We start from the raw sequence: 251338 nt of genomic DNA, 5'->3' as shown, positions 1-251338 counted from the left end.
CAATATACATCACAGACACAGTACCTGGATTTACCTGCCTCATGGAGAAATGCCGAATAGATGTCGGTGAAACCGATAAAGAAAAGATTAGCGCTTTAATTGTCAATCCTCCTCACAGCAACTAGGAAACTAATTGGTAGAAATGTCCAGGATGATACTTTTCTATTCTAGCCTCTTAAATAGGAATGAAAATCTGTACAGATGTCTAAAGAATTACAGAGGAAAAGGCCAGAACAAAGGAAAAATCATAAATCCTCAACACTGAAGATGAGTGGCTGTAAAACAAAATTTCATGTATTTCATAAATTCACTAATATTACTCAAAGTCAGACTTTTGCCTTATTTGCCTTTCAGTGTATTCTCTCTCTCTCTTCTGCTACTTTGATTTTTTTAACTTTCCAACAAAATATTTTATAGGTACTAAAAATATACTATATGCCTGTGTTTGTATAAAGAGGTAAAGTAGCTATGCCTTTGAACTGAATTATTTTTCTTCCCAAGGTCCCTATAACACCTTCTTCCTCTTTTTTTTTTTTTTTTCCCTTTTCTTTTCAGGGCCATACCTGTGCATATGGACGTTCCTGGGCTATGGGTCTGCAGCTGCCAGCCTACACCATAGCCACAGCAACGTGGGACCTGCACCGAAATTTGCAGTAACTCCAGATCCTTAACCCACTGAGTGAGGCCAGGGATCAAACCCGCACCATGTAGGGTTCTTAACCCATGGAGCCAAAACGGGGAATTCCCCACGTTTTTCTACTTTACCTAACTTTACCTTCTCCCAAGAAACTATCTGTTTTCTTTTCTTTCACATTTTTTTTTTTACCTCTGTGGATTACTGCTTCCCAACTTCATTTTATGTTGCCTTATCTTTCCTTCCAATATCAAGAGATTTGTCATCTATTCACTAGTTAATCCTTTCACCTGGGCTCCAAATAACCAGATAACCCACGTCTTCTTTTTAAAAAGTGAATAAAATGGTTATTACCTGGCAATTCCATTCCTAGGGTACCCAACAGAAATAAAAACATAAGTCCACACAAACTAGCACAAGAATGATTGTAACAGCCTTATTCCTATTAGCCCCAAACTAGAAATAGCCCAAATGTCCTTCAATACACGAATGAATAAACAAAATGTGGTGGATTCATATAATGGAATATCATTCATCACTAACAATGATTCAAGTATTGGGAGTTCTCTGATGGCCTAACAGGTTGAGACTCCTGCATTCTCACCACTGTGGCTCTGGCTGCTGCTGTGCGGAGCAGGTTTGATCCCGGGCCCAGGAATTCCCATATACTGCCTGTGTGGCAAAAAAGAGAGAGAGAACGTGAAATAAACGTTGCAACTCTCATCAAAATAATAAATAAATAAATAAAATATTTGAGGTAGGAGGAGATGGGCCCCTCAGCTGAACACAGATGGGAATTACTAGGTGGAGGAAATTGGGCCTTGTTTCTCTTTGACACTTCAAGGAGAAAGTTAATGGCAGGAGCTGAGCTCTGCTGGGGTAAAAGATGACATCAATCACTCCTGGGATCAAGGAGACATCCCTAATTACACATAGGCATCAAGACTCCTAGGGGTCAAAAACGGAGGGGGTACCAGGCCCGAATAAGTTGATACCTTCTCACAACCCTTTGTCCTGAAATTCGTCTTAGCCAAAAGATGTGCATGCATACAGGGAGGGCCTTGGGTCTGGTCAGGTGTGAGAAATAAAAGAAGATAATTGGCCAAAGGAAAACAAAGACCCAGAACTATCCTGTTTAAGTGATTTAAATCACCTCTCAGGTATAGGGGGACTCTTAGGAGTGTATCACTGCTTTGCTTCTGACTTAAATTACTTCTCTGTTTGATCTCTCACATGATGTACTGTGTTTCTAAAAATAAACTTTGTACCTGTTTTTACAGTGTTTGCCTCCTTGAAACAGTCCTGCTTTCAATGTGGGCAAATCAGGGAAATTCTGATTTTAGCTTCTAGCTGGTCTAGCAGATAGGATTCCTGGTCCTCATTCAGGCTGCCCAGGTTTAATTCCAGAGCAGAGAATTAAGATCTCGATCCAGGAGTTCCTGTTGTGTCTAAGCAGTAACGAGCTCGACCAGTATCCATGAGGACACAGGTTCGATCCCTAGCCTCACTCAGTGGGTTAAAAATCCAGTGTTGGAGTTCCCGTCGTGGCGCAGTGGTTAACGAATCCGACTAGGAACCATGAGGTTGCGGGTTCGGTCCCTGCCCTTGCTCAGTGGGTTAAGGGTCCGGCGTTGCTGTGAGCTGTGGTGTAGGTTGCAGACACGGCTCAGATCCCGTGTTGCTGTGGCTCTGGCGTAGGCCAGTGGCTACAGCTCCGATTCGACCCCTAACCTGGGAACCTCCATATGCCGCAGGAGCGGCCCAAGAAATAGCAAAAAGACAAAAAAAAAAAAAAAAAAAAAAAAAAATCCAGTGTTGCCAAGAGCTGTGGTGTAGGTCACAGACGCAACTCAGATCCCACATTGTTGTGGCTGTGGTGTAGGGCAGCAGCTATAGCTTCAACTGGACTCCTAGCCTGTGAAATTCCATATGCCCTGGGTGTGGCCCTAAAAAGCCAAAAAAAAAAAAAAAGGATTTCATTTCAAGCCATCACTCACTGCTGTCTCTCCAAGATCGTATTGGTGCATGCTTTAACATGAATGAACCTCAAATATATTATGCTAAGTAAAAGAAGCCAGAACCCAAAGGTCATAAATTGCCTGATCCCACATATATGATACGTCCAAAGAAGGCAAATCTACAGAGACAGAAAGCAGATTAGTAGTTGCCAGGCACTGGGGTTGGGAAGGGGGAGTGACTGCAAAGGGGCAAGAGGAAGCTTTTTGTGGTGACAGATTGTGGTGATGGTTATATAACTGTAAATTTACTAAAAATCTTGAATTGTACACTTAAAACAGGTAAACTTTATGGTATAGACACCTCAGTAAAGCTGCTAAAAATTGTGTTATACTGTAAACATACAAAAGAATAATGTAGCATACAGATTAAGTCACACATAATAACAAAAATATTGCACTCATCAGCACCTAATTTAAGAAATGGAACCCTGGGAGTTCCCTGGTGGCCTAGCAAGTTAAGGAGCTGGTGTTGTCACTGCTGCATTGCTGTGGTTCTATTTAATCCCCCTGGCCCTGGAACATCTTCATAGTGCAGGCATGGCAAACAAACAAACAAACAGAACCTTTCTTATGCTGATGAAGGTCTCAGTCTGCTCCTCCTTTTAACCCTCCCTTTCCTCTTTAGACAGCTATTACGCTAAACTGTGTATTTGTCATTCATTTCTTTCCTTTAGAATACACGAAATAGATGGATCCCTAACAATAAATTGTTTATTTTTGGTTGTTTTTGAACATTATAAAAATGGTATTGGGAGTTCCCTTCAAGGTGCAGTGGAAATGAATCCGACTAGAATACATGAGGATGCAGGTTTGATCCCTGGCCTCCCTCAGTGGGTCAGGGACCCGGCTTCGCTGTGAGCTGTGGTGTAGGTTGCAGATGCAGCTTGGATCCCACAGTTGCTGTGGCTGTGGTGTAGGCCAGCAGCTGTAGCTCCAATTTGACTCCTAGCCTGGGAACCTCCATATGCTGTGGGTATGGCCCTAAAAAGCAAAAACAAATAAACAAATAAAATGGTATCAAACTCTCTGTATCTTTTTGCAAGTAGCTTTTATGATGATACCACAATATATTTATCCATTTTCTTTAACCTGGGTCATGTGGAAGTTTCCCAGCCAGAGACTGAACTCATGCCACAGCGGTGACTTGAGCTGCTGCGGCGGCAATACTGGATCCTTAACCCACTGAGCCACAAGAGAACTCCATTTATCCATTTTCTATTCAGTGAACATTTGCTTCCACTTCTTTGCTATAATCACCAGTGCTGCTATGAACATTTGATAATTTCTTTTAGTGCACATGTAAGAGTTTCCTTAAGGCAGTGCCTTTCAGACTGTAATGAGCATTCATTATCAACTGAAAATGTTATAAAGTACATATCCCAAAACAACAGATCTGGGCAGGGCCTCATTCTGCATTTTTAACAAGCTCTATGGGTGATACAGATACTACTGATTAGCCAACTACACTTTGATGGGTAAGGTAAGAATGCATACCTAAAATAGAATTGTTGAGAGATGGGTCATATTTATCTTATAACTTTACCAGAGGGAGTTCCCATGTGGTGCAGCGGAAACAAATCCGACTAGGAACCATGAGGTTGCAGGTTTGATCCCCAGCCCTGCTCAGTAGGTTAAGGATCTGGCGTTACTGTCAGCTGTGGTGTAGTTGCAGACTCGGCGTGGATCCTGAGTTGCTGTGGCTGTGGTGTAGGCCAGTGGCTGCAGCTCCAATTCGACCCCTAGCCTGGAAACCTCCATATGCCACAGGTGCGGCCCTAAAAAACAAACAAATAAAAAACCAAAAAAAATACCCAACACTTTACCAGAGATAGGAATTCCTGTCATAGCTCAGAGGTAACGAACCCAACTAGTATCCATGAGGATGGCAGCTTCAATCCCTGGCCTCAATCAGTGGGTTAAGGATCCAGCGTTGCAGTGAGCTATGGTGTATATCACAGGCGAGGCTCACATCCAGCACTGCTGTGGCTGTGGCTTAGGCCAGCAGCTACAGCTCCGATTCGACCCCTGGGAACTTCCATATGCCATATAAACAAACGAAAAACCCAAAACTTTACCAAAGATAATGCTAGACCGATTTCCAACATGATTGTACAAAATACACAGCAGCTGTTAAGGTAACACACATTATTTCTCATTTAATATTCACAATTAAGAGTTAATTTCCCCCCAACTTAGTGGTTATAAAATGGTATTACGACCTTACTTTGAATTTCTCTGATTTTTTAAAAATAGTTCTATTTTTTAAAATTTTATGGCCACATCTGCAGCATATGCAAGTTTCTGGGCCAGGGACTGAATTTCAGCTGCAGCTGAGGCAACTCTGGATCCTTAACTCACTGCACCCCACCCGAGGATTGAACTCATAAGTCTGCAGTGACCTGAGCCGCTGCATTCAGATTCGTAGCACAATGCACCATAGTAGGAACTCCTGAATTTCCCTGATTATTAATGATGTCAAACACATTTTCATATGTTTATTAATCATTCTTGAAATGCTTGCGCATGCTTTTAGCCTATCTTATGCCTATTGTGTATGTATCTTTTCCCTGTTGACTTGTGTAGGAGTTCTTTACATATTTTGAATTCTTTTATTTTTTTTATCTTTTTAGGACCGCATCCTCAGCATATGAGAGATCCCAGGTTAGGGGTTGGATCCGAGCTACAGGTGCCGGCCTACACTACAGCTGCATCTTCGAATTATACCACAGTTCACAGCAATGCTGGATCCTTAACCCACTAAACAAGGCCAGCGATCAAACCCGCTTCCTTATGGATACTAGTCAGGTTCATTACTGCTGAGCCATGACGGACACTCCTTTTTTTTTTTTTCTTTTCTAACATTTGTCTTTTTTAATTAAAAAAATTGAAATATCATTCACACACCATAAAATTCACCTGTTTAAAGTGTAAATTCAGTGATGTTTAGTATATTCACAAAGTTGTACAACCATTACCTCTAATTCCAGAACATTTTCATCACTCCCCAAAAGAAACCCCATGCCCATTAGCAATCACTTCTCATTCTGGAACTCCATCCCACCACTAAGCCCCTGATAATTACTAATCTACTTTCTGCCTGTATAAATTTGCCTATTCTGGACATTTCATATAAATGGTGTCAAACAATATGTGGCTTTTATAACTAGCTAATGTTCTCAAGGTTCATCTATTTTACATGTGTGTCAGGTATTTTATTTAGGGCTACAGGTGCGGCATATGGAATTTCCCAGGCTAGAGGTCGAATTGAAGCTGTAGCTGCCAGCTAAGCCACAGCCACAGCAGCGCCGGATCCGAGCTCCCTCTGTGACTTAACACCACAGCTAACTGAAATGCCAGATCCTTAAACCACTGAGTGAGGCCAGGGATCAAACCCACATCCTGTAGATACCAGTCGGACTCATCACCACTGAGCCGCAATGGGAACTCCCTACCTAATTCTTTTTTCGTTATTCTTGCTCTTTGTTCTTTCATATAATTTTTTTTTCCTTTTTTGGGCCACATTTGCAGCAAATGGAAGTTTCCAGGCAATGGGTCTAATCAGAGCTGCAGCCACCAGCCTACATCACAGCCACAGCAACACAGGCTCTGAGCTGCATCAGTGACCTACACCCCAGCTTGGGGCTGCTGGATTCTTACCCCATGGGGCAAGGCCAGTGATTGAATCCAGACCCTCATGGATACCAGTCCAGTTTTTAAACCACATAGCCACAACAGGAACTCCTTCATATAAATTTTAGGATTGGCTTATCAGGCTCCCTAAAAAAGTCCTGGTGAATATTTGATTGGAATTTTATTGAAACTATATTTTCAATAATATATCTAAAGATTTGCAGGGGTTCTATGTAGGTAATCATATCGCTTGTGAATAATGATGGAGCTGTTTTTGTCCATGCAATCTTATGTCTTTTTTTTTTTTGTCTTTTGTCCTTTTTAGGGCTGCATCCGAGGCATATGGAGGTTCCCAGGCTAGGGGTCTAATCAGAGCTGTGGCTGCCAACCTAAGCCAGAGTCACAGCAACACCAGATCCGAGCTGCGTTCTGTGACTTATATCACAGCTCATGGCAACGCTGGATCCTTAACCCACTGAGTGAGGCTGAAACCTCATGGTTCCTAGTTGGATTCATTTCTGCTGCGCCACAACGGAAATTCCCAATCTCATGTCTTTCATCTCTTTCTTGCAGAATCTGGCTAGACTAGACTACTATTATGTAATGAAAAGAAGCCATAATCAAGGGCATTCTTGTTTTGATTTTAAAAAGTATCTTATGTTTTACTATTATTTACTGTCAGTAACAATAAAATCTGTTGTAGGGTCTTCCAGACGTCCTTAATCAGGTTAATGGAGTTTACATTTATTCCCAGTTTTTTTTTTCAAGTTTTATTTTATGGTCACACCCGAGGCCTATGGAAGTTCCTGGGCCAGGGATTGAATGGGAGCCGCACCTGCAGCAATGCTGGATCCTTTAACCCATCATGCCCCCAATCAAATCCGCACCTCCACAGTCACTTGAGCTGTTGCAGTTGGGTTCTTAACACATTGAGCCATATCAGGAAATCCTATTCCTAGTTTTGTTTGATATTTTTTTCATCATAGTAGATCTTGATTTTTTTCAAATGCTTTTTCTTCATCTATTAATGTGTTCTTAGGTTTTCGATACGTCATTCTAAAATTTTTTAAAAAATTTTTTTCTAGTATTAAAATGATATCCACAATGTATAATCTTTTATACACTTTGTTGGATTTGTTAATATTTTGATTGATCCTGGAGCATCTAAATTTATAAAGTTGGTCTATAATATTTACTTTCCATGTCATCTTTGTCTGGTTTTGATATAAGAGATTGGGTTAAGCACATGTGTTCCTAGAGCTTCCTCTGCTACAAAAGTTGTAGAACACTGGGATTGAGTCAATGGTGTTCACATCAGACCAAGTAGGTTCAGGTCCCAGTCTTCTAGTTAACAACTGTGTGGCCTTAGAGCAAGTTAAGATATGCAGCTGTAAATCAGAGTACTTGAGCAGGTTCTGAATGTAGCACGCAGCAGCTAAGCGCTCAATAAGTGTTGGCTGTTATTGCTATCTATGATTTATAATATCCTAATCGCTGCCCCCTTTACCTAATATGTACAGTACATCGTCAAGAAGAATGACGCCGTAAAAATAGTTTTTCCTACTTACTTCCAATAACTTCGGGCCAGCAACTACCTTACTCTTCTTTGATTATCTACAGGCTTGCATATTATTTGGTAATTAATGCAGGGACTGAGCCACAGGCAGAATCAAGAAGCTGGCTGTTGTTCCTGCCCTGGTCTGAGGTGAATCATGTTAGTTACTACAGCGGTGAAAGCCCAGAGTCCCAACCATGAGACCACCAGGGAAGTTCCGATGGGGACCTTTCTTACATCTTCAGCTCTAAGAATCTCCAGTTCTGGGTACCACAGGGTCCTGGAGAAAACCGAGGTAAACACAGATGTACAAGCCGGCGAGACAACTGGAGGATCCAACTAGAGGTGAAACAGGCTTTCTGTAATCTGTGGGGTTTGCGGCGCTTAGGGTACAAATCTTCCGGGGACTCATTTCTTACCTCGTCCCGGAGCTCCCCGGTGGCAGCCAGCGTTCCTCGGGGAAAGCTTCTAATTCGCGGGAATAGTCTGGGCGCCGCCCCTTTAAGCGCTGCGCCCCGCCGCGCGCACGCGCACGCGCAGTCTGCGGGCTGCCGGCTTCTCGGTGCGGTTCGCCTTCCCTGATCCGGGCGTTCCGGCAGCCGGCCAGTCTTCTCTCTTTCGGCGGCGTCCCGCGGCCTCGAGTCAAGACTGAGATTCCGGAGCTGCGGGGCCGGAGCCTGCTTCTCCCCTTCCTCCGGCTCGGGCCGAGGCTGCGTCGCAGTGGGCCAGGCCCCAGGGCGACTCCCATGGCGGGGCCGCGGGTGGAGGTGGACGGCGGCATCATGGAAGGGGTGAGTGCGGGGGCCGGAGGCCTGGCCGGTGGCGGCTGCCCCCGAGCTGCCCCTGGTCCCGTGTGATGTTCTCTCTCTTCTCTCCGCACCAGGGCGGGCAGATCCTGAGGGTGTCGACGGCCTTGAGCTGCCTGCTGGGCCTCCCCTTGCGGGTGCAGAAGATTCGAGCCGGCCGCAGCACGCCCGGCCTGAGGTAATTGGGAAGCCGGGTCGCGGGACTGGAGGATGAGGGCGGGCGCCGGGCTGGGGACTGAGGGGCTGGGGGGACAAGTCGTGGGGCTGGAGGGGTGAGGGGCTGGCAACGGGCTGGGCACTGAGGGAGAGAAGGATACTAGCGGTGGGACTGGACGGTGGGGGCGGGCGCCCACCTGTGGTTTGGGGGTGGGGTGGGGATGGGGAGCGCGCGGTGGGGCTGGGCATCCGGAGCCCGGCGGGGATGCCGGGAGATCCCGGTCCCAGGGTTGAGGACGCAGCGACCCGGGGAAGAGCGCTCCGGCCGTGCCCGGGGGTTATCTGTAGCTGGGCTTGTATGCTCTTGAAAGCCTCAAGGGGCAAGTTCACAAAATAAGCCCGTGTTTTCTCTATTGGGCCAGAGTTGTCTCTTTATCTTTTAAAACATTTCCCCATCTCCTCGGTCGTGCGTAGCAACCGGGAGACCTCGTAGCAGCGGGCAGGGTAAATCAGCGCAGAGCAGCCTCAAGGTCTAGACAGAGAAAACCTCACTTTTTAACCATTGTATTTTCTGCTATCGCACATTTTATTCTCAGAAGAGCAGGAAAGAACCCTGAGATGTGTCATTCCAGTTTTATTCAGACCTCTAGGAAGCTGTGGATGCCACCAGGATTATCCGTTGTGGCGAGGGAATATTTACGTTGACATTGACCTTGTTTCTTCTGTCTGGGGAGCTAGGCATGCCACTAGTTTAAGTGTCAGGTATAAGCGCCTGTTAGAAGAGGACCCAGGGTGATGCCAGACCAATTCTTTGTATTTTGTATATGTTTTGTTCTCATGGATTAAGTGTCTCTTAGTCTTTTATCCACTCTTCACTTTGAAATTATTAAAGGGCAGTTACTGATGTGTGTGAACATGAATTCCCTTTGTCACAGCAGTAGTTTTCAGCTATCCATTTCACTAATAGGTAAATTAATTCATTGAGGCTGTGTTAAGTACTTTATTAGTTTGCTGGGCTGACATAACAAAATCCCACAGACTAGGTGGCCTAACAACAGAAATTTGCTTTTTCTCCCAGTTCTGTAGGCTGGAAGTCCAAGATTAGGGTGCTGGTCAGGTTGGTTTCCTCTGAGGACTATAAGGGGAGATTCTATTTCAGGCCTCTCTCCTTGGCCTGGAGATGACTGACCTTTTGCTGCCTCTTTCCATGGTCAGCCCCCTGTGCATGTGCACCCTGGTTTCTCTCTGTTCTAATCTCTTTTTGCAAGGGCACAGGTGAGAATGGGTTAGGGCTCTCGCTAACTGCCCTTTTTAACTTGATCACCTCTTTAAAGGTCTTGTTTGCAAATATAGTTACTTCTGAGGTATTGGGGGTTAGGGCTTCAACACATGAATCTTGGGGAAACAAAATTCAGTCCATAACAGGTACCACCGATTATTCATTGAAGTGCAGATGAGACTGGTGGCACTTCAGTAGTTTTATTAGTTTTCCTCTTTTGCACACTTCTAATTTGCAGCAATATTTTTTTATTAGAGTATAGTTGATTTACAACATTGTGTCAATTTCTGCTGTACAGCATAGTGACACAGTTGTGTGTGTGTATTTTTTTCCTCCTATTATCTTCCATCATGTTCTACCCCAAGAGACTGCACATAGTTCCCTGTGCTGTACAGTAGGACCCCATTGCTTATGCATTCTAAATGTACTAGTTTGCACCTATTAACCCGGAACTCCCAATCCATCCCACTCCACCCCCCCTTCTCTTTGGCAACCACAGGTCTCTTCTTTACATCTGTGAGTCTATTTCTCTTTTGTAGATAGGTTCATTTGTGCCGTGTTTTAGATTCCATATATAAGTGATATCATATGCATTTTTCTTTCTCTTTCTGACTTCACTTAGAATGTAGTGCATCCATGTTACTGCAAATGGCCTTATTTTGTCTTTTTTATGGCTAAGTAGTATTCCATTGGTAATTTGCAATGATATTATCAGCATGTGTTTATAGCTAAAATAATTATTCTGAAGGGAACCCCTAAAAATGATGCCTACTCACAGGTAGTTTAAGTACATAAAAAGTAGAAAGGAAGCTCTGACCCTAAAGACATAGCGTTTGCTCTGGTTAGACCTTGCTGTTTTCTTGCCATTGCAGTTTTATAAATGTGTCATAAAATGTAGGGATATAGGCAGTCTGAATGCACACGTTTTGATGCAGTATTATGACCTGAAGGCCTCAGCATTTATCTGGACTGGAAATGGTTCGAGATTTGTGTGATGGGCAACTAGAGGGGGCAGAAATCGGCTCAACAGAAATAATGTTTACACCAGAGAAGATCAAAGGCGGAACCCACACCGCAGATACCAAGACAGCAGGGTATGTGTCACTTACATTCCATTTAAATATGGGCTTTGAATGCAGATACAGGTGCTGCCACTTACTTACTTAACCTCTTTGAATCTTTAGTTTACTCATTTTTAAAATAGATAGGGAGTTCCCCTTGTGGCACAGAGGAAACGAACAGATCCAGCCCTAAAAAGACCCCCCCCAAATCGGTTTCATTTTATAAAATGCTATGTATTCTGTAATTGTTTCTGGTGATTTCTCACATTTTTTGACTGTGAGACCAAGCAGAGGTGAATTATGGCAAAGATTACTTCTTTGAGTTTTTTGTTTGTTTGTTTTTTGCTAAAATTAGGGCCGCACCCAAGGCATATGGAGGTTCCAGGCTAGGGGTTGAATTGGAGCTACAGCTGCCGGTCTAGGCCACAGCAACAATGTAGGATCAGACTGTGTCTGCAACTACACCACAGCTCATGGCAACGCCATATCCTTAACGTACATCGAGGCCAGGGATCGAACTGGCAACCTCATGGTTCCTAGTCAGATTCATTTCTGCTGTGCCCCAACAGGAACTCCTTTTTTTTTTTTTTTTTTTTTTTTGCTTGATTACTTCCGTAAGTTTTTTCCATGTAAAATATTCAGCTATCAGTCTCTGTGAGTATTCTGCTATCATAAATTCCATGATGGTAGGAAGTATATCTTTTTTGTTTGTTTGTTTGTTTTTGTTTCTTGGGCCATACCACAGCATATAGAAGTTTCCAGGCTAGGGGTCGAATCGAAGCTGTAGCTGCCAGCCTATACCACAGCCATAGCAACTCAGGATCTGAGCCATATCTGTGACCTACACTACAGCTCATGGCAACGCTGGATCCTTAACCCACTGAGCGAGGCCAGGGATCGAACCTGTGTCCTCGTGGAAACTAGTTGGGTTTGTTTCTGCTGAGGCACAATGGGAACTCCATGATGCTTTGTTTTTTACCCCACCCCCTGTTGTAATGTAAAGAAATCACACAGCTAATGCATTTGGTATTGGATTCAAACCCATATATGTTTATCATTTAAGGTCTGTGAAGTATTGTCTTTAAGATTCATGATGTTACTCAGTCACTGAGGCGTTTAACTTTAAACTTGAAAGCATGTGCCTGTCTTCTCAGTTTCCTGTGCTTTAGCTAATTGTGATGTGTAGTACTGTCTCATTCTTGAGGCTTTAAAAAGAAAGTGCAGCTAAGCCTATTCTGCCTTCTCCTTAGGAGTGTGTGCCTCTTGATGCAGGTGTCAATGCCCTGTGTTCTTTTTGCTGCTTCTCCATCAGAACTTCGTTTGAAAGGTGGAACTAATGCTGAAATGGCACCACAGATTGACTACACGGCCATGGTAAGGACTTTTATTGCTGCTGACAAACTAAAATGATCTCATACATTCTTCTGGATCTCCATTCTCTATTTAAAAATATCCTCGGTGTTTTGTATACATACCTGTTTATTTCTTCATGGTATCAGGTTCTATTGCGGGTAAGGAGTTATGTTTACTTTAGATCGTGTGTTGTATCTTAGAACAGTGCTCATAGTGAATTTTTTTTTTTTTTTAACCTTTTTAGGGTCGAACCTGCGGCATATGGAGGTTCCCAGATTAGGGGTTGTATTAGAGCTGTAGCTGCTGGCCTTTGCCAGAGCCACAGCAGTGTCAGCTCCAAGCCACGTCTGCCACCTACACCACAGCTCACAGCAATGCCAAATTCTTAACCCACTGAGCAAGGCCAGAGATTGAACCCACATCCTCATGGATCCTAGTTGGGTTCGTTAATTGTTGAGCCACAAAGGAACTCCCTTTGTCTTCAGGGATGCTAGTCAGACTCATTTCCGCTGAGCAAAGGCAGGAACTCCCATAGTGAATTCTTTAAGAACCTTAAGTGTAATTACTATATACATTATATTGCTTATTAGGTATGTTATTTTATAAATACAGGGATTATGATTTGGAGGAAAAAAACTCAAAAGAAGAGTTAAAATACTGGAGTTCTTGTTGTGGCTCAGTGGTTAGTGAGTTGGAACTCCTGAGTCTGATTTTTTTTCACTTATAATACATTTGAGATTCACCCATATTGCTTTTATCAGCAGTAAAAGCTAAGGGGTGATCTCTTATATGGGCGTACCAGTTTGTTTAGCCATTCATCAGTGTTAGAAGTAAAGTCACTGTAAATACATACAGGCTTTTTGTGTGAGTGTAAGTTTTCATTTCTCTTGGGTAAGTACCTAGAGAGAGGTTGCTCAGTTGTAGTAGTAAGTTTATGTCTGACTGTATGAGAAACTGCCAAGTTACTTTGGCTTCCAAAGTGGCTGCATTGTAGGAGAGTTTCATCTCTTTTTCATCCTCCCCAGCACTTGATACTCTCAGATTTCAGTTAAAAAATTTTTTTTGCCGTTTTAATAGATGGTACAGTCTTTTAAAATTCAATTTGATGGGATATATAATGAAAGTTAATCTCTCTTCTACCTAGTAATTCACTCTAGGAAATGACCCTAATTAAATGTTACGAAGTACAGCAAAGATAATGTTAAAGTTGTTGCAGCAGAGCATTATATACTGTAATTATTGTTATATGATATATAGTTCTATAATAATGAAAACTTGGAGAATGGTTATATAAATTTTGCTAGCGTGCCATGTAGTCATTTTTTAGGAGGAATTTTATGCTGGGAAAATGCTTTTGTTTATTATGTTAAATGGGAAAAAAAGGATAAACCAATGTATATACAGTGAGGTTTCAACTGTATAAAAAATGGAGAAGGCAGGATGGAATGCTCTTCAGTTTTTTGCCCCTCGTTTCTTTCTTTTTTTGTCTTTTTGTCTTTTTGCCATTTCTTGGGTCCATCCCGCGGCATATGGTGGTTCCCAGGCTAGGGATCTAATCGGAGCTGTAGCCAGAGCCACAGCAACGCAAGATCCTAGCCATGTCTGCTACCTACACCACAGCTCACGGCAACGCCAGATCGTTAACCCACTGAGCAGGCAGGGATCGAACCCGCAACCTCATGGTTCCTAGTTGGATTCGTTAACCACTGCGCCACAACGGGAACTCCCTGTGCCCCCTCCTTTCTTAGAGTGCTTTATATTGAGAGTTGTTGGGAAATACTGGACTTGAGTATATAACCACTGGGATCAGGTATCCTGGGTTCTGATTTTTTTTTTTTTTCATTAGACTTGCACAGTCCTGGTTAATTAAATGTTAAACTAAATCTTAAACGTTAAATTTTAGCTACATATTAGTTATTTTATTTGAAAAATAGAGGTAGCTAACACTTTTTATTTTTTCAGACTTTTACAAGAACATTTTTATAAAGCAAAAAATGAACAGAAAATAACCTATCTTCAGCTTGAGAAAAATGGAACAATTGTACAGATTCAAATTATTTTTGAAGATTGGATGATAGCACTAATTCTTTAATTTCTCATGATCACCTGAATACTTCCTACTAGGTAGAAATGAAGAAATGAGTCCTTTACCCCAGAAGCTATGTTAACCTCAGCTGATGTTAGAATTGTATCTTTTTTTTTTTTTCTTTTTTTTTTTTTTTTTTTGTCTTTTTGCCTTTTCTAGGGGTGCATCCGCAGCATATGGAGGTTCCCAGGCTAGGGGTCTAATTGGAGCTGTAGCTGCCGGCCTACGCCACAGCCACAGCAACTCGGGATCCGAGCCATGTCTGTGACCTACACCGCAATTTCACGGCAACACCAGATCCTTAACCCACCGAGCCAGGCCAGGGATCGAACCCGAAACCTCATGTTCTTAGTCGGATTCATTAACCACTGAGCCACTACGGGAACTCCAGAATTGTATCTTTTCACTGTCCGTTGTCTTTCAGATATATGATCTTCTAGATTGGTTAAATATTGAAGAGCTGACCATTAAAACAGTCTCAAACCTACATTCTTCTCCATCTGCTCTCTTTATCCCACCTCAGTTTATGATCTTTATTTTGTTACCTAGCAACTTGGTATCAATATGTATTTCATAGTTTACAATGAGTTCTGTTTTGAACTACCATTTTTATTTTTCAAATAGTGTATTCAGGGATTGTTTGTCCATTTCCACTTTGCGCAGAAAACAAAACCATATCCATGACGTTCATTCAGTGCAGTGGCCCATCAAAATGGATCTCACTGGATGGTCATAATAATAATCCCAGCGCATCTGTCTTTGTAGCACTTCTTAGATCACTGGTTCCAAAGTGTCCCTGGGTCAGTAGCGTCAGCATCGCTTGAAAACTTGGCTAACACATTTTTATGTCACTCTTTATCTGTGTGTAGTTCCTCATTACTGTCTCGGTGCAGAGCAATTTTCTTTATTAAATATTTATTGAATCAGTGAGTATTGGTGGTAAAGTAACAGTTAATTGATTTTTTTCAGGTTTTCAAGCCAATTGTTGAAAAATTTGGTTTCACATTTAACTGTGACATTAAAATGAGGTAAGTTACCTTAAGTCTAAACCCTTTGACCCATTGCTTGTGCTACTAATAGTGGAAAAGTTAGATCCTAGAGAAACTATCATTCTGGATTGCACTTAATACATTACATTTCTTCTAGGAAATAATAGTACTTTGTGGCTTAAAAACAGTAAGCTGCAGGGGCACGGGGTCTTGAAAGCAGCTACGTATGGTGTTTGCCTGTTTCTTAGGAGAAATATTTTCAAGGGAGTTACCATTTGGAGGCACCTCCATATCTGGAGTAATCCATGCTTGGCCAGATCAAATGCTCACTGTGTGCAGACCACTGGACTGGGCACTGCAGGATCATGAAGGGGTTTCTCCTCCGTGGTGCAACCAGAGTTATTTTCCTAAGAGACACATTGGGCATTCAGGTTATTTCTCTATAAGGCTTTACTTTTGCCACATAGTAACAAGGTCAGGTTTCTTGGTGTGACATTTAAGAGCCTTACAGTCTTCCTCCAATTTACCTTTCTAGCTTTACTCTCCTTCCCCTCCTCTGAGTACCAAATGTTCTAACTGGTTAACATGATTGCTGCCATTCCTTACACATACTTTGGGCCTTCAAACTTTTATATCTTTATTCAGGTTTTTCTTTCCCTGCTCTCCTAAAGTTTGGAAATCCTCCATTTTTTGAAAATGAAACTTGTAATTTCTTGTGTGAATTGTCAGTTGTGCCTCAGTTGGAATTTGTACTTGCACATCTATCATAGTCCTCCTTACAGCCTGCTTTGTGTTCTGGTAGGTTACACGTGGAGCCCCATCCTGCCAGAAGGGGAGCTCCTCATGGATAGGAGCATTCTTACTTTCGCTTGTGTGTTCTTAGCATCGTCTGTAGAGTAAATGACACTAGATATTTGAGATAAAATTTTAGTGCTTCAGCTAAGTATTCATTATGTATTTATTGAGCGCGCACTTCGTGCCAGACATTGTTTTAGATGCTAGAATATAGCAGAAATAAAATAGATGAAGATCCTGTCATTTAAGTAGCTTATATTCTAAAACAGCACTGTTGAAGAGACGTTTTTGCACTGAGGGAAATGTTTCCTATCTGTCCAGTGTGTTAGTCAGTTGCTACATAAGACTAATGACTATTGGAAATGTAGCGGGTGCAACGGGAGGGCTGAGTTTTAAATATTTTTATTTAATTTTTTAATTTTAATTTTTTTTTTTTTTTTTTTTGTCTTTTAGGGCTGCACTGGTGGCATATGGAGGTTCCCAGGCTAGGGATCTAGACAGAACGGTAGCCGCCAGCTTATGCCAGAGCCATAGCAACATGGGATCTGAGCTGCGCCTTCGACCTGCACCACAGCCCACAGCAACTCCAGATCCTTAACCCCCTGAGCGGGGCCAGGGATCGAAACCATGTCTTTATGGATGCTAGTCAGGTTCATTAACTACTGAGCCACAGCAGGAACTCCTTAAATATTTTAAAATTTAAATAGTCACATGTAGCTTAAGTCTACCATATTGGATGGTACAGATCTAAAACATAATTTGGAAATTTCAAACATGAATTATATTTTTGCATATCAATCCATGTTATTTTATTGTAAATATCGAACTTTATTTTTGTCATGCAGTCAATTTATGTACTTAATTATACTTTCATAGGGGCTACTACCCAAAAGGGGGTGGTGAAGTGATTGTCCGAATGTCGCCAGTTAAACAGTTGAACCCAATAAATTTAACTGACCGTGGCTCTGTGACTAAGATATATGGAAGAGCTTTTGTTGCTGGTGTTTTGCCATTTAAAGTAAGTTATCTAGATGTTCTTAAATGTGTGAGTGTGTCTTGATAGTTTCACATCGTCTAAGTTTTTTTTTTTCTTTTTTCTTGTCTGTGCTTCGGCATATGGCGTTCCTGGCCCAGGGATCAGATCTAAGCTGCAGTTTTGACCTCTGCTACAGGTGTGGCAGTGCTGGATCCACTAATGTGCTGTGCTGACAGGGGATGGAACCTGTGTCCTGGCGCTCTAGAGATACCACTGATCCCATTGTGCCACAGTGGGAACTCTATCATCTAAATGTTGAAATTATTAAAGGCACTTTTTTTTTTTTTTTTTTGTCTTTTGTCCTTTTAGGGCCACACCTGCGGCGTATGGAGGTTCCCAGGTGAGAGGGCTAATCAGAGCTGTTGCTTCCAGCCTCCGCCAGAGCCACAGCAATGCCAGATACAAGCCACATCTGTGACCTACACCACCATAGCTCACGGCATCGCCAGATCCCTAACCCACTGATCGAGGACAGGGATCGAACCTGCAACCTCGTGTTTCCTAGTCGGATTCGTTTCTGCTGTACCATGACGGGAACTCCGATGGCACTTAATGTTTTAATAAATCTTTTCATTAAAATTTTTGTTAAGATTCTCTGCTCTCTACTCTTGAAAATTGAGTTTTTATATCATGCATGTAAAATTTATTAATTATTTGTCTTTGAAGGCTTGAAAGCAATTGTCAAGATCATCATTAATTTACTTTATTCTGTGTTTCTGTTTTGCCAAAATAGGTAGCAAAAGATATGGCGGCGGCAGCTGTAAGATGCATCAGAAAGGAGATTAGGGATCTGTATGTTAACATCCAGCCTGTTCAGGAACCTAAAGACCAAGCTTTTGGCAATGGAAGTGGAATAATGTGAGACAATACACTTTTTCCTAGACATTGGTTGGGAGTCCTGAAATAATTATCCCTTTTTAATTAATTAAAGATTTGTGTCTTTTTAAATTTGTAGTTTTAAGAAGACATTTTTAAGGGCATTTCTACCTAAAACAACAGTGTGATGAATTGTGATGACTATTTTGAATTTTTTCCTGAGGATGGTTTACATTTTATGACATTATAAGACCTTTGGGGAGTTCCTGTTGTGGCTCAGCAGGTTAAGTCAACATTGCCTCTGTGAGGGATATGGGTTCCATCCCTGGCCTCGCTCAGTGGGTTAAGGATCTGGCGTTGCAGCAGGCTGTGGCGTAGCTTGCAGGTGCAGCTCAGATCCAGTGTTGCTGTGGCTGTGGCATAGGCCTGCTGCTGTAGCTGTGATTGTCCCTGGCCCAGGAACTTCATTATGCTGAAGGTGCAGCCGTTTGAAAAAAAAAAAAAAAAAAAAAAAAAAAAAAAGCTTTTTATTTATATAGTGATGTAAATGTTTAAGCTAATCAGAAGCTAACCTTTGAAGATGATCCTAAGAGAGATATTTTTGGTTACTTTTCTGTATCTCAAATGTGAAATCACTTTACAAGTAAATATTAGATATGGCAAATATATATTTATTTTTGTCTACTCTTGAGGCATGTGAAAGTTCCTGGGCAAGGTATTGAACCCATGCCACAGCAATGACAATGCTGGATCCTTAACCTCTAGGCTTCTAGAGAAGTCTGCAAAGATCTGTTGTTGGAAAGAAATATAGCTAGTATGGTAATAACCCAATTAGGAGTTACTGATTTAAGTGTTGTAAAAATGCTTTAATTAATGTTTTTGAAGAATAAAATTATCTTTTGTGGTTCGTTAAGTTTTATTTTTTGTTTGTTTTTGTTTTTGCTTTTTAGGGCCACTCCCACAGCATATGGAAGTTCCCTGGCCAGGGGTCTAATTGGAGTTATGGCTGTCAGCCACAGCCTCAGCATTGCCAGATCCTTAACCCACTGATTGAGGCCATGGATCGAATCCGAATCCTCATGGATACCAGTCGGGCTTGTTATAGCTGAAGCACAATGGGAACGTCGGGATAGTTGAATTTTAAACTCTCAGAGTTCCTGTTGTGGCTCAGCAGTTTAAGAACCTGACTAGTATCCATGAAGATGTGGGTTTGATCCCTGGCCTCACTCAGTGGGTTAAGGATTTGGTGTTGTTGCAAGCTGCAGCATAGGTTGCAGATTTGGCTTGCATTCTGCATTTCGGTGCCTGTGGTGTAGGATGGTGGCTGCAGCTCCAGTTCAAATCCTAGCCTGGGAACTTCCATATGCCGTGGGTGTGGCCCTTGGAATTTTTTTTTTTTTTTTTGTCTTTTGTCTTTTTAGGGCTGTACCCGCAGCATATGAAGTTTCAGGCTAGGGGTCTAATCACAGCTACAGCTGCCAGCCTATGCCACAGCCATAGCAACGCCAGATCCGAGCCGTGTCTGCAACCCATACCACAGCTCATGGCAACACCAGATCCTTAACCCACTCAGCAAGGCCAGGGATTGAACCTGCAACCTCATGGCTCCTAGTCGGATTTGTTTCTGCTGCTCCATGATGGAAACTCCCGGAATTTTTTTTTAAACTCTGTTTTTCAGAGTTCCTATTAAAGGGTTTAAAGCAAATGCATTTTCTACATAGGATACTGTCTAAAAACTCTAAGACAAAATCTCTGTCGAAAGACCTTTTCGTTTAAGATTTTCTTAAAATATAGTGCAGTATGCCTGTGAAATGGTACCACTTTAGTGCTGATGATGCGACTTCCGGGAGGACCATTTCTTACCTGCAGGTGGTTTAGAATTTAGTGTGACTTCTTGTCAGGAGCGCTGAAGGGTAGTAATACCCAGATGAAGTTGGAGAATGCCAATCATGAAGAATTTCACTTTTGCAGTATACTAACCAGATCTAATTCTGCATATTTAACAGTTACTCTTCTGTGTTGTGTTTGCTTGTACTTTTAGAATATTTATAGCCTAGGTAGTAATACTTTTTTTTTTTTTTTCCTATATAGCATTATTGCTGAGACATCCACTGGCTGTTTGTTTGCTGGATCATCACTTGGTAAACGAGGTATAGATAAATGGAGTCCCCTGTTCCCAATACTAGTGTAAAATTCTTTAGTTATCTCTCACAATTAGAATGTTATAGAATGATGGACGAGTTTAAAAGGATATTGTTAACTGATTCTATTTTTTTTCTGCAGCATATGGAAATTTCCGGGCTAACTAGTTCTCATGGATACTAGTTGGGTCCGTTACTGCTGACCCACAATGGGAACTCCTTGAGGATTAGCATCTTTTAAAGATGCTACAAAGTAGGAATACAGCAATCAACTACCACACATACAACTAAGAAATTCAACTAGAATTTGCCTCAAAGGCAAAATAACTTTAAATATTAACAGATGCGTACATGTATCTCTTCCCCTTTGTCAGGTACTACAAAAATTTGTGTTTTGCTGGTATGGGGTGGACCATGAGTTCAGTTTGCTTGTATTATCATTGGGTACTAAAATGTGTCAGGTACTGTATACAAAGAATTCACAAGAGGAGTTCCCGTCATGGCTCAGTGGTTAACAAATCCGACTAGGAACCATGAAGTTGCGGGTTCGATCCCTGGCCTTGCTGAGTGGGTTAAGGATCTGGCGTTGCCGCAAGATGTGGTGTAGCTTGCAGACACGGCTCGGATCCCCCATTGCTGTGGCTCTGGCATAGGCCGCAGCTACAACTCCGATTAGACCCCTAGCCTGGGAACCTCCGTATGCCGAGGGTGTGGCCCTAGAAAAGGCAAAAAGACAAAAAGACAAAGAATTCACAAGAGAAAGCCCCCACTTCTGCCTCCTGGCTTGTTCTGCCAGAGGAGACAGACCAGCACTCTGAATATGGTGTCCCCAGGGCACCATGGGGACACAGGAGAAGAACAGCTAATTCTTTGGGGGCCGACCAACCTCAGATCTGTCTTGTGCCATTCGGTGATCTTCCAGTGAGTTCTGTAGAAGTTAGCCAGATGGAAAAGGGAAAAATGAGCGCTAAGGAGGAAGGACAAAAGAAAATGCTGACATAAAAGTGAAAGTTTCTGTGTTTGGGCCACTACAACCACGTGTGATGAGTATAGGATCTGGGTTGGAGGTGGAGAGAATGAGGTTAGAGAGGTCATCTTGTTTTGAAAAGCTTTATACGCCGTATAAAGGAGTTTGGGTTTCACCCTGAAAACGTAGATTTTAAGGAGGGATGTAATAGCAGATCTTGGGAAGGTAGCTCTAATGGCTCTGTAGAGGATCACAGGAAGACCGTAGTGGGGGAGGAAGACGCGTCAGTTCAGGTCAGAAATGGGGAGGGTCTGCACCAAGGAGTAAGGGGTGCAGTGACTGAGGCTAGAGAGGTGAGAGCTGAGTAAAGACATTTAGGAAGGTGAATTTGGTGATCAGTTGGATATGGGAGGTGAAGGAGGTAATGTGAAGAATGACCTTCTGGATTTCTACCTTGGGTAATTGGAAACATTTACAACTTGGGAATGTAGGAGGTAGAGTTGGTTTGCACGGTAGGTGATAGTTTTAGATATGTTGCGTTGACATTGGAAAGGGACAAAACTGGAATTAACTTTACTGCCAGCCCTGAAAAACTTTCTTTACTAATAATCCATCTACATTTTTTCACTTTGTCATTCTGATGAGATGGTTTTTACTTTGACGTTGTCTTTGGATATCACTCGTGTAGAGTACACAGTACTTATTTTTAGACTCATGGTAGTAGAAGGGAATAAAGGATAGAGCAACACATTTGCTCTCATTGCCTGACTCCTTCTGGGCCCATCCTTGTTTCCCGTGGGGCACTTAAGTCAAATGAAATATCATTAGCAAATGCAAAGGCACCTTGGGGTCTTCTCTCTTAGTCTAGGTAGGTTATCTATGTATTAAGGATCTCAGAGAATGTCATGGCTCCCATTATGCAGATTCCCTTTCATTTCCCTTTTTTTTTTTCTTTTTTCTTTTTTCTGCTTTTTAGGGCTGCACCCGCAGCATATGGAGGTTCCCAGGCTAAGGGTCAAATCTGAGCTACAGCTGCCGGCCTATACCACAGCCACGGCAACACAGGATCCAAGCCTCGTCTGTGACCTACACCACAGCTCACGGCAGTTCCTTAACCTGCTGAATGAGGCCAGGGATGGAACCTGCGTCCTCATGGATGCTAGTCAGAGTTGTTAACCACTGAGCCATGATGGGAACTCCTGTTTCTGATTGTGTGTGTGTGTGTGTGTGTGTGTGTGTGTCTGTGTCTCTGTGTCTCTGTCTCTTTAGGGCCGCACCCTCAGCACATGGAAATTCCCAGGTTAAGAGTTGAAATGATTGTGTGTGTGTGTGTGTGTGTGTGTGTGTGTGTGTGTGTCTGTCTCTTTAGGGCCGCACCCTCAGCACATGGAAATTCCCAGGTTAAGAGTTGAAATGGAGCCGTAGCTGCCAGCCTACACCACAACCACAGCAATGCCAGATCCGAGCCACGTCTGCAACCTACACCGCAGCTCACAGCAGTGCTGAATCCTTAAACCCACTGAGTGAGTCCAGGGATCGAACCCATGTCTTCATGGATACTAGTGGGATTCCTTACTGCTGAGCCATGACAGGAACTCCCATTTCTGATTTACATAGAAAATTGGAGTTCCCATTGTGGCTCAGTTGGTTAACAAGTCGACATAGTATCTGTGAGGATGTAGGTTCAATCCCCGACCTTGCTCTGGGTTAAGGATCTGTCTTTTCTACAAGCTGTGGTGTAGGTCACAGATGCAGCTCATTCTTGTGGCTATGGCATAGGCTGCGAACTGCAGGTCCAGTTTGAATTTCCATATGTTGCAGGTGCAGCCGAAAAAAAAAATTAAATAGAGTAAAGGAGTTCCCATCATGGCTCAGTGGAAATGAATCTGACTAGCATCCGTGAGGATGCAGGTTTGACCCCTGGCCTTGCTCAGTAGATTAAGGATACAGTGTTGCTATGAGCTGTGGTGTAGGTAGCAGACATAGTTCGGATCTGGTGTTGTGGTGGCTGTGGTGTAGGCTAGCGGCTACAGCTCCTATTTGACCCCTAGCCTGGGAACCTCCATGTGCTGCAGGTGCAGTGCTAAAAAGACCAAAAAAAAAAAAAGAGGAAGAAAATTCCTAGAGTTAAGCATTATTATCAGAGGCAACATTGATTGTCCATACCACCATATGTAACTAGTCATGTTTTTGTCATTGTCTCAGTTTATAAAACTATTCTAATCTCACTTTCCCTATTTATTGAGTGAGAGAATTAGCATGAAGAATCTGTTAAATCCTTTCAGCTATAACATTTTTTTGTCTTTTTGCCTTTTCTTGGGCCGCTTCCACGGCATATGGAGGTTCCCAGGCGAGGGGTCGAATTGGAGCTGTAGCCACCGGCCTACGCCAGAGCCACAGCAACGCGGGATCTGAGCCGAGTCTGCAACCTACACCACAGCTCATGGCAACGCCGGATCATTAACCCACTGAGCAAGGGCAGGGACTGAACCCAAAACCTAGTCGGACTCGTTAACCACTGCGCCACGATGGGAACTCCTCTTTGCTCTTTTTACCAAGGTGAGGTATTGTCTGAGAGAATGTTGCAGTTTCAGATGGAGGCAGTGTTTTATAACAGGGCACTGAACTGAGAGAGAAAAGACCTACTTTTTGGTCCTGTGTCTGCCATTATCTTACACAGTGACTCTGGGCTTTCCTTAATCTGAAAAATGAGATTAGACCATTTATCTGTGTATGAGTATCTTCCACCTGTATATGATGGCAGTATGGACAGAATGTGTTTTGTCTCTATGTTGTTGAGTATACATTCTTTGATTACTCTTGGCTTTCAGTTGTGTCCTTTACTGTGGGGCAGATAGATCTGCTAGAATGCATTATGCCTCTGATTTATCAATCCTATTTCCTGTATATGAGAATTGCCTAGTGTATAGTAAACACTTTCCTTCCCTCCTTCAGTTTATGTGGTAATTCATGGCATTTCTCTGATGCCATAATCACTCCTTTGGCTTTTCTCTGTTCAGTGTGATAACTGTGTTACAGTTTTGTCTTTTTTAATAAGCTAGAAGATACCGCAAATCGTAGAATATTCATTTTTGTTTGCCATGAACCTCAAAACTGAGACCATTTTAGAGGTTTAAGAATACCAGAAGATTGGAGTTCTCTTGTGGTGCAGTGGGTGAAGGATCTGGCGTTGTCACTGCAGTGACTTGGGTTGCTGCTGAAGTGAGGGTTTGATTCTGGCCTGTGAACTTCTAATGTGCTGCAGGTGTGGCCAAAAAAAAAAAAAAAAAAAAAAATCAGGAGGTTATTTGGCAGTTTAAAAAGCATTAAGTTTTCAGGAGAAATTAGGATTTTTGTCCTTTTATTTTGAACGTAATACTAATGAAAATTTTCATTTATTTCACTTTATTCACTTGCCACAGACTGCTGGTAATGACGTAGATCCATTCATACCATTGTTCACTCTGAGGTGCTGGGTAGGAAGGAATGTAAATGGCCCTGAGAAATAGGCCCCTCTGCGGAGAAACCTTAGTATGTCTGCTACTCTTTAATATTACAAAGCCAGGAATTCCTTCCTTCTCCTTTGCATTCCCCATGCAAATGTTAGCCATTTTTCAAGGACTCTCTTAAGTCCTTCATACTCCATGAAACCTTCTCAGGGAGTTCCCTTGTGGCTCAGTGGGTTGGGAACCTGACTGGTATCACATGAGGATGTGGGTTTGATCCCTGGCCTCGCTCTGTGCATTAAGGGTCCAGAGTTGCCACAAGCTGCAGTGTAGGTCAAGGATGCGGCTCAGATCTGATATTGCTCTGGCTGTGGTGTGGGCCAGCAGCTACGGCTCCAGTTCAGCCTCTAGCCTGGGAAGTTCCATGTGCCTTGGGTGTGGCCCTAAAAAGATGAGAAAGAAAAGAAAAACGTTCTCAAATTATTCTAAATCTATAATCTTTTCCTTTTCTAAACTCTCATTGGATATATAGTTTAGACCATAGAGCTTAGCACTTAACTTGTTCTCTAGTTCTCAAATACATGAATGTTTTTTAATGTTTCCTCAGCAAAGGAACCAGTTTCTATCACTTAGTGTGGTACACACATAGTGGCTACTCAGTATTAACTATTTTTATTAGTAGCTTATTATGAACTAGTCTTGGTAATAGAAGCTTTATAAATAGCTCTAATTTTAACAGCTCTGTAACTTTGGTATTATCATTTCCATTTCCCCTAGAAGGAGAAAGAGAAGAGGCAAGGTAGCTTACCTAGGAAATCAAGATTTATACATGTCCCAAACCATTTTATTCAGTCATAGAAATACTTAACTGATTGATGTTGTGAAGATAGTAAATTTATTATGTTTTATAACTTACATAAGGGAAAAATGGTTAAAATTTGAAAATTCCACTTTTCTGGGAAATTTTATTAAGGCATATACATAATCAAATGAATTTCCAAGTATAAAATAAAGTAAAAATTAACCACATTCTCATTTTTACCCTTTATTTACTTACTGTTTTTGGTCTTGGCGTGCAGCAGCCTGTTGTAGGGTCTCAGTTCCCAGAGCAGGGATTGAATCTGGGCTATAGTGGTGAAACCACCAAGTCCTAACCAGTAGACCACCAGGGAACTCCACATTCTCCTTTTTAAGAAGACATTTGCAGAGGAGTTCCTGCTGTGATGCAGTGGGATTGGCAGTGTCTCTGGAGTGCTGGGGCCCATGTTCAAGCCCCGGCCTGACAATAGGTTAGTCCTAACTGTAACTTGGATCCGATCCCTGGCCTGGGAGCTCCTTAGGCTGCAGGGAGGCCAAAAAAGAGGGGGTGGGGAGGTTTGAAGGCTGGATGGCAGGAAATTAAAAAAAGCAATCATTTGACATTCCATTACTTTCGATGGACTTATACTCAGAGTTGTACCAAATATTTGGGGTATGTATGGAGAAGCAGCAAGTAGAACATGGGGATAATGTTAATGTTCTGACTTGTCTTCAAAATAAAGTAATAAGTGTTCAAATCGTTTTTGGGTTTTCTGTGTGTATGTGTGTTTGTTTGTTTGTTTGTCTTTTTAGAGCCGCACCTGCGGCATGTGGAGGTTCCCAGGCTAGGGGTGGAATCAGGGCTAAGCTGCTGGCCTACACCACAGCCATAGCAATGCCAGATCCAAGCCGCATCTGTGATCTACACCACAGCTTACGGCAACTCCAGATCCTTAACCCAGTGAGTGAGGCCAGGGATCAAGCCTTTGTCCTCATGGATACTAGTCAGATTCGTTTCCACTTCGCCATGGTGGGAACTCCTCAGATCTTGAAAGAATAAAACTTTATATTTGATCTGAGAATTTTTATCTGCTCTTCCTTAGGTGAAAATGAATTCTCTGACTTAAAAAACAATCCTTTTATTATAGTGGAATTGCCTACAGACTAACTGTAACATACATGGATTTGCAAATTTAAAATTTTGAAATCAAGGCATAGTGTTATAGGGTCATAACTTAGTTTAAATTGGTTTTACAATTTGTACGTTTGTTTGTTTGTTTGTTTGTTTTGTTTTCCTTCTTTTTAGGGCTGCACCAGCGGCTTATGGAGCTTTCCAGGCTAGGGTCAAATCAGAGCCGTAGCTGCTAGTCTGTGCCACAGCCACAGCAACACAGGATCCGAGCCATGTCTGCAACCTGCACCACAGCTCACGGCAATGCTGGATCCTTAACCCACTGAGCAAGGCCGGGGATCAAACCTGTGTCCTCATGGATACTAGTCAGATTCATTTCTGCTGAGCCACGAGGGGAACACCCTATAATTTGTACTTCTTAAACAGGGCCAAGAAGCCTGTTTTTTCTTCCATTGGTGCATTTAATAAAGTATTTGCACATGCTAAGTTCTCAAAAGGTTAAATATACATAAAGATCTTATCCTAAAAATTGGATTAGGTGAATTCAGAGGCCTAAAAGATGTTACCAGTGCTGACTTTTTTGCCTATTAGTAATTACTTTGTGTTTTCTTTTACATGTGCTTGTTGTAGGTGTTAATGCAGACAAGGTTGGAATTGAAGCTGCTGAAGTGCTATTAGCAAATCTTAGACATGGTGGTGCTGTGGATGAGTATCTGCAAGACCAGGTAATGACACTTTTAGGATAAAAACCATCAAGCCTATTAGATTCATGTATTTGACATTTGGATTGAATATAAATTTTAGTCATTGACTTTCAGACACTGATTGGTATGTCCTAGTTTGGTCTGTTTTTTAAATATTATTCTGTAATTTATATAATTGAATATTATTCTGGAATTTATAAAACTGAACTCAGTTTTCAGTTCTCATCTTGCTGGACCTGTCTACAGCATTTGGCACAATTACAAATGGGCCAATCAAAAAAAAAAAAAGAAGAAGAAAGGAGTTCCCATCGTGGCGCGGTGGTTAACGAATCCGACTAGGAACCATGAGGTTTCGGGTTTGGTCCCTGCCCTTGCTCAGTGGGTTGATGATCCGGCGTTGCCATGAGCTGTGGTGTAGGTTGCAGACGCAGCTCGGATCCTGTGTTGCTGTGGCTCTGGTGTAGGCCAGTGGCTACAGCTCCAGTTGGACCCCTAGCCTGGGAACCTCCATATGCCGTGGGAGCGGCCCTTTCTTAGAAAAGGCAAAAAGACAAAAAAAAACAAAAAAAAAACCAAACAAAAAAATGTGCCAATCACAATTACAAAACTCTCGCTCTCTTTTTTTGCAGAAGTTCCAGGCCTGGGCTTGAATCTGTGCCTTGGCAGTGACAATGCTGGCTCCTTAACCTACTGAGCCACCAAGGAACTTCTTTTTCTTTTCTTTCTTTCTTTTTTTCTTTTTTTGGCTGTGTTTGTAGAGGCTTGGTGTGGGATCTCTGTTCCCAGGCCAGGGACTAAATCTAGGCCGCAGTGGTGAAAGCACCACGTCCTAACTGCTAGACTCGTAGGGAACTCTTCCTTTCTTCTTGAAATACTTTCTCCACTTGATTTCTGAAATACTGTTTTCTTTTGGAGTTTCGCTGGTGGCACAGTGGGTAAAGGATCCAGCCTTGTCACTGCAGCAGCCCAGGTTGCTGCTGTGGGACAGGTTCAGTCCCTGGCTCCAGAACTTCTACTTGTTGTGGGTGCAGCCTAAAAAATAAAAAAAAAAATTTTTTTTAATATTATTTTTCGTTCCAGATGGCTATGCTTTTAATTACTTAATGAATTTTATTACCTTTGTAGGTGTACAACAATCATCACAACCAAATTGTACAGCTTTTCAATGGCTATACTTTTTTTAGGGCCTCACTCTTGGCATACGGAAGTTCCCAGGCTAGGGGTCGAAACGTAGTTACAGATGTCCACCTGTACCGTAGCCACAGCAGAGTCAGATCAGAGCCACGTCTGCGATCTACACCATAGCTCATGGCAACACTGGATCCCCGACCCACTGAGGAAGGCCAGGGACAGAACTCACATCTTCATAGATACTAGTCGGGTTTATTAACTGCTGAGCCCATGACGGGAACTCCCTGCCTATACATTCTTGTCTCAGCTAGTTTGTTCTTGTTATTTGCAACTTCTAAATTTTAGAGAGCCCTTGAGTTTAGCCCTTATTTTCTTTATCTATACTCAGTCCCTCAGTTATTTCCTCCAGTCTCACAGCCATCTGTATCCTGACAGCTCCTAAATTTATATCACTAGCCCAGATCTTTCTCCTTGACTCCACGTATCCCTTATACCTCTCAACATCTCCACTTGGATATATCATACGCTTCTCAAACTTAACATGTTTACTCACATTGAGAAATGCTACTGAGGAGTTCCCATTATGGCACAGAGGAAACAAATCTGACTAGGATCCATGAGGATGTGGGTTAGATCCTGGCCTCACTCAGTGGGTTGGGGATCCAGCGTCACCATGAGCTGTGGTGCAGGTCGCTGTCTCGGCTCGGATCCCACATTGCTGTGGTTATGGTATAGTCTGGCAGCTGCAGCACTAAGAAGACCCCTAGCCTAAAAAGCTAGGCTGGGTGCGGCCCTAAAAAGAAAAAAAAATGTTAGTGAATATTTTTAAAAACAGTCTTTTTGTGGTCTCTTGATAGATTTTCTTTTCTACCATACCTTTTTCTCCTTAATCTCAAATCAGATGTCTCTGTTTAGAAATTATTGGTCAGGATTTACTTTTTTTGGTCTTTTGTCCTTTTTTAGGGCCGTACCCATGCCATATGGAGGTTCCCAGCCTAGGGGTTGAATCAGAGCTGTAGCTGCTGGCCTATGCCAGAGCCACAGCAACACCAGATCCGAGCCCCATCTGTGACCTACACCACAGCTCACGGCATTGCCGGATCCTTAACCCACTGAGCGAGGCCAGGGATCAAACCCGCAACCTCATGGTTCCTAGTCGGGTTTGTTAACCACTGAGCCACGACAGGAACTCCCTGTTTTATATTCTCAAATATTAACTTAAAAATCTGTTTTGAGATCTGCTACTTATTAGCATTTTTGTTCTCTACCACAGACTTTTGGTAACACAGATTTTCTATTATCTTAGGACTTCTGGAAACCTAAAGAAATAGAAATTCTTTTTTACGTATGATTTGTAGTAATATTTTCTTTTGGAAAGAAGTAGAATTTTGACCCTAAATATTAGTATGTGAAAGGTTGAGTTTTTTTGTTCTTTTTTCAATAGCTGATCATTTTCATGGCATTAGCCAGTGGAATTTCCAGAATAAAAACAGGACCAGTTACACTCCATACCCAAACGGCTATACATTTTGCTGAACAACTGGCAAAGGTGAGTATTCCATTAGTAAGAGTAATTGGTTTTTTTTTGCGGGGGGGGCGCCCAAGGCATATGGAAGTTCCCAGGCTAGGGGTTGAATTGGACTACAGCTGCTGGCCTTTGCCACAGCCACAGCAACGTCAGATCTGAGCCGTGTCTGCGACCCACACCACAGCTCTTGGCAACGCTGGATCCCTAACCCACTGAGCAGGGGCAGGGATCAAACCCAAAATCTCATGGTTACTAGTCGGGTTCGTTAACCACTGAGCCACGATGGGAACTCCAAGAGTAATTGATTTTTATTTTGGTAAATTTGGAGTCAAATTTTAACATGCAGAAAACTTAATAATCATAATTGCTTAGTAGTCATAATTTCTATCACTCAGTGACTACTTCCTGTGTGGCAGACACTGAGCTCACTCAGCAGTGAAGCTGAATTATCTTACTCTACATAACTGTTTTAGGTGGATATTTATTATTACTCTCTTTTTACAAGGACTAGGCTTCTGGAACAAAAACAAAAAAAAAAAAAATTTTTTTTTTTTTTGGCTGCACCCACAACATTCCTGGTCCAGGGATTGAACCTGTGCTCCAGCTGTAACCAGAACCACAGCAGTGACAGTGCTGGATCCTTAACCCATTGAACCACCAGGAAACTCTCTGGAACAAAATATTTTACATCTAGGGTATTGAATTTCTTATGAGTCATTTGATCTTTGTATCTCTAGCTTCTTCAATAAAATGAGTTTGGTATTAACTGCTTGCCTATTTAAGCTGGAATTACGGGCTTTTCCCGTTATCCTGCTTCATGTTACTTATACACTAAATGCTTTTCTGGTTTCAGGCTAAATTTACTGTGAAGAAATCAGAAGATGAAGAAGATGCCTCCAAAGACACTTACATTATTGAGTGCCAAGGAATTGGGATGACAAATCCAAATCTATAGGGTATTTGCCTTTTAAATGATACCTCAAAGATGTATTGTACTAATCATTTCATAAATACCACAGAGTAGTGAATAAGAAGTAACTTATTAAAGGATCTGGTTTAAATTTGGAGCTGAAGTACAGAATGTTCTAGATTTGCTGAGCATGCTTTATGAACAAATCTCACTTTGACTATCTCCTCAGATATGGACAATGAAATTTAAGAGTTGGCGAATATGTATGATAGCTGATTATAGTATTAAAGTATTAACATATTCTTTTCATCTGAAGTGTGTTTTCTTTTTGGTTTATAAAGTCAAGGATGTAGATTTGATCTGTAATTTGTGTAAAATTCTAATTACTTTACTGGAACCTCATGTAAACTATAATGAGACAACTTTTATACATGCCCTTGCTGTGTCAGCAATAACATTTAGTAAGCATTATGCTGTTCTAATTATATTTATCGTCTTTCTAGCGGGCACTTGATAATTCTTGATTTTGAATCTCTTGAGTATGTTGTGAAAGCTAAACAATGAGAATTGCAATATTTCAACACTAATAGATTTGGCCAAATCAGCCCCAGGTATGTTTTCGTTTGGCTTATAGTATTAAAAAAATAATTGAGTGCCTTTAGAACAGAATATGCCTTTCCTTACTCTATGTTATTTATTTATTTATTTTTGTCTTTTTGCCATTTCTTGGGCCGCTCCCGCGGCATATGGAGGTTCCCAGGCTAGGGGTCTAATCGGAGCTGTAGCTGCCAGCCTACGCCAGAGCCACAGTAATGCAAGATCCGAGCCCATCTGCGACCTACACCACAGCTCACGGCAATGCGGCATCGTTAACCCACTGAGCAAGGGCAGGGACCAAACCCGCAACCTCATGGTTCCTAGTCGGATTCCTTAACCACTGCTCCACGACGGGAACTCCACTCTGTGTTATTTTATACCTAGGCTGTTCCACATTTAGATTACTTTCTGGTGCCTATAGGCAGTTGAGGTTATGACTCAAACGGATTAGATGTATGAGCTAAATATGCTGTATTGTAATATAGTGAGAACGTAGTCATGTCTTATATTTGTTCAGTAGTGATTAAAACATAATTCAAGATAGAGATCCAGAGGATGGTACTATATGACAGTCAGAAAGTGCACAGCTAGTCTGAATAAGACAGTATAATGAAAAAAATTAATCTGTATACATAACCCACATAATCTTAATTCTTATCAGTGGTTTCTGTGGCCTTGGATAATTAAGTTCAGTTTAATTTAAAGATGATAGTTTTGCTTGCTGTTGGTATTTTCAAGAAGTACATTTTTATAAGTTCATTTCTATAACAAGACATGAAGTATTTTTCTTTTTCATTTTTTTTAATTGCTTTTCAGGGCTGCACCCACGGCATGTGGAGGTTCCCAGGCTAGGGGTCTAATCGGAGCTGTAGCCGTTGGCCTATGCCACAACCACAGCAACGCAGGATCCGAGCCGCATCTGCCACCTACACCACAGTTCATGGCAACATCAGATCCTTAACCCGTTGAACAAGGCCAGGGATGGAACCCGCATGCATCCTCATGGATACTAGTCAGGTTCATCAATTACTGAGCCATGACGGGAACTCCATTTTTTTTTTTTTTTTGTCTTTTTGCCTTTTCTAGGGCTGCTTCCCGCGGCATATGGAGGTTCCCAGGCTAGGGGTCTAATCGGAGCTGTAGCCGCCGGCCTATGCCACAACCACAGCAACGCAGGATCTGAGCCACGTCTGCAAGCTACACCACAGCTCACGGCAACGCTGGATCCTTAACCCACTGAGCAAGGCCAGGGATCAAACCCTCAACCTCATGGTTCCTAGTCGGATTCGTTAACCACTGAGCCACTACGGGAACCCCCATGTTTTTCTATTTTAGAGTAAAACTACACTTTAGTATAGTTGTTGGAAGTGTTGTGATAAATTTAGGGGGGCTTAAGATTAATGATTGTACTTGCTACTTCTGATGAGGTATGCAGCAGTAATGAAAAGATAAGTTGGGGGAGTTCCCTTCGTGACTCAGCAGTAAGGAACCCGACTAGTATCCATGAGGACATGGGTTGGATCCCTGGCCTCAAGGATCTGGCATTGCTGTGAGCTGTGATGTAGGCCAGCAGCTGTAGCTCCAATTCGACCCCTAGCCTAGGAACTTCCATGTGCCTCAGGTGTGACCCCTAAAAAAGACCAAAAAAAAAAGGTAGGTTGGAATACAGAAATTGGGAATTTTGCAGCAAGAGATTTTAAGGTCAACAGTGTACATGATGAGTTTATGATTAATGCTGGTTCAAGTGTGTCACTATTGTTGAGTCTCAGCTTGCAGAAAATAAAAGTAGGACTACTACAAAGAAATATTTAAGTCCGATAAGATACTTACTTTTCCCAAGATTTTATCTCAATCTGTACTTCTTTATCTGAAATCATATTTCAGTATGCTTCTTTCTTCATTTTTAATGACCACCTAATACAAGTAAGTCTATCTGTTGGACCCTGTATATATAATGGTCTTTAAAAATATTCTTTTATCTAGAGGCTTTTAAACAGGAATATTCATTCCACTTGAGTTTTACAAAACCTACCCATGAATTTCAAGTTTGCAGATGTCAATAGTTTTTAGAAAATTTGTTTCCAAATTTCTCTACTTAAATATATACTTCTTTCTAAAATAGAGTTGCCTGTGGTCGGGGTAGGACTTTGGGGTTTCTCCTTTTTATCTTCTGTTTCACAGTCTCCAATTTTCCTCTTTATAAAAGATGCTTATTTTTTACCCATCCTAATTTTCCTATAGTATATCCCGCAGAGTATAAGAAAATCTTAAAGACACCAAATAAAGGGACAATTTGAAATAATTAGTCTCTGAAAAGCCTATTCAAATTAAAAGATAAACCTCCATCTTATTTTATATATTTGCATAATTTAAAATAGGGAGATGAAAACTTCAGTGTTTATTTTCCACAGATCAACATAACATCTTTAAACTTATTTTTCTGATTATTGGAGGAGAAACATTTTCAGTAGCTTTGCCAAAAGGCTACTAGAAAATTTAAATACATTTTTTTTTAAACTTTGGGAGATTGCTGCTTAATTAGAATTATGAATTCTCTGCTTTCTGTTCATCCCTATATATGGAGTGTGTTGTAGCTTCTATAATCTAACCTAATATTCTATAAATAAAACACAGTTGTTGATTTATATTACGCCCCATACTTGATAACCTTTTTGTTATTGATTTCCACTGAGCTCTTTCTCATCCTGGTAATTAACAACATTTGTCTATAGAAACATCTAATTTTTTAAAGTATCAATGTCATTAAGAGATAAATTTCCATAAATTTTACTTTTTTTTCTTCTTTTTAGGGCTGCGCTCATGACATATGGAAGTTCCCAGGCTAGGGATCTACTCGGAGCTACAGCTGCTGGCCTTTGCCACAGCCACAGCAACTCGGGATCCGAGCTGATTCTTCACCCTATACCACAGCTCATGGCAACGCCAGGTCCTTAATGCACCGAGCAAGGCCAGGGATCAAACGCACTCCCTCAGGTTTGTTTCTCCTGAGCCACAATGGGAACTCCTAAAACATTGCAAATTAAAATTCATTTTTACTGTAGAGGAATATGATAATGTGAACTTTTGAGAATAAGAATACAAAATTGTGAGAGAAGTGGAATGTATTTTTTAAATGAAGATGGTGGATATTAAACAGGTATGGTTTTTAGAATCTATTGGACAAATTTGAGAGTGATAGAAAAGTTGTTTTTTATTTATTTTTTTGTCTTTTTGTCTTTTTTTAGGGCTGCACTTATGGCATATGGAGGTTCCCAGGCTAGGGGTCAAATCAGAGCTATAGCCTCTGGTCTATGCCACAGCCACAGCAACACCAGATCTGAGCCACGTCTGTGAACTACACCACAGCTCACGGCACCACCGGATCCTTAACCCACTGAACGAGGTCAGGGATCGAAACCTCATGGTTCCTAGTCGGATTCGTTTCCACTGCACCACGACGGGAACTCCTAAAAGTTTTATTTTAAAATGATAATATTTATGACATTGGGTTAGATCCTTTGCTAGAACTCTTAAAACTTAGAATGAAAAATTTTGAAACCCAGGGAGTTCCCGTCGTGGTGCAGGAAACCCCATGAGGATGTGGGTTTGATCCCTGGCGTCACTCAGTGGATCAGGGATCCAGCATTGCCTTGAGTTGTGGTGTAGGTCACAGATGTGGCTTGGATCCCGCATTGTTACTATGGCTGTGGTGTAGGCTGGAAGCTGCAGCTCTGATTCGAGCCCTAGTGTGGGAACTTGCATATGTCTCGGATACAGCCCTAAAAAGCAAAAGAAAAAAAATTTGAATCCCAGATCTGCTTAAACAGTTTTTTTAATGTGTCTGTGAGGATTTTTCCGGAAGAAATCAGCATTTGAATTGGTGAACTGAGTAAAGCACATCACCAAATGTGTGTGCACTTCATAGACTCCTTTGAGGGCCGGAATAGAACAAAAAGGTCGAGGAAGGTGGAATTTGTCCTATGCCTGATTGCTGGAGCCGGGACATCAATTTTTCCCTGTCCTTTGTGCTCCTGATTCTTAGGCCTTCAGACTCAGACTGGACTCTACAGCATTGGCTCTCAGGCCTTTGAACAACATTTCAGGCTTTCCTGGGTCCCCAGTTTGCAAATGTGGGACTTCTCAGCCAGCCTCCATGATCACTTGAGCCAATACTTTGTAAGTCTCTCTCTGTATGTGTGTATCGTCTTTCTATGTATCTTTATCCAGTTGGTTCTGTTTCTAAAATGCAAGTGGTTTTATCAGAACCTACAGCTTTAAAGGAAGCACTCTCTGGGACTGATTGGTCATATCTCAAGAAGGAGTGCTTTTGAGCTGGTGATTAGAAATCAGGAGTGTTATAGTTGCTACTCAGACTCTTATAGAGGGGATGCAACCTGACAGGTGATTGGATGGTTCAAGTGGCATGGCCCTGCAGGTGAGGGGCCCAGTGGAAATAATATTCCAGTTGCCAAGGGGCATAGAAGGGTATGAGGCAGAGCCAGCTGAAAAAAGCTGGGAACCATAGCTAGTGGACCAATCCTGATAGGAGTCTTTTTTCCTTCCTCTGTCCAAGCTCCACTTTAGGCTTCTGTCCTGCAGAATCTAACCAGGGGCCAGTTGGCAAGGGAGTTGGAAATTACAGTTTATGCACCGAAACAACATGAGCAGAGTTTTGTTTTTAGTTTTTGTCTTTTTTAGGGCCACACCCTCTGGCATATAGGCGTTTCCAGGCTCAAGGTCTAGTCAGAGCTGTAGCAGCTGGCCTACAAACATAGCTACAGCAACACCAGTTCTGAGCTGCATTTGTGACCTACCCCACAGCTCATGGCAATGGCTGATCCCTGACCTACTGATCAAGGCCAGGGATCGAACCCGAGTCCTCATGAATGCTAGTTGGATTTGTTACCCCTGAGCCACAATGGAAATTCCTGAACAGAGTTTTGAAAGGTGTACTTGGAGCTGAGAGACAGTAAATAGCTAGCAGAATATGTATTTTTTGGTCAGTTAGCATCCTTTTACATGTTTCATCACAATAGTAACACCTTTTGCTTTTGTTTAACAAGATGCAACTATCTTTTTACAAACGAAAGAATTTCCATCCTCTTCCTCAAGAGAGGCCTACAGTCCCAACAGTCACCATAGCTGAGTCTGAGAGATGTTATTTTCTGTTTTACTCATTTCTAACTAAATAAATATTCTGTAACATACAGACCAAATTGTAAAGTTAATTATTAATAACAGTTCTTACAGAAAATAGAGGGATAATGACAGGAAAGGAAAAATAAGTAAATATATATCAATGTGTACACATAATGAGGAAGCATGAAAATTTGCATAACTACTGCTGTCATGTGTACTTGTAAATTCCTTTTTCCTTTACCTTCAGCTGGCATCACAGCCAGTCAGGTTTTTTTCTGGTGGAGGTAATCCAAACCTTTACTCCCAAGGGCTCTAAATCTTAGTGGTCTGAGGGTTTTTTTTTGTTTTGTTTTGTTTTGTTTTTAAACGTGGACAAATAAAACAATGCTTTATTTCTAATATCTTTTAAAAAGTATTCTAACAATATTTCAGGAGGTAAACCCACTTATATTTTTCTATTATTGTATCAATTTAAAGCATTGGAAAATCCCTGAATCTCCTAGGACTGTTCTTAGTGGTCTGTCTTTAATGTGTGGCTATAGCTTTGCCTTAGCTAGTACTGCCAGATCTGGGAGTACTCAGAGACTGCCTGGGGCTCCAGACATAATCCTCCCTGCCTCCAGTGTTACAGCAGCCACTCAGTTTACCCTTAGTAATTGGGAGCAATTGCCCCAGGGAAAACAATGATCCTTTCTTTGTTATTTCAGTAGCAGGAGAAGCTCAGTCTAGCTGGTGGAAGTCTCATCTTCCAGTTCATTGGAGCTGTGGTCATGATCTCTGGTGGGAGCATTCGGCCCTTGGTATTAAAACCTCTAAACCAACAGCAATCAAACTTGCAAGGATGGAAAACAAAAATTTGAGGGATTGTAATGAGCTATTATGGTGGAAGAACCTCTCCCACTTCTACCCCTTGATCCATGTATTCTGGCTGTGGAAGAAATGAGTTCCCTACTTTAGTTTCTGATCCTGAGAAGAGCACACATCCTACAGAATGGTGCCCTAGCCATTCAGGTGTTCAATGTGTTGTATCCTGACAGCTGTGTTGACTGTTTTATCAGCTCTGCTACTTTAGGAGGGATATCAAAAGTATTTGATGTTGATTGAAAAAAAACAAGAACAAAAAAACCCTAATAGTTAAGAATTATGTTTTGGCGTTCTCTTGTGGTGCAGCAGGTTAAGGATCTGGCATTGTCACTGTAGCAGCTTAGGTCATTGCTGTGTCAGGGTTTTGACCCCTATCTGAGGAACTTCTACATGCTGTGGGCATGTCCCCTCCCCCCAAAAATTGTTTTATTTGGTGGCTTTCTAAGGACTTCAAGCCCAGGAGGCAGGAATCTCCGATTGCTCTGAAGGACTGCTCCAAGGAGGCAGGCGGGGAACCAGGATATATAGGAGTTTTTGCAACAAAGACCAGGTAGTTGGAACTTCAAAAGATTACTGTTAATTAAAGAAAACCGGGTATCTCAAGGAAATTAGTGCTGTTCTGTGTTACGGAAGATGCAGGGATCTGGGCTCACGGAAATCATTCCTTTGATCTGCACCTCAGCTACCTGGGGCCAGCCTCCTGATAGCAGGCATCTCATTTCTATCCTGAGTTCCCTCAGGGCTCACTGTGGGGTGGCTGTAATGTGATGGCCTGGTGGCTGCAATGTCCTTTGTTTACTGATATGGCAGGCAATATTTTTCATTCAAGTAACAAGACCTGTAAACTCCGTGGGCATAAGCTCACTGGCACCTTTTTTTAGCTGAGAAATGAATTCTTTGGTCAGAACCAGTATTGTGTAGAACAAACGTAAGTCCGCAGATAGTCTTTTTATTTATCTGTTGTTGCATAACAGGTTGCTTCACAACCTAGCAGCTTAAAACAACAAACATTTCACAGTTTCTGTTGGTCAAGAATACAGGACCAGCTTAGCTGGGTGGTGCTGGCTCATGGCATCTCTTGAAGTTGCAGTGGAGTCCCACTGGGTGGAGCTACAGTCATCTCTAGCCTTGAATGGGCTTGAAGAATCCACTTCCTACCTCACTCATAGTTGTTGGCAGGCTGTATTCAGTTCCTTCCAGGCTGATAAACTCGCCCTTTTGTAGGGCTTCTCACAGCAAGGCAGCTAAGAGAGAGAGCCCAAAGTGGAAACCAGTCTTTATAACTTAATCGCAAGTGATATTCCATTATTTCTGCCTTATTCTGTTAACTAGGAGGAAGCACTAGTCCAGTTCATACCCAAGGGGGTGAGATGACTCAAGGCTTGAGCAGCAGGAGTGGGGATCATTGGGAACCATTTTAGAGGCTGGCTACAACAGAAGCACAGACCTAGTGGATTTTGGAATAGGTAGCTCTTCTTTTCAGAAACAGCTCTTGGTTTGCTCCTGGATCCTGATAGAGACAAACTTTGATCTGGGACATCTAGAGACCAGATGACTTGAGTATCCCCTGATGAACTGGATGTTTTCTCATCCACCAAGATATTAGATCGGTTGAAGGTATCAGCAATCCAACATGAGGTGGAAATGATGTGAGTAAGATTAAGTGGAAGCAACTCCTGAAGTCATAAGTATCTGACTGAGGAAGAAAAAGCCACGGCCTAGTTCGTCGATGGTTTTCCCAGTGTGTTGGCACCGCCTGGAAGATGGCTGCAGCATTACAGCCATGCCCAGGGATGGGCCTGTGAGGTGGTTGTGATGAAAAATCCTCTCAGTGAGTAGAACCTTGAGCATTTTGTCCACTCTGTCTGGATTGAGAGATGGTCAGAGTGCAAATTTGCTGATTCATAGGCAGTGACTGGCAGTTTGTCTGAAAGTTGGGGACTTGAAAGAAAAACAGTTTGGGGAGTTCCTTTTGTGGCTTAGTTCAGTTTCCTGACTAAGGAAGAATTACTTGGAATTATGAGGACACGGGTTTAATCCCTGGCCTCAATCAGTGGGTTAAGGATCCAGCGTTGCTGTGAGCTTTGGTATAGGTCGCAGGCGAGGCTCAGATCTCATGGCTCTGGCTGTGGCATAGGCCGGCAGCTGCAGCTCTGATTCAACCCCTAGCCTGGAAACCTCCATATGCCACAGGTGCGGCCCTAAAAAGCAAAGGAAAAAAAAAAGAAGAAAGAAAGAAAAGTAAAGAAAAAGAAAAGCAGTTTTGTCAGATTGGTGACAGAAGATGGGGAAGAGGTATGTGGGTGAAACTTGCAGAATGAACATAGAGTTTGAAAAAAATGTACATCTCACAACACCGCAGAAGGCATCCATGTAGAGGATACTTGCAGTAAACAAGTGGACAGAAGTAAACTGCTCTGTGGTTTGCCAGTCAGCCTCCTCTGCAGTTACCTTCATGCTTGCTCAGCGGCCACAGTGGTGGGAGTGAGGGGGCCTGTGCAGGCCCAGCAGCACGGCCCTCCCTCTCCCAGGCTGATCTGGGTGTTCTTACTGCTGAGCGCCTGGCCTGCCCACAGCAGAGACTGGCGCTGGCCCCTCTACATAGCACTTTTCCCTCAACAAGACGGGAAGAATACCTCATGGCAGGTTGGTCACCATGGAGGAGGCAGCAGGTGTCCTCCCTGGAAAGAACCTGAGGGTATAGATTTGCCTTCCCTGAGTACAGTGCTTCTGTCAGTGTGACTGCTTGTACTAACGCAGGTTTGACCCAATGTTACTTCTAAGGCACGTATTTCTAAGTCATCCTTATGTTAGGCAAAGGCAGCTTTCTTGGGAAAAAATGTAGGAAGGTATATATCAAAATGTTAAAAGTAGCTGTCTAATGGGAATTGCTATTTCTTTCCATTTTCCTCTATTTTCCACATTATCATGTATCTGGAATACATTAAATCATGAAGGTAATTGAACATAGTTTTTAAACTACACTCCTAAAAAAGTTCAGTTTCCTGACTAAGGAAGAATTACTTGGCTACTCTATTTTAATCATAATTTCAGTTCTGTTATTTTCAGGCAAAGACTGTTGCAATCTCAATGACATTTCTGTGTAATCTCAGTGGTTCTCAAACTTCAGTGTTTATAAGCCTCCGGAGGCTTATAAAGATGAAAACTCCCAGTCCACCGCTCCTACCTGGAAATATTAATTCTGAGTGGGACACAGGAATCTGTATATTTTCAAAAGGAGCCCACGTGGGTGACCCCTGTTGAGATGGAACTACTCCTGGAGGCTCCAGGGCTGGGGAAAAGCTAGAAAGAATTCAGTTAAGACTCTGGGGGAAAAACAAGTGCAAGTTGTTATTTTGTTTACAGTAGTATCAGATTCCAGAAACCCAAGTAGAAGGACAACCCAGAATCCTTTTTGCCCTTGCTTAGCACTGATTCAGAATGTGGCGCGTCACTGCACTCACATTACCCATCTAGGTATGCAGAACAGTCTCTGTCTGCAAGACAAAGGCTACACCACATAATGGGTGCTGGTATCAGATTGCTCTTTTAGAACCCTATCACAGCTGCCTCCGAAGCCAGAGGAGACATCCGTTTGAATACTAACTTCATCATTTATTAGTTGTTGACTTTAGGTGAATTAACTAAGCCCTGGGAGCCTTGAATTTTTCATGGGAAAAGTATTCTTAAGCTTTTACAGAGTGTGACTTCTGTTGAAATACTTAATCATTGTAGAGCTCAGTTTGTTTATAAAATAAAGAGGACTGGAATCTGATATTCTTTCCAGCTCTAAAATTCTTTGTATGTTTTATTAGGATCCTATTTTTATTATAAACTAAGTGAAAACATTCAGATACTTGTACAAAACATAAAAAAAAAATCACAATATTGAGATAAACATCATTAAAATAATTCTGCTTCCTGGGGCAGAACATTTTTTAGTCATCAGTATATTCCTAAGTAGAATAATGATAGATAAAGCAGTCATTACTTCAGGTGAAATGAGACTGCATGGTGAAGCCTCAGGGTCTCCTGAATTACAGGCTATCTTTGTACCTGCCCCATAAGTGCTGTCTTATCAGACAAATACTGCGAATGTCCTCATGGCCTTTTTGTCATAAAAGGGTCCGGTGATGAGAACCTGTAGGTTTGTCACACTGCCTCTGATGTTACCAGCTCCATGGTGGGGTGTATGAGAGTGGATGACGTTAAATTCCCAAGGAGCCTTTGAGCTAAATGAGTCACTCCTGATGTGACTCATTTCCCTCCTCTCTGCACCAGAGAACACAAAGGGGAAAGAAAGATTTTCCTACCAAAGGCCAGGAGTCCAGAATCCTGCCTTTCCCCGCTTTCTCTCACTTTCCTGGCACCCCCCCTTTACTCCAGCGTGCACTGTCTAGGTTTATGTGGACAAATGACCTCTGTTGCACAGTGGGGATTCTGAGGCATAAACACTTTTGGTTTTTTTTGGAATGTACGATTTATTGAGCATGTAGTATGTGCAACCCCTTACCGCAGTTGAATTATTCATAAACTCTTTGACTTAAAGGGACAATGTTCTCATTTTATCTTTACCATCAGACTAGGTAATGGATAATTGATTTTTAATTTTTTTTTCTTTTTCGCTGCACATGTGGCATGTAGATATTCCTGAGCCAAGGATTGAACCTATGCCATAGCAGTGTCTGACCCAAGAAGCTGCAGTGACGCCAGCCCCTTAACCCATTGTGCCGCAAGGGAACTCCCAAACTCCCTTGAGATTTTTTTTCTCAAGTGCACTTCATATCATTCTGTTGGTTTACATAGTTATTAAATCTCCTAGGTATGCACACTTGCCAAGCCGACCTGCAGGTTTAAAGTACTGAACAGATATTCTTCCTGGCATTGCACCTAGCTCTTAGGTCTCCGTAAGGACCTCACCCTTGGGAGTATCGTTACTCTGGTGGCCTTTCCCCCCTTCCGTACTCTGGCTCTTTCTGTTCCCCGAAGGACTTTCCCTCACCCTGACATCACTGAATCAAGGAGAAATGGAGTCGGTAGGTATACCAGGTTCAGGGAAGCCAGTGAAAAGGCCAGGAATAAAGCACAAGAGCAATCAGGAGGGCCGCTCAAGTCATCCAGTAGCAAAAAGTTCGTGAGAGTCAGGGGTCATAGAGAAGTGATAGGTCAAACCAGGAGAGCACTCCGGAAACCCAAAGCAGATGCAGAGCCCCACAGACAAGCCCTCGAAACTAAGCCGAAGTCTGTGTAGAAAGGAAGCACCTTGTAGTGTTCTCCTTTTGCTGTCTTGCAGGATTCCTGTTGTGTGAGGCACTCCGGCGACTTACTTTCGCAGACAAGCTGGTCCTGTGCAGGGTTGAAAAACTCACCTTCCCTCCTCAGAAAGAACTCGATTCCATCCTGTGTGTGATTTAGATCTATGCCCCGGCTTTTGATAAAAGCTGCCCTGATTTTTCTTCTTTAATTTGGCTTGCTTATAGCTTTTCTTTTCCTGCTCTAAATGAGGGTGCTTTTCTGTCACTCTTATATTATTCATAAAGATCCTAGATAATCTATTTTCTCCTTGCCTCATTTCTTTTTCTATCAAATAGTGATATTCTTTGGATTCTTCCTTTGCAGTTTCTCTTCTTATTTACCTCCTTTGTAGGTGACCAGCTGTCACACTTTTCTACTCTGTGTGTGTGTTTTATTCTCTTAGAATTTCCACCTTTCTCTTGCAGGTGTCTCTTAGCTCATCTCAGCTGAAGTCACTGTTTTTTTCTCATTAACAGTCGTCTTTAAAATGATTATCTCTTAGGAATTCTCTTGGCTCAAATACATCTTTAGCATTTTCATTGTAGCTGCCAACTTGATAAAAGTTTCATTGTCGGAGTTCCCGTCGTGGCTCAGTGGTTAACGAATCCAACTAGGAACCATGAAGTTGTGGGTTTAATACCTGGCCTTGCTCAGTGGGTTAAGGATCCGGTGTTGCTGTGAGCTGTGGTGTAGATTGCAGACGCGGCTTGGATCCTGTGTTGCTGTGGCTCTGGTGTAGGCCGGTGGTTACAGCTCCAATTGGACCCCTAGCCTGGGAGCCTCCATATGCCGCCGGAGCGGCCCAAGAAACAGCAAAAAGACAAAAAAAAAAAAAAAGTTTCATTGTCTCGCATTGAAACAGTGTATATCAAATGGATGTTTTATACAAGAATTTATTTTTTTTCAATTAAATGATTACTTAATATATTAATCATATTCATATTATAAAATATAAGCATATTCAGGATCATCTGGGTACCCACTCTGTGGCTAAATACTGCTTCAAAATTTCAGTATTCACAGTTCCACATATAATTGCACAGGCACCAAAAGGAACAGGGGTAGACTTAACATATAAGTGAAACATCTGAACAAAGTAGAGGCTGAATGATGTCATGGTGTATTGAACAGATGAATATTTTTCAGTGATTGAAATACAGAGAGCTCAGAACACTGTAAATCAGCTATAATAAATTTTTTTTTTTTTTTGTCTTTTTGCCATTTCTAGGGCCGCTCCCACAGCATATGGAGGTTCCCAGGCTAGGGGTTGAATCGGAGCTGCAGCCACCAGCCTGTGCCAGAGCCACAGCAACACGGGATCTGTGCCATGACTGCAGCCTACACCACAGCTCACGGCAATGCCGGATCGTTAACCCACTGAGCAAGGGCAGGGACCGAACCTGCAACTGCATGGTTCTTAGTCGGATTTGTTAACCACTGCACCACGACGGGAACTCCATAAATTTTTTTTTAAAGTACAGAGAACTGATGGGAAAAGCGAGTCACCACAGCCAAAGTAAAGCCAACATATATTTGAACAATTAATGTTATGCCTTGCTTAAACCAAATCGCATCATAAACTAATGTTATTAATTTGAATGACTGCTATTAATTCTCTCTTGGATTTGATTGTAATTAATTTATAACATTTTAAAACTTTTTAATTGTATAAGAGTTATATGTAAGAGTTCCTGTTGTGGTTCAGCAGGTTATGTACCTGCCTAGTATCCATGAGGATGCGGATTTGATGAGCTGATGCGTAGGTTGCAGACACGGCTCCAGTCTGGCATGGCCTTGGCTGTGGCGTAGGCCAGCAGCTACAGCTCCAGTTGGACCCTAGACTGGGACCTTCCATATTCTGCAGGTGTAGCAGTTAGAAAGGTTATATGTATAAGGGGTTTACAACTTTTCAATGTTAATTTACCTAACATTATAATAAAAATAATTTATTAGGCTTCTGCTTCCAGCCAAGATGGAAGAAATTTACCCTTCTGCCTGAAACAGTTTAAAAAGTCAACCAAATATATGGAACAGTAATTTGCAAGTATTAAATGCCAGGCAATGAAGGACAGCATTCTTTGAGAGATGGAAGAAAACTGTGAGCTCTGTGATTGCCCCAGCTGACTGCCAAGAGAGTTTTTAAGCCATGGCACAGGGAGGGAAACCTCAAGTAGAGCCTGGTGAACTCTCTAGGTTAAGGATATTGACTGAGAGCTTGAGGTGGCCTGGATGGCGCGAGTTTGCCGGACAAAGTATGAGGAGAGGGAGTGAGCATCACAGAGAAGTCCAGAGCCTGGCAAGAGGGTTCCCCTCAAATATTCACCAAAGTATTGAAGAGTGCATGCATGTGAGGAAACTACCTGAGGCTGAAAGGAATCACCCAAGAACATTCAAGGGAATCGCATTTGGTGTACACAAAGGACTAGGAAAAGTACTTGTCCACTGCCCCCCTCCAACCCCACCCCCCTCTCCTGCCTGCCTTCACCAAATTAGAAAACAGCCTGATTGATGATTCATTGTATACAGCACTCAAGACGGCTCAGAAATGAGGACTTATTAGCCCTAGAATAAATGCCGATTTGGGCCCACCTAGAAATCTTGAAAGAGTTCTAAAAGGGCCAGACTGTCTCCTACTAACTTAACTGTGGCCCGGAACCAATCTCAAGGCTATTTATAAGAAAACAAAAATATCTGGCACCTAGCAAGGGAAAAAACAATGGCATCCAATAAAAAATTACCGGGCTGGGAGTTTCTGTGGTGGCTCAACAGTTAATGAACCGGCCTAGCATCCATGAGGATACGGGTTTGATCCCTGGCTTCGCTCAGTGGGTTAAGGATCCAGTGCTGTGGGCTATGATGTGGCTTGGATCTGTATTGCTGTGGCGTAGGCTGGCACTGTAGCTCAAATTCGACCTCTAGCCTGGGAACCTTCATATGCCGTGGGTGTGGGCCTTACAAAAAAAAAAAAAAAAAAAAAAATTGCCAGCCTGCAGAAAAGTCTGAACCATAATTATAAGAAAAATGAATCAATAGAAACTCATCCATGGAGTTCTTGCTGTGGCACAGTGGGCTAAATATCCAGCATTGTCTCTCTGGCATCATGGGTTCAGTGCCTGGCCTGGGCAGTAGGTTAAAGATCCAGCATTGCCACAGCTGTGGCGTAGGTCGCAACTGACCTATTGATTTAATCCGACTGTGGGTGAGGCCAGAAAGAGAAAAAGAAATTCATCCAGAACTGACAAAGATGTAAACATACATGACAACATTAAAACAATGATGCTTGGAGTTTCCGTTGTGGCTCAGTGGTTAACGAATCTGACTAGGAACCATGAGGTTGCAGGTTCGATCCCTAGCCTCGATCAGTGGGTTAAGGACCCGGCGTTGCAGTGAGCTGTGGTGTAGGTCGAAGACACAGCTTAGATCCTGAGTGGCTGTGGCATAGGCTGGTGGCTGCAGCTCTGATTGGACTCCTAGCCTGGGAACCTACATATGCCACAGATGTGGCCTAGAAAAAGATACTTGATGTGAAAAATTCATTGATGGAAGTTTTTTTTCTTCTTTTTATGGCTGCACCCTGCAGCATGTGGAAGTTCCCAGGCTTGGGGTAGAATTGGAGCTGCAGCCTATGCCACAGCCACGGCAACACTGGATCTGAGCCACATCTGCAATTTACGTCTCAGTTTGAGGCAACGCCAGATTGTTAATCCGCTGAGTGAGGCCAGGGATTGAACCCGAATCCTCACTGACACTATGCTGGGGTCTTAAGCTGCTGAGGCACAACGGGAACTCCACTGATAGAGATAGATTAGATATTGCAGAAGAGTAGATTAGTAAACCTGTAGACATAGCAGTAGAAGCAGTCCAAAAGGAAACACAGAGAAGTGAATTTTAAAAGATGAACAGAATATCAGCAAGCTGTGAGACAACTTCAGGCAGCTTAAAACAGATGCAATTAGAGTCCACAGAGGAGTGGGGATAGAAGAGTATGTAAGAAGTGATGCAAAATTTCTCCACAGTTGAAAAATACAAGCTCGAAGTTCTAAGAAACTCAACAAACTCCAAGTGCAAGAAGCATAAAGAAAAAACTACACCAAGGTCCTATGTAATTAAATTGTTCCAAACTGATGACAAAAAGAAAATCTTAGAAGTAACCAGAAAAAGACACATTCCTATAAGGACAAAGATAAAGATGATTGCAGATTTCTCTCAGAATCAATGCAAGCAAGGTGACTGTGAAGCAATATCTTTAAGGTGCTAAAGGGAAAAAATTGTAAGTAAAAATATCTTTAAAAAAAAAAAGGCACAAAAAAACCAATCAATCAATGGAAAAATGGGCAAAAGACCTGAATAGACATTTCTCCAAAGAAGATATACAGATGGCCAACAAACACATGAAAAAATGCTCAACATCGCTGATTATAAGAGAAATGCAAATCAAAACTACCATGAGATACCACCTCACACCAGTCAGAATGGCCATCATTAATAAATCCACAAATAACAAGTGCTGGAGGGGCTGTGGAGAAAAGGGAACCCTCCTGCACTGCTGGTGGGAATGTAAACTGGTACAGCCACTATGGAGAACAGTCTGGAGATACCTTAGAAATCTATACATAGAACTTCCATATGACCCCGCAATCCCACTCTTGGGCATCTATCCGGACAAAACTCTACTTAAAAGAGACACGTGCACCCACATGTTCATTGCAACACTATTCACAATAGCCAGGACATGGAAACAACCCAAATGTCCATCGACAGATGATTGGAGTCGGAAGATGTGGTATATATACACAATGGAATACTACTCAGCCATAAAAAAGGATGACATCATGCCATTTGCAGCAACATGGATGGAACTAGAGAATCTCATACTGAGTGAAATGAGCCAGAAAGACAAAGACAAATACCATATGATATCACTTATAACTGGAATCTAATATCCAGCACAAATGAACATCTCCTCAGAAAAGAAAATCATGGACTTGGAGAAGAGACTTGTGGTTGCCTGATGGGAGGGGGAGGGAGTGGGAGGGATCGGGAGCTTGGGCTTCTCAGACACAACTTAGAATAGATTTACAAGGAGATCCTGCTGAATAGCATTGAGAACTTTGTCTAGATACTCATGTTGCAACAGAAGAAAAGGTGGGGGAAAAATATAATTGTAATGTATACATGTAAAGATAACCTGACTCCCTTGCTGTACAGTGGGAAAAAAAAAAAAAAAAAAGGCAGGCAAGGTGTTCTGTTGTGGTGCTGCATGTTGAGGATCCAGCATTGTCACTGTGGCTGCTGTGGCATGGGTTTGATTCCTGGTCTGGGAATTTCCATATGCTGTGTGTGGGTGCAGCCAGAAAGAAAAAATAACAACTTTGTGTGGAGTTTATAATACATACAGAAGTAAACCGTATGACAACAGTAGCACAAAGGCTGGAAGGAGAGAAATGAGAATATACTGTTGTAAGTTTTTTATGCTATATACGAAGTAGTATAATTTGTTCTGCTTTTGTGATTGTGCCCTAACAGGCCCCAGAAAAAATTTGTTGGGATTTTGAATGGGATTACATTAAGTCTATAGATCCATTTGAAGTCTTTCTATTCGTAGGCAGGGTATGTCTCTCCATTTACTTACATTCTCCTTAAAATCTTCTAGTAAAATGTTATGGTTTTTTCTTCAGAGGACATACTTTTTTTTTTTTTTTTGCTATTCCTAGTTACTTTATTTAAAACTCAAATACGAGTTTTAAGAAATAGATTTTTTAAAGCGGTTTTAGGTTCACAGCAAAATTGAGCAGAACATACAGAGATTTCCAATATACCCCCTGCCCCAGTACACACAACCTCCCCTGCTATCACCAGCCCACACCAGAGTGATACATTTGTTACAATGGATGAACCTAAATCACACATTATTATCACCCCAAGTCCATTATTTATATTAGGGTTCACTCTTGGTACATTCTCTTGAGTTTGAAAAAATATATTATAACCTGTTTCCACCATTATAGTATGATAGAGTAGTTGCACTGCCCTCAAATTCCTTTGTATTCTCCCTCCCCCCAGCCCCTGGCAACTAGTGATCATCTTGCTTTTTCCGTAATTTTGCCTTTTCCAGAATGTCGTAGAGTTACAGTCTCACAATATTTCCCTTTTGTACAGGAATTCCCAGAAATATGTTTTTAAGTTTTCTCCATGTCTTTTCATGGCATGATAGCACATTTCTTTATAGCACCGAATAATATTCCATTGTCTGGATGTACCACAGTTTATCTATCCACTCATCTTACTGAAGGACATCTTGGGGATTAATTCCAAGTTCTGGTTATTATTGAATAAAGCTGCTATAAACATCTGTGTGCAGATTTTTGTGTGACCATAAAATTTCAACTCCTTTGGAAAATTACCAAGATGCAATTTCCAGATCATACAGTAGGAGTGTTTTTAGTTTTGTAAGCACCTGCCAACTGTCTTCCGCTGTGGCTATACCATTTTATATTCTTACCAGCAATGAATGAGAGTTCTTATTGCTTCACATCTGCTCTTTGGTATTATCAGAGTTTTGGATTTTGGTTCGCCTAATAGCTGTGTAGTGGCTGGCTGAATATGTCTTTTTCTTTTTTTTTTCTTTTTAGGACTATACCTAAAAAGGAGGTTTATGGAGGTTCCCAGGCTAGGGGTCTAACCCAAGCTATAGCTGCCAGCCTACGGCACAGCCACAGCAAGGCCAGAGCCGAGCCACATCTGCAGTCTACACCACATCTCATGGCAATGCCGGATCCTTAACCCACTGAGCAAGGCTAGGGATCATACCCGCAACCTCATGGTTCCTAGTTGGATTCGTTTCTACCGCACTATGACGGGAACTCCTAGATATGTCTTTTTAAAATCTCCATTTTCATTCTTCTATGAATTCTGACGACATGTCTGTAGATTCTTCTGTGTCTTCTATTTAGGCAATTATATCATCTGTGAATAGTGGCAGTTTTTCTTTTAATAATCTTTATTACCATTTTGTTTTAAACACATATCTGTTGAAAAAGAGGATTTTCAGACATAACCTGGAGAAACCTGGCTATAAATAATATAAAATTTGAGGGAGTTCCCATTGTGGCTCGGCAGAAATAAATCTGACTAGTATTCATGAGGATGAAGGTGTGATCCCTGGCCTTGCTCAGGGGGTTAAGGATCCGGCGTTGCCGTGAGCTGTGGTATAGGTCGCAGACGTGGCTTGGATCTGGCATTGCTGTGGCTGTGGCTGCGGCCGGCCGCTACAGCTCCAATTCCCAATTCGACCCCCAGCCTGGGAACCTCCATGTACCGTGGGTGCGGCCCTAAAAAGACAAAAACAAAAACAACAAAAAAACGATTCTTCTGCTCTAAGTCTCCATAGACAACTGTTTCTTTTGCTCACATTTACCAGAATGGAGATCATATGTTTGGTGAAAACATAACCAAACAGGCTCCTTTAGCAATTACGTAAGAGTTCTCTGGTGGTCTAGCAGTTAAGGATCAGCATTGTCACTCCTGTGGCATGGGTTCAATCCCTGGCTCAGGAACTTCCATGCACTATGGGCACAGCGAATCCAAGCTACAGCTTCCAGACTACACCACAGCCACAGCAACACCAGACCCAATCCGCATCTGCGACACACCAGATCCTTAGCCAACTGAGTGGGGTCAGGAATCAAACCCATATCCTCCCAGAGAAAATGTTGGATCCTTAACCCACTGAGCTGTAATGGAAACTCTTGGATAAGTAAATATTTAAAAAAATAAGGCTCATAGTATCGTTGTTAGTTTTTCTGCCCTTTATAGTTCATGAACATTTCCTTATAAATTCTTGAAAAATGTTGTATTCAAATCTAACAATGCAAAACAGAAGCAGAATTCACTAGGCAAGACCCATGTGACAGAAAAGTCTAATTCTCTCAGAGCGACAGGACTAGAAAAGATAGCAGAGCAGCAGAGATGAAGGCTGCATTGTTCTTTAGTGGATGCCACGTCTCCCCAGGCCCCATCTGAGGGACTCTGAGAAACTGGAGCTGCTCCTTGAAAGGAGACTTTGTGTGCCCTTGTCTGTGCTCTGGGTTTACTCATCCCCGAGGGTCTGAGGTGAAGACACAGCTCCTCAAAAGGAGAGAGGGAGCACAGAATATGAGAAAGGAGGAAAAGAATGAGGGGATATTGAGGGAAAGAAGAGTAAAGAAAGGACACACCCAGAAAAGACAGTGAAGTCTGCCCTGCATAAATTGCTTTTGTTCTCTTGTGTAGTCATTGTAAGAGAAGCAAGTGGCATGAGAATCTTGCTAACACCCGACTGGGAGTCAGGGGACGGGGGTTTTGCTAGTTCTGACCCTGTTACAGTCTCACATAAAAGCATGTCAGTGGAAGGCAGCATAAGGCCACTGAGTGGTAATGTCAATTCAGGATTCTCATGTCCCGTGTCCAACTCGGTCTTCTTTTTAAAAAATTAAACTCATAACAACCCTATCTTTTTAGTCATCACCTCTTTCTTTTCATCTTATTATTTCACTTTAAATTAAACTTGAACAAAATTAAGCTCATTGCCCTGCCTCCACCACTCACCCAGGTTTATCTTCTCTTTTTTTTTCTTTTAATTTTTTTTTCTATATATATAGATATATATTTAATGTATTTACTATGTGGCTAGATACTGTGCTAGATATAGGCTAAAACTTAAACCTATCTGGGCTGAGGGAATTTGATGGTGCCCTGGAGGGTGACTGGGAAGACTTTATAAGTCAGATCACTGAAGAATAATTATGGGACCAGAAAATATCCTTAAATTCCAAATTACCTTCTTCATTTCCATTTCTGAGTCTTTACACTAGACTGACCCCTGGTCATTTCTTACCTGGATAATAACATGGCTTCTCTGATGGTGCTTCTGTGTCTGTTTTGTTGTCTTCAGTCTAGGCTAGCACCACTGGGAAACTAACCTTGTACACAGCTTTGAACAAACTCAGTGACTACCAAATCCAATTTATACTTCTCCAGCAGTTTTTGAGAGTCTCCTAATTTAGGGTCATCAAGGCCAGCACGGAACTTCCTGTTTTGTTGTTGTGGTATCTTCTATGCCCTTAGAAAATGCCATTCTCCTTCCTGCCTCCACTACCTGTTAACACCTCTGACTTGGACTCTTCTTTCCATCTGCTTTTTTTTAGGTCCTTCCCATTCTTCAGAGTACAGCTCAAGTCAGCCTTCCTTTTTTTTTTTTTTCCTTTTCCATTTTTTGGGCCACTCTCATGGCATATGGAGGTTCCCAGGCTAGGGGTTGAATGGGAGCTGTAGCCGCTGGCCTGTGCCAGAGCCACAGCAACACAGGATCTGAGCTGCAGCTTTGACCTACACCACAGCTCACGGCAACGCCGGATCCTTAACCCACTGAGGGGGGCCAGGGATTGAACCCACAACCTCATGGTTCCTAGTCGGATTCGTTAACCACTGAGCCACGATGGGAACTCCAAGTGAGCCTTCCTTGATGAAACCTTTCCAGTTTCTCTAGTCCTACTTTCATCTTCTCTGAACTTCCAACCCACCATAGACTTAACTCCTTAAGTATAACACTTTTTTTTTCTTTTTTTGCTTTTTTAGGGCTGCACCCGTGGCATATGGAGGTTCCTAGGGTAGGGGTTGAATTGGAGCTACAGCTGCCGGCCTACACCCCAGCCACAGCCATGCCAGATCCAAGCCGTGTCTGCGATCTACCCCATAGCTCACGGGCAATGCTGGATCCTTAACTCGCTGAGTGAGGCCAGGGATCAAACCCCATCCTCATGGGTACTAGTCAGATTTGTTTTCACTGCGCCACAATGGGGACTCCCTTTCTTGAATTCTGAACCATGTTTGTGTATTAGCTACACAAAAAATGGAAAGCAAAATTAAAGAGTAGAGGTTTATGTTTAGCTCAGATATGGTTCTTCCAATTTAATGAGGGAAAACTTTTGTAGTAGCAATATGATTATGGAAATGACTTGACCTGTGTTTTGTGGTCTGCTGCTGAATTAGGCTAAATAGCAAATCTTTTCTGTTTATCGTAGGCTAGGATGAGAGTGAGCTTGACTGCCTTCTGGTCAAGGGCTGGCTCTTGCTGAGGTAAAATGGATGTTTCACGGTTGCCCCTTCAGTAAGGCAATGGGTGGGGCACTTACCATGATTGATATGCTTAGTGTAACAACACAAAGAAACTATAAAATATTCCCAGTGGATCCTTGTGGCTGCAGCAGCACCATTTAAAAATGATGAGGAGCAATGAGATCCTGCTGTATAGCACTGGAACCTGTATCTAGTCGCTTATGATGGAGCATGATAATGTGAGAAATAAGAATGTATATTTGTATGTGTGGCTTGGTTACTTTGCTGTACAGTAGAAAATTGACAGAACACTATAAGCCAGATATAATAGAAAAAACAAAAATCATTATAAAAAATAAAGTAAATTAACAACAACAAAAAAATGATGAGGGAGTTCCCTGGTGGGTCAGTGGGTTAAGGATCTGACATTGTCAACACTGTGGTGTGGATTCCATCCCTGGCCCAGGAACTTCCGTATGCCTCCGGCAAGGCCAAAAAACCCAAAACCAACCAAATGCTAAAACCCAATGAAATGAGACTGAACCTTGATACTATCTTACCTACCTTTTCTGTATTTTTTTCCTGGTTAGGATCCTTTCTTGTATATAATACTGCATACATGTTAGCTAGTCCTCAGTAAGCTGCTGAAAAGCCTTAAGGTTTTAACCTTCCAAGGAAGTTCTGCATTTTTATCAGAAATCCTAAAAAATCAAAAAAACCTAAAAAAAGAATGTTATCATAAGCTTTCTAATGTTTACGCCTTTTCCTTTATACTATTTGACTAATTACTAAGGCTAAACTTGCTTCTCATTTTACCGTGTTGTTTACATAATGTAAAATTTTGATCACTTAATTGTTATTCATAACTTGCTTCGTTTCACAGAATGTTTGCAGAGACTTCCGATAAGCGCATACCATAAAGTGGTGAGTTACAAATACATTAAACATTAGGCCCAGAGGAATAAAAACTAGAGTAGAAAGTCATGGCCGGGTATAAAACTAGAACACAAATGAACCGCTAGAATTGAGTTTCATGTTTGGTCTAGGATTCCTGGTGAAAGTGAAAGAGGAGACATGATACGTTACTAGTTATTCCCTCCCCCTCCCTTTCCCCTAAAAACCCACTATTCCCTTAAGTTGTTCCTATACATGAGCCTAGGAAAAATTTCTCCCATGGACTCTAAACTTTTATTATCACCACCTAATCCACATACCTTTGCGTCATAAAGGACACAAAACCAAAGAGAAAAATTGAGCTGAATTAAAATTGAGCACTGGGCAATGAAGGGAACCATAGATGTAGCTGACAATGATTTGAGAGAACCATGTATTTGTTTACCAGTTTATCTCAGTCGCAAATAACCAGGGATTTAAGAATCCTCACTTGTCTGCCTCAGAAATCTCATGCAATCAACTGATACAATTGCATCATTTTGAGGGGTTTGGATGAAGATAGCTGAAGTGATGTTCACTTGAAAATTCTGTTTGCTGAACTTGGTGATACGCTCCATTATTTTATGGAATACTTCAGTTGTTCTTTACAGAATTAAATCCCTTTATTTAATGGGCCCCTGGGGAAATAATTGCCGTTTCTAAGGAAAAGTTTTGCTCAGCATGTTTCTCATTGACCTAGATGAAGAGAAACTGTGTTGATTAAAACTATACTGGACATGAAGCCGGCAGGGTGAATTGGAACCATAGATGACAGAGTCCGGGTCTGATTTCATCGTGGGGCCCTAAATGATCGTATCACAAGTTGTCTGAAACATGTTCAAATCCAGCCAAAAACACGTCTGACTGTCTGTGGATTTTTTGGACCACTTTGTTTTGAGCTTCTGTCCCTTGCCCCGCTCTGTCCCTCTGCAGGTTCAGCCTCTCTCATCCCAGGATTTGCTGCAGGTCTTCTTGCTCACGGACCTTTTTGGACCCACTTCTCCAGCAGGGCCTTTGGCACTGTTTCCTGGAGATGAGCTGGTGTTCAGCCTTTGGCCCCGTGTGCCCTGAAGCTCTGTGGCAAGGGTGCTCCTGCCTTCCCCTGCTCCTGTGTGCCAGCCCCGGCCTGGCCCAGCGTGCCGTGTTTCCTCGTGGCGTGTGAGTGCGGTGCGGAGTGGGCAGTGTTAGTCCTTTCCACCTGCACTGGAGTCAGAGTGAGGAAACCGAAGCGCCCCTCTGAGTTGTTTAACAACAACAGCAACAGAAAGCTCATGCTTATATTCAGTCCATTCATTGTCCTCTGTGTGCTGGGTACTGAGAACACTGAGGTAAAAATGACAAACACTGTCTCTCTTCCCAGAGTTGAATTCATAGCAAAGGAGGAAGGAAGTAATTTTTTTTTTTGGCTGCACCTCTAGAAGTTCCCAGGCCAGGGATCAAAGCCACACCACTGCAGAGACAACACTGAATCCCACAACCCACTGCACTACAGTGGGAACTCTAGGAGGGAGTAATTTTAAGGCAGCCTTTTATATATGTGATATATTTATTGTTTAGCCACCTAGTAGACGTAGGTGAAGGGACATTTAGGCAAGAGTGGTAAGACAAAGATGGTATGTCCTTAACAGCATCTATGAATTGATTGAGCACAGTGGTTCTCAAACTGGGGTGATTCTGCTTCCCTCCCCTCCCCCAGAGACATTTGGCACTGTCTAGAGATATTTTTGGATGTCACAACTAAGATGGTGCTCGAGTGTCAAGGATGCTGCTAAACATCCTGCAATGCATGGGACAGTCCTCTGTAATAAAGAATTGTTGAGTCTAAAATGTCAGCAGTACCGAGTTTGAGAATCCTTGGCTAGTGTTATATGTCAACTGCATGTTTCTGAGAGAGCAACTCTCAGGAAAGCTTCCTTGTTTTTTCTCCATGTTTTATAGTTTTGTTGCAGTATAGTTGATTTACCATGTTGTGATAATTTCTGCTGTACAACAAAGTGATTCAGTTATACATATACACACATCCATTCTTTTTCAGATTCTTTTCCCATATAGATTATCACAGAGTATTGGGCCGAGTTCTCTGTGCTATACAGCAGGTCCCCGTTGGCCAGTCATTCCATATAACTCACTGTACATATGCCAATTCCAAGCCCCCAGTCCGTCCCTCCACTCTACCTTTTGGTAACCATTAAGTTTGTTTTCAAATAAGTTCTGCAAATAAGTTCATATGCAAATTTGTTCATGAACAAATGAAAGGTTCATATACCTTTATTTTTATCTTTTTGTTGTTGTTGTTGTTGTTGTTGTTGCTATTTCTTGGGCTGCTCCTGCTCCATATGGAGGTTCCCAGGCTAGGGGTCCATTCGGAGCTGTAGCCACTGGCCTACGCCAGAGCCACAGCAACACAGGATCCGAGCCGCGTCTGCAACCTACACCACAGCTCATGGCAACGCCGGATCGTTAACCCACTGAGCAAGGGCAGGGACCAAACCCGCAACCTCATGGTTCCTAGTCGGATTCGTTAACCACTGCGCCACAACAGGAACTCCCATATACCTTTATTTTTATATTCCATAGGTAAATGATACCATGTAATGCTTGTCTTTCGCTGTCCAACTTCACTTGGTATGATAATCTCTAGGTCCATCCGTGTTGCTACAAATGGCATTATTTCATTCTTTTTAATGGCTGAAAAATATCCCACTGTATATATGTATCAGCAGGAGTGAGATTGCTGATTATATGGTAGTTCCAGTTTTAGTTTCTTGGGGAATCTCCATACTGTTTTCATGGTGGTTTTACCAATTTACATTCCCACCGATAGTATGGGTGTTCCCTTTTCTGCACGCCCTCCCCAGCATTTCTTGTTTGTAGACTTTTTGATGACGGCCATTCTGACTGGTGTAAGGTGGTACCTTAGAGTAGTTTTGATATGCATTTCTCTAATAATAAGCAATGGTGAGCAACTTTTCATATATATATTTTTGCCGTCTATACATCTTCTTTAGAGAAATGTCTATTTAAATCTTCTGCCCATTTTTTGGTTGGGGTTTTTTGTTTTTTGTTTTTTGTTGTTTTTTGATATTGACCTGCACGAGTTGTTTATATATTTTAGAGATTAATCCTTTGTCAGTTGCTTCATTTGCAAAGATTTTCTCCTAGTCTGTGGGTTGTCTTTTCTTTTTTTTTTTTTTTAATGGTTTCTTTTGCTGTGCAAAAACTTTTAAGTTTAACTAGGTTCCATTTGTTTAGATTTTCATTACTCTAGGAGGTGGATCTGAAAATATATTGCTATGATTTATGTCAGGGAGTTTTCTGCCTGGTTTTCCTATAAGAGTTTTATAGTATCCTATCTTAAGTTAGGTCTTTAATCCACTTTGAGTTTATTTTTGCATATGGTGTTAGAGGAAAGCTTCCCTTAGCCTGATATTTAGTAGTAGTAGCGGTAGTAGTTAACATTTTTTTTCTTTTGGCCACGTCCACAGCACATGAAAGTTCCCAGGCCAGGATTGAATCTGTGCCACAGCAGTAACCCAAGCCACTACAGTGACAACTCCGGATCCTTAACCCACTGTGGCACAAGAGAACTAGTAGCTAATACTTTATTGAGTGCCTAGTGTATGCCAGGCATTTATGGTTAACACTTTAAATGGACTACCCCATTTAATCATCAAAACTCTGTAGGGTACCATTATTATTAGCTCAATTTTACAAATGGTTAAGAAGCTTGGCCAAGATCTCATTGCTGACAAGAGGCAGAACGAGGAGTTGAATCTAGGATCTTTACTCTTCACCACCACAAACGGCATCCCTAACTCAGAGCTCAGGCCCTCCCTTCAGCTGGGCTTTTTTTTTTTGTCTGTTTAGGGCTGCACCCTTGGCATATGGAGGTTCCCAGGCTAGGGGTCTAGTCGGAGCTGCAGCTGCCAGCCTACACCACAGCCACAGCAACTCCAGATCTGAGTGGGATCCGAGACCCACACCATAGGTCATAGTAATGCCAGACCCTTAATCCACTAAGTGAGGCCAGGGATTGAACCCTCGTCCTCCTGTATCCTAGTCGGGTTTGTTACTGCTGAGCCAGTATGGGAACTCCCCTTCAGCTGGGCTTTTAGCTCCTTAAATGTTGCTTTAATGACAGGCTGAGCTGGCTCAGTCCTTTATTGGCTATAGGCTTCTTTTGGAGGCCTGAGGGGAAAGAGAGGTTAATATAACTGTGTATAACTCAAACCAAATTTGGGAAGAGAGAATTTAATACCTCATTAAACATCAAATCCAGTGTACAATAAATGGTTCTCTCACATGGGTGTGCAGCTCGCTCGTTAACTTGACCCAACTAAACAGAATCAACCAAAACTGTTAGTTATATCTAATTCATCAATGACTGTGCTGCCACAGAGTGAGCCACAGCACCATAAATAGCAGAATGGAGTGGAAGGCTCAGCTTTCATCATCTTACACCTTGGCTTTGCTTTTCACGGTTTTATACTTCTGCTTTACGAGGAGCTTCTGGGCAGTTTGTGGTAAAAGTTTAGGATCAAACTGCACTCTTTGACGGTTTGGTGTTCTGAAGGCAAAGCAGCAGTCCCCTGTCATCCATGCCTTTCTCCCATCACAGTGCCCGAACCCTCCGAGACTGTAATTTGATCTAGATCCTGCACCCTATAATCTAACTGATAGAAGGTAATGGGACACCACGTCTGCCCATGTGATAGGACAGAACTCTTCTGTCTTCTCACCTGTGTACAACAGGCTGGTGCCACCCAGAAGAATGAAAAGGAACTCAGAATATGTGGGGTCCTTATAGCCCAAGCGGATATCCTTATGAAGAAGAAGAAGTATGGGCCCCACAGATTGCAGGTTAGTGCGGAGTGAGTCTGCTGTTGGTCCCACTAAGTTTCTGAAATGACGTGCTCTGAGAATATAATATGTGAGTTTCATTTTGAGGTCCTAGGAATTTTTAGAAAGAGTAACTTCCCTAGCATTCTTGTTTGGCTGACAGTGAAAACACCCTTGTACTCAGGGCTGGTAACAGCTTCTAGTGGGCTAAGTGTCAAGGATACTGATTTTCTTTTTTTATTATTTCTGTAGTATGAACTGTTATCATGTAAATGGGAGGTTAGCAGATTAATGGGGGGGGGCAGTAAGCGCTACTTTTCTTGCTTGTCATCAAGACTGGTGTATTACCTTTCCTTCATATCATTCAATTGGTCTCATAGACACATTTCATTAACTTCTCTGAAGTCCTGGGGTCACTAGCTGGTGTTTTTTCTCTTGTCCTTTAAAAGTTATAGAGAGGTTAAATATCTTGAACTGAACACTAATCTGGCAGTGATGATAGCAGCTGTCATTCACTGACTGTCTTAAATGTGCTCTTTCTTGGAACTCCCGTCGTGGCTCAGTGGTTAACAAATCTGACTAGGAACCATGAGGTTGCGGGTTCAATCCCTGGCCTCGCTCAGTGGGTTAAAGATCCAGCGTTGCCGCAAGCTGTGGTGTAGGTCGCAGACCCGGCTCGGATCCCACGTTGCTGTGGCTGTGGTGTAGGCCGGCAGCTACAGCTCCGATTCGACCCCTAGCCTGGGAACCTCTATAGGCCGCGGGGAGCGGCCCTAGAAAAGGCAAAAAGACAAAAAGACCAAAAAAAAAAAAAAAAAAAGTCTCTACCCAGTCTCACTCCTCTGTTAGGTGATCCCAACTTCTATTCTAATTCATAAAGAAAATAGAAGTAATTAGACAAGTTTACCATTCCTACCACTTGCCAAGCTAATTAAAAAACTAAGTACATTTGCTCTTATTTTTGCCTTCTCTCCCAAATCTTAGAGTTGGGATTAGAAAGCTAGGATCTCAGTCTGCTATATACTTTTGTAAATAAAGTTTATTGGAAGACAACTACGCCCACTTGTTTATGTATTGTCTGTGGCTTCTCTTGCAATCCAAAGGTAGAATAGTTGCATTGGAGACCCTGGGACCTGAAAAGCTTAAAGTATTTACCATTTGGCCGCTTAAGATCAAGTGTGCCAATCCCTGTCTTAGAAGATGGGGTGATTCTCACAATGATCAAGGCTCGTTTTTCTCATTCTTAATTTTGTTTAAATTTACTTTTAATTGAAGTGCAGCCGATTTACAGTGCTGTGTTAATTTCTGCTGTACAGCAAGGCGACTCAGTTGTACACATATACACATTCTTTTTAACAGTCTTCTGTGATGCTTTATCCCAGGATACTGAATATAGTTCCCTGTGCTCTACATTCTATACGTACTTGTTTATGTCTGCTAACCCCAAGCTCCCAGTCCATCCCTCCCCTACACCCCTCCTCTCTGGTTCTTAATCTTGTTTTCTTTCGTTTCTTGAGATCATTTAGGCTTTCTCTCTCTTCTTTCTGCCTCTTCAACTCCACTGGCCCCTTTCCCTCAGTCTATCAGTGTGCTCAAAGACACCAGCCTTAAAACAAAACAAAACAAAGCAAAACAAAACTTCTCTTTGGGCTTTCAGCCCTCTTAGGACCTTACCTATTTCTCCTCTCCCCTACTGATCCAAGCTTCTTAAAAGTTCTGCTTTCATGATTGATCTCATATTCCTCAACTTCTAGTCACTTCTCAAACCACTTGCTTTTTTTCCCCCCATTTTTAAAAGTTTTATTGAGGTATAGTTGATTTTCAATGTTGTGATAATTTTTTTTCTTTTTCTTTTTTTGTCTTTTAAGGGCTGCACCTGTGGCATATGGAGGTTCCCAGCCTAGGGGTCTCATTGGAGCTATAGCTGCCGGCCTACATCTGCGACCTACACCACAGCTCATGGCAATGCCGGATCCTTAACCCACTGAGCAAGGCCAGGGATCGAACTTGCATCTCATGGATGCTAGTCAGATTCATTTCTGCTGAGCCATGACGGGAACTCCAGTGTTGTGATAATTTCTGCTGTACAACAAAGTGATTCAGTTATATATATGCCCATATCCACTCTTTTTCAGGTTCTTTTCCTTATAGGTCAAGCCACTTGCTTTTGTCCTCACCATTTGCTGTTAATTAGTTAATTAAACAAATCATTTAATTAATTAATTAATTAATTACACCATTTAGTTAATTAAAATATTTGTCATGGGTACCACCATATATGCCAGGTTCTGTATGAGGCTCTGAGGACACTGTTGGATAAAGCAAATTGACAGAAATTCTTGCCATGAAGAATTTATAATTTGGTTGGGGAGCTAGATAATGAACAAAATAAATAAGTAAAATATCCCGTATATTAGAAAGGGGTAACTACTGTGGAGGACAATCAGTCAGGGGCGGGAGATAGGGAGTGCTGGTCGGGGGTGGGAAGTTCAGGTTTTAAAAAGAGTGGTTATGGAAAGATTCAATGAGGAGATGACGTTTGAGCAAAGACCCAAAGGAGATGAGTGAGTGAGTCCCTGGCAGAGTGAATAGCAAGGGCCAGAGCCCTGAAGTGGGCTTGTGTCTGGAATGTTCAAAGAACTGTGGGGCCCAGTGTGGCTGCAGTGAATAGGAATCAAGGGCAGAGTGACAGGAAGTGGGGCTGGAGCGGAATGAGAGGCTTTGTCACTTGGAACTTTATGTGCCCTTTCAAGGATCCTGGCTTTTACTCTGAATGATTTGGGACAGTTTTAGAGGGTTTTGAGCCAAGACGTGAAATGATCTTTTTTAGCATTTTAAAGCAGTCCCTCTGGTCGCTGGTAAGACTAGACCATAGTTGACACGGGCAGGGTGAGGGAAGCCAGTTAGGAGATTGTTATAATTATTCTGAGATGATGGTGCCTTGGTATGGTAGTGAAGAACGGTTCCAGTTCTCGGTAAATTTTGTGGGTGGAGGTGACAAGACTTGCTATAAATTAGACATGGTATATGACATAAAGAGAGCAGTCAAGGATAAATCTGAGGTTTTTGGACTCAGGCACTGGAAAGGTAGAATTGCATTGAGAAGAGAAGAAAACTTGCATGAGAAGCAAGTTTTGCGGGAAAGATCAGGAGTTTGTTTTGAATACACTAAGTTTGAGGTGCCTTTTAAATACTCAAGTGCAAATGTCTAGTGTGCAGTCGGATATGTAAGCCAGGTGATCAGGGCAGAGGTCAGTGTTGGAGAGAACCATGTGCAGGTCAGCATATCGCTCAGTGTAAAAGCCCCAAATAAAATGAGATCATTACAGGATTAGCTGAGATGGAGAAGAGAAGTGTATAGGCTCTAATACCTGGGGTACTTCAGCTTCAAGAGACTGAGAAAATAGAGGGAAAATGTCCAAAAAAGCAGCAGCCAGTGAGACAGAAGGGGAATCACGAATATGGTGTCATGGAAGCCAAGTGGGGAAAGTGATTGAAGAAGGAGGAAGTAAACGACGGGTTTCAGTGATGCCAGTGGGTCGAGGAAGATGAGGACTGAGAATTGACTGTCCAATTCAGCATTACGTGGTCATTGGTGACCTTGACAAGAGCAGTTTTGATGGAATGTGGCTACAGAAGTCTGATTGGGTGTGTTCGAGAGAGAATAAGAGGAAGAATTCGCAAAGGGGGGGCAGAAACATTTTGAGGCATTTTGCCATGAAAGGTGGCAGTGAAACAGCCTCTAATGGGCAAATCCAGAGACATCTGTCATTTCTGAGTTTATCTGTTATCTTTGACACTATGTATGCACACCTCCCCGGGGCTTCCAGGACTTCCATCTGCCAACATCTGCATCTCTGTGCCAAGGAGTCTCTCTGAAACATGCATCCATCAAAGGGAAGAGTCAGAGAATTAATACCCTCAGGAGCAGCCCTCACCCAGTGGCTGGTGGGAGGTGGTAAACAAATATCAGAGTTTCTTTGCCCTTTGGGTGAGGTGGGGTATTCCTGGGGCAAGTGGTTTTACACCATTACCCAGTGCACCCAATGGTAGGTGGGCTTGAAGACACACCCTTCCCTTTCCTGTCCACCTCACCAGTCCCCAGATGACGTAGCCTGAACCTCCCAAATAAATTACTTGCACTTGAATCCTTGTTTCAGAATTTACGTCTTGGAGAACCTAAACTAAGACACATATAGATATAATTTAAAACTTACTTAAACTCAAATGGCTCATGTTAATAAATACTGAGTTTTGGCTTGCAGTTCATGTATATGCAGTTAAGCTCCTTCTTTTTTCTTTTTCTTTTTTTTTGGCTTCGTCCATGGCATGCAGAAGTTCCCAGACCAGGGATCAAACCCGAGCCACAGCACTGACAGCGTTGAATCCTCAATTGCTAGTCTACCAGGGAACTCAGCAATTAAGCTCCTACTCAACAAATAGTTTGGACCAATGTACCCAGCCATTAGGAAATGGAAAGACTGAGAAAGCCTCCTTTTCCAAATAATTCCTAGGCTTTTCTTTTCCTACCTGTGATAATAAGAAATATATATTTGTTTTTTGCTCTACTCCTGACACAGAACATCTAAAACTCTTGGGGGAGTTCTTTAGTGGTGCAGCAGGTTAAGGATCTGGCATTGTCGCTGCTGTGGGGTGGGTTTGTTTCTTGGCCCAGGAACTTCTACAGGCTCTGGCACAGCCAAAAAAAAAAAAAAAAAGGCAGTAAAATACAAAAACAACCCTTGGAATTTCCTGAGTGGTGGGGGTGAGAGGATCATCTTTTGTTATTCACAAGTAGAACCCGAGTATATGCTAATGAGATGACTCCGGTTGAGCCCAAAGATACCTTCTAGAGGGGGTGGGTATTGGGGTATTGGTTACCAGAGCAACAAACCTTGTGATTAGAGGGTTGGAACTTGTAGCTCACCCCAGGAGGGGAGAGAGGATAGAGGTTGAGGTCACTAATGGCCAATGATTAAAAGAAAGAATTTGGAGAGCTTCTGACTTGAACAGGTCAAATTGCTGGGAAGAGGACATGCCCACAGGGGACACTGAAGCTTCAAGTCCCTTCCCCAGACCTTGCCTTATGCATCTCTTCCATCTGGCTCTTCCTGACTTGTGTCCTTTGTAATAAACTAACTGTAGTAAATACAATGTTTTCCTTAGCCCTGTGAGGAATTCTAGCAAATTATTGCACCTGAAGAAGGAGTCATATAGCTGTTGGTCAGAAGTACGGGTGGCAGCTTGGAACTTGTGACTGGCATCTGATGTCGGGGCAGTCTTGTGCGACAGACCTGGTGGCCTGTGTTAACTCCAGGTTGCTATTGTCAGGACTGAACTGAATTGCAGAACACCTAATTGGTGTCCACGGAGAATTGGAGAATTACTTGGTGTGAAACGCCCCCTATACATTTGGTGCCAGAGTTCTTGTGAGTAGAAATAGTAGAGAACTATCCCAAATTATTTTAAAAGGTATGTTTCCTGCATTTTAAAGGCATTAGCACACTATGAGCAATGCCGGGTATGGGGATGAGAGTAAAAGTCTGATTTCATGCCAGGTAAATTGATTTTGTATCCGTGGTATCTAATCATATAAAGTTCAGGAAATTATTAATTAGACAATAACACTCAGCGCTCCTAAGTGATTTTCCTTTTGGAACACTCTATGAACGTTAATTATTCAATCTAGAATCTGTAAAGTAGACAGACTGTTTTATGGCTAGAGTAGCTTTACTCCTCTTGAGAGCCAGTGATTTTTCCTAATGCAGCGAACTCAGTAATTTTCAAAATGTGAGGTTTCTTTATAACTAGAAAAAGGATACTGGACACTCCCCCTTTAATATAGCTAAAGACATTCCTTCTTTCCTATGGAAGCTGAAAACCTTATACTTCTAAAACCATTTGAGAGCCTACCCTTTAAATTTGTAGACAATCTGGCACCAGAAGTTAATACCCAATTCTCTTACTTCGATGTCTCAATGTCTCAGTTCTGGTGTCTTCCAAGAGAGGAAAACCTACCTGAAGTTTCTTTTCATTCTCTTTCAATAGTGCCGCTTTCTCTACTCACACCTTAACATGCTGATATTCTCCATGGCCAGTTCTGGTTTTCTTCAACTTTTGTTTCTTACGTTCCTCCTTGGAGACAATTTTTATTTGAAAAATATGTGTATAAATGTTTACTATGTGCTGTGCACTATTCTAAGCTCTTTACCAAAAAAATGGCTTCATCTTAATGGTGCTATGAAGTAGGTACCTTTTTTGGGGGCGGGGGGCGGGGGGGCTATGCCTGTGACACAGGGAAGTTCCCGGGCCAGGGATCGAACCTACAGCACAGCAGTGACCGAAGCCATTACAGTGACACTGGTGGGTCTTTAACCCACTGAGCCACCAGGGAACTCCAGTAGGTGCTCGAATCTTTCCCATTTTATGAGCTAAGAAAATGAGGCACAGAGAGGTTAATAATTTACCTGAGTTCCCACCTCTGGTAAGTGGAGGACTGGGACATGGACTCAGAGGCTCTGTCTGCAGAGGTCGCACTCTACCATCTCTATGTTTATCCTGCAATTTAGACTATACTGATTCTTGGAGATTCTCACATCTGTCAGTTAAGCTCATCTACCTCTCCTGAGCTTCAGAACTGTATATTCAGGTACTTAATATGTAATTCCATCTCATTTTCCAGCAAATACTTCCAGTTCTAAATAACACAAACTGAGCTCATTTTATTCCCTCTGAACATCCTATAGACGATGGCATCACCATCCAGCCAGTGAAAGAGTTGGAATTCTAGGGGTTCTTCCTGGCTCCCTTTTCCCCCCTTGACTTCTGGATATATCCTGTCCATTGCACTTTCTAAAGGTGTCTTGAATTTGGCCCTCTCCTTATGCTCACTACCATTTACCCTCATCGTCTCTTTGCTAGATTACTGGGCAGCAGGGGTTCCAGTCTGTGCATCAACCATGTCCATCAACCATCGGGATTCATACCTGCTTGGATATATCTGATGAACTAGTAAGGAAGGCCCTCCAAAAAGTCTATTTGTAAAAATAAAAGAGAAGTTTATGATAAGGATGGGAGAATTCAACATAAAGGAAAGAGGAAACAATGACAAGTTTGGCCAAGTAACGCCAGCTTGCTTTTATTTTATTTTATTTTATTTTATTTTATTTTATTGCTTTTTAGGGCCACACCTGAGGCATATGGAGGTTCCTAGGCTAGGGTACAATCAGAGCTACAGCTATTGGCCTATGCCACAGCTTATGGCAACTCGGGATCCTTAACCCACTGAGCAAGGCCAGGGATCAAACCTGTATCCTCATGGATGCTGATCAGATTCATTTCCCCTGAGCCATGACAGGAACTCTAGGTTTCATATTTTAAAGGGAAGAGAACTGCTTGGTAATCTTCTCACTTACAACTGGGACTCATAGCATCTGGTATAGTACACTGTGGTTGAAATTTTAAACAATGTAAAATGAATGATATGAGCCTTTGTTCTTGGCTACATATTAAAAAATTTTGTACATTAGTTTAAATTCTTTCTATTTATTCCTAAAATAATTTTATAAACAACACTAAAATAAATGTGTAAAAAATATGTCCTATAACTCACTGCCCTTAGGGAACAACTGTTTCCATACCTGGGTCAAGATGAATTACTCTTCAAATGAAATGCACAATTTTATTTTTACAATTATATCTAAAATCACAAGTTCACAAATGGATTAGGCACATACATAGTTTTTTTTTTTTTTTTTTTAGTGTTTTTATCATGTTTTCCCATAGGACCTGATATAAACTAGGTAATGTATTATGTTTTTCTAAAACTAAGGCATTGGTCTTTATAAACTCTTTTTTTTTTTATAATTTTATTTTTATTTTATTTATTTTTTTTGTGTGTGTGTCTTTTTGCCATTTCTTGGGCCGCTCCCGCGGCATATGGAAGTTCCCAGGCTAGGGTTTGAATCGGAGCTGGAGTCACCGGCCTACGCCAGAGCCACAGCAACGTGGGATCCGAGCCGCGTCTGCAACCTTCACCACAGCTCACAGCAACGCTGGATCCTTAACCCACTGAGCAAGGGCAGGGATCGAACCCGCAACCTCATGGTTCCTAGTCGGATTCGTTAACCACTGCGCCACGACGGGAACTCCTATAAACTCTTTTTGAAGTCATAAAACAGTAAATGATGAAACAGTATGTAGTATACATATCACCTGTAACCTGTCAATTCCAGCACTGTCATTGTGATGCAAACTCTTCCAGTCATCTTTCTAAATGTTTTAAATTTTTGTTCTTGGGGAGTTCCCGTCGTGGGGCAGTGGTTAACGAATCCGACTAGGAACCATGAGGTTGCGGGTTCCGTCCCTGCCCTTGCTCAGTGGGTTAACGATCCGGCATTGCCGTGAGCTGTGGTGTAGGTTGCAGACGCGGCTCGGATCCTGCGTTGCTGTGGCTCTGGCGTAGGCCGGTGGCTACAGCTCTGATTCAACCCCTAGCCTGGGAACCTCCATATGCCGCGGGAGCGGCCCAAGAAATAGCAACAACAACAAAAAGACAAAAAGACAAAAACACACACACACACACACAAAAAAAAAAAAAAGAAAAAAAAAAAAGAAACACTAAAAAAAAAAAAAAAAAAAATTTTTGTTCTTGGGCAATAGTGTTTAAAATACATGTAAAATTTTTAATAATACCGTAAAAAACCATAGAATTTGGTACAGAAGGTGATAATATAATGGTTAAGGTTTATGTGCTTTGGGGATACTCGTACCTGTATTTCAGTCCCAGTTGCATTAACTGTTCAATTTAGGACACATTTGAACATCTCTGAGTCTCACTGTCACCATCTGAAAATGCTTATGTATGACTAAATATTGTGAAAGGCTTGCCATATGGTTTGAAACATAGTAGGTGTTAATAACCAGTATAACCAATTATCTTCTCTATGTATGTGTGTGTATATATAAAATATGTGTACATATGTATTACATATATGTATATATGTATAGTATGTGTATATACATGTATTGTGTATGTAATGCATGTACACAATCTTCCTAAACATCACTTTTTTTAATGTCAGTTCAATAGATGAGTTATAATATTACACATCTAACCCTTCTATGTTTTCTAAGTAATGGTATTAAAGACAGAGGAAGTCAGTTGCTTCAACTTCCATTTCTTTGACTACTGAGGATTTTTACCACATGTGTTCAAAAGCTGAATTTCCTCTTTTGCAAATTGTTGTCTACATCCTTTACTTTATTGTGATAGTTGTGATTTCTTATGGATTTATATATAATTCTACATAAAACATAGTAACTTCTTGTTATTATCATATTTCTTGAAAATATTTTCTCTGGTTTGATGCTTACATTTACATCGTGATTAAGTTTTTATAGAGTCAAACCTGTTGATCTTTTTTCCTCTGCAGTTTCTTCTTGAGTCCTAAGCTTTTACCTTCTAATGTGAGTAGATAAATAGTCTTATTTTAGATTATTTGATTTTTAAAATATTTAATTCTTTCATGTATGTGAAATTCATTCTAGTGTGGGCAAGGCATCTAAATATTTCCCTGTATATTTCTAATCAGTTACCCTGATGTCATTTACAGACCAGTCCTCTGTTGTGTTTAGAAATTGTTTTCCATATTACAATTTTTTTGTATGATCATTTCAGAACCAGTATTATTGTCCAAAAAATGCCTCGTGATCCAATTTCATAACTATATATATCTCAGAGTTTCAAAATACTACCTTAGCCTATACTCTATGTAAACTCTGTCTCATTGTATAAACAGCTTTTTGCTCAAATATCAGTGCCCCAAAAGCTGAAGTATAGGGTTTTAATTTGCCTTCTCATCATATAACTTCTAAGTCCATTCATCACTGACAGTCTATGTTTAGTAAGGGGATTTTTGACATTTTTACGTGGAGTTCAGAGCCCACAGAAGAACTCCTCTCTCTTGGAGTTCTTACGTCACCCACAAACACTTGCAGAAATGCTGTTGGGCTGAACTCCGACTGATAACCATAGGTTTGGGCCTTACACTATCAACACGTAGGCGCTAAGTCCTTTTGCATCACTCTCACTTTTACTCAATGCCATCTCATCATTTCCTCAGCTCCGCACCAGAAACTATTGAACTAGTTATGTAATTTTCCCTTTTTAGAAAGTTTCTATGACTCCCATCGCTTGAAGTATAAAAATCTACGTTGTTTTGAGTGGTCTGTGAGGCTATTCGCAATCTGGCTCAACCCTACCTTTCTTCCCCCAAACAGGAGAGTACATTCTGACCAAGTACAGAAACCTGTGCTCTGACCAAACATCCTAAGTTGGGTTTACAGGGTCCCGTCGTTCAAAGCTGAAGTATGAGGCAAAGCAGGGGAGTCGGGTAGACTCGACAGTGACCCCATTCCACACCAGCTGAAGGCAGTGGATACCTAGATATCTCTTGCCCAGGTTATCTTCTTAATCGTGAAGGGGAGAACTGATAAAATTTTAAAGGACACAATTTTAAAGGTCCCCAGTTTTAAAGGACACAATAGTGAAGGAATTCCTTGGACCATAGCCTTTGGGTCCTATCTTCTTATCGGAACATATGTCTTGCCCATTGCAGAGGTCCTATTTCAGGGGAAGGGATGATGTTTGCCATGGAGACAAGAGCAGAAGGATGGAGGATACATTATAAGGCAGAGCAAGGAGTTGCAGTAGAATGACTAGGTGAGGTGGATAAGTTAAGATGATCCTTTGCCAGGAGTTGGCTTGAGCAACTGGTGAGTGGTGGCAGTATGTATTGAGCTAGAGAATTCTGGAGGAGGAAGAGGTTTAGGGGTAAAAATAAAAAGTTCTGGCCCAGGACAAAGTGTTAAGAAAGGGTTGAGTCAGCTTGTTTTTCTTGTCAGTTTTTTTTTTTGTTTGTTTTGTTTTTGTTCCAGTAGGCAAGTGGGTAATACTTAGGTTAATGATGTCCCAAGAACCTAAAGCATTTTCAGAGGGATGCTGTAAAGGATGCTTTTCTCTCTTACTGGGACCAGCTATCCTTCTGGGGGCCCAGGGCACATGTCATGCCCTGTAGCCTCTCTGCTTTTTTTTTTCTTTTTAGCGCTGTACTTTTGGCATATGGAAGTTCCCTGGCTAGGGGTTGAATTGAAGCTACAGCTGCTGGCCTACACCACAGCCATAGCAATGCCAGATCCAAGCCGCATCTGTGACCTACACCATAGCTCATGGCAATGCTGGATCCTGGACCCACTGAGTGAGACCAGAGATGGAACCTGGATCCTCATGGATACTAGACAGATTTGTTTCCACTGCACCACAATGGGAACTCCTCTTTTTTAATCATTAGGCACAGTCAGTTTGTCCTCTAAGAAGTCAAGTAATAAAATCATTCATGTTAACTCACTTTTTCTAAATTTTTTTTTTTTTTTTTTTGTGCTTTGAGGGCCGCATCTGCGGCATACAGAGGTTCCCAGGCTAGGGGGCTAATCAGAAGTGTAGCCACTGGCCTACACCACAGCCACAGCAATGCCAGATCTGAGCGGCATCTGCAACCTACACCACAGTTCACGGCAACGCCGTAGCCTTAACCCACTGAGTGAGGCCAGGGATTGAACCCAAATCCTCATGGTTCCTAGTTGGGCTTGTTGACTGCTGAGCTGTGAAGGGAACTCTCCAAAATTTTTTTAAAAAGTTTTTGTTAATCAACTTTTTATACCTCCCACCTTACTTTTTTCAGTGAATTTAAATATTTTAATAAAAGTGTAATTCCTGTATATTCTATCTTTTAACACATGCTTAGGGTCCTTTACTAAAAATACCCACAGTTTAGAAGAAATATACATTGTCTTATCCATATTTATCCTCAATACAAGCATATTACATTTCAGAATCTCAGACAACTCTTCCCTTTATGCACTTAATTATGTTTCACAAAAAAATGGGCAAGTTTGATTTTGTCTTTTTGTCTTTTTAACAGTGAGAGGAAAGTGAAAGAATGAGAGATCCTATTAAGTGGGCCTTAATCTATATTCTTGTTATAATTCTGCTTCTTTGGGGATTAGTGGAGTAAGCTCCAATCTGTTTACAATTAGTTTAACTACTTTGTAGACTACTTCCAGCAATTTTTAAATCCCCACCTGACTGGGCTTTTTCCCACTTAATGTATTTCATTTTGTCACCCCACTGCCCTCTGGATAAAGTCCAAATTTCTAACCTTCCTTACCAAGATCCTTCCCCCGCTCCTCCCACTTTATACTCTATGCTAGAGCCGAATCGAACTATGCCAGATCCTTGAACTAGCTTTTCTCATGGTTGTTTCTCAGCCCGTGTACATACTGTTTTCTCAGCCTGGGACTCTCTCCTGTATTTCCCTCCTTCCCACCTTCCCTGAGATCTTGTTCCCACCACAGTCTGGCTTCCACCTGGCTAACTGATTCAAGCTCAAGACTAGGATTCTGCAGGGAACTCTTTTCTTCTTTTTTTTTAAATTCATGCATTTTAAAAATTGAAGTATGGTTGATTTACAATGTTATGCCAATTTCTGCTGAATAGCAAAGTGACCCAGTCATATAGGTATATACATTCATTTTCTTATATTATCTTCTATCATGGTCTATCCCAAGAGACTGGATATAGTTCCCTGTGCTACACAGCAGGACCTCATTGCGTATCCATTCTAAAAGTTCTAAACGTTCTCATCTACTAACTCCCTGTCCATCCCACTCCCCCCCACCTGCCTCGGCAACCACAAGTCTGTTCTCTATGTCTGTGAGTCTGTTTCTGTTTTGTAGATTGGCTCGTTTGAGCCATATTTTGATTCCACATATTAATGATATTATATGGTCTTTGTCTTTCTCTTTCTGATTTACTTCACTCAGTATGGTAATCTCTAGTTGCCTCCACGTTCCTGCAGATGACATCATCGTTATTATTATTTTTATGGCTGAGCAGTATTCCATTGTGTATATGTTGCACATATCCTTAATCCATTCCCCTGTAAATGGACATTTAGGTTGTTTCCAATGTCTTGGCTATTGTGAATAGTGCTGCAATGAACATATGGGTGCATGTATCTTTTTGAATTACAGTTTCATCTAGATATATATGCCCAGGAGTGGGATTGCTGGGTCACATGGTAGTTCTATATTCAGTTCCCTGAGGAACCTCCATACTGTTTTCCATAGTGGCTGTACCAATTTACTTTCTCACCAGCAGTGTATGAGGGTTTCTGCAGGGAATTCTTCCATCACTTCTCAGCACTGATGCTCTTCACAAAAGTTTCTGATGCTTTGTATTTACTGTAACCTATTATGTATCTTGCTTATGGAGTCTGCTTGCTTATCTATATCCCTTTCTAGAATGTAAATTCCTTAGGAAAGGAACTTGCCTTCTTATTTATTGTAATCCTAACACCTAGTGCAGTGCCAGGCAAATAGTAGACAGTGTATATTTACTGAATTAATGCATGCATAAATATAAAAAGAAAATATATGTTTGATGTTACGGGAAATAAAACATGGAATAAAAAGAAATATTTAACCTAAAACATGTACATTTTAGGATAAGCAGAAATTATTTTTGTCTGTGTGATATTAGATTATTCGTATTATTATTGCACACTAACAAGTCAAAATTATACTTTAGATATAATTTGAAGAATAACATAGACTCCTCATGCAGAAAGGCTTTGTAAAAAGAAGATATAAAGTGTGTTTTTTCCATGAGAATCAATACAACTATAGGTGTTAAGAACCACAACAATGGCAAGAATAACCATCTGGAATCTGTTCAATAATTATATAGCATTTTGTGGTTGGGAAAATGGAAACCTAGGGCCTCCCATTAATTTTACGAATGATTGTTTTCTCCTGGAGTTTCTGTACAGGAGTCGGCACCAGAAAACCTGGGGTTCCAAAGGGGCATCAAGGGTCACCATGGGAACTGCAGGGAAAAACATTTGTGTTCCAGGCTTCTGGAACAGAATGATGGAAAGAACGTAAGCCAGCGCAGGGGAATTTAGATATCCACAGAAGATGCTTGAATGGGGTCACTGGCCGAGATCACCTTCTAGGGACAGTACCATGGCTACAGGCAATCAGAAATGAAAGACAGTGTTAACTGGTATCCTGTGGAATTGTCTTCCATTGACAAAAAAGAGCTTCTGTGTGAGTGTATATTTTGCTTGTATTATCTAGGAGTAAATTAAGTAACAATACTTAGATCCAAATAGATATAATTTGAGCCTTGCAAAAATCAAATTTTGTACATAATTAAGTAGTTAATATAGGCTTTAATACTAATAACTCCTGTTTGTATACATTGGAATCACAGCATGGTAGTCTTATTTAATTCTACTATTATTACTGTGTTAGAAATAGTTATTATCCCCATTTGCCACCAGAGGAAACAGTCTAAGATAGTGCATCCAGTTGGTGATGGAGCGATGCCTGAAACCCAGGCTTCTGATTATAAATCCAATATTTTTTCCACTAGTCTACGCTACAAAAGAACTTATTTACGTGTCCAAGTGACTCACATAACTTCACCTCCCAACAATTTTTTTTTTTTTTTGGCTTTTAGGGCCACACCCTCAGCATATGGAAGTTCCAAGGCTAGGGGTGGAATCGGAGCTGCAGCCACCAGCCTACAACACAGCCACAGCAGCGTGAGATCTGAGCCATGTCTTTGACCTACACCACAGCTCAAGGCAACGCCAGATCCTTAACCACTGAGGGAGGCCAGGGATTGAACCCTTATGGACACTAGTCAGGTTTGTTAACTGCTGAGCCATGACGGAAACTCCTTTCTCCCAGCATTTTAATTACTAATTTATTTACTCTCCAAATACTTCTTGAGCATCTATTTTGTGGCAGTTTCCTCATCAGTTAAATGGGAATAATAGTTGTACCTACCTCATAGGCAACTGACATGATATCTGAGGTATAAATTGCTATGCTTGGTTTTCGATAAAACTCAACTATCCTTGTTTTCCAGCTAGAACATGTACAGAGAGTAGCAGGGATATGTATTCAGTGTGCACCTGAGAGAGGACATTGGAAACTTGAGACTAAAGCGTGAACTCACTAATGATACTTCTCGGCAGGGTCTGGTCATAAATTGAGGTAGTTTCGACGAGGGTGGAAAATGGTACGAGGGATATTTTTTGTATTTTTGGAGAAGAAAGTTCACTTTTTTATTTCTTCTCCAGAAAGAGTAGGAATGACAAATAAATGTAGATGGATAAACTATTTACATTTAAAAACTGCCTTTTTTTTTTTTTTTTTTTTGGTCTTTTTGGGACTGCGCCCACAGCATATGGAAGTTCCCAGGCTCGGGATCCAACTGGAGCTGCAGCCACCAGCCTACACCACAGCCACAGCAACACAGGATCTGAGCCAGGTGTGCAAGCTACACCACAGCTCACCTTAACGCTGGATCTTTAACCCACTGAGCAAGGCCAGGGATCAAACCTAAGTCCTCATGGATACTAGACCGGATGGTTACCTTTGAGCCACAACAGGAACTCCCTAAAAACTGCATTTTAGCCGATTTGAAAAATGTAGCAAAGTGGTCAATAAATTGAGCAATCTTATTAACCTGCCCATGGAACTTCCTTTTACTTTCTAAAACTACATTGTTCTTTATTGGATGCATTAGTCAAGGATGAGATTATTGAATTGTTTGATTTTATGTTCACTAAATCAGTATTTCTTAAAATATGTTCTGTAGAATGCTGGTGTACTATTAATAAGTCAGAATGGTGGAAAAATAATTCAGATTTTTGTAGAAGCCTCATGACAACAATAGCAATGGCAGATAATATCTTTTTCTCATTCTGAGTTTAAATGATTTTCTCTAAAATTTTGAAGAATACATTATTATTACTTGATATTTTATCATCTCAAAAATTTCAGGAGTTCCCGTCATGGCTCAGGGGAAACGAATCTGACTAGAATCCGTGAGGATGCAGGTTTGATCCCTGGCCTCCCTCAGTGGGTAAGGATCTGGCATTGCCGTGAGCTGTGGTGTGGGTCGAGGAGGTGGATCAGAACTGGCCTTGCTGTTGCTGTGGCTTAGGCCAGCGGCTACAACTCTGATTCGACCCCTAGCCTGGGAACCTCCATATGCCGAGGGTGTGGCCCTAAAAAAAAAAAAAGCCAAAAAAATTTCGGAACCTATGAGCTAAACAATTTTAGAGAAGCTAAGTTAGGGGAAATTTTTTTCTTTCTTTCTTTTTTTTTTTTTTTTTTTTTTTTTTTTTTGCTTTTAAGGGCTGTACCTGCAACATATGGAAGTTCCCAGTAGGGGTGGAATCAGAGCTATAGCTGCTGGCCTACACCACAACCACAGCAACGTGAGATCTGAGCTGCCTTGTCTGTGACCTACACCGCAGTTCTTTGCAATGTCAGATCCTTAACCCACTGAGTGAGGCCAGGAATAGAACGCTCATCCTCATGGATACTAGTCAGGATCATTTCCCCTGAGCCACAATGGGAACTCCCAAGTTAGGGAAAAACTGAGAAAAGGTTGTTCGTATTAGAGAAAATAATAAATATTGGTCTTTTTTTTTTTTTTTTTTTTTTTTTGTCTTTTTGCTATTTCTTTGGGCCGCTCCCGCGGCATGTGGAAGTTCCCAGGCTAGGGGTTGAATTGGAGCTGTAGCCACCGGCCTATGCCAGAGCCACAGCAACTCGGGATCCGAGCCGCGTCTGCAACCTACACCACAGCTCACGGCAATGCCGGATCGTTTACCCACTGAGCAAGGGCAGGGACCGAACCCGCAACCTCATGGTTCCTAGTCGGATTCGTTAACCACTGCACCACAACGGGAACTCCTAAATATTGGTCTTAATTCTACCACCAATCAGCGTGACTTTGGAAAACTGATTACCTATTGTACACCTCAGCTTCGTCTCCTTTCTGTCCTGTATTTTGCCACACAATCTTTTACAAAGATTTTACAGAAGCCCTGCCTGTTCATCCTTTCCTCCCCACCTTCATCTCCAGAGGGAACCTCTGCTACCTTAGTCTCCATGGAGTCTGTTTGAAAAATGGACTAGCTGATCTTTCAGTTCCTTCTGGTTTTTACTCTCTTTGACTCTGGGCCGAACTCCTTAAATAGAATGAGCATGATGCAGAATATGGCTGGGTCAGGCCAAGGGCTTAGCCTCTGTGGGCAGCCACATTGTCTACAAATTTTTAGTATTCTGGTTGTACTGTAATAACTTTTTTGGTACATGTATTTTACTGAAAGCTGCTTTATATTGTTTTTGGCATGAGATAAATAATTTATCAAAATATTTAAACAATTCAAATTACTTTGAATTTCAAATTACTCAGCATCATAAGTTTCTATTGCCCCTGGGTTCATAGTTAAACTGAAAATCAATTTTTAGAAAGAATTCAAGGTATGTATTGTATATTTTTCTTTTATTTACTTAGGTAACATCATCATGACTGAACAAGCAACTAAAAGAGCATGTTCAAATCAGATATTCTGAGAAAGGATAATAGTAAAAGAAGGGAATATGTAAATATCACACCTGTTAGGCCTCTGACTATCCTCAGCAACTTTTTCTTTCCCCTCTTCCAACATGAGAATATTTTTTCTTCTTCTTTTTTTTTTTTTTGCAGGTAAATCATAAAACTTAGTTCTTTTATGTTTTTCATTGCTTTTGTTCCCATCCGAATCTGCATTAGTGCTTTTTTTCCAGATCACAGAACTAGTCCCACCCAGTCACCACTGGCCTGCATTCAGTTCCAGTAAGCACTCTGTGTGGGATATAGAAAGCTTGGAAAAGGGAAGTTACTGGATCGCAAGGGGACTAGAAGTCACGTCATGTAAGAAATTTTGAAGAAAAGGGGATTTTAATCGGGGGAAGACTAAGGGGGAGAAATGGTCCAAAGGAGCTGCCTCTGCGTTTTTGAAGACTTGTCGTGACCAAGAGCAGTCGGGGTGTTCAGTGCAGCCGCAGGGCGCAGAATTAGAACCAGAAGGTGGCAACATATTTTGGAGCTGCCTCCAGCCGGGAGTTTTCCAGCTCTGCAGACTGCCTCTCAGGGCATAGGGGGCAGGACTCAAGCTATATTTGCAGAGTTAGAATAAATATTGTTTTCCCACTTGGGACAGTTCTATCCTTAGCTGCATTCCTATGTATGAGATTCCCTTCCCATTCTGAAGGTGAGTGATATCTGAGGTATTTCATTTATGTGTGAAACATTGTTCTTTATTGTTTAAAAGTCAGTTCCTAAAAATTACACTGAGTTGGGTGACTGGAAAGAAGTTTCTTCCCTTATCTTTCTCCACAGACTATGAAATCATGCCTTTATTATGAAACTACAACCAGTAGGAACTTTGCCTGCATGAGAGAGAGAATAAAGTGTTTTATGATCTCATTAGAACCTTGACATGTGTTCGTGCGTTCCCTTGTTCAGTTTTCCTTGTAGACTTTTTAAAGAATATCATTTAGATTGTGCAAATTTTGGTTTAGAGAGATTTGATTATACCGACAACCGCTTATTTTCCTTTCTTGCAACTTAAAAAAAGAATCTTATTAACTTCACAAATTTCATTATACTACTATTACAAATATGCTGAGGAAAAAGAAACTTTTTTGAGTTCTTAATTTTAAAGACATATTATTTCATGTGATAATTCACTTCTCATGACCAAAATTTCTAAGCAGTATTATATGAAAGAAAATGTTTTTGTAAATTTATTTTGGAAAATAACAAGAGGTGTTTGATTAAATCTGCCTTCTCTGAAAATGTAGAATTAGCGGTCTTTTCATTAGACTACTTAGTAAAATTAAAAGTTTGTGTTGAATGACTTTTTTTTGGATGCAATTTTTCTAACACAACACTAGGATGAAAGGTTGTTAGGAACTTTTAAAAGTGAATTTAGATTCTACATGAATTTTAATCATCAAATTTGGAAATAGAGTGCCATTATTGAATTAATTTAGCTTTCTAAGCAAAGTGGGCAAGTTTATTTAGACGTTCATATATTTTGCTTTTCCGTAAGTTTCACATATAAAATCGTAGAACTTTTCAACAAAGTATGAATTGGCCAACATGCTTGTTGACACAAGGCTTTGGGGGAATATAACGCAAAATTCAACTAATCGTTGAATATGGACAACACATTTAGCAGAGCTTGGTTCTTTAGAATTTGTTGGCTGTGGCTGGGGGCTGCATCTCAGAGTGGAACACTTACTACAACTCATCTTTTGACGACTTACACGGTTTTAAAAACTGTCTTGAGATATTCTTTTTCTCGTGGGAAGATTTAGGGGATGATGGCAGGAGGTCGTCTTCAGTGATTCTTCCAGCTTTAAGTTTATGTGGTTCTTGCCTTAGCGTTTAAAGCTTTGGGTGTTAGGATAGGTTTTTCTTTTAACTACCTTACATAGGTTTGTTTGATTAGAATCACTGAGATGTTCCGCATATTTTTTTCGGAATATCTAAATGATATTCATTCATCATTTTCTGTGGAGGTTTAGCTTTCTGGATAGTCTAGCAGGCTAAGACCAGAGGGTTGAACTTTACTCGGCGGCGTCAGAGCGCGGCTTCAGGCGGTCGACTCTTGCGCGCCCCCTCCCTCCAAGAGGTAAACAAGTGACTGCGAAACGGAAGGCTGGCACAATCCTGTTCTGTTGCTGGAGACTCCACTGAGAGCGCATGCTCTTCCGATGATGGGTCTGTAGCGCCATTTTCATATGGAAGGGACTGCCCTCTAATTAGGCACGCCGGTAGGACACCCAGCGATAGTTGTTAAAGCTGTGCGAGAGGCCTCGCAGAAACAAGTCAAGGGCTTCTTTGAGATGAACCACTCCCTGCAGCGCTTCGGCTGAGACTGCGTAAAGAAATTCTTTTGTGTTACTTTCCCCCGTGGAGGCCCTCTCCCGGGTTCGCTCCCTCTCCCACTTCCCCCCACACCCGGCTGGCCTTGCTCCTCCGCCCCGCCCCCGCCTGGGACCAGTGCACTATAAAGGTTAGGCATTTGTGATGATTTTGCGCCGACAGTGGCGACCCAAATGAGAGGACTTGGGGAGCCGGATGGGAACGCTTTACCCCACGAGAACAAAGCACAAGTTAATTCAGAGTCCACTATGTGTAGAGGAAACCAGTAGGTGTTCTTCTAAGCTAGGAGGTAGGGCTTCTTTTTTAATTTTATTTTTATAAAGATAGAAATCCATCAGTGGTGGAGATGGAGGTTGGTTGAAATATTAACTATATAGGTAAAGTGGGGCTTGGAGACTTGAGATCTTTAAGTGTGAGGTTTGCGTGCGCGCGCATGCCAGAGTTTAGAACAAGGGTGAGTGGGGCGAGAGAGGTAAAGAATGAGAGAGACAAAGACGAAGAATCAGGAGTGGGAAGAAGACTTGGTGCAGAAAGCGAAGGGGCGCGGGCACATCCTTGCCTGCGAGGCAGCAGCAGCGCCCTCCGCGACCACTCCCAATCCACAGTTTCATTCATAAGTTTCTGGTCTAGAGGCCCCGCCCGGCTCCTCTGGGCCCAGGGCCGCGTTTCCCGTACAGCAATTGGTGGACGGCAACAAAGCCTTAGCAACCGGCTCTTAGTGACCCGCGGGGCGCCTGGTAACTGGGGCGCGGAGCCAGCGCGGAGAAAGGAGCGGGGCTGTCCCTTTAAGGGATGGCCGCGGAGCCGTGAAAGTGGAGGGGATTGAGGGAGGGCGGGGAGGAAGGTCTGGGGGCGGACCCAGGGGGAGGAGGAGGAAGAGTTGCTGCTGAAAGGAGGTGGCGAAGGAGGAGCCGGAGCAGCTGCTGCCAGCCGGCGGGCACCAGAGTCCTGCCCGCTGCCGCAAGAGTAGCCACGGGCGCGATCGGGGCCAGACGTCTTCTCCTCCATGATCACTCTGGGAGCCGGGGGAAGACTTTGCCCGGCCGTGAGAGCTGGTCTGCGTTTCCCAGGCGCGGCGGCGGCGGAGCAGCGAAAGCAGCCGGGTCCGAATCCGAGTGGCCACAGCCCGGGGCGTGTGCGCCCCGCTTGGAGCGTGCTCGGGTTCCCCACGGAATGTCCCCGGGGCGCCCGGCGCGCTGACCCCCTAGCCGCCTCCGCCTTCGGCGCCTGCTCCCTCTCTCTGGCGGGCTCGTTGTTCAGGACTGCAAGCTTCCTAGCTCCCGAGCAGTGGGGAAGCCCCCGGGGGCGGGTGACCTCAGCTGGCCACGACCCAGCCCTCCACCGTGCATATCTCGCTTAAGATGGCAGCGGAGTCAGGGGAACTAATCGGGGCTTGCGAGTTCATGAAAGGTGAGAAGCAGCTGCCCCGCATCCTCCACCCCTCCCTCTCCCCCAACTCTTCACTTCTCGGCTCTCTGTCCCAACCACTGTCCCCAGCTTCTCCTGGGGCCCCCAGGGTACAGCAGTTGCCGCGCGCGCTCTTGTCCCCTCCCGGTTCTATCCTCTCCCCGAGGACCCTCAGCTTCCGGCTTCTCTGTCTTTCTTGCGTCCCTGGTTCCCTCTGCAGCACCCTCGGAAGGCCTCCCCCGCCCGGGAATGGGACAGCGCCGGCCTCTGCCGGGCTCCTGCGTGCAGCGGCTCGTGGGGATTCTGCTCCGGGGGATCCTTTCCGTTGCATTTATCCCCCTATTGCTGGGCTCAGTTTTCGGGACACCTCCAACCACACCTCCCTTGTCCCTCCTCCCTTCCTCTTCTTGAAGTCTCCGGAGCTGCAGAGGAGAGGCTCGCCTCTCTCTTCTCCTTCCGCAGCTGCCGAGGTCTGGAGATTTCTGAACCCAACTTGCACCTCCAGTTCTACGGGTACCCTCAGCTTCTACCTGCTCCCGTTGGCCTGAAACAAGAGGGATGTGGGAGCTCTGCCCCCCAAGTAGTCCCTCAGTCAGATCCTCTTCTCTCTCCTCTAACGTGTGTGCTCTGGGGTCTCTCGTTTTCTGGGAGAGATCAGGTTTCTGCAAGAATCCCACGTGTTAATGGGGTCTTTAAATAATGGCTAGCAGTTATTTTGATCCTGGTGTATTAGCACCCGCCCCCCAGCTTCCCTGCTTCTCATGTTTTGTCCTGTCTTTTAAACTTGTCTTTCAGATCGGTTATATTTTGCTACTTTAAGGAATAGACCAAAAAGTACAGTAAATACCCACTATTTCTCCATCGATGAGGAGCTGGTCTATGAAAAGTAAGTTTCTTCCTTTTTTTTCCTCAACCATTTAGCTTGTGGGCTCTTTGCCTTGGAAACACTATACACCTTCATGGCAGTTTCATTCACCTTCCCCCAGTGGTGCAGGTAACAATACCACATTTTTAGGCTCAGATGCTTGGGGAGAGGTGCACGGAAAATTAACATAATTTGAACCTGTCATCACCCTGTTCCTTTTAGACCTCTGTCTATGTTAATTCTTCCTACCACCACAACAGACTGCAAGTGTAGATTCCTAACGCTCCCCAGAGCAGGACCGGGAGACGCACCCTCTGTCCCTGCCAGATTGTGTCATTGGCTTGTGCAATCAGTCATGGAGTATTTATGGAGCACCTGCTGAGTATAGGGCAGTGTGTGTCTTACAGGTGCTTCAACTTTGCAGTTCACAAGGCTTCTGTTGTATCCCAGGATGTTTTTGTTCGTGCAGCTCATATTTGGAAAGTGGGGCGCACTTAGCTGGAGGTAGCTGTATCCAAGTCCCATCTATGAGTAGGATTTTACTTGTGGGCTAAATTATTCAGTTGTTTTATTTGAGTGCCCCAAGCTTCAGAGTATTATATTTTTTGCCTTTGAGGAAGTGGTATTAGGACTGCTAATTTACTTTCTTTGGTTTCTTTGCCTCTGTGGGATTAGGATTTGAGAGTGTAAGATACAAGTAGGGAACTGTTTTCTGTGAAAGACTGTTGAGCTACAGGAAAAAGATATCCTATAGTGTAGTAACCTTTGAACCACAGGGAAAAGACATTATGTAGTATAGTACAAATTTAATTAAAAGAGAGCTAAATCTCTATTCAATAAAAGCAACATGTAATAAGGAATAAGAAGGCTGAATTAACTTGTTTGTGTCCTCTTATTAAAAGAGCTGGTGTCTGAGTAGTCCAGTATATTCTAACAAACATTTAATTTTACTTTCTTGTTGTCTTAACGAAATGTGCAGTTAAATGAGCATTGCTAAATGAACGAGAGTCACTCTAGCAAGCTTTCTGGGACTTGTCCTCTTCAGAGGCTTTCTGGCAGTTCTGCCTGAGGATTTGTGGGTACCACCAGGCATTGGAAGAGTGAGAGTATTCTTGACCTTCAAGAGCATATCTTTTATTTGAGGGAAAACAGTCTTTAATTGTCCCTTCATCGTGGGGATTCTTGAAACTGATGTCTTCAGGACATTTCTCTTAGTGGTGCTGGGAATGTTTCTTGAATGGCTGAAGTGAAAGTGAGAATGAAAGAGCCCTTTGCTGCTGCTCTTGAAAGCCCAGAGTTGGTACAGCCAGGAGGTCTGAATCCCTGGTGTCAGATTACAGCTCTGCTCCTAGACTGAAGGGAGTACTCGCTGGCTGCTCCCTGACCTTGTGTACCTGGATGATGTCACTGCCACCGCCAGCAGTGTTTATGGAGTGTTCATTCTCTTGTTGGGAATGCGCATTGTTGTGGCTTTATTTTTCTGAGTGTTAAGGTTTGGGGACCTCTCGTGAGTCTGAGGGTAGGGACTGTGTAGACGCCATTATGTTCAATTCTTCAGAGACATGCCAGAGGTTAAGGTGTCATTGAACAAGTTCCAGGCATTGAGGTCTAAGTTGCTTCTCTTGGGATTGCTAGATCTAGGAGAAAATTACATTTAGTCAACTAAACACAGTGCTTAGTGATTTTTTGATTCTAATATTGATAGATGAGAAAAAACTTGGGTGTGGTTTTAATGTTAGTATTTTAGGATAGGGCTATAGGTCACATTCTTTTTGTATTGAGTCTTCTGCATTTCTTGTAAAGAAAGACTTGCCGGTGAGACCCATCCAGTTTACATTGGTTTTTTTTTTTTTTTTTTTTTTTTTTTTTTTTTGGTCTTTTTGCCTTTTCTAGGGCCGCTCCCGCGGCATATGGAGGTTCCCAGGCTAGGGGTTGAATCGGAGCTGTAGCCACAGGCCTACGCCAGAGCCACAGCAACGCTGGATCCGAGCCGCGTCTGCGACCTACACCACAGCTCACGGCAACGCCGGATCCTTAACCCACTGAGCAAGGGCAGGGACCGAACCCGCAACCTCATGGTTCCTAGTTGGATTCATTAACCACTGTGCCACGACGGGAACTCCTTGTTGAGCATTTAAATGCATGCCAGATGCTCTTCTAGGTGCTCCACAATGATCCATTTATTTTACTTTCACAACAGTTTTGAGGCAGCTACAGTTAGCACCCTTGGTGTGCAGATGATGAGAGCAAGGTACAGAGAGGTTAGATAACTTGCCCAAGGTCATAGAAATAAGAAGTAGCAGGTCTAGAATTTGAATCCAAGCCCTCTGGTTCTAGAAGACATAGATATATATATATCTTCTCTCAGACAATTAAAATGATAGTATCATTTAAGGTGGATTAGAGAGGAGGTAGAAGACCACTTAGAAAAACTCTGAAATGTTCGAGGGGAAGAAGTAAGTGCCTAGATTAGGGCTGGTGGCTCTGGTGGTGGAAAGAAGGGCTCTGAATCCATATGCTTTGGAGATAGATCAGGTGGATGGGTTGGTGGGTTGCTGGGGAAAAAGACGAGTCAAAGAAGTCTTTAAGACAGCCTGGTTCACAGTGAGCCTGCTGGGGCCATTGCCCAAAACAGGAAGTAGGGCAGAAGAACTGGCTTTAGTGGGAGATCAGGCGTTCCATTTCGGTCAGGCTGGATTTAAGGAATTTAAGGGATATGCACATCTGCCTTGGCCAGCACATCAGTTTCAAGTGCTTAGGTTTGGGAGTTTTCCCCCAAGAGATGATAGAGTTGTGAGAATGATGTGATTTCTGGGAGAGAAAGAGAAGATATCAGGGTTTGTATTTCATAGGCATGACCGGGATGAGAGGAGCAAGGGAAGGAGGTGGAAATAAACAGCCAAAGAGGTGGCCAAATGCTGAAGGAGAGAGAAGAAGGGGAGAGGGATGGACAGAGGTGGAGGAATCCATCTTGTCAGTTCCACTTCTTCTGGGACGTATTGAATGAGAGAGACTGGAATATCGTCCATGTCTCTAAGGAAAGGAGACTTGAGATACACAATCACACATACCTGTGTACTTAAGTGCTGAGTGTATAAATGAAATACTGCCTTTCCAGCTAAATTATCACCTTGGAATAATAGGTGATAATTATGAAATGTTAGGCTGTGGATCCTCTGGACACAGCTGTGTTTTGTCCAGATGTTTATTTCGTTATGGAGGAACAATAGCACGCCACCCTTGAAATGGCAACCTTCTGAGAAACTGGTGGAGAAAATTCAACAAAGTGGCCTTATGAGGTCACTCTTTTACAGAAATGAAAGTCTAAACTTTCTCCTTGATTTTTAAACAGAACATGTCATACTAATATAAAGGCCTGAGTAGTTTTGGCAAAAGGTGGTTGGTGCTAAAGCATACATTTGTCCTTGGGTTATGATTCACAGATCAGAATTAAAATCAGAGTATAGATTAACACACTTGTGGGAAAAAATAGCCCCATAAAAAGGGAGCCTTTCCAAGATTTGTCTGTATTTGATTAAGCTACAAATAACACACAATGCTCCAGAAAGGCTAGTTTTTTGGTTTTGGAATTGGGCCGCATAATCCAAATAGAGGCTTACTTTTTATAACTTGGCTCAAATTTTTTTGGCTCAAAAGTTAGCCACATCAAACATGTTAATTGTTATAAACTTGTGTGTCCTAATGGGGTTGGGTGTAGGATCGGATGTTAATGCACAAAAAGCCAGTTTGCTGTAAAGGAGAGGTAGAGGGTCTTCAGTTCAGCCTGGCCATTTTCATTTCTTCTCTCCTTGTGTTTGCAAAGGAAAGGTATTGAAAATGCAGGAGAGGACTCTTCACGGCCATACTCTGGGGACTGAATATTAAGCAGTTTCTGAAATGATTCAAAGGATTTCACCAAATGTTTTAGCATGGAAGAATGAGCAGCTGCTAATGAGCACTAATTAACTAACTGGAAGATTTAAATAATTTAAAACATTCAGTTTTCATTTAAGCTTTATTGGAGCAGCCTGATATTAATGCGGGGGGAGTTTTTGGATAAATAATTTATAGAAGAATGATTTCTTTTATGTAGCTACAATTAATATAGGTTTGAGTTGAAATGTGAGCCTACAATATCTTGGTGAGAAATAAGGAAAAAACTTTTTTGGCCTGGAAATATTTGTGTGAATGGAGTATTTAGGTTAGATAGACGTGAGGAGAAACCTTATTGTTTTTTCAATTTTTATTTTAAATTTACTGTGTAACAAGTAGGTTCATTTAATGGATAATTGACTGCCATCTGAGCACATGTACACATGCATGTGTGAGATCTTGTATACAGTTTAGGGCCATCCTTTGGTACCTCAGTTCTCATTATAAAATGCCATGATTATAGACTGAAGAGGAGATACAGTTGAATTCAGAGGCAAATTTCACCATGAGAATAAAGGTAAAACTATAACAAGAGCTAATATTTATAATCCTGTGATAGGCAGTGTTCTACATCTTTTATACACATTAATGCAATCTTGAAAACAAACTGGAGTTAGGTTCTGTTACTGCCACCACTTTATGGGTGAGGAAACTGAGGCCCAGGGAGGGTTAAGTAGAGCTTAAGGTCACTGAACTAGTAATTTGACCCAAAGTCCATGCTGTTCTGCTTCCAGCAAGTTCCTAGGTATCCTGAGCTTAAAGCTGGTGGGGGCGGGCAGAATAGTTTTGCCCCTCCCCAGCTCATGTGACCCTTTTAACTTGGGTGATGATGACTTTGGCAAGAAATGTGCTGTTGACAGTATGTGCACAAATTTATGTCCAAGCCATACCTGGGAATGTGTGGTAGTGATTAAAATATTTTCCCACATTTCCACTTTTGTGGGTATAATCATGTAATCTTGCTTTTTCTCCTTTCAGTGGACTGCTCACCACCCCTCCGCCCCCCCCCAAAAAAAAAGAGAGAAAGGAGATAAATTGAGTTAATTATCATTATATATCTAATAGGAAAGAAGAAAACAAAGGAAGCCAGTTTCTATGTCAGTGAAAACCATTTTTGTAGGCTATCTGGCGAAATGTTCTTGCTGCTTAACTGGTGTAACTTAAGATGTAACGACTTCTGCATAGAGTTCTCCTAAAAACTCGGAAAACTCTTTAGCTTTTAGAAGATGGTATGGTTTTCTCCTTTCTTCCCCTCTCTCCCTCCTTCCATCCTAACCTTGCAGAAGTAACCGGTATTGTTCAGGACCACTTTTTTCACTCTCTGTTTTGGACACACGAGTTTTCAGCTGTGCTTGTGTATGTACACCTGTGTATATGCCCAGGCATTCCACGCAGCGCACGTAATGAGGAAAGAGGCTTATCTCTCTACATTCATCCGTCGGTTCTTAATTCCATGACCCACGAGGCTGTCAGGACCTCAGGGTGTCCATTTATTAAATAGTTGCTGTTTTGACCTTTTAGGCATTCACATGGGTAGTCCGTCTCTGCTCTTCATAAGGACAGATTGTTGCTCAGTTCTTTCAGTTTGCTTGAGATGAGCCCGGTGAGAACACAAAGTTTCAAGGAGGTGCTGAAGACGGTTAAAACTGATGGGGCTGCTGGTAATCAGGCAGCCTGAGAGAGGCATCCGAATGGGCTGTAGGAGGGTCCATGGAGGAGCTGTCTGCCGTCCAAGTTCTTTGTCGTCCAAGTTACCGCAGGGCGGCTTCATTATTGTGTTTGAAGTAGATCCCAAAGACATCAGATGTTCTCATTTGAAAGTTCATAAACACATTCCAGAGCTAAAAGTAAACGACTTTTACTTAGCCATAGCTTAATACACCTTTGTGCTTAAAAAGAAAAAGAAAAAAAGACGCCTGACACATTTTTATGGGAAGTGGAAAAAGCCTCATTTAAAAGCCGGAAGTGGTTGGAAGTAGTTATAGAAGAAACCTAGCATTGAGGTTGGGTAGATTTTGGTATAGCGCACTGTGCAAATGCTTTGGGGAGACACAAACACACGAAGAAGTGGTAACAAACACCAGTGCAAGGCAATATATGACAAAAGCTGCTGATGTACATTTAGAAATCTGAGAGAGGAAGAGAGATTCCTGCCCAGGGTAATAAAGACTTCGTAGAGTGATGTTTGAACTCGCTTTTGAAGGGTGTGTAAGAGCAAAGAGTATGTTTTATGATCTCTGTAAGGACAAGTACAACCTGTGTTCGCTTACCACTGTGTCTGTGCCCCCAGCCCAGCGCCTGGCATAGGGATGGCATGTAAGACATTTTAGCTGAATGAATGAGAGAAGAAGGAAGGAAAGAAGGATTTCAGTGTTTAGGAAGAGCAGAAGTCTGTTAGGTGAGGAACACAATTTGAATCGCAGCAAGGGCACAGGCGAGGCTGCCCAGGCGTTTGGGGATGGGATTATGGAAAGCTGTTTGGATGTCCGTTCTGCTGGTTTATGATGACAGAGAGACCGAGCAGAGCTCTCTGCTTTAGCACAAGTACTCCCATGGCCGGGAGGCGGGCTCCTGTTAGGTCTGTTAGGCTGCGACAAGGACCATGGTTATAGCAACGGGGACAGAAGGGCCAAGAGGGGAAGAGGCTAGAAAGGGTGGCGTGACTGTGCTTGGGACTGATGAGATGGGTGAGTGGAGGAATGGAAGGTAAGTTCAGGGTTTCTGGCTTGGGTGACTGGGAGGAAGTGACCATAAAGTAGGCTACGTCTGTCAGTCAGAAGGAGGGCTGCCTGTTTGGTGCTTTGTTTTATTGGGGGGTGGGGAAGCGAAGTAAAAAGTGGGGGGTCTATAATGAAAGTAAAAAAGGAGTCTTTGTGATCTTTAAGCAGAAAGTAGACAATGCGTGTCCTGTATATTTAGGTATTTAATTGGTGAAAATCTGGGGAGGTGGGAGTGATGGCAGATCTCAAGTTCCTTGCTGGCTAATTTGAGTTGAGCTTAAGTGTGGCATTCATTGTTTCTTTAAAAAATTTTTAAGCTTTAGTTTCAATTTACATTAAAAAAAAATTGGTTTCCTTAATCAGCTGAATATTTCCAGGCCCCCCAAAGAATCAATGATGAACAAGAACCATCAAAGCATGTCATAGTCCCAATCCTCAGTAACTTGGAAATATCTGGTAAAGAATCTTTTTAGGGCCGCACCCGTGGCACATGGAGGTTCCCAGGCTAGGAGTCGAATCAGAGATGTAGCCGCTGGCCTACACCACAGCTCACAGCAATGTGGGATCCGAGCTGTGTCTTCGACCTACAGCACAGCTCATGGCAACATTGGATCCTTAACCCGCTGAGCGAAGCCAGAGATCGAACCTGCGTCCTCATAGATACTAGTCAGATTCGTTTCCACTGAGCCACCATGGGAACTCCAAATCACAATTATTTGTGATTGACAGTGAATTCCTTAATGGAAAATCATTTGTGTGAACTAGTTTTTGAATGAAGTGTTTCATGTATTAATTTAATATTTTGGGCTTAAAGATGTTCATGTCCTAATTGATGGATTGAAGACTTTGCTAGTTTGGACTTGTTCTTTTGTTATAAAATTTAATTTTCTTTTAAGAACCAGAAAAGATGATTTATTTCAAATTCGCTCTCCTTGATGTGTGTATGCTAGTCATGCATCTCCCGGTTTTGTCTGGGAATGTGGCATTTCAGTGAGGCAGCTTGTACAAAGAGTTGGAAAATCATGTCTTAAAATATCAAAGCAGTTTTGGAATTTATGGAAAGTTTTCTCAAATGAATCCACATTTCTCCCTTCTTAAAGAATTTACCAATTATGATTTATTTGCTTTTTTGGGTAACACTCAGATTCTATTATTATGATTCCATTGATTGTACAGTTTCACTGTAATTCAAGAATAGTTTTAGAAACTCCTAAGGAATAAAGGGCTCTCTGCTTATATGCAGATGGTGCCTGTTTGCGAAACATCTTTCATCTTTTAGTGGTTTTCATTCAGGTTTTCTTGATGACTAACTACTGCGAGTACTTTCTAGGTGCTCCTTGCTGTTGGATTAGCTGTTGACATTGCTATCAGTGCACCAGCTACTAATAGCTGCCTCCTGCCTGTAATAGGTCTGATGAGTCTACTATACTATGAACATAGAAACCAGATATCACATTTTATTAGCCTTTGGTACAAAATAAGACTAAAGTCAGAATGAGACTGAGATGTCTTATAAACAACTCTAAAGGGCATGGGTTTGTGGCAGACTTTAGAAGAAACAATATGACTTCGTTTTTTTGGTTTACTTGTGATTCTCACTTATGTTCCAGATGGAGATTTTCTGAACTGGGGATCCTTGTATAAAGGATTTCTTATTCTATATGTTCCTCTTCCTTCTAACAGAGTGTGGAATTCATATGGCATTTATATTAGTCCTGGTAATCAAATTAGTGATGATCTGCAGCTGAATTAATCTGAAATGCTAGAAACTTTTTATTTTTCCCTAAACGTGAGTTAAAGAAAAAGAGTTAAAAAGGTCTCTTCTGGGAAGTTGTGAAGGTGGGCTTGTAAAATAGTGCCTTTCCTGTTCTGCTAGGCCCTTTCACTGGTGTCAGATGTCGTGCTTTATTCCATATGCCCTAAAGCAGATCGCCTACAGCTCTAGAAAACCCAAAAGGATAGGTTTAGGATGATATTTTCTTGGCCACACCATGGTATGCAGAAGTTCCTGGGCCAGGAATTGAACCTGAGCCATAGCTCTAATCAGAGCCACAGCAGTGACAAGGCTGGATCCTTAACCTGCTGGGCCACCAGGGAACTCCTAGGATGACTTTAACATTGTAAAACTCTCAGATACAATTGAAGGGGCTCTAAGCAACAAGAAGTTGGAGTGATGCATAATTGGGATGAGTCTTTTTAGATTGGGGGTTACTTCTGGGACAGGTCACATTTGGAGCAATCAAGTCCTGAAGATGCAGGCTGTGGGGAGTCTGTGGGGATGGTGCTCCCAGCCTCTCCCTGCATTGGAGAGGTGGGCCGTCTCCCCATTCTCCACCTCTTACTGTCCTTTCCTAGGCTGTTTTTGTCAGTTTTGTCTATTTAGTCCAATTTTGTACCCAAAGCTAGTAAAACCTGATATCTGATCTCTCTCCCCACATTTAACCTGGTGTATAGTTTAGAAGGATTAAATGGAAGAAGGTAGTATTTTTGCAAATGAACCAACCTCATCTCAATCTTTCATTCATTTACTTTGTCACATCTGTGCCAGGTGCTAGGGATGTGTTATGAACCCATTTAACCCAACCCTGTTCTCATGGGGTTTGCAGTCCAGTGGGCCTTAGGAAAGCTAGTAAGCAAATATTCAGACGTAAGACTACTTGTAAGTTCTCTGAAGGAAAGACCTCTGGTTCTTTGGAAGCATATTTCTAGGGAACCTGGCCTGTAGGGTGGAGATGTGTGTGTGTGTGTGTGTGTGTGTGTGTGGTGGGGGAGAAGAGGGGTGAGGATGGAGGTGGGGGTGGGAAGGGTAAGGGCCGAGTTCTCTGAGGAAGTGTGACTGCAGCTGAGACCCAAGGTTAAGAGGGTGTTGATTAGGCCAGGGAGGGTCATGTGCCAAAGGCCCGAGGCAGGAATTAAAAGAAATAGCTTACTAGTACTAAAATGGGGGAAATGGCACAAAATAAGGCCCCAAAGAGAGAGAGGTAGGGGCCGTACCACCCTGGGTCTCACAGACATGTTTGAGGGTTTTGGTTTTAATTCCAGAAGCTTAGAGAAGTAATGTGATCATTGCCAGGCTTTGCGGTAATTGTGTTCCTTTCTGGGCCTCACTTGCTTTATGACACGTGAGGAGGGTTAGTCTTCTGTGTTCAGGGAATCGGTCACCATTCTGTTTTCTTTTTTTTTTTTTTTTTTTTTGTCTTTTTGCTATTTCTTTGGGTTGCTTCTGCGGCATATGGAGGTTCCCAGGCTAGGGGTCAATCGGAGCTGTAGCCGCCGGCCTACGCCAGAGCCACAGCAACGCTGGATCCCAGCCGCGTCTGCAACCTACACCACAGCTCACGGCAACGCCGGATCGTTAACCCACTGAGCAAGGGCAGGGACTGAACCCACAACCTCATGGTTCCTAGTTGGATTCATTAACCACTGCGCCACGCTGGGAACTCCACCATTCTGTTTTCTATTACAGTCATGTGTGTACTGTCTGCAGAGCCCTCTTGCCTTCAATACCTTCCGTTAAATAAAGGAGGTGATTTCTGTGGGAGTGAATTTTATTTTATTTTAATTAATTAATTTTTTTAAAGCAAGAAATAGATTTATTAAGATAAGATGCTTGTGAGAGGCACAAGCGGCCAGGCACAGAAGCTCTGCCCCTGTGGGAGTGAATTTTAATCTGCCATGCATTTCTGAAGCAGCCTTCTTTTGTTTTCATTAATCTAGGACTCAAAGGAGTGTTTCATTAATTAACTTACTGCAAAGAGGGAGGTCACAGGATTATAGACCCAGATGCTAAAGCTTCCTTGACGTCATCTAGTTTGTCCTTTGGCTTTAAGGCAGAGTGGCAACACTAACCCATTTTACAGAAGCAGCAGCTGAAGCCTTAGGTGGCCCTGCTGTTTGCTCCAGGTTAGTGGTAAGTGGAGAAGGGTTCCTCAGATTCCCAGTGTCGTGTATCTGGACTTTCCTCGAAACCTAGGTCATGTACCAAAGGTGCAAGAGTGAGAGTCGATGCTGAGGTTCCCTCTTTCCTTTGTGAGCTCAACAAATGTCACACTTTTTGCAGGTAGTAGTAGGGATGTTAAGGTTCCTGCTTTATGAAGCTGCTTTCTGGCCTGTGGGTTTGTTCTTCAGCCATGTAGAAAGCATAGTGAGTATGCATATATAACTTCTATATTATATAATGGGCTGTGCTATATAATAGCTATTATATATAATGGCTAGGAATGTGACATGATACACTATACTGTACTATATATACTACACGACACCATACTGTTCTATGCTATACTATACTGTACTATACTACACGACACTATACTGTATACTATACTGTACTATACTACACTATTCTACACTGTCCTATGCTATACTGTGTTACACTACATTACACTATTCTACACTGTACTATACTATACTGTACTATTCTATACTACACTATACTACACTTTTCTATGCTATACTATACTGTACTATACTACATGACACTATACTGTATACTATACTGTACTATATACTACACTATTCTACACTGTCCTATGCTATACTGTGTTACACTACATTACACTATTCTACACTGTCTATACTACACTGTACTATTCTACACTACACTATACTACACTTTTCTATGCTATGCTATACTGTACTATACTACACTTTTCTACACCATACTATACTGTATTAAACTACACTACACTATACTAGCTGGAAAGAACTTTAGAAGCCATGTAATTCAGCAGTTTCATTTGGAAGATGAGGATGTGGAGTCCCAGAGAGGCTAAGACATTAATCCAGGGACATTGAGTGACCAAGGTGGGACTTAAACGACTTTGCTTCCTAGTGGTCTTTATTTTTCATCAGACTCTAGGTGACTGATACAGAGCTGGGAAGCTCCTAAGATGCGAAGCCTCTCTTCCCTAGGAAGTTGCTGTTAATGTGTCTGTGGTTTGTTATGCTTGAGCAAAAACTCAGACTCATACTTTGATCTTAGATTAGCGTTTGCTGAGCATTTGAGGCCTTTTTGACAGGTGATCATTATGAATTTCAGCCATGACAGGATCTTTATCAGCAAACTGGAGGGGTGCTGATAATACCCTAGTAATAGGGAAAATATTATGTAGAGTGTATAGCTCAGAGGTTTGTGCTGATTTATCTCACCAAAATTTTGCACATATGCACACGCGTACATGTGCGCACACACACGCAGTCTCACTGAGTTTTGGAAAATAGTGCTATTTTAGCATTTATCACATGGTGATTATGCTTGCTTGTCTTCTCATTGGGTGGTGAGTCCCCTGTGGGTAGGACTCATGGTTAGCTGGCTTTCAGTAACATTTGAGTGAATGAATGAATGAATGAATGAAGAGGCGAAACATGTCAGCAGTGCTGGTAAAAAAATTGATTGATAAGCTGGCACGACTTATAATGATCTTATAGAATTTTTTCATCCTATTTTTTGGTAACATCATCACTCTCTGATTAGTACTCTAACTTGTAGTGCTTTGCTGAGAGTAGGTGGTCATATATCTTGTTAAGTGAGTATTGCTGCGAATATAGTTTATCTTTTTGCTGAGGAGTTGAGCATTTCCAGATGAAACTTCTGATATGGAGAATAAGGTACAACAGTGCTTTAAACAGTGGGAATGGACTCACTTACTTTAGACTTCGCTGGAAAACCAAACACAAAATAATGATGTATCATAAATCTCATAATGCTTGTGAGAAGAGCTATGCATGTTGGGTATAACAGAAAGGTTTCTAGACCCAACTTCTATTTCCCTTCCCATCGTAGGGAGTGGGCGACCCCAGTAGACATATTCTCTGCTCCCTGGGCTCCCATTTCTTGGTCCTCCCCAGAAGAGGCTCAGCCTCTTCTCCCTACTTGCAGGACTCCAGTTCTTGTAATTTCTTTCCTATCAAAACAGGGAAGAATTTGATTTCAGCTATGTATACTTACTGAATAAAAAGAGGTTGACTGCTTTTCACTTGATAATTCGTGAGTTTCAGTCGTTATTGACCCGTAATTTGCCAACCTTACAAGGGGAAATTTATATACAGATAAGGGAGATTTATTCATTTGTTCATTTGTGCACTCATTTTAATAATAATAAAATAATATATCCACGTTTCCCTTGTCCCAATAAGACCAGATTCTCCCTTCCTGCCTGACCCTAGAAAATGGGGTTGCGGGGGCTTGCTTGGCTGTGGCTCTGGAGGCCTCTTCCTGGGACTTGCCCAAATGCAGAAGACACGACCATGTGTCATCAACCTCAGGCTTAGGAGCCCTCAGCCTTCAGGTTTCTTTCTTGTGTCTACAGGGCTTATCTCTGCCATTTCCCCCCCCCTGCCTTTTCACTGTCCCCAGGTTGATGACCTTTCATTTCTCCTCTTCTACCCGGAGTCCAATTCTTTCATTCTCCTAGCTACCCAAGCACATATTTTATACATTTTATCATATTTGACTTATTTCAATTGTTATCAATTGATTTTTGTATTTTAACATTTCTCTCCAGCTAATAGTCTGGCTTATAAATGTGTTTTCATTTTCCTCACCTCTAGTGAGGGAAGAAGCACATTGTTGGAAGATATCTTCTTTGTTTGTGGCATTTATTATGCCTAAGTCAGTGATAACCTAGCGTGGTGTGAGAACTACGACCCTTATTTTCAATGCTCTTAACACTTTCAGAAATGTATTTAGCTTGTTAGAAAACTATATATATATGCATCTATATGTATATATAAACTATACTATTAAAATACATGTATACTCTTAGAACTGTAAGCATTGTAATGAAATGTATAAATCTATAAAATGACCTTAAGGTAGAGTTTATTGGCTTTATATTTGTCTGTGACAATTCTGACCTTTGAAGACTTACACGAAATTGCTCTCAGCTGTACAGAATTTTTGACTGACTTTCTTAGTGTGACGTGAAAGCCATCCCTCCCTTTTGTAGGATATAAAACCTGGTCCACTGAGCTTCACCATATTATGTGGGTTAAGATTGCTTGTTTTTCTTCTACTCTTAACCTGGGGCTGTGGCCAAGACGGAAGTATGCCTTTTTCACTGTAGCCATGCGATGCTCTCATAGCAACTCGCAGCTTGTCTCTTTGAGGGGCAGTAAAGGGGAGTGAGGAGTATATCCGCTTCTATTTTTCCATCCTCTCTCTTCTGGGTCCCAAACTGGCTTTTTGGAAATATGATCCCCTTGAACGAAAGGGGACAGGAGTTACCAAGGCCCAGTCTCACTGCTGGGAAATATGTGGGCCCCCGAAAGGGGAGGACATTGTTGTTAGTTGGTACCTGCCTCATGATACTTGATTATTTCCCTAGTTAATTCAAATAATTTCTCTATTTATATTGTTTAATAGTTATTTTTGTTTTTACTTCATTTTAAAAATCTTGGTCAGTGTTGTCAACAAAGAACATTTTCTGGAGTGATGGAAATGTCCCTTATCTGCACTGTCCAATTTGGTAGCCACATGTGGCTTTTGAACTCTTGCAATGGGCTAATATTATGGGAGAACTGAATTTTTAATTTATTTAACCTCAATTAATTTAAATTTAAATAGCCACATGTGGCTGGTGGCTGCCCTGTTGGAGAGTGCAGCAAAAGGGGAAAAGGAAGGCACTGCAAGCAAGGAGACCAGTGTGAGCAGAGGCTTGGATAAGAGCATGCGGGGAGTGTTTGGGGATGGGAAATGGACATGCTTGTTGGAATGAAGATTCCACATGGGACCTGTTAGGAGAGAAGGCCTGCCTGGAAGCTAAGGGTGCGATGGCTAGGGCTTGGATTTCTGAGCCAAGGAATTATTCAAAGGGAGTAAAGAGCCTAACATACAGTGGGAGGATATGTGAGAAGTGAGAATGAAGATATCTAGAGTGGAATACAGGATAGCAAAAGAGACAAAAAGCACAAGAATGAGATGAGATTCCATGGCTCAGGGTTAAGAATCCAGCTAGTATCCATGAGGATGAGGGTTTGATCCCTGGCCTTGCTGTGAACTGCAGCTCAGGTTGCAGAAGTGGCTCAGATCCGGTGTTGCTATGGTTGTGGCATAGGCCTACAGCTGCAGTTCTGATTAGACCTGTGACCTGGAAACTTCCATGTGACTTGGGTGCGGCCCTAAAACAAACAAACAACAAACAAACAAACAAGTGAGATGAAGAAGACCTGGACTTTTGTCGCCTAAGTAGGAATGGAAAAGGAAGGGATGACTTAGAAAAGTAGCTTATTTGATATACAAGAATTACATTAGTATTTATTTGTTGCCCTATTGTGATTGGGGGTTTCATATCTGAGTGACTGAGAAAAGCAAAATGTTTTCAGTCTGTCTGGAGGGTGGATTTGAAGGAAAGATGGATAGAGTTTTTTTATTTTTTTATTTATTATTTATTTATTTATTTTTTTTTTTGGTCTTTTTGCCATTTCTAAGGCCAGTCCTGTGGCATATGGAGGTTCCCAGGCTAGGGGTCGAATTGGAGCTGTAGCTACCAGCCTATGCCAGAGCCACAGCAACAGGGGATCCGAGCTGCGTCTGCAACCTATACCACAGCTCACAGCAACGCCGGATCCTTAACCCACTGAGCAAAGCCAGGGATCGAACCCGAAACTGCATGGTTCCTAGTCGGATTTGTTAACCACTGAGCCACGATGGGAACTCCGAGGTTTTTTTTTTTATTTTTATTTTTTGCCTTTTTTTTTTTGAGCTGCACCTGCAGTATATGCAAGTTACCAGGCTAGGGGTCGAATTGGAGCTGTAGCTGCCGGCCTACGCCACAGCCACAGCAACACTGGATCCAAGCCACGTCTGTGACCTACACCACAGCTCATGGCAACACTGGATCCTTAACCCACTGAGCAAGGCCAGGGATTGAACCTACAGCCTCATGGATACTTATTGGGTTCATTACCACTGGGCCACAACAGGAACTCCCTGGGTTGAGTTTTAGACATCCTGAGTTCCAGGTGATGGAAGGACCCATAGATAGGAAGTCCAGATGGTGGAAGATGGAAAAGACTGATGCTGGATCTTAGGTTAGGAGCCGTCTCTTTTCTATAGTGTTATCATTTAATTCATGACAGCAGTTGATCTGCAGACTGGTGACTGTATCCTGGAGATGAAAGGGAGACAAGCCAGAGCATCTATAGGGAAAGTTCAAGGAAAACGAAACTGATAAAAAGACCTCTGTATTTAAGATGCTTGAGAATTGACAGCAAGGTTTGAGTGGAATAGTTGGAATTATAACCAATAGAGTCCATGAGTTTTATGACTAAAAATAGGTGATAAATAAAACCAGGAAGTGGAGGCCACATGCTTGTTTTGTTCATGTTGGTTTTTTTCACTGTGGGCTTTTTAATCCTTTTTACTTAATGTCCTGGCAGGGAGATAAAAGGAGGTGGAACTCAAAGCTGGCCAACTAGTTCCCTGTTAGGAGAGACTGGCTATAATAACTGGAGGGCACTGGCGGGGTGAAACCATTCGTTATTTGGATTAGTATGAATCAGTTATATACTGACCCCTACTCCTAAGGTAATTGAAACTTGATTGTAACTTTAATGAAAATAAATATAAGCATTGGTATTGCTGAAAATTATATTTTTACTAAATATTACTTTAAAAAAAAATCTCAGTTTCTATGCAGATTTTGGACCTCTGAACTTGGCAATGGTGTACAGATACTGCTGTAAACTAAACAAGAAACTGAAAGTGAGTATTGTGCTGATGTTTATATTTTCATATTAAAATTTGAACTGTGAAATCAGCTTAACCAACAGGATTGCTGTCCACACACCATTTAGTTAGGTGATCTTAATCTTTGGAAATGTATAAGTATTTCACCTAGAAGTTGAAATTGAGCTACCTGATTATCCCACAAAGGACATGTTAACCTCTTTCATTTTTCAGAGTCAGTGGAATATGAGCTGAATGAAGTCATTGGAATAGTGATCTAAGAAAGAAGGCACGAATCCTTTCAGGTTGCAGTTAACGAGTCTATCAAATTCCCTCCTAGGGTGGCTTTTCTGAAACCTTCAGGTCTGCTTCTGGACACTGTTACCCAGCAATGGAGGGGCTGGCTCATCACTGCGCAGCAGGAGCTCGGGAGCATAAGCTTTTTCTCTCTGATCAACATGGCATTTTTTGCCTATTTCTTGAATCTCTTCTCTGTAGAGTTAACAGCCAAGTGAGACTGATCAACTAGTAGTGACAGAGCGTAGACTGTACCTGTTAAGACAGAATTTGGTCATACACTCCATATTCATCTGTATTTTTTATTTTATATGAGGCTTTTTTTTTTTTTTTTTTTTTTTGGTCCTTTTAAATCCTAAGCATATCTGAGGAAACATGGCTCCTATACCCCTAGTTTTGGTAAACTTACTTCATCACAGAAATATGGACCTTTTTCTCCCAGTTTTCTGGGTGAGGACCTTACATATGATGTTCCAGTTTGGAAGGTGAAGACTGCAGAGCATGCTCTTAAGGATAACCACTGCACTATAATGCTTGGAGAGTTCGTCTTTTTGCTGGGTAAAATGTTACTGGTGTGACACAGTGCAGTGCCTCGTACATTTTCACTGCTTAGTGATAATTTTTTTGATTTGATTGATTTTTATTGTACTTAAATGTAAAGGTAGTCTGTCATGGAGAATTTCCTGTAAAATATGATTTCTTAAGTAAGTTTTTGCCATTGATTTTAGATGCCAAATAGACATGGAACGATACCAAAGAGAGATTTTTTAAAGTCAAAAATTGAATTAGGGAGTTCCCTTTGTGGCTCAGTGAAGAGTCCATGAGAATGCGGTTCAATCCTGGCCTCGCTCAGTGGGTTGGGGATCTGGCATTGCCGTGAGCTGCGGCAAGATGCTGCTTGGATCCAGTGTTGCTGTGGCTGTGGTGTAGGCTGGCAGCTGTAACTCTGATTTGACCTCTAGCCTGGGAACTTCCATATGCTGTGGGTGAAGCCCTAAAAAGCCAAAAAAAAAAAAAAATTATATAAAATCTATTGTAGTTACCTTTTTTCATTTTAAAAGTTTTATTGAAGTATAGTTGATTTACAAGGTTGTGAGTAATCAACTTTTTAAGAAATTATTTTCTGAAGTGTTGTATGACTTGAAAAAACAGAGTATGCAGTTCCTTTAACTAAACCGATTTATGTTTTTCAGAAAGGAAGCTGTTGCCTATAGCTTAAAAAATAAAGTTGAAATTTTTATAATCACCAAGGAAGCAAATAATATCCCCAAAAGGATTTAGTAAAAATATTAAATGGACTTTTAATGGATGAATTAACAAGGAAAGGATATTCATAAATAATCGAAATTCATTTCTTCCCTTTGAGGATCTAGGAATTTCTTTGCTTTCTTCATTAGTCCTGTTAGTATGTAGTTGATGTGAACCAAGTATTAAAATCAGCAGTGTGGGACCTGTCACTATCTGGCATGATCAAAGAGAAAGGAATCATTATTACAAAAACAAAGCTTCAGTCTGACTCAGTGTTAATATAGAACAATTAATAAGAGTAGGTGGATTGAATTAAAGATGATTTTCCTACACATTCTATACCAAACAGTATGGGTAAGTACGTACAAGAACTTTTTTTTTTTGTCTTTGGTCTTTTGAGGGCTGCACCGTGGCATATGGAGGTTCCCAGGCCAGGGGTCCAATTGGAGCTGTAGCTGCCGGCCTAAGCAACACCAGATCCGAGCTGCATCTGCGACCTACACCACAGCTCACGGCAATGCCGAATCCTTAACCCACTGAGCGAGGCCAGGGATCGAACCCGTGTCCTGATGGATACTAGCTGGGTTCATTAACCACTGAGCCACGATGGGAACTCCTTTTTTTAAAATTTATTTTTATTTTTTTAAGAACTTTTTTTGATTTGTTTTCATTTACAAAGCTTTCTTTCGACATTATAAAAATTTCGTAAAGTTCAGGCCGTCCTCTTGGTTCATTTCAATGATCAGGTAATCTGTTGGGTGCCTGGATTGAGTGACGTTTTTAGCTTTAGTGCGATTAGTGGGGCCCTTGTTACTTGCTGAGGGAATGAATTTTAAATGCTATTAAGTTATAGGTTATCCTGATAAAGCATATCAAGTAAGATCTTTTTATTAGGAGAAAAAGACTTTACCAGTTCAGAGCTGCAGTAGCTTCAGCCTTGTGGAATCTCAGTTTCTTCACCTCTGAAATAGGGATTGTAGAATCACAGAGAGGTGGTTAGGATCACATATGTATAGAGGTTAGAAAATACATCTAAGAGAACTTTGTAAATTTTGAAGTCCTATATAATATAGAGTTGCTAAGGTAATATATGTGAATTCTGATAGGAAGTACAGTAAAGACAGTTCTCCAACAAAGTTCGTGAACACCTTCTCAGCTCACAGCCATCATTTCCATATGAGAAAGCTGATATAATTTTAGGACTGTTATATGCTCTAAGTGATAATTAGTCCAGCCTCCTGATCTCATGGTGCAGAAAGGGAGTCCCAAGAGAGGCAGAGGACTTGCCCTAGGACTGAGCCAGATATCTGGGCCCTTGACTGCATCCTTCATGCTTTTCTCTCCACTCTCACTAGTAGCTGCAGCCTCTGGTTTATTCATCTTCTGCCTTCACCCACACCACCACCTGACGAACTTCACCTTATTCTCCCATAGTGGCCTCAGAGCTCCTCTGCCTCTTTTGCTTCAGGGACTGTTCTGGCACGTGGGCTACTTTGCTTCCAGGAACGCAGACTGCAGGCTTTCCGATTTTGAATGTACCCTCCTGATAGACACCTCCCACCCATGTAATCTCCAGACCTTCAATCTACCTATTCTTTTAGGCTATCAGCTCCCTTCTGATGTCTCTTGTCTGCAGCCCATGGTCACTCATTTTGGCAAGACCTTTGACCCCTTACTTCCATGCCTTTTGTCTTGCTCACCTTGACAGCTCCCACCCTTGGCATCTTCCCAGAGGGTAATATCATGCACCCACTTAATGATTTACTGAAGATTGCAGTACCCTTGCCACTCCCAGCCTTGTGCTTTACCTTGAACCATGTTGCTGCTGCACACAATTGCGTGTGACCTCCAATCTGACTGGAATGCCTTTCCCCGCTGGTTTGATAACTCCTCATTCTTTAAGACCTTGTTCAGGCACTGCCATGTCTAGTAAACATCTCCTTGTGCTGCTGGGCAAGGTTAGAGATGCCTCCTTTGTGTTCCCATTATTTTGTGTGCAGATTTCTATTATTGATGAGTTACAATTCTAATTGAAATTATAATTTCAATTATAGCTTGCAATTTTCCATTGCATCTGTCTTTCTCACTAGACTATGAGCTCTTAGAAGATGGAGGCATGCCTTATGATTTGGTCTTCAAGTGCCCAGCGCGAGGTCACTGAGCTTGGTCATAGCACGGAAACTTCTGTTTACCTAATCACGATCCCCACAACTTACAGATCCTCTTTTATCCTCTTGCCTCTAGAGGGTTCAGAATGGCCTGCCCTTTGCATGTTTATATTCTCACTACACACTGATGTCTTAATCATTTGCTATCCCAGCTTTGTCTTCATTACTCTACTGAAACTGCTCTCATGACATCTTAAATACTCAAACTGATGGCACTTACTTGGTGCTCAAACTCTTTTATCTCTTTGAGTAATTGGCACAGTTTTAACAAATAACAGCTTCTTAGAATTCTTCTGAATGTTTTCCTAACTCTCTTAGGTACATTTTATTTTCTACTTGGGAAATTTTTATTTCTTCCAATAAAGCTTTCATGATCCCCCCCCATTTGATATCTTATGTAGATAGGTAATATTTGCAGTACATTCTATTCCAAACCCAAATTTCTTTTTTTTTTTTCTTTTTGGTCTTTTTAGGGCTACATCCACAGCATATGGAAGTTCCCAGGCTAGGGGTTGAATCAGAGCTTCAGCTGCCGGCTATGCCACAGCTCAGCAACACAGGGTCCGAGCTGTGTCTGCGATCTACAGCATAGCTCGTGGCAATACCGGATCCTTAACCCACTGAGTGAGACCAGGGATTGAACCCGTGTCCTCATGGATGCTAGTCAGGTTCGTTACCACTGAGCCAGGATGGGAACACCTCTTGTTTTTTATGTCAAAAAGTTTTTTTTTCAAGTTGATGGTTATTGCTATTTGTGTGTGTGTGTTCTATTCCTAGTGGCCTTTGTTTTAATCATGTGAATTAAAATGGAAAATTATCAAAGTCTGCTTAGATTAAGAAACCAAAACCAGAAACCACTGTATCATCCATGAAACCTTGTTTCTTATTTTAAACTGTACTTTAAAAAGTGTGAATATTAAGAATTATACAATTGAAAAAAGAATTATACAATAATATGTTGTATAATTTCTGCTCAATAGTTACCATAATTAGGGAATCAGTCAAAGAAAGATTTAATGAAATGAGAACAGTTTGCAAAATTGTGTATGTTATTTAATTTAAAATGCCAATGATTGATAATTGTTAATCTGGTATTTCAAGAATCCATAAACTCCTGAAATTATATATAAGATTTTGTATATATTTCCATTTTTCTTCTGAAGGATTCATAACTTTCTAGTAGATTCTCAAAGGGATTTTTGGCACAAACAATGCTAAGAACACTGGGCTAGAATATAAGAGCTTCTAAAAGAGAAGATTATTAATAAAAGACAAAGTAGTGGTATTTTGAAAAGCAGAATACCTTTTTGAAGTTAATCAGTTAAGAAAATCTTTCAGTTACTGATTCACTAATTTAAAAGTTTTATAAGCATAATATGATTGAACTGGCTTTTCCTAAAATAATCAGTACAGTTTTAATTGTTGATTTCGCTTTTCCTCAGAGGGAAATAAAACCCTAGCCAGGGGTGGGGAGAGGAGAGGAAGATCTAAGAGCATTGCTGAAAAAAGGGGATGTTTTCTAGGGCAGTGATTTTTTCTTTTAATACCTGCTCTTATGAATCAACAGGACCATTATGGTAATCTTGGGGTCTATTTTAAGAAGAGTTAAAAGAATATTGACAGAAGTGTAATTTTAAATGTACAAAACGTCCCGCTTGGCCCTCTCAGGATAAAAGGAGAAGAGGGGGTGGGCATGGTGAAATGGACGATTGTATTGAAGCACTGAAAGTACCTGGCAGATGGTAGGGTTCCGGGAATGTCCTGTTGCTGAATGAATCAGTGCAGTAATCCTATCTGCCATAGTGTCAGGTGGTGTGGTTACAGGAACTATTTTGACACAATGATCAGCCCACCCTCTTATTAAAACCACAAAAACATGTGACGATTTCTTCATGAGGTTATCTTCTGTTACAGGTTCATGGGCTTTAGGGGGAAGAAAAGTAAGCTTCATTCTAGAGAGAGTTTATGCAGTTTAAAAAGGTATCAGGGTGTTAAAACAGCATTAATTCTCATGGGAGAGAGTATATATAGAGTTTGGAAAGGCATGGAGCCCTTATGCCTATTCAAAATCCTCAGGCAAGAAAACCCCTCTAAATCTCTTATAGAGAATCCCTAAATGCCTTCAAGTATATTATCAGTATGATCAAATAATCTTTATGAGCAACTTTTCTCTGACATTTTCACTTCTACTTTAATCAAAGGAGCCATTTCATTAATGAAACATACTAGGTTTGGAAGGTAATGGACCATGAAGAGACGCCTTTTTCTTTTTAAAGAAACTATTCAACCTGTTTTGTTTTAGCTCTAAATAAAAACATAAACCATATTTTGTTTTGTACAGCCAAAGAAAATTTTCAAGAATATCCCTTTCCTGGGAAAGTTGGAGGTAAAACATAGAGGTCCTGGCTGCTCACAGGAAGACCTGTTCATTTTATCGCTTTTGCAATGAGATGACTACTGATTGCTATGGAGACGCTGATTGCTGCGGCCATTACTGGGCTAGCCTAGTCACCTGTAAGAGAATGATGCCTTGGTCACCATGGTCCCTGTGCTGTAATCTTTTTAATCTGACCACCATCACTGGCAGAGCTTGCTTGTTTAGGGACGTGCATGGGCTCTATTTTTTATTAAAGGGCACATTATCCAGGCTGCACTAATGTCTTCCTTAGCCAATCAGGCTGATTCACACAGCTTAATTAAGTACTACATTCTAACCAAATGACTTGAAGATGCTACTTTTAAGCATGGCCAACAACTTTACTGAAAGGCTGCCCAAAAGTTGTTTTGTTATTTGGCCATTAAGTCTTTTGTTTTTGTTTTTTGGCTTTGAGCTTAATTGCATCACCTTTTGATTTTGAATGATTAAGTAGTCTGTAGTGTCCTGACCTAAACCGAACAAGTGCATGATTTGTGTCTGTCGTCATAATCCAAGGATAGCCTGGGGCATTTGTGATTTGTGTAGCATGTCATCATTTTCTCTCTGAGTTGTTGCGGCTTGTTTTTCACAGCGAGTGATCCCACTAGAATGCCACCTTTCACCTAGCTTTCCTTTCTGAGATAGCTAATGTCTCTCTGGGGTCTGTATGTATTTTTCTATCATAGCAGTCATTGTACTTTGGTTTACAAGTACCACAAACATTTATGTTATGTTACATTTATATGACACACTTGCTTGTCATGATTTACATGTAAGAGTGGTGGAACTTTAACTCTCACTCAGGGAAGCAATACAGGTCTGGAAGTTTCATAGTTTTGATTATGTTAATTGATAGGTATTCAATACTAAATCCCATCTTTTAGCTACTTTAAAAAAAAAATCTTGTTAAATGAAACGCTATTGTGCCTGTAATTAAGATCATTCCGTTGTCGTTGCTGTGCTGTGTTTGCACCTCTAGGTAGTTCTTTTCTGTTTGAAATAAGCCTTGGCCAATGTTTCCTCCTTGTTTAGCAGGAAATAGTCATTAGAGTGTGAGCACTTAGGAGGCTAGAGACTGGGGTTTGCTCCCCTTGTTACCATGTGGCTCTGCGCTGTGCTTGATATGCAACAGCTGCTCAGTTCATGCTGCCTGAACTTCAGCCACAGTGTCCCAGGGCTCAGATTCAGCAAACTGATTGCCTGTGGGCTGCGTTCAGTCCACAGACATGTTTTTCGGGCATGAATACTGTTTAACAATTTTGAATTCCTGGCAATATCTGCAATTTATGAAAACTTTCATTAATTATGGATTTCTGGCTTCTAAATATTGCAGTATCTGATCATGGGTCCAGATTCCTGGGAGGGAACAGCAGGTGGGAGCTAGGTCTGCTTTGGATAGGGCATGCTTCTCTAGTTTGCCAAGTGACCCACTCCAAATTCTTGGGTCCTGAGAGCACCTGAATTTGGAACCTCTGGAATAATGCCATTTAAGGTGGCTTAGTTACTGAATCATTAAAGGAACTCTTCCCTTAGGTGTTACCACCTGGAACGCAAGAACTTAAAGACTGTAAGAAAGTTCCCCGAGGAATCTGGGAAATGTTTCTGTTTTTTAATAACGTGTTTTAAAAGTCAAATGGCGTGGAGTTCCTGTGGTGGCACAGTGGAAACGAACCTAACTAGTATCCATGAGGATGCAGGTTCGATCCCGCTGTTGCCGTGAGCTGTGGTGTAGGTCCAGATGTGTCTTGGATCCCACATTGCTGTGGCAGTGGCGTAGGCCTGCAGCTATAGCTCCGATTCCACCCCTAGCCTGGGAATTTCTATATGCTGTGGGTGTGACCCTAAAAAGCAAAAATAAATAAATTAAAATTAAAATTAAAAAAGTCAATGGAATGACGATTTGGAGTTCCTAAAATAATTTAAATGTCTTGGGGCTACTTGACCAGATGGACAGTATTTTAGGATCCACATAGAACATTTCCTACATTTTCATGTAGCTCTTTCCCAAAATTTAGCACTATCTTAGCATAGTGGATTTCAGTTGTGGGCCTTGGACCGCAGCATCAGCATTACTACTGAGGAACTTGTTAGAAATGCAAACTCTCAAGCCCTTCCCTGCTGATCAGAAACTCCAGGGGTGAGGCCAACAATCTTTGTTTTAATAAGCCCTTCAGGAGACTCTGAACCAGTCTGTTAAAAGAGGATGAAATATAATATGGTAATATAATAATAAAAGGTAATTTAGACTGAAATTTAGTTTAGATTTTATTTCTAAAATTTTTAAAATTATTGGCCTGTTCAACCAGAGAATTATTTAACTTTTGAACCATGGAACTTGTTATGGCCTTGTAATGAGAATAGAGGTTTCCATATGTTGTTACACTCAGTGAGAGGGTTCTAGATTTCTCCCCATCTAGAACACTTGCTGTGAGAGCAGTCAGTTCTCAGATCTGAACTAGGAGGTATTAGCTGGTGTGGTAAGCCAGGCCCTTTCTGGCTCCAGGCTTATGTTCACTTAGTAAAAGAGAGACACAGCAGACTCATTATACTTCATCTTTGCCCAGGGCCCTGGTTTGCGAGCCACTCTGTCTGGTCAAACTGGACCTCTCTGGCATTGTTTTACTGCTTTGAGAAATGATGCAATGTAGCAAGTGACCAATAAATATTACTATAGTTGTTGCTATTATATAGAGGGATGGCTGTGTCTACTTATTTTAAGAAGATTCAGCAGGCCATATACTCCAGTTTCCAGAGAGAAATCTAAAATACAGTGTGGGTAGTGACATATAATTGGTCACGGGCCACATGTAGCCTTGCTGCAGAGAAGGCAAATAATCCAGATGTCTTAAGTATTCCTTCTGTGACATCTTCCCCTCTATATTTAAGACTATATTCATTTCTTTTACCAGTTTCTACCTTTCTATTGTACACGGTATTTTTGTAATCTCTGAGCTTTTCGTGAAAGGCAACAAGAATCTGTAGTAGAGCAGAGAGCTCACTGAAAGCCAGGGGTGAGGTATGACCTAGCAAGCAGTCTCTGTGAAGGTCGTGGCTGGCACACCGCACTGTAGAGCAGGCAGGTGTGAGGAAAAGGCAGCCCTCCAATCTGGAGGCATGGAGTTCTCCTGATATTAGGGCAGAACTTGAGAAAATATCTACAGGGCTCATTTACAAAATAGAGTCCTGTGTCTGCACACTGTGCCTTTCTTTTCTTGCATGGTAAAGCTCTTCCATGAACGATCTCAAAGGATGAGCCAAATGTTCCTCTAAAGGTACTTTAGTCATCATTGTCTCCAATGGATGGTATCGTTTCTTCATGGTGCTTTCCTATGTGATAGTTTTTTTTTTTTTTTTTTTTGAGAGGGACATGTTTAATGTTTTGAAAGAGACAGTGTTGAAGAATTTGTGTACATCAACCCAATCATATAAAGCCCCAGGTAAACAAAATGTTTGCCATTCCTGAAAATTTTCATTCCAGTGCCAGGGTATGTCCTTGGTCAAACAGCATTGCTGCTGTAAGACGAGGGCAAGCTGATCTGGAGGAGGGGGGCCTGGCTGTGGCAAGGAGGAAAATTCGGACAAGGCTTATAGGATATAGGATTTTTCTCTGTTATCATTCACTTTGTATTAGTTTTGATCCCTTGGGGGAGAACTCAACTCCCTGTGATCTGATCTAGGAGATATGGGCCAAGCTCCACTAAGAAGAAGATCATTTCTCTCTCTCTCTCTCTTTTTTCATGTTAGGGCCGCACCTGCAGCATGTGGAGGTTCCCAGACTAGGGGTCGACTTGGATCTGCAGCTGCCGCCTGCACCATAGCTCATGGCGATGCCGGATCGTTAACCCACTGAGTGAGGTCAGGGATGGAACCCACATCCTCATGGATCCTAGTTGGGTGTATTTAACCACTGAGCCATGACAGGAACTCCAGTCCTTACATTTTTAAAGGGCTCTAAAAGTAGATAGTCTGTGGATTGTGGTCAGCGCGTAAAGTATAAAGAGCTGCTTTTGTAGTTGGTACAAATTTATAGATAACATTAAAATGTACTTGTGTCCGTATTTTGAAAAAAAAAAAACTCGTGAAAATACTATGATTTTTGAAATATGAGGAGATTGAGTGGATTTCATTGAGTTGTTTCATGTTCTCATTGTTTTATGTTTGAGTTTGATCAATAATTTGACTTTGTTTTAACAGATCTTTTTATTTGTAACTTATTTTCATGTTTAGCATGTATGTAATATACCATGTTGCTTCTTTCGGATTTAGTTGAGCATGCAGCATATTGCCTGGCATACAGCAGCTGGTGCCTTAATAATTGTTTGTTTGAATCCATAAATTTAATATGTGGCTATTGTGTTAAAATGTTTGCTGACATAATCCTTTCGATGGTTCATTTTTTTCCATTAACCGTTTTTTCCCCCCAGGTAATTAAAAGGGGATTTTTATAGAACATTAAAGAAAGAAAGTATTAATATTGCTGTTCTAGTTCACATAGGAATTTCCAAAATTTTAGAGAGGAAAACAGATTGGTGGACATATTTAAAAACAGATGGCATAATATGAAAAGTCTAGGAGTTCCCGTCGTGGCTCAGTGGTTAACAAATCCGACTAGGAGCCATGAGGTTGTGGTTCGATCCCTGGCCTTGCTCAGTGGGTTAAGGATCCGGCATTGCTGTGAGCTGTGTAGGTCGGAGACACTGCTCGGATCCTGCGTTGCTGTGGCTGTCCCGTAGGCTGGCAGCTACAGCTCCGATTAGACCCCTAGCCTGGGAACCTCCATATGCCGTGGGAGAGGCCCTAGAAATGGCAAAAAGACCAAAAAAAAAAAAAAAGTCTAGATAACATTTCTGGGAGTGGGTGTGGGATGTAGGAAATGAAAAAGGAGGAATAGATGTTACATATAAGATCAAGAGTAAGTCCTCAGAAATGATTCCTGTGAATAAAGATGCCAATAATTTAATTATTTCCCATTCTAGCTGTCTCCTTTCTTAGAGAAGAAACATATTCGTTATGTTGTCAATTCTTATATCATGGTTTAGCTGTAAAAAGTCTGAGCTAGAAACCCTCTACCCCATAATACTTTTGTACAAATGCTATAGAAATTAAAATTGAAAGTTGTTAAATTTCACGGATTATAACATATTTTGCAAGTTAAGCAGTGACGTTTTTCTGTATATTTCAACATTGTCCCCGGGATTACACTAACTCTTTGTATTCCCTCTTTCTAGTCATATAGTTTATCAAGAAAGAAAATAGTGCACTACACCTGTTTTGACCAACAGAAAAGAGCAAATGCAGCATTTTTGATAGGTGCTTATGCCGTAAGTACTTTTTTTCATGATTATTTTCTATAATCAGGCCAATGGAATGCTAACACTGTCAAAGAAAATCCAGGCCACTTTTTCAGTGGAATTGGGATATGGTGAAGATTATTAGCACCTTGGCCACTGAACTGGAGTGGAAAGTGTGGACCAGTATTGATGGGCTGTTGACTCTCAGATTTTATTTTCCAGTAGCTAGTGAGAGAATCTTGGAATTACAGTGTGTAGCTTTTATTCCACAGCTGCTTAGGTGTTTTAATAAAAAGACTGCTCAGAAGGGATATTTACAGGAAGAAACATATATATATATATATACACACATATGAAGATTATGAAAGACTGTTGAGGGTTTCCTTTTTTGGAACAAGAGGAAATCCTTCACATCATTGTAAATCAACTATACTTTATTTAAAAAATATAAAGAAAGAGATGAAATCTTTGATTGCAGTGGAGGAGGTTGTTATTATCAATCTCTTTATTCATCTGTATAACTGTTTGCAGTAAGCAAACTGAAAATGGATCTTGCATATATTGCAACTTCTCTAGTAACCAGACATGACTTTTCAAAAATAAGTTTAACTAGAAATTTTGTTCCCTGTAAGCACTGACATGCAAATATGAGTTCCACATGAATGTGCTACACAATTTTTGCAGGAATATTTCTAGAATTTACTGCATATGCTGGGATTGGGCAGGCAAGGGAGAGAGGTGTCCTTTACCTGCTCATCCTTTGGGAGGGTCTGTGCGTTTCCAAAGCTTGGAAGCACCCTGCTGGGTGACCTTTCAAGGCCGTCCTTCTGAAGACCTTGACGGAAGAAGGCACCAGCTACTAGACATCAGACTCAGCCACATCAAACCAAACGCTCTGGGGGAAAAAGCCCAGCTGTGTTGTTGGAAAGACTCTCAGCTGTTGCAGGGTGTAGGCTGAGAAAGAGTGGCAGGCTGACAGCCAGGGCCCTTGTGACCTGGGGCCTTGTCTCTAGGGCTGTGATGCCCAGCTCTGCCTACCTTCTCTCATCAGGATGTGGCTGCAGTAAAACCTTGGGCCATCCTTTGTGGTACTTTTCTTTCTCGTTGCATAGACAGCATGTTAGAGTACTTGGAATCATGACTAAGCATCCGAAACACCTTTTTTTCATCCTGAAGTGGCTCTGGGATGATGGGTAAGCCACTTTATCCTCCTTAGCTTTACTTAGTTTCCTTGTCTGTAAAACGAGAGGGTTGGATATAATGACCTCTAAGTTTCTTTCCAATTCTGAGGATACGAGGAGTATTTGCAGCGCCAGCCAGGCTCTTGCTTCTCTTTTAAGAGCACACACGAAAAACTGGCTGTTGGCACGAAGGTTCAGTGAAGTGCTGGTGAGCTGAATTAAACAGGCATGCTTATTTTTTGCTTTACTCTGATAACTACTATTCATTGGAAACTGATAATCCACACTGTGTCTAAAATACGGAGAGTATGTAATAACCTCTGGTTTCAAGCCTACAAGCCAGCATGTGTTGCTGAGGGTTTCCTGAGGGTTCGTGATGCCATAGAGCGTGTTATTTGTGAGCCCTTTGTCCTGAGGAGTTGCCATCAGGGAGAGGACCTCTCCTGCTCCCCCCCTTCTCTTCTTTCTGTTTAATGCCTGTCCTTCCTGTTTGTCGTGTGTCCTTAATTTCAGCATGGCACCTTTGGGATTTTGAACGGAAGTTTAGTTCTAATAGATGTGTTGAGCTTGGGGATAGACACGTCTTCTAATGCAGAAGTTTCCACCACTTTAAAGCCGCCAAAGGAAGGAAAAGGGGTTTGAGGAAGTGCTGAGGGCAGCACAGTCTTGTCTTACAAGCTGGTTACAGCCCTGCAAAGTGGTGTAATTATTCCTGTGTTGGTCATTTCCCAATTGATTTTCTTTTCTAAATTTAGAAATGTGTCCCCCATAAAGCTTTTCAACAAAACACTTTTATTTTTTTTAATTTTAAAAAATTACATCTTATGGTTTTATTTTTTTATAATGATTTTATTTTTTCCCTTATAGCTGGTTTATAGTGTTCTGTAAATTTTCTCCTGTACAGCAAGGTGACCCAGTCACACATACATGTATACATTCTTTTTTCTCACATTATCATGCTCCATCATAATTGGCTAGATATAGTTCCAGTGCTACACAGCAGATCTCATTGCTTATCCATTTCAAAGGCAGTAGTTCGCATCTATTAACCCCAGATTCCCAGTCCCTCCCACTCCCTCCCCCTTCCCTTGGCAACCACAAGTCTATTCTCCAAGTCCATGATTTTCTTTTCTGTGGAAAGGTTCATTTGTGCCTTGTGTTAGATTCCAGATATAAGTGCTATCATAACGTATTTGTCTTTCTTTTTCTGACTTACTTCACTTAGTACAAGAGTCTCTTGTTCCATCCATGTTGCTGCAAATGGCATTATTTTGTTCTTTTTTATGGCCGAGTAGTATTCCATTGTGTATATATACCCAGAACATTTTAATAAAATGAAAACCAAGAATTGTCATCTTTCCTTAAAGAGAATTTTGTGCCTTACTTCGTATTGTTTGTATGCATTTAATTGTTGATTCAAGTATTTTAAGAAGATAGTAATGGCATTATACAGACATCTCAGCTAAGTGTCACATAGATTACGTATTTTATTTGAATAAGCCATAATCTCCTGGGGGAATCTTCTTGGACATGGAAGACTTTTACCTTTGGAGCAGCTGCAGAGCCAAATAGGTTGCCTCTGTATGTGCTTTTTTCTGAGTCCCCAGTGGTGAAGATGTTACTCTTTTTTAAATGTGGTATCCGCCCTCTATCAGGGGGCACTGACTACTGAAATTTTTTTTTTTTTTGTCTTTTTGCCTTTTCTAGGGCCGCTCCCGCGGCATATGGAGGTTCCCAGGCCAGGGGTCAAATCAGAGCTGCAGCCACCGGCCTATGCCAGAGCCACAGCAACTAAGGATCCGAGCCGCATCTGCAACCTACACCATAGCTCACGGCAATGCCAGATCGTTAACCCACTGAGCAAGGGCAGGGACCGAACCTGCAACCTCATGGTTCCTAGTCGGATTCGTTAACCACTGCGCCACGATGGGAACTCCTGAAAAATATTTTGTACTAAGATAAACCTTTTTCTGTGAGCCTCAGTGTTCTCATTTGTAAAATTTAGTTAATACCAGGGTTTTCTGGTCTACCTCAGGATTATTATCAAGATAAGTATCTAACTACCTGTTTGTTAGCTCCACAGTTTTTTTTTTTTTTTTTTTTTTTTGCTTTTTAGGGCCATACCTGTGACATATGGAGGTCCCAGGCTAGGGGTCTAATCTTCAGTTTCAGCTGCTGGCCTACACCACAGCCACAGCAACACCAGATCTGAGCCTCGTCTGCAACCTACACCACAGATCACAGCAATGCCAGATCCTTAACCTACCCATCAAGCCAGGAATCGAACCTGTGTCCTCATGGAGGCTAGTCAGGTTCGTTTCCGCTGAGCCACAACAGGAACTCCTGAATGAGATACTTCTCTCCATCTCTGTTGCTATCACCTAGTCCAAGCCACTGTCCCTGTTCACTTGGATGATCACTCCAGCTTCATGCATTGTTTCCTTTCTCACCCTTGCTTCCCTTTAATCCAGTTACCACACAACGGTCAGAGTGATCTTTTACAACAATAAATTAGATCATGTCAGTGCCCTGTTTCAAATCTGTCTAAAGACTGCTCACTGTTCTTGGCAGGAAATTCAGCCTCCTTACCATTACCATTAAGATCCTCTATGATCTGTCCCTGTCTCTCCCTATGATCTTCTTACTCAAGATGCTCCCATCACATTGGTCTTCTAACCATGAAATCCCAAGCTTGTTCCTACCAGAAGTCCTTAGCATTTCTCTTCTGTCTGTAATGTTTTTACCTCAGACCCTTGCATTCCTTCTTCCTTCTACTATCACCTCCTCAGCGACACTTTCACGTTTTAGTCTGCTTTTCCCACCTCCAGTTACCCTCTAGCCCTTTGCTGTTTTATTTATTTATTTTTACAGCATTTTACTATTTGAAATTATCTGGTTCACTTGTACATTTACTTGTTTATTGTCTCTTTCCTAGACTATAGGTAAGGGACCTTGTCAGTTTCATTCATTGCTGTGTCTCAGAGGTGAAAAAATATTTAACCCAGGGTTAGGCCCAGGCGTTCACCAGTTGAACTGAAAGCTGGCAATGATGGAACCTTCTTGCTGTCCTGAATCATGGGGAAGTCCAGGGTGAGGGGGACTGTCCTGGGGAAGAGATGAGGGGGCCAGCATGGAGGGGCTGAGATGCTGCAGACAGCAGCTATTTACCAAACGGTATGGAACTATTTTAGTTCTAGAACACTGAGTATCAGCTTGGAACTATGCCCAGCCCATGGGAGATGCTCCATAAATAACTTCCGAATGAATGAATAACAGAATGATAGAACATGAAAGAAAGAATGAAGATAACTTCCTTCAGATAACTTCAGAGGGAAACTGAAAGTGATCAAATTGGACATAAAGTCCTCCTAATTACCAGAATATTTATAGTAATGACTGAACCAACTGTGGTCTTTATTTATTTATTTATTTATTTTTTGTCTTTTTTTGCTATTTCTTGGGCCGCTCCTGCGGCATATGGAGGTTCCCAGGCTAGGGGTCTAATCGGAGCTGTAGCCACCGGCCTACAACACAGCCACAGCAACTCGGGATCTGAGCCGTGTCTGCAACCTACACCACAGCTCACAGCAATGCAGGATCCTTAACCCACTGAGCAAGGGCAGGGACCGAACCCGCAACCTCATGGTTCCTAGTCGGATTCGTTAACCACTGCGCCACGATGGGAACTCCCAACTGTGGTCTTTAAAGATGCAGGAACAGACCAGAGACGACAGACCAAGGGCAGTACCTGTTACAAACGTCACATTACTACCTGGCTGCTTTTTCTTCTTCATCTTTCTTTCTTTCTTTTTTTTTCTTTTATTGTCTTTTTAGGGCCGTACCTGCCACATATGGAAATTCCCAGGCTAGGGGTCGAATCGGAGCTGTAGCTGCCAGCCTACACCACAGCCTAATGCCGGACCCTTAACCCACTGGGTGAGGTCAGGGATCGAACTCACATCCTAATCAGGTTTGTTACCTCTGAGCCACAACAGGAACCCCCTTTTTTTTTTCTGATAAAATTTTTTTTCCAATTATTTTTACTATGGTAAAATGTACCTAGCATAAAATTATCTTAATCATTTTTATTTTTTTAATTATTTTATTGAGTTATAATTGACAATATACTAGTTTTCAATGTACGTGATTCAATATTTGTATATATTGCAAAATGATCACTACAGTAATTCCAGTTAGCATCCATTACCATACACAATTACCAGAAATTATTTTCCTGTGATGAGTCTTAGCATTTTTAAGTGTATAGTTTAGTGGTATTTTGCACATTCATATTGCTGTGCAACTATCCTATCTTGCTTTTGAGTGTGATATCTTGTGCAAACATTTTATGTACCTCCAGAGTCGGGGCTTGGCCTGTGGTTTCTCTGTTAGAACATGACTTTAAGTATGTCGCAGAAGTTTTTATGTTTCTATTTCCTTATCTGTAAGTGAGGGAGAGCCTTTTTATGTTTTTATCTCCTAGAGCTGTCATGAGTATCGAAAAGAGATAAAATATACAGAACATCTTGTTCAGTAGAAAATCCACAAACCCTTCTCTGTGGGTGATCCAAAAACCAGAGTTGCTGGAATGATGTGGCCTCTGGAGATCACAGTGAGACTTAATAGACGACAGGTACCCCTTTCAGGGAAGTCCTCGCTTACAAAGCATTTCTAAACCGTGACATTGTACTCCTTGAGATGGAGGGCTCAGAGTCAAAGGACAGATCTCCTTTACCGGAAAAGTGTTTTTCTTCCAGGACAACAACTCACTGCTGTTTTGGGGTTAATTAGGATGTTTGGATCATCAGAGCATCCAAAATACTCTCATGTGAGTTTGAAGAACATGGCTTTTAAAAATTTATAAGCATGAAATTAATTAGGTTCTTGCCACATGCTTCAAGACCACGTCCTCACTGGCTTCTACACTGTTTTCAGTTCACAGAAGTGTGGTAAAGAGGTCAAGGAGAATGTGGAGCAGACCATGATGATTGAAGGATTGGAAAATAATTCAGAGTTAAAGAATTAGGTGTTTTTTTGTTTGTTTGTTTGTTTTCCCAGATATGTGGAGGATTCTTAAACAGAGATGGAAACCACATTGTGTGTTCCTTAACCCACTAATTAAGTCCTCACATTGCTAAATAAGAGGTCTAATTATGGATTAACTGGGCCTAGCCTGAACCAGGTGTCATGTCTGAGTCCGGGATGACAGGGCTAAGGTTTGTGGACTTTGTAACCATGTCCATGTCTGCTGTTGGTCCTGTGACTGTACTTAAGGCCTTAGCAGTTATATTCTACCTCTCAGAAGCCATTATCCACCTGGCGTAGTGGTTGAGAGGACAGACTTCAGCAAGCCACAGCCTTGGCCTTGAATTCACTTATTTGTATGTCTTGACCAAGTTATCTAACTCATCCATACTCCTGTTCTTTGTGTCTTTAGGACAGAGATAATAATACCCCACCTAACGTAGCCGTGGTGTGGACCACAGGAGGTCATGCTCTTGAAGGTGTCAGGGCCATGCCTGGCATTTTAAGCACTTAGGAACGGCTGGCGCTCTAGACAGGAAAGCCATGTGGCCTTCCCAATAGTTTCTGAGCCATCGTCTTACCTCCCCTGAAGAGCTGAATGCTGCTCCCCTCTTTTTGTCAGCTTGTCTTCCTTTCTTTCCACTTAGAGCCTTCCTTGCCTCAGTAATATGCAGCTGTTTGTTAATCTGATGATGGTTTAGGATAATTTTGGAAGATATGAGTGTGAGGTTCCCTCTCCCCCCCCACCCCAGGTATTATTTATTTTCTGGAAGAGCCTGTCTAAACCAAATAAGTTTCTTATTTTTGAGATGTGTTTTCAGGCATTCATTAGTTCAGTAAATATTTATTGAGCTTAGATGAGCTCTGCTCAGCATTGCGGTGAGCTCTGGAAAATAAAACAAAAATTAAAAAAATTGAAAAAGAATGAATGCTTAGCCTAAAATGGGGGAGTGAATCAGCAATAGATAATTGGGAAAAGTGTGTAATAGCTGCCAAATTTCGCTAAGAATTCATTTGACAAGTGTTTTTCCAGTCCTTCTCATACCTGAGGCCTTGTTTTAGGAGTTGGGGATATGAAAGTGAGTAATTCTCTCTCTTCTGCTACGGGTGTTGGGGGAGCAGGGTCAAGCCTGGAGAAGTCTGAGAGGGATTAAGGATGACCAACTGCAGTGGGCCAAGCCGGGAAGGGGATGTCAGGCAGGGGCATGGCGTGGAGAGGCAGATGCTTTTTGGGGGGCAGAGGAGGAGTTGGGAAATGATTAAATGTATTTTAAACATCCAGTTTGAGAAGAGGATAATTTTAATTAAAAAAGCAGAATAACCACATTATAGACGAAAAATAGGAGCATTTTTCTTGCAATTTACATCACTTCTAAACTTGAACTATTTATGTATAATTGTAGCATAGTATTGTGAACATCTTTTCGCTTGGACTACATGTTTTTTTTTGTTGTTGTTGTTGTTGTTCTTTTTAGGGCAGAATTCTCGGCGTATGGAGATTCCTGAGGGTCTAATCAGAGCTACAGCTGCTGGCAACAGCCACAGCCACAGCAGTGCTGGATCCGAGCCGCATCTGTGACCTACACTACTGCTTACAGCAATGCTGGATCCTTAACTCACCTAGCGAGGCCAGGATCGAACCTGTGTCCTCATGGATAATAGTCAGATTCATTTCCGCTGAGCCATGATGGGAACTCTGGCCTATGCATGTTTTGCCTTTTTGCCACCTACATGATCAAATAATGTTCCATTTAGAGGGAATACCACTGTTTAACATTTTGGATTTCTTTCCAAAGAAATTTTTTTTAATAGAACTAATAGCTGTCTGCATTATAAATATTTCTTTTCGTGGATTTTTGTCTTCAGATTTCCAAAGGTGTAATTAATACATTTTTTAAAAATCAGCATTATTTAAGCTCTTGGAGCATTTTACCATATTTAAGCCAGTTTCTTCTTCGTCTTTTTTTTTTTTTTTTTTTTTTTTTGGTATTGTCTTTTTGCCATTTCTAGGGCTGCTCCTTCAGCATATGGAAGTTCCCAGGCTAGGGGTCTAATCTGAGCTGTAGCCACCGGCCTATGCCAGAGCCACAGCAGCTCGGAATCTAAGCCGTGTCTGCAACCTACACCATAGCTCACGGCAATGCCAGATTCTTAACTCACTGAGCAAAGCCAGGGATTGAACCAAAACCTCATGGTTCCTAGTCAGATTCGTTAACCACTGAGCCACCGCAGGAGCTCCATTTAAGCCAGTTTCCACTAAATTTGATATCATGTGAAATCTTCACTCTCATATACCATTACATAATGGCTATAAACACTAAAGACTTAGAAATTTAATTGGAAAAAATGATATTTTAATGTTTTATGAATTAGAAAAATTATTACCTAGGCTGACTATTCCTGTAGTTTTATTTTTGGGTTTATTAACTTTTCAATAGCTTGTGGTTTTTAAATTTGTTTACTGTATTTGGACCATTAAAAGTCTATCAGTCTCTTTCCTTTAAAAAAAAAGTCATTTTTCTTTGTCTAATTTGTATCAATAGATGTAAACCCCTAGAAATCACACTCATCAGTCCAAGTTTCCATAAGAAATTAGGAAATCCATGTACCATAAATTCTACTACTTATCAGAATGCTGCAGCTGAATACAAAGACGGTTAATTGGAACTGCTAATAATGGACGTATCGATTATTTAGCACCTGAGTGATCTACTGAATATAGAGAAAATTGTATTTGGAACAGTATTATTTAAAAATGGTTAACTTGTTTGCATGTGTGTGTGTTTGAACCAGTGGAAAATGGTAAACCAGGCCCACCGACCTTGAATTTGTTTTTGTCTTCGTTGTCTGGACCAAGCATGTTCATTTCCTTAATCTCTGACTCACAATTTATCCATAAATTGCAATTTCAAAACTAGGAGTTCCCTTGCGGCATAGTAGGTTAAGGACCTGGTATTGTCATTGCAGTGGCTCAGGTTATTGCTGTGGTGGCGTGGGTCCAACCCCTGGCCTGAGAACTTCCCCCCATCCACAAAAACCAAAACCTGTTTTAAATTGTCATTAAAAAACTATAGGTTAAACAAATGTTATTTAAAATGTAGGTAAAGTTATTAGGAAAAGTGTTTGTTCAAAATAATAAAGGTATTTTCCTTAAATATTTATTAAAATAGCAATAAAGTAGATGTCAGCTACCAGTGTTCTGTCAACCTCTGTGGCTGCCTGGTAAACCTAACAGGTAGCATTTGCTTCTGATTATAGAAGTTGTGGAGAGGAAGGGAGGAGTGGCCCCCGTCTGGGGCAGGGCAATTTCCTGTTTGCAGTTCCTTCCTTTTATAGCTTGATAGGCAAGAATGCTATTGTGATACTGCCTGTAAATGGGCCAGGCAGGCTCGCATCTCTGCAGGCTTGTATTTTTGGTGTCTTTAAGTGAGTCAGGGTCCCTAATATTATACAGCATTTTCAATTTGGAAATTCTGTTAGTCTTCTGCATATGGGTAGAGCAATATTATGTTTTATTCAGTGCTCACTGCATGTTTCATTTAGCTGTGGGCTGGAAAAATCAGCTGTTTGCTTTTCATTTGTGGAAGGTTTGTTTCTCAAGTTTAACTGAATAAGTCTTTTCAGTATTTTCCCCCCCATTCTCCCACTAACAAGTTTCCTCTGTGCTGTAAATAGCCCTCTGATCTATACACACACACACACACACAATTTAGGACTATATATTTCAGGGCTGATACTATATCTGCTCAGAGCAGTTTACTTACACACTTTTGAATCTTAGTAGTAGCCTTGAAAAGAATATACTTTCTATGTGAAAAGCTTGCGTCCATTTGTTTCATTTGTATACTGAATTAAGGGGATGTACTTTTTTAGTGCTCAGAATTATTTATTTACTTGTTTATTGTCTTTGCCTTTAAGGGAGGGAAATTTGTTTTGTTCCCCACAATAGCTCCGGCATCTAGAACAGTGTCTGACACATCCTAAGTGTTCAATTAAATACTCGCATGAATGCTTTAATGTTTAGTTGATAAATGTGAAACATTAATAACGTTGACTCTTCCACAATTCTTGAAAATTTAATATGGAGTAATTAAAAAGCCTTAAAGTGCTTAAAGATAAATTATGCAGTCAGTGCTAATTAGAGAAATAACAGCAAGAATCACAGTGTTTTGAGGCATTTATTTCTTTTAAGTTACTGAGTAAAACAAGATGTTTTACATAGTTATCTAAAATTTTAGAACTGAAAGGATTGGCATATGTACACTGAGGTCTATGGAATGATTGACCAGCGGGGACCTGCTGTCTGACACAGAGAATTTACCCCATGTTCTGTGATAATCTATGTGGGAAAAGAATCTGAAAGAGAATAGATGCGTACATGTATAACTGAATCACTTTGTTGCACAGCAGACGTTACCACAACCTTGTGAAGCAACCAAACTTCAATGAAACTTTGAAAAATGAAAAAATAAGATTTTAGAACTGAAATGGCCTTTGTTGATATATACAAACATTTGAAATCCGTATTACGGATGATAATCTTCATTATTATTTCTGTTGTTCTCACTAGGGAAAAATCCTTACTTACGCATATTAAGTAGTTGCCAATCATTTTTTTAACAGTGTTCTTAGACTCTCAAGATACTTTTCAGTAAGAACAAATTCAAAAACTCAGAAAAGAATATTAGAAAAATTTAAATCCATCACATTAAAAAATGTAGCTATACACATTTTTTTAATGGAAAAAAATTAGAAAAGAGGCACCTAAAGCCCTGAAGACATTATCTGTTATCCTCATACAACCTGGAAAGTATTTGCAGTGCCTGATGTGAGAGCAGGTGCTTGGCGTCTGGGTTAGTCTACAGTTGACATGTCCTGAACATGTTGTCTACCTGGGCCTCACCTGATATTTACATGAGCGTGAGCCACCTCTATTCAGTTTTATACAAATATCTGGACAGAACAGGTTCACATTTAGACATGCACCCAGTGCAGAGCTCCAAGCTTCCTAATCAATGAGATATTTACTAGAAATGAGATAATTTGGCTGCTCTTTGGTTTTCACCATGGGAAAATTTGATATTAAATATGTTTGACTGTGTTTATTATTTTCTCTTAGTTTAAAAATAAATATAGGAGTTCCCGTTTTGGCTCGGTGGCTAACAAACCCGACTAGGATCCATGAGCATGCGGGTTCGATCCCTGGCTTCAGTCAATGGGTTAAGGATCTGGTGTTGCCATGAGCCATGGTATATATAGGTCTGCAGACATGGCTCAGATCCTGAGTTGCCATGGCTTTGGTGTAGGCTGGTGGCTACAACTCTGATTCAACCCCTAGCCTGTGAACCTCCATATGCCGCGAGTGCGGCCCTAAAAAGACCGAAAGGAAAAAAAAAAGTCTACAAATAACAAATATTGGAGAGGATATGGCGGAAGGGGAACCCTTGCATACTGTGGGAATTTAAATTGATGCAGCCGCTATGGAAAACAGTGTGGAGCCTCCTTAAAAAACTAAAAGTAGAAATACCATATGACCTAGCGATTTCACACCTGGCTACATATCCAGAAAAAATGAAAACACTGATTCAAAAACATGCATGCATCCGATCAATGTTCATATAATAATAACATAAGAACATAATAATCACTATTCGCAATAACGTAATAACACAATAACAGCACTATTCGCAATAACCAAGACATGGAAGCAACCCAAGTGCCCATCAGCATAGATTTGGATCAAGAAGAGGTGGTGTACACACACACACACACACACACAGGTGGTGTACACACACACACACACCAGACTATTACTCAGCCATGAAAGAATGAAATACTGCCCTTTGCTGCTTAAATAACCCAGGCAGAGAAAGACAAATATCACATGATATTGCTTATTTGTAAAACTTTAAAAATAATGAATATATATGCAAAATAGAAACAGATTCACAGATATAGGGAACAAATTTATGGTTACTAAAGGGGAGAGGGAAGGGGAGAAAGACAAATTAGGGTTATAGGATAAATAAATATAAATTACTATATATAAAATAGATAAGAAACAGGAATACTGTATAGCATAGGGAATTATAGTCATTATTTTATAATAATAATGGAATATACTCTGCAAGACAAACAAAAAAACCCAAACAAACTGAATCACTATGCTGTATGCCTGAAAAAAAAAACCACAAAGGGAAAAAATGTCATATTCTTGGTGCTAAAAAGAAAAATAGGAACCCCTTCTGCACAACCACTGAAATATCTCTGTAAGAAACTGACTAGGAAAAACTCCTGCTGTAGTCCTTCTCTCTCAGATGGAGAATCTGAGCAAGGCCCAGTGTTTTGCCCAGGGTCAAATCCAGTTAGTGAGCCAGAGAGACTAGAACTCACCCCTAAATTCCACTTGGAGGTATATTCAGTCACAGCCTGTAGCTGAGCAGTGCTAGTCTTGACATAATATTGTGTCTAAACCACAATAGTCTGTGGAAGATTTAAAAACAGCAGGTAATATGTTGGCAGTTGAAAAACAATGTGTCAATTACACTAGTCGCTCAGTTTCTCCTCCAGGCAGTTTCTGAGCTTTAATTCTAGCTGATGGCGCTAACACTCCCTAACTTTTGCCTACCAGCTGGCTGAAGTGGCAGTTCTCACATGCGCTTTGGTGATGTCCCTTGGTGTCCTAGAGTGGGTCCAAGTGTCAGGAGTGATAGGAGAAGAGGAGAACCAAGGAACGACATGAAGTAGCTGAGGCTGTTTTTCAGCATGGTGTTTCAAGCTTTTTTTTTTTTTTTTTTTTTTTGCTATTTCTTGGGCGGCTCCCGCGGCATATGGAGGTTCCCAGGCTAGGGGTCCAATCGGAGCTGTAGTCTCCGGCCTACGCCAGAGCCACAGCAACACGGGATCTGAGCCGCGTCTGCAACCTACACCACAGCTCACGGCAACGCTGGATTGTTAACCCACTGAGCAAGGGCAGGGACCGAACCCGCAACCTCTTGGTTCCTAGTCGGATTCGTTAACCACTGCGCCACGACGGGAGCTCCTCAAGCTTTTTTTTTTTTTTTTCCCCCCACTGTAATCCACAGTAAGAAACATATTTTACATTGCACCTTAGATCTCTCTCTCTCTCTCTCTCTCTCTCACACACACACACACACACACACACATCCCATTCGCATGAATAATTGAAACAAAAGGTTCATGAAACAGTTCTTACTTTACAAATGCATGCCATATACTGATGTTTTATACTTTGTCCTATTTTACTAAAAAAAAAAAAGTCTTTATTGAATTGATTTTGCTGCTCACAACCTTTGGAGAATCTGCTTGCTGTGCTTGGATCTGAAAGATACGCGCATGCTTTTTTTAGGGCATCGATTTTGGCACAGAATGTGCAGGTGATTGTGTGGCCCATCTGGGTTAGTCTTCAATTAACAGGAGCAGCTTAAGGAAAATGGAAAGTGTTCTGAACTCCTCAGAGCCTCCTCTCTCTAAATATCAAGATGTACAGCTGGCTCCCACAAGGATTTTCCTTCAGTTGCTACTTGACTGTTAGAAAAAGCTGCTGTTTGATTTAAGCCCTCAAATAATACAATTTATCTTTTCATATTGCATGTCCATTTGAATGTTTCCCCCCCAAAGCCTCTCCTACACGTCCCCTTCTTCCTGGCCGCCCAAGCATGCTTTTATTCATTTGGGGACAACCTTGAATGAGAAGCCTGTGCTTGGGTCAGCGCTGCCTCTCCCCGCCCCCCACTGCCAGGAGCCAGCACTGAGCCTGCCTCTGGGTCTGTTCTGTGACTGCTTGTCCAGTTTAGTTTCTCAATTTATGCTCGTGGTATGTAATGCCCTATTACTTCATGACATCTAATCTTTAAACCTGAGGTTTATAATGGTTTTTGAATGCACACTTTTAGCCTATGGAAATTTGTATTTCAAGATTTTTTTTTTAATTTGACATAGTGAACAAAAGTGGCCCTTTCCCCATTATGGACAGTGAATTAATAAATGAAAAGCCCTTTCCATATGTACCTTCTGAAATTTTAAATAAAGGAGGAGCCAGGTGCATGAGGTTCCTGTTTGTTGTTTTCCTAAGACTCTTCGTGCCCCAAATATGGTTGCCATGGCAATAAACAGACCATGACCTTCCTGGCTACTAGGTCCTCATGTTAGCGCCACCCTGCCCCCTCATCGTTCTTAGTTTTCTTCTTCATCCCTCCTCTGTCTCAGCCTTAGCCTTGTTTCCTGGCGCCCGCCCCTCTCACTTCCCACAATAGGTGCTTGTAGGGCTTCTGAATTTTTGTTATTGGAAAACCAGGCTTTTATGATGAGGACCTAAAGCCAGGGATGTAGTCAGCCGGTTCATGGTCAAATAAATAGTCGGGCTAGGGAAGTGTAACTTAAGCCTGAAAGGAGTAAGAGTTGCTGCGGTACCTCAGAGAATTACCTAATAAAGGAGTAAGTAACATTTGTGGTTCATTGTTTCACATTAATGAGCAGGCAGACAAGCCTTTCCATGTGAAAATACACACTGTAGGATGAATCAGACTTTACAATTCTTTCATGAGTGGGTGTGTGAGTCATTTAGTGGGGACTCTTTGGGGGAATTTGTAAGTTAAAGTGAAAAAAAAAACCCATAATCCCCTTCTGAGAGAAACTTTTTCTAATGTTGTCTCTATAATTGGCCCATTCCTCCCTCCTCTCCCCCCAGTTGTTTATTTTGTCATTTCTTATTATCCCAACCAGAACTCGGCTTAATTATAGCGTTTCTCACCTTGTCTTGTAATTATGTGCAATGTAATCTACTAGAATCATCTCTTTGCTAGTACTTGTTTTGCCATCTCTCTCCTGTTAGGATGAGCTCCTTGAGTAAAGAAATGACTGTTACATTTGTATCCTCAACGCCTAATAATAGTGCCTGTCTCTGTTATTGTAAGGAATAAGGAATAAGGAATGAACAAGATAGGGAACAGCTCTGGAGCCAATCCAGATTCCCAGTGGTGACGGATCTTGTGTTCACAGTGTGTAAAAAATGATGCAGACAGACTCCAAGCTCAAGGTCTTCATCACACCACTCCTACCCCCAGGTCTTGCCCGGGACCTCTGTTACCCAGTAGTCAAAGCTGCAGTGCTTTAAATTTGAAATCAACTGCTTATTAAAACCTATGGGAATGAACCCTTTGTGTAGAAAGAATTTAGGGTTATGCTCGAACTCCCTTCATAGTGTTGAAGGGGATTATTGTCTTGGTGTCGGGAAAGCCTTAAATCCCATTAGTTTGAATGTGGTAAAGTGTTTATGTTCTCTTCAGAAATGCCTGAAAATTTGAGAAAATTCTCAGTGTCTGTAGGTGACTCTGAGTTTTGGCAGCAAGCTGCATATTTTGCCAGGAGCCAAATTTTAAGTTTTATTGTCTTTCTGGAAACATATCTGTGAAATAATGGAAATAGTGACAAAATATGCTTGACATTTTAAAAGTTTCTAAAATCATGTTGTTTACTTGTCTCCAAGTCAGATGTATGAATTAAACAACAACAACAACTTTTATGATATCCTGACGTTGGGCTATGACATTATTAATACAAAGTTTAAAAAATATATTAAATTTTATATATATGTACTGACTGATGACAGTTCTTTACTTCTGAATTCATGGAAGTGGAAGTCAGATTTTAGTTGTTGATTAAGGTCCTACTATTACAATAAAAAATTTTGGGATTTACCCAGAATGTGGGCTACTGGATTTCCTTGATAAACTCTATTTTAATTTTTTTTTTTGAGAGGAACAGTAGTTGACCTAGACCTTGAGTTAAATATAAAGACTGCAGGATGAGATGGAGGTGGGGGTGGTGTCTACTCTAGCAATTGAGAGGGTCATTTGCATTGTTCCCATGGGGCCATACAGTGATTCTTGCCACTAAGTGACAGAACAGACAGGGAGTTCCCATTGTGGCTCAGCGGGTTAGGAACACAACTAGTAGCCATGAGGATGTGTGTTTGATCCCTGGCCTCCCTCAGTGGCCATGAGCTGTGATGTAGGTTTCGGACGTGGCATGGATCCCCAGTTGCTGCAGCTGTGGTGTAGGCCAGCAGCTGCAACTCTGATTTGACCCCTAGCCTGGGAACTTCCATATGTCTCAGATGGGGCCCTTTAAAAAAAAAAAAAAGAAAAAAAAAAGGGCAGACCTTAGACAGGATCTCCCCTTGCCCTGCCTGCCCTCCCCTGCCCTTCCCACCACCTCTGTCTCATTGTACCAGCAGATCCAGAGAGGTTAAGTAGCTTGTCACAAGAGGCAGCACAGGGGGGCCCAAGAAGCCCCTATGTCATTGACATTCTGGTTCTTCTCCTCTTCATTAGCAGCTCCCTGCCCCTCCACATGTAGACACTCATAGTCCAAGTTCACACCATGTGTGAAAGAACCAGTTACCTCTTTTTTCACATTTTGCTCTTGGCTTTCCTCTGTGTCTGTTACTCACCCACATTCACTCTGTGTAGCTCTCCATCTTTGTTTTTCCCCTACCAGTCTATCTCGTCCCCTTTCCTCTGTTTCTGATCAGGTCTCTTCCTTTGCTGTATTTCCTTCCTTTTGCCCCTCCTTCTATCTTAATTGGCTGGTATATAGAATAGCAATGTTGTAATAATTGGAGTTTTTCAGTTACATGTAACAGAAACTGGCTGTGACTTGAACAAGCTCAAAACTTTAGAATGAATTTCCCGGTAGTTTAACCAAAAGGTGGAAGTAAGGGCTCCTGTAGCCTTCCCTGTTTAATAAGCTCTTTATTCATTTTAGTAGGAAACATTCCCTTCGGACTGTTTCATTTGTTCATTCTGTCACTGAACAAATCATTATTGAGCACATATGCCAGATATTCTTTTAGGTTCAAAGAATATAGCAGTGAAAAGGAGAGATAAAAATCCTTGTCCTCATAGAGCTTATCTTCTGCTGGGGGAGACAGACAAATAAAAGGTTGGCGATAAAGCTGTGTGGTGGGTGGGCTAGTGTCTGGCTGGCTACTTCAGCCTGGAAGTTCAGAGAAGCTGTCGTTGAGGTGATTAACAGTTAAGCTGATAAAGAGGAAGAACTATTTTTCTTCCTTCCTTCCTTTCTTTTCCTTTTTTGGCCTCCCCTGTGGCATATGGAAGTTCCCAGGCCAGGGATGGAATCAGAGCCAGAGCTTTGACCTATGCCACAGCTGTAGCAACACCGGATCCTTAACCGTCTGTGTTGGAGCAGGGATCAAACCTGCATCCCAGTGCTCCAGAGACACTGCTGATCCTATTGTTCCACAGTGGGAACTCTGGGATAACGTTTCTAATATTGGTTCTCAACCATAATTATGTATCAGAAATACCCTTGGACAAGACCTGTCATATCTGACAAATCAGACTCTCATGGGAAAGAAATCAGGGCATCCATATCTTAAATAGCTTTAAAGGTTTTTCTGAGGGATATCTGAAGTTGGGATCCCCTGGCGTGGAAGCTCTGAAATAACCTGGGAGAGATGATTCATGAAGCCAGGAACGTTTGTACCCTTACTTGGTGCAGTCCATGGTGCTTGATACCGTAACTGCTGAAGAAGAAATTAATTGCCTCTCTGTAGAATCGTGGGGAATCACCTGCTCATCTCCTTCTTTTCCTTTTTTCCTTTTCCTCATTTTCTTTGGAAGTCTTGCTGCTGCTCAAAAGAGAGGGGTGAGAAATAGCTGACCGGGGTGAAGGGTGGGGGATGTTTTCTGGAAGCAGCGAAGCTACCTGCAGTAGTGAGTGAGAAGAGGAGAGAAATTTCTCGTAGCTGAAGGGAAGGCAGATGGACTTCCTATATATTATGTATTAGGTTTGTATGCAGTGGATCTGTGGGTTGGATTTAAGTTACTTAAGTTGAAGTTTCCTTCACTTGTTTTAGTTCTACTTTGTGAAATTAGTAAAAGTATTTAGGGAATGTGGTTACTCCTTAAAAAAAAATTATGTACATTTAAGAATGATAAATCCTGTTATGTTCTTCTAGGGTACTGACTGTCACGTGGCATATATTTGAACACTTTGCCCTAATGCACGGTCAAATTGCTACAGAATCCTTTCTGCAAACACCTGACCGGGTGGGCAAAGCTCTTGTTTCTCCTGCTTTCTCTAAGCAACAACTCTTTGTAAATACTGGAAGAGAACAACCAGTTCCTTGTTCGTGTTCATTGTTGGTTTTCTATTCTTGAGTCATTTCAAAGAACAGCAGCTTACAAATTACTATGAGATTCTAGGTTTGAGATTTAGTTCCCATGCTGTGTGGCTTGTGTCTTAGAAATCTTCTATTTGAAAAAGAGTAAGATGACTGTATTCAAAACAAAAAAGCTTTTTTGTTTTGGTTCCTCAGGTATATTCTCTAGTTACTAAAATGAGTACAATGGAGCCTCTGGTCTACCTCCTCCTCTCCTAGGAGAGCTTTGGCTGCCGTGAGTTGCCATAGTCACAGGAAGCGAGCCACACTTTCGTCTTACTGCTCTCCCACCCGGGTTGGGTTCCATACCTGGCTGGTTTGGCTGTCTTCCTTTTGTGTGTATGCAGAAAGTTTTTGACCTTTCTCATTCACTTTTCTTCCCAATTATCTCACTCTGTTTACATTCGGAAAATCTTCTTCCTACCATATTTGCCCTGCCTCCCATTGCCTCGGATTTGAAATCAGTCTTAATCGAAAGGCCAAATATCGAGGGAAGTGATGCATTTTGAAGTTGAATTAGATATAATAAAGTACCAATCAGACATTTGAAATAATGCAAGCTTCACTTTAGAGTCATTGTAAACATGTTCACTGATCTCTTCATGTTTTTCTAACCTAGGCTTTCTCCAAGCACTAACATTGAGAAAAGATAATTTGAAAAGCAAACACACTTATTTAATTACTTAGTTTTAGTTTTTGAAATAACATAATATGGAATATATAATCATTTTTGGACCAAGCTACAAGACTAACAACCATAAGATTTTGTCTTTGGGAAACCATTTCCAGAAATCTAAATACTAGCTTTTACAAATAAGCTTTTGGAATAGAACTCATTTGCAAGCTAAAGACTTTCTGTAATGGTTATAGGTGGTAAGAGGATTTAAACACTGATTCTTGATCTTTTACAGTGGATCTGTCATCCGCATCTTCATTCTAAGTGAAGTTACGGGTCTTGCCATCTAAGTTTGATCAAATTCAATCCTTGGTTTAAAGAACATACTTGTCTCACTTTTAAAAACCTTTCTCTCTCTCTCTCTCTTTTTTTTTTTTAAGGGCTGCACCTGTGGTACATGGAAGTTCCTAGGTTAGGGGTCAAGTCGGAGCTGTAGCTGCGGGCCTACACCACAGCCACAGTAACACTGGATCCTTAATCCACTGAGCGAGGCCAGGGATCGAACCTGCGTCCTCATGGATATGAGTCGGGTTCGTTACTGCTGAGCCACAATGGGAACTCCATAAATGTTTCTTTCTTAATTTGAAAGGTTTATTTATTTATTTATTTATTTATGTTATAAACGAAAACTCATACTATACCCAGAAGTAAGCAGCGAAACTCAGCAGGAGGAGTTTTTAATATGAAACCATTTCATTTGAGAGTATGCATTATTCAAGCGATATTCTAGAGTGAGTGTATTTTTGTGTTTTATGCAGAGGCTGCCTTCTGAAGATGAAAGATATATGAAATACCAGGTTATATTTGTCTGTGTGTTGTAATGTAACAGCCTTGTACTCAGCTTGTGTGAGACTAGGGCCTCAGTTTTTCTTGGGATTAAATATTTTCTCCTTTTCCTTTTTAAAGAGTCCCTTCGGACTGCTGTGTGCTGAGAACATTGGTTTAGTGTTCCTTGGTTTGCTTAATAAGGCCTGGGCTAGTTCACTGAGACCTAACGAGCACAGCAAGGTCTATTTTGAACATGAGCTTTCTTCAGGCAAGAGAGGGCTGTAGCACTGAGACGCTGCTAGCAAGAGATATATGTTTGACGTGGCTGCAGCTGTCAGCTTTGGAAGGACATCTTTTCAGGCTGATTATGAAAACTCTGGTTCCCATCAAATTAGATGGGAAGACACACATAGGCATGGCTGTCTGCAGTTCTCTGAAGTTGCCCATCAAAGAGCTCCCACTGACTTCTCTCTAATGACACCTCTGAGAGTAGGGGAGAGAGTATTTCTGTTTTTAACTAATTCTCTTGTAATTAGAATAAAGTCCACTGCTTCCTCACGAATCTCAAATCCCAAGTTCAAATTCAAATGTGGAGAGATAACACATGAGAGGAGTACAGAGCAGACATGACCTTAACCAAAATGCACAGTCATTTCTAGACCTCGTTCTCATGAGGATGCCAGGTGGTTGTTAAGTATTTTGGGCAGAAATAAGCCATGGAGATAGAGAACTGACATGAGGGTTTGCCTCTCTTTGATAATTAGTGTTGCCTCCATGTTGTTAAGCAGATGCTTTGTCTAATACTCTGCAGGCCTTGTAATCTGTGGTTTGTAACAGACTCAAACTTGAAGAACAGGAAGAATGACTTACCTTCTTTTACAAAGTGTTCAAAGGCTAGGAGACAAGATGCATGCATTCTTGCTCCGTTTTAATTAGACGTGTGGCATAAACTTAGACTGAATAATGCAAGTTGTTTTAAATATTCCGTTCCATTTCTGGCTTGTAATTAGACGTACCTATCTAATCTGTGATTGTTTAACCCTGAATATTTTTATTTCCGTAAGCAGTTAGAACAAAAGTAGAATCAGTTGTGCATTTGGGAAATGTTTGCCTTTTTCCTATTTTTAAATTTTATTTTAAAGTTGAATGCAGATATTGTTTTCTCCGTCACTGGTTATAATGGGAGGAAATGATTAAGAAGAAAAAATGTTGCTAAAAATAAAAAAATAAGCATTTTGTTTATGCTAAAATATGACTATTAAGACTTAATGCTGTCTTCAGGAAAAAGCAGCCTATAAATTAAGTGCTCTGACACTTAAGAAGTCTGAGAACTGCGGAGGGAGTTCCCGCTGTGGCTCAGTGGAAACAAACGTGACTAGCCACCATGAGGATGCAGGTTCAATCCCTGGCCTTGCTCAGTGGTTTAAGGATCCTGTGTTGCCATGAGCTGTGCTGTAGGTCACAGACGCGTCTCAGATTTGGCGTTGTTGTGGCTGTGGCATAGGCTGGCAGCTACAGCTCTGATTCAGCCCTTATCCTGGGAGCCTCCATGTGCTGTGGGTGTGGCCCTAAAAAGCCAAAAAAAAAAAAAAAAAAAAGAAGAAGAAGTCTGAGAACCAAACTCTTGGGAGCCAAGGAAGAGACCTTAACAATTTTATGTTTCAATTCTTTGCAGTTTCTCACCTCACAGTGTGCTTTTATAGATGTTCGTCCCATGGACTTCTGTGGTTTATTTTTTGTAGATAACTGGTAATTGCTTTCCTCTCCTAAACACAAACCCCACCTGGTAATTTTATTCTTTTGTTTGTGAGAAGTTCAGGTAAGGAGAAATGAGTACCACATCACCTCTCTTCTGGTTACTTTGTTGGAGAGATGTGGGCCAGCTCAGTGATCTTTTGATATTTTGACAATGGCTTGGTAGAAGCCAGTGCATTTGCTTTATGGTTGTTGATACAAAGGCACCAGGAGACAGAGGAGCCCATTGGAACTGAGAGTGGCATCAACATCTGTACGTTAAAAGGAGAGGGTTGGACTAGGTGATGGTCTGTCTGTGTGTTACGGCTTTGGTATGTACAGTCATGAGGGATGTTTATGGCTTTAGGGCTAAGGTGTCAGAAACGGTAGCACTTGTGGGTCCAGACTCATGTGGAGACAGACAGGAAAGGAGAAGAAAAAAATACTTGGGGGTCAAAGTATTTTTCCTGTGGTCCTTTCCTATAGAAACTCAATGTGCCAGATATACTTCTGAGCACTTTACCTACGTCAGTCACTTGATCTTCCCTACAAACAGCCGATGAAGCGGTCACAGTATTGCCTTCACTTCAGGAGATGGAAGCACAGAGAATTAATGTGATGGAGCCCATGAGGGAAGAGCCTGGATCTGAACCCAGGCAGCTTGGCTGTGGACTTGGAGTGCCTAGCCCCCACTGCACTCTGTCACCTGCTCTCTAGGTAGATGATCAGTATTCCATGACTGTATCATGCTTGTCCTCACATAAAATACTCTCCCTTCACCATCTCTTCATGCAGCCGTTGAATGTTTTTTGAGTGTGTGCTATGTGCCAGGCACAGTGATGAGTCCTTCAGATGGAGAAGAGACAGACATCCTGCAGAAGGAGTTACAAGCCTAGCTAGGGAGGCAGACTAAAATAACCCCTGAAGTGTGTGATGGCAAACCAGGCTAAGAGTTTGAAGGAGAAGGGTGCAAGCTTTGGGAACATAAGGCAGGGGGGCCTGATCTCCTCCAGTTGCCAAAGAAGGCGGCCCTATCAAGGTGACTTGTGCTGTGGTGCCAAGGAAGGGAAAGGGAGGCCACCTAAATGCTACCACAATGACAGGACTATCTCCCAGCCCCCTTTAGAGCCCTTGTTCTCCATATCTTTAAGTCCCATAAAGACATTGCAGGCTTTTCTGGTGTCCCTGTATGTGCACAGGTTCCTATGCAGATTATAAGCATTAAGTGAGTACATATTGATCTTTGGTGACTGTGGCCCCTTCTACCTCCTGCTTCCTACCTTTTGTCTGTTGGGAGTGGCCAAGTGTAGCTTCAGAACAGATATGGGGACGTGGGAGAGCAAACGTCTGGGTCAGGTAGTATGACTGGCTCTCAGAATACTTCCTAGAAGCTAATACAGAACATTTGTCTAGAGCTCTTATGCTTGAAATCAGTCTCTTTTAATACATCATTGAAGAATTGTCTCTACGTATCTAGTTTGATGCTTTCATATAATGGGATCAGAAAGTTAATTTCACTGGCTCCTCTGGACGTTACCACTAAAGTTGTAGTGACACATTAAAAAAATCTCATTTACTAATTATTAAATAAACTGAATTAACCTTCTAGGGCAGATACACTTGTACATTACCGGGTTAAAGTAGTCATTCGCTAAACATATGCGTGCTTACGCAACATCTGCCTGACAGGATGCTTTGTAGGGCTTATAGAGGGTGCGGTGCTTGGTTACTGCACTTAAGGAGCTACCTGCTTTAGTATAAAGGAAAATAATCACAACAGAGCCATGAGGGGCCCATCAGGGAGTGGTTGGGGGCGCCTGCGGGGAGCTTGGCTGCCTGACTCCACTGCACCCTGGCTGTGTGACCTGGAGGCAGCTGATTCTCCTCATTTGACACAGAAAATGGAAATGGGTATGATAACGGAACCAGCCTTGGCGTGATTGTGGGTTAATGAGCCGAATTATCAAAGTGCTCAGAATAGTGCCTGGTGCATGTAGTGTACCATGTAACTTTCTGTTTTTATTATTGTCTTTATCATGGTCATTATCACTCTCGCAGTCCCTAAAGAGTAAGAGGAGGGTTTTGAGCAGAGGAAGAAAGGCATCTTGGAGGTGGTATTTGAGTTGCAGGTTAATGAAGAAGGAAGATTTTAACAGGCAGAGAGGGCATGGAGAGGACTCCAGAAGAAACCTCAGATGCTGGAGGGTGTCAGGTATGATTAGGGGATGGTGAGGTGATGGGGTTCATTCAGGCAACAAGGACAGATTCACCTGGAAAGGTGGGTTGGGACCTCATTTTGGTGAAGGGCTGGCAGTCTGGCTGGGCTTTCTGAGCAGGACTGAGTCTCAGAGCCCCACTCTCAGTTACTAGAGGTGGCAGGAAGTGGAGACAGAGAGACATGGTGTGAGTGTGTGGTGAGAGGTTTGAAATAAGGTGATGATAATACCAAAGAAAGGTCAAGTCATATTTGCCTGAAAACTAATGACAGTTACAATTCAAGACTCCTCATGTGCTCAGAACCCTAGTGGGGGTTTTGTAAAATTTGAAAAGATATTTGTATCCTGTGCTTCTTTATCCAAAAGATACATTTCGGTCTCCCAAACTTGGTTTACTTCATTATTGAAAGAGACTGTGGGAGTTCCTGTCGTGGCACAGTGGTTAACGAATCCGACTAAGAACCATGAGGTTGAGGGTTTGATTCCTGGCCTTGCTCTGTGGGTTAAGGATCTGGTGTTGCCATGAGCTGTGGTGTAGGTTGCAGACGCGGCTCGGTTCTGGCGTTGCTGTGGCTCTGGCGTAGGCGGTGGCTATAGCTCCGATTGGACCCCTAGCCTGGGAAGCTCCATATGCCGCAGGAGAGTGGCCCTAGAAAAGGCAAAAAGACAAAAAAAAAAAAAAAAAAAAAAAAAAAAAGAGAGAGAGAGAAACTGTGGAGGAAGAATTACTGTGTAGGAGTTCCCGTTGTGGCTCAGCAGTAACGAACCCGACTAGTATCCATGAGGACGCAGGATTGAACTCTGGCCTCGCTCAGTCAGTTGAGGATCCGGCATTGCTCTGAGCTGTGGTGTAGGTCACAGACATGGCTCAGATCCCCAGTTGCTATGGCTGCGATATAGGCCAGGAGCTGCAGCTCCAATTCTAGCCTAGTCTGGGAACCCTCATATGCCGCAGGTGTGGCCCTAAAAAGGAAAAAAAAAATATTCCGTGGGTAATTAAATTATTGATAGAGTGAAGCATAGAGGCCAGAGTCAAAGTTAACTTTTGAGATTTTGTCTGGGTGATGGGGAGGTGCTTGATGGGAGGCTAGGAGCAGTTAATGAGGGAGCAGTGGTTTCAAACCAAGCAGGTGCTCTAGACTAGTTAGCTTTACCACCGAAAGAAACTGCTTTTTTTTTTTTCCCCATGTCTGCCCATCCCTATCCTCAAGTGCTGTCTCGCAAGTGTTATAATTTGAAGTTAATGGGGCTGGGAGAGTGGTCCAAGCATGACTGCTAATTAGCGGGCTAGAACCCAAATCACACATCATGAGGACATCTTTGTAATGCCCACGCTTAGTACTTCATGTGTGCTGAACCTAGTTGCCTGAAACCTTTAAGGAGAGGCTGTCCTTTTTGCTGCCAGTCTTCTGTATTCAGCAAATCTTAGTGCTTCTAGACTGTTTTCAAGTTGTTGCCTCTGTTTTCTGGAAACTTTTATTTTGGAGAAGTTTGACTCAGAAATGGTTGGAATGCTAATTTCACAGCTATCGTATCAGTGTTTCTGTGGCAATACCTGAAAGGCTGCTATCAGCCTTTGCTTCCTCTTTTATAAACAAGTAAAATATTAAATAACAGGAAATCAAAAGCCACAATTGAAGAATCCTTTCTCAGATGGCCAAATTGAATCTTCAAGAGTATTTTCACTTTCCAGATCACAAAACATAAATATAATTGACACAGAGGCTCAGGTTTCATTAAAAAATATATTATGGGTATGTGGGGGGAGGTGTTGCCCTTTGCCATCAGGCTTTTTGGGGAAAAGAATAACACCTAAGAACAAAGCTAAAAATCTCATAGGATCTGAGGCAGATGTCCCCAGGGAAAGGCCATTAGCAAAGTCATAACTCAGAGTCTGGCTTAGACTCTATATTAAGCCATTTGTTGTTTAAAGAGTCCTCCCTTGTGTATCAGAGCGATGAAATGATCTGAGTAGAGAAATAGTTGTAAGTTCCAAACTCCTCCTGAAATTCACATGTTGTTTTTTGACAGGCTTTAAGATTTAATGACCGTAGGATTGAGTTGAAAGAAATGCTTTAGCGAATTCCCGTTGTGGCACAGTGGTTAACGAATCTGACCAGGAACCATGAGGTTGAGGGTTCGGTCCCTGCCCTTGCTCAGCGGGTTAACGATCCCGCGTTGCCGTGAGCTGTGGTGTGGGTTGCAGACGTGGCTCAGATCCCGCGTTGCTGTGGCTCTGGCCTAGGCCGGCGGCTACAGCTCCTATTCAACTCCAAGCCTGGGAACCTCTGTATGCCGTGGGATCGGCCCTAGAAAAGGCAAAAAGACAAAAAAAAAAAAAAAAAAAAAAAAAAAAGAAATGATTTAGAAGTATTTGCAGATTAAGTCTATGAAGATTTTATTTAATTTACCAGGTTGATCTACTGTTTTGTCAAATTAGTCCAAACTTCATATTTGTTGCGTTGTTTCTGTGTGTGGTAGTGCGCAAAGGTTTTATTTTGTTTTATTTTACTTTTTTCTTCCAGTTTTATTGAGATATAGTTGACACACAGCATTGTATAAGTTCAGGGTGTCTGACAATGATTTGACCTACATACGTCTTGAAATGATTATCACTGTAAGTTTAGTGAACATCCATCATCTCGTATAGATACAAAATTAAAGAAATAGAAAAAATTTTTGTGTTGACAAGTCTTAGGCTTTACTCCCCTAACAGCTTTCATATATAGCACACCACAGTGCTAATTATATTTATTTTGTTGTACTTTACATCTCTAGGGCTTATTTATCTTACAGCTGGAAGTTTGTCCCTTTGGACTGCCTTCATCCAGTTCCCACCAGTAACCACAAATATGATCTCGTTTTCTATGAATGTATTTGTTTGTTTTTGACATATAATGAACTACCATGAACTAACAATACTATGTTAGTTCCTGTTACACAACATAGTGATTTGGTATCTCTATACATTTTGAAATGATCACCATGGTACACCTAGTTGTGACATGCCATTTAAAGATACTATATAAGTATTGACTGTGTTCCCCACACTGTGTGTCATTCATACCCATAACTCATTTATTTTGCAACTGAAAGTTTGTACCTCTTAATTTCCCTTACCTATTTCTTTCCTCCCCTTACCTCCTGCAACCACCTGTTCTCTCTCTATATATCTCTGTTTTGTTGTTTGTCAGTTTGTTTTGTTTTTTAGATTCTATGTATAAGTAAAATCATACAGTATTTGTCTTTCTCTGAATATTTCACTTAGCATAAGAGACCCATTCGCGTTGTTGCAAATGGCAAGGTTTCATTCTTTTTTATGATCGAGTAATATTCCATTGTAGATATTATACCACATCTTCTTTACCCATTTATCTGTTGATGGGCACTTGGGTTGTAAATAATGCTGCAGTGAACATAGGCGTGTGTATATCTTTTCAAATTACTGTTTTTGTTTTCTTTGAATAAATACCCAGGGGTGGAATTGCTGGATCATATAATAGTTCTATTTTTAATTTGAGGAATCTCCAGACTGTGTTCCATAGTAGCTGTGCCAGTTTACATTCCCACCAACAGTGCAGGAGAGTTTTGTTTTCTCCATTTGTTATTTGTTGTCTTTTTGATAATAGCTATTCTGACAAATGTGAGGTGTTATCCCACTGTGGTTTTGATTTGCATTTCCCTGATTACCAGTGTTGGGCATCTTTTCATGTGACTATTGGCCATCTGTATGTCTTCTTTTGAAGAATATCTATTCAGATTCTCTGCTCATTTTTTACTGTGTTGTTTATTTTTTTGATGTTGAGTTGTATGAGTTCTTTGTATATTACCTCTTATCGTATATATCATTTACAAATACCTTCTCCCATTCAGCAGGTGGCCTTTTTTGTTTTTCTGATAGTATCCTTCACTGTGAAAAGATTTTTAGTTTAATGTAGTACCATTTATTTTTGCTTTTGTTTCCCTTGCCTAAGGAGACATATCCAAAATAATATATCAAAAGACTGATGTCAAAGAGACATATTTTCTTCTAGATGTGTAATGGTTTCAAGTCTTACATTTAAGTCTTTAATCCATTTTGAATTTATATTTGTGTATGTTTTGAGAGAGTAGTCCAATATGATTCTTTTGTATGTAGCTGTCCAATTTTTTCAACACCATGTATTGAAGAGGCTGTTTTTTCCACATTTACATATTCTTAACTTCTTTGTCGTAGGTTAATTGCCTAATGGCATTTTTCACAGAACTAGAGCCAATAATTCTAAAATATGTACGGAAACACAAAGGTAACAAATAGCCAAAACAATCTTGAGAAAAAAGAACACAGAGGTATCATGCTCCCTGATTTAAAACTATACTTCAAAGCTATAGCCATCAAAATAGTATGGCACTGGCACAAAAACAGACACATAGATCAATAGAAAAGAATAGAGAGCCCAGAAATGAGACAGTACTTACATAGGCAATTAATCTGCACAAATGTTTTACAATTTTACAACTCTTAAGATGTACTTTTAGGAGTTCCCATTGTGGCTTAGTGGTTAACAAAGCTGACTAGTATCCATGAGGAAGCAGGTTCAATCCCTGGTCTTGTTCAGTGGGTTAAGGATCTGGTGTTGCCATGAGCTGTGCTGTAGGTCATAGACTCACCTTGGATCCTGGGTTGCTGTGGCAGTGGTGTAGGCTAGCAGCTGCAGCTCTGATTTAACCCCTAGCCTGGGAACCCCCATATGCTGGGAGTGGGGCCCTAAAAAGACCAAAAAAGAAAAAAGTATTTTAAAATTTAACAGCTAATTGAAATTAAAGTACTATAAGCTGGTATAACATATATTATTCATCAATAGGCCAATGTTTCCCAAACTGTTGGAGATCTCTCCTGGCTCAGTGGGTTAAGGATTGAGCATTGTAAGTGCTGTGGTGTGGATTTGATCCCTGGCCCAGGTACTTCAGCATGCCACAGGTGCAGCCAAAAAAGTTCATTCATGTGTAGATTCTATGGCAAATGATACTGGTTTTCCATTTATAGCAATGATATAAAACACTTAAGAAGAAATTAATTTAAGATAAAAGAATATGTCTGTTTAAAGAAAAATGGTAATACATGGTACTGCCTGTGGCGGCGGAAGTTGAGAAAGTTGGTGCATGATTAAGTGAAGTTTGGGAAACACTGGCTTATTGATAAATAATGTATGTTATACTGGCTTATAGTGCTTTAATTTTAATTAGCTGTTAAATAAAAACCTCGTAACTACTGGTTATATATATTTAGAATGTTGACTTTTTAAGAATCTTTCATTAAAAATTAAAAGAGTTATTTGGGTCCTTGATCAAAGGACATAACCTGGCATCCAAATTAATTAAGCAGAAAAAAAAATCACTTTAATTGGTTGACTCCTAGTTAGTTAAAAGTAAGAACTTTTAGTCAAATGCTATTCTATTGAGAAGCTTTCCAGGAATTTCTGCCAAAGAGTAGGGCACTTTTATAAAGCAACATGTATACTCATAAATTTGAGTGAGTTGGCATGGCAAACCAAGCACTATCCAGAGGGCTTTTGTTAAATTTTATCAATCAAAACTTGGGGAAGATTCTTCTGGTTTGGGTTTACAAGAAGAGTAGACAGTATACTAATTTTTTCCTGAGAGACAGAAGAGGAAAATCAGGATATTAGAAGATGCTTTGAAATTAGTTTTATTCAGAAAATGTTTTTAGAAATATTAGAATATCTAGGAACAATTTTTTTTTTTGTCTTTTTGCCATTTCTTGGGCCGCTCCCACGGCATATGGAGGTTCCCAGGCTAGGGGTTGAATCAGAGCTGTAGCCACCGGCCTACACCACAGCAACGCCGGGTCCTCAACCCACTGAGCAAGGGCAGGGATTGAACCCGCAACCTCATGGTTCCTAGTCGGATTCATTAACCTCTGAGCCACGATGGGAACTCCAGGAACAAATTTTTGATTAATTATAGATTTTATTTTTAGAAAGAGTACATTTAACGTTTCATAACTCATTTAATTACTCCACATTTCAAAAACGAGTTAATACACATTAGTATAAAATACAAGAAATGTGGAGATAGTGGAAAATATAGAGTCCTTCACCCCCCACCCCTCTCTAATGTTCCCCCAGCCCTATTTCTTAGACACAACTAAACGTTAACAGTTTGAAGTCATCTAATTTTAAAAGTCCAGGGTAATGGGATTTAGAAAATTGGAAGAGTAGGAACCATTTCTCCAGCCCCCAGCCCCGATTCTGTTCCCATGGCCTGCATCTATATTTTCAAGCAGATGTGATGTATGGAATTACTGTGGGCTTTGGAATCAGATCTGTGTTTGAATTCTCACTTCATCACAGAGCTGCAGTGCACGTTTGGGAAGCTCCCTGCCTTTCTGAGCTTTGGGTTCCTCAACAGCAAAGGCTTAATAAAAATATTCTCTTTCTGAGCTTTGATCGGCCTCCTCTGTCTCTCTGTATCTTTTTAGAAGGCATATCTAAGATTTGACGTAAGAATCCATGATGTTTTTTCCTCCCGAAAAAATGGAATTTGGTATTTTAATGACCCCAGTGTGCCGGATCAATTATTAGAACATTTCACTGCTCTCCTGAGTCGTCAGGTTATAAAAGGACATTGCATTTACCTGCCTCTGGAATCTTCCTGGAATTTTGATGGCCTCTGTTGGGTTTCACTTTGCTCTTATTAATAATTTAACCACTGGGATAAAAATAAAAACAAAGACTCATCTTACAGTGTGAGAACACGGGTCATGTGTGCTAAGTCATGCAGGTAAGATAAGAAGCCAAACTCGGTGGGGTAGCCAGTCTGAAGAAGTCTTTCATGTGGGCTGTTGCCTCCCTCCCACAGAATAACTGCCTCAAAATTAAAGGGAATTGATGTAATGGCTGCTGAGGAGGGAAGTGTATTTTTGCTTTTCAGAGGTGGTTGGAGAAGCTTTCATTATCTAATCCAAACACAGGGGGCTTCTACAAGCAGCTTTCTCTTTTTGCAGCCGTAGTCAGCTTTCAACCACTGCTGCATCTTTAGGCTTGAAACATCACTGCATTAAAACTGACTCTTGTCGAGACTATTATACAACCTATCCAGCAGGAACAACAAAGCCCTGTTTGAATATTGGTTACTGAAAATGGTCTTTATAGCTGGGTTGGTTTAAGTGGATTTTGGTAATCATTTGAGCTGCGACTCAAATGTGGTTCTCTGTTGGTGGAATCTGTGCCCCATGACCCGATCGTTCTTTTACCATGGTTTTGTTTTCTGTGCTGGTTTTGTTTCATATTCAATTTGCTTTGTTTGGTGTGTGCTTTATCAGACCTTCATGTTTACTCATCATAGGAATATGGAGCTTTCTTATTAAAGTTAGAAGTATTTTTTATGTATTTATTTTAGTTTGCTTTCTTTAGAGAATTGAGGTGTTTTCTAGAACCAAAATTATTAATAAATAAATACATGTAATATATTGCTAGTGGAACAGCTTAAACTCCAAGAAACTTTGTAAGTAGAGAAGAAAACCCTACTTTTAAAGAATCGGGACTCAGCCATTCTTCTTGTTGAAGTAAATAGGTGGTTTTTTGGGGGCTTTTTTTTTTTTAAGTTTTATTGAAGTATAGTTGATTTACAAGGGTGTGATAATTTCTGCTATACACAACAAAGTGATTCAGTCATACGTATACACATATCCCTTCTCTTTCAGATTCTTTTCCCACATAAATTATCACAGAATATTGGGTAGAGATCTCTGTGCTATACAGCAGGTCCCTGTGGCCAGTCATTCCATATTGAAGTGCACAGCGTTTGCTGATAGAACCTATTAAGGAAATAGTGTTATTAATTCCAGGTGGAGAGGATTTTAGGGGTCACATTTGATCCAAACTATAGAGGAAAAGGATGAGTGGTCTTGTTTGAGAATTAAAATATTAAATTGTACTTGGAATAAACCCCAATCCTCCTCCTGGTGTGCAGTGCTCGTCACCCTCTGACCACTCCCTGCCTTTCCCTTCCTCCCCCAGCCGTAGCCGCTCTCACCTCCTCCGTCTGACCACCCAGCTCTTCCCCCTCAAGCACCCTGGTCCCCGTTCCCCCGTTCCCTTAGCTGCTCCCGTGGCTCTCCTCTTGCATATCTCCCAGACACCCCTCCCTGCCTATGTCAAGGTATTAAGTAAGTCTCTTCTCTTTCTAGGACTGTTTCCTTTCCACACTTAAACTGTGTTTATTTTGGTTAATTATTGTTTTTGTTCCACAACAATGTACATTCTACAGAGTGCCTGGTACAGAGCCTGGCACCTGCTAAATGGTCAGTACATTGATTAAATGGAAGTTGTTTACTCGACTTAAGAGCTCCTTTTTGTTTTACTTATTTTATTTATTTTTTTGTCTTTTGTCTTTTTAGGGCCGCACCTGCGGCATATGGAGGTTCCCAGGCTGGGGGGGGTGGGGCGAGGTTCTAATCAGAGCTGTAGCTGCCAGTCTATGCCAGAGCCACAGCAATGTGGGATCCGAGCCACGTCTGCGACCTACACCACAGCTCACGGCAACGCCGGATCCTTAACCCACTGAGCAAGGCCAGGGATCAAACCTGCAACCTCATGGTTCCTGGTCGGATTCGTTAACCACTGAGCCACGACGGGAACTCCGTCCTTTTTGTTTTATTTAAGATTAGTTTATCTAGCTGGACTGGAGGGATTTAACTGTCTTTGACCTCAAGAGGCAAGCCAACATGTTCCCCAGTGGTCTTACCTGCATGCTTTTGCCTCCATTTCTTGTGATTTTATTGATTGTTTAGAGGGCAACGTGGGCCTTCCTCAGAGCAGACAGAGAACTCTGTAGATCTCCAGTGGGTACCGCTCCCTGAGATGTCTTTCAGAAGTCACCAGGAACTAAATGACCTCACAGCAGATCTTCTGCGAGGGATGGGGGTCCTGTGCTGGTCTTTGGTGAACACAGTGTTCAGTGATGGGGTTACAATTGCTCTGCTTCCAAAAGGGTAGCCCCACCGTCGCACCTGTTCAGTGTGCCTTGTGGAAACAGCCCTGGATGGCCCCTTTATGGCTCTGCCCTCTGTCTTTAAGCTCTTACGCACCCTAAGCTGAAGGCTGCTGTTCAGCGTCAAGCTAAAAAGGAAATTTTGGCAGCTCGCTCACTGTCTAAAGATCAGCATTATCACCATGACACTTGTCACTTTCACGGTGAAGAAGGGGAAGTGCAAACATGGTGAGTAAATTAGTTTTGTGCCATTCTTTGGTGGTGTTCTAAATGTTGCTATTTATTTGTCTTAGGTAATCTATTTAAAGAAGACACCAGAAGAAGCCTACAGAGCACTCCTTTCTGGCTCAAACCCCCCCTATCTTCCATTCAGGTATAACTGCTTATGAGACTTGAGCTATAGTACTCGGCTAGACAGCTTGCTACTTCAAAGTTGGAGTCTTGTGTTTTTTAATTATACTAAGATTGTGCCCATGATGTTTTATAGAATGAAATGAGACGGTAGTTTTTCTTATTTCGTTTTGGTGGAGACCCCTTCTCCCATCTAGTAAGTGTAAAATAGCTTTCCCTTTTTAGGAATTAACTTTTTCCCTTGCATTCTTTCTATATCTTGATAGTTTAAGCACAAACAGTGCCTGATTTACGACCCAATAACCATGTCAAAATGAGTTATCTACATCTACAATTCATCCATTCATTCTTTCATTTTGTGAGTGTTGATTGAGCTCTGAGCAAATGTCAGGGGTGGGAATATATAGTAAGACCCTCAAAGTACCTTCCCAGAAGCAGCCGGGACCCTAAATCACCCGCTGAGCAGACAAATCTAGCTTCCAAGCTGAGGAAGCCTGTCTCTCATTAAAGTGCTGGAAAAGACTATTTCACCTGAAGAAGATGTCTTAAAAATTTCAGGAAAACTTGAGCTTGTTTAAAAAATAGAAGGGAGCATCCATCAAAACTCCCACAGCGGTCTCTCCCGGGAAGAATTGTGAATGATTCTAGTATTTTTGCCGTTTTGCTTATTTGTGTATCCAAATCTACAAGCATGCAGATTGCTTATTATTGTTCCTAATATCATAATGAGCAACAATAATGAAAGAAAGGAACAGGAAAGATTGTGGACCCCTCTTTGTTTTTGTTACTATCCTGTAGACTCACGGAGGGCAGGGCCTGACCTTAAAAAGTGCTTTTCTTAAATATTTTAATGAATAAATTAAGACTATGTCCCCTGAGATCTAAGGGATTGCCACCTCTGAGTCTCAGGCCACAGGAAGGGAGTGTTATTAGGCACAGGGTGGGTGTCAAGGCGAGGAGGAGGGCGGGGCGACCACAGTGTGCCTGGTTTTCTCAGAGGAGGCAGGGAGGGGAGTATAGGAATTGGGGCGGCAAGAGGAAAATATCCCCAATATGGGAGTTCCCGCTGTGGCTCAGGGGGTTAAGAACCCGACATAGTATCTGGGAGGATGTGGGTTCTATCCCTGGCCTCGATCAGTGGGTTACGGATCTGGAATTGCCACAAGCTTGCAGCCTAAGTCACAGATGTGGCCAGGATCCCACATTGCTGTGGCTTCCGTGTTGACCGCTAGCTTGAGAATTTCCATATGCCGCAGGTGCGGCTGGGAAGAAGGAAAAAAAAAAAGGAAATATCCCCTTGCAACTTAGAGGATGAGCTAATTAACCATTAAAGGGCATATAAAAGGTGACATTACATAGAAGAACATTTTCACAGTGAAGAAAAGCTTTTTTTCCCCACTTCCTCTTCTAATGGCTTCTGTAATTCAAAAGCCCTTCGTACAATACAATTCTGTTTTTTGGAAAAGGGTAACTGTACTAGTCGTCTGGGCTTTTAAAACAAAGAATCATAGACTGAGTGGATTGTAAACAACAGAAACTTATTTCTCCCAGTTCTGGAGGCTGGGTCAGGTGGCAGCCCGGTCGAGTTCTGGTGAGAGCCCACTTCGGGGCTTCAGACTGCCTATTTCTCTGCTTACTCCTCACGTGGTGCAAAGAGGGCAGAAAAACTCTCTGGGCTTTCTTTTCTCTTTCTTTCTTTCTTTTTCTTTCTTTCTCTCTTTCTTCTTTCTTTCCTTCTTTTCCTTCCTTTCCTTCCTTTTCTTTCTTTCTTTCTTTCTTTCTTTCTTTCTTTCTTTCTTTCTTTCTTTCTTTCTTTCTTTCTTTCTTTCTTCTTTCTTTCCTTCTTTCTTTCCTTCTTTTCCTTCCTTCCTTCCTTCCTTTCCTTTCTCTCTCTCTCTCTCTCTCCCTCTCTCCCTCTCTCTCTCCTCTCTCTCCTCTCTCTCCTCTCTCTCCTCTCTCTCCCTCTCTCCTCTCTCTCCTCTCTCTCCTCTCTCTCCTCTCTCTCTCTCTCTCTCTCTCTCTCTCTTTTTAGGGCCCCACCTGCGGCATATGGAGGTTCCTAGGCTAGGGGTCTAATCAGAGCTGTAGCCTCCGACCTACGCCAGAGCCACAGCAATGCAGAATCCAAGACGCACCTACGACCTACACCACAGCTCACAGCAATGCCAGATCCTTAACCCACTGAGGGAGGCCAGGGATTGAACCTGCATTCTCATGGATACTAGTCAGATTCGCTTCCGCTGCGCCACAACAGGAACTCCTGGGGTTTCTCTTTTAAGGGCACTGATCCCATTCATGAGGGCTCTACCTTCATGACCCAATTACTTCCCAAGCCCCCACCTCCTAATACCGTCCCACTGGGGCTTAGACTTTCAGTATTGGATTTTGGGGGGACACGAGCAGGCAGTGCACTGCAGTAATAAGGGTGATATGAATCACTTCCTAAATTCTCAGCAAAGTGGTTAAGAGCATATGCTTTGGTGGCCGAGACACTTCCTGGGTTCAGAGGTTGGCTGTGCTCTTTTCTGTGTGTAGTAAGGAGGTGTGTGTAACTTGGGCAAATTACTTACCGCCTCTGAGTCTCGGTTTCCTTTTCTGTAAAATGGCTTAGGGCTTTCCGGAGGATAAAATGAGTTAATGCATTTATCACTGTGCCTATGCACTACCTAGATTCTGGTTTTCTTATTGTTAGTACTATTTTTAATAAGAAATAAGGATTATCCACAGGGATATAAATATGAATAGGAAGCATTTCTGCTAGTGATCACACATTCTAGTAGGGGCAGATAGCTTTATAGTCACCTAATTCATTGTCAAAAAGTTGGGCTGTAGAAAAATAGAATGAAAGATGAATTCTGATGGACGTGTGAGAAAGTATGAGACTCACTTGAACTGAATTTTTAAAGGGTTTGGCAGGTAGAGAGTGGAGGAGGACCGATTAGGCATGGGTGTGCCCCGGTGGAACCCCCTGGAGGGGCTGTGTCTGAGACGGCTTCAGCCGCCCTGCCCTCTGCGGTGGGAGCACAGTCTCCGTGTTGGGGCAGGAGGGGTGGTGCGGCCAGGACTGCGAGGGGGTCATAGGTGCACTTTTCCTCGAGACAGTGAGGCCTCATTCAATTTGCATTTTAAAGCAGAAAAAATGTTTACAATTTCTTGCTGTTATTTTGTGAACAATACGTGCACCTGGAAATTGTATTTTTTAAAAAATTAAAGTCTAATTGATTTATAGTGTTGTGCCAATTTCTACTGTACAGCATAGTGACCCAGTCTCACACACACACGCTTTTTTCTCATGCTGTCTTCCATCATGTAATGATGTAACATTTGTAAAATTATAATTCCAGTCAGTAGGCCCAAGGGACAATGTAGCTATTCAAATATTTTAAGTGGAAAAATATATTAATTTCTATGTTTGTGATTATTATTCACTTAGAAGTCCTGGGAGATGTATTTGTTTCATAAGCCAGATGGGCCCTCCTATCCTTAGTTGTTTTAGGTGAAGATATTGGAGGAGGAAAGAATGAATTCTTCCTTTAGCATAATTATATTTTAACTTCTATGTGGTAGGTAATTAATTTGTGTCCTGAGAACTAGAATTTTTTTGAAGAATTAAGATTGAAATGTAAGAAAAGACAGTAAGAAAATTATTCCTACTTAACATGGAATTAAATCATAATTGTTATAATTGTAGCCTGTTTTTCAAATTGTTTTTATTTAAACGTTTGAAAATACAAATACATTAACCTGGTTCAATATTTTAAAAACATATAAGAAATTTTATAGTGAAAGCTTTCTCTTCCATCCTTGATTATATCTGTCTAGCCCATAGTCCTATCACAATGACTGGCACAGAAAAAGCAATAAATTAACATATGTATTCCCTGGCACACAAACAAGATGGAAAAGGCCCGCTCTCGGTCCTTGAGAGAAGAGTCAGCCATACTTGGTGGGGAGTCAGCCATGCAAACAAATAATTACAATATAAGATATGTGTTTTAATGCTACATGTAGCAAAGGTAATGGGGCATGAACAAAACCCGATACACAAATGTAATGGGAAATTACAGGCACAGGACCTGCCAAGCCTCTCTAGAAAAATGAGCAAAGTCTGGACAGAAGAGACTGCTGCAAAGAATGTTTGTTAAATCAGTAAGTCTTAAAGAACAGCGTTATTTAAATTAAAACACCTAAAACCCTTTTATTAGAAAGACACTGGAGTTCCTGTCCTGGTTCAGTGGAACCATGAGGATGCTAGTTTGATCCCTGGCCTCGCTCAGTAGGTTAAGGATCCAGTGTTGTGGTGTTGGCCGATTCAACCCCTAGCCTGGGAATCTCCACGGGTGCAGCCCTAAAAAGACAAAATAAAAAAACAAACCCAAAAAACAAAAAGCAAAAAAACCACAAGCTCTTTGGAGAATACGACTCGCTTTCTCTAGTTTGGCTACAGAGACAATTTCAGTGCCAGCCATTGCGATAGTCTTACAGGTCCAAAGTTTGTTAGGACCACTAGGTACCTGCTCCAGGGGACTCAGTGTATGGTTTGCATGAGGAGGTGTGTCAAACAATTGTGGTGTCTCATTAGAGTTAGGAGGTAGGTTGCATGGGAACATTGACGAAGGAGGTGTAATGTCGGAACCGAGGGTTGGAGGAGGTGTTAGGGGTAGGCCCTGTGAATGCCTTTCACATTAGGATGAAAAATGGAGACTAACACTCCAGGTGCTGATTTGAGGTGCTGTAATTTTTCATTTGGATGGCGTAAGTTGTTTTTTTATAATAGTAGGTTAGGTAGGATACTTTATAACATGACGTTTGGGAGTTCCTGTTGTGGCTCAGCAGAAACTAACCTGACTAGTATCCATGAGGACAAAGGTTTGATCCCTGGCCCCGTTCAGTGGGTTAAGGATTCAGTGTTGCTGTTGACCCCTAGCCTGGGAACCTCCATATGCTGCCAATGTGGCCCTAAAAAGACAAAAATAAAATAAAATAAATAATATGTTTGCAGTGTAGATAGGTTATTATAACCAAAAGGACTATCTGATCAGTTTTTCTGTTTGGACTTAAAATTTTTAAATTATATCTTTCTATTAACCTAGTTAAAAATTCTCCAAAGATGAAGCAAATTAAAAAGAAAAGATGTGAGTAGCTTTATTGTTTATTCTTTTTATTCCTCCAGTTTTATTCAGGTATACTTGACACACAACACTATGAAAAGGTGTGTAGTTTCATGATTTGACGTTGCTCTATCGTGAAATGATTACCACAGTAAGTTTAGTTAACATTCATCACCTCATGTGGGTACAGTGTTTTTTCTTACGATGAGTACTTTGGTGATTTACTCTCTCAGCAACTTTCACACGTGCCATTCAGCAGGGTTAACTCTAGTCACGGCGCTGTCCATCACACCTCAGGACTTATCTTCCAACTGAAGGATGGTGCCTTTTGACCATCTTCACCTACTTACTCCACCCCCCACCCGCACCCCCACTTCCTGCCTGCTCATGATTACATTAAGTCTAGTGGACTTTGGTGACAATTATTATTTCTGGCTTGGTGTGACCCATAAAGAATATTTGTTGTGATGTTACCATCTGCAAGTCGGTTTTAGGGGGTTCTATTGAATTGTAAAGCAGTTGTGTAGAAACTATACTTTTCACTTGCACTAGGGATAGCCAGTGTATTTATCAAGAGTGACTTCAGCTCAAAACTCAAGGAAAAGGGTGTGTTTCACCTATTGTAATTCTTTGAGTCCATCTGTCTTTACTGTAGGCTTGGCAGTTGGCCTTCAAGAGAACAAAGGGCTCTTCAGTTCTGGGTCAGTGATAGAGTTTGAATTGGAAGCCTGGTTGAATCTTTTTAGGTTCTCTTCCTTTCAGTCATGTACCACCAAATGTATAGTCTGTACTGCTGACCGAACCTTCTGCAAAGCCATTTATTAACTGCAGCCTGTCTAAGCCCCGTAAGACCACCAACCTTCAGTGGAATTCCTAGATTATTTTCTTGGCAGTCATTGGCAGTGGTTTTCACATCTACGCTTTTGGATATTTATAAAACAATGTCTGTGAAACTCTCTAAATCTCACAGAACATTGAGAAGGTAGCTCATCTAAGTTGCACAACTCGACTTTTTGGGCTTTTAAATTCACTTAGCACCTACTTCTTTGTTTACGGGAACATATGTATTAGCTTGGTAACTTTTTTTGATATTAATGATTCATAAATCTGCCAAAACCCAGTCTTTCTCTGATATATAAAATTAAATGGGGAATACAGCTATACTGACCATAAATAACATCTAAGAGCCCAGTTTGGAAGACATATACAGAAAGCATGACTTGAAAAGTAGGGACTAGGTGCAAAGGTGAGGTTGATGTAGGGTGCTGTGCTGACAGCCAGTGCAGTAAAGCTGCTTGAATGTCCTACCAGTTGTTAGTTTCCTGTGTTTTCTTTCCCCTTCCTTCCTTCCTCCCTCCCTCCCTTCCCTTCTTCCTGCCTGCTTTTCTTTCCTGCCTTCCTTCCTCCCTCCTTCCCTCCCTTCTCGCTTGCTTGCTTCCTTCCTTCCTTCCTTCCTTCCTTCTCTTCCTGGATAGGTCCAAGAACATATTTTGTGTGCCTGTTTTATTTTAGCTTGGAGAAGAGGCTTATAGGTCCATGACTTATAGGTCACTGTTACCCAAACGTATATGGGTTCTCATATTTGGTTTTAGAAAGTATGGGAAACTTAAAAAAAATATTGAGGAGTTCCTGTCATGGCACAGCAGAAATGAATCTGACTAGGAACCATGAGACTGTGGGTTCGTCCCCTGGCCTTGCTCAGTGGGTTAAGGATCCAGTACTGCCATGAGCTGTGGTGTAGGTCGCAGACACAGCTCAGATCCTGAGTTGTGGCTGTGGCGTAGGCTGGCAGCTGTAGCTCCGATAGACTGGGAGCCTCCATATGCTGCAGGTTCAGCCCAAAAGGCAAAAATAAATAAATAAATAAAAGCCATTGATGCCTGGGTTCTACTCCCAGAAATTCTGATGTCCTAGGGAGGAATCCAGGGGTTGGGATTCTTAAAAACTACCTTCATGGTTTCTCTATCCTACCAAGGTCACGAACTGCTCCTCTATAAGACCTGCCTCAGCTAAGAAAATAAAATAAAAAAAGATTCAAGGGCCATAAGTTTAGAACGCTCCATCCTGGAGCACATTCCCATTTTAAAGATTCTGAATGGTTCTGAGTAATAAAGTAACCTGTTTAACTTTGTTTAACTCAGAATTTTCCAAAGAACTTCATCCTGACACCCCCACCCCCTGCCCTGTTTCCATCAACATCCAGCAGAAAGCAGCACTGGTTTTCTGAAATTCCAGGGCACATTTCCTGATCCACTCCTGTGTGGAACAAAATAGATCTCTTGGGATTAGAAGAATATGCTGCCATTTGTGGAACTGTTTTTTTGCTCTTTCCTGAGAGTTTTACAAGTAGATGGCTTATCAAATCATGGTATTTTCGCTAATATGAACAGGAAGAGCAAGTTTTCTTTTAAAGCAGACTTGAGGCCAGAAAACCTTACTTAACAGAGGACCCACACACCTCCCCCTGGCAATCCTTTAATGACATTGGTCATCAAAATGAACCCATACTGTTTGTGTTCAGGGATGGGCTTGTTGTGTTTTGGGGATGACCCCTAGTGATATCCCAGTCGCTGAGCTAGGTCTTAATGGGAACTCTCATCTGGGCATGCCCGAACTTGTAGGTCTCTTAACAAAGGCTCAAAGGGGTCAGCCACTTAGAACTTGGCATAGGCTGCTTTCTTCCTTCTGAAGCGAAGTAAACATGTGCTGGTAGATGTTAGATGCCATTGTAAAATACATCTCTTTACATAAAATGTTGAGCCAGACATTTATTAGCTTAAATATAATACTGTGAATTTTGTCAAAGTTTATTTAGCAATTAACTTGTACTTCAAAGGGAAAGTTCTCTTCACCATGTCCTCGCCCTGCGGCCCCCCATATCAAAAATGTAGAAACAAAATTTATTTTACAGTCTTTTAAGACTCTCCTTTCATTCTCAACTTTTCTTTATGATGACTTACCTCCCTGCTTCTCAGTGTTGATCTTTGGGGTCACTTCTGTCCCCATGGATCTTTAATAAACCTTTGCTTTTCATGCTTGATATGATAGGAAAGTATATGCATTTGTTTTGAATAGTGAGGATGGGCCAGTTTCCTGAATCTTGAAAATAGAAGGAACTAGGTGATTTATCCAGTCCAAACTGTGGAATCTCTCCTCAGCAGCTGGGGCACACTGAGTAATTGGGACCACCATGAAAAGCAGACTCTATCCGGTTTGCTTGTTAAAGTGATAAATAAGCAACACCGTACAGGATCTGAGAACACAAACAACTATCAAGGTCTCTGTGACCCACTAAATACACATAAGGAAGTGAGTTATATCTATTCTTTTTTTTTTTTAATTCTTAACCTCTTTCATTTTGATTCTCTTTTTTTAATTACTCAATGAATTTTATATTACATTTATAGTTGTACAACGATTATCACAACCCAATATTCTTTTTTTTTTTTTTTTTTTTTTTCCCCAAGGCCACACCTGCAACATATGGAAATTCTCAGGCCAGGGGTTGAATCAGAGCTGTAGCAGCCGGCCTATGCCACAGCCACAGCAACGCAGGATCTGAGCCATGTCTACAACCTACACCACATCTCACGGCAACGCCAGATCCTTAACCCACTGAGTGAGGCCATGGATCAAACCTGCATCCTCATGGATCCTAGTCCAGTTCCTTAACTACTGAGTCATGAAAGGAACTCCTTTTTTTTTTTTTTTTTTTTTAATTAAAAAATTTTTTTTAACATGGCAGTCCTTCATTGGTTTGAGCTGCGAAAATTGGCTCAGAGTACTTATTTTTTATTATTCCTGTTTTTACAGTTTCAGATTAGTGTAGAAACTTTCTGTAGAAGGATAAGTACCACATTTTTGGTACTCTTTTTAGCAGTTTTCTGGTAGCCCGCTTTAGTTGATTACGGTGGTTTGGAATAAGTTTGCAACCACTTACATTAATGAACATAGTGATTCTGTTGAATGCCTCATATATGAAGCCCTTATTTTGAGTATTGTGTCAAAGACAGTTTACTGTTATTTTTATCCGTAAAGCAAGATTAGTGCGGTTAAATAGAGGGCATGTAGGTGTTGATGAAAAGGGCCAGAGCACAACCCTTGGTGTGTTTTTCTGATGCTTACTATTTCTAGTGCTAGACAAACTCTGTTCTGCTGATTTAGATGGTCTTTTAAGCCATGACTGAGAAATGAATTTTCATGTGTCTCTGTTTCTTTAGATGAGCAAAATGATTAGTGCGTGACTTTATGTCAAATCTGAGAAAAGGAGATTCTGTGTCCTGTGTTTTTGTTAGGTACTGGTCACACTCTGCCCCATGAAGCCACTGGGTTTCGTTCTTTTATGACTGGGGGATAGCTTTGTAGGTCTAGATAGGATCAACAGGTGGCTCACTCTTCTCCGTGGAGCTGGTGCATATATGTCCTGGATGTGTTTGAAGACTGGAAGCCAGGGGTACTTTGGACAATTGTGTAAAGCATTTGGGGGCATTGTCTAATTCCCAGGGATCCATACAGATTAGTCTAGGGCTGAACTGTCTAGGACAGTAGCTACTACCTACATGCACTATTGAGCACTACTAGTCCAAACTGAAATAGACTATAAGACTATAAAATACACATTGGATTTTAAAAATTTAGTACAAAAAGTAAACTATCTTATTTATAATTATGTTGGTTACATGCTGAAATAATATTTTAGATAGGTTAAACAAAAATATATTTTAAAACTTACCATTTACTTCTTTTTACTTTAACATGGTCATGAAAAAATTAAAATTACATACGTGGCTCTTTTTTGTGGCTTGCATTACATTTCCATTGAAAAGCAGTGATCTAGATTACCTTATTGGCATCGTTTATGATTAGAGATTGTTTTACGTAATTTTTGCTTCGACATGTCCCAGCCACTGGAGTTGTTCAGGCCTGTGTTGAATGGTCTCCTGGTAATAGTCATTCATTCATTCATTCATTCAGCAGCTACAACATGGTCATGTGCCCAGTACTGTACTGGACTCTGGGCATACAATGTAAAAAACATTCTCCATCCTTAGGAAGCTCATGACTGGGAGTTTGCGCTGCTTGTGCCGATGGGTTTCAGTTCAGTGCTTGGAACGGGGCTTAGATGACCTTGGAGATCCTGTCTGTCCTTTTGCCCTGCAGAGCTTGCATACCTCCTAATTACTTGCTACCCGCAGAATTTACAGTGAATCGTAGAATCAAGAGGTGTGTAGATTATAGTCATTCTTTTATTTCTTAGTCCACTTACTAGAGCGCTCTTTTATTCTTTAGTGTAGTCTTCACACTGTAAACACAGTGACTCTGTTCTTCACTTTTTGTTTGTTTCAAACAACTTCGTTACCAGAAGTGCTTTCTTATTGTTTGGTGTAAATATGTCCTTTCATCTCTGGTTTCATCTCCTCATTGTTAACATTTACCAGGTTGCTTCATTCTGAGAGATTTCTTAGATTCGTAGGTTTCAAGCAGTGTTGGTTGGTAACTGGCTCTGTAAGTAAAGAGCATTTGCTGACTTCTGTGGTATAAATATTTCCACCAGTGCTGATCTGGGCTCTCAAAATTTATGAATATCTAACAGTTGACTCTTGAGAGCCTGTAGAAAGGTAGCTCTAGGACAGTAGTAGATCAAGCCTTTTCTTTTTGTGTCTATATTTATGGATGGTGATTCTAGTTTTCTTAAATTTAAATTTTCTTCTACTGCTTTTTTGCAAAATAAATGTAAAAATATAAAAATAAACAAAAATCTCAACTGCTTTATCTAGTAAAATATTCATACACTTAGTTTTTCATTCAATAAATAGTTATTGGCTGCCAGCAATTTTTTTATAATCACTTCAAAGAGCTTTATGACTCAGTTGAGTGTTATGCCAGCAGTCACATTTAGAAAGAATTGCTGGGATGGATAGAATTTAGATGGTCAAGCATGAGGTTCTGCTAAATTTGTATTTGGACGTCTCTAGACAGCGGGTGGCTGTAACGTTAGTCTTCTGTATTGGGGGTTAGAGACACACGATTTATTCTTTAGCAGAGATGAATGATTAGAAATCCTAGGTGTTTGGGTTATTACCTTATCTCCTGAATGAAGAGCAGCCTTGTGTTTACCTGTTTAAGAGGGTAATGCAATCCGTGGTAGAACTGTCCTGCCAGATAAGGGTTAGAGCTGTAGTTTTCCCAGGCAGCATAGGACGTGCGTTTTCCCTCAGTTGACATCTGTGGGATTTCAGTGGTCCTTTACGAGGGAGGTGGAAAAATACACGCCCTCTTATTCCACTCAGTAACTACTTGGCTCAATAAATATAAATGAATGCATGGATGAATGAGGAAGCAAACCAGGAGTTAAATAAACAATTGGGAACCATAACTGCAATAAAAACTGGGGGAGTATAAAACTTTGTAGCACATTACTGTGGTGATTTAAATCCTGTAAATTCTATAATGCCTCTCTAAAGTGTCTGGATTAAAAGAAAAGGGTGTTTAAAACCACTTGACAAAGGAAGAGAAAACTGCTTTGAATATCACTACTTTTAGCTTTATTCAATTAGTATTCTTTGGCAAAGAGAACAGAAGGACGTGATCTTAAAGGGACAGAAGGGATTCGGGGTTAATGCAAAGAAAGCTTTTCTTGCTAGTGAGCATTGAGGTGTTAGCTCTTGAGTTAACAAAAATGGCCATAGGCTATTATGGAACATTCTGTAGAACATTCTCTTGGAATGATCTCCCACGCTCCTTTACTTAATTTGAAGATTTATTTACACACATTTATTATCTCTTTCATGTTGGGCACTGCGTTAGGTACTAAGGAGACGGTATAGCGAGTAAGAACATGTATAGACCCCATCTTCTCTGAGACTACTAGAGAGAGAGGCAGAGGGCCCAGTAAGTACACCAGGACAGAAGGGCAAACTGTAGTTAAGTCCAATGATAAAATAAAGAAAAAAGCCAGGGTGAGGTTGGAGGCTTTTCCTCGAGACAAGTGATCTTTGAGCTGGGATCTGAAGGCTGAGTTGGTCACCTAGGCCATCAGAGGACATGTGACCAGGGAGCAGAGGTGCAGGCGGTCCCCGTGAGGAGCTTGGGGAGGGCACAGAGTGCCGGAGCGCGGAGTGAGGAGGGCGCCGGAGGGGCAAGGGGGGCCACCTGTCCCAGACCTTGTGTCCTCTTGGGATTTGAACCCTCCCTTGAGAGAGCAGTGGGGAGTCAGTGAAGGGTAACAACGGAAGAGTGACTGGGCCAGACCTGCCTTTCAAAGATATCACTCTGGCTGCAGTGAAGAAGACAGATTAGGAAGGCGAGGAGTGTATGTGGGGGGGGGGTTTGGAGTCTGCGCGAGAGGCACCCCGAGAGAGGCAGTGGACCTGGGGAGCAGCACGTGTGTTCAGATGTTCAGGAGGGGCATAGTGCACTGGGATAAGGGGAATGAGAGAGATGGAAGGGCTGCTGGGTTCTAGCTTGAGTGACTGTGCACGCTGCATCTTTAGGGAGGGCTGGAGGACCAGATCACTGTTGTTGGTCTGGGGTGGGGGCAGAGTCAAGAGATTCTTCTTAAATGAATTTGAGATGCCTTAAGGTCCCACATGGAAAGATCACGAACGTGGTTGGCTAGACTGCTTTGGAGTGTTAAGGAGTTTGTGCTGGAAAGATAAATTTGAGGGCCATTGCCAGATAGAAGGCAACTTACGTAAATGCGATTGTGTAGCGAGGTGGTTCCTCTTATCAGCAGCATTGATACCACCCGGAAACTAGTTAGAAATGCAGATCCCCAGGCCCTGTCCCAGACCTATTGAATCTCAACTCGGGTGGGGCCCAGCATTCTGCGTTTTAAGGAGCCACCTTGGGGTTGATGGTGAACACGGGAGTCTGAGGGAGCCTGGTCTCAGGAGAGAGTATGGAGTGTGAAAAATTTGAGTCTGGAGCTGAACCTTGAGGACACTGGGAGGTGAAGGATGACTTTGCAGAGGAGCTTGGGAAGGAGTTGTGTTCAGAGAGGTAGAAGCAAAATCCAGGAACAACGAAGAGACTATTCAAAGGTGGGAAGTACTTGTTCCTGACATAGTAAATAAAAAGATGCTTATAGAATGTTTCCTGGATTCAGAATCAGTGAATCCAGAGAGACAGAAAGTAGATGAGTGATTGCCAGGGGTGGCGGGGGTGGGGGGCAGGGGGGAGAGGAGGTGGAGAATGAGTTATTGTAAGGGGGTATAGAGTTTCTTTCTGGGGTGATAAAAATAGTTTGGCATTAGTGGTGTGAATTGTGACTATACTAAAAACCACAGCATTATGAATATATTAAAATTTACTGAACTGTACACATTAGAAAGGCTAAAATGGTATATTTTATCTGAGTTTTAAAAACGTCCCGTGGACTTAGCAAATATGAAGATCATTGGTGATCTTAGTGAGAAATGCTCACGGCAGAGAGTGGATACAGAGCAGAGGAGGTTAAGATGTAAAAGGAGAGAAAGCGGGGGCAGGAAGAGGAATACTGTTTTTAGAGAAGTCTTGTTTTAAAGAGGAGGCCAAAGAGAGAGTGAGTGGTGGTTGAAGTCAAGAAATTTTAGGATTTTTTTTTTTTTTTCATTTACAGATGATAGGAACCTGAAAATGTTTAAATTTTATTGGGAAGGATCAGAGAGAGCGAGGGAGGGAGGGGGAGATAGGGAGAGGAAGGAAACCGTCAGTTAGTTGAATCGTGATGTTATTTCAGGGTAAGAAAGGACTTTTGAGTTTAATCGAGCCTGGTGTGCTCCTAACCTCCACCTCCACTTCATAAAACACTGTAGGTGACAAATGTCCCTTGCAGGCCATCTTCCAATTCAATCTTGACCGTTTACGGGGCAAGTATCTTGCTCCTTCCCAGGACCAACCATTTTATTTTAGATGGTTCTAACGCCAACAGGGAAGATTTATTTATAAAATGCGAGATAATATTGCTCTCATAGGGTAAAATCTTTCATTTTCTTAAAGGTAATTTCAAACTTATTTTAGTCACTTCCTTCTTCTCACTTCCAGAAGAGTCCCGTGCCGCTGCTTCCCCAGGCTTTTGCAAATTATCTGGTTTTAACTGGTGATGCTCTGATTTTTCCACTGTCTCCTTAGTATTCATTTTTCTTGGTCTTCGAATTTGTTATGACTCATCTATCTGATTTCCAGCTTTCAGAATTTTCTTCCTGCTGTCTGCTCTCTTATTCTCCCTGACCTTGTTGGATTCCATTTTTATAAGCCTTTTGAAATTCTCTTTTTAGTGGGGTTTTGGTAGACCCATGGATTTATTCTGCCACATTTCTCTCTCTCTCTCTTTTAACCCCAAAGAATATGTAACATGTTTTTGTGTTCCTTCACTTGTGTTGTCACTCTCCTTTGACTATGGATGAGCCAGGTGCCACTAATAAGCCGTTTCTCCCTTGCCCAGTTATGGGGCCGGGTTTTGGGATCCTATTGCCTTCATGAGGATTAATTGTGTTAATGCATCTAGGAAGTTCCCTGGTGGCTCAGTGGGATAAAGATCTGGCATTGTCACTGGCTGTGGCTTGGGTTCCCTGGCCCTGGCGCCTCTGCATGCTATGGCTGTGGCCAAAAAAAATATGTTAATTCATCTAAATTACCCAGCCTAGTGAGTGTTTGAAAAAGGTGTGTCATTAGCTTTCACCAGTGCTGAGGATGTGACTTAATTTTATCGCAGCTTTTATTGTATTTCAATTCGTAAACTCTTGCCTGTCTTTCTAACCTGCCGTGACTGCTTTGTGCTCTAATTTTGTTGGAAGGCGTGTTAGCTCTCCCTCCACTCTCAGGTCTGCACATTTCTTCACAGGTCACCAGGGCTCTCTTTTCAGCCCTTGGTAGCAGCTGTAGCTGGGCTGGGGTAAGAGCTATCGTGATAATCTCATCATGCTTTGCAGATAATGAGAGACTGGATCTGGAGCTTTTCTTTCTTCCTCCCTCCCTTCCTTCCTTTTCTTTCTTTCTTTCTTTCTTTTTTTTTTTTAGGGCCACACTCACAGCATGTGGAGGTTCCCAGGCTAGGGGTCTAATCGGAGCTACAGCAGCCGGCCTACACCACAGCCTCAAGCAACGCCAGATCCGAGCCACATCTGTGACCTGCACCACAGCTCACGGCAACGCTCAATCCTTAACCCACTGAGCAAAGCCAGGGATCAAACCTGCATTCTCATGGGTTCATTTCCATGGGTTGGGTTCATTTCCGCTGAGCCACAACGGGAACTTGGAGCTTTTCTAATAACATATTCGTGAATTTGTCTAGCTGAGTTTGGGTGGAAAGAAATACTTGCAGAAATAAGGGGTTTCTTCAGTTCTTAAAATTTCTTTTACTCTTTTTAAATACAGGGAATAAATTTTCCTTTTCTTTACCAAAGCAGTAGTTTTTAATCTAGGGTTTGTGGAGAGAATTCAGAGAATGAGTGAATTCGGATGACAAAAAAAGCACATATCTTTACTTTTACTAACCTTATAACTTATAAAATTACATTCAATAATAAATGTTGGAAATAAATTATATTAGTATTAACAATATAAATGACTTTTTCACAACAGAAATTATAGAATTTTTATATTCTGTTACAGTTATTATATATATCTTAAGATATTTATTTTTATTCCTTCTTTAAAATTATAATCATTATCAGACCTGCTACTAGATCTTGTTACTTATTATTAATAAAGTATGATATTATACATTTGCTTTTTATATTTTGATAGCTTTACATTTAATCGCATTAGTCTTCTGTTATTTCTGTGTATTTTATTCTATCCATTTGAAACATTGTTCTGAGAAGAGGGGTTCACAGGCTTCATCAGAATACACACGAAGGATTCTGAACCCTTTTCCCCAAAAGACATGTTGCTACAAAAGAATGTGTGGTTATTTATATAAACTAGTATATTGTCTTAGATCCCCAGATACTCATTTCTCTGGTTTAGTCCATTAAAATTTGCTTCTTAATATATGGTTCTTGTCTTTACAAGATATTTGAAAAGGGAGCTATATTTGTTTTTCACTGACCCATGAATTAATATGACATTAAAAAAAGAACTCTTAAAAATCAGGCTTAAATATCTAGAATAACCTTTCCTTAACATAGTTTAACTGAAGTTTCATGTCTTAAACCTTTCTGTTAAACTGCTTTGCTAGACTGCTTCTTTTAAATTAGGTTATTTAGCAGGATGCTGAAACTCAGTGATGTTGATGTTACCTTTCAGTTCATGGCTTAGCAGCCCTAGGTTCAAGTTACCTTGGATGACTGTGATATAAGACTCAGTTTTATGTTAGTTGTGTGTTGAAGCCCTAAGGGTCATTTTTTTCCCCTTGGAGCATCTTCTGCACCACCCTCACCCCTCCTTCACCCCACACGCCCTTGGACCAACTTTGTGTGGTGCATTTGACTGTGATTGGCAGGTGCCTTGACAGCTCTGTTCCTTCAGGTCAGCAGTGGGGGCTGGGCAGAGCGACTGAGAACCTTGAGGTCAAGTTTCTTGCCTTGGACACCTTGGAACATTGCTGGTGTTAAAGCATCAGTGCCAGTTCTTGCTAACTGACCTGAACTTGATACTTGAGTTTTATGTTGCCGAATGCAGGCCTGCTAAGTTGCTCCAAAAAACTTAAATAAAGGATGAAGCCTCAATTTTCGGTGCAATAGGTCTCCACTCCTTTTGATAGAACACTTCGTGGTGCATTAGAAGCTCTCCTGGATCCCAAGAGGAGATTTTTTGGAAATATGACTGCATTTTCCACAGTGGGTTTTTTTGGTAGGTGGGGGTGGGGGGAGCAGAAGTGGTGGCATTTAATCCATAAAAATAACTGCCAGAATCTGTTAATCTGCATACATTGCCCCCCTTAAATTTTTATGCTATGTTTGCCATAATCCTGAAGGTGGTTCCTGATTCTGAGTACTTCTCATGGTGATGAATGAGAAGTACTTAATGAAACATTCCAGTTCACTGTTAATAATAAGAATAGTCATAATATTTATGATGCACTTCCTTTGTGCTAGGCACTATATGAAGGACTTTATATTTTTTCAATGTAATCTGACAACAGCCCTATGAATAGTAGCTACTGTTCATAACTTCATTTCGCAGATGAGGCAACCAAGACTCCTGGAGGTGAGATAACTTGCTCAAGGTCCCAGCCAGAATGTGACAGAGTTGATATTTGAAGGCAGCCTGACTCCAGAGCTCAGACTCTTAAATCTGCTTTCTTCTTAACTCAGCCTGTTGAATTAAAGCAGTTTCAGAAGTGCTTCAGTTCAGCTATGGGAGTAGTTAACTGGTGGGATCTGATGTCTAAGTCACCCATGTTGACAGCTGTGAAGCCAAACGAGCATGTCTCCAACTGACTTTGATATTTTATTACTTGAGTATTCTAAGTGTGTATTTTTAATGTTAAGTTTTTTTGTGTTCATAGGGATGCTTCCTTTGGAAATTGCACTTACAATCTCACCATCCTCGACTGTTTGCAGGGAATCAGAAAGGTAATAACCATCTCCTTGCTGTCGTTGACACAGTAGTTTAAAAAATAGGAGAAAGGGGAGTTCCCGTCGTGGCGCAGTGGTTAACTAATCCGACTAGGAACCATGAGGTTGCGGGTTCGGTCCCTGCCCTTGCTCAGTGGGTTAAGGATCCGGCGTTGCTGTGAGCTGTGGTGTAGGTTGCAGACGCAGCTCGGATCCTGCATTGCTGTGGCTCTGGCGTAGGCTGGTGGCTGCAGCTCCGATTCGACCCCTCGCCTGGGAACCTCCATATGCCGCGGGAGCAGCCCAAAGAAATAGCAAAAAGACAAAAAGACAAAAAAAAAAAAAAAAAAAAAAATAGGAGAAAGGAATAATGTCGACACCCTTGTTTATTGTTGGACAGAAGAGAGGGGCGGCTCTGAGCAGCTTTCTCTCCTTGCACAGCGATTGCTCTGTAAAATGCAGGCCACAGGGCAGATTGGGGAGATGTTTAGGGGGTAGCTCTTCTTATAGAAGCAGATGGGGGTCTCCCTTTCTTACCTAAACTATTTGTGTTATCACTTTCCTGTGCTCAGCTGCATGATGGAGCTTGATCTTGGTGTGGGAGAGACAGGAAGTGATCTCACCCACGGCTCTCCTCTGTGTCAGTGTGGAGACCATTTCCACGTTGTTTTTCTAGTTGGGTAGTATTGCATGCCCATGAAGTAGTAAGGAGGCCAGATAGTAGTATCTCATCTCTGCAAATGAGGAAGCAAGCCCAGAGAGGTTCAGTCACTCTCAGGATCATACACAGAGCCTTATTAGGAGGGCTCATTCTAACTCAGATTTGCATATCAATCTAATATGAGTTCTTTCTAATATCCGGTTGGGATCTGTCATGAATCAATGGTTGTCAAAGTGTGGAGAGTTGTGAGATGCAAAGTCTCAGACCATAAACCATAAACCACAAACCGTAAACCAGAACCATAAACTCTGGGAGTGGGGACCTGCAGTCTGTGTTTGAACACTCCCTCTGGATGATTTGACACCCTCTAAGGTATGGAGCCATGGTTATTTTGTTACTCAAGTATGTCATGGAGAAGTTAATCTAAAAGAGTGTTGAGAACTTTGGAACATGTTTTAGCACCACGGATTTACTAGAAGTCACGCCTGCTCTTCTGTGAATTCTGTTGAAGGTTCAAAGTACATCATTCCGTCTAGCACACAGAGCCATGCCTTTCAGGCAGGAGGTATGGGTTTCATAATCAGTGGCAAGGGTCATCGCGGACTATAAATATAAATATAGTATCGGTAGTGAGTCATGTTCTAGTTTCTCTTCTCTGATGTGCTACAACACTGATTTTTCTCTGTGTTGAGAAAATTGGTATGGTAAATACGGGATTTGCTTTCTGTATCTATGTTTTTGACTTTGATATTTTATCAAAAATGAACTTAAACCCTGTAAAACTTTACAATAGTTTTCAAATGTTTTCCTTTTCAGTTAAAAACTATCAAGATAGGCCAGCCCATCCTATGTATGTCATATCACCAACACACACCTCCAGTTAACACCAGTTAAGAACTCCTAGGGAAATGGTGGTAGTGTTTAAAAACTATGCCTGAGGGGGAGAAAGGTAATTTATTTATTGTTACTATTATTATTTTGCCTGTCCTGCCATCAGATACAGGCTGTTTCTTTTGTAACGCTGATGGAATTCAAAAAGCGTTCACACTGAAACATTCCTGCCTGTTGTTAGAGTAACTGGTAACTTGATATTTATGATATTTATGACTTTTTCATTAAGCAGGTCTTCTGTAAATTCCTTTCTTTCTCTCTTTCTTTCTTTCTCTCTCTCTTTCCTTCCCTCCTTCCTTCCTTCCTCCCTCCCTCCCTCCCTCTCTCTCTCTCTCTTTCTCTCTTTCTTTCTTTCTTTCGAGTTAAGTTTTGTTGGGGGTGAAATTAGGACCTAAGCCAGGGAGACAGCATCTCAGAAAGCCCTGAGAAACCGTTCCCTAAATTTCTTGTTTCATTGAATGTTGGGGTTTATTTTTCCCAAATGTAGATGGGATTTTAGAGAATCTGAGGGACTGTTTAAGCACCTGAGACCCATTGCCTCTTTGTACACTCACGGCAGCGTGTGCTGGGCTATTTCTGGGCAATGAGAACTGTATAGCCTAAGAGGGTAGACAGAATGTGGCCACATTTTTGCCTTTCTAGGAAGAGTATCTTTCTGATTTTGATGTATTGGCATCATTATAAGCAAAGGTTATATATATGTGAACTTCACACAGAGGCATACACAAACACAAACACACACTTTAAAGAAAGAGGAAAGAAAGTGGTAGTTTAGGGCATATTTTCTTACTGTTTTCTCTGGAATGGTACCTATGGATGAAGTAAGTTGCCTTGTTTAAAGGTGAAATAATTTAAATGGTTTGTCCTGCTTATCCTGTAGAGGTTATCTAAACTAGTGTTGTCAGAATTTACATTTATGAGAATCACCTAGGAAGGAATTTTAAAAATGATGATCCCATTGCCAAAGAATCTGATTTCATGGTTCTGCAATGGGGCCTAAGGATCTGTATTTTAAATATAAATTACCTTAAGTCCAGCTGGTTCATGTTCTACGTTTTGCAAAACATTGGTCTCTAAGGTATTTTCAAAGATAGATGTACTAAACTTGGCTTAATGGTTTTTTCAATTTTTAATGACTTAATCTTTAACTTTTAAAAGTGACTATGGTTTTGTATTCTAATGTAATCTGTATAGCTTCATGACATTAAAAAAAAAAAAAAAGACTTCAAAATATTATGTCTGGGTAAGCCAGATAGTTTTTAAAAGTTCTAAGTCATTAGTTACAAAAAGGAGTATGAAATATTTCTTCATATTGTTAAAAAGATCAGTTCTTCCTTCTAAATTGTAACAATAGTCAAGTATATTTTTACTCTGTCAGAAGGTATTACCATGAAACAAATTCTCTCAATATAGAGTTTTAGGAACAAATAGGGCCTATTAGGTAAAAAGGCCCTTATTACTAAATATCTCACTAATGATAAAAGGAAAATAAAACCTGAGAATAACTTATTTTTCTTCTCTCTGAAAATTTAATTACTATTATATATTCTGGAATATTTAGGTATGAAATAATTGCATAGTTCCCGATAGGCTTTTTTTCTTTTTCCTTTTTCACCTGCACCTGTGGCATATGGAAATTACAGGGCCAGAGACCGAATCTAAGCCTCATCTGCAACCTGTGCCACAGCTGCGTCAATGCTGGATCCTTAACCCACTGCGCTGGGCTAGGGATCGAACTGGCAACACCACAGAAGCAAGCTGGATCATTAACCCACTGCGCCACACTCCCTAATAGGTTTTTAGCTATGCATTTGCTCGTATGTTGCATTTTATATACATAAATAATTTTACATACAATTAACTATACATTTGCTAGTATGTTCCACTTTATATACATAAATAATTTTACATATAAAACTAGTGTATGTTAGAACACAAGAGGCGTATTTTATGGGACATGTCTTCATAATTTGTTAAGTATTTAGTTCCACTTATAAGACAATCTCAAAGCAAAATTACAGATGTTAGATTATTTCTAGATATGCAATACAAGTCAAAGGTTTCAAGCTTTCTCTTTCAGGTCAGGAAGGATCATTTGTGAGCAGGAATTCCAGGAATGGCTAGAAGTCTTTATCAATTTCACATGGAAAAACTAATTCAAATTCTGCTTTTAGGGATTACAACATGGATTTTTTGACTTTGAGACATTTGATGTGGATGAATATGAACATTATGAGGTTTGTATATTTTAATTTTTTGTAAGATATAACTTCATGTTGATTACATGGTTCTTTTTTTTTCCCTAGCACTTCAGGGATTGCAAATTGATTGGCTCCTAAATAAAAGCATTCTGCAGTTTTCTTTAGTTGTCAGTTCCATCCTTTCACCTTTGGTTATTGCATTTGAACCAGGAGTTATCAAAATTTTAGTTCAGGAAAATGCCATATCTCTATATTTTTTCATTAAACCTTGATTGACAATAACTTTGAACCTTTCATTTATAAGAAAAAATAATTTAAGCTATAGTTTGGTAGTAAAATTGTTACTTTTATTTTAAAATTTAGGCTTTGGTTAAAACAAATCAAGGTTTGTGCCTTGTAATGTTTTTGACTGCATACATTTTATTTTTGAAATAAGGCTGAATTTACTCAGTTCTGAGAGTTGGCTCAGTTTTTTTTTCCATGGCACCATTACAAAGCTTTTGAATAACGTCTTGTCTGCTCAGTGAGGCAGTGTAGGTGAAGGCGCTTCAGGCTACACTGTGCTGTAAGGAGCCACTGTGGTAGCGCGCTTCCTGAGTCATAGAGGGGTCTAGAAGTAGTTAACTTTTCCTGCAGGGTGAGCCATCCGTTGACTCCGCGTAGGCTGACCCTTCTGTGCAAGGGGGCTGTCTGTCAGGGGTCTCAGAGCAGCTGTAAGGTTATCGCTCTGCTTAGCTAGACAAGGGTAGCCCACATTCAGGCTGTGTCTATTTGGATACCCTGCTTACAGGTTAGCCTTACTTAACACATCTGAGAAGAAACTAAACATCTCCCATCACCTTCCCACTGTTCACCAGACCAACACTAGAAACATCCTTTTTCCCTCCCTAATTGAGTGAGTATTTGAGTTCTTGTTGCTAGGGCGTGTTTCATCTTTCTCTTCCTTTCTATTCTCACTTCCTTCCCCCAGGCTCCTGTCTTTCGTCCTCTCGGGGGCTGCTATATCCGCTCTCTAACGAGCCCTGGCCCTTCTCCTCTTGGTCTTTCACACATTTGACTGAGGGTCTCAACACAGAGCCCTCGTCTGGTCTGGTCTTGGCCCCTGCCTGGCTGCCGCTCCCATGACCTGGCCGAAATGAGGGGCAACGCCTCTGCCCTGGCATCCTTAGCTTCAGAAGAGCGCCCAACCACCTTGCCAGCCTCCTGTTTCTCCACTGTAGGCACTCTGTGTGCCAGCCCTGCTGAGCTGCTTGTTCACCGTTGTTTGAATGTCTCTTGCCCTGGCTGAGTCCTTTCTCCCAGAGGCCCGTCTTCTTTAGCATTTTCCTCCTCTCGTGTGTGTAAAATCCTGCAGAGATCAGATCTCACTCTCCCCCTCATTTTCACATTCATGTTTTCCATTTTCCTTACATCATGGCTATTTGCGTACGAGCTTTATTTTCCTTCTTAGATTGTAAATTCCTTGTGGGTGGGACGTGACTAAAAGGAAAATATGTACTGCGTTCTTGGATAGAAAGATTTAACGTCATAAAGCTGCCGCTTCTCCCCAAATTAATGCATTTAGTTCAATTTATTAAAAATCTCCAAAGAATTTCTTCTTCTTTTGAAACTATAAAACCATTGTTACGGTGACATTTTTAGCAGTGACAAAAGAAGAAAATTTCCACCCCCCCATCCCAAAGAATGGGAAACAAGAAGACTGTGTACTTTTAAGGGGAAAGGTTGAATAAATCATCTGTGGTACAGATCCATTGTGGAATGCTGTGTAGTCGTGTAAAAAATTAATTCAGAGTTCCCATTGTGGCACAGTGGAAACGAATCCTACTAGGAACCATGAGGTTGCCGGTGTGATCCATGGCCTCGCTCAGTGGGTTAAGGATCTGGTGTAGCCGGAAGCTGTGGTGTAGGTTGCAGACGCATTTCGGATCTGGTGTTGCTGTGGCTCTAGCGTAGGCCGACAGCTACAGCTCTGACTGGACCCCTATCCTGGGACCCTCCATAGGCTGCAAGTGCAGGCCTAAAAAGACAACAACAACAACAAAATTAATTTGAGCTATACTACTTGTCTTGGAATGATTTCTTTTTATTTTATTTAAAAAATTTTTATGACCACACCCACAGCATGTGGAAGTTCCTGGGCCAGGGATCAAACACCGCAGCTGTAGTACCGCCTAATCCTTAACACACTACACTGGTCCAGGGGTCGAACCTGAAGCTGTAGCGCAGTAACCCACTGTGCCTCAGCTGGAACTCCTGATTTCTATTACATATTAATGAGAAGTGAGTTGACATATTAATGAAAAGTTTAATTCCCCCCTTTTAAAACAAATAATAACAAGATCCTTCTCTGCCGTGTACTTGTATATGTAAGAGCAAAAGTAATTTCCTGTGAAGCTAACGAAGCTTAAATTTAGAGGACCCCCCCACACTTGCATGAGCACTTTTTTGGTGTTGATAATTTTGCATTATTTTCTTAAAATGGGCCTCCACATTAGATAAGTTTCAGACCCACCCAAAACCCAAATCTCTGTCCCATGTTGATGAAGCTGGAGAAAAATATATGGCAAAACACTAAGGCCATTTCAATTAAAGGAGAGATTGGGGTGGAGTTCAGAGAGGGAGAGAAAGCATATAACACAATAAAGAGAGAAAACTCATCGATGTTTTACTTATTCCTTTGTCCTTTAAAAAATGTTAATGGTGATATTGAGAGTTAGTTGAAAAAGCTATTGAAAAACTTGAAACATAGTATAGTTTCATTTTTGCTAACCAATCATCCAGCTAACCAACCAACCAACCAAAAATCTGCTAAGAATGTGGTCACACCTTAACCTGAATAAGCAACAGCAACAACAACGAGAAGCCAGGTAATAGGAGGAGAGGAAGCAGTTGGTGGACATTTGAAAAGTTTTCTGTCAAATAACTTCCTTTTTGAGAATGATATATCCATTCTATCATGAAGGCTATAAAATAGAAAATCACCAATAGAAGTGTGATCAGCAGGTGGTAGGCATTTCATAAATGCTGTTTAAGTAATGGATGGTTAAAGACACTCGCTTCCTGACAATCTGTGGGCCCAATCACTTCTTGTCATAACTTCTCCCACTCTTTGCTCTGCTTTAGTGAGTCTGGACATTGGGTAGACCTGTGGAATAGCTGAATTCATATGCTTCATTCACTCCAACAAAATCAGCATTCCAACAAGTTTGTAGTTTTCAAAGTAGAAGCGAATTATGAGAATGTGTCTTGGATGGCAAGGGGTACTCAAGTTAAAGCTTTTCACAGGCACTTCTTGACTGAATTTAACATATAATATGACTGAAGAAAAAGCCTAAATTAATGATGCTGCATCTCTAAGTGAGACTAAAAGAGTCTTAAGATAAGAATGCTGCTTATAGGAGTTCCCATTGTGGCACAGTGGAAGCAAATCCTACTAGTATCTGTGAGGATGCCGACTTGATCCCTGGCTTTTCTCACTGGGTTGGGGATCCGGTGTTGTTGTGAGCCGTGGTGTAGGTCACAGATGTGGCTTGGAGCCCATGTTGCTGTAGCTGTGACGTGGGCTGGCAGCTGCAGTCTGATTTGATCTCTAGCCTGGGAACGTCCATATGCTGCAGGTATGGCCCTAAAAAAGGAATAAAAACAAAAAACAAAAAACAAACAAAAAAAAACAAAAAACAGGCTTCTCACAAGATATTGCAGGCTCTTGCTTTATGTTCATATGACTTACAAGTAGTCTATAGTATTAATTATTGAAAAGCAGAAGTATCTTCTAAAATATAGCCTGTCAGGTCCTCTGCCAAGCTGTTGTGGAACTGTACACCCTTCACATTTGCACTGGTCAATTAGATAGAACTCTGGGAGCTGTGCTGTTACGGGTCCAGGAAAGTACCTGCAAGGTGGTCCAAAATCTTCTGCGAGGTATCAGTTTTTCCAACAGATTTCTTCAGGTCTTCTCAAAGAGCTTGAGAACTAAGAGCTGTCACTTTGAAATCTAACCACACATCAGTTCATTTGAAAAATGAAAACAAACCTTTTGCCCTAGGGAAAAACAGTGAAGATGAAAGAGCTTGTGTGTTCAAATTATGTCCTTGTAGATATAAGAGGAACTGCCTCCTCTCGAGTAGTGAAGTTTAGTGGTTATTGCTACCGTAGGACAATATTCCGCTTGTAAGACCCATGTACAGTCTGCCTTGGGTCAACTTCTGTTCTTTTTAGGGGAACTATCCTTACCACGTAAGATCGCGTGTAAACACCACTGATCCTTAAAGATGCTACTCTTAAGCAGTCATTAGTCATCAGAGAAGGTGAAGTTGTGTCTTTAGCTCCTTATTTTGGTTGTCTCCTAAACAAAACAAGGCGTTCCACTGTGTACCAGAAGGTCTGCCATATGCGATAATGTCCTGGTGTGGGCCATACAGAGCTGGCCTCCCAGGGCAGGACCGACCCCTAGTTGGGAGGAGGGCAGAGGGAGAGATGCAAGGAAACAGAGCTTTTGGGGATGACTCATCAGTGTGGCTCACGTTGATCTCCCCACCCAGACCTCGGCCCATGCAGTTTTAAGGACCTGCCTGCAGTACCCTTTCGGGGATCAGCTGGAGCTGAAAGTTCATGTAAAACCTACTTCAAAAGCTAATCAATTACTCCGACTTCTTTCTTTGAGCTATTTCCTCCTATCTGCCCTTTTTTTTTTTTTTCTCCATAAATCATTCCTTTATTTTGAGAAAAAAAATGCTTTCTGTGAAATAATCTTGTCAGTATGAGGCTATTTCCTGGAATATGAAGTTATTAGTGACTTGACCCCGTGCTTTTACACGCTGGCAAACCTGGGCCACTTCGTCACCAGGGGTTCCTGGATGGAAGTGGTTAGAGGTGGGCTTGGCTTCTGCAGGTCTGAGGACAGACAAACTGGTTCCTGCCTATTTGAGAGAGGGGTCACAGCAGAGGGCTTCCTTTTGTTTCTCTTGCCATGACACACGTGGAAAATGTGCTAATATTTGATCAGCACCCTGTGATCATAACTCACGGCCTTTGGCCACTGGCCCGGGGACTCTGGCTGACTGGTCCCCGCCCAGGCAGCTCTGTTCTGCTACACTAATTGGGAAGCTTGGTTCTACAGGAATAACAGTGCATAGGTCAACTTTTGTAATATGGAACCAAGAAGCTGCACCACACTCGGGCCTCAATTTGGTAACTTTTCAGTTAATTTATTGACCATACATTTATTGAGTAGTTCTTGTCTGCTTGGTATATTTGCTCAGCCAATATATTTGTTTTCAGATGGCTTCGTGTGATTTCATCTCTTCCTGTGTGGGATTAGAAGCTGTGTTCTTCCATCTGCTGTTGTAGATTCCCCATGTTCTTGTGCCTCATTCTATAGAAGTTATCATGTTTGACCCTTCTCACACACTTCCATTTTTATGCTTGTCAAATTAATTGTCTAGGACTTCCCACTATGTGCAGTGGGTTGGTTAAGAATCTGACTGCAGTGGCTTGGGTTGCTGTAGGCATAGTTTAAAACCCAGGCCTGGCCCAGTGGGCTAAAGTATCCAGCATTGCTGTAGCTGTGGTGCAGGTCACAGCTGCAGCTTGGATTCAGTCCCTGGCCTGGGAACTTCCATATGCCTTGAGTGGGGCCATAAAGTTTTAAAAAAATTGTCTACACAGAATTTCTCCCTGATCTATGACAGGCTGAGTGTGGGAAATTTTGCTCCTGTGACATTCTAGCAATTCATTAGTCATCATGGTTGCTTTCATCACGTAAAGGACGCACTTTTGGGAAAAGAGCATTGCTTTTCTAGGAGGTGATGTCACATTATCTTGGCCATGTTACCATGTAGCCCATCTGGAAACTGTTTGTGAGAACGTCCCGGTCGATTCTGGGTGCACACAACTGGGTCTTTCCCTAACCTTGGGCCTCTTCTGTCAAGTCTTCGCATCACTCTCAGAGTCTAGGTTTTAGAAACTAAGTCTGACTCTATCACTCCTCTGCTTTAAGTCCTCTATCCTGACTGAAAATGTGGAGGAAATGCAAACTCCAAATGTGACATCAAAGGCCCTTCTGGACATGGGTTTTGCCATCGTCCTCATTTTTGTCCTTGTCCCTTCCTTCCTCATATCCAAATCCTTGCAGCTTCCTGGGTGGCAGTGCTTCTTCGGGCTTTTGTGCCTCTGGACATGCTCTTTTTCCCCATCCTACCTGTGATCTTTTCTCCTCTGCCCACCGTGTTTGTGTCTTTAGGTGTCGAGGTCATCCTTAGCTCAGTGGGAGCTCTTCTCCCATGGTGGGGTGGGATGCTCTGCTTACATGCCTACGTCTTCCCTGCACTCTGGGTACTTGAGGCCCAGAACCATGTCTTCCTCATCTTTGTGTCCATAAGTAACCCAGGAGCATAGGGTATTCATAGTGGACACTCATTAAATGTTAGTGGAGTGCAGAACTAATGAATAAGTAAGTGAATGAATTCTAAAAACAGGAGTATAGCACATTTCAAAGCACATAGCAAGATATTTTATATAATCTGTTAAAAGTAACCACTTTTTAAGGGTGGGGGAAAAAACTGTAACTGCAATGTATACATCTAAGGATGACCTGACCCCCTTGCTGTACAGTGGGAAAAAAAAAAAAAAAAAGTAACCACTTTTTGGGGGTTCTTTTTGTGGCTCAGCAGTAACAAACCTGACTAGTAGCCTTGAGGATGTGAGTTCTATTCCTGGCCCTGCTCAGTGGGTTAAGGATCCGGCATTGCTGTGAGCTGTGGTGTAGGTCACAGACGCAGCTCAGATCTGGCGTGGCTATGGCTGTGGCGTAGGCCAGCAGCTGCAGCTCCAGTTTGACCCCTAGCCTGGAAACTTCCATATGCTGCAGGTGCAGCCTTAAAAAAAATAAAGTAACCACTTTTCAATGGAAAGTGACCAAGACACTCGAATATGATCATGACATATTAATTAAAAATCCATTCTGATTTTGCAGTAACATTCCAGGGGAAAAATTTAGTAACTGGTAGACAACTTCTTGAGATGATGTTTTTTTCTCATTACCTGGCAGCAAGACTATTTTTTTGTTTGTTTGTTTGTTTGTCTTTTCCAGGGCCGCTCCTGAGGCACATGGATGTTCCCAGGCTAGGGGTCTAGTCGGAGCTGTAGCCGCCAGCCTACCCCAGAGCCACAGCAACACGGGATCCGAGCCGCATCTGTGACCTACACCATAGCTCACAGCAACACCAGATCCTTAACCCACTGAGCAAGGCCAGGGATCGAACCTGCAACCTTATGGTTCCTAGTTGGATTCGTTAACCACTGAGCCACAATGGCAACTCTGACTATTTATTTATTTATTTATTTTAAGCAGTTATTTGCAGCACAGATTGCTGGATATTGTAGTCTTCGACAAGGGCTTGCCTGTAACGTCCGTTTAGTTTAATCTATGAACAGAGACTGTCTTGAAGGTGACTATGTCATCCTCCATTGCAGTTAGTAACTAACTTGGCAGATGATCAGACGGTGCCGTCGCCCCGTGTTGCCCTTTGACACATACCTTGGGAACTAAGGTTTGTTAGGCTTCTCATCTCTCACTGTGTCACCTCCGGGATAATTGTTGTTGAACATCTAAGGTACAATGTTTCAGGCTTTGCTAGAATGTAATCTGGAGGCTGCTTGATTTGCCCTTTAACTAGTTCTTGGATTATGGAACTGGAAAAATGTGAATTTCTGCCGCTGTAATTGTGAATTCTTGCATAGGACTGGAGTCCAACAAGCTCCAGAATGCAGGTAGGCAGGCCTGCCCTCACACCTGGAGGAACTAGGGAGATGAGGTATGCCTCCAGGTGATTTGACTATTCAAAGGACTATTAGAAGCATTTCCCTGGAGCTGTCCTGCAGTGTGGCTTATACCTGTCAAAGGCCACAAGTTGAAGAAAGCAAGATTCCTTCCTAGACCCAGTGTTTCCACATCTGCTATGACATTGCACCCATTGCTGGTTCAAAGATCTGACAGGTTAAATCTGTGAAATGTTTTGAAGTCTAAAATTTCCCACATTTCCCCCTTCCTGTTTAATTATGACTTAGTCTCTGTCCCTTCTTTTACCTCCAAACATCTTAGAGCAATCCTGATTGTTTTTACTCATCAGCTGATTATGATCTGGTCTTTACCTTTGCAGCGCTACTGAAATGGTACTTGCTAATGCGAGAGTTAGCCGAGCCAAGCCAAGCCAAACCAAACCAAACTGAACTGTTGTGCTTGGTCTTCTACTGGATTTACTCTGCGGCTGCTCTCGGATTCTGGAAACTGACTTTCCTTCCCTAACTTCTGTAGTTGTGTCTCCTGCTTGTTTTCCTCCTCCATCCGTCTCTGGCTGTCTGTCTCCTGCAATGCCTTTCTCTTCCCTTTGCCCACCTGAGATGCTGCAGGTCTCTAGGGCCCTGGGACTTCTGGCTTAATACATTCTCCATGAGTGAAGGGACTGATTCCAAGTTTCGACAACCACATATGTGCCGATGGCTCAAATCTTCATGTCTCAAGCCCTGGGATGGTACCTGCCAGCGGGTGCTGCATTCTTGCTCCCTGCAGGTACATCAGCAGGGTGCGTCCCTGGGCTGGGCGTGGGAACAGCCTCTTAAATGTTTTCTGCCACCACTGCCTCCCCACCCAGCTGTGCTAGCAGAGGTGAAACAACCTCCCACGAGGCACCCCTCTTTCCCTCTACCACGCTGTCTCTCTCCAAAGCAAATGTAAAGTCATAATCCAGAGTTGGATTATTATTTAAAGCCAAATGGCAAGGCAACTTAATTGTAGTTTCAATTGTAGTTTCATCTAGTTTGATGCCTCAAATATTTACTTTGCTTTAAACTCATAAAGTGCCAGTTATGATAGCTTATTTGCATTTATGTCACACAACTATCCTGTCAGCCCTATTTTATTGTTTTAGAAGTAAGGAAATATAAAGAAGGCACTTTTTTAATGAATAAGAAAGGCTTGTACTATTTTTAAAATAGTCTTTGTGCCACCATTAAACCTTTATGTACCTCTATTATAGCACTTGTCAAAGTTTAATGCAACTTTTTCTTTAATGGGTGCTTTAGTTTGGGCTGCTCTAGCAAAATGCTGTAGACTGTGTGCCTTAAACAACAGACATTTATTTCTTATGGATCTGGAGGCTGGGAAGTCCAAGATCAAGATCAAGACACCAGGAGACTTGATGTCTGATGATGGCCCTCCTCCTGCTTAATAAATGACCAAATTCTTCCACACCCTCGCTGGGTCCTCACAGGGGGGCTCTCTGGGATTTCTTTTCTAAAGTCACTAATGCTAGTCATAAGGGCACCATCTTTATGACCTGATCGTCTCCCAAAGGGCCCACTTCCTAATACCAGCACACTGGGGATTTGGTGTCAACATAGGAATTTGGCAGCGGGGGGTGGGGTCGGGAGCACAAACATTCGGTCTATAGCAGTGGGTAAAAGGGAGATGGTGATAAAGAGTTGCTCTAGAGATGAAATGAGTTGCATGTAATAGAGTAATGCCTAGCACAGAGTCTGTGGGATATAAATGCTGCTATTATTATTGTTGTCACTAGTTTTCAGACTCCTGAAGAGCACAGAGGAAATGCTTTATATTATTTTATGTGCAATACTAAGTTATAGTCCTTGGCATATAATAAAGGCTTAGCAAGTGTTTTAATGAATGTCGAATTGTGCTTAAAAACTGTTTATCCATGTTGTCTTAGAAAACACATCTGTTGATAAGGGAACCAATCCAATATTGTCAACTTGAAGGTCTGTCTTTTCTGTCTTATTCTTTGTTACATTGTTTGGACTGAAAAATGTATCTGTGATCATTACAACAGAGACATGCCTTCATGGCACAGATTTATTTCTTAGAAGTTATACATATTTACGTTTTCAAGTCCAATTATATTTTATTTACTTTTTATTTTTAATATTTTTTCAATTTTAATACTTTGTAAGAAACTTGGATTTCTTTTTTTTTTTTTCAAATTACATTTTAAATACACCAGGAGGGAGTTCCTATCGTGGCACAGCGGAAACTAATCCGACTAGGAACCATGAGGTTTCAGGTTGCACCCCTGGCCTCTCTCGGTAGGTTGGGGATCCGGCATTGCCGTGAGCTGTGGTGTAGGTCACAGATGTGGCTCAGATCTGCCTTTGCGGTAGCTGTCCCGTAGGCCGGCAGCTACAGCTCCGATTAGACCCCTAGCCTGGGAACCTCCATATGCCACGGGTGCAGCCCTAGGAAGACCAAAAAAAAAAAAAAAAAAAGACAGTCAGTCAATCAATAAATACACCAGGAGAGTTAGCTATTCCAAAGAAATCTGGTGAACCTTTTGTAGCTTGAAGGATCCTATAGTAAATTGAATTTAACTCGTAAATGTATCAGTTTTAAGAATTCAGGTTTTTACTTTGGGGTTTTCCTGTGGTAAAGAACATGTGTGGTTTTTCTGCATAGAACTTGGTAGGCTATAGGCTTTGAACTGGGAGAGGTAAAAACATTCTCTTACCTCATCCATGCCTGGATGTGTATTTATAAAATGTAGTAATGTTGGAAAGTACCTTTAGTTCCTAGGTTTCTTGGAAGAGTGTGTGTGTGTGTGTGTGTGTGTGTGTGCGCGCGCGTGCGCGCACACACACATTTAATTAGAAAAACCAATTCGTATCATCTTAAATATTCTATTAATGATAAATATTAACATCTGTATAATTCACTTTGAAAGAAACACAGATATTAATTTTGGAGGTTTACCAAAGTAAGATTGTATGAGTCAGTTAAAAGCTGTAATTTCTTAATTTTTGTTCTGATTTGGATCTAAGGCCTCAGTCTCTTTGTTTACTCCATCAACCTTATCCAAGCTACTGAATATATAGCCCAGTATTATCTAATGTTTATCTTTTGGGGTAGGCAGATTTGCAAACATATTCTTTTGGTTCTTGTAGTAAGTCCATTGCCTCTCTCCCTATGATTGACTATAAAAGGTTACTCTTTAACCAAACACATGTCTATAATCCAAATAAATAGACGTAGCCCAGTGTATTTATCAGGGCCTGCTTTGTGGTCAAGAATACTGGAATGGTGAACATAGAAACCTGTTTTCTTCAACTGTTCATAAATAATTGGATTTAGCTTTTTGATGATTAGTACATATTTTTACTTTAGAATTTTTAGATAATGTTTTAAGCTTAAGAATTACCTGAGAGGGATATTGGGCCATTAATCTGAGACTGCTTTATTTAAACAAGAATATGTTAATTATCAAAAAGAGTTGCATATTAGATTTTTTTTTTTGGTCTTTTGTCCTTTTAGGGCTGCACCCGAGGCATATGGAGGTTCCCAGGCTAGGGATCTAATTGGAGCTGTAGCTGCCAGCCTATGCCAGAGCCACAGCAACGCTGGACCCTTAACCCACTGAGCGAGGCCAGGGATCAAACCCGCAACCTCATGGTCCCTGGTCGGATTTGTTTCCGATGTGCCAGGACGGAAACTCTCATACTAGATTCTCTATTCAAATGGTTCTAATTAGGTAGCTATGCTCGAGATTTAATTTGGCATGTTTAATTATAACACTTATAGCATCTCTAAAGTTTTATTTAGGGGATCATGGAGATTTTATGTTTGTTAATATTAGATTAATGCAATTCAGACATTTATGAGGTGTCATGTAAAGTTTCAGTTGTTACTTTTTTGACTAGAAAGAAACATTTGCATTTTAAACAGGAAAATGGTACAGCTAAGTTTTGATTTTCGTGGAAATCAAATCTAAAGGATAGTGTAAGTAATCAGAGGCTCTAGATTTCCTCAGTGGCATTATTCCAATTTATTTAGCAAATACTTATGTGCTCTTATAGCAGAGTGTAGACTTTAGACTCTGCATTTGACACAGATTCCTACCATTGAGGTCTGTACCATGTGGTGAAGGAGAGAGACTTTTACGTGGTAATCTTGGCCCAGCAAAGAATTGCCTTCCTTCCCTGCCTGGGACCATCTATGCAGAGCCACGGAGGTGGGGTCTTGGAGACTAGAGGCTGTGTCTGGTGGTGGGGTGGGCTGAAGATCAGTGCTTACGGGAAGAAGAGATTCATACGTTTTGTGATGCATCACACAACTGTATCCCATTTACCTGCAAAGTCTTGGGTACCCCAGCCCTGCCCCATTGTCCCATGGTCTTCAGACTTTCTCTGAGGATGCTAGAGTGTGTGGACCGGAAGCTGACAGCTGGTGATCAAAATCCTCTGATAGATGTATTTTATTTGGTTTTCCAGTATTTAAAAACTTAATTTAAATCAGTCAACATTTCAAATACAGAGAGATTCTACATGAAAGTCCAACTGGAAGAGTGGCCATATTCAATCAGCTTCCTGTGGTCAATCGGCCAGAGCTGAGGAGATTTGCCTTTACATCTCTTGCCTGACCCTTGCAGCTGTTGAGCACTCGGCCTCTGCAATAGACTTGGCTGACTCCAATTTGCGATACGCCCCAGGACTTAATGAGCCTCTGTCCCTTACTCCTGCCTTCTTTTTCCCAGTCTGAAAATCAGCACCGACAACAGATATTTGCCAATAAAAACAAAAATGGAGGTGTATTCATCATGAGTCTGATATGTATAGGGTTTTTTTTCATTATTTAAAGTATGTTTACCATGTTCATGGAACGTGTTTATATTTTCTGGCTTCTCTTATTTCCCATTGTTTGTTGCTGGGACAAGAAATATTCGTTTTCATTTCATTTCATTGCAGAGTGGCCAGGAGACAAAATTTTTGCAGCAAAGTGCCTCCAATTTAAATAACATTTTCTAAACTTTTCTTACAGTCTAAATAAAAATTTTTCTGAAGCAGATTGAATTCATAAACATCATTTTGAGAATCAGATGCATGCTTTTTTTAATTTTAAGCTATATTATTTTGTCTTCTTGTATGTCCAGTTAGCCTAATACTAATAGAATGAAAAGCAGTTTTATTTGTAAGGGTTTCCTAAATTGTATAAGAATTATAAAATATTTTTCTTCTCTTTTCTCACAAAATTCTCCCAGCGAGTTGAAAATGGTGACTTCAACTGGATTGTTCCAGGAAAATTTTTAGCATTTAGTGGACCACATCCAAAAAGCAAAATTGAAAATGGTAGGTTTTTCTTTACTTTACCCTCCAAAATTTATTTCAGCTCCTCTTCTTTAATTTCTTAATTTCCTCAGATAATCCTTTCTTTTGGTACTATTTGCCAGAGAATATTTATTAGTTTAAAAAACTGAACTTAGTCATAGTGTGCTAAATATTAGAGTTTAGTAAGTGGAACGATAATCAGTGTATTAAAACTAGCAAAATTTTAGGTTGCCGTTAACGAGGGTGTTCACTTTGCCTGACCCCATTAACAGAGAAGAATCTGAGAAACGGACTAGTCAAAACGATAAGTAGATGGCTGAATTCTGTCAGTGGTCCTCATCTTTTGGGTGGTGGAGGAGTGCTACATACACACCAAGGTCCTGCTCTTTGGGGAACATCATGTTGAATGATGACGACGACGACGGTGACAGCAGGTGTCGTTCATTCAGTCCTCATTGTGTGCTGGTTACCAGCTGATCACAGCATCATCTCCTTCAGTGCACTCACAACTCTAGGAGGCGTGGTGCTATTGTTATCTCCATTTGACAGGAGGAAACCAGAAGATGCCCCACCCAGAGCAGGGTTCCTAAGCATTTCCACTATACTGATCTGTTTGGTTCCATCATAGCAACTAGGAACAATTTTTCAGCTGACAGTAATTAAATTGCTTACTTACAGTATATGGATAGCTAGGAGCATACATACATATTCAGGGGGGAAAAAAGCAAAGCGAAAATCCACTGGAATGAAATACAATCGGCTATGTGAGTTTTCTCATTAATATCTATATTTTGCTTATTTATTTTTTCCACCTAACATTTCCTAGAAGAATGTTAGGCACCAAAGGTTTAAACATACTTTATGGAAGAAGTGCATGACATTAAAAAAAATACCACTTGTGAACATAATAGCTCTATCTGGCCATAGAGCTGGAACACTAGTTTTCCGAGGGGACATAGTTTGAAACTTCTAGTCTAGATGTGTTCTTCTTTCATCATCATCATAGGTATTTATTCTAAAATCTAGTTTCGTTGTATATGGTTATTCATGCATTTAGATTTGATCATTGATTTGAGTTTCCAAGTGGATGCTTATCATTTCATACCCATGACATATGACCTTTTCCTGAGGATGGGTAATCCAGGTCTACAGAGTTGTCCTAACAAGTAGGAGGTCTCTGTGCTAAAGTCAGAATTAGATCCTCTTATTCACAAGTTTGCTCATGAATCTTTTTCGCTCCAGACATTGATTGATTAAGCTCTGTTGTGTTGGGTTGTTGAGAGTAACTTAGGTGACTGAGGAAACTGCTTTCCACAGCTGGTCTTTCAAGACTGGGTTGATTAAACCTCCTTTTAGCCTTCTGTGCAAAATGATCTGACTCAGACCCAGAAAACCTTAGTCAGAGTATAGTCTCAGTAGTAGCTTTGTTGTTGGGTGTTCATTTGGTAAAGTTGAAAGAATTTGGCTATTTAGGATTTACTTGTATGAAATTTTCTTAAAGAGAAGATGAGAGCTATAATTTAAAAAATGTATTTTTATAGAGATAATTTGTTTTTAAAGAAGAAAATGCAGATGAAGTAATAAAAACAGCATCGAAGGGACCGATAATTCTATCCAATGTTTTCTAGGTTTAATAGTTGGTGGGGATGATGGGGGATTTTAATTTTCTTTCCGTCTGCTTCTCTGCATTTTTTATTTGCATAATTTTTTCTCTCTCAGAGAGTACATGAAAATATTCATTTCTTTCTTTCTTTCTTTTAACCAGCCTGGAGTCAAAACATAATTACTGGCAGCTTTTTTTTTTCACTTAACACATCATAGACTTCTTTCCATGGCGGTAAATGTAGATCTTCATTATAATTTTCCATGACTGTATTCAGTGACTGTGCCATAATTTCATTAATCAGTCCACTTTTTGAATGAGATCTAAGTTGTTCACAGTTTTTCACTTTTTAAAAACTGGTGGTTGGCATACATCTCCACATATCTTTTTTGTAGCCGTAGTTTCTTCTAAATTCTATGTAGAACCGCTACACAAAAAGATATGAGTATTTTGTGTCAATTCTTAATTGTCAAAAATCTTAAAAATTCTTTTTGGTCCCATATTACAATATAGGGAAATAATTAGCCACCGTTTGCTTATATGCTAGGAGTGGTACTAAGCCTTCTGTGCACCTCATCTATTTAATAATCAGAACCACCCTCTGGACAGCTGGTAGTTACTTTACGGAAGAGAAGATGGAAGCTTGGTAACCTAACTTGGCCAGCTTCTCACAGCTGGAAAGTGGCAGGGTGTCGATTCAAACACAGATCTCTCTGATTAAAGTCTGTTATTTTTAATTTTATTACAGAGGCAGTATATTTCACTACAGAAAGTTTAAGCAATCTATATAAAAAGTCACCTGTAATTATATAACTTAGAAATAGCCACTGTTAAGATATCATTTGCTCTGAATACATGGTTTTTTTCTTTGCATGTATGGTGCCCTCTCACATTGAGAAAAAAAGGTCTGAAATTGCTGCTTACCTGATACTTGCCAGTTTTTTTGTCTGCAACAATTTCATTTAAGGCTATTGTTGGTAAAATATTGATAATTTACTGGAATCCCCATTTTAGATCTGATACTCACTGGAAACTTCATGGTATTTTTGGTAAAGGGTTTTAAGTTTGTAAATCCTTTTTGGACTTAATAATTCTCTGATGGAATTAATAAACTTGATCCAATTACCCTGAAATGCTGGCTCATTCTTTTTTTTTTTTTCTTTTTTTCATTTTTCTTTTTGAGTTGAGAAATCCTGAGTTTCCTGAGGAGACCGAAAGTCATTTTAGGGGTTTGTTAGTAGAGAAGGTGGATTTTTAAGGAATTAACACTTAAATAGCTGTTGCTAGGATGTAGCAAATGGAAGCCCTAAAATCTTGGGATCTGGCAGAATGCATTGTAACTGTTTTAAGTAATGTGTTGTGTCAACAGAGACCAAGGAGGAGCTTCTTTCAGTCATCATTGTTCACATTGTTTTGCCAAGGGGGCGGGGGAACCTTACCTCCTACCCTTTTTTGGTCAAACAAGTTTGAATTGATAAATGAATAATATAGCAGTAGAACAAAGCATATTTCAGATTTCAAATCCCCCCCCTCCAAATTCTCAGATGGGAACATGCCCTTCATCTCTATTTTTTTAAGGAAAGCAAGCAAGCACAGAGAAAAAAACCCTTGAGACAGGGAATCCCAACAATTTGAAGTGTCAGCCTGCTCATTTAAAGAGAGAAGCCAGCCAGGTGTGAAGAGCCTGAGCTGACTGACTCCTGGCTCCACCTTAAACTGGCTGTGTGAACTTCTGAGAGTTCCTGAATGTTCTTCTCTCATCATCAGTTTCCTCTTTGTGTCAAATGGGGAAATAGGATGCACATTGCAGGCATTTGGTGAGGAGTAGAGATGTTACAGGAAATGCCTTCTGCAGTGTCAGGCACATTAATAGGTACTTACTAGATAGCAGATGTTCTGATTACAGTTTTATCACTATGGACCTAATAAACATATTTTATTGCTGTCCACATTTACCTGCTTATTTTGCAGTTTTCAGTTTTAAGGGAAAATGGGTGGAATAATCATTTGACTCTACTGTTCTTCAGTTGCTTAACTTTCACAGAGAAGCTGGGAAGAGATGAATTTTACAATCTCTCTTAGCTCTGAAATTGCATCTCTTTGGTCAATGCCAGGGCTCTGCCTGTGCTTTACTGATGCCAGGGCACCATCTAGTGGCCAGATGGAGTAAGGATCAGATTGGACACAGGGTTGGACACATGCTCCGTCAGCTCTGTGCGCATTACCAAAGCCATTCCCCCCTTAAAAGCATCCAGATACACCGAAAACACCCACAAATAGTTGTTCGGAGGTTATTGTCATTTTTTTTTGGTTATAACTCATTTGAAATGCTTTTGAGGATTTTTTAAATTTACAGTTGATTTACAATGTTGTGTCAATTTCTGCTATACAGCAAAGTGATTGTCATACAAATATATGTATGTGTATATACCTACATACATTCAAAAAAGATTATTTTCCACCATGTTCTATCCCAGGAGACTGTATATAGTTTCCTGTGCTATACAGTAGGACCTTTTGAGGATTTAAAGAAACTTCCTCAACCAGCTCTAGGAAGTGCAGCCTCAAATGTTCAGTCCTGTCTCATTTTTTGAAGACCTAACTAATTGAATCAAGTTGGACTTTACCTGAAATCAGCCTCAGCACAAGCCCTGGAATCTGACTGCCAATGTTCAAATGCTGCCTCTCTCTCTTCCCAGCAGTGTGTGCAGGGGCCAGTCCCCTTTCGCAGGCAACAGGGACTGAGCCATTGTAAGGCTGAATGAGATAATATTCATGAAGCACTAAGCTTAGTACCTGGCACAAAGTAAGCACTTCGGTAAATGTTAGAGTGATTATTATTGTTATTGTTACTATTTCAATGCCCCACTGCCATATTTGGATAACTGTTCAGGGTTCTTTTCTCAAAAGACAGACACGGTTTCTCTTGATAGTTGATTTGAGTGTATTATTTGTAATGCCATTTACTGCTGATGGAAACTCAAATATGAAGAGAAGTTCTTACAGCCTTGGTGGAGGAGGGGAGGGGACAGACACCCAATGAACTGTGAGCACATTTCATGGGAGTCGCCACAGAGGTGCCAGGTATGCTAGGAACCCAGGGTCAGAAGCACTTGTCAGCCTGTCACACCAGGAGAAGGTCCCGTGCCACGTATTATGGGTCCTCTCCTTCCATTTCTCCCATGATAGAGAAGCTCCTGTTTCCTTATGCCAGCCTCAGTTATTTTCCCCTTTAGGCTGTAAAATGATTTGAGCAAATAAACCAACTAAGAAAACAGATTTGAATTTTTCCAAGTTGAAAGGCATGTTTTCTCTAAATGTGTATAAGTCACTGTTTCTGTGCAGAACATCGTGAATGAGCTTCATATTACCTGTTTGCTCCAAAGCAGCATGGCTTGTGAAAATAGCATAGCTGTACTGTGGATCGGTTAGGCCAGTCTGCTCATTCTGCCTCCAGTCATTGTGTGACCTTGGCCAGTTAGGGCTCTGTGTTGCAGGCAGCGGAACCAATTCTCATCAACGGAACCCAAAAGGCATACTGGAATTGTATTGGGGAGCTCACAGCCTTCAAGGGGAGGCTGGAGAATGAGGTTTAGAAAATGAACAGGATCTGAGAGAGCTCGTGTATCAGTAGGATCCAGCCTGAAATGGAAGCTACTTAATTTCGAACAGAGGGAATGCAGTATAAGGAATTTGTCAGAGAGAAGGCTAAAAAGTAAAAGGGTAACTGAAAAAAACAAAAACAAAAACGAAACCCCACAAAAAATCCAGCATATTAAGGAAGAAATAGCTATTGCCTTTAAGGCTGAGGGGACAGAAAAGAAAACGTGGGGTTCCCAGACCCAGGGAGCTGGGCGGGTGCTGGGAGCCTGAAGGCTGGTGCTTGCATCTGGGGGCTGGGCTTGCATTTGGCAGGAGAGCCTGATGCTGGGCTGTAGGCTGGTGCTGGGAGTGTCCTCCCTTCTGCCACTAAAGCCTTGCTGGCAGGAGGACAGGAGACCCCCCTTCTCCCTCCCTCGGCCTCTAGTTGCTCAGCTTGTGCTTCAGGGCCTCTCACTTTTCCCTCTGACAGGAAGCCAGTGGGAAAGGTAGCTGGGGAAGTGTAATACATGCAGCCCAGCCGAGGCAGCTGAGAGCTGGCTTGACCTGAGAGAAGGTGGGAAATGACCAGCAAGGGCAAGATCCGAGGCCGTGGAAAATTCAGCCAGGGACACAGTACAGAAACTGCTGGTTCACTTTACTGGCTGCTGCTGCCTACCTGGCTTAGAGCCCAGTACCATGGATGAGTTCCAGTGTAATCAGTGCGCTGAGAAATTAGTCCCCTTAACCCCTGGGGCTGCCCAGCAAGGCAAAGTGCCCACTGGTCACCTTGGTTGGCGGCCCAACTGTTTGTAACCCAGCCGACTGCTGCTCCCAGGAACACTCACCAGATGCTGAACCCACTCACCTTAGAAGGGGGTTGGAGGCTGAGCATCTGTTCTCCAAACAGAAAAGGTCTACAAAAAAAGATGCTAACTTCACCTCATGTAGTTTTGTAATCTGTTACATGGGGTTTACAATTTTTTTCTTAATAGGTTGTTTTGAGAATTAAAGGGAATTATCTGCCCTTGTGACTTGTGCATGGCAGGTGCTCAGGAAGCAGTCTGTTGCAGGGGTTGCGCTGTGGATGAAAACTGCAGGTCTGGCAAAAAGGCTTTCACCATAGTTCACAGGTGTTTGTCAAGAGGAGCCAAAAGCACAAAGAGTTATTCCGAGCCTACTGTGCACATCCGAGCGCCTCCAGAGGCCTGCTTCGGTTAAGGTGGAGTGCGCTCCCCAGCATTCAGAGCTTTTTCCAGTTGGAGAAGGTTTCTTTCCTTCCTAGGTGTTTCTCTCCGTTATTCAGACTGCTGGGCCCACCTCACTCATGAAATCGCTTTGCTCCCGATCTCTGTTGAGATGAAGGATCTTCCCTGCGAAGGGTGTTGGGGTTCCTAAGATGAAATGCGTCCCTCCGGCTCACAGCTTCTCTCTCTCCTTTAGGTTATCCGCTTCACGCCCCCGAGGCCTACTTTCCTTATTTCAAAAAGCATAACGTGACTGCAGTTGTGAGGCTGAACAAAAAGATCTACGAGGCGAAGCGCTTCACAGACGCCGGCTTCGAGCACTACGACCTCTTCTTCATCGACGGCAGCACACCCAGCGACAACATCGTGCGAAGGTTCCTGAACATCTGCGAGAACACCGAGGGGGCCATCGCGGTTCACTGCAAAGGTGCGCGCGAGGAGAAGGCCTGGGGTCCTGGGTTTCTGAAAGGGAAGCAGAACCAGTTGGCGCCTTGAGGGGGTTGGGGGGGGGAGAGTCATTTTTGGTTTCAGAAAACTGGAACGCAAGCCCCCTTAAGTAACCCCTTCCTAAAGAACGGGTTGCTTGGATGTGGACGGTGGGTGGGGAGTGGCTTTCTGGACAAGGCAGTTTTTCCGGCCTTACCTTCCCGAGTTCGGGCTCGCCGACCCCAGACGCCAGGAGGAGGGAATCACCGCAGCAGGCGGTAGGCTGGCAGGAACGTCTCCAAGTCTGTACCTTTGCCCCCAGGCAAGGGTTGCTGGTTCCCTCGTCCCTCCCTGCTCTGAAATTGTGGGTCCTTTTCCCACCCCCTCCGCCGCTATGCCCCTACTTCATGACCCCGCCGTCTATCTGGAGCCCCACTTCGCCTTCCGCGTTTCCTCTCCCCTGTTAGTCTTTTGCATCGCGGGACAGGGTCTTTCCCGCTCATTGCTGGGGGACCGCAGCCTACTGCGCTCATCGCTAGCTTCCCTGTCGCAGTTGTGTTACTGCCTCTTGAATGGAAGACTTAAGCTATGTGAATGCATCTCTGGTCTCCGGGAGTGGGTATTTTGTGGGGTTTTGTGTGTGTGTGTGTGTCTTTTTGCCATTTCTTGGGCCGCTCCCGCGGCGTATGGAGGTTCCCAGGCTAGGGGTCGAATCGGAGCTGTAGCCACCGGCCTACGCCAGAGCCACAGCAACGCGGGATCCGAGCCACGTCTGCGACCTACACCACAGCTCACGGCAACGCCAGATCCTTAATCCACTGAGCAAGGTCAGGGATCCAACCCGCAACCTCATGGTTCCTAGTCGGACTCGTTAACCACTGCGCCACAACGGGAACTCCAGGAGCGGGTATTTTGGGATAGAGGTGGTTTAGATTATAGGAGGTGTAGGGGCGCCAGATTTAGCAAATAAAAATAGTGGATGCTCCGTTAAATTTGAACTTTAGATAGTGAGGACTTCTCTAGCATGTCTCAAATATGGCACCAAACAGACATTCTGTTTTACCTGGAAATCTTGTGTCAGCTACTCAGAAAATGTGAAATAAGATTTGCTCTCAGCCTGGTTGTTAGCTTCTGAGGAGGCTCGCATTCGAGATTTTTCAGCACGGTGAAAGATATTTTACTGAGATTTCAGTGAGGGGATGGAGCCGGGACGGAACCTCTCGCTCCTCACGTGCAGCTTTTCATATCGCCACTGGGTGGTGCTGTTCTCCGGCTTTGCGTCTGCGAACCGGTTTCTGTCCCTTTTTATGCTAATAGTCTGGTAGGTGTGGGGGATTGTACTGTTCCTCTGCCTAGCGCTGCTGTAATTGACTTATTCAGACGAGCATGGCTTTGGTTCTGACAGAAATTAAAATACCATTCTGTAGGCCCTTGTTTCTATGTTTAAGATGTGAGTAGGCGGGAGGTGCTTTGCTGAACAGAGGAGCAGCAACTGGAAGCTGCATTTTGCCGGAGCCCCTGCGACGGAAACGCGGCATGTGGCCCGGGGTTCAGCTGAGGGCTCCTCTGTCAAACTTCGTCCACGTGGACAGAACCCCCTCCGCGTTTCTTAGCAGGATGGGCCCCTGACTTGCAGGACTCTCTGTCCCGGGGGTGGGGTGGTGGATCTGTGAGGGAGTTGTCTTTTGCTCACGCCCTGTGAACGTCTGCTTTCCGTTCCCCCGGGGTGGCGGTGCGCTGGCTCGCCCCCCGTGTCACTCGTCTGCACCCTGGCTTTGCCTCTGTCCCATCTTGTTAAAGCTTGCCCGGGCCCAAGGAAAGGCCTGCATTTCACATGCACTCGGAACCTCGGCATCCACGCGATCCCGCATCCGCCAGGTGGACTGCAAAGGGCTTGGGCATCCGCGGGTTTCGCCCTCCGCGGGGGTCCTGGCACCAGTCCCTCTCGGAGGCCTAGAGACACCCGAGTGTCACTGGAACTCGAGAGCTAATGGGAACATGGTAGCTGCTAAAATTTAGTAGGAGTTTTTCATATGCTGCCTTTCAAAGTTTATTTGTTCACATATACAGGTGGTGACGCCTTTTTGAGAGTGTTTCTTTTTCATAAATTTAATTTTATTGGAGTGTAGTTGACCTACAATGCTGTATTAGTTTCAGGTGTGCTGCAAAGTGAATCAGTCACACATGTAAATATATCCATCCTTTTTTCCCATACAGAGCATTACAAACTGTTGAGATTTTCCTGTGCTACACAGTAGGTTCTTGTTAATCATCTTTTTTCTTTTTTTACTTTTTAGGGCCACACTTGCAGCATATGGAAATTCCCATGCTAGGGATCAAATTGAATCGGAGCTGCAGCTGCTGGCCTACGCCACAGCCACAGCAACACCAGATCCCAGCTGTATCTGTGGCTTTCGCCCATGCAGCTTGCTGCAACACAGGATCATTAACCCACTGAGCGAGGTCAGGGATCGAACCCGCGTCCTCATGGATAGTAGTCGGGTTCTTAACCGGTTAAGCCACAACGGAATTCCAATCATCTATTTTATACAGTAGTGTGTGTATATTACTCCCACCCTCCTAATTCTTCCCTCTTCCCAATGGTTTCACCTACGTGGGACTGAGTCTTATTTCATTTGCCTCCACTTGTACACACATGTAGGATTTCTTTCATAAGCATTAACACTTGCGATTTAATTACAGCTGTATTGCTTTTAATAGCATACTTTGCTACTGTAGGCCTGTTAATTATTTTGACATCTGCTCTAATTAAGTCAGCTTAATTTTCTGAGAATTAAAGTAGCGCTGAGGATTTTAATTGAACTATAGGGAGGAGGGAGAAGGAATCTTACCCCATGTCAAATGAACTTTGGGAGCTGCTGAAAAGGGAATGGCTGTGTCAGTCCCCAACATAAAATACTAAAAAGAGAGACAGACTGGAAACGAATTTGCTGGGAATGTGTGAGAGCTTGTAGTTCAATATTTGTAGTTTGCCTTCTGGTTGATAAAAGGAATGGCTATGATTTCGTGAAGCTTTCTAGCACAAATAATCATTAAAACAACGGCAACATTGTGATGTTCCAGGATGTGATTTTTGATGTTCTGTAGGGGTTTCAGAAAACGCCTGGCGCTGTAAGGCAATCAAGTGTTTAACTTGGTATAAATAGAAGACTTTTCAACGTCTTTGCTCACTGTGCCAGAGAGCCCTTTAATTATAAATGCTTTAAAAAATTTGTTAAAGTTTTTATAGGAACTTAGTGAAATGTTCCTATTCTGTTGAATTGTGGTAAGAGCTCCTAACTATTGCGTGCTAAGTAGGTTCTTTTTATAGATCTAAATTATAGACTCTTTTTAAAAGGGGGAAGCAACTTTAGTTTTAGAGAAATTTGAACAATTTCTGCACCACCACTTTTTGGGTGGTGAGTGTGTGCAATGAGGAAGGAGCCTAACTGAGGGAGTGGGTGGCCTTTGCCTGGCGTTTCCCCGGGGGAGGTGGGCAGGGAGAGGCCCAGAGACCCCAGTTGGTGACTGGAAGGAGAGACTCTTTTTTTGTTTGTTTGTTTTGTTTTGTTTTGTTTTTTGGGTCCAGACCCATGGCATGTGGACATTCCCAGGCCAAGGATTGAACTTGCGCCATAGCAGTGACCCGAGCTGCTGCAGTGACCATGCTGGATGCTTAACCTACCTGGGCCACAAGGGAACTCCGAGGGAGGGACTCTTTAAACCAGCTGAGCTTCCTTCTCCAGACCTTTCTGCTGTGTTTTATCAACACAATTACCTGTGGTCTTAGAGGTCTGGGGAGTAACAACTCTGCAGAAACAGAAAGTATTTGCTCTGGGTGGAAACACGAAGACACCTTTTATTTTAAGGAAGAGCGTCCTACTGAGACCATAATTAAGCTTTACTCTTTTCTAAAGAATGGTGATGTTTGATCTTGGGCAGAATGTACTTCAAGTGAAAACAGATCACACACACACACACACACACACAGACACACACACACCCCCCTCATCTAATGAAAGTGTAAATACACTTTTTAAAAAGGGAGGATTACTGGGAAGAGAATGCCAGGAGTCTATAAACATGAGCTTGATTTAATTTCATTTACATTTTTGATGTGTATTCTCAACCCTAGGTGATATTGCCCTCAAGGGGGCAAAATTGTTTCTGGGTGGTAAAAAATCTTTTCTTTGTCTGTATACAATGTTGATTTACACACAGTACATTGAGAGATATGCAGCCTATTTGTAGCAGTAAAATTTCATGAGGGACAATTAGGAAAAACATTGCCGAGAGGCTCTTGGTCTGGGGTGGGGGGCAGTCATGGAGAAAAGGTTGAGAAACATTGATTTAGAGACATACCTTTTTCACGTTTTCACATTTATGAAACTAGAATGGATTTTAAAATTGATAGCCTGTCAGAGTATATTTATTTACTTATTTATTTCTTAGTGGTGCTTAAGCAATGGTATGTGAAACATTAATCTAAAAAAGCACAACTTCGGAGTTCCCATTGTGACTCATCAGAAGCAAATCTGACTGGTATCCATGAGGACGTAGGTTCGATTCCTGGCCTTGCTCAGTGGATTAAGGATCCAGCACTGCCATGAGCTGTGGTGTAGGTCGCAGATGTGGCTTGGATCTGGCATTGCTATGGCTGTGGTGTAGGCCAGTGGCTGTAGCTCCAAATAGACCCCTAGCCGGGGCACCTCCATATGCTGCAGGTGCGGCCCTAAAACGACAAAAAATTAAAAATTAAAAAAAAAATAAAGAATCACAAGTTCCTATCTTAACTAAGCCGAAAATCACAGAAAGCAGCATCTTCCCACTGGGGTGGGAGCAGGGGAAAGGGCATGAATAAAATAAGTACAAGAGGGAAAAAAAAACAATGTCCTGTCCTACACTATTAGACGATGTGATGGCATCTTCGATTTGCAGAAAAACCGTGTTTCCAAGTGCTGAGGAGATTAGAGAAGTTCTCTGTGTTATTTGACCAGGAAAAGCTGACAACAGGACCCCGCCTTCTGTGGGAGAGGAAGAGTCTTAAAAGACATCAGAACACGATGCCATCAACCTTTCCTATTTCCTTTCCTAACTAAATGTCCTCATGGATGAAACTGACATTGTACCAGTTTCCCAGGCCAGACCTCTCAGGTACCTTTAGCTTTCCCTGTGCCCCAATCTGAATGTCCTTCTGACCCAGCTCCTCCTCCTTCCTCGCTCTGTCTTCTCGGTCCCCCTGTCCGCCAGCCCGGCTCTCCTGGGATCCTGTCTGGCTCCTGTCTCTGTCCTTTCCAGTCCAGGGGTGTGCTGCTGCCACATCCAGCTGTTTTCATCATCTCGTCTTCTTTGTCCCCCAATACATGGCAGCTTTATTTTGCCCTTTTTCCTTGTTTAAGGGAAAAATCAGATTTTTGCATGGTAACCGTTGTATGTTTATTTGTTGTTGATAATATCATGAATTTCATGATACTTTTTAAACAAGTCGAATTTTGTTCATTAGAGCCTCATTGCCATATGTTTGAGAAAGTAAGGACTCATTTGTGCAGGAGATGTGACCTGATCAGTGCTGAGAGCACTGAGCATGTGGACGTGGGGACTCCCCAGGAATGCTGGAGTCCTTGGGGTCTTTGGCTCACCATAGATAACCTAGTTCCCCTAAGGACAGTCTACTCCCTTTGACTCAGAGATGCTCGTTAATTGGCCCCTCCACGCCTGTCTGACCTTATTTTCTACTCAGCACACACTGACACATTCTCCAGGCCAGTCAAGCTTTCAGTCACTGAAGCCCCTGCTGAAAGTGGGACCTTCCTATTCTTTAGAGTCTGCTGAAGTCCTTATCATCAACGACACATCCTCTGAAGACACCAGCAGCTCACACAGCCCTTTCTCTGAGAGCCCAGTTTCAGGTCAAACCGAATTTCTTTGCTTCTTGGTTAATATCTCAGGTCTACGATGACTTTGACAACAGATCATGGTCAGTTATAGCCTCTACTTGCTTATAGCCCTCGGCTGTGGTCGAAGTCCTGTCCTGAGTAGCTTGTAGGCAGGGAATAAACATTTCACCAGCTGAATCAAATGTTTAAAAACATCCCTAGAGCCACTTTGTTGTTCTATAAGAAAAAGAGTAGATGATAAGAAGAGATTAAGTAGTAGAAAGATAACCCAGCCTAGTGCCTGGCGTATGGGTAGTACTTAACAAATAGAAGTTTATGGACTGAATTTAATTCCAGGCAGCTAGATATGGAAAGATTTCAAAAATGCTTGTAAACAAGCATTAGTGGCTCAGCACTACATACCTCGTGAGAGCAGACTCCCTTCACATTTCTGGCCCCAGCATCTGTCCCAGTGCCTCATACTCAGCCGGTCTTAGTGTTTGGCTGTTTGGCTCATGGAGTGACTGAGTGGATGAGCCAAGAGTGGAAGCAACTCTGGGATAATAGCAGGACGCCTGGGGAATTTTTGCATGTTTACTTATTATGCTAATATGAGTGAATTGGTTAGTATCTTTGGGTCTCAGTACTAGTATATGAGTAATAGTCATCATATTTGAAAAACCTGTAGCTTGATCAAATTTTTGAATGCTTCCGGGAAAGGAGGGAAGCCAGTGTAGATTTAAAAAAAATTGTCTAGGAGTTCCCGTTGTGGCACAGTGGTTAACGAATCCGACTAGGAACCATGAGGTTGCGGGTTCGGTCCCTGCCCTTGCTCAGTGGGTTAAGGATCCGGCGTTGCCGTGAGCTGTGGTGTAGGTTGCAGACGAGGCTTGGATCCCGAGTTGCTGTGGCTCTGGCGTAGGCCTGTGGCTACAGCTCCGATTCGACCCCTAGCCTGGGAACCTCCATATGCCGTGGGAGCCGCCCAAGAAATGGCAAAAAAAAAAAAAAAAAAATTGTCTAAAACGTAGCATTCTATCCCCTTGTGTTTCTGGAGAGAGATTAAAAAAAAAAAATCGCAATTTGCAAAAACACTTAAAGAACGTTTTGATTGTGATAGTAACCAATACTTCTTTGGAAAAATTTCTAATCGTGTTAATTTATCCTGCATAACAGAAATTACATTCAACATAAGAAAAACATACTGACACAAAAGTTATTGAAAAGTGCAGGAACCTCAGGAAATGAAACTACTTCTTCTTTTTTTGCTTTTTAGGGCCTCACCTTTGGCACATGGAAGTTCCCAGGCTAGGGGTCGAATTGGAGCTGCAGTCTGCGCCACAGTCACAGCAATGCCAAATCTGAGCCGAGTCTGCAGCCTACACTGTAGCTCATGGCAACACTGGATCCTTAACCACTGATTGAGGTCAGGGATCGAACCCGTATCCTTACGGATACTAGTCGGGTTGGTTACCAATGAGCCATGACGGGAACTCCAGGATATGAAACGTAATGCTTCTGTTTGCTTGGTTCTTTCTCAGGCGGCAACGTGCCCCCACAATGGCAGAGACTATGTGTGTTTTATTTGACACTGTGTCTAGCACAGTACCTGGCAGGTAGTCACTGCTCCATCTGTACTGATGGGCTGAGGAAATAATGAAATCCTGGTCTCAGAAGAAGCTGCCGGGGGGCTAGGAGGGCCACCTGATGGCAGTGGTATGGAAACAGTTGTGGGGTAGGCAGCTAATGGGGCCTGATGATGTCTGGTGTCTTCTAACTCTGATTCTATAATTCCTTCTTCCAAAATAAGTTTCAAAAAGCCTCACCATTTAAATAGGCTAAAAAGTGATTGTGATAACATAATCAGTTACACTATGACTCAGGGGTCACAGACAGAAACTGTTAAGGTTCCTCTTAGGCTGGGCTGGGGCTAAGGATGGGAAACACGGGGACAGCTGACAGGTGATATTTTCAAAGTGTTTGTCTGGAGCCACATTGCCTTAACAATAGTCACCGTGAGAGTCATTCCCAAGGCCCCGGGGGCTTGAACGCTCCGTAAATTTTCAAGATCCTTGCTCTGAGTTTTGTGTTTTCTTACATATGTTAATTTTATTATTTGTTTGTTTGTTTATTTATTTATTTATTGTCTTTTCAGGCCGTACCCAAGGCAGATGGAAGTTCTCAGGCCAGGGGCTGAATCGGAGCTGCAGCTGCCAGCCTATGCCACAGCCACAGCAACAGATCCTTCCCCCACTGAACGAGGCTGGGGATCAAATCCGCCTCCTCATGGGTACTAGTCAGGTTCTTAACCTGCTGAGCGACAACGGGAACTCCTCGTGTGTTAATTTTAATCACATGATTTATTTTTAAAAATTTCTTGAGTTTAGAATTATGTTTTAATGCCCCCTCCCCATAAAAAGTGTTACATTATTGTCTGGGTTTTAAAATCTTGAATTATATTGCGGTTTCTGGACAGGGTTTGATTTCAGTGTTTTTGTGGGTGCGTTTGCTGTATTTTGTATTTCTTGTTCTGTTTCTCTCTCTTGCAGCTGGTCTTGGAAGAACAGGGACGTTGATAGCCTGTTATGTCATGAAACACTACAGGTTTACACATGCAGAAATAATTGCTTGGATCAGAATATGCCGGCCTGGCTCCATCATAGGGCCACAGCAGCACTTCCTGGAAGAGTAAGTAGATTGTCTCCCTCGTCACATGACGTCCTTGTTTCTGATCATTTCTGCCTCTTGGTCCCCGGCTGTGGACTGTGTCACACCTGTGGTTGTGAGATGGCTTCATCGTGAGAGAAGGCTGTGCCTCTAATGGAACCCTGTTGGCTTGACAGCTAATGCATTCTAACTGCGTACCTTTTATATCTCTTAGAGCAGGTGAGAGTGAAAAGAAAATCACAGAGCCATCTCTGCCTACCTTTTTTCTGTCATTTTCTATGTGTGATCTGGCTACAGTGCAATTTTCTTATGTCATCCCACTTGGTGCTTTTCATTCTTTTGTTTGCACGTCTAAAAGCAGAATGAGAAAAAACCACAACTGAGGTCAGTCAGTGCTCGCAGTGACATGCTCCCCTGACAGCTCACCGTGCTGCTCAAGTAGCTGCAACTTAGGGGTTTTGAAGGAAGAATAAAGAGAACTGGGTTTTCGTCCTGGCTGTGCCACTAACTAGCTTTATGACCAATATTTAGAAGATAAGTTCCTTCTTTCACATACTCACTCATTAACTATTTATCAAACCATAGCCCACAAAAGGGAGTGGTTTAACCTGTAAGGGTACAACCCTTTCTTTGTGGTTTCCCCTTAGATTCTTCTTCTTCTTCTTCTTTTTTTTTTTTTTTTTGTCTTTATAAGGCCACACCTGAAGCATATGGAAGTTCCCAGGCTAGGGGTCGAATTGGAGCTGCAGCTGCTGGCCTACACCACAGCCACAGCAACACAGGATCTGAGCCTCATCTGTGACCTACATCACAGCTCATGGAAACACCAGATCCTTAACCCACTGACAGAGGCCAGGGATCGAACCTGCATCCTCATGGATACAAATTGGGTTCCTTACCACTGAGCCATGACGGGAACTCCTTCCCCTTAAAATTTCAGAAATTACCGTCCATTTAACCATTAAAAAAATCAGGAGATGATATTAGCACTAGATGATTTAGGTCCAGCTCTAAAATACTGGTGATGTCTTAACTGAAATTTCACTTTAAAACTTCTGCAGTGGCTGTATTTTTTATTTGTTTCTTTATTGTGTCGAAACCATAACATTCAATTTACCATCTTACCAGTTTTTAAGTTTACAGTTCAGTAGTGTTAAGTATACTCGCACTGTTGTACAATAGATCTCTAGAACTTTTTTCATCTTGCAACACTGAGACTCTCTACCTACCAAACATGAATTTCTCCTGCTGCTTCTCCTCAGACCTCAGCAACTACCTTTCTACTTTCTGTTCCTAAGATTGTGACTCCTTTAGATACTTCATAGGAATGGAATCCTCAGTATAGTGTCATGTTCTTGACATTTTTTTTTCATTTTAAAATATTTGCTTGAAGTATAGTTGATTTACAACGTTGTGTTCATTTCGGCTATACAGCCAAGTGATTCCGTTAGACATATGCACACATCCATTCTTTGGGGAATGGCTCTATTTTGAATAGCATTCTTTTCCAAATAATTCATTCCTGTCCCGTTTAAATCATTTTATGTTGGTGAGAAGCAAATGATCCTGAATTTCCTAGAAAGGTGCTGTAAGCGAGCTATCAGCATCTGAAATGGTTCAAAGCATTACTTTAATGGTTATTTTAGGTGCCTCTGGGAAGAGGGAATAGTGATAGAAAACAATCACTGCAGTTATACCTGAGCTTAAAATGATGAGGTGGAAGTGTAAGAAATACATAAGAAAAAATAGCCAAGACCGGGATCATTAAGAAGACAAGTGCCTAGGTTTTTTGGCCTATGAGATATTATTGTATTATTTTAGAGCTTTCTTCTTTGTCAGATTCTCAGCCGGTGGTTGCTACTATTTTACATTCTGTGTGTCTGCAGATGGGTCTTTGTGCTTTGCATCTGCCAGGGGCTTGTTGTGCTAATTGCTTACTAAAATTGAATAAATAACCTTAGGGTTAGAAAATAACAACAGCAAAATTCTAAGCCTGGATCTTTAAGCCATCTCTTAAAATCATTGTTTGGAAGAATATTCATTCATTAGGCACCTACTGAATGCTCACCTTGCCGCTGGCTCTCTGCTGGGTTTCCAAGGTGAGGAGCTGTCGCTGGGGAGACCACTGGTCAGGTTCCGCTAGGTTTCCCTGGGGCCTCTGATGCCACAGGCCTCCCACGTCATGCCTGCTACTCCTCCTCCTCCTTCCTACTCTGCCTCCTCTCTCTGCCATGTCTCACAATAATAAAAGAAGAAATCAGGGTTAGGAGGCAAAGGCGTTAAGTTGATAAAAAGGTATTTTTCACGTATAGATATTTAAGCTGTAAAACTGAGGCTGTTTACTTAGGTGTGGGTCCACACTCTACCTTTGCAAGTGTTTGTCTTTGAAATTGAGGTGCAGGAATGGCTTCCTTGTATAACGGAAATATTAAAATGAATTATTACTAATGCTGAGGTCAGAACCTTCTGCAGGTTCTCTGTCTGAGGCACTGTGGCTCTGGTATTTTGCAGTATTTGCTGTAGAGCCCGTGTGGGAAAATGTCTGCATCACTGAGGCGTGTTTGATTGGTTGCTTCCTTCCTGTATCCGTGTGTAGCTTCATCCACTTGATGGCTCTGAGTGGCACCAGAGGTAGTATTTTGCTGTGCTTGACTGTGTACGCTTTTTTGTTCTCTCCTTCTCTCCTATTTTTCCTTTCAAGACTGCGTCTTGGTGTACCTCGTGGCAGAAGACAGTCTAGTGCGTTAGGGACATTTGTTCGTTCCGCAGGTGTATGTTAAGTGCACGTGTTCTGCCAGGCGATGCTCTTGGTTCTGGGGATGCAGCAGTGAACTGGACAGATGAGGCTTTTTCCTCTCACGGTGCTAGTGTTTCTAGTGGAAGGAGAGCACAGTGACCATGTGTGTAAGTTTATACATGAGCTGATTTCTGGTAGGGACATGACAGCGGCAGTGGGCAGCAGGGAGGAGATGATTGATGGGGAAGAGCCATTCTGGCTGGGGTGAAAAATATCTTAATTTGTATTTTCCTGATGACCATTGATGTTGAACATGATGTGATGTGAGATGTTTGGCCAAGACTTTGCCCATTAACATTAAAAAATTTTTTTTTTCTTTTCTTTTCTTTTTGGCTGCATCTGCAGCATGTGGAAGTTCCTGGGCCAGGGATTGAACTCAAGTCATAGCAGTCACCCGAGCTGCTGCATTGACAACATCGGATCCTTAACTGGCTGTGCCACAAGAGAATTCTGAAAAAAAAAAATTTAAATTATTGATTTGTTGTAGTTCTTTATTTTATTTCTTAATTTAAAATGTTTGTTGAAGTTAATAGAAAACCATTTTTCGCAGTACTATATGCAGTGTTGATAGAAAATATACTATTATTCTACAAATTATTTACTATTAGGAAAAGCAGTTAATGTTGTATCTGGCAGCTTTAAGGAGTACTTTTTCTTTTCCGTGAGTTTTTTTTTTTTTAAATTGAGGTATAACTGACGTTTAACATTATGTTAATTTCAGGTGTACAACATAATGATTCAATATTTGTATATATAGGAATTCCCGCTGTGGCACAGTGGTTAAGCATCTGGCATTGTCTCTGCAGCTGTTCAGGTCACTGCTGAAGCTCAGGTCCACTCCCTGGCCCAGCACAGTGGTTTAAGGATCTGGTGTTGACACAGCTGTGGTATAGGTTGCAGCTGAGGCTTGGATTCAATCCTGGCCTGGGAACTTGCATATAGTGTGGGTATGGCTGAAAAAGAGAAAAAATTTGTATGTATATTTTAGATACGAGTCCTTTCTCAGATGTATGTGCTGTATGTTTTTTAATGAGGAGAATTAAAATTTTTTTTTTTATCTTTTTTTTTAGGGCTGCGCCTGCAGCATATAGAAGTTCCCAGGCTAGGGGTCTAATTGGAGCTACAGCTGCTGGCCTATACCACGGCCAAGACCACAGCCACAACAGATCCGAGCTGCATCTGAGACCTACACCACACCTCATGGCAATGCCGGATCCCCAACCCACTGAGTGAGGCAATAATTTGCAATTCACATTAGCAAATTATTATTATCTTGAGAAATGTAGAAAAACTGACAAAATTAAATACCCACTATTAGTTTTTTTAAAAAAAACTCTCAATGAACAAAAAAAAAAAATTATCTAGAAAATAAGAAAAACTACAAAAAAATAATATTATTTTTAAAAATCTAATAAAAAAAAAGAAAGACGTTTCCTTATTCAGATAAAGGTCCTCAATGAAAAGCCCAGGGCAACGCCGGATCGTTAACCCACTGAGCAAGGGCAGGGATTGAACCCGCAACCTCATGGTTCCTAGTCGGATTCGTTAACCACTGCGCCACAATGGGAACTCCCTGGTGTGTAATTTTTGTCGCTTGTAATGCTTCTCCCCTGGTGCACTTGCTTAGGTGGGTAGGGAGGGGAAAATGCGGTACCCAGGCGATCTCTGGTCCTCTGTGTGGCCTCCAGGGAGGGCTGGGTCGCGGTGGGAGCGAGGGTCTCTGGCGGCTGCACATTTCTGTTCTCCTTCCGTGACTGTTTCTAACCATCCTGCCGGCAACGTTTATTTAATATGCCTTTCTCTAACCATTCCAAACACCACCTTAAGCCTTCTCTTAAGGGACATTTTATGCCAGCAATGATTTTTCTCTTGCCTTTCTCATGCTGTCCTGTTAGTGGATACAAGTTTACTTCCTCTATTGTGTATAAACCATTAGAAGAGACGGAGAGTGTGTTTATGGTTCTGGCTTCTTTTAACTGGGTCCCTAACCTCCTAAGGATAAAATTTTAAAAGGTTTTTTTCATCTGGAACATTACCGTTACAATTTTCTATCAGTTTTACCTTTTTTCCAGTGGGCTTGAATGTATCTGGCCATTTCTTGTCCTGAGTTGCAGGGATTCTCTCCTCCCTCCCTTCCATCCTTCTTTCCACAACTATTTGTAGAAAGCCACTGTTTGACAGTGTTCTTTGCACTTGGGAAATTTCAGTGAAAGAGTGATTTCTGACCTATAGAGAAGAAGGAGAGAAGAGGAGGAGGGAGAGAGAGGGAGGGGGAGAAGGGAAAAGAAGAAGGGGGGAGGGAGGTTGATTGGTTGTGTATGTAGTTAATACACAAATGTATAAATTCGGTAGTTTCTCTGACCATAATAAGTGTGATGCAGATAAATGAGGCGCGGAAGCGCAGAGGATGGATGCAAAGGCAGTTTGAATAGGGTGGGGGTGGGGGTGGCGATGCTAGGAATGAGGGCGGGTCGGTTGTGCAGGGGTCGGGCGGGGAGCTGTGGGGGGAGCGGGGGATCCGAGTGGGGGGGGCGGTGGCTACAGCTCGATTCGACAGCTGGAATCATATGCGGGAGCGGCCAAGAAATAGCAAAACAAAAAAAAAAAAAAAAAAAAAATAGGGTGGTTCATTGAAGACTTTTGTGCAAAGATCTCGAAGAAGTGAGAGAGTAAATCGTGGGTCTTTTGGAGAAGAGGGTTTCCCTCTGAGGAAAACTGCCGAGGCTCTGTGTGGGAATGTGCCTGAGGCCACCGTGGCTGGAGGGGGGCAAGGGGGATGAGGGGGGGGAGGCCAGATCGCGTATTCTCCTAGGCCTCTGTAGGAGTCGGGCTTTACTCGGGGTGAGATGAAAAGTCAGCACAGGGTTTTAAGCAGAGGAGTGATGTGATTTTGCCATAACACACAGACACACACATTTTTTTAATTAAAATTTTTACTTTGAGGGAGTTCCCATTGTGGTGCAGCGGAAACGAATCTGATTAGTATCCATGAGAATGCGGGTTCTATCCCTGGCCTCACTCAGCTCTGATCCCTTGTTGCTGTGGCTGTCTTGTAGGCTGGCAGCTGTAGCTCCTATTCAACCCCTAGCCTGGGAACTTCTATGTGCCGCAGGTTTGCCCCTAAAAAGCAAAACAACAGATTTTTTTTTTTTTTTTACTTTGAGATAAGTGTATGAAATGACAGAGAAAACTGTGGTTCCCCCCGCCCGTCCCGCTTTTTTTCATTTTTGGCAGCACACATGCCACTTGGAAGTTCTCAGGCCAGGGATCAAATCTGAGCTGCAGCTGTGACCTATGCCACGGCTGTAGCAATGGCAGATCCTTAACCCACTGCACCATGGCAGAAACTGCCTGTGTTTACTTTAGAGAGAACTCCTGTGTACCCGTTATCCACTTTGTCCTACTGCTACTGTCTTGCAAAACTAGTGTAATGTCACATCAGGATATTGACATGGATGCAGTTAAGATATAGATACAGTTAGCATTTCCATCACGGCAAGAATCCCTCACATTCCCTTTTTATAGCTACTCTCACTTCCTTCTGCCCACATCCCCTCCTTGACTCCTGACAACTGCCAATCTGTTCTTCCTTTATGTATTTTGGCATTTCGAGAATGTTTGATATATATGAATCACAGAGCATGTAACCTTTCGCTGTGTATAATTCTCTGGAGATTATTCCAGGTTGTTGCATACATCAATAATTTGTTCCTTTTTATGGCTGAGTAACATTCCAAAGTATGAATATATGACTGTTTGTTAACCATTTACTTGTCGAAGGGCAGCTGTTTCCAGTTTTTGGCTGTTATGAATAAAGATGCTCTGAGTGTTCATGTACAGGTTTGTTCCAACATACATTTTCGTTCCTCTCTGGGCTAAGTGTCCAAGAGTGCAATTGCAATTCTGGCTTATAATGGTACATGTTTAGTTTTATAAGAAACTGTCAAACTATTTCCCAGAGTGGCTGTACCATTTTATATTTTTACGAGCAGGCTTTGAGTGATTGAGTTTCTCTTCATATTTGCCAGCATTTTTTTTTTTTTTGTTTGTTTGTTTTTGTCTTTGTCTTTTTAGGGCTGAACCCGTGGCATATGGGGGTTCCCAGGCTAGGTGTCAAATTGGAGCTACAGCTGCCAGCCTACTCCACAGCCACAGCAACGCAGGATATGAACCACGTCTGTGACCTACACCGAAGCTTGCAGAAACGCTGGATCCTTAACCCACTGAGCAAGGCCAGGGATGAACTTGCAACCTCATAGTTTCTAGCTGGATTCGTTTCTGCTGCGCCATGACGGGAAGCCCCTTGCCAGCATTTTTTAAGCCATTCTGATGGGTATGTAATGAGATATTATTGTGGTTTCAGTTTGCATGATATTGTAGGTATCAACGAACAACTTTTCATGTATTTATTTGCCATCCCTATAACTTTTTGGTGAAGCATCTGTTCAAAATCTTTGTCTATTCTTTGAGTTTTGAGAGTTCTTTCTATGTTCTAGGCACTAGTCCTTTGTCTGATAAATGGTTTGCAGGTATTTTCTCTCACTCTGTAATTGTCTTTCATTTTCTTAATAGAATCTTTTTCAGAGGAAGAGTTTTAAATTTTGACCAAGTCCAGTTTATCAGTTTTTTCTTTTTTAGATAATGCTTTTAGTATCAAATCTAAGATCGCTTTGCTTGCTCTAGATCCCCGTAATTTCTCGTATCTTTTTCTAATAGTTTTGTATTTACATTTAAGTCCGGGATTCATTTTGAATTAATTTTTGTGTAATGTGTGAGACTTGGGCCAGGTTCCATTTTTTTTTTTTTTTTTTTGGCCTATGGATGTCCAGTTGCTCAGGCAACATGCGTGGAAAATGTTATTTTTCTCTTTTTTTTTTTTTTTTTTTTGCTTTTTAGGGCTGCACCCTCAGCCTATGGAAGTTCCCAGGCTAGGGGGCACATTGGACCTATAGCTGCCAGTTTACACCACAGCCACAGCAGTGTGGGATCCTGGCCACCTCTATCACCTACACCTCAGCTCACAGCGACGCTGGATGCAGGCCCACTGTGCAAGGCCAGAGATCGAACCTGCGTCCTCATGGATACTAGTTGGGTTTGTTTCTGCTGAGCTACAATGGGAACTCCCAGGTTATTTTTTCTCCATTGAATTACTTTTACATCTCTGTCAAAGATCAGATGAGCATACGTTATAGATCTATTTCTTTGTTCTTTATTCTGCTCCATTGATGTATGTGTCTCTGTCCTTCCTCCAATGCTATACTCTCTTTTTTTTATACTCAATGAATTTTATTACATTTATAGGTGTACAACGATCATCACAACCAAATTTTACAGCATTTACATCCCAAACCTTCAGTGCATCCCCCCACCGCTCAACCTGTCTCCTTTGGAAAGCACAACTTTTTCAAAGTCTGTGAGTCAGTATCTGTTCTGCAAAGAAGTTCGTTGTGTCCTTTATTAGATTCCACATGTAAGTGAAAGCATTTGATGTTGGTGTCTCACGGTCTGACTGACTTCACTTAGCATGAGAATGTCTAGGTCCATCCATGCTGCTGCAAATGCTCTTATTTCTTTGCTTTTAATGGCTGTGTAATATTTCATTGTGTATGTGTACCACATCGTCTTGATCCACTCCTCTGTCGATGGACATTTAGGTTATTTCCATGTCTTGGCTATTGCAAATAGTGCTGCAATGAACGTCGGAATACATGTGTCTTTTCGAGTCGTGGTTTTCTCTGGATAGATGCCCAGGAGTGGGATTGCTGGATCAAATGGTAGTTCTATCTTTAGTTTTCTGAGTACTCTCCATACTCTTTTCCACAGTGGTTGCACCAGTGTACAATCCACCAACAGTGTACTAGGGTTCCTTTTCTCCACACCCTCTCCAGCACTTATTGCTTGTAGACTTTTTGATGATGGCCATTCTGGCTGGTGTGCGGTGGTACCTCAGAGTGGTCTTGATTTGCATTTCTCTAATGAGTGATGCTGAACATCTTTTCATGTGTTTTTTGTCCACTTGTATGTCTTCTTTGGAGAATTATCTGTTTAGATCTTCTGCCCATTTTTTGATGGGGTTGTTTGTTTTTTTGGTATGGAGCTGCAGAAGGTGTTTATACATTTTGGAGATGAATCCCTTGCCAGTGGCTTCATGTGCAAAGGTTTTCTCCCCTTCTGTGGGTGTCTTTTTGTTTTGTTTAGGGAACTCCTATCCTCTCTTGATGCTGTCCTTACACAGTGAGCCGTAACAGGAGGCTTAGCCCCTACTTTTCCTTCTTTAACAAAGCCGTCCTAGCAATGCCCGTTCCTTTTCTTGTCCTCACAAATTTTAGAATAATCGTGTCCATATCTATAAAAAAATCATGCTGCAATTTTTATATAAATGTGTGAAACCTCTATGTCAGTTTTGGGAGAATCGACATCTTTACTGCTGTTAAGTCTTTCAATCCATAAACACAGTCTGTCTCTTCACTTACTTAGATTTTTTTTGATTTCTTCCATCGGCATTGTTTAGCTTTCATCATCTAAGTCCTGTGTTTCTAGAGTTGCACCTATATACTTTATTTTCTTTTGGATGATTATAAATGGTATTGTATTTTAAATTTCAGTGTCCTTGTGTTAATTGCTCACGTGTAGGAATACAGTTGATTTTCTGTCTACATTTATTTTGTATCCTGAGTAGGTCTCATTTGGTATATATTATAAATGGGGACTTCATAAATGTGATCCAGTTAAGGATCTCAAGGTGGAGAGATTTTTCTGGATTGTTCTAGTGGGTTCAGTATAATCACAAGGACACAGAAGCAATCATTAGAGGAGGAGGCGATGTGAAGATGGGTTGAAGCTGGAGGAAGGGACCATACTCCAAGGGGTATGGGCAGCTACTGGTGGCTGAAAAAGCCAAGGAAACAGACTCTCCCTTCAGAGTCTCCAGAACGAACCCACCCTGCCAACACTTTGACTTTAGCTCAGTGAAACTGATGATGGACTCTTGACCTCCAGAACTGCATGAAAGTACGTATGTCTTCTTCTAAGCCACCAAGCTTGTGGAGGTTTGTTATAGCAGCTCTGTGCAGACAAGAAACTGTGAAATACATCTGCATCCACTGTGTCCATTTGTGTAGATAGTAGGTATGTTCCCAGATCCTCCTGTGAACATGCGTATTCCAAACCTTTTCTCTTATTCATCGTATTTCTACTTTGGAGTATTTGATGTAGTAGAGTCCTGTGATTGATGTTATGTAAGGAAGATTGGGCAGCAGCAATGGGTAAGATGGATGGGATGGAGGGAGACTGGAGTCAGAGGGGCTGAAAAGGAGGCTATTAAAACCTAGGGGATGGGGACTCGTCAAAGGGGATGGAAGTTAGACCGAAGAGTTAGAGATGGGCACCGGGGCATTTCACGGGAATAAATCAGGCTTTGAAGACTGACTAATGATATGAGAGATGAAGAGCTTTGAAGTCTGACTAATGATATGAGAAATGAAGAGCATGATGTCAATGATGACGCAGAAGCATGAATAAGTAACACATTCATTAGGAAAGAAAGAAGAGGATTAAAAAGTTTTGTAATAGGTTTTCATCTGTCGAAAATAACTGAACAAGTGAGAGGGATCGTATTCTTTCAGAAGTGAAAAAATCCAATCAGTGCTTTTGAGGTAAGGTTAAATCTCAATCTGTGACTTTAGGAAAGCTGGTTTGTCACATCCTGCTAGTCCTTGAACAGCAAAATATGTCCAGGTGTTGATTTCTATGCCTTGAAGACACCTTCCTCTTATGTCACCAGGAATAAAGAGAGATGTTTGTTAGCATCCTTGTGGGCTGAGGAATTTATGTTTTGGCAGATCAAGACCTCTCTTTTGTTATGGCCTGAAATTTTATATTTAATTTTTTTCTAGGATATAAATACAGCTATTTGCAAACAACCATCAAGTGTTTTTCTTCTATGTAAAATAAAGCTTATATTCTTAAGCTAAAAATACCATTCTGCACCCAAAGTGTGTCTTCTACCAAATATCCTCAAAGTTCTTAAAATGCTGCACAAACATGATTCTTTTATTACTGAGCCTTTTAACTGCATCCTTCTCAGGGAGAGCCTATAGAGATAGATGGATGGATTGGGCTGCTTTTAGGATTTGTTTCATTTGTTTTATTGACCATTGATTGGGTGATGCTCTGCTGACCTCTGGATCCTGTACCATTGAAGCTTTTGTTTTTGGAGGGGATCCTTGAGGGACAGCTATTAAGTTCCCATGGGGACTTTTGGCCAAAGAGATCCTGTCACCACAGAGATATGATGTTTGGTTTTTTGTTTTCTGTCTTTTTGTCTTTTTAGTGCCGCACCAGTGGCATATGGAGGTTCCTAGGCTACGGGTTGACTCAGAGCCGTAGCCACTGGCCTAGGCCACAGCCACAGCAACGTCAGCTCCAAGCCGCACCTGTGACCTACACCACACACAGCTTATGGCAACGCCAGATCCTTAACCCGCTGAGCTAGGTCAGGTATTGAACCTTCGTCCTCATGGATTCTAGTCAGATTTGTTTCCGCTGAGCATGCGGGAACTCTGTTGTTGTCGTTTTTATATTTAATTTCCTTCTGGGAGAGAGAGAATTCAAATAAAGGTTTCATCTGGATCTGGCAGGGAGTTCTGTCTTTACAAAGTAGAGCTTCCACTTTGAATGAAGTTAACTTTAAGGAAGCGATGTTGTGGCCAAACTCTTATCCTAAATCCATAAATCAGAGATTGCCCCATTTTGCTTTATTCCCGTAGATATTTTCATGACTTCCAATTAGTTGGATATTTTTCAGGGTCATAATTTAGCTGTAAGCCTTCAGTTGTCTGTAGTACTTCTCAAATATTAAAGTGTGTAACATTCCTTTGGGATCTTGTGGGATGCAGTTTCTGGTTCAGGGGTCTGGGGTGGGACCTGGGATTCTGTCTTTCTATCAGGCTCCCACGTGATGAGATGCCCCTGGTCCACCAACCACATTGTGTAGCAAGGATCTGTGGCTCATTTTTACTCACAGACATCAGCTTACACCACATTTGGTGCTTGTGCATTGGTCAGTTTTGCAATTGGATTGAGCAATATCAGAAATGAATAGCACAACCACTGCTTTTTATTTCAGGAAATCACCAAAAATAAGATGAAGAAAACCCGTTCAAGAAAATGGAAATGTGCTTAAAATGTCTAACAGCTTGAGTTTTCAATTATAATTGATTCCTATTGTTTTTATTTGTAGTATTTCTTTTAAGTTACATGGGCTAGGCAGGCCAAAGGATGTGGATTAATTTTTTTTTAAGTAATCTTTTTTTTAAGATTTAAGAACTTGTCTTTCTTAACATACAGAATTTAGAGTCTGAAATGTGGCCACCAGAAGAATTTAGAATAGTAATAGATGATACTGTGATTTGTTTATTAAAATAAGCTCATTGCATAGGTTTGAATTTGCACTGTTTGACAGCCACATTTCTGCAGAAACACTCAGTTATACTGCTTTTCAATATTTAGTGCCGCATCATTTGATCTATTTATTGACTCTCGGTTGGCATTGAATCTTTTGGCTAAGAAAAAGAAAATTCTAGTAGGAGTTTAAGTTAAAAGGATAAGGTATATGTAAGAATTTTTGGCAATGGTGGCATCAGAAATTTATCTCAAAATACTCAATTACTTAAGATAGAAAACGGAGTGTTTTTTGTTTGTTTCATTTCCTATGGAAAAGCATTCGAGTTGGAAAGAAGAATGTAAGCCGTAAAGCATTAGTTTACACAGTTTGTATCACGGCATGATTCCAGCGATCAAGCTCCCATTTATGGGGCTCTATCCCTAAATGAGAATTAGCTACATTGAATCTTTTTGAGAATTTCCTAATTTTTTTCTCTCCTGTGTTTCAGAAGAGAAAAAAATTAAGAACTTCCCCCTACACCCTCAGATATTCTTTCCAACCATCATCCTATTAAATCTTCCACGTGTACAACGCAACGGTAGAACTCCTTGAATTCTTGTCTCCTTCTCACCCCCTGAATCTTGGGTCCTGGTTTCTAGGCTGTCTTCCTTTGATATCAGGTTAGACCATTTCATTAGCCCAATTCTTTAAATCAGGAACGACTCTGCTTCCGTAATAGCCCTGGGGAGGTGGAGTAGGAGACACACAGGGCAGAGTGGGGCTCAAGTCACAGCTCCAGGTCGAGCTAGAGTTGGTTGGGCTTCTGTACAAAATGACCAAACGGTGGCTTTGGGAGGATACTGGGGTCAGGGTTGGGTCATACTAGAAAAATATGTGTCAAGGATGGAAGAAGTGATGAAGAGGGGGAGTTAGGGTGGTGTGGAGATGGGATTACTTACAGTCAAGGAAGTGAGGGAGAAGAGGTCAGCCGCAGGAGAAGACGCGGCACAATGACAGCATTGCGTCTGGAATTTAAAACCGGGACTGTCTTTAACAATGCAACTGACTTGATGTTGTTTAGAGGAATTTTAAAAGCAGGGTTTTAAAAAAGACTTAGGAAGTCTTTTTTTTTTTTTAATCGAAGTACAGTTGATTTACAGTATTGTATTAAATTCTGCTGTACAGCAAAGTGATTCAGTAAACTCTTTTAAAAATACCCCTTTCTGTTTGGTTTATCATAGGACATTGAATGTAGTTCTGGGTGCTGTACAGTGGGACCTCGTTGTTTATTCCCTCCACGTATAACGGCTTGCATCTGCTAACCCCAGCCTCCCAGTCCGTCATCCCCCAACCCCCTTCCCCTTGGCAAACACAAGTCTATTCTTGTCCATGAGTCTGTTTTTATTTCATAGAAAGGTTCATTTGTGCCATATTTTAGATTCCATGTGTAAGTGGTATCATATCGTATTTGTCCTTCTCTTTCTGACTTACTGCAGTTAGAATGATAAGCTCCAGTTGCATCCATGTTGCTGTGCATGATATTATTTTGATCTTTTTTATGGATGAATAGTATTCCATTGTGTATATGTACCACAACATTTTTTTTTTTTTTGTCTTTTTACCTTTTCTAGGGCCGCACCCATGACACATGGAGGTTCCCAGCCTAGGGGTCTAATCGGAGCTGTAGCCACCAGCCTATGCCAGAGCCACAGCAACACAGGATCCAAGCTGCGTCTGCAACCTACACCACAGCTCACGGCAATGCCCAGATCCTTAACCTACTGAGCAAGGCCAGAGATTGAACCTGCAACCTCATGGTTCCTAGTCAGATTCGTTAACCCCTGCGCCATGACAGGAACTCCGTACCACAACTTCTTTATCCATCTCATGAAATCTTTATATCAGAATTAACTATGACTTGGCTCATAATGAGGCCAGTTAGTTTTTTCATATGTGCCAGGCTTGGGGGCTAGCCCAAATGTGAGCAGGCCAGGGCCAGGACATGGCCAAAAATAATGATGCAAGCACTGTCTCCTTGTCTCAACAAGGCTTTGTTCGAATCAAGATAGATTTTATCCTGTCACTTCAAAGCACGCTATTTTTTGGCAGTGGGTCATTTATGCCGTCTTAGAAAATGCACTACTTTACTGGAGCATTTCCTTTGTGTTGGTGTGTTAACTTCCTGGAATTTGATTTTAAAATGCTAATAAATACTTAAAAATGTATGTTTTACTTCTTCGGTTTGAGGTGAGGCTCCTAAGGAGTAATAGACACCACAACATAAGCGTGGTTGCTCTTGTCAATAAGAAAGGCATTGACGTGAAGTGCTGCTTTTTCTTAAGGAGCACTTGCCTACGGAACTGCTTAGCAACACACAAATCAGCTTTGACACCTTATTCATCTGTAAGATTCAGGTTCAACTCAAGTCTTTCCAGTGAAGGAGCAGATTGAGTCTTTTGAACTAAGCAAGTGAAAGGTGTTCCTTTGTCATTTTCGTCTTCAGGTCGGCAGCAGCATCAGAGTTTTCACTTGGTAACATTTTGGAATCGGAGATTTTTTCAATTTAGCCTCTTAGGTCTTCCAGCTTCTTGGTTTCTGTTCCTTCTTCACGTTTTTTGTTTGTTTGTTTTTAATTTTTATCGTAAAGACCCTTCCAGGGTCTTCCCTTCACTTTTGAGATCCAGTGTAAATTCCTTAGCATGGTGTGCAGAGCCCAATATAAGCTGCCTCCCACCTCTCCTCTCTCAAAGCAGATGTGCTACAGCCACAACAGACAGCCCAGTTTTCCATACATGCTGTGTTCTTTGACATCACTGTTTCTTCCAGCCCACGTTGTCTTCCTTGTTGGAGAATACCCTTGCTGGCTAAGCCCTGCTCATCTTTCTAGATACTTTTGAACTCTCAGACTACTTTTCTTTGATTCTTTCAGTTTGAGGTAGGGCCCCTTTCTCCTAGAGTCCTAAGCAAATCTCGGTCATAGGACTTGAACATTGGATTTCAGTGGTTTACTTTTCTCATACTAAACTGGGATTTTTTTTTTTTTTTCATTTTAAAAAGGTTTGCAGAAGTATAGTTGATTTACGATGTTGGGATATTCTCTGCTGTACAACAGAGTGATTCAATTATACATAGACACACATCCATTCTCTTTCAGATTCTGTTCCCATATAGATTATCACAGAACAGTGGGTAGAGTTCCCTGTGCCCGACAGTAGGTTCTGTTGGCAAGTCATTCCAAAGACCACAGGGTGCATGTGCCACTCCCAAGCCTATGGGGATTTTTGAGGGAAATTCTGTCTTCACTGTTTATCCCTATTCTTTCTGTGTGTTTCGAGTTGCTGATTTTTTCCCCTGTCTGAACCAGGGCTGAATTTTTCCTCTCTGTGAAGAAGTAGTTCTTTATCACCAGGGTTTTGACCAGAGACCCAAGACTCCTCTTAATTTATGAATTTGACGGTTATTTTTTGCAGTATTCAGACTGTGCCAAGGACTATGCTTTTGTTTACTACTATTGGAAGGATATAAGAATCAAGCATCAGGTAAAAGGTTATGTCAGATATAGCACTAAGTGAAAAAAGTTTGGAGGAGTGAAAGATTAAAGCAAGAATTTTTGAAAATATAAAGTATCAGGAAGGCTATTTTATAATTTTATGAAGATTTCCACAAAGGAAGAAAAATTTAAGAAGAGTTCATTTTGAATAACTATTCTTATAGATGGTATGACTCAGTGGTGGGGCTAAGCTCATCAGTTTGCCTATCTTAAGCTCAGAAAGTACTCCTCCATTGTTTGCTTCCGAAAAGCAAAAAAAAAAAGTGCCATGATAGAAGGTAGATACTGTCACACTCCCTAGTGAATTGGTGTGTGTAGATTTCTGGAATTTTGATTTTACTCATATGTTTAAAAATTCCAGATTTAAAACATTTAATCTATTTAGAAACACCTTGGAAGTTTCTTAAGATAATTCAGCCTAGTTTCAACTTTAGAACAATGTTAGGAATAATAAGTCTTATATGTGGACCACATATTTTCTACCTGTACCGGCTGTCTGTATCTACACCATATTTCTATACTGTATCTGTATTTATAAACTATATATCTATATACTATATTTGTGTGTCTGTGTCTATATACATCTATACTGGCTGTCTCAGAAATTATATTTAAAGGTATTTTTTTTGTTTTATTTGGAAACTACTGAAAAATGAACAAAAATTAAAAGAAAAATAGGGAGTTCCCATTGTGGCTTAGTGAGTTAAGAACCCAACATAGTGTCTATGAGGATATGGATTCGATCCCTGGCCTTGCTCAGTGGGTTAAAGCTCTGGCATTGCTGCAAGGCGTGGTGTAGGTTGAAGATGCACCTTGGAGCTGGCATTGCTGTGAATTGTGGTGTAGGTCGAAGATGCAGCTTGGTTCTGGTGTTGTTGTGGCTGTGGCATAGGCTGGCCGCTGCAGCTCTGATTTGACCCCTCGCCTGGGAACTTCCATGTGCCGCAGGTGCGACCCTAAAAAGAAAAAAAGGAAAAGAAAAAACACTTTTTATTTGAAACTAGGGTAGGATATTATATTAAAAAAAAAAAAAGAAAGCCTCTCCAATCATTCAGTTCAACCTATGTTGTTAATATTTTGGCACATATTCTCCTGTCTTCTAAAGGTGTTCTTGTTAAAACAATGTAGTGATGGGTTGTGGGCTGTCTTTTATGATAGAGGCTTTAAAGGTTCCTTTTCATACTTACTCTAGCTTTGTTCTGCTTTGATCTGTGTATTTATTTATTTTCAGATCATTTATTTTTTACAAAAGCAAATAAGGCACAATGTTTAAAAAAAGTCAAAAAGTGTAGACATCGATTAAGTGGGTTAAGCAGTAGGAAGCAAAATTTCCTTTTGTCATCATTCTTGCAGGTAACTCATTAATATTTTGGTATATAATCTTCTAAATAACTGATCTGTGAGTTGTAATATTTTCCCTTAAAAAATAGGATCATGCTCTTGACATTCTGTCACTTCTATTTTTCATTCACTAATGCCTTATTTCATAGTCACTCTACCCTGTCACTGCATGTAGGTCCACCCCAGGACCTACATGACTATGTAACATTTCACAGAATAGATTTACTGTAATTTAATAAACTCGTTGTCCATTAGGGTGACTCCATTGTTTTGCTCGTACAAATAATGTTGCAACAAGCATGTTTGTATTTTGTACACAAGTGTGTATTCATAGCATTATACCTAGATATGGATTTGCTTAGTTGGAGGGATCACATATGTAAAATTTTGCTATAATTTAAAGGTTAACCTCTTCTTCAAGACTTTGAACAATTTTTAACCATAAACAATAAAGTTCTGATTTGAGAATAAACGTTGCTTAAAAGGAAAGATGGATTCCTTTCCTGAGGACCTGCTACGACAATACATTTCAGGGAAGGTTATTTGTTTTTTCCCCTATTTTAACCCAAAGTTTCTGTGCTACATGGAACCTTTGAGAGAAAGTATTACTTGGTTTTCCTGTTGCTTTAAAAGAGAAATCTATGTTCTCATTGGTGGCATCTCCTTGGTAATGCTGTTATTTCATTGCCAGTTGGTATGACTTATGATGAACCATAATGTTTTTAGTTGAATTCTGTTCTGTACAGTATAATATAGAAAAAAAAAACAAAACTCAGTTCTATCGGATAATTTATCTTAAAAGAAATTTATGAAGGTGACTCCATCAATAAAAATAGAAGCTCCAGATTGTCATTTTGCTTATACATTTTTAAGTTCCTTTTTTATAACCTCAGCAACAAGTTGTAAAAGTGCTTTGTTTGAATAAAGGAAAGCTTATAGGTGAATGTCAAAGAAAAGAACATTTTCTTTTTCCCAAAGAATAATCTAATTGAGGCTATAAACCTTATTTTGGATTATGAGAGTGGGTTTTTAATGACTTTTCACGATAACACATACTATTAGATGTTAAGTACTTTTTAAACATAATATCTCCATTTAGCTTAAGTTCCTTTACCTACATCTTTGAGTCCATTTCACTCCAACTATTTTTACAGATTACTGTTTGAAAAATATATTACAGATTTTTCATATTTAAAGGACAAACTAGCTCACAGTCTTTATTTCTACAGAATTTGTTCTAAGCAGCTGAGAACCTTAAGAGTTAACCCATGTTGGGCTATATAGACTTATATTGGAAGAAGCGTGTTTGTGTTTAATACTGAATTTTAATAATTTATTTTGGCATTTAGAATATGGCTTTTTTTTTTTTTTAATTTGAAGGCTTCATACTCTTTCTAGTCTGCTAATCTTTTTTGTCCATAAGACATCATACCTTTGAGGAGGTCACAATCATTTATTTAAAAGATTATTTTGTTTTTTTCTCCTTGTTTCAGAAAACAGGCATCGTTATGGGTCCAAGGAGACATTTTCCGATCCAAACTGAAAAGTAGACCATCCAATGAAGGAAGTCTTAATAAAATTCTTTCTAGCTTGGATGATATGTCTATTGGTGGAAACTTATCTAAAATTCAAAATGTGGAGAGATTTGGAGAGGTGAGTTTTTTCTGCAAAGATTTTTATGTCTCCTTAAGACTAACAGTTTGCATTTATTTGTTTCCCAATTGAACTAACACAGCCATACTTCGCTGCATGCTGAGAGTACTAAATTTTCAGGCGTGGCGTCACCATGTATAAAGCAGGAATCAAAGGAAAGAAAGCAATTATCCTTAAAAAGAAGAAAGCTGTAAGAGTTCAGTTATAAAGGAGTTTACTCTGGTTTGGAAAATACTTAAAAAACAGAAACTGCAAAGCAAACTTTCTATTTGAAAATGGAAATAGATGTCAAGAAGAAAAATCTTACTGTGACAACTGGATGATACATCCCACAAGTGGTACACTGAGGTCTCAAACTTATGATTTCCAAAAGTCCAGAGTTGAAACCACAATCAGAGGCAACGAGACTCTGCTTTAAACAAACCACTTTCAGCAGTTGACATACATTGTCTGATTTAATCTTTGTAACTACCTGATGAGTTAGGCAATATTAGCTCTATTTTATAATAAGAAAATTGAATATTAGAGAAGTCCTAATCTCGGCGTTAGAAACATGATTCAATCCAGGTCGATCTGATTTCAAATCCATATTTTTTTTCCATCACACCTGAATAAAGATGGTAGTGATTTACTAAGAAGCACTTTTGGAGCAAGAAGCAACCTTGAGGAGTTCCTGTCTTGGCTCAGAGATAACAAACCCGACTAGTATCCATGAGGACGCAGGTTCGATCCCTGGCTGTGCAAGTGGGTTAAGGATCTGGCCTTGCTCTGAGCTGTGGTGCAGGTCTCAGATGCGGCTCGGATCTGTGGCTGTGGTGTAGGCTGGCAGCTATAGCTCTGATTTGACCCCTAGCCTGGGAACTTCCATGTGCCGTGGGTATGGCCCTATAAAGACAAAAAAAGAACAAAAGGGCCACGTTGAAATAATTTGTTCTAGTTCCCCTCTTCTGTGGATCAGGAACCCAGGTCTCATGAATTTTTTTTACCTGCCCAAGGTCACAAAGTTTTTGAGTAGTGGGACCACCTTAAGGGCTTGTAGTCTAACCCCTAATTTAACTCTTCCTACCACAACATACCTTAGGTGAATCTAACACCTGGTTTATATTTATAATTTTACGTCCCTAAAGGGGCCAAAAAAAGCTATTAAAAATATGTAAGCAGCAAGTGGAGATTTACATTCTATTAGACGGTGACCCAACAGATCTGGAAGGGTCTGACAGGCTTGGCCCCCAAGGAAACCACAGTGGAAGGAATGCATCATAGGTCAACAATGGGCATCCAAAACAGGTTTTTTTTTTCCCCAGGAAAGATAACCAGAGTGCTTGGAAATAGAGAGTTTTCTTTAAGAGGAAGGATGGGGCCTGCTGGAGGAACTGAGTTTTCAACCCCGTGATATGGTCTCCCAAATGGACGGCCACTGATGGAGTGGCTGAGTTTACTTGTTTGAGTCAAGTTAAGTGTAAAAGTAAATCTTAGCCAAGGCCGTGTTGATGTTTAGAGTCTTTGTTGACCTTTTCTTGTCTCTGTGTTATAATCAGGCCTATTCAAAGCAAACAAAAAGGATCTGAACTGACGTTTTAATGTGCTAGTCTAGCTAAACAACAATAGTTTCTTGCTCTGCTCAGCGTTTCCTCCTCAGGTTGAGTTCAAGTAAATAGGGCTTTTGAGTTACGACCTCTGAAAAGGCACATATTAAAGCCTACCCATCTATCTGAGAAACACATTGATCTTGTAGGATGGACTCTTATGGTTTTTATACCATAATCTGTATTAAATTAACATCTGGTGGTTAGAACATTTCATTCTCATTTCATTCTCTTTTTTGGATCCCAATTTGTTGAACTCGAGGCTAATTAACATGTATTTATCACTGGAAGGGTGAAGAATGCAGTATGATTGAAATTTAAAATAAATCACTTTTAAATATGAGCATATATGCAGATGTTGGCTGTTTTATCTCCTTCCTATTTCCTGTATCCCCCAAATTAATCACTTTAGTGCTCATTCAGAAGTGCTATTATTTTTGAAATTAGAGGTTAGAGATGAAAGAGTTCAGAAATACCAGAGAATAAATGGTGGGGTTGAGATTGTAGGCAGTGACATATCTATGGGTTGTGGGCCACTTTATAGTTAGGCGATGCTTTGTGCAAATAACTCTTCTGATTCTGAGCCTTTTTACTGCCGTGCTTATCTGGCGCTGTCTCCAGAACATTACATGAATATGGGGAGTTAGTTTACTCGAGAATGTAGCACATTCAGTGATGTCTTTTAACTACAAGTGGAAAAATAAGTTGAGAATGCTGCAGGGTTTTAATGTGTGTCACGTTCCATACCAGAGTTCAGGAGAGAAGTCCATGGAAATTCTAGATTTATTTAATTTTTTACATAAAGAAAGTGCAAAAAGACAGTGTTCTTCTAGAGGTTTTGTTTGTTTGTTTGTTTTTAGTAAGGTCAGATTGAAAGCTGAGATAGCAGATTATTTTTTGATGTCTAGGCCTCAGGAACTCCCCTGTGATTGGTTAGGGAAGCTTAGGAAGCTCCATGGTTAACCTGATTTGGACAGTTTGAATACATAGTTTTTCAGTGCTTATGAGAGGGTGAAAGGAAAATAATGAAAAGTATCAACCTGAACAACTGAGGCCACAGTAATGGAATAGGTTGTAGCTTAAAGAATTCCATCACCCACTTAAGAGTTATGAGAAATCTTTTAAAAATAGAGGCTTTACCTTCCTTGAACCTGGTCTTTGGTGCCGGGCTGGACACCGTGAAGTATGGCAGCCCCGTGTGCTGGAGTGGACTCCCACCTCTGCCGCTGCCCTGCATGGTCCCTGCCCTCCTTGGTCCCCACCGAGCCTTCCCTGCCAGCGATGCGCTTTCTAAGGATGCAGGCTTCCATCTGGCCTTGTCCTAAGTCTGTTCCTAGCCCACAGGGCCTCGTAAATATTACTTGAATGACTGAAGGCTGACAGTTTCACAGAAAACGAACAAGAATACAGACATGAAATTGGTAATAATCCAAGCTATCCGAGAGGAGCATATGCTCAGATCCAAAATAGTACCAAGCAATAAGTGCTCATTGTGACGTGCAGCGGCCTAGGGTCCCCTCTGTATTGGGGTTATAAACAATGGCTTTAAGAAGATGGGATTAAAGCACGTTATTTAAAGTCCAGATAGTTAAGGAGTTAAATGAGGAGCTCACAGGGCGCCATCACCAACTAAATAGCAATTCCGCAAGATCCGTCTTAGGACAGACTGGCTAAGGTCGTGGTCAATATGATTGTGTGTCATGTCCTAGATCCAGTCAGAGGACCCGGGGAGGGACAGTGGGCACAGTGGGAGGCAGCAGGGTATGGGCTGATGCTGGAGCCAGAGTGCCTGGGTTCAAATGACAGCTCCCCTGTGCACTTGTGGATCTGGAGCAGAGGGCTTAACATCCTTGGCTTCACTTATGTCGTTTATGAAATAACTGGCCTAATAAAGGTGCCCATCTCATATAGCTGTTGTAAGGATTAATAATTAACCCATGTTGGAGTTCCTGCTATGGGTCAGTGGGTTAAGAACATGACTAGTATCCATGAGGATGTGGGTTTGATCCCTGGCCTTGCTCACTGGGTTAAGGATCTGGTGTTGCTGCGGCTGTGATGTAGGCTGGCAGCTGCAGTTCCAGTTTGACCCCTAGCCTGGGAACTTCCATGTGCCACAGGGGCAGCCCTAAAAAGCAAAAATAAACAAACAAAACCCACACAAAATCAATCCATATAAACTGCTTAGAAGAGGGCAGGTTGTAGGTACTCCAGATCTGAGAGTGCACAGGGAAACTGTCATTTGAACCCAGGCACTCTGGCTCCAGCGTCAGCCCATACCCTGCTGCCTCCCATTGTGCCCACTGCCCCTCCCTGGGGTCCTCTGTGTGGCTCTAGGACATGACACACGGTCGTATTGACCACAACCTTAAATGTCCTAAGACATTTCTCCTGGAGTTGCGATTGTTTCTGGTCTTTTTTTTTTTTTTTGGTCTTTTGTCCTTTTAAGGCCGCACCTGTGGCATATGGAGGTTCCCAGGCTAGGGGTCTAATCGGAGCTGTAGCCGTTGGCCTTTGCCAGAGCCACAGCAATGCCAGATCCAAGCCGCATCTGCGACCTACACCACAGCTCACGGCAACGCCGGATCCTCAACCCACTGAGCAAGGCCAGGGATCAAACCTGCGACCTCATGGTTCCTAGTCGGGTTTGTAAACCACTGCAACAGATACTCTGTAAACTCCTGTTTCTGGTCTTGCCTCTTCCTCCTCTAGGGCGATAGTCCACTATTAGCACACCAATCAGTTTGTGCTCTTAGGCACAGGTGCTACTGATGTTTAACCATGTTCACATAAATCGATGGCCAAGTAAATAAGAATGTGGTATTTCAGGAGTTCCCGTCGTGGCGCAGTGGTTAACGAATCCGACTAGGAACCATGAGGTTGCGGGTTTGGTCCCTGCCCTTGCTCAGTGGGTTAACGATCCGGCGTTGCCATGAGCTGTGGTGTAGGTTGCAGACGCGGCTCGGATCCCGCGTTGCTGTGGCTCTGGCGTAGGCCGGTGGCTACAGCTCCGATTGGACCCCTAGCCTGGGAACCTCCATATGCTGCGGGAGCGGCCCAAGAAACAGCAGCAACAACAACAACAAAAAAAAAAAAAAAAAAAAAAAAAAGAATGTGGTATTTCATTACATTATTGAGTTACTCTGATTTATAAGCTCCTTTGCCCATGAGCAAGGTACATCTTAGAAAAAATATGAAGTACAAATGAAATCTCTAAGGCCCTACTTTTAAGCACCTTTCTTTCCGCTCTTAGGCCCACTAAGGCATTCCAGTTCTAATCTGAGTGCTGCTGGGATCCGCCAGAGGCTGAGTCAGGGGGTTGCCAGTAGGCAGCGTCATGGTTTGGGGAGCTCACCCTGGCTGTGGTGTGGAAGGGGCACTGCTGTGTGGCCAGGGGTGGACGGCCAGGGAGTTGGTCATGACTCAGAAGTCCAAGTGGTGAAGGTCTGAACCGAAGGCAGGGAGGAGTCAGATTTGGGGGGGGGGGCTCTGATACATCCAAACTTTCCATTGATCGGAAGCAGCTTATTATGAAGACGACCTCTTTCCCTTACATCATGTAGGTGTAACATCTGAGATGGGAAAAGAATTTCAGAGATGACCCAGTCATTTTTCCTCGCCAAGTCACTTACATCTGCTCAAGATTCCATTTTCATCTGTTTCTTTCAGTCCTTAACCTTCTATTTTTACTTGTTTCTATTTCGAACTCTCCATTTATGTCATTTTTCTTTTATAACTCTTCCATCTTTATTCCCTAGTGTGCTGTATTTCATCTAATAGATCTTTTCTTAATGGTGTACACGATGGCCTCCTTAGTGGCTTACTCGGTCGCCGTTTTATTAATGCGCTGCTCATTAATTACTTTATCCAATGGAAATCTATGGGCAATCTAATTTATTTGATTTGGGTTTTCATCTTGTCTGTATGTAGAAGACAGCTGGCGGAATAAAATAAATCTTCATATTTTATGCCATTGTTTGTTCTTTAGCTAGACTGTCATTTGTAAATAAGTATATTTTTACAAATGCTCCTTCTTGGGAGTGTCCTTTGTGGCTCAGAGGGTTAGGAACCCAATAGTATCCATGAGGATGTGGGTTCGATCCTTGGCCTCATTCAGTGGGTTGAGGATCCTGCATAGCCATGAGCTGTGGTGTTAAGACCCGGTTCGGATCCCTCCTTGCTGTGGCTGTGGTGTAGGCCGGCAGCTGCGGCTCTGACTCGACCCCTAGCCTGGGAAACCTTCATGTGCTACGAGTGCAGCCCTAAAAAGTTAAAAGACAAAAATACCAACAGTAAAATGCTCCTTCTTTATGTGTTTTAGTTGGCTCTCATTTTCCTGTCTTTGCGTAGGGCAGGCTGGTATCCAAGAGAAAGAGCGCTCATGCTCAGAGCCTCCAGAGGGCGACAGGGAGTCGGAGAGCAGAGCCCCTCCCCTTAGGGGGAGCCAAGATGTTAGCCTCTTCCCTGGAGGAGGCTTTTTCACTGTCACCACGTGGCTTTGTTTCTGGGAATCTGCTACTCCCCTGAGCAGCTAGAGCAAGCGAGGGGCTGAGCTGGGGCTCTGGGGAGAGGGGCTGGAGGCTGAGGCACAGCAGGGCCTGGGTTAGACTCGAGGCGTTGATCATGTGTGACTTTGTTCATTAGTCATTCTGAGGAGTGAATTTTGTACAAAGAGTGAGGTCTAATGGTACTTGATGAGCAGTGTCTTCAGACTGTCCCAGGCCCACCCATTCTTGGGATTGGTTAATGCCTCACGACAAATGGAGCTGTAGTTTCTAACATACTTTCTCCCATGCAGGCGCTCCTGACCTAGTCTATGTTATAGGCACCCAAATAAATACAGGGCTGAGTTATAGTCCTGTCTGGTGTCACTTTCAGGATTCCAGGAGGCCAGAGTCCTCCTCTGTAAACCTTTTTGTTTCTAAGTTTTGTATTTAATTTAAATGTGTTTTGAATACCATTGTACATAACTATTTTTGTTAAGAATTTGAAGGTTTTTAATCAGCTACTGAGAATTTTATAGCTCATTTGTTTTATATTCTTAGTCCTAAGAGTGGCCAAAACTTCTTAAAATAGCCACAGAAATAAAACGAGAAAAATTGAGAGCAAAAAAAAATAAAAAAATAAAAATAACATGATTTATATTTTAGTAGATTTTTCCAGACCTGGACTGCAGGTCCAGGTCTTTTCTTCTCCCAACTCCTTCCCCAGGTCCTGTTTGTCCTGCCCTCCTCCAGTCCGTCATCTCCCACTGGGCCACTGATTCGCCTCCTACCCCAGCCTTGTTCTCTAATTCATTCTCCTCACAGCAGTCAACTGGGAGGAAGTATTTGCCACACATTCAAATGAGGGTATTTTTATTTTTGTCTTTTTAGGGCCACACCTAAGGCATATGGAGGTTCCCAGGCTAGGGGTCTAATCGGAGCGGTAGCCGCTGGCCTACACCACAGCCACAGCAACGTGGGATCCGGGCCACGTCTGCAACCTACACCACAGCTCATGGCAACACTGGATCCTTAACCCACTGAGCAAGACCAGGGATTGAACCCGAGTCCTCATGGATGCTAGTCGGGTTCATGATGGGATCTTCCAAATGAGGGTATTTTTAAATGTAAAGAACTCTTAAAAAAAACCAACGTGAAAATTCCGTGTATGCAAATACAACAAGATGGTAGCTCTTATGGCTGGTAAATATAAAAAAATTTTTCTACTTCCCTAGAAATGAAAGAAACACAGATGCTACTTATGCGTATCAAGTTGTATGAGATTAAAGAAAGGTATGTGGTATTAGCAAGAGTTTAGGGATTAGAAAATCTCTTAAACCTTGCTAGTTGGGGTTTAAAATGGTGTAGCCTTTCTTGAGGGATGTTTGAGAATGTGTAGCAGGAGGCTTTAATCCAGCAATTCCACTTCTATGCATTTATCTTAAGGCAGTAGTAAGAGGACAGTGTTAAAAACCATGTGTTTATAGAAGGATGTTTGCTGGAACTGTTTATAGTGATGAAAGACAGAAAACGGCCTGACCTAGGGTAAAAGATATAAAATTTGATACATCGAGCAAATGAAACTCTCTGGGGCCATAAGGAACATTAATATAGAGGGTTTTTAAAATTTACCCTGAAACACTTACACGGTGCATTTAAAATGAAAAAGTTGCAAAGCAGGGTGTGTAATTCAACCTCTTTTTGTGAGGAAGAAATGTGTCGATGGGGTATGCACAGCACCGGGAAAAGTCTGGATGACTGTATGACAGAATGTGAATGTGTTTGCTTTTGATGCTTAAGATGAGGGTGGCTTTAATTTTTTTAATCTCTTTTTTGTAGCTTGTTACTACCTATGACAAACAAGTATTATATGATTATATATATATATGTCTATATTTATATATATACACAATTTTTTCCTTTAGAAAAGACATGGTTTCCATCTCCAGAGGTTAAGAGCTGGGACTTAATATGTAATGTTTTCTTTTTCTTTGAAAGCTAGTGTACATAACTCTTTGAGGAGCTTGAGGAAAAAAAAAATTAATTCAGGGTGGTTAGGTACCATCTGTTACATCATTGTTGTTATTTTCTGTGTTTGAAATGTATTGCAATTTAAAAAGTTTTCACCTTTAAGATTTACAATAAAGTGGGAGAGCTAAACACATGTAAAGATAACTAAATATAAAATATACTGTTCCTTTCTTTAACTGTATATTTTATTTATTTTTATTAAAGTATAGTTGATTTACAATGTTGTGCCAATTTCTGCTGTACAGCAAAGCGACCCAGTTATACATAAATATATCCATAGCCTTTCTGTATATTTTAAAGTGTATTTTTGTATTTTAAGATAATACATGGCCACAGCTTTAGAATTATCGAAAGTATTGAATTCTGATGAAAAAGAAATCAGATCCCCCCCCTCCCCCCTGTTCTGTATCCCCAGACCTACTCTCCAAGGGGGGAAACTTCCAGCAAATTATACTAATATTTTCACTGCCATATTTCTAAATATCCTGCTTATAATGCCATTTTTAAATTTTTATCAATTTTGGACCTTTTTCTGTTGCCTCCTGGTTATGGCCAACAGAATTAGTTCTCCTGCTTTGTTGTCCCTGCTTCCCGATGCTGCTAGATTGTAATTTTTGGTTAAATCTGGTGATGTGCCCATTACTGCTATGTACGTGTCGCTCCCCGCTGAGCTCCGTAGTTCTTTATGACTGTTTTCTTTGTTTTGAACCTCTGTTTTGCCCCCCCCCCGAGTTAATTACCTTCTTAATGTATTTAGTTTTCTGTATATTTGGGAAAAGGTAATGCTATTCTCCTCCTCCCCCAATTGTGCCAACCCATTTTTTTTTTTTTTGGCTGTGCCCGTGGCATGTGGAAATTCCAAGGCCAGGGTTCTAACCAGAGCCACAGCAGTGACCCAAGCCACTGCAGAGACAATGCCAGGTTCTGAACCCCGCTGCACCACATGGGAACTCCTGTGCCAAGCAATTTAAATTTTTTCAAAATCTCAACACAGCTGTTAAAAAACGACTTAGTCCTTTTTTTTTTTTTTTTTTTTTTTTTTTTCCTTCCCTGAAGACACTTCTGCCTTCCATCCTGGACTGATTGTTTTCTCGCCCAAAGACAGAATTGTGACCCGAGGCCTTCTCTTCACACTTTTCAGTTGGATCTCTAGTTTTCCTAGATCTCATGTTGTCTCTGTTCCTTTTCCTGGAGCACAACCTATAATAATTTTCTCAGAAAGATTGTGTGGGAGGTAGATTTTTTGTACATTTGTTCTACATTTACCCTTGATTGATAGGTTGAATATTGGAATTTCAGGTTGAAAATCGCTTTTCCTTAGGATCTTGCAGGCAGTTCAGAGTGAGAACACAGAGCTGGCTCTTCCTCGTTGACTGGACAAACAAGCTTCTCTGGCTTTTCCAAAGACACCCATCAGACAATGAAACTGATTGGGGGTGAGGGCCCTGTTAGGTCCTTCAAGAAGATTTCCTTGCCTATCTTATGAAGGCTTATATATTTCTTGATCCTTCCTCATATTCTGGAGACTCTGCCTATGTGCTGTCTTTCCATCAGGCAAAAGTAGTTACTCCCAAACCAGGATGTTGAATGCTAGGTGATGCTAGGTACAACCTCTCAGGTGTACCATCCTGCTTGCAAGCCTAGCCTTTATTTTTTAATTTTTATTTTGTTTTTTGAGGGCTGCACCCATAGCATATGAAGGCTTCCAGGTTAGAGGTTGAATCGGAGCTGCAGCTGCCGGCATGTACCACAGCCACAGCAATGTAGGATCTGAGCCACGTCTGTCATGAAGAGTTTAGGGGAGCTTGGGCAATATTCTTAACTTCCACAAGCACCTCCTTTTTTTCATCTTTAACTTAAGGGTGACAGTGCCCTCCCCACTCTTGCTCCATGGGTTGTGAGACTTAAATGTGAGCTGGCATATGCAAAAAGACCTAGGGTGGTCTGTATATAATCCAGCTAGAAGATGTATTTCAGCAGGAAACTCTTTCTCAATCTAAGATTTTAACTCCTTTTGGAAAATCTTGAGTGCTTTTACTAGTGTTAAATGATGTTAATAAGTTACTGTATAGATATCCTAAATTGTTTTTATCTTTCACTTTTGTAAACAAGTTATGGAATTTGCAGTGATGGATTCTGGTAGTTTCTAGAAATATGTTTGATATTAGCTATCTATATCTAAGCTGTATTCCAAAGCACGATTTTTTTCTGCAGGAAAGTCTCTGTGGTTGTGGTCCATTAACAAAGCTCGCTTTATTTATTTATTTGGTTGTACCTGTGGCATATGGAAGTTCTTGGGCTAGGGACTGAATCCAAGCTGCACCAGTGACTGCAGCTGTAGCAATGCTGAATCTTTTAACCCACTGCACTGGGCCAGGGATTGAACCCACACCTCCACAGTGACATGAGCCACTGCAGTCAAGTTCTTAACCCACTGTGCCACAGTGGGAACTCCCAACAAAAGCTCTTTTCAAATTCTACCTCATCCATACCCATGCTGCTTTGATTTGGAATTTGATCAGTATATTTAACTGATGATTAGTTCAATGTTTCTTTAGTATATCTGTGGCCAATGCTGAATTCATAGTGCATTAAAGCTAGTTAAGACAAATCTATGTAAAATATATATCCCTATATAGAGAGCATCCATAAGCTGTTAAGAAATCTATATAAAGTAGAATTATTCATGATGACCTTTCTGTGGAACATACATTTTTTTCCAGAATAATTTAGAAGAGGATGAAGATGTGGAAATGAAAAATAATATCACCCAGGGAGACAAACTACGTGCCTTAAAAAGTCAGAGACAGCCACGCTCCTCACCGCCCTGTGCCTTTCGGTAGGTCATTGTAAACTTTCAAATTTACGTGGTACCTCCATTAATGAATAGAACATTTAGCCCTCTCTTTTGAATATTATTCCACAAGTTCCATGTTTACCTCTGGTTCTTTTGTTTATTACTATTTTGGGTTATTTATTACTTCATCGCTGTTGGGAGGGTAGCTACATCTGAGAGGCTTATTGAAAGGAGCGGCTGCATCTTGATTGTCTGGGCTTCCTCCTGAAACCGCTAAGCAGCTGGTCGTCTCTAGGACTGCTGGAAATCCCATGTGGAATGCCCCTCTTCCCCGGGAGTGGGTTTCCTCTCTGTGGGCAGCCTCGCTGATGTGCCACGGCTTTCGTATTTCATCTACAGTGTGTTGAAAAACATGGCATGCCAAGCTTTGGTACAGCTTAACTTCTGAGCCTGATTTTCTGTTTTTGAGAACTGAATAAGGAATTCTTCTCTGTGCTTGTGAAGTAAAACCGTCTTGATTTGAAGGTCTGAAATTACTCATCGGAGTCCATTGATAGGACTTAACTTCTGACCACAACCTTTGAAATTCAGATTAGGTTAAAAAAAAAAAAGCCTTCAGAATCAATGCATGTAACCAAAAAACTGTAACTATCAAGATTGTTTATTATAACGTAAGGGGCAGCAAGTCCATGGATGAATGTAATGGGAAATGGTTACTTTCCTTTGACCTTTACGTGAGAGAAGTGCATAGCAAGAGGGAGGTTTTGCTAGGAGGGTAAATCTCCAAACAGACTACTCACTGGGAATTCAGCTTTCACATATTACCTTGAGGAATTACAACACTCAAGTCAGATTGGATAGGGTCCCACCATTACCTATGCTTTGAGTACTGGTTTCCTGAAAAATAAAAAATTCCTATAGCTCAAAATCGAGGTCATTGTTTTCTGTAGTAAGATGGGGAGACGGGGAGTTCCCGTCGTGGCGCAGTGGTTAACGAATCCGACTAGGAACCATGAGGTTGCGGGTTCGATCCCTGCCCTTGCTCAGTGGGTTAAGGATCCGGCGTTGCTGTGAGCTGTGGTGTAGGTTGCAGACGCGGCTCGGATCCCGCGTTGCTGTGGCTCTGGCGTAGGCCGGCATCTCCAGCTCCGATTCGACCCCTAGCCTGGGAACCTCCATATGCTGCGGGAGTGGCCCAAGAAATGGCAAAAAGACAAAAAAAAAAAAAAAAAAGATGGGGAGACGGGATAGCAAACTTGGTACTTGGTAATAATCACCAGCTACCACTAGGAGGCTGAGGAAATGTACCGTTTACTGAGCAGCTGCTATGGGCCAGGAGCCTTGTGGGTGCCTAGTTGCGACATGAGGATTAACTGAATTAACACAAACGGTATGCCCCGTTACCCAAGTTTATATTGGTTACTTGAGATTTGAGGGGTTAAATCCCTCCCCAGCTGGTAGTCAAACCCAGTACTGTTCAAAGTCCATGCCCTTTTCACTGCATATATTGTCTTAAGTCAGTGGAAGTTTCTTCAAGATCAATTTATATCACCGATCTTTTTTATTCACCATTTTTTCCCTTGAAACTCTGAAAACTTGCTTTATATTGATTAAAATTAATTTCAAACAGCTTTATATTTGACTTTTAAGAAATCGTAAGTGGGAGGAAGGGATTAGTTGGAGTAGAACTTGGCAAATAAAAAGGCAGAAGTGTGAGAATGTCCACTACACAAACTTTAGAAGGCTTGTTCCAATATAGTGTTTTTCTCTTCTTTTTCTCCTCAGAAACTTTCTCATTTTTTGAAATTTAGTTCTTCTTTTCCTTTTTGTCTTTTTAGGGCTGCCTCTGCAGGCTTTGGAGTTTCCCAGGCTAGGGGTCAAGTTGGAGCTGCAGCTCCAAGCCATAACTGTGACCTACACCACAGCTCATGGCAATGCCGGATCCCTAACCCACTGAGCGAGGCCGGGGATTGAACCTGTGTCCTCATGGATCCTAGTCAAATTCGTTTTTGCTGAGCCATGACAGAACTCCTGAAATTTAGTTTTTCTTAACAGCCTCACGGCACCATCGTCAGACATTTTTTACCTTGAGTACATGCAAGCCCACCTTCTGATTAAAAAGCATTTTGCTGTAAATAAAATTCCAGATGAAACAAAATGACTAAATAAAATAGATTTCCTGCTAGTTCTAGGATTTATTTTATAAAGTCAATAAATACTAACACCCATTTGCAGGGTTTATCCCTCTTGTCCATTTAATATTTTTGCTGGGCTGACTCCAGATGATGTGGCCTTTGGTCTTGGCTTGCATGTGTAACCCTGGTGATGTGTGACCATTTGTCTTTGATTTCTGTAGGTTGGGCGACATGAAAGGGCATCCAAGAGCAGCATCCCAGCCTTCCAGGTACTGTCAACGAGGGTGAATTTCCAGTAGTTTCTAAACAGACGCTACCTTTTAGGTACATTTCCCAGCCCTTAAGCCCGTGGACATAAATGGCACACAGCTTTTCACTTTGAAAATTCTTTGCTTTCTGTTCCAGATTGTTACAATCTGATTCCTATTTAATGCTCACCATGAAAAAGAGTTTTATTTTCCTGAGGTGCCCTCAGGGCCGTGCGGCTGTGGGAGCGATGCCAGCGTGCTCTGTGTGCCCGGCATGTTGTGGGGTCTCTAATAAACTGTAGTGGCTCTGCAACATGCCTCTAAGCCAGTGATGGATTTTGCCTTGAATTTTGAGCATTTCTGCTGACTTCTTTTCTGCTGCTTTTTGCATGTGTTTGTTCCTGTCCTTGATTTTTCTAGTTTTATTTCCTTTCCTATTCTCCATTGGTGGAAACATTGGTGTTTTTTTTCTCTGGAAAAACATGTCCCCTGAGTGCTGCCTGGTGGTCTCAGGGAACCAGTGATACCAGGGTCCAGTGTAGCGCTTGGTGAGGGCAGTGGGCAGTGGAAACGCTTGACCCCAACTGTTATCCACAGAGGGGAGAACAAAGCTGATTCCCTCTTCGGCTCTGTTCTGAATCAGCTCTTGGCTTTCAGCTTACTTAGTGGGAGCAACTCTGAAACGACCCAGACTTCCCCAGAAGCTCGAGCTGCTTCCTTGATTGTGCAGCTTTTCCCGTTCTTATTTTGGAGGTAGACCATGTTGTCAGCTGCTCTTTAGAGGGAAGATGATGGAGGAAAGAGTCCTCAGGAAAATAAGTGGATAGCAGATAGGAAAACAAAGTCCAGCTACATTAAATGGTTTGTCCCAGACAAGACAGATTTGGCACCAAAACCATGACTGGGCCCCGGCTGTCCAGACTTGAGTCCGTTTTCCCTTTTTGTCTGCTCAGCAAACATTTCTTGAACACCTGCTCTGGGTCAGGCACTGTGCTAGTCCCTGGGAATTGAAATGAGGGACACTTCTTTCCTCCTCATGGAGCTTATTACCTCAAAGGAAGGAGACAAGTATCAGGCAGTGAAACGTGCTGCAAGAGCTGTGATTTACCGTGAGAATATATGATGAAACTGAATGCTTACTCCAAATGGGAGTTCAGTGAAGCCTCCGCCATAAGGGGTGACAGCAGACTGGACCATTAAAGGATAAGCAATAGGAGTGAGACAGATGGAGGTGCAAGAGGACAGTGGAGAGGGAGGTGAGGCCAGGAGAAGAGGCCTCGGCAGGAAACAGTGTATGCGGACTGGACCAAGGTGTGGATGCTGCCCATCCAGGGAGCTCAGGGCATTTTGTGTAGGTGGGGTAGAGGTGTACAGAGGGAAAGTGTGGAGAACTGGCAAATGCCAGGTTTTGGCAGGTTTTATAAGCCAAACCAAGAAGTTTAGGCTTTCTGGGCACTGAAGAAAGATGAAATGATTTAAACAGGGAAGTGACATGATTTTGGATTTTGCTGGAGGCCATTCAGAATGTGAGTTTTAAGGAATAAGATTAAAAGGTGCTACTAGGATAAGAAATAATGATGGCTTCCCCTAGGGCAGTTGCAGAGTGGAAAGGAGAATTAAAATTCGAAGAAGTAGAATCTAAGGACTTGGGAGGAATGAATGCCGGTGGCAAGGAGGGGATGTGACCAAGGGGGGCAGGATCGTGGGGCCCCGTAGGACTTTGAACCTGGCTTTGAATCCCAGCTCTGCCTCCCGCTGACCGGGTGACCTTGGACAAGGAGCTTTTCCTTCGTGCCTCTGTTTCCTCACTTGCAAAGCGGGGTCTTGTACTGCAGTCTTTGCTGTCTGGTGGGGTTGTTGTGAGGATGGGGCGAGGTAAGGCCTGAAAGGCTCTTAGATGGGCACCCTGCATGGGGCGAGGGCTGCGTGAGTACTGGCTGTGGCTGTAGTCACTGTTATTAGCACCTGCGTGATCTCTTCAACACCTATGAGTTTATGTCGCAGTCAATCGCTAAATGCTAAGATAACACAGCTTTTGTGTGACACTTTGCCCATTTTTCTCCACAAAGATTGAGTTCCTCCCCACAAGGATCTGCATCTACTTTGAAGACCTCAAAAGTGGCTTTGTCCCCTTCAGTGACAGCCAAAAGGATAAACAGAGGATCTCTGTCCTCAGGCGCCGCCGCTGTAAGAAGGTAAATTTTCTCTCCTCCTGAGGCACTGGCAGGGGGGAAGCAGGGGGGAAATGAGCCTGGCTCAGAGGAGGGAAGGGGGGGCGGGGATCGGGGAGGAAGAAACCAGAAGGGCTCTGTGACACTCCAGGCTTCTGATCCTGTCTTGGGTTGTGGGGGACAAGGCTGTGGAGGGAGTGCTGGACGACACCCCATAGCTTGCCTAACGTGATCCAGAAGAGGGCGTTCAAGGGCACATTCTACTAACACATGATATTGTCATTTCTCGGCTGGTGTGTGTGGGCAGAACTAAAACGGGGAGCGACGTTGGATGTAGTCACATGACTGAGTATAGAGACCTTCAATCCTGGACCCAAGTCCCCTTCCTGCTCACCCTTTACACTGTCCATCTCATTTACTGCGCAGATAGAACCCCATGTAGTCTGTCTCCGGAGCTCTGGTCAAAGTGTTTTCGCCAGCTTCTCGGGGTCCTAACTAACTACTTTTGACAGTGGAAGTTACCATGTGTCACTAAAGGCCACATAGTACACTCTCACCAAGAGCGACAGACGAGCCATTCTGTCACCGTGTGCATTAAGCAGCAGTGCCTTCATCACATCCCCCAGTGTCGTGATGGTGTGTGTTAGAAACGTGACCTGTGCGTGAGTACACACGGTTGTCTGTGTCCCCCCCCCCCCCGTGTTTTTCATTCAGCTTTTCCATAAACTCCCGGCTAGCCAGTTCTCTAGGGAACTTGAACGCCGCCGCCGCAGAGGATGCAGACAACAAAAAGCCCGCCGCAGCCTCGAAGGTGGGTTTCGTCGCCAGCCCGTTCAGCAACCTCTTGAATGGCAGCTCCCAGCCGCCCGGCAGAAATTACCCTGAGCTCAACAACAACCAGTACAGCAGAAGCGGCGGCAGCAGTGGGAGCCCCCTGGGCGGTCCGCCGAGCCCCCCGGGCGCCAAGGCCGATGCGCACAGCCCCGCCCTGCGGCCCGCCTACACCGGCCTCTCCTCGTCCTCCGCGAGATTCCTGAGCCGATCGATCCCCGTAAGTTCGCAGACACCACCTCTTGGCCCTCAGAACCCTGAGCGCAACTATTGTGCCTTGCCTTCCCAGCCCAGGCTGCCCCCCAAGAAAGTGAATAGCGCCAAGGACGCCTTCTGATCGCGGCCCTCCCTCTGTGCCTGAAACTGTCTCTGCACGTCCATTCTGCCGGCCCCTCTTCAAGTAAATGCCGAGTTTCAACGCGATGTGCTTCCTTCCTTCTTTTTCTTCTCTCTCCATTCCTTTTAAAGTGATTTCTCTAGGAAGGGAAGCGGCTTCGGTTACTTTCCAGTTAAGTGTTCGAATCACCCTGCACTTGGGGTGCAAAGTCAGGGGCGGAGTCACAGGACAGACAGCATCGGCTCTGGCTTTAGTGGTACCCTGGCTTTTTCTCATCACACAACAGTGTGGATGAATCTGGAGTATTTAAACGCGGCAGGTGCTGAATGAACAGTGTCTTCTCAGAACTAACCATTAAGCCCTTGACTGTGTCGCCTCCTGCAGGGAACTGACCCAGAATTAATTAAATGGCACGTGAAGAGTACTTAGCAAGGCTGGGTACGCGCCTGGGGTGTAGGGAGGGGAAGACAGGTAACAGGAAGATGTTGAAGCTCAGCTCTCACTCTTCTAGAAATAGGATGGAAGACCTCCAAACACAGTTTACCCATGAGCTCTTCCTGGGGGTTCCCAAGCCCTGTTTTTAACTGGTTGGCCCTGTTAGGGTAAAGTCTCCTTGGGTCACCCCCAGCCACGAATCACTCTAATCACCTATTTTGTTTGCCTCAAAGGGAATTGAGGTCTGTGGGAATCTGAGTTTTGATCTGAAAGAACAAGGACAAAATTGGAAGGAGAACTGGATCCCACAGATCAGGGCGATGTCGGTGGGTGTTGGAGTGGGACGTTGCTCCACTCAGGCAGCGGCAAGCCCTGTGTTCCGGGGAGGCTGCGGTCTGGCACCTCTTCATGCCCACTGTTCTTCACACCCTTTCTCAGCCTTCGTCCTGGAGAGGGGGGTCTCTGCAGGGCGGGGAGAGGAGAAGTGCGGCAGCTCTGTGCCTCTCAGCAAACCCATACCCCGTGGGCAGTAGCCAGTGGGATGCACCTTCCGTAGATGGCAGTTTAGACACCACCACTTTCTTTTTTTTTTTTTTTGCTTTTTACTTTTTAGGGCTGCACCTGTGGCATATGGAAATTCCCAGGCTAGGGGTCCAATTGGAGCTACAACTGCAGGCCTACGCCACAGCCACAGTGATATCATCAGATCTGAGCCGATCCTGCAACCTACACCACAGTCATGGCAATGCCAGACTCTTAACCCACTGAGTGGGGCCAGGGATCGAACCCATGTCCTCATGGACACTAGCTGGGTTTGTTATTGCTGAGCCACAATGGGCACTCCTAGAAACCACTTTTTAGTGAGGAGGCAACATGTATACATGCATGTGTGGGCGTGCATGTGCATGTGTGTGTGTTGGTTGGACTTATTACCACTTCCATCCCTACCTCACACCTCTTTTGAAGTTTTTTTCCCCCTCTATCCACACACAGCCCTTTCTGGCACATATGAATTTATCCCCAGGGATGTTTTTCAATGTTTTTTAATTATTTATTTACTTATTTATTTATTTTTTGTCTTTTTGCTATTTCTTGGGCCGCTCCCGCGGCATCAATGTTTTTTTAGATTCTTATATAGATTATAGCCTCAGCCCACCCCAGCCCTTAACTTGACTCTAATCCCATTCTGTTTTGGGTGCACCCGTATCAGTAAGTCTTAAATCCTAGCAACTGGGATTAGACAGAAGATGAAGTGTATTTACATTTTCATAACTAGGTTGATAAGTCTTTTACTTCACAGCAGGAATTGAGTTCAGTCAATATTTTCATATACTGATTGTGAGTCAGCCTCTTTTTAAGACCAGAGTACAGATCTTTCCATTTGCAGAAACAGAGATAGAGATAATTGTATGACTATCTTGAAGATTTCACCGTGAAAGATTTTGTATAATCCACATTTATAGCCGAATACCAGAAGCCCTGGTAGCCTGACACAAGTGACCTTGTGCTTGTTTGGGTCTCAGTTTTCCTCTTTGCTCGGGGTGGCTGGGGCTTTCTTTCAATGACTGCTGACCCCCTAGCCCACCATGTTTATGTAGCTTGCTTTTGGTTTCATTCCATGTTTTTGTTATTTTTCTTCCCTTCTCCTTCTCCTTTTCATCCCTCTCTTGGCCTGAATAGTGATTTTTCCCATAATTAAATTTAAAGTAATACTCTGTGTGGGTGGTGGCTGCTCTTCCCCCTTCTCCTTCTTAAGTTTGTCGTCATATTATAAAGAAAAGCCTTTATAAATAGAACTGCCAGCAGGGCAACATTTTCCTCCCTCTCACTGTCCCAGGAAGGATGACTAGCAGGTGTCTTACAGCCCATTTTTCCTCCATCTTTGCCTGGAGAACCTCTGTGAGAGGGAGGGCTCCAAGCCCTACCCCTGCTGGCTCTCTGGCAGAAAGTCTAAATTAAGGTGGAAATTCCCATTTTATGGGGAATAAAGTAGGAGGTTGAGAGTTTTTTCCTTTATCAGTTCAATGCAGCTTTTCTCAATGTTATGGGTTTCTTGTCTAAATAAGTTGGCCCTTCTTTCCAGTGCTTCTGAAAATGTGAGGCATGGTGACTTTTGAGGAACTAGGGATAAATCGCTCAACAAAAATACTTTTAAGTCCTTAGGTAGGACGCAAAGCCTGGATGGCAGTGTCTTCCCAGCACCTTTAAGAAAGACCCAGAAACTCCTAGGGGATGGGGGTGCTGGGTGTTTAGAGGGAGTCTAATTATTTAAAAGCTGCAATTAGCATCTCCCTTGAAAGCTGCAATTGCTTCTCACTTTGTGCAGCAGTTCAGCCCCCAGAAAAATGTGAAAATGATTTCCTTGTTCTGTCATTAAATGCTTTGGCACAGAAAACAAGAACAAATGTTAAGGAATCCTTATGGTTGTGACAGAATTCTGAGAAGCAGGTTTTATCTTTATTTATTTGGCCTGTTATGTTAGTCTTGAGGTTTCTGCTGACCAGTGCAATGTACCAGGTTTCATTTTGGTCGACCCACTTACTGTAAAAAAAAAATCAGTTTTCCCTCCCTGATATTCAGAGGAGTTTTCAAATGCTTAAGAGATGAGGGACATGTGATTATGGCGTGGGATGGGGTGGAAGTATTTTATTAAATTGAAATGACTTGAGATATCTGTCTTGAATATTTGCTCTGTGTTCTTTTTAAGAGTCTTACTGAGTTGCTGCTTATCTACCTTGTCCTTACCTGACCTCATAAGTCTGGGTTAGGTCACAGCGCTTCCCCCCAGAAACATTTCTACACCCTGCCTTGGTCTTAATTGCCATACTCAGAGTCTCACTCTGCATTTTAATCATCTGTTTGCTTGTCTGTATCCTCTGATAGACTGTAAGCCCTGTGAGGGCAGGGCGATGTCTCTTGTTTTTCATAGCTGAGTGCTCTGTGCCCAGCAGGTAGTAGGCACTCATTAAGTACTTCTAGAAGGGCTGTATTATGGATGGTTGGATGTTTCAGTGAATGAATGTAGTAAGAATTATTGCTTCCATTTAAAGATAAGAAACTTGAGGGTTTGAAAGTTTAAATATTCTACTCTAGATTGTACCACAAATACATAGCAGAGCCATAATTTGCACCTGGGTCAGTTTGACTCCAAAAAAAAGCGTATTCTTTTGATTATATTATATTGTATTATACGCACACACATCATATGCACACTGTGATAGGTGTTTAAAATAGAGGATTATATATAGGTTATCTTATTTTCTTTTTCTGAGAAAGGTTAGGGAAAGCTGTGAAGAAGAGGCAGCATTTTAGCTGGGCTTTGGAGGATGAATAGGAGCCTTCTAGGAATCTAGTGATGAAGGTAGGAAGAGAAGAAATGGTTATTTCAGACAATGGGAGCTACAAGAACAGAGGTATAGCCTCAGTACTGAAATCAAGTTGTTTGATTCTAAAAACAAGTATTTCTAGGTTCAAATGCTATCTCTACCACTTCCTTGTAGTGAGTACTTTGGCAAGTTCATTAACCTTTCTGAGACTCAGAAAATGAGAATAATAATCATCAGGAGCAGATCTGGATTTTGTGTACCCTGAAACTTACACAATTTGGTGAGACCCATTTAAGATAAATAGTACAAGCTATTTTTGTAAAATTTATACAAACATATGGTGTGTAATTGGAAAGGAGTTCGTGTGACTGAGTCCTTGAAGCTCACGTGGTCAGGATAATAGTATCTTTGTTATGGGGTGACTGTGATGATTAATTGAGATAAATCTTATGAAGTAGTTTACACAGTGCATAGATAATACTCAATAATTTTAGCTATTATTGTGTTAAGATTAAAGAGTATTCCAGTGTAACTAAAGCCAGGGGTGGTTACCTAAAGATAAGGCTGGACAGTTAAGCTGAAGCCAAACTGGGAGGTGCACTGTGAGCTGGAATCTTGTCAACAGGAAGGACTTGATTGGATCTGGTCTGATGAAGATAATCCTGGCAGTCATGGGGATGGGAGCTCTTGGCAGAATCCCTGAAGGCAGGTGACCAGTTTGAGCCCTATCTGCTGTCCCCAGTCCCTACCTCTGCAGGAGTCCTTTGGTGAATTCTTTGCTTTTCAACAATTATTCTGTGATTCAATGCACATAATGGTATCGATACTGTTAAATAATCATATATGGCCAATAGTTCTGATATATTTTTATTATGAATTTTTAAATGATATTTTTATAAATCAGAACTTAACTACCCCAAGAAAAAGTATAGTCCTTAGCAAATATCTTTTTTACAACATTTGAGCATGAGGAGCTGTAAAATAATGTGCTTTGTTGTCAAAAAATTTTTATATAGTCAGGTTGGTTACAAAGAATTTTTGTCACTTCTGTGTCAGGGTTACATTAATTTTTGCTTTATGGGAACTATAATATTGACCTATTGGGTATATAAACATGAATGAGATAAGCAGTCCTATAATAAGTTCTGAAAGCTGCTTTGGGCATTACCTATTAAATTTTTTTTTTCACTTTTAAAATCATTATTAAGTAGTAGCATATGTTCCGCTTTGCTATTCACTTTTATATACTGATCTGCAAATATTTTCAAGAAGATTCTACTGGTGGTGTTGCACGTTTTGTCGGGGATGCTATTTATGTCCCTTAGACTTTTCCCATTTTCCTCTATTTTGCTGCTTCCTCATCTTCTTTGTTGTGTTAGCCTCACTGATGTTCTTTGTAACTCAGTCTCAATTCCTATTTTAAAGTAGGCTCACAACCTCTTTTTGAAAAGAAACAGATAGTAAATCTTGGCTCCGTGGCCCCACTATTCTATCTATGTATTTATCTGTGAATGGTGCTGCTGTGTTCCAATGAACTTTATTTACAAAAACAGGTGAGGGTTGGACTGGCCCCGTGGGCTGTAGTTTGCTGACCCTGCTTGAGAGCATTGCCGGGCCATAGACACTGATCTCATCATCTTGCTCCCCTGTTCAGAAGTGACCAGCGACCCCCTAAGGCTAGAACATTGATTCCGAATGCCTTTGCTGAGCTTTCAGACCCTCTGTACTCTGTTTCCTTATCATATCTTGTACCGTCTCTCCCGTCTTGCACCTGAGGGTGTTCCCTTCCCTGCATCCCGGCCTTTGGAGAGCCCCTTCTTGGAGATCCCTGCCTCCTTCACCAATTTCTCTTAGAAAAAAATCGACATACTATCTTCCATATGCTGTCTGAAACTTTCAAGAAATTGAAACTCATCCAGTGTTTAACTTTTTAACTTCTGTTCCTATTCAGGATGACTATTTATTTAGTACATTATTTTATTGGTGTGGAGTGTTGCTTTACATACACAAGCATCTATATTTGTTTCCATATTGTCCATATATGCAAGACTTTACACATGCAGCTTTACATATGCGAGTCTCCAAAGTTTGCATTTTCTTTGTGCAGACATTTTGTAAAATTCTTTTCTATTTTACGGTTTCTAATGCAGTTCTAGGAGTTCCCTGGTGGCTTGGTGGGTTTAGGAGCTGGTGTCACTGAAGTGGCACACGTTCAGTCCCTGGCCTGGGGAACTTCCATGTGCCGTGGGCGTGGCCAAAAAATATTTTTAAAGTTTCTCTAATGCAGTTCTAGACGTAAAAAGGAATTAAGAATACTCCTTTGGTTTAAAGTTGAAAGGGAGACTCAAATGAAGTCTTGTGTGCTGCTTTACTTTAATGTTCTCCTTATGCCACAGTTGAAACTGGCTTAACTACAGTTGCCTGTCACAGTGGTCATGCCCAATTCCCAGGCTGGAGGTTGAATCAGAGCTGCTACAGCTGCTGGTCTACACCACAATCACAGCAGAGCAGGATCCAAGCCAAGTCTGTGAGCTACACCACAGCTCACAGCAACACCAGAGCCTTAACCCACTGAGAGAGGCTGGGGATCGAACCTGTGTCCTCATGGACACCAGTCATGTTCTTAGCTCACTGTGCCACGTTGGGAACTCCATCCTAATCATTTTCATACTCAGCTGTTTCGTCTGCTCTTTGGTTGTGAAGACTGTGGACAAGTTTTCCATCTCAGATTTTTACCAGTGTTGGAACAACCTTAGTAGCTTATGAAAAGGTTAAGTTCTGTGCTCTAACACACACACACATATACACACACACACATACACATATATACACACATATAGATATTTATAACATATATATTATATGTTATATATATTTAAGTATTATTTGTTCTTAAAGTAGGACTTGGAATAATAAGATCAAATCATTAGATCCAGCTTTGTAAAATAAACTACCCTTAGCTCTGAGTGATTGGCATGTGCATTAAAGTGTGCTGCATTCTTACTCTGGAGTAATGTTAGCATGACAGTGATGAGCTAGTTAGTGATTGTTTGAACATCCATTTCCGATAAAATCCTCCTCCTTTCCAATGGTATGTAACACCTTTTCCTGATTTAACTTGATGTCCTTTCCCTCATTTTCAAAACTATTATCTGTCCTGATTAAAGATTAAATATTGTATTTTATATATGGTTAGTGCTAGCTTTTTAACCTTGTTGTATGTTCAGATTGCTGTGGTTTTTCCCTTCTCTCCTCTTTGCCGTGGCATTGCCTTAGGTTTAATGCGATTTTTCAGCTAAGGGATGCCAATAATATCAAGAACTTGACCTCAGATTCAATACTGAACCACATTTTTGGCATTCATTCAGCATTGCTATTCTTCTGTTCCCTTCCCAGGGGACGGGGGGATGTTAACTGACAAAGTATCAAATTGTTCCAAGGTCAGCCTGGTTCAGATGGTGTCTTTAAATTTCCACATAAGCTATTTAGGCACACACAGTGTTTGCAGCTAGAGCTAAGTATAGTTTAAGTTTCCAATGTGTTAAATAGTGGTTTATATTAATTTGCTATGTAAAGCCTGACAGCTGGTTTTTTTTTTTGTTGTTGTTATTTTTTGTTTTTGTCTTTTTTTTGTCTTTTCTGGGGCCACACCGGAGGCATATGGAGGTTCCCAGGCTAGGGGTCTAATCGGAGCTGTAGCCGCCAGCCTATGCCAGAGCCACAGCAATGTGGGATCCGAGCCACATCTGCGACTACACCACAGCTCAGGGCAAGCTGGATCTTTAATCCACAGAGCAAAGCCAGGGATCGAACCCACAACCTCATGGCTCCTAGTCAGATTCATTAACCACTGAGCCATGACAGGAACTCCTGTCAGCTGGTTTTGACTCTGTTTGAAAGGACTTTTTCAAACACAGAACTTGCTTCAATCTCAAATATATAGGAGTTATTAATTGGTTAATCAACTTAATTTTTTGACATGTTTTTTTCTTAAGTAATATCAACAATACTGCTAAGTCAATAGAAAAGAATCTTGTTTTAATCTTGCTTTATTTATTTATTTATTTTTGGCCAGGAGCAAAAGACAGTAATTGCCTTTTGTATATGTATAAAGGCTGTCCAATTAAAAATTTTTCTACTATTTATATGAGTGTCTATCCTGAGCTCAGTATTGTTTTAGTGAAGGAAGGTAAGACAAAGATGCATATAAGCCATTGACTTCCACTAGATTGAAAGCTCCATGAGGGCATCTTCCGGCTTAATTGATCTTCAGCTCTCATTTTTCTAGAGTCCCTTTGATCTTTATTTGCACTGGTGACAGAATATGCTTAAAATTCCAGTTTCCTAATGTTAGGAAACTAACATTAAAAAAAAAAAAAAAAAAAAAATGGAGTTCCCGTCATGGCGCAGTGGTTAACGAATCCGACTGGGAACCATGAGGTTGCGGGTTCGGTCCCTGCGCTTGCTCAGTGGGTTAACGATCCGGCGTTGCCGTGAGCTGTGGTGTAGGTTGCAGACGCGGCTCAGATCCTGCGTTGCTGTGGCTCTGGCGCAGGCCGGAGACTACAGCTCTGATTCGACCCCTAGCCTGGGAACCTCCATATGCTGCGGGAGCGGCCCAAGAAATAGCAAAAAGACAAAAAAAAAAAAAAAAATGTTACCCCCCCCTCTGCAATTGCTTTAGCTATGCAGTCCCAACCTGAGGAATCCACCATGCTGGCAAAGTTCTGGCCTCTGAGAGGGGCTTCTTGAAAGTGGCTATCCCAGCTTTCTGCAGCTTTGCTCAAAAAGCTTCTCAATTGAAGAGTAAAACTAATTATTATAAGATTTCTTCTTTTTCCTTGAAGTTTTACCATAATATATCTAGATGTCGATTCATTATAGTTCATCCTTGTTGGCTCAATGTGTGCTCTTAATCACAGGGCTGATGGTTTTTTCACTCGCTATCTCAGATAATCAGAAATTTCTCTCCGGATATTGTTTTTCTGCTTTTCCCCTCCCTGCTCTTTCCTTTTGCAATCCCCCTAGACTTATGTAGAAGCCTTTCAGTCTGCCCTCAGTATTCTTGCCTTCTCTTTTAAGATTCCTATTTCTCTGGCTGTGTTCTGATTGAGTTCTTCCTATTATTTTCCAATTCACTAATTCTCTTTTAACTGTGTCCATTCTGCCATGGGCCTTTTGATTTCAATAGCCATGTCTTTCATTTCCAACATTTATAATTCATTCTTTATGACAGCTGTCTATTTTCATTTGGACCTGCCTATTGTGTTTCATAAATTGTTATTCTTTTCATGGGTATTCATTTTCTCATCCTGAGAATCTCAGATGATACATTGTTTTCAGATTGCTTTGTTTTTTCACCTGTTATTTCAGCCTGTGAGAATCCATCTCTTGGTTGCAGGGTTCCTCAGTTCTCTTGGTGTTCATGTTCCTTGTGTGTTTTGGAATTTCCATTTGTAGCTTTGTGCTGGATGGGAGTTTTTGGTTTCTCTCCCCTCCCTCTGAGTTTTCGTCTCCTCATCTACTGGCTTGCTTCTTGGCTGCACTTGACCCCCTAGGTCTTCCTGTCTAGAAATAGATCTTAATGACCCAGGCTCTCCTCCTTCACTGAGCTTGGCAGGCTGGCTTCTCAGGCAGGGATGCAGCTCCACACAAACCTTGGCCCCAGGCAGTGGTTGCGGCTTTGCTTGGCCCCTTTCACAGATGGGGAGGCTGACCCCAGCCCTGGTTTCAGGCCTGGCAGCTTTTGGCCTGTGTATCCCCCAGGAACAGGACACCTGCCCACCTCTAGCAGCTTGCAACTCTCTAGCCAGCGGCCTGCCACTGTCTTAATTTGTTTCTGGGTCATAAAAGTGGCGATCTTACTTTCGTGTCCTGTTTTGTCTTATCTTCCTCACATTTTAAAAATGTTTGATTTATACACGGAAGGGGTCGTTTGGAACATAACTTTCAGCTCCGTCTTCACATGAACTAGATTCAGTCTCTGCGGCTAACCTTCAGAACCTTTTGGAGCCTTCTCCCAGCCCTCATTTCAAACTCATTTCTCTTCCCTCCTTGGCAGGAGCCTCCTGCTTCTTCCATATGGAGCTTCTTAAGTGTTTGGCTGTGCCCTGATCCAAAGGCCTCCATCCTTTCCTTACATGCTGTGCTCCCCATCCGGTTCACCTCTGCTTCTCAGACTCCTTCCCATCAGAAGTTGCCCTAAATCCTATCTCCTTCTCCGTGAAGGCTTCCTTAACTTCACCCGACTATAGCAATCATGACTTCTTCTGCAATCATCCTGTCTGTACTGGTCTTCCTCATTTCTGTTTTGTACTGAGTGTCATCTGTCTAGTGGGCGTAGGCCTTGGACCTCGCTGAATTGGTTGGTAAACTTGAGGTTAGAAGCCATGGCATCTTATTTTTATCTTTATGGCGTCTAGTGTTGGACACTGCTTCCTTATTTGACTATTGCTTATTTATTCCATACGGTCGTCTTTTCTAACATCGAGTAGGTCATTTATTTCTTAAAAAAAGTTGAAATGTACTGTGTATATGTGTATGTGTGTGTGGACATTTAACCCAGAAAGGCATGTTTTTATTGCAGCCGCATTTTACACACAGACGCACACATGCGGGTGTGCATGCGTGTGCAAACCAACCCCATGCACATTGTTGTAATGTCACTGGATTTGCCCTAATGGAAGAAGTCTTTGGTAAATGTCTCAAGGCTCTGCTTGATGTTGAATGTCTAAACTCACATGGCTGCTATGTTTTGGGAGAGAACTGTTTTATCCATAGAAGCAGATGTTTCCCTCTCTTGGTCAAACCATTATGAGTCCTTCGGCCTCCTGTGATATTAATGAGATCATTGCCTGTGTTGGCTTTCATCATCCTCAGGTTTGGTCTCTGATTAGAAGTTTTTATAATGGAAAGGAAGGATATAAAAAAGTAGTGTCTCCCTGGGAACTATGTCTAATCACTTCTGATGAATCTACACATGTATGTGTAATGGGGTCAACACGCTGTGCAGTAGAAAATTGACAGGACACTGTAAACCAGCTATAATGAAAAAAAAAACCTTAAAAAAATTAAAAAGAAAGCAGTGTCTTAATGAGCGCAGCTTCTATAACAAAATACCCTAATCGAATAGCTTATAAGCAACAAATTCCTTTCTCACAACTCTGGAGGCTGGAAGTTAGAGATTAGGTGTCAGCAAGATTGGGTTCAGGTGAAGGCTGTCTTCTGGGTTACACACTGCCATCCTCTCGTTGTACCCTCACATGGCTGTACGAGGGTGAAAGAGCTCTCTCTGGGTCCCTTTGAAAAGAAAATTAATCCCCTTCCTGAAGTCTCCACTCTCGTGACTGATTCCCTCCCAAAGACTCTGCTTCCTCGTACTATCATATTGAGGTATGGTTTCTTGAGGACTTTGGCTTTACCTTTGAGCTATCAACGAACTGTCATATTTTCTAATCAGGAGCATTATCACCATCAGTGATTTATTATGCTGCACTTATTATGCGCCACACACCGTGTTAGGTGCAATATCTATCCATCGTCTTACTTATTTAACCCACATCATTTCACAGAGGAGGATATCAAAACCCAGAGAGGCCAGCGACTTACCCAGAGTTTCATAGCTACCGCATTTTAAACGTCCTTAACTCCAGTGATCTTTATTTTTGTTCCCTTGGAGATCCATTTCATAGACCTTCTTATTGTGCTTCTGATATCTTCAATTCTGTAAAGCTTCTCTGAGACACTTATCCCCTAACCTAAGCCTTTTCCGTGACCTCTTTGGGACCCCTGCCTGTTTCCCCACTGCTCTCAGTTTACTTCCTTCCATAGCCCACATAGTCATTTCTTTTTTTTTTGGTTTTTTTTTTTGGCTTTTTGCTATTTCTTTGGGCCACTCCCGCGGCATATGGAGGCTCCCCGGCTAGGGGTCGCATCGGAGCTGTAGCCGCCAGCCTACACCAGAGCTCACGGCAACGCCGGATTGTTAACCCACTGAGCAAGGGCAGGGACCGAACCCGCAACCTCATGGTTCCCAGTTGGATTCGTTGACCTCTGCGCCACGACAGGAACTCCCACATAGTCATTTCTATTTCCTCTTTCCAACATTCTCTGCGTCACTTGACCTTTTTTCTGCAGTCGCTTTATACCTAGTGTCCAAAATTAGATCAGTTCAACCATCTCTTGTCTGTTCCTAGTGGCTCTCCTAAGGTCCGTTGGAGAAAAATTCCATGACTTAGCCCACTGACTCCAGTTCAAGTGAATTCCTAATTCATGCTGCCCCTTCAGGGCTCATAATTAGTCTGCTTACCCCATTCTGGCTCCCTTTCTCTTCCCCACATTGGCTGTTACACAACCTTTTCACATTCTTCATGACCACAACTCCTCCAACCAGGGCCAGTTAATCAGGCCCCGAGTTCTACTGAGAATTTTTTCAGGAATAATTTAACTCTCCCCTTCTCTACCTCAAAATTTGCCTGCATCCGACACATCCTTTTATTTATTTTATTTATTTATTTATTTATTTATTTATTTATTTTTAGAGAAACGCTACTGTTTTCCAATGGTAACTCCACCTACCTGTACTATTATTTCCAGACTATTCCTGGGAGTGGCTCCATCCATATCCTTTCTCTCGTATACCTTCAGTCTCTTATCTTCCATTTGCCCATCTCCTCCCCTGCAAAGAGGCACAGAATGCCCTTGCCTAGTTTCTTGCGGCAGTTCTGTCGCCTGTCATCATGTCTCTGGAACAGCCAAACTTGGGCAAGGGAGGTGACTCTTGTCTTGAAACTTTATACTGCTCTAGCGCTCCAGTTCTAAGCCACAGCTGATTAAATCATTCCTATGTTCAGAGTCTTTCAGTGTCCGCACTTTGTGCACAGGATCCGGTCTGGACTCATACTGGTTGGCTTGCCGCTCAGGTCCTTCCCCACCAGACCATGTGCCTCCCCGTCCGTGTCCCCTACAGTTCCACCCTGCATCCTGCTGGCATTCTGCCTGAGCCCCAGCACTTGTGGTTCACTCTGCTTCCCTCCTGTCTCTGCTTGGTTTTATGTTTCCTGGTCTAGCTCACTGGTTATCTTTTTGATGAGGCATTTGTGACCCATTCAGGTAGAATGCCTTTTCTTTCCTGTCTCTGCTGGGACTTTGTGTCCTGCCCCTGCTGCTGTTTGCTCTCAAATTAGAGTCAGCCGTATGTGATTCCTTCTCTCTCCTCTTCTGGCTTTTAAGTTTTTCAGAGGCATCTTTGTTTTCTCAGGTCCCAACATATAGAAGACGCCTAATAAGTCTTTATTATCAACTAGATTCGTGAATGTTCAGCAAAGGGCTTATTAGGAGCCCATTATCATTGCAAAAGCAGGTAGCACTTTTCAGCTTTAGCTTTAATATACAGTAATTGGAGAGTTTATTTTTTTCTAGAAATGTGGCTTTACTAAAATAAGAGAAAATACATTTTAACTGAGCTTGCATCAGTGTAATTTTGGTGTTCAGATGAACTGCAAACATTCATGTAATGGTTGCCTGAGTCAAGTTGGGTGTCAACAATCTGTCATCTAACAATTGAGCTCTTTGTGATTGTTGAAGAGCATGTATTAAGTTCCTCCAGAAAAAAGAATCTATTAAAAGTTATGTAGGGGAGTTCCCGTCGTGGTGCAGTGGTTAACGAATCTGACTAGGAACCATGAGGTTGTGGGTTCGATCCCTGGCCTTGCTCAGTGGGTTAAGGATCCCGCGTTGCTGTGGCTCTGGCGTAGGCTGGCAGCTACAGCTCCGATTGGACCCCTAGCCTGGGAACCTCCATATGCCGCGGGAGCGGCCCTAGAAAAGGCAAAAAGACAAAAAAAAATAAAAATAAATAAATAAATAAAAGTTATGTAGGAAGGCGAAAGAATATACAGCATTTTAGTTAGCCAGAATTGGGGTCCCTGAAATGCTTAGAAAACACTACAGACAAATGTTCACACCTCTTTCAAAACTGATTTTTTCACAAACCTTAGCTCTTTGTGTTAATTTGATGCCAATAAAACTTCATCCAGTTATGCTTCTGCTAGTGCCATTGCAGAAGTGTTATCACGTTAGCAGAGGCAAACACTTTCAGTAGTATCGTGAAACTGCATTTGTGGAAATATGTATCAATGCTTACATTTTCTGTTTGGTTAACTTACAAGCCACACACCTGGAAACTCCATTGCAAAGCCATGAAAGACTCAGGAATATAGAGGCAGTTATAGACAAACATTTTCCCCCAGTGTTTATTTTTTCCTCATTTGTTCATTAAAACTTGAAACAATGGAGTTATAGATAAGATACCATATTTCCAAATATATGTTTTTCTCTTTTAATTATCAAGGATGCCATGAAAACAAATCCCTTTTTAAAAAGTCGAAGTATAGTTGATTTACAGCATTGTGTTGGTTTCAGGTGTACAGCAGTATGCAACACATCACTTTTTAAGGTGCTTTTTGCCTCTGTAGTTATAACTAGTAGACTATTTTTTTTTTTTCTTTTCTAAGGGTCTTAGAAAAATGGGGACATCCAGGAAGGAAAAAGTCAGTGTGGCAAAAGCACATGGTGATTTTGAGTCAGGATTTTGACCTGCTAGGAAACTAATGGTCCAGATCATAGGGTCCTTTGGTCCAAGTTGTTTGAACATTGAGACATTATTTCTTTCATTTGCTGGCAGAGACCTTAACTTTTATTATTCTTTACAATTTACTGTTTTTGCTAGACAATTTATAGTTTTATTTATTAACTATTCGTATAGTGTTTATAATTATTAGACATTTTTTTCTACCCCTGATTAGGTAACTGGGCTGTTTAAAAAAGAAACACCCCCAGAATAGCTAAAATTTTAAAGTCACTACCCACAGCTGCCAAAACAGATTAGTAGCAAATTTCCAGAACAGAACAAATTGTCTTGCTCTCCTTACCTAACACTTTGTTTTATGTCAAATCCAACTGCTTTCAGAGCAAGGATTCTTGATGGGAGCTTATATTTTGACATAAAAATTTGAGGGGCTGCAAGTATAAGGTAATTTTATCCTTCTTTTGCAGGCTGAATATTACCATATTACAAGTTTGTGGTATTCACACTGTAAAAATACCATTAATCATGATAAACTTGATCTGGTCTTAACTCACCATAACTCTGTTAAACTTAACGACCACATGAACTTGAATATTCTATTCAAGAAATTAAAATCTCTTGGCTAGGACTTTCTGCTGTGGTACAACGGGATCAGCAGCATCTTGGGAGCACTGGGATGCAGGTTCAGTCCCTGGCTCGGCACAGTGACTTATAAGGATCCAGCATTGCTGCAGCTGTGGCTTAGGTCGCAGCTATGACTTGGATCTGATCCCTGGTCCAGGAACTCCATATGCCATGGGGGGGCCAAAAAAGAAAAAAAAAAATCTCTTGTTTATAAATTACTTTGTTAAATAATATTTATATCTTGCACTTCACTTCCTTAATAAACCTATGATTGTCATTGCTAAGGGTTTTTATTTCTCCTTTGTGTTTCAGATACCTTAGGTGTCAATTCTTATGGTAATGATTTAAAAAGATTGGCCAAGCAGATTTAAAACTTTAATCAGAATTTTTTTTTTTTTTTTTTTGGCCATGCCTATGGCATGTGGAAGTTCCTGGGCCAGGGATCAAACCTATGCCACAGCTCTAACCCAAGCCACAGCGGTGACAATGCCAGGTCCTTAATCCACTAGGCTACCAGGGAACTCTAATCAGAATATTTAAACATGCATGTTCTTATAAAGAAAATTGTCTTATAGAGTATTCCTAAAAATTCTTCTGAATTCAGTTCTATTGAAAATCATTTAAAAGATGTATATCTTCTTTACAGTAATAAATATTACATTCCTTTTTGTATTTTAATATTTTGTTGCTCACTCAGGGTCATACCCTGCTCATTATTTGTCTGTGTCAGGTGATGAAGATATTCAGCTGAATGTGTGGTGATCACAGGACAAATGATAGCGGTGTCTTGTGGCATTATATTTTGGTAGCTGAGTTTGGGCTTTACAGCCAGACCCCTGGAGTTCAAATTCCTTCCTAATTACATGATCTTGAGCAAGTTACTTTATTGCTTTGTGCCTCAAATTCCCCATTTGTAAAATGAATTGTTGAAAGCCTTTAATGAGTTAATACATATAAAATGTTTAGAAATGTGCCTGGTGTGTAGAAAGTACACAATAGGTCTCTTTCAACAGAATAATTGATTTGTTAAGTTATATGCCTAATTTATCAAGAATCTCACATAGTTATACCTCAATTAATATTTTTTGAATAATAAATGTCACTAATGATATTGTTTATGGAGTACAAAATACATTTGCATTTTACTCTGAAAATTAGAAGTTCTAATAGCTGATTATTGTGTTTTCTGGGATATCAGTAACTTTAGGATAGATGTTCATTTGGAAAATAAATGAACCAGATACCCTTAATACAACTCTGTCATATAAGGCTGTGGTGCTTGAAATCTAAATGTTGCTGCCACTATTGCTTGCCCAGTGAGAAGACCTTGAAATATTAGTTACAGTTTTTTAAAGAGTGAATAGGTCCAGTAGACTTCAACAATTCTCTCTCTTCTGCAAATCCACTTCCTTTAAGATTTTAGTTTTAGATATGCAATAAAAGGAAGTTAATTTGTTACAGAATACTGATGCCAGAATAAGTCGCTAAGCCCTTTCCACTTATCTTTCATTTCCTTTAACTTTTTTTACACCATATAAAGAAATCACACAACACATTTGGTTTTGTGAACTTTGGTATCTATTTTTATCCCACTTGTGCTTAATATATGCTATTGATGTTCAGTAATTGTGTTGAATGAATTAACTAGCATGACAGAAGATTCATTCTTTGGCCAAATTATGTCTTCATTTGTTTACAGAGCCTTGCAGAGCCAGTAAGGCAGCAGAAGAGAGCAAATTGGGTGGGTGGCAAAGGAAGCCATGGAGATTGTGGTCATCTGACTCTGAAGGGTGGATTAAACACCAGCCAGAGTTTCTGACCTCTGCTGTGGGTAGGAAAGGCGTCTGCCAGAGACTAATAAATAGATACTTCACATGAATGATTGAAATCCTTAGTATTCTAGACTATTTCTGTTTTTCCAGTTCAGTGGGTGTCATGATTCCATAAAACAAATAAATATACATACACACATATCTACCCCCTATATGTTAATACACATATAAAATAGTTTTCCCTGGAAGAAAGTTGGTTTAACATAGGTCACTTGTCCAGTATCTGTTCGTTCGCTTTCTGTTTGTGGAGAATTGGTGGAACTTTAGAAGTGCTTGCAAAAACAACTTTGTTCAAAATTTACAAGCAATCAGAGGAGCTTTATCATTTCTCTTAGTGATAGACTTTGAATAACTTTTTCTAATTAGAACAAAAGCAAAAGTTAAATATTCCCAAGAAAGTATTGGCCAATTTATAAAATGCATGTATGGCCTTCTTGCCGCTGGCGGGACCTCCTGCTCGGCTTTCTCTGCCTGCTGGCCCGATTTCAGAACAAACTGGGAAAAAGCACCTAGAAAAATGATGGTCCACTTTTAAGTTCTGATTGCTAGGATGGCAGCCGATGTCCCACGAGTAAAAGGCTTCAAGGCATTGGACCGCTTTCCCTGGACTTTCTCAAAATCTAACTTATTTTATTCTCTCTGTACATTCAGGTATGTTTGCATTATGGTTTCCTAAGTCTTGATCACTTCTCCTGTTGTGAAGCCTTGGCATAAACTCCATACATCTGTAGTGAGAAAGTCAACTTAGCCTTTTTCTTTCTTCCCAGCTGCTCTTGACGTTTAACCTCTTCCCTGAAACTTGAGAACATGCCTCCCCCAACAACCCTCTCTTCCCACTCCTAGCCTAATCCTTTGCTTATGCACAATGTTACTCTTACTCCGTGTATATTATTATTTAATGTTGACACCTTTGTCTTTTCATTTTATATCTGTGTGAAGTACAGTCATTTGCTCTTTGAGGGCAGGGACCATAATTTTTGATTTGCGGTGTTGATAGATACTTACGTAGTAAATGGCTGTTGATAGGGTGTAAAATGCACTGGGATTTTGAAGCTGATCAGAGATAGTTTGAATCCTCCTGTAAATTATTTGCGAAATGCACAGATTCTTTTTTACTGATAGCTAAACTATCAACAAAATGGACCAATCTCAAGATTGATGACCTATTCATAAAATGCTGCAGATCAATTTGAAAAATAATTATTGGAAGAGGAAAAAAGGGTGTTTGGGAGCAAATCGAGTAACCTTGTTTTTCTAAGGTATTTGATTAGAAGAATTGTGCAGAGAAAATTGTTAATGTTTAGACTGATTTATGTTTCTTCTTTCTAACTGTTCTTTGGTGCTCAAAAATAACTGTTGGGCAGGTTTTCTTGATCTCTCTTTATCTTCTCCTGGTTCACGTCTGTTATCAAGGCAGTCTGATTACATGCCCCAAGCATGCTCCTTTGATGTGTCATTATCTAATTCGATGTGGGAGGAACTTGCATTGTTTATTTTTCTTGAAAGTTGCTCACTGTTTATTATGTTATGACTGCAAGGCTTTTCTGCACAAGAGCTTTTTGGGTCTGAAGATCAGATTTCAAAGCGAAAAGTGTTTTGTGTCCCTCTAAATGGAAAGGATTTGTATGGTATTTTTAAAATTCAGACATTCTTAAGGAATCTGTTTAAATGGTGGCTAATTCTACTGCAGTAGAAGCATTAGCATTCATTTGATATGTATTGAATTAAATTAAAAAGTATATATTTCTTAAAGTATACTCTAATAATTTTTAACTGCATTACAAATATCATTTAACGTTTTGGAGTAATGCTCAATAGTATTGCACAAAAGCTTAGAAGCAAGTTTAGTGCTACCTACCAATTTCCAAATAATTTTTGATCACTAGTATTAAAGCAGTAAGCCTTTTAAAATACAAAGTGTTCTTGTAATCACTTTACCTCATTGAATATCTCATTCTTAGCAAATGCTTTGTTTTCCTCATCTTTTTGCAGTTTTTCTTAGTTTATTTCATTTATCTTTTATGTAAATAGACCCAAACTGCCTTGCATTGAAGGAAGAAGCTGAATGGCTTAGGAGGAATTTTGTGCGTGGTGGAATTTAACCTCAGTTTATGTCTCTCCCCTGCACAGTCCCTTCAGTCTGAATATGTTCCCTACTAAGGCCTTTGCCACTCCGGTGAAAGCTGTTCCACTCTTGGACACAGTTTCTTCGTCTGGACGAGCAAAGTAGAGAGAAAGAAAACAACTGCGTGTCGGAAGACTCTCTCTGCCTCCTTACCTTAACTTAAAGCGAGCACTAAGATAAGACCTTCAGGAGACTTGAAACCAGAAAGCCCTGCTTAATGACTACTATAAATGCACTGAAACAATGTTTATGGAGATGTCAACTCTTTTTAAGACAGTTTTCATGTTGAATTTGGTATTTGGAAAGGTTATTTTTAATGTATTTCGGTAATACATTTGTTACTACATTTACGTGTACAGTGTTACAGTATGTATGTATTGTGAACTTTAAAAGACTATTTTGATACATTTATAAATATATAAAATTATGTAAAAATGAGACTCTATTTTGACTTAGATTTTCTTGCTGTTTGCTACCAAAATTTGTATTTTGAATCTGTTAAGTATGGTTTTATGTACAATGAATAAGTAATTCCTCTTTATTAAGGAAAAGTAAGGGAGACCGTTTTTAGAACGTGCTTTTCATGTTCCCACTCTGAAGATGGCAGATCCGTTCATTCTTTTGGGAAGTCAGTGTAACTTACCAAGTTTATCCAAGTTTATGGCCGGGGAGAGTGTAGTCTTCTGAGGTGGCTTCTTTAGGCCATGTCCTTTCCCTTTGTTTTTGTTGCTGAGCCATTTGGTTTTGCATCTTTGGGGGCTTTCACAAAATTTAACATCCAGCTGCAGATCAGAAGTCACTGAATATTTTTTTCTCTGTGAAAGCACGATGTTTCTCTATGAAATGACTCAAGAGTCCAAATGCTTTTCTTTCTTTCCTCCTCTCAGAAGAAATTCTTAACCCATTTAGAATATTCAGATTTTGGTACGAGGTTTTTGCCTGTATTCACACGTGGTCTGGCACCAGTTTTCAATCAAGGAAGAGGACAAAATCTGAAAAAAGATGCTGCTAAGTAGTTCTATGTATTAAAGGAAAGAAGTTTAAAATAGATTACTAACGACACGCAAGCTAGCATGTCTGAAACCTAACATGAAAATGAAGGGGCTCATAGGTACCTCACAGCCCTTTCATGCAAGTGTAACCTTATATTTAGGCTCCAAAAGCCTATAAGCTTCTTTCCCATGGGGAGCTGGGGAGTCTTAGACCCTAATTGTCTTCCACGCTGCTTAAGAATGGACTTCTCAGAGACAGTCAAATGGATTCATATGAAGTGCTTTACTCTCAACCATTGAATTATTTATAGTGTATTTATTAGAAGGGGTACCTTGAGACTGTCATACATGGCTTCAGCAAAACATCTTGTTTATATTTTATATTTTAAAAAAGGCATTTGAAAGAATTTTGACTCAGGCTCATTAACTTAATCTTCAAAAACTGCAGTACCAAATAATTGCACTAAGCTGATGAAAAAAATGAATTGTATGTTTTAGGAATCAAAAATTAGGTGGAATTCAACTGTGTACCTTTTTAAAGCTGAAATAGTAAAATATTTTATTATGAGTTATTGTAATAAATGATTGGTTAATTGTATAGGAAGAGGATAGTATTTTTTTTTAAATTATCAGTGAAAAGTAATTCAGATAACATTTGAGAAGTGGGAGAAAGGGAACCATATTGACAGATTCAGTTCTATGAACACACTGATTCATGCGCAGCTATGAAATGATTGTACATTTGACTACTGTAAATTTTCCATAATTATGTGTGTATATTAGTCATATGTATCTACATGGGTATGTCTTAAAATTATTTATACACATGTACATACATAGACAAACCACGAAGTATATGTGTATAATATAGAAAGTATATAGCAAAGCGATTCTACTCCAATAATAAAAATCATTTGACATGTATTTTGTTATGAATAGTTTACCTTCAAAAAAGATATTTTGTTCTATTTTAAAGTGTAGAAGAATACACTGCTAATACATAATAAAAGTTTTACGCAATTTACAGTTTCCTTGGCTTTTATAATTTGGATCTGGAGTTATCAATGTACTGAAGTTTCTTTATAATTCTGTATCTCTGGTTGGTGCCTTTCGAGTTTCTCCAGTTTTCCATTCCAGATTTTTAGTTTATCTTTTATTGACTTTCCAGGTTGTGGCCATTTCCTGAAATATGTGGCAGCAAGCACAAAGAACTCTTATAGTTTGAATTTCACAAGAGTCAACTAATGTCAGGCTCTTACTGTCTTTCGCTATCTATAATTTTCCTTTTTGCTAATAAAACAGTATTCATGATCAGTGTTTAGGGTCCTACTTGATCATTTATGACTGTTGTACAATATACTGGTCATACATTCCTTTAGAGAAAGACTAGCCGTCTTTCTTAAAGGAGAAATTATAGAAATAAAGCCGATGGCACAAACCTTGCTGCTGTTGGATCTATACCCTGAAGAGCTGGCTTGGGAGGAACAGCTGCATGATTTGTTGGAGGTATTTTATATATTAAACTGGGTCTCTTTGGGTTGTGATGTTTCTGAGTTTCTTCCCTTCTCTTTTGTCTTTAAAAATTTTTCAGAACACGTAGGAAAGGTTGTGGGTGGAAAGATAGTTTCGCTTCTTGAGTTGGGAACCTGCCAATTAGCTGTTCTTACAACACTGCATGAGACGGTTGGGGTATCGAGCTTGTCATGGGACCAGATCTTAGTGAAGGAGATTTCTTACGAATTCATGAACCTGTCTAGAAGGGCAGAGAATCTTTTTCTGCAGAAGTTTTCTTACGGGAAAAAAATAAAAAAATCGGTTAACTAGTGCCAACAAATTTCTCACCTATGGGTCATTTTTTTTGTACCCTTAGATGTCAGACGATTTCTAAAGCTCAAAACCTACTTGGCGGGGTTACCCTCTGTATGTATCCATCTATGATTCAGGTCACAGCAGGAATAGGAGTTTACCAACAACAAGCTCCACAAACATGTTTTCTTGAAACTGTTCTCACTTGTAAGCTTTCCTTGGTGACATGTGTTAAACCATCACTGTGTTAAAAGTTTCTACTTAAACCAATTGTCAGTGTGTAAGCGGAACAGCCCTCTGTGGTGTTTCATGTCCTGTAAGAAGACAGTGCTGTTTCTCAGGGTGCCCTGGCAAGGCAGAGTCAACGCCTCTGAAAGCCCGGCGGTCCCCTTGGAGCATTTGGCAAAGCAAGAATTTGCTCACTGCCCATCTCCTCAGAAGATTAATTAGACTTCCAATTACAGTGTGATACAGTTTATGGCAGAAGAGAAAACTTTTTTTTATTTACACATAGGTTGCATGGAGGTGGCACCCCTGGCAGGGAAAGGAAAGAAAATAATTGCATTAAGTTATTTTGAGCTGGATTGAAATGTTAATATATTCCCACCCCGTTCCTGCTCTATGGATTGAATTATGATAATCATCTCAAGAAGGAGAAAAATAGCTTTTTAGAGAATTGAAAACTTTTTTTGGTGAGTGTAAGTAGAAACTTATATTGAAAGGCTGCTTTTAATGCAAAATCCAGTTACTTAGAACTGGTTTTAAATGGACAATTAATTAAATTAATTACTTTTTCACCTTTTCACTCACCGTGCCTTGCTTGCACCTGCATACCACCGAATGGACATGACTCACCTGGCCCCTTGCTGTTTCTCTTTTGGTTTGAATCAAGTGGATCAAAGCTCTTTTGAGAAGCTGGACTGCACGTGAAGAACAAATCATGTCCGCTGTGGAAATGACTCCACGCTTACATTAAACTTCAGAATCAGGGGCAATGATCTATCACATGCGGTTTTTTTTATTTATTTGTATTACGGCTGTCTCCCAAAAGGACCTAAGGTGGCTTCCAAGACTGGAGCAGGTGTGTCATGGAGGCGTGGGAAGGAAGGGGTCTTGGACACCAAAGTTTGAGACAACTCATGATGGGACTTAGAGCTGAGATGAGCAGCCTCTCAAATGTCATAGGACGTGGGTCTTCCCGGGGCTGGGCATGTTTACCTTGAAAGCCCACCTTCAGCCAGTCCCAGGATTCCTTATTAGGGCTTCTTTCACTCAAGGCTTAGAAAATCATAATACATGATTATCCACTATAAGCTGTGTTCTGGGCAGTAGAGCTCTAGAATGTATTCGTCTTGTATAACTGAAACGTCATGCCCTTTGACTAGTTTGCTAAGAGGGTAGACCTTACGTTAAGAGTTCTTATCACAAAATAATAATAATAATATAGGAGCTTGAAAAGGAACTTCTGGAGGTGATGGGCATGTTTGTGGCATAGTTTGCAATGATGTCTTCACGGATGTCTACTTACCTCCAAACTCATCAAGTTGTATATATTAAATATATACAGATTTTTATATGTCAACCATGCCTCAATAAAGTGGTTAAAAATATTTTTTTAAAAGAAGAAGAGATTGTCTCCAAATGAGATTGTCAGTCTTGACATCCAGTTCCCCCCCAAATGATTATGTCAGGTATGTGGAATAGAAAGTTTAAAAGACAAATTGAAACCAGAGATCAGAATAGCATAATAGTCCATGTAAGTATTTGCCTGCCTATCTGTGTATCTATTTATCTACCTAGCTATCATCTATCTTATACATAATCTGACCTGTACTGAGAGCTAATGGAGACCAAGCTATAAAATATAATATGTGCCCTTTTGTATTGAGAAAGATAACTTGGAAGATACAGCGGTCCCAGAGACTTGAGAGTAAGTCAGCCAGTTCATTTTGACTTTGTTAAAAAATAAAAAATAGGAGTTCCCTCTGTAGAGTAACGGGATCAGCGGCATCTCAGGAGCGCTGGGACGTAAGTTCAATCGTTAGCCCGGCACAGTGGGGTAAGGATCTGGCCTTGCAGTGTAGGCTGCAACTGTGACTCAGATCTGATCCCTGGCCTGGGAATTCCACATGCTGGGGGGCAGCCAAAAAAGGGGAGTGGAGGAGGGAATAAAAAGTAAAGTAAAACTCTGGAAAAAAATGGGGTCATTTAAAAAATAGATTTCTTGAAGCCAAAGAGACTCTTAGCACTATCCTGCACAGTCTAAGAGGGCTCTCAAACTCTAAGAGGCAAGTTCCAGGCAATTTTTTTGCATTCAAGAAAGATATAACCAATTCGCTTCTCATGTAACGTGGGTTGTAAAGTAACCTAGCATCTGCTGACTGTGACTAGCAGGGTTGGGTAAGTCTTGATTTTCCCGATTTGAGGAAATACCCAAAATTCACTTCCTCTTTCTCCCGTGGCCATTTTTCATACCCGTTTCTTTCACAAGAATAGCAGCCCGGTTCAGACTTTTCCTGCTGCTCGAGGCCTAGCCAGTAGCTTATATTACCATTTAGGTTGCAGGCCTTCAATGACCAAAGAATAAATGCCCAGGGGCCATGTCAAAGGGCAACACTGCAGAAACCATAAAACAGGGCGGAGACGTG

At 41.6% G+C, this 251338-nt stretch overlaps 2 protein-coding genes across 23 annotated transcripts; both read left to right on the top strand.

The window, feature by feature from the left end:
- RTCA (RNA 3'-terminal phosphate cyclase) lies at positions 8420–31274 on the top strand (the record flags this gene model as incomplete). The annotated part of the gene is given in 11 exon segments (NM_001243470.1): positions 8420–8628; positions 8721–8821; positions 11029–11172; positions 12390–12513; positions 15548–15606; positions 17239–17380; positions 18132–18256; positions 20306–20364; positions 27329–27423; positions 29978–30082; positions 30915–31274. Coding segments are annotated over 11 exon segments (1101 nt in total). The 3' UTR covers positions 31017–31274.
- CDC14A (cell division cycle 14A) lies at positions 79482–248201 on the top strand. 22 transcript variants are annotated; one of them, XM_021090132.1, is made up of 17 exons: positions 79482–80010; positions 80803–80893; positions 97156–97231; positions 103250–103294; positions 108553–108645; positions 141711–141790; positions 159313–159379; positions 163088–163150; positions 176155–176242; positions 182847–183077; positions 191502–191640; positions 210186–210345; positions 221167–221282; positions 223597–223644; positions 225693–225818; positions 226509–226845; positions 245898–248201. In XM_021090132.1, exons 1-17 carry the CDS (start codon positions 79962–79964, stop codon positions 245925–245927), a joined length of 1839 nt encoding a protein of 612 aa, XP_020945791.1. In that variant the 5' UTR covers positions 79482–79961; the 3' UTR covers positions 245928–248201. The 22 variants fall into 22 exon arrangements, 20 of the variants coding, with proteins under 20 accessions (XP_020945791.1, XP_020945793.1, XP_020945796.1 ...); XR_002343572.1 differs by having other exon boundaries at positions 79873–80010; positions 226221–226845; XM_021090133.1 differs by having other exon boundaries at positions 79873–80010; positions 245799–248201.

Source organism: Sus scrofa, chromosome 4, assembly GCF_000003025.6.
Source record: "Sus scrofa isolate TJ Tabasco breed Duroc chromosome 4, Sscrofa11.1, whole genome shotgun sequence".
NCBI classification, from domain to species: domain Eukaryota; kingdom Metazoa; phylum Chordata; class Mammalia; order Artiodactyla; family Suidae; genus Sus; species Sus scrofa.
Note: the sequence above shows the minus strand (reverse complement) of the source record. Positions and strands in the feature narration are given on the sequence as shown.

Coding starts and splice junctions, on each gene's coding strand:
- CDC14A (XM_021090129.1), top strand. CDS start 79,962: ATGGCAGCGGAGTCAGGGGAACTAATCGGGGCTTGCGAGTTCATGAAA. Junction 108,646..141,710: donor TTTTGATAGGTGCTTATGCC/GTAAGTACTTTT, acceptor TATTTGTCTTAG/GTAATCTATTTAAAGAAGAC. Junction 163,151..176,154: donor ATGAATATGAACATTATGAG/GTTTGTATATTT, acceptor AAATTCTCCCAG/CGAGTTGAAAATGGTGACTT.